This window comes from Calliphora vicina, chromosome 1 (genome assembly GCF_958450345.1).
Source record: "Calliphora vicina chromosome 1, idCalVici1.1, whole genome shotgun sequence".
Classification (NCBI taxonomy): domain Eukaryota; kingdom Metazoa; phylum Arthropoda; class Insecta; order Diptera; family Calliphoridae; genus Calliphora; species Calliphora vicina.
In genome coordinates, this window is record NC_088780.1 from 153,045,893 (window position 1) to 153,334,250 (window position 288,358).

Here is a 288,358-nt window from a genome sequence, read left to right on the forward strand (position 1 = left end):
GACTGCTAGTAGTTTTAATCCAGATTCTACTGTAACAGTTGTATTTTATTGTATTACCATTTACAAATGTTGATACACGCAGAGAAAAAACATGGTTGTGGTAACCATAAACTAAGAGCAGCATATTATGATCAGATTTTTGCTTGTAGTCCAAAACATATTATGATCATTATTAGTATCATAAAATATCATAATATGTTCTGAAATAATCAAATTATGATAAAAATCTATCATAATATGTTTTGAGATAATCATATTATGATATAAATCAATCATAATATGACCCAAAGTCATCATATTTATGACCAAATTAAATCATATTATGATACAATTAAATCATATTATGATCCAAAATAATCATATTATTATTAAAATTTATTTTTGGAAATACAAAATTTTAATAGGTTTTAGTTTTAAAGTACTAAATTCACAATTAAAATATTATTGATTAAATCAAATTTATTGTTATTCCCTCTAGGAAAGTTAAAGATAATACACAAATAAAACTATAGAGCGAATGGGAATTACAGACACTCAAAATTTACTTGTAAAAATAACATAGCTTAGACAAACACCAACACTCACAAATGGTGGCAAAACAGACAATTAAAAGAAAACATATTATGTTAAACATATTATGACTACATTTATTATTATTTAGTTGTTGTAAACATATTCTGTTAACATCTTAAACATATATAAACTTAACATTTAAAGGTTGTACATAAAAATAATATGTTTACCTAATTATCATTATTTAGTTGTTCGAAAACCATATTAATATTTATAATTGCGATGAAAATATAAACGTTTACAGTAACTATGATATTGTTGAAATTAAATTAAAACAATAACTATATGTTTACGACAATAATATATTGTTACAGAGAACATAGTATAGTTGTCGTAACCATGTCCAACCATGTTTTTTCTCTGCGTGTATACACAAATGTTACATACAGAGATACTGTTATACATACATAAGGAGTGAGATCGAAAAAATCTTAACATACATAAATGTTAATAAAAATGTAACCACTAAACTTACAGTTTTCATTTTTTTTTTATTTGACTGAAATTATTATAAGAATTTACAAAACATATTTTTATAGTTCTAATCAATAGTGATGTATTTATGAACCTTTTCCGGAAACACTTCCATTAAGGTTTTTATAGAGATTTCTGTCACTTTGTTTGAACTGCTAGTCCAGCTCCGTTTAAAATCTATCACACTTTTAGACAACTTTTTGTGCTCTTCAATTCTCTTTTAACAAGATCCTAATATCTCTCCACTGGCCTTAGCTACAGTCAGTTTGGAGTATTTGCCTCTTGCTACAATTACCACATTATTGTTCTTGTACCAATCAAGACCCTACTTACCATAGTGACATGTTGCCAAATCAGGCCAAAAATAAGTGGACATATTAAGAAGTCTTATGCATAGAATCATCCTCTTTTGTAAACATTCCTTGATGTAAATTTTGGTATTTAAATAGCCCTTTGTAATAAATATTTGGCTTCTTTTGCCGCAACTACATATTGCTTGCCATACCAAGAACTTTTTGGGAAAATTGACCCGGAAGTTGAAAAAAATTCCAGAACATACGTTTCGTCTTCCATTATTCAGCAGGTATATTTTTTTATAAAATTGTACTTCAATTTCCTTTTTGAGCCTTGTATGTTTTTAAACCTGCATTGGCTTTAACTTTTCGTACCAAATAGTCCGAGTACTGAGCTAACTGGACTGCTCCACTACCGGATGTGTTGGGAGCTCTTTTGAAAATGCTTTCTAGTTATTGGCTTTAGAAACATCATGTGGAGCATTCCTTCCACCTGAACAACGCTTTCTATCGACGGACAAGTTCTGCCGATACTGTTAAATAACATTGGAATCGGTTTGATGGCAAACCTTGGATTGTTTGGCCATCTTTTTTTAGGACCAAGTTGGGTTTTGTTGAAAATATTTAATAATTTTAGCACGCACTTTTTTCTGGTCACTCATTTAAATCAGATTAACAACAAATGAAACTTCATTGATATTAAACATAATAACTGACATACTTTTCAAATTTAACGTGATCAAGAAAAAAATTAAATTATACTTGCGTTAAAATTTTTAAAGAAAACCTGTGTTAAGGTTTTTTCGATCTCACTCCTTATAACTTATATCTATCATTTGTGTTTGTATGTAGAATTTTCCCAGAATATAAATAACAATGTATTTACATAAGTACACTTATTTTTTGCAAATTCTTCCTTACTTAATATTGATCTGTATTTGTTGAATTTTATTTTTATTTACAGACAACATAACAGCCTTGAATGTTGACCATTCAACAATTGACAATTGTTGGGATGATGGTAAGTTTTACTTTTCTTCATCTTCTATAAGAATTATCCTGTATACATACATATAAACAGTTTATTGACATTCGACTGGGAATATTGATAGTAAATGTATCAGAAATGTAATATCAGAATCAATATACATACATATGTAGAAGTAAATAATTTAATGCATATTCCAAGTAAATATAAATATTTACCTTTGGAACAATATTGCTTGTGGGATGAAACAGTATAAGTGTTTTTATATTTTAGTATAATAACTTCAAAACTAAAGATACATGCCAAAAATTTAATATAATATAAACAAATTAGTAGGAAAGGGGGACGTTTCAAGTACAAGATTGCAATCAATGATACCTTTGACAAAAAATTTATTTTTTATTAAAAATTAAAAGTGGGAGCCGTGGGGGCCGGCTCTAATGACAGACCATTACAATTTTCATGAAATTTTCCGTGACTTCTTCACAGAGATGTGGCTGTATCTCTTCGATACGCTTTGGATGTCGGATCAGGAGTGTTTCTGATATATTCGCATAAAATTGCTTGATCTTGGTAGCCAGTTGACATCTGAATTTCTTGAGATAATTTGTTCCGGAAATCGTTGCTGCTGTAAATAATTTGTTGCAGGCTCGTAATGGCATATGTCGTTCAGATCCATGCCGTCCAGTTGAGGCTACTAGAACTCCGTTATCATGCTCCTATAACGAATACCATTCACAGTCACTGCAATTTCGGCCTCATCTTCAAAAAATGAAGATCGACATCCTATTTTATTGCTATTATATGTGGCTTTGCGATATAGCAATAAACCTGAACAATTTCTGCCGATTTCGATTTTTCATGAGTTTTTTAAAACAAACAATTTTCTATTTTCACGTAAAAAATATATTTTTTGCTTAAATTTGTTATTATAACTTTGAAACTACTGAGGCGATTAAAATGCAGCGGATTAAAAGATATGATAATTTAAATTTTTCTAGTTTAGTTTACATTAATAATATCGGACTAACCGTTTTTGAGTTATCATTAATTATGTGGAGAAACGTCTAAAAAAATCCCAATTTTACTTAAAATTTTTTTATAAAGAAACCTCTCTATAGAATTTAAAGTTTGTACCACATTTGTACTACTATGGTTTAAAAAGCCTCTAACATTTTTTCGATTTTTTTGCCCTATGTTATTAACCAACTTTAAAAGTAAGTTGACAAGTTGGTATTCTATTTTAAATTCTGCTGATATCAATAAAATTCAATTTATTTAAAGAATATCGGAAACGGTATTTACGATTATATCGGTAACCGTATTTTAGCGGTAACGGTAATTAAAGTTTTTTCAGTAACGGCAACTTAGCGGTAACGGCAAACCGAAACCGAAATGGTGTTTTAGGCGTAACAGTAGCTTAGAGGTAAAATTATTTCTGACCAAAACTCTAGTTCATATGAAAATTTCTTAAGAAAATAATGAAAATCTAAAATTTTGGATGGCAACCGAACTTTAGTTGCCACCGGTAATACCATTTAGGAAACTGATAACGTAGCTTTAGTTCGATTACAATTAGAGTTTTTCTTTTCCCTTACTATTTCATTTCCCGGGAAATCGGGAGACATTTGAAATTTCCCGGGATCCCGGGAATTCCCGCATAGAACGTATTATTAAATTTTAAGAATGTACACGCTGAGAAAAAACATGGTTCGACATGGTTACGACAACTATACTATGTTCGTTGTAACAATATATTGTTGTCGTAAACATATAAATGTTGTTTTAATTTAATTTAATTTAAACAATATTTTAGTATAAATATGAATATGGTTCACCGAATAGTTCGGACAACTAAATAATGATAAATAGGTAAACATATTATGTTATGTACAACCATTAAATGTTAAGTTTCTATACGCGTTGTCATAATATGTTTAAGATGTAAACATAATATGTTTACAACAACTAAATAATGATAAATAGGTAAACATATTTGGTCAATTCACAAGGTCTCTTATCATGTCATAATGTCCTAATATTTCACAATGGTTTTTATTGTTTTTCAAAAAATGTCCTAAAATAATACTACTCTATATGCTATGTTTATTGTGTTATCGTAACCAACCAGCAGAGACCTTCGCCGAATGCCTAAGAGTCGGTTAAGCCGAGCTGCCGAGTCGTGATATATTACGACATTATGACAATGTGACTGATAAGAGACCTTGTGAATTGACCAATTATATTATGTAGTTATAATATGTTTAAGATGCAAACAAAATATGTTTACATTTAATAGTATTTTTTCCAACCATTTGTGAGTGCTGGTGTTTGTCTCAGCTGTGTTATTTTTACAAGTAAATTTTGAGTGTCTCTAATTCCCATTCGCTCTATAGTTTTATTTGTATATTATCTTTAACTTTCCTAGAGCGAATAACAATAAATTTGAGTGAATTTATCGATAATATTTTAATAATAATATGGGAATGTAGTACCTTAAAATTAAAACCTATTAAAATTAAATTTTGTATTTAGAAAAACAAATTTTAATAATAATATGATTACTTTGGATCATAATATGATTTTATTGGGTCATAAATATGATTACTTTGGGTCATATTATGATTGATTTGTATCATAATATGATTATTTCAGAACATATTATGATATTTCATGATACCAATAATGATCATAATATGTTTTGGACTACAAGCATAAATCTGATCATAATATTTTGCTCTTAGTTTATGGTTACCACAACCATGTTTTTTCTCTGCGTGTAGGCTTCGTTAAAAATCTAAAAAATGTGTTTGGGTTTTAAATGTAAATTGGATACAAATAAAAAAATCCAATAAAAATTTAATATAAAGGAATAAACTGACTCGATTTCTAATTCTGGTTATATACAAACCTATCACCATTTGTCATTTGTATCAGAAAATCTTCAATTTCCATTAATTCTGTTAATTCGCAAAAAATAAATATTTAATTTTTTTTAATTTTGAATTGGCAATGTTTTGCTTACTAAATCAAAAATTAAGTATAGATTTCAATTAAAACTTGAAGAAAACTCAATAATATTAAACAAAATTCAATTCTGAAGGTTGTTTTATTTCAAAAATTTTCGTTTTACTCTTTGTGAAAAAGCTAAACACTAAAATAATTTCACTTTCCATTGGAATAGAATTCTATGACAGCCCTGAACATTCACGAGTTTTTACAATAACTTGAATAATGAACATGTCTATTTGGGTTAAATCCTTTTTGTTGTATGAATCTTCTCTAATTACTCTAATTACAATGCATATTAGGGCAATTATATTTCTCACCAAAAATCTAAAAAAAATTAAAAGAGCAATAAAACACATAATTTAAAAAATTTTGTAGATAAATACATATGAATATTCTATTAAAAATATTTTTTATTTATTTACAATATTTTACAAATAGTTCTTAAAAATGCTTATGGTTTGGCAAATTGGCAATATTTCAATTATACTCCAACACAATAGTTTATTATTTTGTTCTTTCTCTATTTTATAAAAATTTAAAATCCTGGAAATGTTTTTTCAATATAAATCTATTTGAGCTGTAAAACAAAAGAATTGTTAAACAATAAAACACATAGAACATATGACAACAAAATATGATTAGGAAAAAAGTATTAGGGCTAGTCACAGTTTTCGATTTATAAAAGCATTTGTTGTATTTAGCAGAAATTTTTAATCGTTATAATCATTTGAGTTTTAAAGTATTCGTCTTTATTATTAATATAGTTACATTTTTTACATCTCGGCAATAACTGTGATTAGCCTAAATTATTTGTTTGTCTTTAAACACTTGTTTTATTTTCATTTTTTATTTTTTTGTTATTATGCTAACTTGAACTTTAAAACGACTAAGACTCCTTAATTTTTCTTATATCCTGCTTAACTTTTCGTTGTTGCTGTTTCAAATGACTTGTCTTGTATTTTCCTTGCTATTATTTCTATTATTATTGGTATTAAACTGACTTTTGATTGCGGTCTAAATTATCATCACCCGCTGACTCTATAAAATTGGGGTTGTTTGTGCTGCCATTGTGGTAGTCAGCCATATCTATATTTCCTCTTCGATTGTCATCAGCCACATTAGAGTCGTTTGTGGGACTGTGTTTTAGCCAAATTGGTGCTAAACGTAACATTAAAATAGCACCCAATGGTGCAGTGAATATAATGGCCAAAACGGATATGATTAGAACGTTACTGGCCAACGATAAGTTCTCTGCATCAGCATTCAAGGAACGAGCCAAATCTAAAGCAATGGGACCTAAGGCGGCCTGAAAAGACAACAAAATAAAGATAAAGAAGTAAATTGGAAACAAATTGGTTATTCATTTTAATGTAGTTACTAAAAATATGTGCTAATTTTCACTGTATTGAAGGTAGTACTAGTTTATTTAATATGTATGTATTTCATTACAGTTTCAATTATGTTTTTTAATTTATTATTTAATTTGAAATATTGCGGTTACAAATTTTGTTTAACGTTTTTTAGCTATTAACTGGATGTAACTGTTAAACGTGAGAATTACTTATTATATTAAATGTGGTATTTACTATTTTTTTTTCAGTTTTAAATAACTGAAGGATACATACATAGTTATTATAGTGTAAACAACAAAGTTTTGAACAAGTAAGAGAGCTATATTCTGCTGTGCCGAATCATATATGTATACCCTTCACCGAATTATACTTTAAAATTTTTGTTTTTAAATATTTTTAGGTAAACAAAATTAAATTTTTTAATTGTTTTTCAACAATTTTTAAAATTTTTTTTTCCAAATTTTTTTAATTTTTAAAATTTTTTTTGGAAAAAGAATTTATGACAAAAAAAATTTGTTTAAGAAAAAAAAATCGGGTTAAAAAATATTTTTCCCGATTTTGACCCATTGTAGGTCCAACTTACTATCGTAGGTCTATATTAATGTCATAGTAATCCAGATATAGATCAAAAATAGGCCAAAAATCGTGATTGCCCTGGTTTTTCCTTATATCTCAGCCATTTACGGTCGGATTTTGTCGATTTTAAACCGAGCCGGAAGAATTCCCTATATATTGATGTATGAATCATGTACACGCACAGAAAAAATATAGTTGGGCATGGTTACTGTAACCATTTCAATATTGCTACAAGTTTTTTAACTATATTATAGTCACAGTAACCATTTACATGATTGTGGTAACCATAATATGGTTAATTTACGATTAAAATGATTGTATCAACCATATATATGGTTACAGTAATCAAATATATGTTTGTGACAACCATTCATATGATGAAGGACTTATCATATTATGGTGCTCTCGGCTTAAGGCTTATCATAATCTGAGAGCAACATAATATGATAAGTCCTTCATCATTTGAATGGTTGTCACAAACATATATTTGTTTACTGTAACCATATATATGGTTGATACAATCATGTGAATCGTAAATTAACCATATTATGGTTACCACAATCATGTAAATGGTTACTGTGACGATAATATTGTTAAAAATCTTGTAACACTATTTAAATGGTTACAGTAACCATGCCCAATTATAATTTTTCTCTGCGTGTATGTATGTTATTTGGGGGCTAAGTTGATTTAAACATACAGACGGACATGGCTTTATCGACTTCGTTATCTATAACTTTGTGAGGTCGCAAATGAAAAATGTAGAAATTACAAACGGAATGACAAACTTATATATATACCCTTGCACTCATGGTGAAGGGTGTAAACAAAATGCCACTGAAGCACACCGATTGCTCACCAAAGCTTATGGTAAATGTGCTTCATCGTTATCAACGTGTGAAAGATGGTTTGTGCGGTTCAGTGATTTTTACACGGAAGATCAAGATCGCCCAGGACAGCCAAAAAAGTTTGTAGACCAAGAATTTGTGGCATTAATCCATGAAGATTGCTGTAAAACTCAACAAGGGCTTGCAAAATCTTTGGGAGCTACTCAAGGAGCAATTTCAAAACATTTCAAAAGCAGGGAAATTGGGTACAACACGAATTGAAGCCGAGAGACCTTGAAAGACGATATTACATGTCCGAAATGATGCTTGAACGCTATAAAAGAAAATCTTTTTTGCGCTGAATAATTTTTTGCGATGAAAAATGGATCCATTGCGATAACCCAAAGCGTAAGATATCGTAAGTGAAACCCTGTCAACTAGACGAATCGACACCAAAGTCAAATATCCATGGCGCTAAGGTAATTCTCTGTATTTGGTGGTAGCAAAAGGGTCCTATGAGCTGTTGAAATCTGACCAGACCATCAGAAGGAATCTGTACCGAAAGCAACATATTCGTTTGAAGCGAGCATTAGCCGAAAAACGCCCAAAATATGCGGGCAGACATAAATAAGTAATATTCCACAAGGCTAGGCCACATGTTATGTACTGTTCAAAACTATTTAGAATGAAATGGTTCGGATGTTATGCCTCATCCGCTTTACATTCCAGAACTTGCCCCGCCCGACTACCATTTGTTTCGATCGATGCAGAACGCTCTCTCTGGGATACGCTTCTCTATGGAACACAGTATCCGATATTGGCTTGATTCATTCTTGGCTCGGAATCCATAGGAAAAGTTCATAACCAACATTGGCCAATACTTTGAATAAATTTACATTGTACAAATATTTCAAAATAAAAGCTAAACATTTGAAAAAAAATCCCGCATTTTTATGTCATACATCCAATAGTTGTTTCTTATTGATTAAAATTTGAATGTTAAAATATGATTATATTAATTTACTTTATCTGGTACTTTTCCATTCAATTTTATTAAATTTTTTCGATATTGCTCAATTACAGTATTTCTTTGTTTGTAAACATTTACGTGTTTCGTATCTTCATTTCCTTTAAATATTAAGCTCTGAAAAACCAAAAGAAATGCCTGACCCTATTGTGTGTCCATGAATTTTATGGTTTCCGTAAGAAAATCAAGCACTTCTTTTACAAAACACTTTTGAGAAAGTAAGACAGTCAGAAATACTCGTAAAAATACATTTCCCATTAGCCGTACTTTATAGAGCTTCAACTTCATCATCTTATAAAACCATTAATTCATTCCTTCATTCTCTTGTGCCGCATTGTTATTGTCATATTCGTACAATTCGATTTAAATTGTATTCATATACTCTCGTTCATACATATGTTCGCCATGTCCTTTTCTTATTTCTTATAACATATTTCTGGTATTGTTTTTTATTTTTGCTTCCACTTTTTCGTTAAGACCATCATCAACGGTTTTTTGGAGCCACCCACTTATTGCGAATAAATTATACTATATCATGAATTCCATAGACATTACAAAACTTGACCTATGCTCTTCCGATTTTTATCATATTCGGTAAACTTGTACTTTTTGGAGACATTTGGATGTTTCCATTTAATTTTTTTTGAGGTATTGTGGATTTTTAAATATTCCTATCTTATGAAGCTGATGTTGAATTTTATTCATATAAGATTCATTTGTTAGATAATTATGTCCTCTTTAGACTACATATAAAATATTTTTTTCAGAAAATGCTTTCAGTAGAATTTTAAGGTAAACTTTTTAAAATATTCCCCAATTCAAACTTATAAATTTTTTCAAATAACATTTAAAAGTGTTAAATTGATTTAACAATCTAATTTAAATTTATTTGTAACGGAGGAAATTCAATTGGCCGAATTTTCTAGGTTTAAAAAAAAATTAAAAAATTAAATCGTGAATAAAATCGGGATTTTTTCGAAATTCAAAACTATAAACTTGTGTTCTGTGTGGAATTCATGATATATAAATTTACTTGTTATACCCTACACCACCATAGTGGTGAGGGTATTATGCTTTTATGCAGATGTTTGTAACGCCCACCTTAATGTATACCGATCGACTTAGAATCACTTTCTGAGTCGATTAATCGATGTCCGTACGTCCGTCTGGCTGACTGGCTGTCCATGTAAACCTTGTGCGCAGAGTACAGGTCGCAATTTTGAAGATATTTCGATAAAATTTGGTACATATAATTTTTGTCGGCCTATTGACCTAGCCCCCATACAAATGTCCTCTCGAAATTGGACTTTATCGGTCATAAATCTTTAATTTATATATATACATACATACATACATATATGTATGTATCTCCACAAATTTTGCTCCAAGTAAGATTTGTTTTCATATATACGGAATTCATGTCACCAAATTTTATTGTGATCGGTCCATAATTATTCATAGCTCCCATATAAAACCCGCTTCCGAAAATCACTTTAACGTGCATAAATCTCTAAAAAAATTTGATATGCACATAAAATTCAATATAAATAACTTTCATATAGACATAAATCACACGACCTAATTTCATGGTAATCGGTCCATAATTAGTCATAGCTCCCATATCAGGCCCATTTCGAAAATCACTCATGAATATAAATTATTGAAATTTTAAAAGAATTTTTTTTTTGTTATTTTACTTAGTGTAGGGTATTATATGGTCGGGCTTGACCAACCATACTTTCTTACTTGTTTTTTTTTTCTTAATTTTTGGTTCCTATTTCTTTTCATTTTCTTCGAAATGTGTTGGTGGCACATTGGATGTTTTATCATGGAAAAGCAAAATTCAAAAGGAAAAAAACTGACCAGATTCCATTGATTCATTTAAGTAATAAAAAAATAAGTTTTACATATTACTTTTTGTTGTTGTTGTAGACGTTGTTTGTGCTCATTACCGAGCGTTGTCTTTAACTTAAAATTGTACAAGAAGTGAAGACGACAGACAGACAGCATTTGTTGCTTAAGAAATGTGTTTTTAATGACAAGTCATTGCGAAAGATATCATAGCATACCAAACGGAGAATGTAATATAAATGAATATATTGGTGAAGTAAGCCAGTGAACATTTTTCAGGATAAGTCAACATGAAACCGAAAAAAAAATAGTATTCGCTTTAAACATGTTATGCTTTGCTATGTTGTAGACAGTAATTTTCATGTCTGATCACTTGACTGACTCCAATTTCTATATTTTTGGGTCATTTGACACGTATGTACTTTATGTAGTGCAAAGGAAAGTCAATTGGTTACTTTATACATCCCATGTAATCTAACGTGAATGCAATTGTCTCTAATTACCTAAAGGAATTTAAAGTTAAAATTTACTTCAATTGATATGTATACAATTTTTGCATTGTTAATTATGATCCAGAAAAACATATCTGAAATTTAAATCGCCCTTAACTCTCATCTTACCATTGTATGGGAAACTGTACAAAAATAGTTTGAGCGGTTCAGAGTGATGATTTTGACACGGAAGACAAAGATCGCCCAGGCCAGCCAGTAAAACGCTGTCTCAGGGATACGCTTCACTTCAGAAAATAATATCCGAAATTGGCTTGGTTCGTTATTTTTTTCCTCAAAAGATACGCAGTTCAAAGGGTATTGTACAAATGTTTCAAAATAAAAGCTAAAAAATTTCAAAATTCCTGCATTTTTATTTCAACCGTACTGGGATCTTGGGTAACTGGGATCTTTTACGTATTTTGGACATACAGACTGACATAGCTAAATTGAACTTGAATTTCATATTAAGATGGTTTAAGGTGAACATTTCTCAGTGTAGTACATGAATGTATAAACTGGTAGTAAACAAATGTTTACTGGTTTATTTCATTTCCGTTAGCGTGAACCTTTAAAAAATTCTTTATTCATTTTTATTTTTCGCTAAAATTGTTTTTATTTATTTTGTTTTGTTCGCTGTTTTTTCAACTTTCTATCTTAATGTTTGTATGTGGTTTTCTTGATGGTTGTTTTTTGTTCGTCCATTCTTTCGTTTTTTTTCCATCTTGTTCATACATTTCAAAGGTTCAAATATTTAAATGTCTTCTTTAGTTTTTCCTTTTACATATTTTCATTTGTTTCCTACACGTTTTGTTTGGATGTGTATTAAATAATTGTCCAATTCACAATTGGTGTCGTAGAGTTGTATCGTTGTATGTCGTAATTTTGTTTATTAATGTTTTGTTTATTGTTTCGAAAAATTTAGTTTGAAAAATATTTGTGATATACAACTTACAACGCTACGACACTAATTGTGAATTGAACAAATGTGTTGCCAACATCATTGTATGTTGTTCTGTTGTGTTGCTGGTTGTTTGGCCTGTGCATATCATTTCCTTTATTTTGTCTTCATGGCGTCCTTGTTGTCTTTAAGTGTGTAGTCGGTCTTCCTCTATTTTTTATTATTTAATTTTTTGTTTGAAATTCATGTATTTTTTATTAAATACTTAGAGTAAGGAAAATCAAGGAAAATTTTCATATTCCTTTATTTTATATTATTTTATATGTTTCGTTAAGTGATAGTCTTGTTGGCATTGTCTTTTGTTATATATTTTTTTGCTTGAAATGTGTTACCCAGTTTTTGTTTCAGCTTGTTTTGTCTTCCAAATAAATTGAATTTTTAGGTTAAATTAAATTTAATCAATTCAGTATTTAGAAAAGGCTTGATATTTGCTAAATAATTTAATTCAAATTTGCTTAAATGGTAGTTTTTAATAGATTGTATAGATCTAGCATTATTAGAATGGCTTAAGAAAAAAGTTTAAAAAAGTAGATTTTTCGATTTAATCGATTTTTAAATAGTCGACTTTTCCAACTATGGAATTCTTTAAATATTTAAAGAGTTGAATTTTCGAGTAGAGCTACTCAAGCAGCAATTTCAAAACGTTTGCAGCAGGATTCATCCAAAAGTAGGGAAATTAAGTACGAATTGTAACCGAGAGACCTTAAATGAGGATTTTGCATGTTCGGAAAGAATCCATTACTTGCGATAAAAATGGATCCATTACGAAAAGAGAAGTTCGGCCAACTAAAGCCAAATATCGATGGCACCAAGGTAAATATCTGTATTTGGTTGGAGCAAAAGGGTCCTATCTATAATGAGCTGCTGAAATCTGACCATCACAGGAAACCTGTACCCAGAATATGCGGCCAGACATGAAACCCTAATATTCCATTATGACAACGCTCGGCCGCATGGTGCAATCCTGTTAAAAACTATTTATAATGAAGTGGTCGGGAAGTTTCGCCTCACCCGTTTTGTTCTCTTCGGACCATAACTGATTTAAGTCCCTATAGAAGGACAAAACTATATACTGATGTTGCGTGTACTACACTCTTACTTTTGATAGACAAAAACGAAAACTGGTTTTTAATAATTACGCTTTTTCGAATTATTCGAAAACCGGTTTTTAGAATATGTTGAATATTTGACAACTCTAGGTGGGTAATTTAGCAATCGATGGCAGAATATCGAGAAATTTTATTCCTCCCACCCTAATGTACAACTATATTTTTACTCTGCGTGTACTACAATCAAAGCCCAAAAAGTACTATTTCACAATATTTATTGTACAGTGGTTGTAATTTTTCTCACCCGCTCTATAGTTGAGACCGTGCCCGACTACTATTTGTGTTGATCGATGCACAATGCTCTGTCTGGGATACGTATCTCCTTTGAAAATAATTGTAGCACTTGGTGCCAGTTTTCTACTGCCACCTGCTATAAAGTGAAAAGTTTGTATGACGAATGAATCAGTCACATCATAAACGCTTTTTTTTGTGGAGTTGTCAGTTTGTTATTTCAATTTCACTAAATATAAGTCCTTAAATTAACCCTACTCTGGATTTAGCATACCAAAAAAGTAAACAATTCTGAAATTCCTATTTTAATAAAAAAAAATAAAAGTTTGCTCTTGCAATTAATTTCAAAGTCTGTGCAAAACTTTGACCAATAAATTATGCAACACAATTCATTTTGTGTCTGCAAACATTTGGTTGCTTCATCGGTTGGTTGGTTTCTAAATAAAAGCAAATATTTGCTAAATATTCAAGCACTTGTATTCGACACATACGAAAAGGCCACAAGCTAATCCAAAGAAAACAAATGTCAAACTTTAACAAAAACGAAAAAAAAAAAAAAAACTAAATGTTACTCAATGCTCTGAAAACATTTAGACTAAATAGCCCAAAATAAGAGAAAAAAATTAAAAGAAACAAATGTGTATAGAAGAAAAAATTGACCAGGAACCGAAATAGCAGCAGCAGAACTAGCACTTGCACCAGTGGCTGAAAGAAATGTTACAAGTGACAACCACATATTTAACCTAACATAACCACAGTTAACCGCAATGCAGCATAACATATGAGTAGCTGGGCCATATGGCTACTTAGGACAACATGGAATCAAAAAATTAAAAATAAAAACTAACTACAAAATCCAAACTAGAAAACATATTTAGTTGGGTGAGGGTAAACAGAAAACATATACAAAAAATAAAAAAAAAATGCAACCAAATGAATAGAATTTTTTGTTGGTAGTTGTTAAACTAAAACATTTGATTTCACATTATACTCGGGAACATGAGAATAAGACAATGTTTACTTGCTCACATGTCTCATTCAAGGCAGTGGCAGGCTTTCATAGTGAACAGAATACGAAGTGGATCAACAAGACGAATGTAAACGATATTAAAGGAAATTATACCAGACAGTTTTTTCCAATACAGTCATACAACTGCGGCTTTCTGCCTCTCTCTGTACCTATCACTGGAGCCCAGTTAAATAAAAACTACATACACATGTGTATATAGAAGATCCTAGATGACTCTTCCGAAATAGTTCTAGTAAATTGACCCCAAGAGATTACAAAGACACTGTCTGATTGCTGGTCTAATTTAGTTAGTTAATACATGGGATTTCATATACAGGTTACTTGTCCTAGATCACTGGCTCTTAATGGTCGATCTAAAGTACAAAGGACTAACAAGTACTGTTCGACGATATTTCTAGATGTTTAGATAGACGCCTTACTTGGCACACAGAAATCGAGCTGATCCACATTAAACTAAAAGCTTATAATTTACACTGGCTAATCCACCATCAATCGAAATTAAGTCTTAACTGTAAAGTAATCTTTCATAATGAAGTTTTAAGACCAATTTGGACATACGTAATTCAATTATTGGCAACATCAAACAATACTAGTATAGATCCCATACATAGGGCATAATATAAAATTCTTAGAATCATGACGGGAGCTACATGGTACATAAGAAATGAGAACATCCGCAGATGTTCATGCATAAATTTAGAAAACTCACGAGCTTATTTGTCAAAATTACGTCATCATTCGAACCCGCTCGCAAGGCTACTACTCATCTAATTTGCTAAATACAATTCCCAACTGAGAGAAGAACATTTGATTTAGTTATAAGATTTTTTTTACTTATCATAAACGTAATAAAACCAATTTGATACCTTCATTTTACAATTTAACATTCCTATGGACTCAGAATGATTAGCATGTTTTCGTTCGCATTTGCCACATTGAAAAGAAGAGGCCATAGAGAAATATACATAGAGTGGAAACTCTCCTGTCAAAGACCTAACTCAGTTGTCAAAAACCTGAGAATTTATAAGTAAAAAAGAAACTATTTGAAAACAAAAACAACATGCGTGAAACTTTTTTGAGTAATTTTACACCACCATAGTGGGGAATCACTTTCTGAGTCGATTAGAATCACTTTCTGAGTCGATTAAACGATGTCCGTCCGTCCGTCTGGTCGGCTGGCTGGCTGTCCATGTAAACCTTGTGCGCAGAGTACACGTCGCAATTTTCAAGATATTTCGATCAAATTTGGTACATATTATTTTTTCGGCCTAAGGACCAAGCCTATTGAAACTGGCTCAAATCGGTCCATTATTTCACCTAGCCCCCATACAAATGTCCTTCCGAAATTGGACTTTATCGGTCATAAATGTTTAATTTATAAATGTATCTCCACAAATTGCCCTCCAAATAAGTTTTATATATACAAAATTCATCTCACCAAATTTTGTTGCGATCGGTCCATAATTAGTCATAGCTCCCATATAGACCCTCTTCCGAAAATCACTTTAACGTGCATAAATCGCTTAAAAATTTTGGTATACTCACAAAATTCAACATAGTAAACTTTCATATAGACACAAATCACACGACCTAATTTCATGGCGATTGGTATATAATTGGTCATTGCCCCCACATAAGGCCCACTTCCGAAAATCACTCAAAAATATAAATTATTGAAATTTTAAAAGAAAAATGTTTTTGCTCTTTTACTAAGTGTAGGGTATTATATGGTCGGGTTTGACCGACCATACTTTCTTACTTGTTTCTCTATGGAAGAGGCTCAATACATATTCAATATCAAAAATTTTTTAGTAAGAGTTTTGCTAATGAAAATGTCCTGTATAACATTTTTGTGTTTAACTGTGTTTTATACAAAAAATTGTGTGTATAATAATTGTGTATGAGTTTTAACAGTTTTACTGTAGATAAATTTCTTCGTAACAGATATTATGGAAAATTTTCTCTATAAAAGTTTTTTATATAGAAAATTCTTTTCACAACATTTTTTTTGTATAATAATTCATTGTAAAACTTTATTTCTATAGAAAATTTTGTATAGAAAATTGTCGGTATGAACTTTATTCTAAAGAAACATGTCTGTATGACAGTTTTTTCTATAGAAAATTGTCTTTATGATAGTTGTTCAATATCAAGTTGCCTGTATGACAGTTTTTTCTGTAAGAAATTGTATGCATAACAGTTATTACAGAAAATTTTCTCTAAAATGATTTTTTTTATACAAAATTCTTTTCAAAACTGTCTTTTCTAATGCAAAATCTCTGGCCGTTTTTTTTTCTATAGAACATTTTCTGCATCGCCATTTTTTTATAAACGATTTAATGTATAACAGTTCTTAAGAAATTTTCTAAATTGTATTTAATAAATCCTGTTGCCTTATATGCTTGCATCGTAATATAAACGAACATGTCTGTTCCATTTTGTGCTTGTTATGAAAAATATAAAGGGACTTTGGCTACAGAGGTTGTAACCACTGACATGCCTCAAAAACTAACACAAGTGGCAACACTTTTCTGCGGTTTCAACTTAAATAACATATAAATAACAAATATGTTTTTTTTTATTCCTATTGCTAAAATGCTTTTGGGGCTGTTACTATAATGGCATTTTGTAACTCCCTGCTATAAATGTTGCGCTTTTTGTGGGATTTGGAAAATAAAAAATATTTGCAAAAAGGAACCTTCAAACTTGAAACATTTAGGAAGGAGTATTCTATGAATACATTTGAAAAAATAGAGAAAAATAAGACTTAAAATATTTATTTAGTTTCCAAGAAACTGATCACAAAAAATAAAATATATAATTGCAGTTTCCTTTTTATTAAAATAAGTAATTGAAGTTTAAGCTTTTTCTAATCAAAGGGTGAGTGAGTATAAGTAATGAAATCGTTCTCGAAAATATACAGTATTTAAAATTTTTGTCAAATCCTTAAAGTTTGCAACTTTTTATGTTTTTGGGAAAAATTACTGTATTTGGCATTGTTTTTAATCCGAAAACTTACTTGTACAGTTGCCTTGGGAAAACTGGAAATTGTAATATAGCCACGTTCTTTTCTCGTCAGATTTCCGCCATAGGTTGATAAATAAGCAAAAGCCAAACGAAACTATAAAATAAACACAACAAATAATGATTTTATTTAATAATTGTTAGTACATCTTTATTATTAAAAGTAATTTAAAATAAGCATTTTTCAAATGTTTCTATTTCATACAAAATAGTTCCTGGACAAATTTAATTTTTCAACAACAGTTTTAAACAGAGTCTTTCTTTCTACTATATCCTAAATAAATATTTATTTTGTTATATTTTCTTTATTTCCTGTTTGTAAAATTCAAACAAAACACATATTTATGTACATAAAAAGCATTTGGGAACCTATACCATTTCAACCACAAACAAAACCACTGGTCAACTATTGTTTTATAGAAAATGTAAAATATTTACAAAATGAAAATACTCACCACACTTCCTAGCACCACCAGCAATGCTCCATAACCCACAACTTTGCCATCCAAAACGGCGAAATTAATTTCCTTGCCAATGAGTGCAAAAGACACAGGTTTCAAAAATTTCCACAACAAATCAAGACGTTTGCCTACATTAGCCTGGAATAAAAGATTGAAAAAAATTGTTTTATATATTTAGTTCTTATAAATAGATCTTAGTGAATATTTTTCCTACATATTATTGTACTTTACACACATCATTGAAGATTACATGCAAAGCAATTAAACTAATTAATATATACATTTTTCATTTTCGGCTTTAACAACATAGGATTGAAATCTATTTAGAATGAAGTTTTTTATAAAAATTCCAAAAATATGCAACATATTTGAATTTTAATTAGAAGCCTTAAAGTATGCAAAATGTATTTTGAATAATAACAAGAAAGTAGTCCTAAAATTTTAATATAACAAATTAGTTTATATTTTTTTACTACTGACCTTTGAAGTTAATTGATTTTTAAATTTGGTAACACTCCTTCCTGTATTTAACATTATATGTAAATATTTTTCCAAAAGTTTCATTAAGTTTGCCATAGATTGGTTAAAAACATATGCATACGTAAGCTAATATAGGCAACAGAAATTTAAAAATCATTGCCTACTTTAAGGCTTGCATAAAAAATCGATCATTCAATTAGGTAAATGGAAAAACTTAACTTTATAGGAAGAAGCCTTTATTCAAATTCAATCGTCATAAAGCTCTTATTGCCATCATTCGTAAAATGTAATACCTTTTCTTCTCTCTTATTTTACTTTTAAGCTCAAGCTATTATTGCTTAAATTTCGTATAAAGAAAGCATCTTAGGTTTAGAATTGTTGTAAAAGCCAATTGCTTCCTTTTCAAAGAATTTTATATAGATAGAAATCAAGTAGATTTCATAAAGCCAGAACAGGTATTGGGATAAAACTCTTTACAAAGTACAAGCTAAACTTTTCTATCTAATCTATCAGTCTAAATTTAAATCACATTATGTGGGCTTCTAGAGAATATTATTCAATGAAAATCACTTTTTTTTTGGAAATTTTGGAATAATTTTTGGTAGTTTAATGCTGAATGTTTTTGTGATATTTTTCAAAACTATCAAAATCGGAAAATATATGTTTTAAAAACTACCAAACTGCTTAACCAAATTTGGCTCGATCTACAGTTTCGCATTCGATTTCCATAATAGATTTGAAACTAATATTTTATATTTGTTATAGTTATTATAAACAGCAGCTATTGAATGTAATAATTAACAAATCTCTAAGACCTTAATTGTTGTTTAGTAAATTTCTTCAAACTTAAATCATAATGAATAATGTACATACAACTTTATGAAAAATAGCGAATTCACTTAATTGTGAATAAATTAGAAAATGATTCATCGATTTTTATGATATATATCTCATTTTGTTTCTATTACATGTGGCTTTGCAATAAAGCAATAAATCTAAACAGTTTCTGCCGTTTTCGATTTTTTAAGATTTTTTTAAACAAAAAATTTGCTATTTTCACGTAAAAAATATATTTTTAGCTTAAATTTGTTATTATAACTCCGAAACTACTGAGTCGATTGAAATGCAATTTATATGTAAAAATTTGTACATAGCATGGGGAAAAGTTTTTAAAATTCAATCATTCAAAAGAAGAACATTAACTACTTAATTTCATGTATATCAAACAAAAAACTAAAATTTTGTGAAAATGAGCGAATTCACTTAATTGTGAACAAATTCGAAAAGAATCAATAGATTATTATTATCTATATCTCATTGTGTTGCTATTATATGTGGCTTTGCGATAAAGTAATAAATCTCAACAATTTCGGCCGTTTTCAATTTTTCATGATTTTTTTAAAACAAAAAAATTTGCTATTTTCACATAAAAAAATATATTTTTTGCTTAAATTTGTTATTATAACTTTGAAACTACTGAACCGATTAAAACGCAATATATAAACGGATTAAAGTATATGTAAATTTAAATTTTTCTATGTTTACTTTTAGAATATCGGACGAACCGATTTTGAGTAATCATCATGGAGAAACGTCTAAAAAAAATCACAATTTTACTTAAAAATTTAAAAAAAAAACTTCTCCACTGAATTTAAAATTTGGACCATATTTGTACTACTAGAATCACAATACATCAAAATTGTGTAGGAATTTCCTAAAATCTATTCGTAGTGTATGTATTTGGAGGGAGACGATCCTACAGTTAAAATTGCATAGGTTTGGGCTGTGCGTTAAACAATATACCGATAAATAAGTCACCTATTGACCCTTTTACAAATATTTGTTGTTTTTATTTCTTCTTATCTTCGAACAGTTCAATAATGTACCCAACATTTCAGAGTATGTATATTATTTGTAGTTGTTGATATTTCAGTTGTTTGTTTTCTTCTAAGAAGTACAGCAGCAACAACAACAATAATCATCAGGTATTGTTTCAAGTGCAGTTTTTAATTTGCTTCTTGTTTTCCAATACAACTTTCAATGCATTCGAGTGTGTGTTGTTTTCATTTTTTCTCCAATTCTCTTTTTTTTTTGTAATTGCACTCACTTCTATGCTTTTTATTAAACTTTTTTGCAACACATACTTGTTTTGTTTTGTACTGTTTTTATTTGTTTTCGTTGTTCATTCTTGTTTTCTCTTTCCTTGATTTGAGTGTGTGCGTTCGTGCGTGTGTGTATGTGTTTATGTTTTCCTTGCGCCTAAATTCATACACATATAAACAAACATCCAGGAATAAAACATGTGCAGAGTATGAAACATTCTTTGTAGATGTTGTTTTATTGAAGTTCTAGTTGCTGTTTTTGTAAATAAAAAGCTAATAATGAAATTTTTGTGCCCCGCACTGCATACCATAGCGAGGGTAAACTGCATTTTTTTAAAGCTGTACCAGGCCCTTGAACCAAAAGTTAATCCTTTGCATTACTAAAAATGTTATAAAACTGTCGAACAGAATATGATTAAAATTTGATTTCTGGAAAATAAGGCCGAAAAATACATGTTAAATCTATATAGTTTTAATTTTTACCATTTTGTTTTATGTTATGAAAAACTGATCAATCCCTCCACTTTTCTGTCACTTTTCTTACACCTACATATGAATATTGAAAATGCAGAAGGCCCTCAACAAGAAGTCATGTTCATACTAAGTTTTAAATTTCAATTTTTTTCCATTCTTAAGAAAAAACAATAATTTTATAATATTTTCCATGTTCGTAGAAATTGTTTTTATTTCTTAAAATTCTCTTTGTGATCATTCTTAAATTTTTATGTTTTCCTTCTTCACTTGCTCTCACTGAACTCTTCTTGATTATAGATTTCTCAATGTTATTTTTGTTGCAGTACTTTGTCACAAACATCCCACCAGAGACCTGCGCCGAACGGCTAATAGCCGGCTAAGCCGAGCCGCCGATCATTTTTGATAGCCGCCGCCGCCGATTTGTTTTCAGCTAAAATTGGCTAACTACAAGCCGCCGATTTGTTTTAATTTTGTACATATAGTTTTTAAATTTTAGAATTTTACTAGTTTACTTTTAATATTTACTAAACATATTTTTGGAATATAAGTTAAATTTTAAAATTAAACACATCATATAGGTTTGGTTTTCCGCTCTCTTTTTGTCATAATTTGTTAGTTTTCATTATACGGCATAGGGTTATATAAGTCGATTGTTCGATTGTTCGAACAATCAACTTTTTGCAGAAAAGGTCTAAATCGACTTTTTGGTCAGAAAAAGTTGAATAATCCATTAGTTATCTCAAAAGTCGAAGAGTAAAAAAAGTCAAATACCTAGCCCAAAAAAAATCTTCATTTCAGATTGTTAAGAAAAATATTTAATTGCAACTAAAACTAAATATGCACACAAAAACAAAAAGAAATAGTCTACAATTTGGTACATTTGCATTTTTTCTAGTGTATGCAAAAATAAATTAATAATAAATAAATGTTTATAAAATATTCGTATGTTTACAAAATTCTTCCAAAATTTGTCAATAAAAACTAAAAGTTTTTAGACATCGTATATATGTACTTGGATTCCAGAAACCAAGGCGTATCTAATAAGGTGACGTCGAAAAGCCAGCTGACTATTTTTTGCTCGATTTGTTTTTTCACTTCTAGCTGTCAAAGTTTGTTTACATTTCTTTATTAATTTAAATTAACGTTTTTGTTTCTTATAATAAAAAATATAAAATAGTAGAAAAGTGAATAATTGATAATATAAAAGTGAATGGAGTACTTATTGAAAGTAAATTTCACGTATTTATTTATTTTCACCCCTGTTTTTGATTCTGGCAGTCTGCTGTTGTTTAGCTGTTTGACAGCTAGCACATAATTTTACAAAAACAAAGTATATGTTGTTTTTGGTAAAGTTGTATTTGTTGTAGAATTGGGTATACCTGTAAATAAATTTGCCTTGCCAGAAACTTTTATAAAAGTGTTTGATAATAAACATTGTTAATTTGTTTAATATTTTATAAATTAAAATCGAACTATTAATACATTATCGCCATGATACATTTAATTTTTATTGCAAAACATTACAAAAGGCTCATCAATAAATGTATTTTTAACAAGATACGGTAAAAAGTTGATTTAAATAAAAAAAAGTCGGAAGTTTGAAGAGTCTACTTTTCATAATTTACCAAAAGTCGAAAGTTCGAAAAGTCGACTTTAAAAATCGAAAAAAGTGACTTTTTGTTTCAACTGTAGAACCCTAATATGGTAGCACTTGTAAGTATTACAAATTTTTAAGGCCGGCAACGTTAATTCAAAAGAGTCGTTAATTAAAAAGTGTCGTTTAAAATTCGGAAAAATGCAAGAAAATCGAAAAATTACTTCTTTTTTTAAAACAACAAGCCAAATTGAAGAAAGTGAATCTGATTCCAGCTCCGATGTAGCTCTAAATATTAATGAAGTGGAATCAGATATTCTAAAATATCAAAGAATTCTAAATTCAAAAGAGGAGCTCAAAAATAAGACTAAAATTGTTCTTATTAAGAAGACCGCAGGAGGCTCACCTGTTTGGAACTACTTCGGTCGAATGGTAATCCAAAAAAAAGTGGTTCTAAACAAATATTATATTTGTAAAATGTGTTTTGAAGAAACACCAGTTCATATAAAGGGGTAAGTTTCTTAATTAATTGTAGGTGTTTCGTCTAACGTTTGTAATTTTTGATATTAAAAAATTTAGTTTTGGAGTTTCCACCTCAACATCAAATCTAAGCCTTCATTTGCGAAACGCCCACAACTTGAACCTCACATCAAAAATAGCAGAATCATCAAGTAAAAAGACCAAAGCTATTCTTTCTGGCAAAAATAATTTAATTGAAAGACCGGACACCCACAAATTCGCCAATGCTAGGCTTCTGGTTCAAATGTGTTGCAAAGACCTACGGCCGTTTAACATGGTGGAACAGCCGGGTTTTATAAATTATATGAAAGCCATAAAACCTAATATTAAAATGCCATGCGCCACAACATTAAGCCGATCAGCGTTGGAAGATGTTTATTCAACATATGAAAAAGCAATAAAAGATTATATAAAGGAAAATAGCCCAAAAACCATATCCCTTGTGCTTGACATGTGGACGGATTCGTATAAGAGACGCAGCTACATAAATATTAAAATAATTTTTTGCCACCAATTTAAACCCATCTACATTTCCCTCAAAACAGAAATATTTCCACACCCACACAATCAAATAACAATAGCCGAAAATATAAACAAAACATTAAAGGATTTCCTATTAGACAACAAAGAGATAGTTGTGGTGAGTGATGGCGCAAGTAACATTGTCGCTGCAATGAAAATTAACGGAATGAAAAGGCTTGGCTGTTCCATCCGCAGTTTACACAGGTTAATTGTGCACGACATTTTACAGAACCAAAAGTTCAATGTCTTTCGTGATGTTGTAAAAAAACTAAAAATAATTTTTAAATGTTTGAATTACAACACCGAAAATATATCCAAAATTCAAAAAGCTTTCGAGGAGGACGACATTTTTAATACCTTAAACGAGGCTACGAACATTTACAATGTTATAGAGACCGATGAGCAGTTCCAATTTTTAACTGACGATATCGATTGCAACATTGTAACAAAATCGTTGGGAACGCTCAAAAACTCAAATGACACACGGTGGAATACTTTGTGTTATATGTTTCGCAGTTTTGCTAAAAATGAAAAGGTTGTCAATATAGCATTGGTTGAAATAGGCAAAACAGAATTAGCCCTAAACCACATGGAGAAGTTAATGGTGGCCGAATTTTTAAAATTCTTGGAAATTTTTGAAAAAGCGACGAAACATCTCCAAGGACGAAAATATCCGACTATAACATGCAACATTGTGTTTTTTGAAAACATTGTTGACGATCTTCATGAAAATAGTACAACCGCTAGTTTTGAAGAAAGTATAAACCTATATAACTTTACCATATTAAATTTCCCAAAAAGGTTTAAAATATTTAAAATCCATGTTGTTGCTGCACTCTTGGACCCTGTACAAAAGAACTGGGATAGAATAGATAAGTGGCTGAAAAAGATTCCAGCCAAACAATATATGGACATGTACGAAGAATTGAAGTATGATGATATTGACGGCGGAATTTCTCGTAATCAATTAATTCTTAATGAAGTTAAGAAAATTGAAAACAGTGGCAACGAGGAAATACCAACGTCATCTTGTATGATAAAAAGGCGGGTAATATAAGAATAAATCCTTACTTGTAAACAAATTTAAATATAAGATTTTTTAGAAAGAAGATACAAATTCATCCCACTCTACCATAGCGTCGTTTGTACAAGCCACATCAAATACCAAACAGGAAGACAATATACAAAAGGAAGTTGGAAAATACTTTGCAGTATCAAACGATGATACTGAAACATATAACTGGTGGCAAAAAAATGAAAATGTAATTGTTATGAACTTTTCAATTGTGGTGTAAATTCATAAATTTTCTTTTTGTAGGAATACCCCAATGTCGCAAAGCTTGCAGCTTCAATATTAACATTACCATCCACAAGCGCATCCTCCGAAGAGGCTTTTTCAAGTGCTGGTTCGTTAATAACAGCAAAGCGTTCCAATTTAAATGGGGTCACTGTGAAACGAGTTCTATTTATTCATGATAACTATGATCTGGTTAATGAATTAATGAAATAATTGAAATAAATTTATTTACCAAAACATTTTAATTTTTTTGCTTTCATAAAATATTTTATTATATATGTAAGTATAATTAGCCAATTTTTTGTATGAGCCGAACAAAAAAAGGCTAGCCGATTAATTTTCGGCTTTGAGCCGACTTTCAGCCGCCGCCACGTAATTTGTCATTAGCCGCCGCCGCCGATCAAAATGGTCGGCGCAGGTCTCTGCATCCCACTGGGTCAGTTAAGCAAAAAAAAAAATACAACAGAAAATTTAAAAAAAAAAAAAAATAAAATGGAAAAGCAAAGTAAAAATAAGTAGAAAAGAAAAGCCAAATGAAAAAGATATAGAAAGAAAAAAATAAAACGAGATGAAATCAAATGTCATAAGCTGTCTTTGCAATTAAATGTGTCAACAAGATTGACTTTCTGATAAGATTTCTGGTAGTTGACTTGACTTTAAAGTGTGAAATGCTCTTAATATATTTTTTTTCATTCTACTTGCTTTACTTGCAAAAACAACCAACACTATTACACAAATTCATGTCCTATATTGAAAATATTGTACAAAAATAAAAGAGAAAATACTTAAACAACAAAAATAGAGACTTTGCATTCAAGTGCATGCATTTTGTGTTTGTATGTAAAAGTGTATCTGTTTGTGTGGATGAGTGTTAAGTACAAAACTTTGTATTTGTTGTTGTTTGTGTGCTAACTGATGATAAAACCACTTTATATGCACTTAAAATTGTGATAAAGTGTTAATAAAGTCATCCAAGAACAAACAAAAAAATAACAAAATGTTCTTAAATTCCAACAACTCTTTGGTAGTAGTTAGTGTTTTTGTTGCTGTGTGAGTAGTTGATGAATTTATGAGAAAATAATTTAAAATTATATTAAAAAATTTCTCAACACTTGTCATTTGTGTGCATCTGGAAACTTTTTAATAATCAACTAAAGAAAGTGTCATGTGTGTTATCACATCAAATATAAATTTTAATGAAAATTATTTTAGATGCAAACGAGATAATTTTTATGACGGTAAAATGAAATGAATCTCTGATTAATAAATAAATGTTATTGATTTTAATATTCTTAAATGAAATATCTCGGCAAGATTTACCGACTTGACTAGACTATGACTAGACTATGACTAGACTATGACTAGACTATGACTAGACTATGACTAGACTATGACTAGACTATGACTAGACTATGACTAGACTATGACTAGACTATGACTAGACTATGACTAGACTATGACTAGACTATGACTAGACTATGACTAGACTATGACTAGACTATGACTAGACTATGACTAGACTATGACTAGACTATGACTAGACTATGACTAGACTATGACTAGACTATGACTAGACTATGACTAGACTATGACTAGACTATGACTAGACTATGACTAGACTATGACTAGACTATGACTAGACTATGACTAGACTATGACTAGACTATGACTAGACTATGACTAGACTATGACTAGACTATGACTAGACTATGACTAGACTATGACTAGACTATGACTAGACTATGACTAGACTATGACTAGACTATGACTAGACTATGACTAGACTATGACTAGACTATGACTAGACTATGACTAGACTATGACTAGACTATGACTAGACTATGACTAGACTATGACTAGACTATGACTAGACTATGACTAGACTATGACTAGACTATGACTAGACTATGACTAGACTATGACTAGACTATGACTAGACTATGACTAGACTATGACTAGACTATGACTAGACTATGACTAGACTATGACTAGACTATGACTAGACTATGACTAGACTATGACTAGACTATGACTAGACTATGACTAGACTATGACTAGACTATGACTAGACTATGACTAGACTATGACTAGACTATGACTAGACTATGACTAGACTATGACTAGACTATGACTAGACTATGACTAGACTATGACTAGACTATGACTAGACTATGACTAGACTATGACTAGACTATGACTAGACTATGACTAGACTATGACTAGACTATGACTAGACTATGACTAGACTATGACTAGACTATGACTAGACTATGACTAGACTATGACTAGACTATGACTAGACTATGACTAGACTATGACTAGACTATGACTAGACTATGACTAGACTATGACTAGACTATGACTAGACTATGACTAGACTATGACTAGACTATGACTAGACTATGACTAGACTATGACTAGACTATGACTAGACTATGACTAGACTATGACTAGACTATGACTAGACTATGACTAGACTATGACTAGACTATGACTAGACTATGACTAGACTATGACTAGACTATGACTAGACTATGACTAGACTATGACTAGACTATGACTAGACTATGACTAGACTATGACTAGACTATGACTAGACTATGACTAGACTATGACTAGACTATGACTAGACTATGACTAGACTATGACTAGACTATGACTAGACTATGACTAGACTATGACTAGACTATGACTAGACTATGACTAGACTATGACTAGACTATGACTAGACTATGACTAGACTATGACTAGACTATGACTAGACTATGACTAGACTATGACTAGACTATGACTAGACTATGACTAGACTATGACTAGACTATGACTAGACTATGACTAGACTATGACTAGACTATGACTAGACTATGACTAGACTATGACTAGACTATGACTAGACTATGACTAGACTATGACTAGACTATGACTAGACTATGACTAGACTATGACTAGACTATGACTAGACTATGACTAGACTATGACTAGACTATGACTAGACTATGACTAGACTATGACTAGACTATGACTAGACTATGACTAGACTATGACTAGACTATGACTAGACTATGACTAGACTATGACTAGACTATGACTAGACTATGACTAGACTATGACTAGACTATGACTAGACTATGACTAGACTATGACTAGACTATGACTAGACTATGACTAGACTATGACTAGACTATGACTAGACTATGACTAGACTATGACTAGACTATGACTAGACTATGACTAGACTATGACTAGACTATGACTAGACTATGACTAGACTATGACTAGACTATGACTAGACTATGACTAGACTATGACTAGACTATGACTAGACTATGACTAGACTATGACTAGACTATGACTAGACTATGACTAGACTATGACTAGACTATGACTAGACTATGACTAGACTATGACTAGACTATGACTAGACTATGACTAGACTATGACTAGACTATGACTAGACTATGACTAGACTATGACTAGACTATGACTAGACTATGACTAGACTATGACTAGACTATGACTAGACTATGACTAGACTATGACTAGACTATGACTAGACTATGACTAGACTATGACTAGACTATGACTAGACTATGACTAGACTATGACTAGACTATGACTAGACTATGACTAGACTATGACTAGACTATGACTAGACTATGACTAGACTATGACTAGACTATGACTAGACTATGACTAGACTATGACTAGACTAGACTAGACTAGACTAGACTAGACTAGACTATGACTAGACTATGACTAGACTATGACTAGACTATGACTAGACTATGACTAGACTATGACTAGACTATGACTAGACTATGACTAGACTAGACTATGACTAGACTATGACTAGACTATGACTAGACTATGACTAGACTATGACTAGACTATGACTAGACTATGACTAGACTAGACTATGACTAGACTATGACTAGACTATGACTAGACTATGACTAGACTATGACTAGACTATGACTAGACTATGACTAGACTAGACTATGACTAGACTAGACTATGACTAGACTATGACTAGACTATGACTAGACTATGACTAGACTATGACTAGACTATGACTAGACTAGACTATGACTAGACTATGACTAGACTATGACTAGACTATGACTAGACTATGACTAGACTATGACTAGACTATGACTAGACTATGACTAGACTATGACTAGACTATGACTAGACTATGACTAGACTATGACTAGACTATGACTAGACTATGACTAGACTATGACTAGACTATGACTAGACTATGACTAGACTATGACTAGACTATGACTAGACTATGACTAGACTATGACTAGACTATGACTAGACTATGACTAGACTATGACTAGACTATGACTAGACTATGACTAGACTATGACTAGACTATGACTAGACTATGACTAGACTATGACTAGACTATGACTAGACTATGACTAGACTATGACTAGACTATGACTAGACTATGACTAGACTATGACTAGACTATGACTAGACTATGACTAGACTAGACTATGACTAGACTATGACTAGACTATGACTAGACTATGACTAGACTATGACTAGACTAGACTATGACTAGACTATGACTAGACTATGACTAGACTATGACTAGACTATGACTAGACTATGACTAGACTATGACTAGACTATGACTAGACTATGACTAGACTATGACTAGACTATGACTAGACTATGACTAGACTATGACTAGACTATGACTAGACTATGACTAGACTATGACTAGACTATGACTAGACTATGACTAGACTATGACTAGACTATGACTAGACTATGACTAGACTATGACTAGACTATGACTAGACTATGACTAGACTATGACTAGACTATGACTAGACTATGACTAGACTATGACTAGACTATGACTAGACTATGACTAGACTATGACTAGACTATGACTAGACTATGACTAGACTATGACTAGACTATGACTAGACTATGACTAGACTATGACTAGACTATGACTAGACTATGACTAGACTATGACTAGACTATGACTAGACTATGACTAGACTATGACTAGACTATGACTAGACTATGACTAGACTATGACTAGACTATGACTAGACTATGACTAGACTATGACTAGACTATGACTAGACTATGACTAGACTATGACTAGACTATGACTAGACTATGACTAGACTATGACTAGACTATGACTAGACTATGACTAGACTATGACTAGACTATGACTAGACTATGACTAGACTATGACTAGACTATGACTAGACTATGACTAGACTATGACTAGACTATGACTAGACTATGACTAGACTATGACTAGACTATGACTAGACTAACTAGACTATGACTAGACTATGACTAGACTATGACTAGACTATGACTAGACTATGACTAGACTATGACTAGACTATGACTAGACTATGACTAGACTATGACTAGACTATGACTAGACTATGACTAGACTATGACTAGACTATGACTAGACTATGACTAGACTATGACTAGACTATGACTAGACTATGACTAGACTATGACTAGACTATGACTAGACTATGACTAGACTATGACTAGACTATGACTAGACTATGACTAGACTATGACTAGACTATGACTAGACTATGACTAGACTATGACTAGACTATGACTATGACTAGACTATGACTATGACTAGACTATGACTAGACTATGACTAGACTATGACTAGACTATGACTAGACTATGACTAGACTATGACTAGACTATGACTAGACTATGACTAGACTATGACTAGACTATGACTAGACTATGACTAGACTATGACTAGACTATGACTAGACTATGACTAGACTATGACTAGACTATGACTAGACTATGACTAGACTATGACTAGACTATGACTAGACTATGACTAGACTATGACTAGACTATGACTAGACTATGACTAGACTATGACTAGACTATGACTAGACTATGACTAGACTATGACTAGACTATGACTAGACTATGACTAGACTATGACTAGACTATGACTAGACTATGACTAGACTATGACTAGACTATGACTAGACTATGACTAGACTATGACTAGACTATGACTAGACTATGACTAGACTATGACTAGACTATGACTAGACTATGACTAGACTATGACTAGACTATGACTAGACTATGACTAGACTATGACTAGACTATGACTAGACTATGACTAGACTATGACTAGACTATGACTAGACTATGACTAGACTATGACTAGACTATGACTAGACTATGACTAGACTATGACTAGACTATGACTAGACTATGACTAGACTATGACTAGACTATGACTAGACTATGACTAGACTATGACTAGACTATGACTAGACTATGACTAGACTATGACTAGACTATGACTAGACTATGACTAGACTATGACTAGACTATGACTAGACTATGACTAGACTATGACTAGACTATGACTAGACTATGACTAGACTATGACTAGACTATGACTAGACTATGACTAGACTATGACTAGACTATGACTAGACTATGACTAGACTATGACTAGACTATGACTAGACTATGACTAGACTATGACTAGACTATGACTAGACTATGACTAGACTATGACTAGACTATGACTAGACTATGACTAGACTATGACTAGACTATGACTAGACTATGACTAGACTATGACTAGACTATGACTAGACTATGACTAGACTATGACTAGACTATGACTAGACTATGACTAGACTATGACTAGACTATGACTAGACTATGACTAGACTATGACTAGACTATGACTAGACTATGACTAGACTATGACTAGACTATGACTAGACTATGACTAGACTATGACTAGACTATGACTAGACTATGACTAGACTATGACTAGACTATGACTAGACTATGACTAGACTATGACTAGACTATGACTAGACTATGACTAGACTATGACTAGACTATGACTAGACTATGACTAGACTATGACTAGACTATGACTAGACTATGACTAGACTATGACTAGACTATGACTAGACTATGACTAGACTATGACTAGACTATGACTAGACTATGACTAGACTATGACTAGACTATGACTAGACTATGACTAGACTATGACTAGACTATGACTAGACTATGACTAGACTATGACTAGACTATGACTAGACTATGACTAGACTATGACTAGACTATGACTAGACTATGACTAGACTATGACTAGACTATGACTAGACTATGACTAGACTATGACTAGACTATGACTAGACTATGACTAGACTATGACTAGACTATGACTAGACTATGACTAGACTATGACTAGACTATGAATAGACTATGAATAGACTATGACTAGACTATGACTAGACTATGACTAGACTATGACTAGACTATGACTAGACTATGACTAGACTATGACTAGACTATGACTAGACTATGACTAGACTATGACTAGACTATGACTAGACTATGACTAGACTATGACTAGACTATGACTAGACTATGACTAGACTATGACTAGACTATGACTAGACTATGACTAGACTATGACTAGACTATGACTAGACTATGACTAGACTATGACTAGACTATGACTAGACTATGACTAGACTATGACTAGACTATGACTAGACTATGACTAGACTATGACTAGACTATGACTAGACTATGACTAGACTATGACTAGACTATGACTAGACTATGACTAGACTATGACTAGACTATGACTAGACTATGACTAGACTATGACTAGACTATGACTAGACTATGACTAGACTATGACTAGACTATGACTAGACTATGACTAGACTATGACTAGACTATGACTAGACTATGACTAGACTATGACTAGACTATGACTAGACTATGACTAGACTATGACTAGACTATGACTAGACTATGACTAGACTATGACTAGACTATGACTAGACTATGACTAGACTATGACTAGACTATGACTAGACTATGACTAGACTATGACTAGACTATGACTAGACTATGACTAGACTATGACTAGACTATGACTAGACTATGACTAGACTATGACTATGACTAGACTATGACTAGACTATGACTAGACTATGACTAGACTATGACTAGACTATGACTAGACTATGACTAGACTATGACTAGACTATGACTAGACTATGACTAGACTATGACTAGACTATGAATAGACTATGACTAGACTATGACTAGACTATGACTAGACTATGACTAGACTATGACTAGACTATGACTAGACTATGACTAGACTATGACTAGACTATGACTAGACTATGACTAGACTATGACTAGACTATGACTAGACTATGACTAGACTATGACTAGACTATGACTAGAATATGACTAGACTATGACTAGACTATGACTAGACTATGACTAGACTATGACTAGACTATGACTAGACTATGACTAGACTATGACTAGACTATGACTAGACTATGACTAGACTATGACTAGACTATGACTAGACTATGACTAGACTATGACTAGACTATGACTAGACTATGACTAGACTATGACTACTATAACTATGAATACAATTTTGAAATGTCTGATACTTTTTATTAAAATATGTGGTTATACCATATTTCATAAAATATATTTATTTAAGTCTGCCTAAAGCATTTAACTATAGTTGATTTAAAATCTGTTCTTTTAAACATATGTAATAGTTTAAGATATCGTACATGCAAATAAAGATATCTAGTTTTTTCAAACTGTCCTCCTTTTGCTATGAAAACATCAGCAGCTAACGGAATATAAATTCGCATAGTAATGTGCCATCACTCAGACGTACATACATATGTATATTTAAACATGTACGCGTACATACATAGATACAAAATTCAAATGTTTTCAAAACACTGTAACAAACTGTCCATGAGATTTACACAATTTTGTAGTACGTAAGACTTGCTAGCAGTGCTATATAAACACAAAATAGAATAAAAATAGTCTAAATAGAAAACAAAAACAAATAAATTCGAGTGAATTCAAATTGTGTAACAAACAAACAAACAGCTACGCTATTGAGAAATGGATGAATATAGAAAATAAAATAAAAAGAACTTAAACTTACATTTTCATATGCTTGCAGTTGTTGTGGTGTCAGTTTTTTCTCTTGACGCTTCCAACCAATGCCAGCTATGAAAGCAACTGTTACACAGCCCAAGGCACCAGCCGATGGATAACCGATAGCTTTACTGCCCATTACGGCAATGGTACCGCCCAAGACGGTCAAAACGAAACGTAAACCATTTACGTAGTTCTGAAATGAGAAAATAAGAGAAAAAACACAATATAAATACATACAATAGAAAAAATTTAAAGTTTTCGCATGAAAAGTAACATTTGGAAATGTTGAAAATACATTAAGCTACAGCATAAACAAAAGAAACGAATTCTTGTTGCTTGCAGTGATTTACAAACTAAAACGAAGAATGCTACAGCAATAAGCAATGGTGGTTTTAAATTTCTGATAAAGGATTTTGCACTGTGGTATGCCAGATGTCGAGTTTTACGTATTTAATGAGTGGACAAAAAGTGGTTATTCACATAAACTTATTTGAACTTTAAAGGCATGTACTTCTACCACTATCTGTACATTGTATTTGTTTTATTTTTTAATAATTATTTATTTATCAGTACTATACAATCCACAGTGTCAGAAAAAAGAGAAAAAATAACACTGTAAATAGGCTTTGCGTGAATAGCAGCTGTATAAATGTTATTTTGTGGCCATAAAAGAGTTTCTCCAAATGCAACATATGTACAACTAGTTTAGATGAACTTACTAAGATTCTACTATAAACGGCCAATTCTATCGGGCAACAAAAATAAACCTAAAAAATGGTTTACACAAATTTTTTATGTTTTTGGAAAAAAAAGCTTACAAGTTATTTATGTGTATGGGTGTGTGTGCAGGAAGGAAAATCTCGATTCAATTCATAAATTTTTTCTGATTTTTTTTTTAACATGTGCATGTTTTACGTTTTTCTAAGGATTTTTGTTGAGTAGTGGCAGCAACAGCCACACAAAATGATACTTTGTGGCAGTATTTTATAATTTTTTTTCAGTGTGTGCCAATTTTTGTAATTTCAACGCTTGTTAGTAGTTTAAAAAAGAAACCCTTTAGGCTTTGTTAAAATTACATGATGTATATCAGCAGTGGCAAGAAAAAAATACTATAAAATGAAAATATAGGAAAATGAAATGTATATTTTCCAAAGAGAATTGTGAGCAACAGTAGCAAATACGTTGTAGTAAAAATCAAAAATTAATGGAATTTTATTTTGATTTTTTGATAGCAAGGAGGTTTTGGTGTATCAAATTAAATTGGTGTGAATGTATGAAATTTATATAAAACACACGAAAAATTAAAGATATGCTTAATATTTGTGGGATTAAATACAAATTTTCGACAAGGCATCGGACCTTACCCGTTCCGAATTTGTTAAAACTTGAAGGACAGGTTTTTTAAATTCGCTTTGGTTTGGCTGAAATTCAAAAGACTTTTTGGAAAAAGCTTCTTTTCAATGTTCAATGAAATCTAAAAAAATCTTTTTTTGGAAATGGCTTTGCTATAAAAAGCCTTTTAGAATAACGAATTTCTAATGATTTTTGGGAAAAAAGTTATTCTTAATAAATTTTTTTTTAAAAAATGTGACTTTATTATGAAAATACTGTATGTGGAAAAGCTTTTCTGTGAAAAGATTTATTTTTGGGAACAATCTTTAATATTTTGAAGAAAAATGTTTTTATACAAGGGTTTCCTTTATAAAAAACATTTCTATCAAAATACTTATTTTGTAAGAAATTATTCAAAAGAAATTTTCTTAAAAAATGTTGTTTTAAAAATGTTTCTAGGAAACAGCTTTTAGAAAAAATGTTTTATAAGAAAAAGCTTTTCTATGAAAATATATTTTGAGCTTTTTGGAATTCTTAAAAATTTGTCTAGGAAAAGCTTTTCTTTGAAAAGAATTTTCGTAATGTTTATAGAAAAAGCTTTTATATAAAAATAAAATTTTTGAGAAAAAGCTTATCTGTGAAAAAGCTTTTATGATCGAGGGTCAAATTTAAAATTTCGTATAAGAATGGTGTGAAATCCCTCAAATTCAAAAGACTTTTTGGGAATGTTCAATGAAATGTGAAAAAAGATTTTTTGAAATTGGCTTTGCTGTACAAAAAGCCTTTTATAATAGCAAATTTGATGATTTTTGGAAAGAAAACTATTATTTTAAATGTAATTTTTGGAAAGCTTTTAGGTAATAAAATTTGTTTAAGAAAAAGCTTTTATAAAAGCATAAATTTTAAAATACCTTTATTATGAAAACACTTGTGTGTTGAAAAGCTTTATTTTACGAGCAATCTTTTGATATAATTGAATATAATATTTTGAAGCAAAATGTTTATCCTTAAAGAAAAACCTCTTATAAAAAACTTTTCCATCAAATATGTACTTTTTTGTAAAAAATGGTTGAATTATGGAAAAGGGGTTTTCAAAAGAAATTTTCTTGAAAAATATAGTTCTGAAAGATCCTTTCCTTAATATAGAAAAGCCCTAACTCGTGATTTTTTTGAAAGACCAGATTTAGCCAAATAATCTGGACTTAAAAAAAACACAAGGGCGAAATGTTTCTAGGAAACAGCTTTTAGGAAAAATATTTTTTAAGAAAAACTTAAAAAATTTGTATGGGAAACAAAATTTTTCTAGGAAAAGCTTTTCTTTGGAAATAGTTTTGTAATTAATTTTTTACAAAAAGCTTTTCTTTAAAATTACTCTTTTAAAAACACTTTTCTAAAATTTACAGGATAAAGTTCTCCACTAAATAGTATTTTTTGGAAAATAAGAAAATAAAATTAAAATAAACTACTAATAAAGATTTTTGGGAAAAAGGTTTTATTATAAAAGTAATTTTAATAGAGCTTTACTATGAAATTTGTTTGTGGAAAAACTTTATTTTTGGCAGCAAGCTTTTATATTAAAATATTTTAAAGGAAAATGTTTTTATACAAATAAAAATGTTTGTAGAAAAGTACAATATTTTATGAAAAGAAGTTTAGAATAGCTTTGAGACTATTTTGAGAAAAAGCTTTTATGTAAAAACTGTTTTTACCATTTTATGTAAAGAAATTTGAGAAGTAAATATCGATTTTGGGTTAAAAATGGAGGCAATTTATTTTTGTCTTACATTTATGAGCTGATTTTACTGAATATCAATAACAAGTCTTTTGAATCTGCAGAAAGTTTATTGCAAAACATGCATTCTTTAAAGTTTTTGTCAAGTAACAATATTCGATAAATATTTTACTCTTTGATTTTATTTGATTCTTTTATCTAGTATGTTTTGTCATGCCAAAAACGTATTGTGTAACACACAAAGCCCTGCCAATATCTTGCCGGTTTCAATTACTTTTTTGCGCCAACTATTTTAACCGAAAAGAGAAGAAAATGCAATTGTTGAAAGATTTACTATTTGATTTATTAAATTTATGCGTTTACTATAAAGACAATTTTTTCTTATGGTTTTTTTAAAAATGCCATATCAAAAGGAAAAAATGCATTAATATATTATATTGAATTGCAGCAATTTACGCACATTTTTAAAGCACTAAAACACATACATATTTATGTGGAAAAGGCTAAAAACCATTGTTAGTAAAATACTTTTCTGTTTTTTTTTTGTGTTTTCAAATAAATGAGTTTTCCAAGAATTTATATGGATTTCAAGGTATTGCAAAAGAAACGAGCAATTTGTAAAAGTTTTATATTCCTGCAGGTAGAAATAGTATAAAAAAACTAGAGAAATGGAACTTTAATAAAAATGTCATGAGCATGATTGTAGTTGCTGTATTAGCTGCAAGTTATAAAGAACATCGATGAAATAATGTATTTATATGGATAGATAAAATTGTTTCTATATTCTTATGGTTTCTCAAAAATTATAAAAGTATCTATAAACAGTAGTTTAGAATATTAAGTCTGATTATATAAATTCCTGGTTATTTTTATCAAAACGATACTGATATTGACAGATTTCATATAAATATTATAGACGTTATTAAAAGCGAAACCCAGGCATTAAGAAACATATTTTCTTAACAATTTAAGCAATTTATAAGCAAAAAATCGAAGTCTATTTAAATATGTTCATAATTCAAGAATTCATAGCATATCTTCAGGCTTACATAACTAAATATAATAATTTTAAAATTCAGTTACTAGTAACATTTATTACTAAACAATTTATATTTACACATAAATATTTCTTTCCGATGATTCCAAAAAAAACCTAACTATTTTACATTTATTATTTCAAAAATCAAACAAACCATAATTTCCATAAAACAACCCGCAACAATTTATATGCGAATTTCGGAGTGAGTATCCATTTAACTGAGTGCTCGTACAACTTTTAACTTTTCATACTGATTGAATTGTATGAATATTTAAAAATGTCTGACTGCATAATAAATTCAATTTTCAAATATTTGTTGTGTAGTATATTGAGTTGAATTAAATCAAACAGTATGTAGCAGCAACAGCAAAACAATATTCAAAATAAAATTTATCTTTTCGGGTTGGTTGAACTTTTTTTCCTTGATTTGCTTCTCTTTTATGCAAATTGTGTGTTTTTAATTTAGAAACTTTTTTTTTTTTTTGCATTTTGTCGAAGCACAAAGTTACAACTCTTTCAGTTTGTTTATTTGATATTTTTTTCTTTTTTCTCTCGTTTTAGAAATATTTAAACTGTTTGGAGAGATTGGCAGACAGGTAAGTACAAAACATACTTAGCTGTTATTTAATTTAGACTCCTAAACAAATGCATAAAATTTTATTTTATTTGTGCACCCTTAAGTATGCTTCAGTTATATTCGGGTTTGAAGTTCAAAAAGACAAATAATTAAAGAAAGTTTAATGATTTAGAAAGAAATTGTAACTGTCTGGTGAAATGTTATAAAGAATAATGATTTTTTATTTCAAATATTGGTTATAATAAAAAAAGGTTTACAGAAACTTGAATATTTTTCATATTTTGCACATTTACATATTATGTTTACTCTATAACAACCTAGACTCTTTATAAAACTTCTCAATTCTATGTAGATTTTTAATATTTTCTTTAAGAATGTTGGCAAACTATACATTTTAAAGTGTCTGCGTGCTAATATAGTAATAATGCAAAATATATGTATGTAAACACGTATATTCCAGAGTTTGTTGCAAATTTCACACTTTAACAAAATGTACTTCTTGTACTTGTACAAAAATAAAGGCCTTATATAATTTTTAATATATGTTTCCTTATTCGAATACCAACAAAATTACAAACATATTGAGCCCTAATAGCGAAAAAAGGTTAAGTGCTAAATACAAAACTTTGATGGAGAAAGTTTTTAATGATTGCCTCTATTTGTTAACAATGTCCTGCTCTTCAGGCATGCTCGACATGACATGCCACATACAAGTAAAGTAATTTGTAGCCTCAATTTATCAAGAAAATGGCATGTGAAGATAATTTTAATTGCAACATCTTATAAATTTTTAAAAATTTGGTTTCAAACTTATTTACACATTCCAATTGGTTATATAATGTTTATGCCACTGAATCTGCTAAAAGTCCTTGCATTTCAAATAATATAATCCATAAAATTTGTGGAGGGATCGTTTATAACCAACAATTTTGCTTAAACTGCAGGTTTAACCCTTGGATGTATAACCGGGTCTCTGCAGACCTTTTGCATATAAAAGTGTGTATAACTTTATTGTTATCTTTATTGTTAGAGACAAATCTTTCCTTGACTTCCTGGAGCAACATTCTCCGGACACAATGAGCAAAAAATCGAACCGATTGTGGAACCTGATTCGGCTTAATCCAGATTGTCAAATATTTTGGTTCAAACGTCATAACCAGGTCCGTGCAGACGTATGAATAATTTGAACGTTAATAAAAATTAATATCAAACAAACAAATTTACACATACTTTTAGGAGACCTGACTATGTATTTCCATACAAATCCCATATAGGTCTGCACAGACCTGGTTATACCGTTTAAAATCCCTATACCTCCGAGGGTTAAAAATAAATTCGATCATTACAATCCAACTTTCGGAAATACCGAAGAAACTGCTTGCAAATACTAATTCGAATCAGAGAAGAATTGCAAAGTACCATCAATAAAATTCAGCATCATTGGACACATTCATTTAAGAAAAACATTGGAATACTTAATGAAGTTTCGAGGGGCAGATGCCCTGTACCGTATAAAATTGCTCCTACCTCAGGGAATTTTTGTTTCCATTAATTTTTTTAGTTTTTGTATACATATGTTTACAGAATATATATTGTTTTATTATAAGAGATAAATCTGTCACGTACGATATTAAATTTTAGTTATTATAAAATCACGGATTGTGAAAGAAATTAAAATAAAACTTAACGCCTCTCACGAATCGAAAATTTTCGCATATTTCTACATGCACTTCAAAATGACTTCCGTTTTATGTCACGTACGATATACTCTTATTTCGCTCGATAGTTTGGACAACAATGTTTCGAAATAACTTTTTATTATTTTAAAATATAGTACCCTCTGAATGGAACATAAAGACCAAATTATTTTTCAGATACTCTTATTTTTGAAAAATCTATTCCCTCTATAGGCGTACAAATGTCACGTACGATGATATGCAATTGCCCATATATGATACATACATCAATATCTCGGCTATAGTTTCGTTTCAGTTGCTATTAAAAATCGAGAATATTTTAGAATATTAAGTTTTTTTTTTACCAAAAAAATATTTTCAATAATTGTTTTAAAGTATAGTGGATATTACCCAGTATGCAAAATGATTCGAAGTTACGTCGAAAATGAATCATTTTTTCGTAAAATTTTATCGATATCGACTTCGATATAATGTCGAGAATGTGCGTGTTTTCCTAAGTAGAGTGCAGAGCGATAAAGATTCGAAAATTATTTATTATTCTGATTCTAATTTTTATCGATATACTATACCTTTTTCGGTATTAAAAATGTTCTAAATTGATTCGATTTCGATTAGATATATGAACAATTTCGTATACTTAATACCATCGAGCAATTTCTTCTTGAAATAATGCATATTCAATACCTTTATTATTATTATCTAATAATGTTGCGTTAGATGTGTTTTCATTTTCAAATGCAATAAACTCTGCACATATTTCTGATGTTTGCTGATTATGAGATTCGAGTTGTCAAAAACAACATCAATAATTGGCTGCGCTTTTCTTTTAAGACGTCTTTGATCCATTTTTCGTGTTAAACTATATTTTTATGAATATGTTATTGATAGGATAAGAAATAAAATTTTATTTTCTCACAAATTGACAAAAGAATAATATGTATGTATATGAATTTGTCAATTTGTGCAAAAATAAAATTTGACATTAAAAAAAAACTCGAACATTATTCGCCATTTCTATAAAATATTAAAATACGATATTCTAAAAAATGTAGATTGGATAGAGCATCATAATAAATTCATATTTTCGATTTTAATTCGAAATAAGTTCGATAAAAAGAACTGACTCGAAATGTTGCATACTGGGTAAGATTCGGCACAAGATTCGGTTTCTTACTGGTTTTAATCAAATGTTATTATTGACAGTTTTCATATAAAAATTATTTTAATTTCAGCAAACATTTTTCTTTTTCTCTAGAATTTAATGAAATTTTGACAAAATTTTATAAAAGATACTAAAAACAGAAATAGTTAGGCTATTTTCGCTATCATGGTTCATTATACACGATTCTTAATACTACTAACTACTTTATACAAGGGTTTTATCTTACAAACATTGTGGAACAACTATTGTATATGATTCGAAAAATCTTCATCTGTCGCTAATTTGTATCAGCAAAATAACCAATTATTAGCAAAATCGATTAACCAATTATTAGCAATATCGATTTATATTGGTTTTCTACTACATAGAAGAGTTATTTTAAAAATTCTCGATAAGTTTACAACTAATTTTTTCACAAATATTCTGAAAACTAAAATATTATACAATGTTACTTAAGCTATTTTCGTGGTCATGGTTCGTTTTGTTCATTTCCAAGTACTAAGTACTCAAATATTGTGAATGTTAGAAAAAGTACGTACATATCGCACACCCAGTTCAAAAGTGACACAACTCAAAATTTTAGTTTTCCAGAAATCGCAAAAAATTATATACAAATTGAAACATAATGCAAGATATAACTGTTGTTTTAACAACATTTAGCAACAACAAAATACACTGATATTTTTTTATAGATAACAAAGTGTATTGTCCATAGTTTAAGCATATAAACCCGAAAAATCAATTTGGAGTTGTGTCACTTTTGAACTGCATGTGCGATATGTCCTGCTGTTCTACCATTTGCAATAGTGCTGGTGCTCGTACGAGCAAAATTTGTTTCAGTTACATTATTTTCTTGTACATTTGATTATGCACACCATTAAGAACCAGCCCTGCTACAGCGGCAGCGCGTAATAAACATAAAATAGCTTTTTCTCATAAAAGAAAAATATACAACGAAACAACTTTAACGCCAAAACCAACACAATAACGAAGCAGCATAGTTAAAAGTTGCCAATGTAGGAAATGTATGAACACTAGACAACCAACTCCAGCAGCAGCAGTTTTGTTACCAAAACTATTGAAGCAGGTTCTTTAAAGTAATAAATTCTTAAAGCAATACATGGGCATTTTTTTTAACAAAGTAACAAGTAAAATTAAATCTTTTCTTTTGATTTAAATACAATTTAAAAGTAAAATTTATGAAAACAAATTTTGTGTCCATTTATATTTAGAATTTCAGCTCATTCGGATTATAAATGGATTTTTGGCGATTTTTTAAAAAAAAATTTGAGTTCTTAAGTGACCAATTTTGAGGGAACACTCACTGGCCCCCATTTCGCCTTGGAAGTTGAATAACTGCGAATCAACTCTAAAACAATGCAGCTCCAACCTTGTGACATTTCGTTACGATACCTCCAATAGTTCTGAGATAGCGAATTATTTTAATAAAAGTTTCTAAATCACTGTGGAACGGTTATCACTAGGCCCGGATCCAGAGGGGGTGAAATAGGAAAGTTTTTCATATAAAAAAGGGAAAAAAAAGAGAAAATATAGATCAAATTTTAATTTAACACCCCCACTCCGCAAATGGGTGACCTGGATGCGCGCCTGCACTAGACCCACAATATTTTGGAAAACATAATAAAAGAAAACAAGGTTTATTTTGAGGCGATAACAAAATCACTTTTTTCTATGGACATAGAAATCATAAATTAACTTGAATTTAAAATTATTTCTCAATATATGAATTAATACTTTCAAATCTCTTGCACTTCAAATCAACATATGCGAAAAATATCTTTATCTTGTGTAAAATACGCTTTTCAAATATTTAACAAAAGGCAAAATTGTGCGAGGACAAGAACAAGTCTCACTCTTTATAAACGAGCATGTTGCAGCTACAACTTACTACATTTCTTTACATAATTTTGCAACACACTCTACTCGTACATACACACATAGTTTCAAGTACTAAAAGCTGTGAACATTTATGACCAAAAATATGTGCTATAAAAAGAAATTTTATAGCTCAATTCCTTAGCAAAACCCCCCTCCCCCCGCTCACACATCCTTGAAAAGCTACAGCTAAAACACATTGATTACTTACCGCATTACGCGAGGGTACAAGTTGTAACATAAGACCATATACATAGCCAAATACTATGCCAATACCAATGCCAATGGGTCCCTGTAGAATTTGCTCCGTTAACGAACCTTAAAGAGGAGAAAAAGTGTTATTAAACTTTTATATGTTTGAGTTAATAGAGATTTCGCCAAAATATTTACCCGTTGAGAATATGACTCCACAAAATACGCCAAATAAAAATATGGCCACTACATCATTGCAAGTGGTCATGGCATAGATGAGTGTGTGAATGCCACTGTTAAGGCCCAAACGTTCTTCTTTCAATTTTAGCATCACGGTAACAACAACATTCGGAGAGACGGCGGTAATCACAAGACTGCAAAATAAATATATTAAATAATTAAATAGAATTATCACCTATTACTTTGTATAAGTAATATTCAAAATATAGAAAAAACAATCGGACTTAAATCGGTTTTAAAATTGTTACCCTCTTACTTTCATTTAAGCCAGCGGTGGTCGGCACAAATACAACATGCCACATTAATAAATGTATTGTGTACAGAAAAAATTATATTTCAATTCAAACATTTATCCCATATTGAACTGGTTTCAATTATTTCATAATTAAATCAAGTATTCATTTGCTCAAAAACAAAATTTCTTGATATTTTCTATTGAATTTTGAGTTTTGAATTTGATTATTTTGACAATTGAATATACAATTTTCGTTATTGGTTGAATTTCAAATACAAAAATTATTGAATAGATAATTTTCGTAATTGAAATTCAACCAATAATGAAAATTGTATATTCAATTGTCAAAATAATCAAATTCAAAACTCAAAATTCAATAGAAAATATCAAGAAATTTTGTTTTTGAGCAAATGAATACTTGATTTAATTATGAAATAATTGAAACCAGTTCAATATGTGACAAATATTTGAATTGAAACGGTTTAAGAAATTGTTTTTTCTGTGTAATGTTGCATAAAATTAATTTTCTGATTCTGTTTTTGATGCACCATCTTCAATTTGTTTTTCTTTTAAAAATTTTGTGGAGTTTCGTTTATGCTTTCGGTCGCAGGTGGCTATAAGTGCCGACCACTGATTTAAGCTCAATTTATCAACAAGTTGTAACTTTTAAAATTTATACAAATGAGAGTAAAGAAAAACTAAATATTAAACGCCCCATAAAATCAATAAATTGTATTTAAAATTTATGTGTACAAGAAAAAAAAATTAATCGCGCTAATAAACTGTTAATCTGTAAAATAATTTCAAACAAATTACAATTTTCCCTCTCAATAATTTCTATGTAACAATTTAATTACATGTTTGGCAACTTTTTGATTGGATTTTAATAAAGTTATGAGAAAAAAATATGACAAACTCAACATAAAAACTATTAAAACACAACATACTCAAACACAAATTTTAACCACTAATTTCCTGAAAAAAACATACATATACGCAAACAAATTTGATCTTTTTTTTAAAAACTATGCAATCCAGTAGGTATATGTTGGAACAGAAGGCCTTTTGCGAAAGCCTTTGAATATTTGGAATATGACTGACAAATCCTAGTGTTTGCGATTTAACTCTAAAGGCATATGTGTCACTTTAAACATTGTCAAGTCATTCCATTGGCTTTAGATATGTTCGGGATGACATATTATGCCAATTCCTAACACAACTTTAGTTGTAAAATAGTCACTCGATACTAAATCCGGAGAATTCATTGATTTCTTTTCATGGAAACTGCACATGTGTGTAACCTGGTAAGCACCCTATTGAGAGTAGACGCGGCAGCCATCTTGCAGAATGCTTTTTCATACCCAAGTGATCATTCACTCTCGCATTTTCATTCTCCGATCGGCAAACACCATATCGTGACTTTTTTAATTTTTTCAGGTGTAGAGACCTCATCTAGGTGTCAAGAAGATGCCGAAAAGTAGTTCAGTAAACTACTTTTCTACCATTGAAATTGATGGTGCTGAATTCCCATAGTTTTTATCAGGCTTAGCCTTTTTTCGCAAAAAATAATCGCTTCATTCCAATTTCATCCTCAAGTCAGTCAGGCTGTCAAGCACAAACTAAATGACGCAGTTTGTTCAAATTTTGACAAGAGTCAACTGATAGATGTCTATTGACAGGAGCAGTGTTACCTTTTAAGCTAAGAGCCGGGAAATTCAAAAAGTCGCGGACTTTAGCGATTTACAATAGATGACGTATATTTTGAACGCGATTTTTCCTTATAATAACTTATATGCCATTTTGCTATTGAATATTGTCATGTAAACAACAAAGGTCAGCCAAAAACCGAAGGCATTACTCCATGAAAATTATAGTCAAACTCAACAAGAGCTTGCTAAATCATTGGTAGCTACTCAAGCAGCAATTTTAAAACGAGCAGCAGGGAAATTGATTACCATATGAATTGAAGCCAAGAGACCTGAAATATGATTTTGCAAGATTTTCAACCCTTTTGCACCGGATCATTACTTCCGATTAAAAATTGATCTATTACGATAACCCGAAGCGTAAAAGGTCGTACGTGAAGATCGACCCTAAAGCCAAATATCCATTGCGATAAGTTAATGTTCTGAATTTTGTGGGACCAAAAGAGACCATCGAAAATGCCTAGAATATGTGGCCAGACAATTTTAATATTCCATCATGACAACAGTCGGCCACATGTTGCAAACCTGTTAAATCTATTAAGAATGATGTGGTTGGGAAGTTTTGCCTCACCCGCTATATATTCCAGACCTTGCTCCGTCCGACTACTATTGGTTTCGATTGATGCAGAACGCTCTGTCTGGGATACACTTCATTCTGGAACAAACCTACCGATATTGTCTTCAATAGATGAGCAGTTCTTTTGACTCGTAATCCATATGTTGCCACAAAGATGGGAAAAGGTCATAGCAAAGAATGGCCAATAGTTTGAATAAATTTATATTGTACAAATGTTGTCAATTGAATCTCCAAAAATTTCAAAGACTAAACTCCGCATAACAAAAAGAGAGTTACTCACTACTGACTAAACAATAGACTACTTGTGGTGGCTAAAATAACTACTATCTATAAGTTATAAGTAACTACACCATAGACTACTTAGAGATACTAAAGTGACTACTGACTTCACGCTAGATTACCTGGGATGTATAAAGTAACCAATTGACTTCTCTTTGCATTACAAAGATCATGAAGTGGAGTCAGCTAAGTAATTAGAACTTGGTGAACATTACTTTCAAAATGGAATACATTAATTTATATATTAGTCAATGGAAAACTGCTGGAAAGTACTAAAGCTGGTATTTGATTAGAATATTATACAAATTTTGACTTCTAAAGATAGAAGACAAACATATTTAACGCAGCAAATGTCTATTGGATGATTTAGTAGGAAAAGACAAAGCCTTGTGGAAGGTTATAGGAATCATAATACTAATTTAAAAAGGCCTATAAACCAATAGCCTGATATTTTTCCACTAAGACACATTTAGTTATATGAAATTGTAACATAGTTCATAGATATAAAAAAGCACACTCACAGCCATTTAAATGAACGTCAACGACCATCATTAAATAAAAGAGAGAAGCAAAAAACTTATGATGATGATGATGACGGCAACGATGAGTTCTAGCTAGCACTACAACCAACTTGCACTTGTAACTATAATTTTGTAGCTGTGGCTGTTTGTAGTCAACCTAAAGTCTGGAAAATTAAAAATTCTAGTGTCATTAGCGTAAGACCTCTCCAAAAAATAGCAAAAAAAAAACAAAGAGAAACGACATAGAAACACCCAACAGTTGACAGCCAGGATGGGGCAGAATACATGCATTAATGCCAGATATGAGGCATGTGTGTCTGTAGCAAAACCATCATGCATAATAAAAAATGTTAATATTGTGTAAGTGAAAGGCTTAACATGAATATTTTCTTGTAAAACTGATGTGTAGCAAAGTCCTCTAAATAAGTGTATGTGAAATTTAGTGTTTCACTTGTTCGTTTGCGAAAAAAAAAATCTTAATAACACAAACACATACTATTACAACTAAGTAAATTTCATAGTTTTTTTCCCCATTCTATTAAATTGTATCCCAGCAGTTCTAGGACACAGTCCCGAACTAGTGATTTTACCCATCATTTAGGGTGGGAACTAGTTACTTCAATAGCTACGTGACTAGTTATTTTAACACTTGCATGTCCAAAGCATTGACCCTTTTTTATTACATTGAAACTGTCTAATAGCTGGTTCAAAGTAGTCAACGCATTGGACTCACATACTAGTTAAATAGCGCCAGTAACTTTACTAGCTACCTAACTGGTTACTTGATCAGCCATATAACCAGTTATTTTAACATATATGGATGGTAATTGACCTAAAATAGTCAGCTAAAAAGACATATCATAGACAGTCTAATAAAGGATTGCTTGTAAACAAACCTTGCTCCGACAATTTTCCAATAGATTACTTTCTAAAGTGCAAAAAATAAAAGTTTAAAGTAACATAACTATAGGTTACTAAGATAAACGTTTAAAGTAACTTCACTATAGGTTACTAAGAGACACTAAATTGACTATTGACTTCATGCTATGTTACATGGGTTATAACTATACTTAAGCAAAAATAAAAAATAAACTGTATGAGAATTATATCAAAACAATTTGCATAAAACCAGTTTGTACGAATTACTCACAAAACGTTTAAAGTGAATACACTCCAGATTACTTAGAGACAATTAAATGACAATTGTCGTCAGGCTAGATTACTTGGGATGTATAAAGTAACCAATTGTCTTCGCTCTGCACTACAGAGAGCACATACGTGTCAAATGACCAAAATATATAAATTGGAGTCAGCCAAGTGATAAGACAATTACTGTCTTTAAGGGATACATTGACTACTTGCTTAACTACTGGGATGTGCATGTGATTATGACAATTTTTGTATTTCTTTTTTTGTTATAATCACATACACATAAAATTTATTAAATTTTTACTGCATACAAGTGCAAAAAATGGCAAAAAAGAAAAACTCCACATGCAGAGCAATTTTTCCTTATTAGAAAAATCAACAGCTGCACAGTGGGTAGTACCTACTAGTTACCTTGTGTGTAAGTTTAAATTCTTTAATTATTTATATACTACTTAGTTGTGTTTGCTTATTTTAGGCGAATTTCATATTATATAACAATACATTTATGGGAGGAGTAAAGCACCAAGTATTCGATACCATACATAATCATATATTACTATGGTTTACTTATTTTCATTGAGTTCTAGGAATTATGAGTACGAATAATGTACAGCATTAATAATTTTAAAAAAATTTATAACTCAGTTATAAAACAACTATTTTTAGAGTACAGTTTTTGAAATTTGTTTTACCAAACCATTTTTAGGAAAATGGTGAAAAATGTTCCTAACAATAAATTGTTGTTAAAATCCTTTTTTTATTTTTCAATATGAATTTCTTTTCTCCAAATCCTTCTAGTAGTCTCGAAAATCAATTTATTTTATCCTTCTAGGCGTCTTGAAATTCAATAATTTATTTCCGTGAGTGATTTTTGGAAGAGGACCTTCTTTATGAGGTATGGCCAATTATGGACCGATCGCCATAGAATTAGGTCGTGTGATTTACGTCTATTTGAAACTTATTTGCGTTGAATTCTATGTGGATTATGGTGGCCCTTAATAAACGAAAGTTGGATTTTGGCCATTCTCACTCATTTATATCGCAGGTACGGAAAAACTATAAGAGATATTTTCACAATTTTTTCATATTTGTATTCCCTATTATATTCTCAATAAATCCCAATAAGATGATCTAAAAATTCTAAAATTTGTTTAACAAAATTTTCAAAAATTTGAAAACGGAGTATTGAACCTGCCGTTAAAAAAATTTATTACTTTGGTCATACCTGCGAATAGGTTAACGGTATCCTACGGAGACAAATGAGCTTTTATTTTAATATTTATCAAAATATGTTAATTTTGTTCCTACATTTCTTGTTCTAGTTGCCCGAGACACGTTAATGGCCTGGCTAATTTTTAATAACTTTAACATTTTTTAACCAATTTATGTTTCTTATGTCTCATTAGAACGACAATTACGTACACATTTCTATTCTTTTAAATTAAATTGCAAAAGTAATTTCTTAATGGCAAAATTAAAAAAAAAAAAAACTGAAAAAATGCATTTATTCCCCTTGTAAATGCATCTCAAAACTTCAGAGGGCTTTCAGCACGTTTTAACCCCAACCGATTTACCTAAAATTTTTTCAGGATTTACCAATGTTCACCAAACTGGGGGGTGAGAATGGCCAAAATCCAACTTTCGTTTATTAAGAGCCACCCTAATGTGGATACGAGGCTTATATTCATTAAAGAGATTTTCAGAAGTGGGACTCATATGGGAGCTATGACTAACTATGGACCGGTCATTTGAGAATTAGGTGGCATGACTAAAATTTATCGTAATGGATCCAATTTTCATTGCAAGTAATGATTCGGTGCAAAAACAATTATCTTTTATAGCGTTCAAGCATCATTTCGGACATACAAAATCGTCTTTCAATTCGTATGGTACCCAATTTCCCTGCTTCTGGATGAATACGGCTGCAATCTTGAAACTATTTCGGCTGGCCTGAGCGATCTTTGTCTTCCGTGTCAAAATCACCACTTCTGAACCGAACAAACCATAAGTCACTCATTAAAACCGATGGAACACATTCACCATAAGAATTGGTGTGTAATCGGTGTGCTTAGCAAAGTAAAGCAAAACTTCCCGCATATGACGTTTTGTTGGTAAAAATTTCCACATTTTCGAAGAATAAAAAACGTTGTTGTTTGCACTATAATGTTTATTAACTAAGTGAGAATAAATGGCAGGCATGTACCCTTCAAAATGACATATAAGTTATTAAAAACCAAAAACGCGTGCAAAAGATACGCCATCTATTGTAAGTCCTGCATTTTAACGTCCTCCTTTCAATCTGAGATAATAAATTTGCAATTATGACAAACAGCAAATAAGTGTGCTATATTTGGCTCTGACGAATCTTCACCAAAATATATTTTAAGATAAATAATAAAAACAATTTTTGGTGAAACATTTTTTTTTTTGATAAAAACTTAATTTCGTTAAAAACAAATATTGTTAAAAAAAAGTTTTTATGAATAAAAATTCGCCGATTTCTTCGATTTTAAGTAGCAATTAATTTCGTGAAAAACAAATATTGGTAAAAAAAAGTTTTTATGAATAAAAATTGGCCGATTTCCTCGATTTTAAGTAGCAATCTATGTTTGACTACGGAGGATATATTTATGTTTGAATCATGTTTATAAGTTATTTGGTGGTTGTTGAAAGTTGATTTCAACATACAGACGGACATAGCTATATCGACACCGCTATCAATAGCGATCAAGAATATGTATTAGGGTGCGTCAATTTTTTGGTCAACATGCATATAGCAAAACCATAATCTACGAAAAATTCTAAGAAAATTTACCCAAGAAACTACACGCAGAGAAAAAATATAATTGGGCATTTTTACTGTAAACATTTATATAGTGTTACAAGTTTTTTAACTATATTATAGTCACAGTAACCATTTACATGATTGTGGTAACCATAATATGGTTAACTTACGATTCACATGATTGTCTCAACCATATATATGGTTACAGTAAACATATATGTATATGTTTGTGGCAACCATATTTATGATGAATAATTTTATCATAATATGTTGTTCTCAGGTTATGATAAGCCTTAAGCCGAGAGCACCATAATATGATAAGTCCTTCATCATATAAATGGTTGTCACAAACATATATATGTTTACTGTAACCATATATGTATATGGTTGAGACAATCATGTGAATCGTAAGTTAACCATATTATGGTTACCACAATCATGTAAATGGTTACTGTGACTATAATATAGTTAAAAAACTTGTAACAATATTGAAATGGTTACAGTAACCTTGCCCAACTATATTTTTTCTCTGCGTGTATGGGTATAAAATCAAAACCTCTAGCGTTGAGAGACTTCCAAATACACGTTTAAGAAATTTCACTGACCAACAAATTTGGATTGGAACAGAATAGCGACCCTACGATTCTGAAAGGGCATATTGAGTAGATCATTTTTGTAGAATGAACTTATAGTTCTGCTGGTCTGTATTTTTTGTTTGCAGTGGATGAAAGTTTTAATTTTTTGAACGATGGGAGCATTATACTAACTAAAAAAATGTTGTAAGTTAATTTCTGAGAGATTCTTATTGTCAGAGTTATATCGTGGAATTTTATGGGGATAATTTTTGTGGAAGATCTTAATCCTCTATCTCTACTATTTAGGGGTCAAATTGACCCTGTTTTTCGAGAAAATCAGAAAAGTGCTTTAAAAAAGGATTAAATGTCTTTTTTTAAAGGAGGATTAAAATATTCTACAAAAATGTTTGCCGGAAAATTTTAGTGGAGGTCACCAAAGATACCAAAGTTGTAAATAATGCTTAATTATATTTTAAATATCAGCTCATTCGGAACATAAATAGATTTTTGGAGATTTTTTTAAAAATGTGATACCCAAGGTGGCATGTAAATTTGCTAATTAAGCGTAAAGAGCTTTATTTACAACTTTGATATCTTTGGAGAGCCCCCTGTTATTTTCCGGCAAACATTTTCGTAGAATATTTTAATCCTTAAATGTCGCTTTTTAAAGGATTTTTATTTTTTTATTTTTGCACTAAAACAAACATTTTAAACTTTATTATTTCGAAATGGCAAAATAATTATACACTATGGTTTTATTAAGGGGACGATATCAAAAATGACAGAAAATTTGTTTTTAAATTTAGCAATGCACAGTGCAACTACGCTACTTTGTCATGCTAGGAATCTACAAGATTTAGACATTTTACAGCACCTAATTGCTGATGAATTCAATAATAACCATAGATCCCAGCAAAAACTTTACTTACCTAGTAAGCCAGCAAGTATAATTGGAGCAAAGCGATAACTACTTATTATTTGACTGAAACACTACTTAAAAATTCAGGGGTCAAGCTTACAAATATACTTACAATCAGTTGAGAAATAAGTAGTAAATTCACAACAAGAATATGTAGCTAAAAAAAAACACAAAAAATATTGCCTTGTGTGGGAATCGAACAGTCACATTATTTGCTTGTGTTTGATAGTCAACCTGCTAACTCACTGCTCCATGTACGAGTTATTTTATTGTAAGTTAACAATAGTTTTAACATCAGCATATAAATGAATATGACATGAACAAAAAAATTAATGGCTTTGACAGGTGGCGAACCACTAACCTCCCGTTTTCCAGTCAAACACACTAGATAGCTGTGCTAAATGCAAAAGTTCATTACCAGCCTGTATAAAAATAAGTACTTATTCTAGTTAATAAAATAATGTGCTGGGTAACCACCACTCCTTACAAAAGAATGCATGAAATAACTAGTTGTCATTACAAAAATTCACAAAATTTTTGCTGGGATGTTACTTGTGCTAATAGAAATAAAATAGTACTTATCACACTACTACTAATTTTAGCAGTACTATAATTTCTTGCTGTAGTGCTAACATACTCCATACTCCAGATCAGTGTCTGCTAACCTTTTTTGACCCTGGGCCACTTTTTAATTTGAAATTAATTTATCATATAATTTTATGTATTTATTTCAACAAAATCGGTACTATTTCTGCAACTTGAGCAAATTCCTAGAACTGGATGGGTATAAATGTTGGGAAACACTATTCTAGCTAGACGTTTCTAAGTAGTATATGTGTGCCTTGCAGTGTCTGTTGTGTTAAAGTAGTCATAAAGAGTATGCTGCAACTAATTACAAAATTGTGAATTTATGTTTTATGCCATATTTTTTTTTAGCTACTGGTAGCTGTTTCTAAAGTACATACTTAGTAGTTGTTCTATAAGCGTTCATGTTCGTGTGTCTTCCTAAACACTTGTTTTCTAAACTGTGCGGTTAAAAAGAATTGCATAATATACCGAACACTGCAACTTCATATATTTAGATGTTAATTTAAAAACAAAAAAAGGTTCCGTTTTTCTCTATCTTTACGTTGTTCCTCTTGAAGTCAGAGGTTTATAAGGAGAGGTATTTGAAACAGTGGTCGGCACCAACTTGCCACATTGATAAATGTATTGTAATATTAAATAAAATGAATTTTCTGATTGGGTTTTTGAATAAGAATGTCGACAGATACATAACATATTAAAAATGTTGTATTCCGGCAATATCTAACATATTATCTACTATATTCAAAATGGTAAAATTTCACATAAAACTGTTGTATAGAGTTTTCATCACAAAACACTCGTACTTTCTCGACCTCCACCAGTAACATCAATATTAATTTTATTTCCCAATGACAATCTTTTTTTTCTTATTTTTAGTTATGAACCACTGCCTCAACTTGCGTCAACTGCACAAATGAATGTATGTGCAAATGAGGTGAAATGGCAAAGTTTTTTTTTTGCAGTTTTTTCATCATTTTATTTTCATTTTAAACTTCCGCCAACAGGCCAACCGTATGACGGTCGTTTTTAATAACATGCTGTGAAGGCAGCACGAGAAAATGGAAAAAATTCCACATTTGTGCTAATGAAATTGTAGAGTTGCCAAGTGTCAAATTAAGTGGGCAGAGACGAAGCTCCACACTCTCATACGCACTCTTGTGCAGGGGTTCTCACAAGCTTTAGCTTCACGGCCCCTCTGACACAGTTCATTGAAAGCTCGGCGCAAATTTTTTTCATATATACATATAATAAAAGCTTATGGTGAATGTGTTCCATCCGTTTCAACGTGAGAGAGATGATTTGTGCGGTTCAGAAGTGATGATTTTAACATGGAAGACAAACAAATTTGAAGACCAGGAATTTGATGCATTACTCCATGCAGATTGTTGTCAAACTCAGCAAGCGTTTGCAAAATCGTTGGGAGCTCAAGCAGCAATTTCAAAACGTTTGCGAGCAGCAGGATGGGATACCATATGAATACATTCCCACGACAGCCGGTTCTACGCACCGGAATGAGCCGAGTTCACTCGGCCAAGGGCTGTCAACTCAGCAAACACTGCTGCTACAACAACAACAACCATATGAATTGAAGCCGAGATACCTTGAAAGACGATTTTGCATGTCCGAAATAACCATGTTTGCACCAAATCAATACTAGCGATGATAATTGGATCCATTACGATAAGCTGATTCGTAAGAGATCGTATGTGAAGTCCGGAAAACCGGCAAAATCGACTCCAAAGCCAAATATCCTTAGTGCTACTATAATTATCTGTATTTGGAGGAAGCAAAAGGGAAATGAGCAGCTGAAATCTGGCTAGACAATCACAGGGAACCTGTGCCGAACGCATCTGATTCTTTTGATGCCAGCATTAGCCATAATCGTCTATTTGGCAAGAAGTGTTTTGAAAGTTTGGCCGCACCAGGCTTATAGTCCAGACTTTTCCACGTCCGACTACTATTTGTTTCGATCAATGCTAAACGCTCTCTCTGAGATTCGCTTCACTTCTGGAAAGAGTATCCGAAATTGGCTTGATTTATTCTTGGCCTCAAAAGATTAGAATTTCTTCTGGCGTGGAGTCCATATGTTGCCAGAACGATGGGAAAATGTCATAGCTATCAATGGTCAATACTTTGAAAAAATTTATATTGTACAAATGTTTGAAAATAAAATCTGAAAAACCCTCAATTTTAAAGTGTACAGCCAATAGATAAAATACATATTGAGAAAACAGAAATTAAAATTAAGTTTATTTAAACCTAATAGAAATGTATTACTTTTCAATATTAATTTAGGTTTTCTCATGATTTCTCATTACAAGATAGAATCATTATGGAGAGTTGTAAATTTTTAGTCTTGTTATCTTTAATAACAGAAATATCAAAAAAAAACAATATTGAGAAAATAGGAATGAAAATCCATGGAGAAAAACTACAAAAATTTGATTCTTGAGTTGGATATCACAATCAGCACTTCATTCTTTTATTTTATTTTTGGGCTTTCTCATAGAGAAATACATATTGTTACGTTTTAACCTTTTCAAACCGTTGGTTTATTTCCTTTAAATAAACCGGATACTTCTGATTGCAAATAAAAGCCGTTTAGTAGTTTGAAAATTGTAACAACTCTTTATTTAAAATGTACAACAACAGTAAATAGTCACTCAGTGTTTTTTTATACACGTTTATAAATTCGCAGAAATAGAGACACACTTTATAATGTACACGAATTCACTTGAAAAATACAGCACACTTTAAGGCACTCAGTTGATGTTTATTCGAATATCGTCTCTGATAAACTCACTAATGACTGCAACCTCTGCCACTATTTATAACACTGCCATCTGCACTCTAGATTGCTCTTTAACTGTCAAAGCTCTGTTGCCATACTTACGATCAATGGTCAACTGAAAGCTTTTATTTAATAATGCCCACAGATATGTTACAGTTTGCTATTACAGCACTGCTATTTGAAAGCATTATGCTACTTTTAAATCAGCCGTTAAAATCGTTATATTTGAATTCAAGTACAATTTCGTAACAATATTGAGCGGAAGATAGAAAAAAACTCAAACCAAAAAAAAAAATACTCAAAAACAAACATACGAGTGTTGTTTTTGTTTTCACATAGTTTCTTTACGAATACATTCTCACCACTTAGGTTTTTGACAACTGAGTTAGGTATTTGACAGGTGAGTTAGACCTCTTTCACACAGGGAAATTTAGTTGCACAAGTCTCTTGTGTTTGTAGATGCCAGAGGTAATGTCGGGTTAAGGAGAAGAAAATTTTGCATGATGTTTTGCTGTTGGGCAAGGGACTTGCGCAACTAAATTCCCTAGTGTAAAAGGGGGCTTTCCGATATGTATTTATCTAAGGATTTTCTCAATTTCAGTTGGTTTTTTCTCAATATAAAAGTGGATTTCATAAATTAAATTTTGTATTTTCTCAATATTAACATACTCTCTGGAATTTCGTTTTATATTTTCACAATATTAAATTGTATTTCTCAAATTCAATGTGTTTTTTCTCAATATAAGTTTGGATTTTCTCAATTTTAACTCGAAATAGTATAGTTTCAGAAAAATATGATTACGATAAATGTATTAATAGCTTCAACCATAGAGAAACATAGAGCGGAAACTAGAAAAAACCTAAAACAAAAAAATTACTCAAAATAATTACACATATGAGTGTTGTTTTTGTTTTCAAATAGTTTTTTCTACTAATACATTCTCACCACTTAGGTTTCTGACAACTGAGTTAGGTCTTTGACAGGAGAGTTTCCGCTCTATGGCTTCAACGCTTCAGAGCCAATAAGAGGAGTCATTAAAGTTTTCGATTTCAATTAGTTCAAAATCAAATTTAACACCAGAGTTACATATCTTTTCAAGTATTTCTTTATGAATAAAATAATTTGGAAATAACTATGACAGATATTAATCAAATCATAGATTATAAATCTAAGTTTAGAAATAAGAAAATTATTTTTTGTCAAATTAAAATTGGAAAATGAATTAGAATACAGTGTTTAAACTTTATGTTTTCCTGAGTTCTTTCGCGACCCCCAAAAATCTTTATACAGACCCCTTAGAGCGCCGCGGATCCCTATTTGAGAACTGTTGCTCTAGTGAGAACGTTTGTACATTTCCACTTAAAAGCGTGCACACAGTGAACAAGCATTTAAAGTTTACCGCCTTTTAATAAATTTTACATATTTAATAATTGTGCGAAATAATGCAGTGTTAGTTGGTTGCTGCTAGTCAGTAGTAGGTACCTGTATGGTGTTTTACTGCACTATAATTATTATAAATTTATTTATATACACTTTTGCATATATGTAACTAGATTTTATATTTAGAATGGTAGGTACTTTAGAATAAATTTACTTTTTATTACTTAGTTAGAAGAAATTTAAATAAACTAAATATAATTCTCACTTACCCCAGCAGAATGCCCCATAACCAGGACATATTTAACAGGAAATGAGCTAGAACTGTTATTATGGCCACTTCAGCTATGGTGGGTATTAGCGTTAAACGTAAAATCATAAACCATAATTTCTTAAAAGCATTAGCATCCAAACCCAAGCCAGCCAATAACATTATGTTAATTAAGGCCATTTCTCTAAAAAACACAATTAAGGACAGTTTAAATTATTTTCTTAATGGAATATTCAAAAAAATTCTTCTCACCTTAAGAAAGCCTCTAGTCTTTGGTAGCCACTAAAATCGGCCCATCCTAGATTTGTATAGAGTACGCCAAAGAACAGCATACCCAACATATCGGGCATTTTAACAAAGGTCACTAATATGCCCGTCACTTGGGCACCCACAATCAAAAGTATCAATCGCATGATGGCTGTATTTGGCACGGCATAGTTGGGCATAAGTACATATCCTAGAATCCATAGTGCTATAAAGGTGATCAATATGGCTAGAGGTTGCGATGTTACGTGATAGTGTTTAACTAAATATTGCCAGCTGTGAAAGAAATAAATTTTTATTTAATTAATGTTAATAATATAAAGTTTAATTTTAAAATAATTTATTTGTACGTTGAATTTTTAAATTCAAAGTAAATATGAATACAGTTGTAGCTAAAGTATGGTATCTATAGTTATGGATGCTTTCGGGTTTGTTTTTCTCTAAAATTGAAAAATTTATATAGCAGGTGCGGAAAAACCATAGGAGGTATTTTCATAATTTTTACATATTTTTATTCCCTATAATATCCCAATAAATCCCAATGTGATGATTAAAAAATTCTGAAATTTGTTTAACAAAATTTTTAAAAAATTGAAAATGTAGTTTTGAAACTGTCGTAAAAAAATACATTTTTTGATCATAACTGCGAATATTTTAACTGTAGCCTACGAAGACAAAATCTCATATACAAGTAAATATGGATATATTTTTTGAGCCTACACTGGTATAAAATCGTATCTTTTGGATAGAACTCAATGTGTTAAATCCAATAATAAATACTCTAAACCAGTAGTAAGCAAATATAGGCATTTAATTTGTGTAAATGTTTTGCAAACACGATTGAAATATTTGCATTTTTATGCTCTATTGTTTACAATTGACGAAAATCTTCGTAATCTGAAAAATATGAACGGGAAGCACCTTGATCATATTATCTTCTCCATATTTATCAATGACCTTCCGGATGTTTTAAATTTCTACAATATTCTAATGTGGATCATTTATATCTCCAATCCGATCTCTACAATTACTTTTACTGGTGCATTCAAAACCTATTAGAATTAAATTTCAAAAATGTTAACTACTACAACTATACTTTGGGCAATTATCAGTTTGATTCTGTTGATTTCTGAAATTTTCTTGATATGGGAATTTTACTAGACCATAACTTAAACTTTGTTTTGCACATTATCATGACGATAACTAAAGCTAAGGAATTTAACATCCCCTACATTACCTATCGTGTACAGTGACAATCAGGCGCGGATCCAGACGGGGTGAAATAGGAATTCCCCCCCCCCCCAAAACCGAAAAGTTTTCGTATAAAAAAGGAATAAAAAGACCTGGATCCGCGCCTTGTAAGAATTCTTACTCTTCAGTTTATGGGGATTACGTTGGAATCCTGAAATAAACCTTATATCATACATTGATAGACTATAAGAACAATGCTTAATATTTATGATCAATATAATGAATGGTGAATTCGGCTCCGAATTCCTTGTAAATAATATTACTTTTAACGTTCCTCAACGATTGTCTTGTCATTTCAAGCCCCTGTATATAAAAAACGTTTGGAATAACTACGGCCAAGCTACAATAAGGAGATTATACTGCGAATTTAACAATATCATCTCATTGATTTATCTCTAAAACAAATGTAATTGCAAATAGAATTTGTAACAACTCTTTATTTATTTTAATAAACACAAGAATTAAAATAGTCACTCTCTTTTAATACACACACTTTAAAAATACATTTTATAAATTACTGGTAATATAGTTGATGTTAACTCTAACAGCGCCTACGATACATTAACTGATCTGCTACACGCTGTTACTATTTATATACATAGTGTCATCTTCTAGAAGTTTCACAATGATCACCTTGAGCTTTTAGCAGCAATTTCGTAACAATATATATCAATCCACTTTTAATTACTGACTTAAATACTGTTTTATTTTAGATTTAGAGTAACTTATGTTTGTGTGAGTTTTTATTTAAATCAAATTTTTAATAAATATAAAAATTACAACTTTTCACTTTGAGTTTGTGTGCTTGTAAATAAATACTTCTACTCAGCTTGTGAGTGGTTGTATGTGTGTTTGGTATAGTTATAATTGAATTAAATATTTTGTTACAAATTTAATACCATAGATCTTTTGAAAATTTTCAAAATTCAAAATATTCCTTTGAATGATGAAAACAACAATTATTTATAATTACATAGAAATTAATCCTTGTTGTTTTTATTGTTGCTGTTTTGAAAAAAAAAAGTATGTTTATGGTTGGTTAGAATTTAATTGTTTATATAATAAATAATGGCAACAGCAACAACAAATAACAATATAAGCAACATACAGATGGTACACTCTCAGCTACTTACCCATGTAGAAGGGATTTTATTTATTTATTTATTTGTTTGTTTGATTGTGTGTAACATAAACAACAACAAACATAGTAGTAATAACACAACAACACCAAAAATAACAACAACAACAATTATAAAACAACACCACTAACAGTAGCAACAACAGCAGCAAAGTATGTTCGTATGAATGTACTATGTACGTAATAGTGAAACCAATGAAATGTAATTAACATTATTAGAAAAGCAATTAATAGTAATTATAATTATTATTATTATTTGAACGTAATAAAATAATCAACATAAACAAACACACACTTACATAAGCACTTACACAACAAAATCATAAATATTTTGTACCAACAACAATAACAACAAATACATCGAAAACAGTACTATATGGGCAATTCCACGAGAATGACAACCACGATTGAAAAAAGTAATAGAGCTATATTCGGCTGTGCCGAATCTTTATACCCTACACCAAATTATTTTTTTTTTCCAAAGTTGTTTTTTTAATTTTTTGGAAAATTTTTATTTTAAATCTTTTTTTTAAATTTAAAAATTTTTTTTTAAAAAAAAATTAAAAAAAATGTTTGGTTTTTTAAATATTTTTTCCGATTTTGACCCATTGTAGGTCCAACTTATGGTCTTATATACGTCGTTGCAAAAGTCTTTGAAACATCTATTATTAGATATCTATATTAATGACTTAGTAATCCAGATATACAGTGGGTAACACAAATACTTGAATTTTTTCATCAACTGAATTTTAAGTGCGATAGAGCCAAAACAAAGGGACCAAGTGTATGAAATTTATTATTAATATTTCTAGTTTCTCAAAAATGTTTGGACAAATCGGTAGAACATATATGGACAAAGATATGTGGAAATACGTTGACCCACCTCAGCGAATATCCGCTGTTAATAACATGATATGGCCGAAACTAATGGAACTAAAAATGCTGTTTTTAAATAGGAAACTTCTCGAAAGCATGTCTGACAGAATTATTGAAGATTTGGATCTCGAAGATATCCGGGGTCTTCAGAAACTTGATTTCAACAGACGGACATGGCTTAATCGACTCCGCTATCTATAATGATCCAGAATATATATACTTTATAGGGTCGGAAAATTATATTGTGGAAATTACAAACGGAATGACAAACTTATATAGTATACCCTTCTCACGAATGTGAAGGGTATAAAAACAAAAACTCTTGAAACTTTTTTCAAGATGGTTTGAATAGGAGAAAACACTAAAATGTTACTATGTAAAAGAATTTAGAGCATATTGCAATAATTGGTATGTTTAGGCTAAAATTGCTGTGAAAACTAAGATCCCAATTAGCATGTAATGTGAAATAAATTTTACTCTGATTGTTTTTATACCCTTCACCATGAGTGGCAAGCGTATACATAAGTTTGTCATTCCGTTTGTAATTTCTACATTTTTCATTTGCGACCCCACAAAGTATCGGTATAGATAGCGGAGTCGATATAGCCATGTCCGTCTGTCCGTCTATATGTTGAAATCTGAAGCCCCCAAATAACTTACATACACGAATGATACATCAATATATCCGAAATTCTTCCGGCTCGGTTGCTATTTAAAATCGAGAAAATCGGTCCACAAATGGCTGAGATATAAGGAAAAAACCAGGACAACCTCGATTTTTGACCTATTTTTGACACATATCTGGATTACTAAATCATTAATATAGACAATATGGATATATAATGATAGATATTTCAAAGACCTGTGCAACGACGTATATAAGACCATAGTAAGTTGGACCTACAATGGGTTAAAATTGGGAAAAATATTTTTTAACCCGAATTTTTTTTTCCACCAAAATTTTTTTTCCTATATATTAAAAAAAAAAATTTAAAAACTAAAAAAAAAAAATTTTATAAAATTAAAAACAAAATTATTAAATTTAAAAAAAAAAATTAAAAAAGTATTTCGAAAAAACAACTGGAAAAAAAAAATAAATTTTGTTTACCTAAAAATTTTTATTTTAAAGTATATTTTGGTGAAGGGGTTTTTTTTTGCATTATCAAATTGTTTATTGGAACCGAATATATATTTTCTATTATTTGTTTAGTTTTTGTATACATATATTTACAGAAAATATATTGTTTTACTATAACAGAAAAATCTGTCTCGTACTGTATGTCACGTACGATATTACATTTTACTTATTATCCAAATCATCCAAAGATTGTTTTTATTTATATATGACGTATTGTAAAGGGAAAATATTTGGTTTAGTGTAAGAAATTATTCGCAATTTTTTGCATATTTCTATATATAAATCAAAATTACTTCCGTTTTATGTCACGTACGATATACCCTTATTTCACTCGATATTTTGGAAAGAATTCAAAAGAACTTATTTTTTTTTTAAATATAATACCCTCTGAATGGAACAAAAAATATTTTTCAGATACTCTTATTTTTGCAAAATCTATTCCACTCTATAAGCGTAAAAAATGTCACATACGATGACATGGAATTGCCCATATAAATAAATAATGTAGGTGTGTAGATGTGTAACGAAAAGGAAAATAACTGAGAATGCAACAAAACTGAAAAAGTAAATCAGTACCAATAATGAAAACACAAGTATAATGGTACTTTTTTTATATCCACCATCAAAAAATATAGGGGGTATATTGATTATATATTCTAAGATGATATAGATGTGTCTGTTTGACTGTAGAAAACATGATCTACTCTATGTTGATAAGGTATGTTTGGTATTGAAAATGGTCAATATCGGTCCATGATTTCACCTAGCCACCATACAATAAATTTCCCCCATGAATACTGTTTGAGCCGCCATAAGTATGTAGATTATGTGGCTAGCCTGATTAAATTTTGCACAAATTGGTTCTAAGTACTAGGGACCTTGTCGCTATACAAGACACCCCTCAGAAAATGACTTGAACATTCATGATTCTCTTATAATAGTAATCAATATCGTGATGAAATTGGACATAAAAAAGTTTTATATGAACCTAGATCATTCTACTATATATCAGAAAAATATAGTATTACACAGGGCAACAGTGCAAACAACACACGGTCATTACGATATAGGTTCGACTACTACCAAAGGGTAGTAGTACCCTATAGTCAATTTGGCGATTTTGGTGACCAATTTTTTTATGGGTTTCCAAAAAATAGCTTTTCCGTGTACTTTTTTGGAAATAAATAAAGAAAGAAAAATTTTTTCACTTTTTTTAAAATAACTCACATGGACTTCTAATTTTTCACTAAAAATATTTAGCAAAGTTGTAGCTGGGGTAAAGCTGAAGAACTCTTGTCAAAACACTAATGCAATCTGAACATATCTAGGCACTCTAAATAGCTCACTAAGATCACTTTGTACCTTCAAAATTTTGGTTTCTTAATATTTTTTGACGCGAAAATAAAGATTTTTTTGTTAAAAACGTATGATCATGAATGGACAAATCATTATGTGTACCCAATCTTGATCACACAAGACCGGATTGATTCAATATATGAAAAAACGTTAAAGTTTTTGAAAGGGGGCACGGTTTAAGGAGCTTCTCAAGAGCTTTTTATATAAGTACTGGTGAAATTTTTTTTTTCAAAATTGGAAAAGTTTGGATGGGGCTGGGGAGTGCCGAGATAATTTTTTGTAGACCTTATCAAGGACTATCTATATTTTAAATTTCAGCTCATTCGGCTCATAAATGGCTTTTTGGAGATTTTTTAAACAATGTGAGACCATGAGGGGACACCCACTGATCCCCATTCTGGCTACGAAGCTGAACAACTATAAATCAACTCGAAAATTCCTCAGCCGAGTAAATAATACACATAACATAGAAGTGTGGACTTGATTATACTATTTTAACAAAAAATATTTGTTTTAGGACAAAAAAATAGTAAACAAGTAAAAGAGCTATATTCGGCTGTGCCGAATCTTATATACCCTTCACCAAATTATACTTAAAAATATGTTTATTTAAACAAAATAAAAATTTTTTTTTAATGTTTTAAAATTTTTTTAAAAAATTTTTTTTTCCAAATTGTTTTTTAATTTTTTTTAAAAAAAGTTTTTTCAATTTTTTTTTTTTTTAATTTCTTTAATTAATTTTTGATGAAAAAAAAATTCGGGTTAAAAAATATTTTTTTCCGATTTTGACCCATTGTATGTCCAACTTACTATGGTCTTATATAAGTCTTTGCAAATGTCTTTGAAATATCTATCATTAGATATCCATATTGTCTATATTAATGACTTAGTTATCCAGATATATGTCAAAAATCGAGGTCCTAGTTTTTTCCTTATATCTCAGCCATTTGTGGACCGATTTTCTCGATTTTAAATAGCGACCGAGCCGGAAGATATTGATGTATGAATCGTGTATGTAAGTTATTTGGGGGCTTCGTTAAGTTGATTTCAACACACAGACGGACAGACGGACATGGCTATATCGATTCCGCTATCTATAACGATCCAGAATATATATAGTTTATGGGGTCGCAAATGAAAAATGTGGAAATTACAAACGGAATGACAAACTTATATACATATACCCTTGCCACTCATGATGAAGGGTATAATAACGAAAATTTTTAAGATACAAAGTGATCTTTATGTGTTATTTACTTTCAGATTGCATTGATGTGTTCACAAGAGTTGTTCAGCTTTACTGTAGCTACAACTTTGCTAAATATTGTTAGTGAAAAATTAGGAGTCTCTGTAAGTTATATCCATTGCGCTAAGTTAATGCTCTGTATTTTGGTGGGAGCATAAGCTAATGATATCTGGCCAGACCATTACAGGGAACCTGTACCGAACGCAACTGATTCGTTTGAAGCGAGCGTTGGCCTAAAAACGCCCAGAATATACTGCCAGACATAAAACCGTAATATTCCATCATGACAACATTCGGTCAAATGTTGCAAAACCTGTTAAAAACTATTTATAATGAAGTGGTCGGGAAGTTTCGCCTCACCCGTTCTGTTCTTTTCGGACCATAACTGATATATTAATATACACAACTATATATTGATGACGCGTGTACTACACCCTTACTTGATGAACATTTTTTCGATTCATATGCATGTTTATTAGTGTGGGTCAATTTAGCAATAGATGGCAGAATATCTAGAAATTTTATTCCTCCCACCATAATATACAACTATATTTTTGCTCTGCGTGTACTACAATCAAAGCCCAAAAAGTACTATTTCTCAATATTTATTGTACAATTTGTGATTTTATATTGTGTTAAAGACCTAAACTGTCAGTATAAATATGGTCTTATGTATGTTTGTTTATATTTATGTGTATCCAATCACAGTCTCATGGACAAACATTAATTATGATTGAAAATTTTCAAAAAGTTAAACAATGAGAAAAACTTTTTCTGTGAAAGCATAAGAGAATGAAGGGTGAAAAACCCACGAAATTTTAGTAATTAAAAACGATGTTCAACAAAAAAGGATTGAATTTCTCAAAAAAACTTTATCGAGGGCGGCTAGCAAATGAGGTGTAAAATAATTTTGTATTAATAAATATGACTGATCGAGAATGTTGGTGAAAAATTTAGTGAAGAATCTTAAATTTCAGTACTGTTAGTCCTCTATTTCAATTCAATTTCATTTATTGCCTAATCTGTAAGACAAAACAAGTAAGAAAGTCAAGCCCGACCATATAATACCCTACACTAAGTTAAAGAGCAAAAACATTTTTCTTTTAAAATTTCAATAATATATATTGTTACGTTTTAACCTTTTCAAAACGCTGGTTTATTTCCTTTAAATAAACCGGATACTTTTGATTGCAAATAAAAGCCGTTTAGTAGTTTAAAAATTGTAACAACTCTTGATTTATTTAAAATGTACAACAATAGAATTAAATAGCCACTCAATGTTTTTTTTATACACGTTTATAAATTCTCAGAAATACAGACACAATTTATAATGTACACGAATTTACTTGAAAAAAACACAACACACTTTAAGGCACTCAGTTGATGTTTATTCGAAAAGCGTCTCTGATAAACTCACTCACGACTGCAACCTCTGCCACTATTTATAACACTGCCATCTGCACTCTAGATTGCTCTTTAACTGTCAAAATTCGAATATTCTAGATCTTACTAATACATACGCCATCTGTGGTGTACTTTCTACAATGTTCTTTAACTGAATATTCGAATACAGCGTTGCCAACTTACGATCAAATCAACTGAAAGCTTGTGATTTATGTCTATATGAAAGTTTACTATGTTGAATTTTGTGACTATACCATGATTTTCGGAAGCAGGTCTATATGGGAGCTATGACTAATTATGGACCGATCGTAACAAAATTTGGTGGCATGAATTTTGTATATATAAAACTTATTTGGAGCGCAATTTGTGGAGATGCATTTATAAATTAAACATTTATGACCGATAAAGTCCAATTTCGGAAGGACATTTGTATGGGGGCTATGTGAAATAATGGGCCGATTTCAGCCAGTTTCAATAGGCTTGGCCCTTGGACCGAAAAAATAATATGTACTCAATTTGATGGAAATATCTTCAAAATTGCGACCTGTACTCTGCGCACAAGGTTTACATGGACAGCCAGCCAACCAGACGGACGGACGGACATCGTTTAATCGACTCAGATTAAAAAAAGTGATTCTAAGGTGGGTGTTAGACTAATATTTTTGGCATAATACCCTCCCCACTATGGTGGTGTAGGGTATAAAAATAGGTTTAGGGTTCCTACGTAAGAAATTTTTCTAAGTAATTCCCGAGTATTTTTTTTTGTCAAATTTTTGTCGGCAATTTCTGTATAAGTAAAGAAATTGAAATAGTCCACTAGCAAAGTAGCATTACGGTTGAAATACTCGAATTTTTTCACTTAACTGCAATTTTTCAGCCACTTCAGAAAAATTCGGCCATTAAGAATGAATCAAATTTAAAGTTTATATTCTTAAAGTAATTGCTGAGATACTTAACATTAAAACTTGTAAGGATAATTCAATTTAGAGAAAATATTGACAATATCAGTGGTTTTAATTTGTGTATATACATTCTAATATGATAAATTGCGCTCTTGAAACGAAGTACTCATGTTTCCGGGTTTACATAGTCGGTTTTCTTAAGTTGTTTAATAGACTTCATTGATTTTATACCGATGAAAACTACCAACCCGAAATTGATTATTCTTTTTGTTTTCATGAAACTGAATGAAACATATTATCAATTTTTTTTAAAGAATACAACGACCAATCTAAACAATTTAAACTAAACTATACCTATTTCCAAAAAATACCTTAAAATTCATTAAATAATAAATATACAAAGAATAATTAAGGTTTTTTCAAAGAGGGTAGCTACTCATTCTTTAGTGCAGCTGGTTTTTGTTTTAAATCGCTGCACAGTTTTTATTTATATCTTCGTTAAACATTGCGTGTAACCCTTTTTATTTTCTCCACTTTCTAAAAGTTTTGCTTTTATAAAGTTTCGGTTTGTTTGTTTGACCATTCAATCATCATAAACTATTCATAATTCTTGGTAATTAATCCATTTATCACATTAATTACGAAATAAATCACACAAGAAAATGAAACTTAAACTATAAGTATAAATACCGCCTACTTGAAATCAACCCAACTCAAACAATTCAAAAATCTCACAAACTAAACTAAACAAATCGAAATCAAAAGAAAGCAACACCCACTCATTTGAAAATCATCGCACACCCAACATCAGTGTTATAATCATTCATCATAACGAACGCATTGACCAAATTAAACCAAAAAAAAAAAAAAAACAGTTGGAAGGAAAACAAAATTAAAGGAATATTAAGCATGATTAAAACGCAAAAACCTTTAGAAAACTCCGCCATAAAACAATGCGATAGAATCTTTGCTGTACGCGGTTTACTTAAACTAATGAAAATCATGGGCATGTGGCAATGGAAAAGGGAATACACTAATGAAAGTGAATTTCAAAAATATCAAAGATTACAAAACATACAAAGATTCTGCATACACCTGCCCATAACCTTCACCTACATCACACTCATGTGGTTGGAGGTGTTCCTAGCACCGGATTTGGATCAGGCTGGCGATGTTCTCTACATGTCATTCACCGAGTTAGCTTTAGTTGTGAAAGTTTTCAATATTTGGCACTATTCAATGAAGGCATGTAATTTCATCAATGAATTGGCTTATGGAGAGCACTTTAAGCTAATCAGAGCTGAAGAAGTGGAGCTGTGGCAACGCAAACAAAAACAGTTTCGCTATTTAATAGTAGTTTTTCTAACCTCCAGCATCTTTACGATTACGGCCGGTTCGGTGGGTGTGTTATTTAGTGATGGCCATCAGTTGCCCTTTGCCTATTGGGTTCCTTTTGAGTGGCACAAGGACAATAGAAACTATTGGATTGCCTACCTTTATAGTGTGTTTGGCATTGGGGTGACTGCTGTTACGAACGTTTGTATGGACATGATTGGTAGCTATTTTCTATTTCATACTTCGCTGTTGTATCAGCTAGTGGGTTTGCGTTTATCGCATCTGAAGGCTGCTGCGGAGGAAGATGTACTGAAGGAATTGAGGATAATTTTTAAATTTCACAAACATGTTAGGAGGTGAGTGTTAAATAAAAGTCTTTTGCATTTTGCTCACAGAGAGAAAAACTAGATCAAACAAATGATTAATTATTTGATAATGATAATTGCACTGTAATTTGAAATGTATTTTTTTCAATACCCACCATCAAAAAAGATGATTTTGTCATTCTGATTAATATTCATCGCAAACCCACAAAAGTATATATATTATGGGTCCTCGTAAGATTATAAGACGGCTCAAACGAAAGGAACTATTTCCTGAAAATTTGATAAGTTTTCTTTGGTATTGAAAATGTGGAATATCGGTCAATAATTTCACATGGCCCCCATTCAAATGTCTCCCCGGAATAATGTTTGAGCAGTCAGAATGTTGATTATTCGGAAATCCTGATTAAAATTTTGCAGAAATTATTTCTCTGAAATTATATCTTAAAGTATGGCGAAAATCAGACAACATTTGTCCCTCGTCCCCGTACAAGGTCAGATTATATAGTATAAACCAATAGGACTATTTTCCATTGGGTACTATTTTTCAGCGATTTTTGGATCAATATCTTCTCCATATTATTCAACCAGGACGTCTTGTTGGTCCTACCTGTCGGAAGCCTCTATTGGTTTTAAATGGAATACCAGTTTAAGGATTCTAAAGTCTACTATTCTTATTTAACACAATGTTAGAAGTCAAATATTGATGAAATATGCGAAGTTTTTAAAACATAGGCTCAACGCAAAAATTCCCATCCACTTCATTCTAAATATTTTTTAACAGGTATTGTAACATGTGGCCGATCGTTGGCAAGATGGAATATTATGGTTTCATGTGTTTTTCGGCAAATGTTCGCTACAAACGAATTCGGTACAGGCGTTGAGTGATGGTCTGGTTCATAATAGATAGTACCCTTTTGCTCCCACCAAATACAGAAAAATACCTTTGCGCCATGGCTTCAATGATTCGGTGCAAAAGTGATTTTCTTTTATAGCGTTCAAACATAATTTCGGACATACAAAATTGTATTTCAAGGTCTCTCAACTTCAATTCGTATGTTACTCGATTTCCCTGCTTGTGTTTTACAACAATCTTCATGGAGTATATAGCACAGACATAAACCACATATTGTTAGCATATCCTATCCATATCAAAACGGACAGAAAACAGCTATTTTCGGATTTGACATATTCGATTTTAATGAAATTTACCACACATATTCGTTAAGATTTTCTGAAAGTATATTCATATAATTTTCCATAACTATGAAACTACTCAAAGTCCTATTTCTAAGTATTTGTTTAAATTTGTATATGAATTTATATGGAAAAATTTACTTTTAATAAAGTTTTTCTTTATAACTCGAGTCTCCATCGAAATGTTTTTGCACGAATATAGTAGAGCGTTTAGGAGTCCTCATACCGTGTTCTTTATTAATTTTTAACACCGCGATCTTTGACATTTTTTTCAAAATTTACCTTTAACCTTTTGGACGTAAACAATTCTATTCACACCATTTTAAGGACAGTATCTTTGACTTTAAAACGGAGTCAAAAATTTTGCTGGTCTTTGAGTAGTTTCAAAGATATGGGCAATTATGTGTATATAATTTTAGACAATTTTTCAAATCGCAATATATTTACGTCGGAATGAGTTTTCATTAAAAAATTCACTGATACGAGGAACATATTGGAAATTGTTATGTATGTACTAACTGTCATTAAAATCGGAGACGGTAAATACGACTACTGTCCGCTTTCACATGGATTCTCCCAATATCTAAAAGTTTTAGAATAAGAAAAAAAATAAAAAATATTGATTTGAAATAATGGAGGTATATTTGAACCGATTTTAATATCAGAATTCCTAGAAATTTTAGATTTTTTAAAAAATATATCTAGAGAGGATTTTTGGCCATTATGGATCGGAATTGATTATATATAGATGGTGCCACTACTACTGTGTGGAATATCTGAAATAATTTTGGGATTCCAATAAATCTGGAGTGGATTTTAACAAATTTCTAATCTACATATGAAAACTTAGCAAGATGGTTATTCATGCAAAACATAATTTTTATATAATTTCGGAATTCTAAACCCAATTCTGGCCAACATTTTGAAATCATACTCCCTGTTTGCGAGATACAGATATTCACTTTTAGGCAGAGATCGAAAATAACTCGTCCATATACCAAAAAACCCAAATTGTGATTTATATTTTTGTGATAAAAATAAATCACTGAAAATAACAGTTATAAAATGATTTTTATTTAAATGGTTTGGTATGACCTTTATTCGTTTTTGTTGTTTTTTAATGGTTTGATGTGAGATAAACAATTCATTTGTTCTTGTTCTTAATAACTGTTACTTTCTCTTTTATTTACATACAATAATATATTATTAGTAATTTTTAACAAATTAAAATTACTAATAATATATGATAAGTATGAAGTAATGAAGTCTGAGTAACAGAAATGAGAATTCTTTTTTAAATTGTTATTAATCTTTTGATAAATTTTATATATTTAAGCGTTGATTTGCATCAAATGCATTTTTGCGATTTATTTTTCATGTTCGCAAATAAAAGTCACAAGCTTTACGAAAAAACTAAATTATAAATCACTCAGCCAGATTATTTGTGTTTGTTTCTTTTCTGTTTCTCTCAACCCCAAACCTAAAATGTTATCGAATAAATCATTATCTCAGGGATATACCACAAAAAATTATTTTTAAATGGCTGCGAATGAGAATTTACCATTGAAATGAAAGTGAACCCCTTATTTTCGGTCTCTGCTTTTAGGTTATGACTGAAAATTGTCGATGTTATCTTGATGAATCTTAAAGGTCTCTCCGTAAATGGAGACCCTGTACATATTTAATAATTTCACATACACTATTTTTTCATCAATGACAATGTTTTGTTTTCTCATTTCTTATTATTTTCTTTTAAAGAAAAATTATTTTAAAATAATCAAAGTATTTTTTTTATTAAGAATAGAAGAATTACTCTATTTTAAAATGTTTTGGTATTTTTCAAAAGCCTTCATTTTCTAGAAGGTGACCGGAGTAACTCTTAGGCCGCTCAGATGTATAATGAATGTTTTATTATTTGTGTTCCACAACTTTAATCTGCACCACAAACATCAAGAATAACTTGTAATACTATTAAATATTATTATTTGTTTTATTACTTTGTAATTTATAGAATGACCCGAGAATGTGAGACATTGGTATCATCGTATGCTCTGTCACAAATTGTTTTAAGTGCCTTTATTTTATGTTTCTGCGGTTATCGGATACAAAAGGTTAATGTTACTACTACTTATATTTGCCGCCATCCCTAACCCAAATTCAACTCATTCCCATTTATTTATTTTTTTTTGCTTTCTTCTACCAGATAAACATTTCGGAAAATCTTGGTCAATTCTATTCGATGTTACAATTTTTGTTTGTTATGATTTTGGAAATTTTTCTGCCCTGCTATTTTGCCAACGAAATAACTTGGAATTCCTCACAACTGTGTACGCAAGTTTATAGCTCTGAGTGGTTAAAATTTTCAGTACCCACTCGTAAACTTGTTTATTTGTATATGGAGTTTGTGAAGCACCCGGAAAAAGTAAAAGCTGGTAATTACTTTGATGTTGGTCTGCCAATATTTACAAAGGTTTGTTAAAAGAGTATAAATTGCCTTATATTGATGTTGTTGTTGTTGTCATTAGTCTAAATGTTTTGTTAAAAGTTGACTTTTCTTTTTATATTTTTATTATGGTTTTTGGTTTTTGAGGAAATATTGATTTAATTATTTTCCTCTTTATTTCTTTCATTCTTCTTTTATTGTAGGTGATGAATAATGCTTATTCCTTTTTTGCTCTTATAATGAATGTGGAGAAGTAAAAATGAGAGGCTGAGTATGTTTTCATATCAATTTCGAACGTTAAGAAAGTTTATTAAGTAATAAATATAATAAAAAGTTTGTATTTCGAAATGAAACATTTAAAATTTTTTTATAATTTTAAATAAATTACATCCCATATATAATGGTAATTGCGAGTATATTAATGAATACTATTTTGTTACATCCCAGCAATTAGGCTAGTAATCAAAGTAGCGCTTATAATCTCACTAATGTCAAATTATTTTCTTTTTGCTGAAGTACTGACATCCCATGTAACCTAGCATGAAGTCAATTGTCACTATAGTGTCTTTAAGTAAACTAGAGTGCAGTCAATTTAAATATTTATTTTGTACTGCACTTTAAAAAATACTTATTTTACCCACCAGAAGTAATCTATTACAATCCATTATTGGACTGTCTATGAGATGTCTTTTTAATTGTCATTTGAAGTTAATTAATACCCGTTCATGTTAAAATAACCAGTTAGGTAGCTAGTAAAGTAACTGAGTCTATGTAACCGATATGTGAATACAATGCGTCGACTAGAACTTTGGTTAACTAGTCACGTAGATAACTAGTTGTCGCACTAAATGATAGATAAAATCACTATTTTGGGACAATCTCTTGAGATGCACACAGATTGGAAACTCTGCTGTCAAAGACCTAACTCAATTTTAAAAACCTATGTATATGGTGAGAATGTATTATTAAAAAATATTATGTGGAAACAAAAACAACAGGGACATGTGGACTAACCATACTTGCTGACATGATGTGGCTGATTTAGTATGGTTCACAGATGGCTTCACATATTCAAAAATCTTTTCCCACTGGAACATATTTCTCATACCTTCAGGAGGAAATTTACTTAAGCACCATTTATTATTATCTAATTTATATCAGATTAACGATTCCTCAATGGATTCAACCTCGCATAATATTGTTACGAATTTGAATTAGCGATTTGAATTTAACGGTATGTAACGACTGCCTGCAACATTCATCATGTTTATAAACATAACCATCAGTAGAAACTTCTACTTATCAACAATGTTAATAACACGAAGTTATAAACATTGTTTGTAATGTTTATAACAGTGTTTGTAACACTAAATGTTTAAGCTGATAACATTAATATTGAAGCAGCTAAAAGCTCTAGAATTCGAATATTCGAGTTTTGTGCGTTAAGATAATTCATGAAGCTACTCGAAGAAAGATATCACTGTATATAAATAGTGGCTGCAGTTGCAGTAGTTAGTTAATTTATCATAGGCGCTGTTAGAGTTAACATAAACTGTCTTGTACATTATAAAGTGTAATTTAAGTATGTGTGTGTGTGTGTATTAAAAACACATAAAGAGTAAATAAAGAGTTGCTACAATTTTAAACTACTAAACTGCTTTTATTTGCAATCAAAAATATCCGGTTTATTTAAAGGAAAGAAACCACCGTTTTTAAAAGGTAAAAACGTAACAATATTGTAATGTGATTCATGTTTATAAGAGGTTAATTTTGATTTAAACATTTCAGTCCAAATGCTTAATACACTGTCCACTATGTTAGTATAAATTAACCGTTAATGAATTCATTATGCATTAGTTCATTGTCTTAATGGTTTAGTACTGCAAACGTATTGACTTCATTCCTTTAAGAATTTATTTTTTAAATAATTATTTTCTTGTTGAATCAATCATTCATGTTTACTTTAATTCAACTCCATTACAAAATAGCTTTCAAAATGTATTGAATTCTTAGGTAAATTTTTATTAATTAATTTTTTAAATGACTGAAAGGAAAAAAATATTAAAACTGATTAAGGAAAAATTGAATCATTCAAAGGTTGAAGGAATTCTGTTATAAATTCAATTACTTATGAATGAATTCTATTTAAATAATAGCCTTCTAATGAAGCTGACGAATTAGCTGTTGGGAATGGATTTATGAACTGAATTGCTGATATGTTTAATTCCGAATTAAGATTTTTGTGAATTCAACTCAAACTGAATTAATTAATTCGAACATTTGCCAAGAACATGGTTACTGGCTTCACAACTATTTCAAGAGGGCATGCATATAGTCAGTTCTCTTTCTGGATGATTTTCTTTTGAAATTGTTTGTCTAGAACTCTTCCTTGGAACAGTTCTAGAAAATGTTATTTAGAGTATATAAGATTCGGCACAAGTTCTGTGGATGTTATGAAAGAATCGGAAGTGGTGCCGAATTTACAAGTTTTAGAAGTTTTAATTTTAGATCAAGTTACAGCAATTCCTCGGAGTGAACATTTTTAAATATTACCTATACATTTTGAATATTTTATTTCAATATTTGCTTATCAATGTTTTGGGGATTAAAAAATGGGGGTTCCCGGATCTCTGCATAATGAATTAAAAATGGTCTTAAAAGTACATCTGCTTCAAAATTATTATTTCATAAAAATATTCTCAGATTTTCAAAAAGAAATATCAAAATGTTGTAGAATTTAAATATTGAAATTTTTCTTTTATACTGAAATCGGACTCAATTTGTTTTACGTGAAGGAAAAAATCAATTTTTAATTTCAATACACCATATTTGTTTAACAACTTTAAGCTGACTATGGATAATAACATTTATTTATGCGTACTCAGGTATTGTTTTGTAGCCAAAGTAAAATTCTTTAAACATTTTTATCACTAAAATACATGTAATAGTTTATTTATACTAAAATATAAATGGTCAACCCTTTTTTTAATTATTGTCCTGATTTAATTAGTGGTAAGGAGAGTTATTAAATAATAAAAATGTCATGTAAAAATCCACTTATCGTAATAATTACACAAAAATTATGTTAAACATAAACGTTTTTAAATGTTATAAAGACAATTTAAAACGACAGCAAATATTGAAAGTCAATCAGAAATAATCTAAACGTTAACAAGTACAAACATATAACTCAGAAAAACACTTAAAAATCATGACTAAAATTTCACCAAAAGAGTGCCAAACAATGCATCATTGCGATAAAATATCTGGAGCCCGTGTCATATTAACAATTTTAAGATGTGTTGCCTTGTGGCCCTGGCAGTGTGAATATGAGAATGAAACTAAAATGTTAATAATAGCAAAAATGCAGCATGTTCAGCGTTTTATTATACATGTACCGGCTACCCTGTTGTTTTGCTTGCTAATGTGGGTGGAGGCCTTCACTTCGTCCGACTTGGATCAGGCTGGTAATGTTCTGTACATGTCGTTGGCTTTAAGTGTTTATATAGTGAAATTGGTGAATATGGGAGTGCTGTCCAAGAAAGCCAGCTCTTTCATTTATGAACTGGAACACAATACAATGTATGATTTTCTAAGTCCCAAAGAAGCGGAAATGTGGTCGAAACATCAAAAAAGTTTTCGCAATGTTGTAATCATTTTCACTTGTGGTAGTGTTTTTTCGGGTGTCTTTGCCTTTGTGGGTGTCTTGTTCGACAGCGAATATCGTTTGGGCTTTCCCTATTGGTTGCCTTTTGAATGGCGCAATCCAGAGCGTTATTGGTATGCATATGCTTTTAATGTGACCGGTATACTGGTGTCCTGTTTGTCCAATGTCAGCTTGGATATGTTGGGTTGTTATATGATTTTTCACATTGGTCTGCTGTACAAACTGCTGGGAATGCGTTATTCTGGTATAAGGAGCGTTAAGGAAGTGCCTGCCATTAAAGAGTTTAGGAAGTTATTTCTAATGCATGCGAGTATAAAAAGGTGAGTTGAGTTATAAGTTTTAACTGTTTGCAGATATTTTCAAAGAGTATTTTTTTTTTGATTTCAGAATGACTAAAGAATGTGAAAGCTTAATTTCTCATTATGTGTTGGCTCAAATTATTTTCAGTGCCTTAATTATATGTTTCTGTGGTTATCGGCTGCAAAAGGTTAGTAACAACGATCTAAGGAATGTTTATATAGGAACTCAAGAATTAGAAGTACAACACAGAATGAATATATAGTGGGAGTAAGCAAATATGTATGTATGTTTCCAAAGGTTCTGATATGTATGGAAATCAATTCTCTATAGTGAATATATATAGGAGATTTCATGTCAAGCGAATCAACTTTTGAAATCAATGTCTTCCGATCGGTATGAAATTTGCATCCCGATAGGTAATTCAGACACAATTTTTCAATAAGATCTGTCGAGAACTCTCTGAGTTATAGGGGGTCAAAATTTGACATTTTGACCAAGCAGGTGTTTTTTCTCATCCATATCTATTGTTCTTAGCAAAATGACTCCCAAATAGTTTAGATATCTGTTTCTTCAATCTTTCGAAAAAAAATAAAAAAAATTTAAAATTTTTTTTCCGAAATCAAAAATTTTGTTTACTTTTTTTCAAAATGGGCCCTTGGCCAAAATGTCAAATTCAGAGAGTTCTCGACCGATCTTGTTAAAAAATTGTGTCTGAATTACCGATTGGGCTGCAAATTTCATCCCGATCGGAAGACATTGATTTCAAAAGTAGGTTCACTATGAAATCCCCCATATATATAAATTTCTTCATTTATCGCGTTCAATAAAAATCTTACTCCCACAATGTTTACTCTATTTTGTTCCTCAAATTAATGAATGAATTTTAATTTTTTTTTATTTTCTTTTCTTTTTTAAAGATGAACATTTTAGCCGAATTAAGCCAATTCTTTGCCATGTTACAATTTCTAAGTGTCATGATTTTGGAAATATATTTACCCTGTCATTTTGCCAACCAAATAACTATGAACTCTGCTAATTTGCTTAACAACATCTATGACTGTGAATGGTTAAAGTTTTCTACGGCAAATCGGAAATTTCTGCGTTTGTATATGGAATTTTTTAAACATCCTGAACGTCTTAGAGCTGGAAAGTTCTTTGAAGTGGGTTTACCCATATTTACTAAGGTTTGTTAAAGGATTTTAATTTTTTAATATTGTAACTTCTTTTATGAAATTATAATATTTTTAGGTGATGAACAATGCCTACAGTTATTTTGCTTTGTTGTTAAATATGGATAAATAAAGTTAAGGTTCATTTGGTTTCAAATTGTTTTATTTCAACTTTAGGTAAAAGACATAATAGATATTATGTATTATAAAATAAGTTTTCCCAGTCTTTCCTGTACAGAATCGTATACCCTTCAACAAAATTTTTGGTAAAAAAAACTCGGGTTAAAAATATTTTTCCCGAGTTTGACACATTGTAGGTGCGTATTACTATGACGTTATATACTTCGTTGGAAAGGTCATATAAATGTTTATCATGAGATATCCATTTTGTATATATTAATGATTTAGTAATCAAGGTATAGGTCAAAAAACTAGTCGTAGTTTTTTGCTTATATGTCGGCCAATTGTGAGCCCATTTTAAATAGCACCCGAATTGGAACTATATGGATATATTAATGTATGCATGTATGCATATGTGTGTAAGTTATTTGGTGGCTTCGGAAAATGGATTTCAACATGCAGACGGACACGGCTTTATCTATAACAAATTTATATTATATACCCGTACATGGTGAAGGGTATAATAATATCACTCAGACTTTATTAATTTTGGCGGCATTGAAAATTGGTACCCATTTGGAAAAGATACGAACATGGAGCAGTTTGTTCTAAGATATCAAAATGTTTCCAATTTTATTAATTTTAAACTTATGTCGATTTTTATGCCAACAAAGCGTCATATGAGGGAAGTTTTGCTTTACTTCTTTAATTTTAAAACAAGTAAGAAAGTATGGTCGGTTAAGCCCGACCATATAATACCCTACACTAAGTAAAAGAGCAAAAACATTTTTCTTTTAAAATTTCAATAATTTATATTTTTGATTGCTTTTCGGAAGGCCTTATATGGGGACTATGACCAATTATGGACCGATCACCATGAAATTAGGTCGTGTGATTTATGTCTCTATGAAACTTTACTATGTTGAATTTTGTGAGTATACCAAAATTTTTAAGCGATTTATGCACGTTAAAGTGATTTTCGGAAGCGGGTCTATATGGGAGCTATGACTAATTATGGACCGATCGTAACAAAATTTGGTGACATGAATTTTGTATATATAAAATTATTTGGAGCATTTATAAATTAAACGTTTATGCATATACAGCCAGCCAGCCAACCAGAAAGTGATTCTAAGTCGATCGATATACTTTAAGGTGGGTCTTAGACTAATATTTTTGGGCGTTACAAACATCTGCAAAAAGGCATTATACACTCCTCAATATGGTGGTGTAGGGTATAAAAAGTGCAATTGAAACACACCGATTGCTCACCAAAGCTTATGGGGAATGTTTTCCATTGGTTTCAACGTCCGAGATATGGTTTGTGCGGTTGAGAAGTGGTCATTTCACATGGAAGACAAATATCGCTCATACCAGATAAAAAAGTTTGAAGAACAAGAATTGGAAGCATTCCTCCATGAAGATTGTTGTAAAACTCAACTAGAGTTTGGAAAATCTGTGTAATTTTTTTTCATTTCTCAGGAAATGAAAATTGAAGTTGAGTAAAAAAATACAACTTGATGAAAATAACGATACTAAAAAAAATATGTGCATGATGTAGGAATCGTTTGGTATCATTAACTTATCTTAAAAAACAAATCATCGATATTTGAATTAGACTTTAAGAATGAATAATTTCTTATGTGAAACATTCAATCACAATTTTCAAATATTTGAAATTTAACTCAAACAAAATGTTTTTTATCAAATCTTACTCGAACGTTTGACATTTCTCAAGTTTTTATCAGGCCAATATTAAACTGCAGTCACGTTCAGTGCTGCCAGAACTACTGTTTATAAACCGGTTAACCGAAAAACCGGTTTTTCTTCGAAATCTCGGTTTTTTGCGAACCGGTTAATTTAAAATGTTGATTTTCGGTTAACCGGTTTATCCGGTTTTTATCACTCGGTTAACCGGTTTTTAAAATTTAGGTCTAAAATCAAGAAATCTCATGGTTTTGTGCATTTTTTATATTCATTGTATACACATTATTGGTCTTATTTGAAACCTAAACTGCTGATTTACATTACAAACCTATTTATATTGATATTTTTAAGAATTACAATGATTCTAAATAGTAGAGGACGATGAGTTTACTTAAAAACTTTTCCAGAATAAATTGCACATAATGAAACTATTAAAAGTGAAATTCCGCATAATTCTAGAAGTTAAGTTAAATCTTAATAATGATTCATTATAAACTTAGTGATGATTTTAACTAACGTTAACTTGAATTTGATGTGCGTACCTTATTTCAATCAATTTGAATTCATTAGTGTATTTTGTTCTTAAAATTTAATATTATTAATCATTTCGTTAGCTTAGTGTTACTTTTCAGAAATAATTCAATGATTTGAAATATTTTTGAAATCTGATTTGGTATTTGGTTTTATTAATTATTTGGTAAGATTTATAATGACAAATTATCACAGTTAAAAAGAAGTGCGTTTGCACCTTATATGTCCTTTTTTGGACTTGGAGCATTCTCTGTTTCATATCAGAAAGTCGAGGTGATAATAAATTTCAAAATTATCAATTAAGTATTTAATTAAAAAATTGATTTACATTTTTTGGTTGAAATATAATGAATACACCAATAATTAAAACAAGTATTATATATAGTAACATATTTATACTCAATTCCATTTGACTGAGATAATAATTTTGAAATTTTTACAAAATAAAATGGACTTAGCTCTTTTGTATATTCATAGTTATTTAATATTAACAATTCCTGACTACTAAAAACTACAAATTTTTAAAGCTGTATATACTTTATTGGACAGTTTATGTTTTCTACGCATATATGACGGTTAACCGGTTTTTTCGATGTCGGTTAACCGAAAAACCGGTTTTCCAAAAAAGGCCAATTTTCGGTTAACCGACAAACTGGTTTTTTAAAAAGTCGGTTTTCTATAAACTCTAGCCAGAACATACACAATCCTTCATTTGCCAAGCCAAGACTTTGCCAATACCAGGAAAGTAAGCATGCATTTTAAACGACATTTCCAATTATCTCAAGAACTTGAATATAAATTCCAATTCTAATAAAAATACAAGTGAAATCCATTATTTGAAAACCTAAAACACAACTTTGTGTGCAGGGTATTAAAACCTGTGGCAATAATGAAGAGTGCGCATATTTAGCCGGAAAACAAACTTTAACGTTGTAGTTTTTGTTATTTTTAACCACGATTTCTGCATCTAAATGACAAACAAGCGTAGACAAATAACAAAAAATAAAAGTGAACAAGATTGTTCATTATGTCGCTGTTAATTGTTTTCTGTGCTGGAAGTCTATTCTAACAAACTGCACGTTTTCATTTTCTATGTGTATGTAATCATGCACATACACATTTATCCTCATTTTTATGTATTTGTAAATAAACCCTGCTGTTTTAGAAGTTTGTTATTATCAACTTTGCACTAGTTGCAGTACAGGCATCTGCCAGTTGACTACAGTCAAAATTTGAACAAGCTGTATCATAATAGTGTGACTTGAGGACAAATTGGAACAAAATTAATTTCGTCAGCTCTTAAGTATTATTTTTTGCGAAATAAAAAACATCACTCAAAAATAGGCTAAGTATGAGAAATACTATGGGAACCATCAATTTCAATGGTAAAGTGGTTTACTGAATTTCGATGTGGCCGTATGGTCTGGACGCCAAGTTGAAAAAAATTACTATACGCTGTTGTCCTATAGGAGATTGAAAGTGCGAGAGATTGTGGAAACCATAGGCATCGCACATGGCTCAGTGGTTTCAATTTTGTATGATCTCTTAGGTATGAGAAAGCTTTCCGCAATATGGATGTCGCATTTGCTCACAATCGGGTGCACAAAAAGCTACATTCATGTGTAGTTTCCATGCCAAAATCCATTCTCTTTTTTCACCAGATTTAGCCCGATTGATTATTTCTTGTTTCCAAACCTGAAGAAATGTCTCGGTGGAAAGTGACTTCCAAGAAATACCTACTTTGACCTCGACAAATCTTATTTTTTGGGATAAAAATTTTGTAAACAATAAACAGATGTTATGAACAAAATCAATAATTGTGAATGAAAAGTTCATGGGAACATCACGATAGCAATTTTCCCTTCGATGGAAATGGATAGGGGTGAATAATTTTTAATACAGAAACCTGTGTTTTATTTCAAAATGCACCGATACACTAGACGATAGTGTGAGACAATTCCTAGGAACCTTTCTTAATTATGAGCATAATAAGGGCCAGGGTAATGCACATATCAAATTTGGCTGGCAACTAGGTTTTGAATAACCGATGGTGATTTTTAACTATGAATTTGTCTCTATGTGATACTAGTACTAGTTTTTTAAACATGTGCTAAGCTAGAGGTGGGTTATTTTTATACATTTCAGCCTTAGTTCATCCATAGCAAACATAACAATGTGGTATAATTTGTATTTTACAATTCCAAGCACTGGCCCCCACAGTCACAGTCATACCCATTTATTTTATGGTTTATTACAGTATGTGACCATTTAATTAAGACCCGTAACATTTTTCAATCTTACGATTTATTAATTGAAAATCTTAAGAAACATCCCCCATCAAAATAGATGGGGATTATATTGATTTGTCGTAAAACCAAAAAGTATATATATTGAAATTTTAAAAGTTTGCCATACCTTGGTCTGTATTTTAAAAAAAATATGGGGCGCACTTTTGGACCGAATGGACACGATTTTTTTTTGTTAATTAGACAACTAAATTACCAATAACATACAAAAGATTTCAGAGCAATATCAATTACGAATCCAAAAATAACCGATTTTCAATTTAAAAATACAAAAAATAGTAGATTTTTGCTGTTTTTTTTGGACAAAAAGGTGACTTAACTCTTTTTTTTATTAAAAAACAACTTTCTTTAAGAACACATAACAATTTTATGTTTTTCTATAAAGTTTCTCTACGGAGAACATTTTGGTATAAAAAACATATCCTATTTTTCGAACATGTCGGCTCTACGCCCTTCTGAAAATGACCTATTTTTTAAAAAAATTTCAAATTTGGGCCACATGTTCTAAAATCCCGAAGCTGGGATCAGAAAACGGAAAACAGATTTGGATACCCTGATGTGTTCCCTATTTATTCCTAAAATTGTAAAAAATACAATTTTTGGGATTTTTGCTCTAATTTTTAGGAATTGCGAGATTCCCTTTGACCTTTTGACAAGTTTTTTTACACTTTGATATTTAGAATGAGAAACTTAAAAAACGTTGAAAATTTCATTGAGTTTCGTTAATAAATAAAGATTTTATTACATATTAAATATTTATAGAATTTCTAAAACTAAAATTTGTATCAAAAATTTAATAGCATTGCAAATATTAGGAACAATTTGATCCACATTTATTCCAAGCAATTTTTTTTGTTTAGATAAGTTAATTTTTGATCTTCCAAGAAAATTTCAAGTCAATATCACAATTGGATTCAAAAATATGCCACTTTTAAAACTCACACTTTCAAAAATATTGCACATTTTCAGATTTTTTTTTAATTTTTTTTAATTTTTTATTCAACAACAAGTCAATGGTTCTGACTTAGTGACATTTTATACTAAAATATGAAACATTTTTTTTGAAGGACTGAATTTTAAAAGTGCCATGTTTTTGAATCCAATTGTTCCTAATATTTGCAATCCTATTAAAATGTTGGTGCATAATTTTTTGGTAATTTTTACCTGTAGATATTGATTTGAAATTAATGTCTAGTTACCTTCTAGATAAGTGTATCTATCAGGTACTTTACACTTCAGAAATCTATTTGTTACAATTACGGACTTTAATCGGTCATAATTCCCAAACTGGATACTTTACACTGATAATTGTGTGTACTTATGTGTATGTCAACCTGTCACTAGTTAAAAGACATTTTTAAACCACAAACATTGTGTTGTTATTGTAGTAGTGTATACATACATATATGTATATAGCAGTGTTTGTGAGAGTTTGTTTGTGTGAGTGTTTTTGAAGGAGTAACATAATTACAATACAAACATGCTAAAATGAACCCAAACAATTGCATGTGTACTTGACAAAGTGTTGATCTTATATGGGACTTTCCATAAGACCACAAAAATCTTTAGTTTTTCAAACAAAGTTTAAAAATCTTAACAACTGTTCTTGCTGTAAAAGTATATGATAATATTCTTTTATATGAACATCTGAATTGATTTTTGAAAACTAGAACAGTATTTCGAACTTGTATGGAAACCACTCCACAATATACCACCTTTCTTTCAAAACACTTATCCCCACACTTAAACTTAACACAAATACATTCCTTTTAAAACTTTAATAACTCACATTTTTGGTCCCTTATAAACATCATCATGGAATGCGGTAATATTTGTAGCACCACCTCCACCACCACCATCTCCTCCAGCTCCACCAAGATTTGTGCCATGCTGACCGTCTGTGGTTGGAGTTAATAGTGCTGGAGTTAGAATTATAGTTGAACCGTTTTGTTCATTAATGTTGTTTTGAGATTGCGTCATCTCCTTGGGGAATTTGTGCAATTCTAATTTGCAATGTGTTTTCAAATCTATGTCTTCTGCTACGCCACTACTGCTGTTAGAAGCATTCGGAATAATAAAGCTTTGGCTACTGCCTGAAGGATCCACAGGATGCTTGTTGGGGTTATCAGCTGTAAATAAAAGTACATACATACATAAATATATTTAAAGTCAGTGTGATGGGTGAACAAAAGAAAAAAAAGGAAAATATTTTTAAAATAGTGTTGGTGTATAAATTTAAAATGTTCAATGTTGCCAGCCAGGACTCGAAGAAATATTTTCACACAATCATGCTTATTGTTGCTGTCATCTGCTCATTTAGTTAGTCAAGCTGTTAAGCTGCTAAGAAACAGACATTGTAAAAGAAATAACAATGATTTGTAATTAAAATTAAGTTTAATCTGTAGTTTAATTGTTTATATGGCAACTAAAAAACAAAGGTTCAACAAAGTTATCTGAATTAATTCCCACTTTTCACTTGCATTCATTTTCTACGCCTAGTCAAATATCAATAATTATTTCAACTGTTGTCCTGCTGACATTTTATCAAATTAATCAGCCCAATTATGAATACAAAATTACCCGGGAGTTTGTTCTCCGGGAATTTTTGCCCATTGAATTTGAATAGGAAAAATGGGAAAAGGGAAAAAACTCCCGGGAAATTTTTATTCATAATTGGGCTGAATAAGAAAGTTTGGGGAATTAATCAGGTCTTTTATAGGGATATTATTAAAAATACTGCAGGCACAGTCTACTCGTAAACACTGATTTCTCCTGCAGACACCATTTTACTTAAATTTTTCCCAATGTCAGTACGATGAAATAAACAGCTTGTCCATAATCCCAGAAATGTTTTAGCATTGATATTTAATAAATTTTTAGGTTACTGTAACCATTTATATAGTGTTACAAGTTTTTTAACTATATTATAGTCACAGTAACCATTTACATGATTGTGGTAACCATAATATGGTTAACTTACGATTCATATGATTGTCTCAACCATATATATGGTTACAGTAAACATATATATGTTTGTGGCAATCATATTTATGATGAATAATTTTATCATAATATGTTGTTCTCAGATTATGATAAGCCTTAAGCCGAGAGCACCATAATATGATAAGTCCTTCATCATATAAATGGTTGTCACAAACATATATATGTTTACTGTAACCATATATATGGTTGATACAATCATGTGAATCGTAAATTAACCATATTATGGTTACCACAATCATGTAAATGGTTACTGTGACTATAATATAGTTAAAAAACTTGTAACAATATTGAAATGGTTACAGTAACCATGCCCAACTATATTTTTTCTCTGCGTGCATAATAACGTTTTTATTTCTTTTCATAAAAAAATTTTTTATACCAAAACGTTATTGACACGTTTTTCTAAATCCTGGTTTTAACCGGTTTATCCATAAAACGTTTGTTTACAAAAATCATTATTTTCAAAACAATTTTCTTTGAAAAAAAATACCAGAATCCTGATTTTAACACAACCGTTCTTTAAATAAAAACGTTTTGGTAAAAAAATGTTTCTTTTCATTTCTTTATAAAAACGGATTTTTAGCAACGTCCTCAACAACAGCTTTTTTAAATCCCGGTTTTCGCAAGAATGTTTTTGACAACCTGTTTTTTTAAACCCGGATTTTACGAAAAACCGTTTTTTCCATAACAACGTTTGTCTTTTTCGCAAGAATGTTTTCGGTACCGTTTTTTTTTGTTTATAGTTATTGAACTTTATACTGTAAACAACAAAATTTTTTTTGATTCGAAAATGTCGAATTTTGTGCCAACGCACAGTGGGGTCAAATGCCACTTTATTACGGATTTATTAATATCTCAACAACAATAATAGCGACACTCGCAAAATTTGACGTGGGTAGCCCTTAGACCAATCCGCATATTGTAACATGATTTTAGGGATATAGGAGGGGGAAGTCAATTACCCACCATATAAAATAATTATTAACTCTGCTATATCTATAGAACTACAATAGTTATGCATACTAAATTTGCTGCTGGTAACTCTAAAAACAAACTACACGTTCTGCCAAAATCGAAAGGGTATACGATGGTGGAATCTGGTTCCTCCCATACAAATGAATTATTAATTCTCCTATATCTATAAAACTACATCAGTGAGACACACTAAATTTATGCATGTTATTGATAAAAAAAACTATCATATTGTTTTAAGATGATATCATTATATTAACTAGTAATGGGAGGTTGAATAATAGAGATCTTTCCCAACCACTGACTCTAAAAGACTTGCAAAGTTTAAATGCACTGCTTTGAAATTTATACAACACAATATTTGAAATGAGACAATATAAAAACTACAGACCTGAACGTGAGTGAACTGGCTCCCAATAAAAAACTTTAAAATTCTCGCGATCGCGCTCACTAACATGATTTTTTTATTAAGCTAAATTGCCTGCTACCGGACGACTTCGTATTAACTTCGCAACAAGAAAAAACTTCGAATTAATCACAAAATAAAACTTTTAAACAAGCATATACAAGCGTGAGTGCATGAGAGTTGATTTGTTAAAATTCCGCGTGCTATTCATTCACGATTAGAAAACTAAACAAAAATAAAGAAAAGTAATTGGTAAAAGTTTATTATTGTTTATCTTATTATAATACAAGAATATAGCCACGTCCTGGCCTGACTCACACGTAATTATTAATCACAACACGTGCACATCTCTTATAAAACAAACAAAAAACAATGACAATAACAACAACGACAGCAATAAAACGTTTATCATAATCGCAAAGTGCTTTTTGATGGTAGACTTAAAGGGTGAAGCTTTTACTAATTTACATATAACTTATGTGGCGCAGCGATGCGCAACCTAATTTTTTCTGAAACAAAGCCTAACTGTCCAGGCTTTTAAATTATATTAAATTCTGTGCCCAGCTGAGCCCAGCTAATAACTTTATGTCCATTTGAACTGACAAAATCCATTTTTTTTTTGCACTTCCAATATAAGAACTAATATCAAAGCCACTTCCACAAATAATTCAAATTTAAATTTAACCAAAACATATCAATAAATACCTGAACTTGATGGTTGCATAATTAGATTTGTTAATTTTTTTAAATTACCTATCACAAATAGTATTTATTTGCGCAATTTTTTATTTTTTTTTATAAATTTTTTAGGTTTTTTTCTCACAATATGTAATTTCAACACGTGACTATAAAAATACCTTTTAATATTTCACATTAATTTTTTGCCTGCTGATGTAGAATTTTGTGCTCTTTAAGCTGGCACTTTCATTTTTCACGATACTTGAAATTTGTTTTTTCAATTAATCCGCAAAATTAGTATGATTGGCCCCTCTGTGCAACGGGAAGTTTTGCTTTACTTCTTTAATTTGAAAAAAAAGCGATTGCTCACCAAAGCTTAATGTGTTCCAATGAGCGACAGATGGTTTTTACGGTTCAGAAGTGATGATTTTGGAAGACAAAGATCGCCTAGGACAGCCAAACAAGTTGGATGACCAAGAATTTTTTTGATGATTTTGTATGTCTGAAATACTGCTTGAAAAGAAAATCATTATTGAACCGAAACATTAGTTGCGACGAAACATGTTTCCATTACGATAATCCAAAGCGTAAGAGATCGTACGCTTCGGCCAACAAGCCGACTCGACACCAAAGGCAAATATCCATGGTGCTAAGGTAATGCTCTGTATTTGGTGGGAGCAAAAGGGTCATATCTATTATGAGCTGCTTAACAAACAATCACAAGGAACCTTTAACGAACGCAACTGGTCCTTTTGAAGCGAGCATAGGCCGAAAAATGTCCAGAATATGCGGCCAGTGATGTGAAGCCGTATCGCCACCGTTGGTAACAAAAACCATTTTGTTTTTTCAAAAATCCAAAGTTTTAGCATAAGCCGTTATATCTATAAAAGACATTTTATATTTCAAAAATCCTTCTTTCAATAACAACATTCTTGGCAAATATCGTTAAATATTCATAAACTCAAATTTTCACTATAACCGTTCTTTCTATAAAAACGTTGCTTTTAATAAATGTTTCTTTCTAAAAACGGTTTTGGCAACCGTTTTACGAAAAACCTTTTTATCCATAACAGCACTTTTTTAAGACCCAGATTTTCCAAAATTGTTCTGTCCATGAAAACGTTTTTGGTAAAACCGTTTCGTTTCATAACGTTTTTTTACCTTTTTCACAAAAACGTTTTTTGACCATTCTTAACAAAAAATTTTTTTTTAAATCCGGGTTTTCACAAGAACTTTTTCTTATAAAATTTTTCTCCACAGAACGTTTCATCACAAAAAACCGTTTTTTAAAAAAAAAAAAAAAAAAATCATTCACTAGAACAATTTTTCACAAAACCAGATTTTTTTAAAAAAATCCGGTTTTACCAAAAACCGTTTTAATCATAGAAACGTTTTAATTTACAAAAATCAATCTTTTCGTTTTTTGTAAGAACTATTTTTTTTCGAAAACACATTAACAAATACCGTTTTTAAGGCTGTCTACCATTGCGAAACTGTTAAAAGATAATTGTAAACCTAATTTGATTTAGGTTGACTAATTTAAATTTAAATCTTAAAGTATTAATAAAACTTATAAAAATTAAAAATAAGCTTATAAAATCAATCCAAAATTTATATTTTCATAATTGAGAATTATTTTTAGAATTACAGCATTTAGGGGTAACGACAGCCAACATTGGTTTCACAAAAATATGTTATTTAGTGCTGGTTCACACACGTCATGTTTACTTCAGAAAGTCTTGAGTTTATAGAATAGGGACGAGATTGGATAGATATTCCTCTTTTTCTTTCTCTTTCTTTTATAAACTCAAGACTTGCGCAAGTAAACTTGACGCCTGTGAACCAGCACTAACGGATTAAATGATTTCTTTGCACAAAACTTCAACGATTCATCAACTCATTAACAAAAGTCTGGAAATTCGTTATTTATTAACAACCACTTTATACATAAATCTAAAATAATCAATCGATCTTTATACTTTTAATATTGTTAAATTTGTTAAATATAATTCATATTGTTGTCACACCGAAGACAAGCCAAAGTTAATAGCGTCAGGCATTTATTAAAATTGTCCTCATTTTCATATACAAGCTAAAACCGTAGCAGCAACAATAGCAATAGCACGTTGCTGGCAGGGCAATCTCATAATAAAGCCGCTGCTTAGATTTACTATTTAGCTGTCATTTCAAAAATAGTTTTCTAAAGCTATCATAGTGTAATGCAAAAGCAATTGAAAAATCACACAGTTATGCATTAAAAATCTCAGATGCAAACAGCCCAAACCCAACCTCACTTGCACTTGCATTTACCAACATAAAGAAGAAAATTTACAAAATGAAAAAAGCCACGAGTCTTTTTCTTTAGAATAAGACATTTTTTTTGTCTCTTGTTTTAATAAAAATAATAAAGTAATCCTGGCTGCAAATAAGAAAGGAGCTTAAACATCTAGAACAACAATATTATCATCGTCATCATCATCATCACTCTCAACTAAACCAACATCCTTTTCCAACTATCTACTCGTACAAGTAGTTTTCAAACAGTAGTTTTATTGCTGCTGTAGCAGTTGCTGCTTGTTTTAGTTTTGACATTGATGGCGTTGATGATGTTAATGATAATGCTGCCGCTTGCTGCCTGCTGCCGTTCACCCTGACTATGTGGCTGACAATGATTATGTTCTTCCTGTTCTACATAAATATTTTGTTGTTGTTGGAGTAGTTCCCCTTTTAACTGAATATTGCTGCTGCAATTTCTAATGAAACTCGGTTAGAGTGGTAATAGCCTTTGGCTAACAAAATGAATAGATTGGCTTGACTTGGTTTTGGCTGTGTAAACGATTATGAGCTTATGAAAAGTAGAAAACGAGTTACTAATTAAATCTATTGTTTGAAAACTTTCAGCAATGGCGATGCAAAATTAAATTTTTATTTTTATTTCTATTATTATTAATACATAGTAATGTGAAATTATTGTTGGTGGAAAAATTGCGTTTTATTTTTAAGACAATTTTGTGGAAAGTAAATATTAATTTTTATTGAGAATTTAAGGAGAAAATTGTTTTTTAACGACAGCTAAACTTTTGCTGCATTCACGCTTTAAAGGATGTTAGTTTTTTGTAATTTCCTAAAATAAAAGCCTTTTCGCTTTACTTCTTTAATTTCAAAAAAGCACACCGATTCCTCACCGAAGCCTATGATGAATCGGCCATCGGTTTCAACGTGCAAGAGATGGTTTATGTGGCTCAGAAGTGATTATTTTGACACGGAAGACAAAGATCGCCCAGGCCAGCCAAAATAAGTTTGAAGACCAACTATTGGATTCATTACTCCATGAAAATTGTTGTTAAAAATTATTGGCAGCTACTCAAACAGCAATTTCATAATGTTTGCAAACAGCAGGATTCATCCAAAAGCAGTAAAATTGGGTACCATACGAAAGGAAGCTGTCGTGATCGCAACAACACACACTAGTTAATTTTGACAGCACGAAGAAAAAGAAAATAATAAACAGATTACATGATTTACAATTTTTAAATACGACATTTTATGATGGTGATTTTCATTTTCGGAGTCGGTCTGCTTTTTGTAACGGTTTCTGAATAGTTTTACGTTATTGTTAAAAACTCGAAAGTACAAAAAACACCTTCTAAAAGAAGGGAAGTTCGAATGTGTATCGAATATTTTAGAAGAGAAAGCCGTGGACTTCTGAAAAGCTTTTCATTTATTAGAATTGAATCGTGATTTATACCGCCACACGCTTCATGTGTTCTTATTCTTGGTGTATCAAATATTTTAGAAATGAAAACAGAGCCAAAGAAGGTGAAATTAATCTAAAATAATGTATTAGTAAACCTTCCAGAAGGTCTACTAACTAAATTAAGGTATCGTAATTTTTATCGCTAAGAAATTGTCATAGTGTGAAGTCCATATTTTATTTCTGTGAAAAAAAAATTGTAAATCGTTTTTATCGTTTTTACATCACAGACAGTTATGGGCCAATTTTTCTGATTTGATTTTAACGAATAGTTTTTGAATAACATTTACTGAAATCTTTGAGCTATCTTTTCCATTTTAGTAGAATGTAAATTAAACTTTGTTGATCAATAACACTATGCGACAAATAGTAGGGTCAGTGATCGGCAGGGGTTCTACCCATCAGGAAATGTTATATCGGTAAAAAAAAAGTTATACGTGTCCCGGCGTTTCGCTGGGTCAGATCTAAGAATCGTGATATATCGATTGCTACGATTATATTAATAATAAACTTTAACATATTATGATTACCACAATCATATACATAATTACTGTAACCATAATATTGTTAAAAAACTTGTAAAAATTATGAAATGGTTATGGTTGAGCTTAACAACTTTACTGAACATAAATTTTCGATATTGGGACATTTAGATGGTCAAAATGCATGAAAAAAGCAAAAAAAATTACATATCTCGATTTCTAGACCTGACCCAGCGAAACGCCGAGACACGTACAACTTTTTTTTTACCAATCTGGGTAGAACCTCAGCCGATCACTGACCCTGCTATTTGTCGCATAGTGTAATCAACGTATGTCTTTGTTAATATCTAACAGTAAATGTCAACAAGTATTTAAATACTGCATAGTATTAATTTATTTGATCAACAAAAAACATAATACATATCAAACAACCTTCACAAATGAATACATACAATAATAAGTAAGCAAAAATTATAAAAACAGTTCTCACGTGCTATTTTTTTTGCACCAAATTTTCATATGACAAACCTGATGACACCCACATGCAATTTAGACAACAAGCCAACATAATATATTTATCTACTTAACCAACTGATCTTGTTAATACATATTCGTAAATACTTGACTATATTGCTCTTTATGCAATGTCCCAAATATTTCAACTCTATTTATTTTTGCAAATTTTGTATAACTTACTTATTAAATCAACTTTTCAGTTCAGTTTTTCCTCGAATATGTATGTACTTGTTTTTATTAACAAACTAAATACATTCCAAACAAACATTTAGCGATTTACTTTCAAACGAAATTAATCTGTCAACAATTAACACCTTTAATGCATAAACCACACATCAAGTGACAGCTGATAAGTTGTAATGTTTGAATTCTCTAAAAATTCGAGAAAAATGTGTGACGATCTTCATTAAATTAATTCTTTGTTGTTCTTGATCGGTATATGTAAAACATATATGAACCATTTTGTATTATGTTAATATAATAGTTTTTATTAGTTTATAGTTAGTTAGTTAATAAGTAAGAAAAACTATAACGTGTGATATGTGTGATCGCTACCTAATTGAGTGCGATCTTAAAATGAAAATCGATTATTAGATTTGTATGTATTTACAGAGAGTTTTGCTGATAAGTTGATGCTTCAATAAATATACAAAAAAAAACCTTGATAATTGTTGCAAATTTTGCAACATTGAAATGTGGTGTATGTTAAAACTTTTACATTTTCAATTGCAATCACTCAAATGTGATACGAATAAGCATCTGCTGATCGTCATTAGAATAGCAAACAGATGCACATCACATGCTGATCAGTGATGCCTTCCGCAACAGGCTAAATGTTTTATGAATTCGGTCTCAACTCTTGTAGGATCACATTTATAGACTGTCAGTGTCCATAAATGCTAATAATCCCTTTCAAGCATATTCCTTATTTCATCAAATAGAATAAAATCACCTGGTTATCGATAATAATAACAAGTAAGAAAGTACAGTCAAGCCCGACAGTATGATACCCTACATAGAGATTATGATTAAAAACAGTTTTCTTTTAAAATTTATATCGGAGCTATGACTAAGATGGATGTTGGGACAATGTATTTGCACTTTACAAACATCAGCACAAACGCATAATACCCCGACCACTAAGGTGGTGTTGTGAATAAAAAGCCAATGACTTTTTCATACAAAGATATTTCTCTAGCCTATCAGCTAATCTTGTTACATTAACATTACCCAACATTTTGTTAAACATATTTTTAAATTGTGTTTCTATTTTATTATTAACATTCAGTATTTTATTTCTTTATAGATTTTGCACAATTTTGGTAAGTTTTTTATTATATATTTGATTTATAAAACTATTTTTTTTTTATTTTCAAAATTCACCTTTTTGGTATCTAAATATATCACTTTTTGCTTGGACTACTTAAAAATAAATCGCGCACAAATAAATATTTGATCACACACGCTTTGATGTTAAATCTTTTATCGCTAAAATAGAACTGATCTTGCTCTCTCTGGAATATATCTTAATAATAATTTTGTTAGCAAAAAAAAAAAATTCACACACTGATAAAGATATCAAACAATGTGCTTGCTAAACAGATAATTTTTGTTAATACGTTTTTCAAACAAATAATACAAATGTATAACAACTTTTAACCCACATTTGCGATCAAATAGATTTTTGATGAAATTTCATTAAATTAATAAAAATTGTAACTGATCGTTATTTTATTCAGACATTACTATTTAATATAAATGTTTTATAGCGGCATTAAGAGCTCAAGTTTTACACTGTTGTTAATAATATTCAATTGATTTTTCTCTAAAACAAATATTTGTTGTAAGACCCCTTTGATCTCACAATGGGTTAAATGAGAGCACGCAAGAGCTCTGATGTTAATGAAAACATCATGATAACAAGAATGAACAAAAACAAATAGAAATTTGCATTTTTGTTTCTTTACTCACTTTCGAGGAAGAAAATGGTATAATCAAAAATATAAACAGAGATTTATTTTTTTTTTATATTTACTTAAGAGAGAACTTTCTACAAAAGAGTTTAATCACAACAAACTAAGAGATTTAAGTTTGTTTAAATAAGTATTTAAATGACAACTTGATATATTTATATACAATCAGTTTAAATGTTTAATATTATATAAACATGTTTGCAAAATATGTACTTTGTACTATATAAATACACTGCTTCCGAAAAATTAATTTGGGAATTTTGACACATCTCTCCGCTTTTGATTGCTCTTTACATTAGTATTCTTTTACATTAAAATGCCAAAAGATATATTCAGCGATATCATATCAAAAATATAAGAAACAAATCGTTTATATCACATCAACCGATAAATCAGTGATTGACACTTATAATCACAAGGCGCCGAACGACTATTCACATGTAAACAACACGAATGTAAGCGAATCTTGTTAAAATTGCCAAACAGAAACAAATTAGAGATGTGGAAAAGAGACAACCCTAATGCATATGTTTGACGATATTTTCAAATATGATGAAATCTAATTAATGAAAAAGCTTTTTTTAGACTTGCCAATGCTTTTCTGTGACAACGGCACTAAATTTTAAACTATTTCATCAATGTGACATAGAAACGTATTCTAATGAGTAACTGAACTTCAATCAATCACGTCACATTTAATTAGTTTTAAAAAGTTTTGTTATCAAAACAATATTTGTAGATTATTTTGAAAAGTCTAACACACAACAGACGGCACACTTTATGCAGACGGCACAAAATTTTACTAACTTTTATTCGCCCGATAACACTGTGGTTCCAAATCAAAATCTAGGTGGACAAAATTATGAAAATTGGTATCTTCAGAATTTGGAAAAACTAAGTTTTTTCGGAAGCTGACAATCTGCTCTCCTCCAATACAAATGGGTTTTTCAATTGGACTTTTCGTTTTCAACAAATTTTGAATCATATTTTCGTTAATTTTTTTTTTAATATTTTACTGCTTTACTAAATTAGATATATCTCAATGGTTTTACCATATAGAAATTCATACTTCAGAACATAGATAAACATTGATATAGGCTTTTATTAAATGCATAAATTATATTTATGGACCTCTCCATTTTCCTGTTATAGTCCTTTAAACTTGGTTCTCAAATATACTGATATTTTTTATACCCTACACCACCATAGTGGGGAGGGTATTATGCGTTTGTGCAGATGTTTGTAACGCCCAAAAATATTAGTCTAACACCCACCTTAAAGTATACCGATGGACTTAGAATCACTTTCTGAGTCGATTAAGCGATGTCCGTCCGTCCGTCCGTCTGGTCGGCTGGCTGACTGTCCATGTAAACCTTGTGCGCAGAGTACAGGTCGCAATTTTGAAGATATTTCGATCAAATTTGGTACATATTATTTTGTCGGCTCAAGGACCAAGCCTATTGAAACTGGCTGAAATCGGTCCACTATTTCACCTAGCCCCCATACAAATGTCCTCCCGAAATTGGACTTTATCGGTCATAAATGTTTAATTTATACATGTATCTCCACAAATTCCATTCCAAATAAGTTTTATATACACAAAATTCATGTCACAAAATTATGTTACGATCGGTCCATAATTAGTCATAGCTCCCATATAGAACCGCTTCCGAAAATCACTTTAACGTGCATAAATCGCTTAAAAATGTTGGTAAACACACAAAATTCAACATAGTTAACTTTAATATAGACATAAATCACACGACCTAATTTCATAGTGATCGGTCCATAATTGGTCATAGCCCCCATATAACCCCACTTCCGAAAATCACTCAAAAATATAAATTATTAAAATTTTAAAAGAAAAATTTGTTTTGCTCTTTTACTTAGTGTAGGGTATTATATGGTCGGGCTTGACCGACCATACTTTCTTACTTGTTTTTTTCTAAGAATGTTATATAGCTTGCCAAAAAAAGAAAGAGACGGAATAGAATTTTTTTGATTTTTATATATCTAGATCCTACTGTAACTTGAAATATAGTAAATACAGATCTTTTTAAAAATTTAGTTTCAGAAAGACCTAAAAAAGTATTTTTTTTTAAGTTTTTATTAATGTTTTTTATATGTATTTTTCAAGTTACAGTAGGGTCTAGATATACCCTACTGTAACTTGAAAAAAAGTTTATATTGATCTTTTAAAGATTGTTATTTGGAATCGGAGATATCAATTCTATATAAAAAGATAGCCAAATAATTTTGTCCACCTAGATTTTGATTTGGAACCACAGTGGATCTATTTGAAATATTTGTTATTATTTCTTTTATATGCTTATGCCAATGACTAGAAAGTAAGCAGTTATGTAACAGATAATGAATAAGTCATTATACCACAACTTCTATATAATACAGGCGGTATATATTAGTCATTTAAAAGTTAGATATTGAGTAATTGAAAGTTTTTACCAAGTTTTTGCTGGTTACGAATTAAATATATTTGATCATCTTAATAAAATTAATAAATAAAGGAAAAAATATACTTAAGACTATTTAAAACTTGCAACAATATCTCTATTCAACCATTACATGTTCCTTCCCAAATTAACTACCCGTAAATTGAGACATAAGTGTTTTTTAGTTTTTCTTTCCTTATCTCTTAGTGCATTTAACCGATAAGATTCATTGTAAGATTGTCGTTAAATCACTTTATTTATAAAACATAATTAAAGTGGTTCCCTAAACACATAAATGACGTCTACTGATTGTTTTTCTTTCAGTTTTGCTTTAATTAATTTCAGACACCATAAATAATGTTCTTACAGCAAGATCAACACAAATATTTGTTAATAAAATATTGCTCGATTATTATAAAACAATTACAAATTAATTTTGAGCGGCTTTACTACCTTAATGAAATTAATACAAGATAGTTTATTTTGCATTATTTAAATATGTATGTCAATATAAAACCGCCAGTATAAACAAAAATATTTATGTACTCTTAAAAAGTTAAATATTTGATTTTTATTAGCGCAAAGCGGAAATCATTTATTAAAATAAAGTATATAAAAAATTTGCTAAAATGCAAACAAAATAGATAAATACTTGCATCACTAATTATAATGTTAGAGATTTTGTTTATTTAAAAATTACACAATTTAGGTACATATTTTAATTATTATATAAATTATTATTTATTTTTTTTTTGAGTTGATTCTAGTTATTAGGATAAATTGTTATACAGAAAATTAAGCACGCTTAGATATTAATTTAACTTTCAATAATCTGCTTAATAGTTTCAAAAGTTTTGTGCCAAAAATGACATCTGAAACTAAACAAGTAAGAGAGATATATTCGGCTGTACCGAATCTTATATATGTACAACTTTTTAAAATTTGTTTATTTTCAAAAATAAAAACTATTCTTTTTTAATTTATTAGTGAAAAAGCTCATAATATGACCCAAAGTAATCATATTTATGACCCAATTAAATCATATTATGATCCAAATTAATCATATTATTATTATTAAAATTTATTTTTTGAAATACAAAATTTTATTTTAATAGGTTTTAGTTTTAAGGTACTAAATTCCCAATTAAAATATTATTGATAAATTCACTGACATTTATTTTTATTCGCTCTAGGAAAGTTAAAGATAATATACAAATAAAACTATAGAGCGAATGGGAATTACAGACACTCAAAATTTACTTGTAAAAATAACACAGCTTAGATAAACACCAGCACTCACAAATGTTGGGAAGAAAGGCTATTAAAAGTGAACATATTTTGTTTGCATCTTAAACATATTATGACTACATAATATAATATGTTTACCTATTTATCATTATTTAGTTGTCCGAACCATTCGGTGAACCATATTCATATTTATAACATTTAATGGTTACAGTAACTAAAATATTGTTTAAATTAAATTAAAACAACAATTATATGTTTACGACAATAATATATTGTTACAACGAACATAGTATAGTTGTCGTAACCATGTCGAACCATGTTTTTTTTAAATAGCAACCGAACCGGGTCTATAGCGGATATATTGATGTACGGAGAGTTTTTTCAACATACATGCGCACAGACGGACATGGTTATATCGACTCAGATACATTGTGGCTCGCAAATTAGAAACAAAATTTATTACAAACGGAATGACAAACTCATCTCACGTGGAGAGATGACGTTGTGAACTGGACACCGATATCGTGGGATTTGACCTCGTTAGCCTTTTTTATACCCTACACCACCATAGTGGGGAGGGTATAATGCGTTTGTGCAGATGTTTGTAACGCCCAAAAATATTAGTATAACATCCACCTTAAAGTATACCGAACGACTTAGAATCACTTTCTGTTTTTTTTGTAGACCCATATTTTCGTTTATTTCGATAAACGGTCCGCTCGTTTATCATATTTAGCCCAAAAATTTCGACTTAAAAAAAACACGAGTTAGGGTCTTTCCATAGTAAGGTAACGATTAGGGTGATCCCCGGTTTTTAATAACCAGTTTTTTTTGGTAAGGTCGGTTTCGGTTTTTTTGAAAAGCTCACATTTCCAATATCGAAGAAACCGGGTTTTTCTCCTCGAATAGCCGGTTTTTGGATCTGTGTTTTACTTATTCCTAAAATATTATTTTACCTTGATAAGGTCTTCTTTACTGACGTTAACGATATTCGGGTCAAATTTGACCCAAATAGAAAATAAATTTCTTTAAAAATAAACCAACGCAGTTGTTGACATTTGAAATTAAATTAAAGTCATAAAATATCAAAAATATCAACCACTCATTTTTAGAAAAAATGCAATTTTAATTTTAAAATGGGTATAATTTTACCCGAAGACCTTATGAAGGATAAGATAAACAATAGTTCCAGTATAATGTTCAGCAAGTATGATGAAAAGAGGCAGATATATATTAGGGCTACCAAAGATATATTGTAGTGCTACCAAAGCTCTGAAAAAATGTAACTTAATTGTGCGTAACAAAAGACCTTAAGTGCAAACAAGTTTATAGATATTTTTTTTGCCAATTTGTTTTTATAAAAACCTAACGTAGTTGTTGACATTTGAAATTAAATAAAATTCATAAAATATCAAAAATATCAATCACTAACTTTTAGAAAAAATTAAATATTAATTTCAAACTGGGAAAAATTTTAACCGAATACCTTGTGAAGTATAAAAGAAGTAATCAAAATTATTTTAATCACTATTATTTTAATAAATAAAAAATTGTTTCGTCTTATTTCTAGGCGTTTTAATATTTTTCCAAAAAAGCGGTTAACGGGTTATTATAAAAAAACAACAGAAACCGGTTTATATTAAATTGCAATTTTTCGAAGAAACCGAAAACCGGTTTCTAAAAAATGTAGAAGAATCGATCACCCTAGTAACGATATAAAATTTAGGAAATATTTTTATTAAAAAATATAAAAGAAATACTTGCAATACTCTACTGCGATGACTCAAAAGAAGGTGTCGTGCATTGCTATGACAAGTGGAACACTTTGTCATGTTATGTCATTGCAACGCATCCAAGTTATGATGAACTTTCATGAAGAATAATAGCAGCTTTCAAGTGGAGGTGCGACATCTATTATGTCTATGTTTTATTTCTAAGTGGAGGTCTGTCAACTATTTAAAAATTATGGTATTTCAATTTATTTGACGATAAAAGTACTTATCGTAAATCATGAAATTATTTAACCCTCTAACCAGCAAACTTTAAAAAACTAAAAAAAATTGTCGAATAATTTTTGTTTAGGGTAATTAAGACCAAATAAACTCAGTACAGCCATCAGAAACTAATTTGTAATTTAAGTTTAGGAACCAGGAGCAAAAAGATGAGGAGTGCCTCAGGGCATTGTTGCCGGTTTAGGTGTAAAAAAACAATAATTATGATACGATTTTATGGAAAAACTAATAAAAAATATTTCGAAGTTGGTAGAACTTTGATTTATAAAAAAAATGACACACAAAATTCTACGTGCTAAAATTATGACATCACTTACAAAACATATGACAGAACTAAAACTAAAAGTCAGAATGCATTTCGACCTTCGAGGGAAATGTTAACAAATCTGTAACTAAAGTCACAGTTAATTTAAAAAAAAATTACAATTACTTTTTAAGATAACTGGTGTTTTGTAATGCATGCCTTGAGGCACTCTTGAGGGTTAGATGGTTAACAGAATATATGAATATATATATTTTATATAGAATATAAAATAATCTACAATTTACTTGAGTTGTGTTCTAAATTGAATTCATATGTCATGCCGAGCATATGTGAAGAGCTAGGCATAGCTTGACAATGTTTGTTCTGACTCTTATTGCATTGTTAAACAATTCAACTTTTGTCGGCCTTTAAATACTACGAATTTTTCCAACCGTCATAATTCATTATTACTTTGCTGTTATTACACTTCCTTTAATGTTTTAATCACTATTTCGATTAAAATAATAACTTATTTCTTTTTTACTTATTTGGTTTCTAAGAAACACCTGAATTTTATTAAAAAAATATAAATGTTCGACTGTAATTTATTTACAAAGTTTTGTCCAAACATTTTTTTTAACACAAAAATAACTTAAAATTATGAAGTAAAAGAAAAGTTTGTTGAATGTTTTTTGGTTCACTCCAAAATATTAGTATGATAAGTGCAAAATGGCACACATAATTTATTAAATTAACACCTGCAACCAACCGTATCAAATAAGTTTTTCTTTTCAAATATAGTTTTTTTGAGGTTGAGTTGTTTCCAACTCATACGTTGAGAGGAGTGCTTCGCCGATATTGGCTAAAACAACTGCCGAAATTGTATGATTTTCTTCTTTTTTTTTTTGGTAGTTTTTTAATGTTGCTGTTGCATAAGTTCAATTTACTACACATAAAGTTTTGTTTGCAAACGAAAATTATTAAAGAAAAAGAAATGAAAATAAAAACTGAATTCCATAAAAAAGAACTCTGAGGCCAATGCGCTCAATTGAATTGTAGATGAAGAAATAAGAGCGGGAGCAGCAGCAGCAATAGCTACAACATCAGGAACTAACTAGCAAATATGTACTATATTGTATATGCATGACTACGAATAAAAACTCTGGTCATTTATTTATTTTTATTTTGTTCTTTTACTAAAGCAATCTTGTAGGAAAAACTTTTGCAATTTACACAACATAGTGTGTAAGAGTGTGTGTCAGAGAGTTTTTTCCATCAAACCCACAAAAAAATGCAAAAATAATAATAAAAATACAGCAACTGAAACTTAAGAAAAATAGAAATTGTTAATATGACATGATAAAGTAAATTTTCTCTCTTTCTCTCACAAATTCAAGGAAACTAGTAACTATGAAGCAAAAGAAAATAACAGAAAAACACAATAACAACTACATCATTTACAATATGAAATATACATTTTCCTAAATGTATGCTACAATTACTTTTTGTATGTTTTCCTAGGTTTTCTTTCTAGAACAGGTTTTTTTTAGTTAGTTGTACAATAGAATACAGTGCGTTAGATAATTGACAAATTCAAGTTTTAATCAAATTAGTTTATTTCAAAAAAAAAAAAACTGTTTAATAGCATCTCATTACATTGTTTATTACTGGGTAATGAGAGTTTTTCTTGTTGCTGCATAAAACTTTTGTGTGGCACTGCCATGCAGAACTGTTGATTGTTACAAGGACTTTAGAGAAGATACTGTAAAGATGCATTGTCGTCTTTTTTATTACCCACAGTACATATTTCAGTAGTTTAATAATACGTACATACTAGGGTGACCCAGATATTGGACTTTTTGATGTCATCTACCAAATGCTGAAAATTTTAGCAAAATTGGATAACGTTTACAGGTATCACAATTTATTTGAAGTTTAAAGTTTCGCTAGGATAGAGATAACACATTTTCATAATAAGTTTTAAAATTTTTTTTTTTTTTAATTTTTCGTTTCAATTTTAATCCTTAATGTTGTCCTTTCTTAATATTTTTCCCGAAGTTAGACGGCAAAAAAAAAACAAACCCATATATCTTCCACATTATGACCAAAAGCCAGAACATTGTTAGTGATGTAATTAATATGCAAAATTGCTTTTAACCCTCCGTTAGTCGCAATGTGTGAAATTGATATCAATAAAAGAAAGGCGCGTTTGAAAATAATCTCTTCACTTTTTATTTCGAAAACATAAAAACAATGTTAAATGCAATGTATTTAAAAGAATAGTATAAAAAATTGCAGTTAAACTATTATTATATCAATAAATAACTTAAAATTTAGGGTGATTATAAAAATTTACAATAAAAAATGTTTGCCTGTATCAACCAGATCAGTTGCGAGTAACGGAGGGTTAAGCAAAATCTGCGTAATCGGTTAATGAAGTCAAAATACAAAAAAATTATATTATTTTTTTGATAGCTGTTCGAATTTCCCTGCTCTTAACTGAAAGTGCAATATTACTCCTGTCAACAGGCATCTGACAGTTTACTCCTGTCAGAATTTGAACAAGATGCGTCATTTAATTTGTGTTCGAAATCCATTCAAAGCGGACTACCTCGTAACTTGAGGAGAATTTGGAAAAAAAGTGATTTTCATCTGCTAATTTGTATTAATTTGGGAACTATGGGAACTCTGCACCATCAATTTCAAGTGGTAAAAAGTGGTTTATTCAATTTCGTTGAGGCCGTACAAGCACGGAACGACATTCTGGACTCCCAGTTGAGGTCTCTACACCCAAAACAATTCAACAAAATCACTATATGATGTTCCGATCGGAGATTGAAAATGGAGAGATGGTGGAAATTATAGGAATCTCACATGGCTCAGTGATTTAAATTTTGAATGATGACTTGGGTATAAGAAAACTTTTCGCAAGATGACTGCTGCGTTTGCACAAAAGGCTACACACATGTGCAGAACCAGTTGTCAACAGAATTTGATGAGCATGGTGAACAATTTCATCAGACATGCGCACCTATTGAAGAACGCTTATAGCTGAAATATGCTGGACATTGTATGGTAATGAAGTGGAATTGCCTAGAGGTTAAAAAATGTAATTAATGAATACTTCCTATCCAAGTTTGATATCGAAGGTAAAATAAAGGAGATATTTGTGATTTTTATTTAAATTTTAACTATTTTTGATGTCATGCTAAATTTTTGGGGTACTTTAAAATAAATGCGAAATTAACCCTAGGCGTTATTGTCTTATTTCTGACTTTCTGGTTGAACTTTCCGTTTTGGTGTATTCAGGTATAATTTTGCGGAACATTTTAACCCCTTAAATCCCTGTTTTAATGGTGTTTATTGCTCTTTTTCAAAAGAAGGACAAAAAAGACCCATACCTTGAGGATTTAGAGGGTTAACATTTTCTACAAAAATATTCTTCGTAACATTTTACATAAATTTGCTGAACACATTTAATACCTAAAATGTAAGGATCACATGGTTTCTTATGCCGATTAACAATAAGAATGTGCCAGAGTTGGGAAACTTTAACCCCCCCTCAAATGAAATTCAGATGTAAACTTTCAAAACGCCGATACACGTGTCTTTTTTTTTTGTCTCCTCTATCAAAATTTATTATTCGGACCTTTTATTTTGGAAAAAAAATTGATTTTGTTGTATAGTGTTATATACACATAATTTCCCATAACTTTGAAACTACTCAAAGACCAGCAAAATTTTTTACTCCATTTTAAAGCCAAAGATATTGTCCTTAAAATGGTGTTAATTGTTTACTTCCAAAATGTTAAAGGTCAATTTTCGGAGTATATATTTCAATGTAAAAAATATCAAAGACCGTGGTGTTAAAAATTAATGAAGAACACGCTATGAGGACACCTAAATCTCTACCATATTCGAGATGACAAATCCGAAAATAGCTGTTTTCTGTCCGTTTTGATATGGATTTTATCTGTTTCCATATATGAAGAAATGTCTCGGCGTAAAGATATTTGACTCCAACGATGAAATCAACTCACAAAAAATACCTATTTTGATGACCTCGACAAATCTTATTTTTAGAAGGAATAAAAGAAATAAATTTATTCAAATATTGGCATATTACTTGTATTTATAAATTAACCCACTTTTCGGAAATACTCCCATTATAGATTTTATAATTGCTTCGTATGCGTTCTTCGCGTACATGTCTAGAGAAACCTTTCCTGTGTTCTTTAGTTCTTTTTTACAAGATCCCAATATTTTCCACGTGCCGAAATTTTGGACAGTTGGGTGGATTTGACTGCCCTGGTACAAAATTGACATCATTGTTTGAATACCACTCAAGGTCATTTTTTCCATAGTGGAATGATGCCAAATCGGTCCAGAAATATGAAGGAGTTTCACACGATATTTCTTTGTTTATCGTGCCTGATTTCACAAATCATTGGATTCTTTTGCCACAACTGCAAAGCCATTTGGCTTGCCACACAAGAAACTTCATGAGAAATTTTCTTTGTTTTTCTGTCCGGTACTATTTTTGAACATTAAAAACTTTAACAAATTTACCCTGAAGTCGTGAAAAGTCTGCCAGTACATAAGTTTTATCATTCATCACACAACAGCTGTATTGTTTTATAAAATTTTTGCTAAATTTTTTCGCTCGTTCTTTTGTTTCCAAGTTCTTTACCGCATTGCGATCTGGAACTTTATACGTCTTCAACTTAACATTAACTTTGGCTCTGCGCAGAAAAGAATCAGAACATTTAACTTTATGAACTGCTGTTTTCGGTAGTTCTGTTTTCATAATTTTTTTAATTGGATTTTGATATTTTTTAAATTTTTTGAATTCAAATGAAATCTGCCACCTCTAAAAGTTATACGATTTTGCTAAAATTTTCAGCAAAAAATCTAAAAATAAGGTGTACCCTAGTGTATATGTTTGAAAACTTGTCGAAATGAATCCTTTACTTTTTGTGAAACTCTTGGCCACGTCTGACAGTATGAGTGGGTGTGTGTATAGTCTATGTGTTACTTTTGCATAAAATTGAAACTTTTAACTTTTCAAATATTTTGTAGTTTATGTAGTCACTCTAGAGCTAGCAAAGCAGCCAACCTGTTCGATTGGCAAAGAAACTACTGGCGGTGGAGATGATGAAAAGAAATAAAAACTACAAATGGAAACAAGTAGAGTTTTTTTTTCTTCATATAAAGCAGCCTTTTTTGTAACTCCTACAACTGCAACACACATACATGCCACTTTAGTTGCAACTTCACATACTTACTTCTACAAGTTGTACAAGTTGAATAAAGTATAAGTTTTTCTTCTCTACTGTCTCTGTGTGTTTTATTTCATTTTAAGTTTTATTATTTCATTTGTCTCTCCCTCTCTCCATCTCTCTTCCTAACTTTCTTTATCTGTATAAGTAGTAAGTAACAAAAAAAAAACGCAATATATTTCATGCCAGTTTGACTGCAGTCATAAATGTTGACTTTATTTTGCTTGTAAGTGCAACTATGCGTATGAGTATCATAGAAATATTTTTTTACCTCAACTTTACTTCATCATACTCAGCTAAAAACTCTCGCACAAACACACATTTATACTCATTTCTACCTTCTGCATGTTCTTTATGTATTAAAGATCTTAAACACCCCCTCTCCTCTTGTTTTCTGTTTCCTCACTCACTCACTCACTTTGATTTCATTTCCTTTTTATGCACAAGTTAGTTGGTTGGTGGCAACATGAAGGTTAAATGAAATATGAAACAAATCCTTAAGTATATTACAAAAGTTTTTCAACAATTTTCTTTTCCCCATTTCTCTTTAGTTTATTTGTTATTTTTGTTTAAGTGATACAAATAATTTATTAGGTATTATAACTGATAATAAGCTTGTAAGACTAATAAAAAAAACAACGAACTGCACAATATTATTCACACAGGAAGTGTGGTTTTATAGCATGTGAAATTAATAGATTTTTATTTTATTTTTTTTAAATTGAGAGGCAGCAGTATGAATAGTTTTAAAGTTTTAAGAAGGGAACCATCTGCAATGTTGTCTTGTAAAAAGGATTTAATTAGAACAGGGTCATGGCAGACATCCTTTTTTTGTAGAAATTACTATATGTAAATGATTCATACAAAAAATATAATTAAATCAAAATTTTTTAATTTAATTAATAGAAAATATGCAGGCCTCATTTCTCAAATATATTAGCTCATATATGTTTAATTAATAAATAATCATAAATTTCATGCATATCGCAAATCTAAAATTTTATATTTTAAAATTTTTTTCCGAGTAAGCAGTAACTTTCACATTGTACAAAAATGTATTTTAATATAGACCAAATTGTGCTGCCTTGTACCCAGACATAGAAGAACTAATAATGTAGTACAAATTTTAAATTACAATATCGTAAATTAATAACCCAAAGAAACAATCTGCAATAAAATATTCGAAAAGGCTACAAATTATTTTCTTAAGAAATAATTTTAACAGATTTGTGACCAAAAATAAATTTTCTTCGTAATCCACAAATTTTATATCGATCCCCACGCTAAGCTATAATAGGTAAAGCAGTTAAAATTTTCATTTTCATTAATCCCAGACCCACAAAAGTATATATTTATTCTGGGTCCTTATGAAATGTCTGTCTGTTTGTCTGTTGAAAACACGATAGGAAACACAAATACACTCTGTTGATGGGGAATACTCTCGGAATACTGTTTGAGCAGTCGTAAAAATTTTCATTATGCGGCAATCTTGATAAAATGTTGACAAATTATTAAGTATCCTGAAATTATACTGTAACGTATGGCGCAAATCGGGCAAGACATATTTGTCCCTAGTCCTCATTTAATTAATAATAATTAATATCGCTGTTTAGTGTCATAAATGTTCATTCACAAATGCAATACTTTAAAGGTTGGAATGTATTAAGTATGTCTGTATTTCGTAAGTTTATCAAAATAAATAAAAATTGGAATAAATAAATTTCTACAAAAAAAATCACAAAAATATTATGCTTATTGAAGCTGATGCACTTCACATTTTTTTTTTTTTTTTTTTTTCATTCCATTTTTTTCTTTCTAATATTCATAAATGAAATGTAAACATCCTGCATATGTGAGCGAATTTAAGCATAAATGTGTGTGCGTTTAAATTCCCAGCTGTTCTAGGAGACAGTCCAGAACTAGTGATTTTACACATCATTTAGGGTGACAACTAGTTACATAACTAGCTACGTGACTAGTTATTTTAACACACTTAAAGGTGATCACAGATGATCTCCTTTTTCCATTTGGACCAATATTTACCGACTTATAGCCACTTTTATGTTTTAATTCATTTTCATATAAAAATCGATTTTTAGTTGAAAATATAGGTGATCACAGATGATCGTCCTTTTTCCATTTGGACCAATATTTACCGATTTATAGCCACTTTTACGTTGAAAGTATAAGTGATCACAGATGATCGTCCTTTTTCTATTTGGACCAATATTTACCACTTTTATGTTTCACTTCATTTCATATAAAAAATCGATTTTTGGTTGAAAATATAAGTGATCACAGATGATCGTCCTTTTTCCATTTGGACCAATATTAACCGACTTATAGTAACTTTTATGTTTTAATTCATTTTCATATAAAAACCGATTTTTGGTTGAAAATAAGTTATCACAGATGATCTTCCTTTTTCCATTTGGACCAATATTTACCGACTAGCCACTTTTAAGTTTTTCGTCATTTTCATATAAAAAATCGATTTTTGGTTGAATATATAAGTGATCACAGATGATCGTCCTTTTTCCATTTGGACCAATATTTACCGATTTATAGCCACTTTTATGTTTTTTTTCATTTTCATATAAAAAATCGATTTTTGGTTCAAAAATTAAGTGATCACAGATGCTCGTCCTTTTTCCATTTGGACCAATATTTACCGACTTATAGCCACTTTTATGTTTTAATTCATTTTCATATAAAAAATCGATTTTTGGTCGAAAATATAATTGATCACAGATGATCATCCTTTTTCCATTTGGACCAATATTTACCGATTTATAGCCACTTTTATGTTTTTTTTCATTTTCATATAAAAAATCGATTTTTGGTTCAAAAATTAAGTGATCACAGATGCTCGTCCTTTTTCCATTTGAACCAATATTTACCGACTTATTGCCACTTATATGTTTTAATGCATTTTCATATAAAAAATCGATTTTTGGTTGAAAATATAAGTGATCACAGATGATCGTCCTTTTTCCATTTGGACCAATATTTACCGACTTATAGCCCCTTTTATGTTTTAATTCATTTTCATATAAAAAATGTTTTACTCAATTTTTGTCTATGAAATGATTTTTTTAAATATAAAAGTGATCACAGATGATCGTCCTTTTTCTATTTGGACCAATATTTACCGACTTATAGCCACTTTTAAGTTTTTCTTCATTTTCATATAAAAAATCAATTTTAGGTTGAAAATACAAGTGATCACAGACTTATAGCCACTTTTGTCCATGATCGTCCATTTTCCATTTGGACCAATATTTACCGATTTATAGCCACTTTTACTTAATTTTCGTATAATAAATCGATTTTTGGTCGAAAATATAAGTGATCGCAGATGATTGTACTTTTCCATTTGGACCACTATTTACCGATCTAGGTGATCACATTTTTGTTTGAAAATTATGATGATCGTCCTTTTTCCATTTGGACCAATATTTACCGACTTATAGCCACTTTTATGTTTTTCTTCATTTTCATATAGAAAATGTTTTACTCAATTTTTGTCTATGAAATGATTTTTTTAAATATAAAAGTGATCACAGATTATCATCCTTTTTCTATTTGGACCAATATTTACCGACTTATAGCCACTTTTAAGTTTTTCTTCATTTTCATATAAAAAATCGATTTTTGGTTGAATATATAAGTTATCACAGATGATCGTCCTTTTTTCCATTTGGACCAATATTTACCGACTTACAGCCACTTTTATGTTTTAATTAATTTTCATATAAAAAATCGATTTTTGGTTGAAAATATAATTGATCACAGATGATCGTCCTTTTTCCATTTGGACCAATATTTACCGATTTATAGCCAATTTTATGTTTTACATGATTTTTATACAAAAATATTGATTTTTGATTGAAAAAAAAAGTGATCACAGATGATCGTCCTTTTTCTATTTGAACCAATATTTACCGACTTATAGCCACTTTTATGTTTTAATTCATTTTCATATAAAAAATCGATTTTTGGTTGAATATATAAGTGATCACAGATGATCGTCCTTTTTTCTATTTGGACCAATATTTACCGACTTATAGCCACTTTTATGTTTTAATTCATTTTCATATAAAAAATCGATTTTTGGTTGAAAATATAAGTGATCAAAGATGATCGTCCTTTTTCTATTTGGACCAATATTTACCTACTTATAGCCAATTTTATGTTTTAATTCATTTTCATATAAAAAATCGATTTTTGGTTGAAAATATAAGTGATCAAAGATGATCGTCCTTTTTCTATTTGGACCAATATTTACCGACTTATAGCAACTTTTATGTTTTAATTCATTTTCATATAAAAAAATCGATTTTTGGTTGAAAATATAAGTGATCACAGATGATCGTCCTTTTTCCATTTGGACCAATATTTACCGACTTATAGCCACTTTTACGTTTTACTTAATTTTCATATAATAAATCGATTTTTGGTCGAAAATATAAATGATCACAGATGATCGTCCTTTTTCCATTTGGAAAAATATTTACCGACTTATAGCCACTTTTACGTTTTACTTAATTTTCATATAATAAATCGATTTTTGGTCGAAAATATAAGTGATCACCGATGATCGTCCTTTTTCCATTTGGACCAATATTTAATGGACCAATATTTACCGACTTAAGCAACTTTTATGTTTTACTTCATTTTCATATAAAAAATCGATTTTTGGTTGAAAATATAAGTGATCACAGATGATCGTCCTTTATCCATTTGGACCACTATTTACCGACTTATAGCCACTTTTACGTTTTACTTAACTTTCATATAATAAATCGATTTTTGGTCGAAAATATGAGTGATCACAGATGATCGTCCTTTTTCCGTTTGGACCAATATTTACCGATTTATAACCACATTTATGTTTCACTTCATTTTCATATAAAAAATCGATTTTTAGTTGAAAATATAAGTGATCACAGATGATCGTCCTTTTTCCATTTGGACCAATATTTACCGATTTATAGCCCCTTTTATGTTTTTCTTCATTTTCATATAAAAAATCGATTTTTGGTTGAAAATATAAGTAATCACAGATGATCGTCCTTTTTCCATTTGGACCAATATTTAACGACTTACAGCCACTTTTATGTTTTTCTTCATTTTCATATAATAAATCGATTTTTGGTCGAAAATATAAGTGATCACAGATGATCGTCCTTTTTCCATGTGGACCAATATTTACCGACTTATAGCCACTTTTACGTTTTACTTAATTTTCATATAATAAATCGATTTTTGGTTGAAAGTATAAGTGATCACAGATGATCGTCCTTTTTCCATTTGGACCAATATTTACCGACTTTACGTTTTACTTAATTTTCATATAAAAATCGATTTTTGGTTGAAAATAAGTGATCACAGATGATCGTCCTTTTTCCATTTGGACCAATATTTACCGACTTACAGCCACTTTTATGTTTTTCTTCATTTTCATATAAAAAATAGATTTTTGGTTGAAAATATGAGTGATCACAGATGATCGTCCTTTTTCCATTTGGACCAATATGTACAGATTTATAGCCACTTTTATGTTCTAATTCATTTTCATATAAAAAATCGATTTTTGGTTGAAAATATAAGTGATCACAGATGATCGTCCTTTATCCATTTGGACCACTATTTACCGACTTATAGCCACTTTTACGTTTTACTTAACTTTCATATAATAAATCGATTTTTGGTCGAAAATCTGAGTGATCACAGATGATCGTCCTTTTTCCGTTTGGACCAATATTTACCGATTTATAGCCACTTTTATGTTTCACTTCATTTTCATATAAAAAATCGATTTTTGGTTGAAAATATAAGTGATCACAGATGATCGTCCTTTTTCCATTTGGACCTATATTTACCGATTTATAGCCCCTTTTATGTTTTTCTTCATTTTCATATAAAAAATCGATTTTTGGTTGAAAATATAAGTAATCACAGATGATCGTCCTTTTTCCATTTGGACCAATATTTAACGACTTACAGCCACTTTTATGTTTTTCTTCATTTTCATATAATAAATCGATTTTTTGTCGAAAATATAAGTGATCACAGATGATCGTCCTTTTTCCATGTGGACCAATATTTACCGACTTATAGCCACTTTTACGTTTTACTTAATTTTCATATAATAAATCGATTTTTGGTTGAAAGTATAAGTGATCACAGATGATCGTCCTTTTTCCATTTGGACCAATATTTACCGACTTACAGCCAACAACTTCATGTTTTACAACAACTTTTATGTTTTAATTCATTTTCATATAAAAATCGATTTTTGGTTGAAAATAAGTGATCACAGATGATCGTCCTTTTTCCATTTGGACCAATGTTTACCGACTTATAGCCACTTTTATGTTTTTCTTCATTTTCATATAAAAAATCGATTTTTGGTTGAAAATCTAGGTGTTTACAGATGATCGTCCTTTTTCTATTTGGACCAATATTTACCGACTTAAGCAACTTTTATGTTTTACTTCATTTTCATATAAAAAATCGATTTTTGGTTGAAAATATAAGTGATCACAGATGATCGTCCTTTATCCATTTGGACCACTATTTACCGACTTATAGCCACTTTTACGTTTTACTTAACTTTCATATAATAAATCGATTTTTGGTCGAAAATATAAGTGATCACAGATGATCGTCCTTTTTCCGTTTGGACCAATATTTACCGATTTATAGCCACTTTTATGTTTCACTTCATTTTCATATAAAAAATCGATTTTTGGTTGAAAATATAAGTGATCACAGATGATCGTCCTTTTTCCATTTGGACCAATATTTACCGACTTATAGCCACTTTTATGTTTTTCGTCATTTTCATTTAAAAAATCGATTTTTGTTTGAAAAATTAAGTGATCACAGATGCTCGTCCTTTTTCCATTTGGACCACTATGTACCGATTTATAGCCACTTTTATGTTTTAATTAATTTTCATATAAAAAATCGATTTTTGGTTGAAAATATAAGTGATTACAGATGATCGTCCTTTTTCCATTTAGACCAATATTTACCGACTTATAGCCTCTTTTATGTTTTAATTCATTTTCATATAAAAAACGTTTTACTCAATTTTTGTCTATGAAATGATTTTTGTTAAATATAAAAGTGATCACAGATGATCGTCCTTTTTCTATTTGGACCAATATTTACCGACTTATAGCCACTTTTATGTTTTAATTCATTTTTATATAAAAATCGATTTTTGGTTGAAAATATAAGTGATTACAGATGAACGACCTTTTTCCATTTGGACCAATATTTACCGACTTATAGCAACATTTATGTTTTACTTCATTTTCATTTAAAAAATCAATTGTAGGTTGAAAATACAAGTGATCACAGATGATCGTCCTTTTTTCATTTGGACAAATATTTACCGACTCATAGCCACTTTTATGTTTTTCTTCATTTTCATATAAAAAATCGATTTTTGGTTGAAAATATAAGTGATCACAGATGATCGTCCTTTTTCCATTTGGACCAATATTTACCGACTTACAGCCACTTTTATGTTTTTCTTCATTTTCATATAAAAAATAGATTTTTGGTTGAAAATATGAGTGATCACAGATGATCGTCCTTTTTCCATTTGGACCAATATGTACAGATTTATAGCCACTTTTATGTTCTAATTCATTTTCATATAAAAAATCGATTTTTGGTTGAAAATATAAGTGATCACAGATGATCGTCCTTTATCCATTTGGACCACTATTTACCGACTTATAGCCACTTTTATGTTTTACTTAACTTTCATATAATAAATCGATTTTTGGTCGAAAATATAAGTGATCACAGATGATCGTCCTTTTTCCGTTTGGACCAGTATTTACCGACTTATAGCCACGTTTTTGTTTTAATTCATTTTCATATAAAAAATCGATTTTTGGTTGAAAATATAAGTGATCACAGATGATCGTCCTTTTTCCATTTGGACCAATATTTACCAACTTACAGCCACTTTTATGTTTTAATTAATTTTCATATAAAAAATCGATTTTTGGTTGAAAATACAAGTGAACACAGATGACCGTCCTTTTTCCATTTGGACCAATATTTACCGACTTACAGCCAACAACTTCATGTTTTACAACAACTTTTATGTTTTAATTCATTTTCATATAAAAATCGATTTTTGGTTGAAAATAAGTGATCACAGATGATCGTCCTTTTTCCATTTGGACCAATGTTTACCGACTTATAGCCACTTTTATGTTCTAATTCATTTTCATATAAAATATCGATTTTGGTTGAAAATCTAGGTGTTTACAGATGATCGTCCTTTTTCTATTTGGACCAATATTTACCGACTTATAGCCACTTTTATGTTTTAATTAATTTTCATATAAAAAATCGATTTTGGGTTGAAAATATAAGTGATCACAGATGGTCGTCCTTTTTCCATTTGGACCAATATTTACCGACTTACAGCCACTTTTATGTTTTTCTTAATTTTCATTTAAAAAATCGATTTTTGTTTGAAAAATTAAGTGATCACAGATGATCGTCCTTTCTCCATTTGGACCAATATTTACCGACTTATAGCCACTTTTATGTTTTACTCAATTTTTATCTAAAAAATTAATTTTGGTTAAATATAAATGTGATCACAGATGATCGTCCTTTTTGTACTTGGACCACTATTTGCTTATAACCACTTTTATGTTTGACTTTGGACCAATATTTTCCGACCACTTTTAGGTTTTACTTCATTTTCATTCAATTCTCATACAGTTTGTTGGACGGGGAAGGGTTATTTATAAGCAATCGGTTATTGGACTGTCTATGAGATGACTAGATATGTAGCTAGTAAGATAACTGACGTTATGTAACCAGTATGTGAATCCAATTCGTTGACTACTTTGGATCAGCTATGTCATTGCAATCCGAAAGGGTCAATTGACTCACCCCCTGCTCCGTGTTAAAATTATTATTCACGTAGCTGGTTATGTCGCTAGTTCGGACTGTCTCTTAGAACTGCTGGGGTATGTGTAAATTTCTAGGTAAGTGAGGGTGCACTATGCGTCTATTTATTTATGTGTGTACGTGTGTGAAATAATAAAAACTATTCACGTAGTATTTATGGAAAAACATTTTTTCGTAAAATATTTTCGAGTAACACATTCCTCATACACTGTGGCAATAGGTTAAACATTTGAAACATACATTTCGGCAAAATTTATTTTTATCATTATTTCTGTTTTGACTTTTTCATGTAGGATTTTTTAATCCTTTTTTGAATTAAGTAAGTATGTATGAGTTATTTTGACATTTTAGTTTGTTTAGAATTTTCTTTTCGTGTAATTTTTTTCATTCTGTCATTGAAATACACACACATTATTCACATTCTTGGCTTCCAATTCGTGTGAATCAGAATGTTTGTTATTTTATGTAAACGAGACATAACAGTTGTGCCAGTGATTTGTGTTTATTATATGCGCGTTTTTAATATTTTTCTATTTTTATTTGTTTAACTTCTGTTTTCACAGTTTTTTTCTCTCATGCGTTGTAATAAACTTGAGTTAGTTAGAACGAATCATGTATACCTGTCTTTCGTTACATTTGACTTTTTATACAGAATTTTATCTTTGACTTAAAGTGAAATACTTAAACAGGTTTCCTTAAAAAAATCATGCTAATATATTGGGTCGATTCACAAGGTATCCTATCATGTCATATTGTGATAATGTTCTAATATATCCCAATGGTTTGAAAATGTTGTTATTGCCTTTCAAGCTAAAATTGTCCTAAAATAAAATCTATTCTGTATGCTATGTTTATTTTGTTATCGTAACCAACCAGCAGAGACCTGCGCCGAACGCCTAAGAGTCGGTTAAGCCGAGCCGCCGAGTCGTGAAATATTAGAACATTATGAAAATATGACCTGATAGGAGACCTTGTGAATCGACCAATTATATTTCATAAATCCTATAAATGCATCTTAATTTGTTGATCCAATCGACCCCATTGTTTACATCAGAGGTCGGCATTAAGAGAACATGCTTTTTTGTCGGTGTTGAATAAAAATTCAGTTCGCATTTTGTACAATAACATACTAGCATTAAATTCCTTTAGTGCACTTCTTCGATTTTTGCAAAAGAATTTGTTCACTATCATCTATTCATTATAATTAGACATAGCTTCCAAAAATCATTCTCAAAAATAAATTATTGAAATTAAAAAAAGTGTTTGCTCATTTACTCAGTGTAGAGTAATATATGGTCGAGCTTGACCGTCCATACTTTTGTACTTGTCTAATTTTCTAAAGACGCATTGAAAATGATTTTGGTATCTGTATGAGTTTAGAAGATATAAGGTTATCAAATTTAACCTTTTTACTTCCCAAGTCTTCAAATTTCCAAAAATCCCTTAGTGGATCTACATAGGTAAAGCGGAACTTATAGTCCAAATTTCTAGCTTTTGGCGTTTGGGCTGGGCGATGTTGAATCAGAAATTGCTAATCTGTACATTCTAGATATTTTAGTGTAAAATTATTGCGTTACAAACGTAACATTGGATAGAACTATAGTATTTCAAATATCACCTCTATTAAACTAGTAATATTTATCTTGTTTAAGTGAAATGTTAAAAGAAATTTTATGTAAACCACAATGCAAAATAAAAAAATAATAAAAAAACAACCTGGTACATATATGAAAATTAAAGTAAATAAATATGAGAAAATATTTTTGTCAACAAACACAACATTGCACTCATCTAAATTGTAGTTTCATCGTCATCATCAACTCCTGCAACTGTGTGGCAGCAACAAAATCATCATTAAATGTAACCAAACCATTTTAAATACATTTTTCTATACCATACGTATTTATTTATTTTTCTACTATTTTGTATTTTCAAAAGAATTTATTATTTGTTAACATTTTCTTCTTGCCAGAAAGAAAAAACAAGGTCTTTATTTTCTAAAGAATTTAGTTCATTTTAATGCATTTCATAGTTTTGTTACAGATGTTGTTTTAATATGATGACATCAAACCTAAAAATGTAGAAGCAAAAAAATCGACTACTATTTAATAGGGAAATGTATGCAACACTCCTCGTAGTATATTTTAAGAACTCAACTTTTATATAAAAAATATATAATTTATTTTTGTATTTAACTTATTTATACATCCTACTTATGCACATTAGGGTTTAATCCAACAAAATATTCGATACAATTTCCCAAAATGTTTGTATTAGATCAAACTTTCACTGATCACTCACTGATATTTTATATGATATCTAAATTTTGTATCATTCCTTTAAAATATTGCTTTCAAAACTATAAAAACGGAAATTTTTGCTAAAATACAAATTCCTTGAAATTATAAAGTAAACTTTTATTAATCAAAACACCGTTGATTTTTTTTGTTTTCTCAGAAACAGTGCGGCCCTAATGTAAACACTAGTGCAATTTAAAACGATTTTTTTATAATTTTTTGTTTTATACGCTTTTAAGTCATAAACTTTTAATGGACCCTTTTATTATTAAAAATAGAGATAAAAGAATTTTCATTTAAGTGGTAAGGTTAAAGGGAAATAATTTTAAAATACTTATGACTTAATATGAAAATGGTAGCCAACAAATTGTTTCTCAGAAAACATTATTATTTTTTAATACAAAAATTTAAACGATTTCATATTAGATTAAAAATAAGTTATACAAGGTGGCGCAAAAGTACACTTCCGATGTTTTTTGGCTGTAATTAAAAAACTAAATAAAAAACTTTGATTCTTCTTGTGGATTATTTTTATTTGGTCTTTTAGTTTTTTTTACATCAAGTCGAGAATATGATGTCATGTAAATGGCCGCCGCCACAGTTGATTGTCATTTGAGCCCTTTTTATGGCATTTTCCATCACTTTGGCCAAAAATTCCGGCGATAGGTCCTCACATTCTTGACGGATATTGTCTTTAAGAGCTGCAAGAGTCTGAGGCTTGTTGACATAAAACCGCGACTTCAAAAAGCCCCACAAAAAGAAGTCTGGAGCGGTCAAATCAGGCTATCTTGCTGACCAGTGCAAATCGCCAAAACTGGAGATTAGGCGCCCGGGAAATGCATCCTTCAGCATATCGGTTGTGGCACATGCAGTGTGTGCCGTTGCACCGTCCTGTTGGAACCACATGTTTTCCAATCCCAATTCATCAAGTTGCGGCAAAAAGAACTCGTTCATCATTGCTCTGTAGCGCTCACCATTCACAGTAACCGTTTGGCCCGCGACGTCTTCGAAGAAAAAAAGTTTTGATGACTCATCCAGCGAAAACTGCACACCATACAGTGACTTTGAGCGGGTGTAATGGCTCTTCGTGGGTTACACGCGGCTTTTCTGTGCCCCAGAAGCGTAAATTTTGCTTATTTACGTATCCGCTAAGATGGAAATGGGACTCATCACTCATGATTATTTTTGATGATGATTAAGGATGATTAAGGATGGCTTGAGCGTATGTTAGACGCGACTGGCGGTCAGCAGCTAACAGCTGATGCACCGTCTGGACTTTGTACGGAAACATCTTCAAATCTTGTACCAAAATTCGCTGTAAAGACCGTCGACTGATACCCATTTGCGTGGCACGTCGTCTGGTCGATGTCGACGGCGCTTACATGGCATCCTCGGCTACAGCAGCAATATTCTCTGCAGAACGGCTACTCCGGGGTCTGCCACGCCTGGCAGCATCTCGTGTTGTGCCAGTCTCTTCGAGGCGAGCGGCTAAACGTAGCAGTGTTTCACCAGTAGGCGTTGGACGGCCAGGAAATCTGCGACGTAATTCACGTTGTGCCGAAGTCACCGACCGATTATTGGTCAAATAAATAGTCAGCAATATTCCGCGTTCTGGAGCAGTGTATTTCGTATGTGTATACTACACAAATGTCAAAACAGAACTAACATTAGGGGTCAATCGCAAAATTTATAGCATTTTCTGATAGGAGGATTACTTTTGCGCCACCTTGTACTATACTAATTTTCAAGTCCTAATGTATCTATACAAAAAACATCTTCTATAACGGCCTCGGTTATAAGGAATATTCGTTTAAAACGAACTATTTTTTTGTCCCAACAGAACTCCCAAAAATATGTATCAAATTATTGAGCAATAATTCGGAAATTCTAAGAAATAGTGCCGCTAACGCATACCGATTGCTCACCAACGCTTATAGTGAGAGTGTTTTCCATCGTCATCAACGATGCTTGAACGAATAAAAGAAAATCATTTTTGCACTAGCCGAATCGACACCAAACCCAAATATCCATATCGCTAAGGTAATTATCTGTATTTGGTGGGAGCAAAAGGGTTCTATCAATTATGAGCTGCAGAAATCTGGCCACACCATTAGAGGGAATATGTACCGAACGGAACTGATTCTTTTGAAGAATTTGCGGCCAGAAATGAAACCGTAGTATTCCATCATGACAATGTTGGAATACTGTATTTGGTGGGAGCAAAAGGGTTCTATCAATTATGAGCTGCTGAAATCTGGCCACACCATTAGAGGGAATATGTACCGAACGGAACTGATTCTTTTGAAGAATTTGCGGCCAGAAATGAAACCGTAGTATTCCATCATGACAATGCTCGGCCACATGGTGCAATACCCGTTAAAAAGTGTTCAGAATGAAGTGGTTGGGAAGTTTTGGCTCACCCTTTTTGGAGTCCTGACCGTGCACTGTCCGACTATTATATGTTTTGATCAATACAGAACGCTGTCTCTGAGATACGCTTCACTTTGGAATAGAGTATCCGATATTGATTCGTTCTAGGCCTCAAGAGATGAGAAGTTCTTTTGGCTCGGAATCCATATGTCGCCAGAAAGGCGGGAAAATGTGATAGCTAACAATGGCCAATACTTTGAATAAATTTATATTGTACAAATGCTTCAAAACAAAAGCTAAAACTTCGAAAAAACCAGAATTTTTAAGCCATACACCCAATATTAAATACCTTAGGAAATAAATTTATAAAAAATGTGACTTTATGACCATAGGTCTTCAAACTTTGTGGAAATTTAACACACATATACCCTATGGAGCTATTTTGACAGTTTTATTCAAAAGTTTTATGTTTTGAAAAATTTTCTATTTAAAAGAGATCAAATTCGAGAATACAAGTTTATGTGAAAGGTTCTTATCACCTCTATAAATTATATAAATACGAGGGTGAATCAATAAATCCACGACTTTTTGAATTTCCCGACTCTTAAGTGAAAGGGTAACACTGCTCCTGTCAACAAGCATCTGACAGTTGGCTACTGTCAAAATTTGAACAAGATACGTTTGTGTTTGACATCACTTTATAGCAGACTACCTCGTGACTTGACTTACGTGACTTACATATTCTAAGCTTATTAACAAAATATTTATTGTTTACATAAATAAGTAAAGCTATCACTATTCAATTATCTACACTATATTAAGTTTAAATACTTATTTGTTTAATTTTTCATTTTGGTTTTTTGACATTTGTTAAGACCAATCGTTGTTTTTGTAGAACTGACACCACCTTGTATGAATTCGCCTTGGCATTACCATTTGGTGTTGCAGGTTCGGAGATTGAAAGCACGAGAGATTGTGGAAGGCATAGAAATCTCACATGGCTCAGTGGTTTCAATTTTGAATAGTTACTTGGGAATGAGAAAGCTTTCTGCAAGATGGCTGCCGCGTTTGCTCACAATCGAGTGCACAAAAGTGTAGACACATGTGCAGTATCCATGGAAAAATCTATAAATTGGGTTACAAAATGCTCCCTTTTCCGCCATTTTCACCAGATTTAGCCGCCAGTGACTATCTCTTGCATAGACAACAACTAGATTGGTAACTGCGAGTCAAAAACTTAAGTCTGTTGTCAAAAACCTAATTCATGAGAATGTGTTGCATGTATTTTGATTTTGTATCACCCGTATGTGTGAAAAGAGAGTAATTTTTTAATCCCTCCTTCCGTTCTATACGTTATTCTATGATCTCTTGTTTCCAAACTTGAAGAAATATATCCATAGAAAGAGATTTGACTCCAACGATGAAATTATCTCACAAAAAATACCTATTTTGATGACCTCAACAAATCTGATTTCTTAGAAAGGATAAAAAAATGGAGATATGTTAGACAAAATGCATACAGCTCAAAGGAGACTATGTTGAAAAATAAAATAATTTTTGATCTAATAACCGGTGTTTCATTCAAAAAAGCACAGACTTTTTGTCTCGCCCTCCTACATAGATATATTTTAATATAAAAGTGCATTCATAATGCAAATACTATTTTCTTTTGATCCATTTCTACCCTTTTGATTTTTACTATTCCACAATATATCATAAATCTAGGTAATCATAGGTTTTTGCTTATATCTCAGACATTAGTGGGACGATTTTCCCGATTTTAAATAGCAGCTAACCGGGAGTATAGTGGATATATTGCTGTATGAATCATGTACATATGCAAGTTTTTTAGGGACTTCGGAAAGTTGATTTCAACACACAGACGGCGCTAACTATAACGCTCCAGAATATATAAATGAAAAATGTGGAAATTACAAACGGAATTACATGCTTTATATATCCTTGCCACTCACGATGAATGTAAAATAGAAGAGATTTTGTGGATTTTGAAAATTTATTTTACAATATGCATAAAGTTTTCTATGCCAAATTTATTGACGGATAAATTTGAGTTGAATAAAATTGAGTTTTTAAAGGATAATAAAAATTGCAATTAAAATATGAAATCATTGTGAAATTTTATAAAAATACATGAATAAATATTTGGTCGATTAACAAGGTATCCTATCATGTCATAATGTTCTAAGTAATATTTCATAAAGGTTTGAAAATGTTGTCATTAACTTTCAAGTAAAAAAGTGTCCTAAAATAAAAGTACTCTGTAGGCTATGTTTATTTTGTTATCGTAACCAACCAGCAGAAACCTTAGCCGAACGCCTAAGAGTCTGTAAAGCCGAGCCACGGCTAGCTGACGAGTCGTAAAATATTAGAACATTATGACAATATGACATGATAGGATACCTTGTGAATCGACCAATTGTTTGATATAATTAAATTTACAGTTTAGCGAAAAGTGCTGACATTATTCTATTCATGAAACTGAGCTGTGTCAGTATATATGTATATAACTTTTATTCCAAAAATTAATTTTAATAAATGCCAGTAACATAAGTTATTAGAAAATGTAGTTATTTGGAAATACATTTACATTAACTTAAAGCAAAAAGTACATAATAAAGTGTAGTTGGCTTGAGGAAACGTCAGTAATTCATATTTTTATTGTAGTAATAGTGAATTACTACAATAAAAATTAAAAATTTTGTTAATTATCTGTAGCTATGTATATCATATTACTCATGCTTTCAATTGACAAAACATCAGCTGCTAAAAATATAAGCATCATTAATTTAGCTAAATATATAGAGAAATGCAAATGCACACCCAACCCATTCAAACAAAATCAACTTGCATGAGCATAAATAATTACTTGCAGCTAAACATCGAAATAAATGTTAACAATATGGTTGTTCAACAAAATGACAGTTGGCAAATTCAAAAATACAAAATAACTCATAAAGCGACATTCATCCCCACTCACTTACTACTACTATTCACGTTTCATAATTTCTCACTAAAGTTAAGAGCTTAACAGCTCTAGTTTGCGTTTGAATCCTATTAATGTGGGGAAGTAACTGAGATACATCTACTATAAATGTATGTATGCATTAGGGTGGCGCTTATTTTGTAGTTTTGCTATTTTCTATATTTCAAAGTCTAAAATTTGTCTCCGTCATTTAAAAACTATATACTGACAATTTGAACGAAATGGGTTTACTTAAAATATTGCTATTTTGACCCAAACTCAAACTTCAACTAAAATATACAACCTATAAATATTCAATAATCCATTACAACTTGATAGCAAAAAAAAATAAAATATTGCGCATATCTCTCTAACTTTGCTGTCTTGGACCCCAATTGAATTAGCACTCCAAAGAAACAATCTTAAATATTAGAAAATAGACTGAAAAATGTTTTTTTTAAGAAATAATTTTACCAAACTCAAAATTTCCTCAAAATTCGTCAATCTCAAATTGGTCACCCATAATAGGTATAACTGTTAAAACTTAAACTTTTAATCCTAATTTAGTGGTTAGTAAAATCGAAAAAAAATTGTAATTTTTAGAAAATTCGTTTAAAAAAATATTCAAAATGTAAAATTTGGGATTTGAGATACGAAATACGAAATACTTTGAGCTCTGTGCACTCTGTCCAACGTTTCTCCAATCTATTTATCCCTTCCATAAAATAAGGTTTGCCGATACATTTCTTCAGGTTTGGATTTTTTTCAATTGTTTCAACTTTAGCGTCCAGAACATTTGGCCACTTTTTTACCATTGAAATTGATAGTGCAGAGTTCCCATAGTATTTATCAAGCTTAGCCTTTAGTTGAGTGTTTTTTCCGCAAAAAATAATGCTTAAGGAGCAGAAGAAATTCACTTTTTTCCAATTTCTCCTCAAGTCATGAGGTAGGCTGCTATCAATGACTGTCAAAGATAAACTTAAGTACGCAGCTTGTTCAAATTTTGACAAGAGCAAACTCTTGTATGCCTGTTGATAAGACCGTAATACTTATGTATAGTCATCAATTTGTATAAGTATTCATGTAGTACTGATACATACTATGGACATCTCAGCAGTTCTGGTCCTCAATGACAATTGACGCTCCAATTGTGCAGTACAAAAAAAATTTAAACCGACTACACCCAACATTACTTAGAGACACTAAAGTGACAATTGACTTCACGCTAGATTACATGGTATGTATAAAGTAACCAGTTCTCTTCTCTTTGCTTTACTATCACATACATGTCAAATTTCCCAGTAAAAAAATACTCTCTATAAGGGATACATTGACTTATTTAGCGACAGCACACAACTTGCAGATATACATAAATACTTGCACACAATTACTACACACAACAAACTTTATAAACAAACATTTAAAAGCTTTATATTTTCAACTAATGATAATCTTTATAGCTTTTAGCAAATAACTACAAACACAAATATGCATAAAATATGTATGTAGAAGAGTACCTACTTATTAGAAGCACTAATATATAGAGCTAGGGCATACACATGCGTAACACAAATATTATAAATAACGTCAGCTGAAATCGAATTCTACATAACAGCAAGAGAACGAAAACATATGAAACAATTTTCGAAAAAACAAGTCAGTCTCAAATACATTGTTTTGAAATTTAATTTAAATATTAATTAAAATTACTATGTTTGAGGTAATTTCAATTAAGCAACGTTTTTTTTTCCAACACCTCAATCATTTTTTAAATCATGTCATGTTGCATTATAGTTGGCGATATGCACATGAAAACTTATTTACACATATGTATTTTCGCACGTAGACTTTCAACACCACAAATGCATCTTAGTTGGAAATTTTCGGTTTGAATGTCGATAATTGGTTGTAAGTGATATTCAAACAGATAACAAACTTCTTAGATAAGAGTTTAGGAAAATCATCTTAACACTTTTAAGATAAATATCACATATTCTTTGTAGTTTTCTTAAAATATTACTTAGTAGTTTTAACTTCATGTTTAATTTTAAGTTGAAAATAGACTAGGAAAGAGTGCTAGGTATGTCATACACAGGCAATGACAATAACAAAGGCCCTCGAGTAGGCATGCTGGCGTGTGAAATTGATCTCTTAACAAGTTACACGCATATGAAAACTAAAATTTTAAAATTTTGCCATAGCTTGATCCGGTTTTTTACAAATTTCGGACAGGGTCTTGTATTAACCAATCGCCATGAAAATATATCGTGTGATTCTTGTCCATATGAAAGTTATCTTTGTTAAATTTTATGTGCATACCAACATTTTTAAAAGATTTAATTTCGTTAAAGTGATTTTCGGAAGCAGGTCTTATATGGGAGCTATGAATAATTATGGACCGATCGTCATAAAATTAGCTGACATGACATTTATGACCGATATAGTCCAATTTCGGTGGGACATTTGTTTGTATTGTCAGTTTCAATAGGCTTTTTCCTCGGGCCGCTAGAATTGAATGCTAATAAACATGTCCATCAGTAGAAGCTTCTACTTATCAATAATGTGGATAGCATTCAGTTATTAGCATTGTTTGTAAGTATGGCAACACTAAATGTTTAAGCTGCTAACATTAACATTGAAAGCTCTAGAATTCATATATACTAGTTTTGTCCGTTAAGATCATTGTAGAAATATAGCTTTCAAGAAACATCTATGTAGATGGTAATGCAGCGTATATAAATTGGCATCGTTAAGTAAAGACAAATTAACTGCCTTAAAGTGTGCTATTTATGTTGTGAATTACAAACGTGTATTTGTATAAAAACACATAGTGACTATTTAATCTATTGTAGTTGCTTAAATTTGAATAAATAAAGAGTTGTTTCAATTTTAAACTACTTAACTGCTTTTATTTGTAATCAAAAGTATCCGGTTTATTTAAATGAAATTAACCACCGTTTTTAAAAGGTAAAAACGTAACAATATTAATGTTTAGTGTGATTGCTATATGTAGTAACTTGTAATTTAGTTAAAGCCAATTTGATTTTAATTAAAATGTTCAGCCACATTATTAGAACGGAGCACAGTGTGGTAGATCGCAAATCTAACTGGACAAAATTAATAAATCACGTTGGGTTCACTTCTCACTTATGAATCATATAAAAAATGAGTTCAAATATATAAACCAACTTTTTTTCGCAATGTATTTTGGAAGTTTTTACCCATTCTTAAAAAGTAGAAGTCATACCCGCGGAGTACTGATAACATACGATGATTTAGGTACAGGAACGCGACATTGAAACATGAACAAAAAATGAAAATGTTACCGTTAATCGAGCTTTTATCGGATAGTTTTTTAATATCATAATAATAAACAAATTATTAATTTGAAATTAAACATCTTATTGATTCTTCATTATTTCATTGTAAGAATTTCTGTATTGTAACTTTAAATGTTATACAGATTTCATTAAATAGAACCTAAAGCTATCATCAAAGTTCCTAATTTTTCCTGATTTCTGCAAATGGGATTGAAATGCATAAAACAAAACTCAGTTTTTTTTCTTGATTCTATTATATAGAAACGTACATATATATATTTTAATGATAGAAAAATATGTATGTATGTTGAAAAATACTATTTATATCCTGGGATTCATGTGATGTATTTCAAACATCCATTATATTGTTAAGCTTTTATAAAAAAAAAACATAAATTTATGCACATATTTTTAGTGTTTTGTATTATAACGCAATTACTGCTCGAAAAAAAATATATTTTATTGCAGATTTGTTACTTTTCATGATTTTTTTGGTTTGTGTTGTGGTTGGTACTTTTTCATATTTGTAGCAAAATAATTGCAAATCAAATGTAAATATTATTTTACCAACTTATTGTTGGTAAAAACTTATTATTTTTATATGTGAAATAATGTGCAGTACTCGTGTTATTTGTATAAAATTATGCAAAATGAAATAAATCTACACATGCCTTCAAGTCATCAACAATTACTACAATCAACATCATAATCATCATCATCATTCCTATTATTTTAATCGTATGTGTATAGAAGTTGCTGGTAACTCTAAAACTGAATTTTTTGGGGAAAAAAGATAAAAATTATTTCAAATTCGAACAAAAAAAACTCTTTACTGAAAAAAGTTTATCCTTTTTATACTCGTAAGCAGTAGTAAATATGAAAAAATGCTTTGTAAATAATGAATATCATAAAGAAACAATGAAATTTTTACATTTCGTATGATGCCAAAATGCCACACGGTGAAATTAAATAAATCATACAAGCATTGCGTTGATAAATCTCTGATAAAAATGTTAAGCCACTACTTACTCACTTTGATAAAATACTAAGTTTTAAATTCTCATTATCAGAAATTCGGTAACAAAAATACAATTATTTACAGTACCTCGAAAAGTATGGTCGATCAAGCCCGACCGTACACTGAGTAAATGAGCAAAAACATTTTTCTTTTAAAATTTCAATAATTCATATGATCAATAAATCACACTAGCTAATTTCAGGACGATCGGATGAAATTAGCTAGTGTGATTAATGTCTATATGAATCTTATTGAAATGAACTGATCCAAAAAAAATTTGTGAATGTAATTTCCTTTTCGGGAGGAGAATTTTATAAGGGCTAATTGAAATAAATGACCCATTTCAGTCAGTTGGGAAGAAACAAATGTATGGCCAGCCAGCCAGACGGACATCGTTTAATGGACTAAGAAAGTGATACTTTTTTGGAAAAAAAAATTTTGAATTTTATTAAGTGAGAATTTGTACACTTCACTGTGTACCTCATTTACTGTCACTCTGTAATATGTTGTTGAAAAATCCTAAAATATTCATAAAAAAATTACATACAAGCGGAAATCATTTACACACTAAAAAATATTATGCACAAAACTCTTTGGCTGTGTGTATTTGAGGAGTATTATCCTTTTCGTTTTTTGCTGAAATGTAAATGTAAATTTTTAAAAATCAACTTAAAAATATCTACAGAGACAGACTACATGTGCATGATTTGAGGTAATTTTTACATAATTTTACAATGTTCAATTTTGGTTTTTTGTGGTTCATTACGAATATTTTGATTACAATATATGGAGGATTTCATGTTAAGTGAACCAACTTTTGAAATTGATGTCTTCCGATCAGGAAGTTCTAGGTTAGTTCTATTGGATAGTAATTCAGACACAATTTTTCAACAAGATCGGTCGAGAACTCTCTGAGTTAGAGGTGGTCAAAATTTTACATTTTGGCCAAGCAGGTATTTTTCTCATTCATGTAACTTATTACTATTGTTCTTAGCAAAATGTGTCCCAAATAGTTTAGATGCTATTTCTTCAATCTTTCGAAAAAATAAAATAAAATGTTAGAAATTTTTTTCCGAAATCAAAAATTTGTTTGATCAAATGAAAGCTGATGTCTTATGTCTTTTTCTTGAAGCGCTTAGTAGGATGTGAGTTGGATATCTTTCAAAATAAATGTTTGTAACTCAAAACATTAAATTTTTTACTTTTTTTTGCAAAATCAAAAACTTTGTTGATTTTTTTTCATAATGGACCCTTTTTTAATTTTTTTTATTTTGCTCAAAAGAAAGCTGCGGTCTTTTCCTTGAAGACCATGTGGCCGCTTAGTGAGATGCGAGTGGGCTATCTATCAAATCGTCGCCCCGAAGTTATCTTCACGTAAGTCCAAAAAATTTGTTTTTGGGAAATTGAATTTAAAGTTTTAACGATTTATATAAAAAAATTGAGTCGAAAAAAGTTGTTCGATATTTCTGTATTATGTAGTGCTTGAAATTCTACATCGATTAGTGTAAAAATTTCCGAAGTCATGGAGGACATTTTTAAAGTTATTGTCATTTTTAGGTTCAAAAAAAATTTACCATTTTGTTGTATACGCCACTTTTTACGAAATATTTATTAATTTATGGCACATACGTGAAAATGTACTGATAAAAACTGCACTAATTTTTTTACCAAAATTATCTTCCCGTATCACTTTCAGTATTCAAAATTAACGTATTAATATTTAAAGTTATAATATTTAGTAAATCGCTCTGGAAATGTTATGGCAAGTTCTAAAGTATGTTTTTTAAGCTGGATAGAACTTGAAATTGTTTTGTTTTGAAATAATTTTATTCAAAAAACATGATGATTTCGGGAATATGCCACCATGGCTATTTTTAATGAAACGCATTATGGACCACTTTGAAATTGAATTGATGGTATGTCACAAATAACACGAACAATGTTGGCCTGCAAGGCGTCAATTGTTGCTGGTTTATCAGCATAAACCAGTGACTTCACGTGGACCTATATGTAATAATCGAAAATGTAAAATAGCTCGTCCTTGGAGGCCAATAGACAGGTCCATTTCAATAAATCGATGGTTGCGGTATCCATATGGCACGTAGCGCCTCCTGTTGAAACCACATATCGCCCGGCTATATGTAATCCATATTTTCAAACAAAAAATCATTGATCATGGTTCTGTAACGATCTCCATTGACCGCAACGCTCCGGCTTCATTTCTGAAGAAATAAGATCCGATGATGCCATCAGCATGTAAACCGCACAAAACTGTGGATTTTTCTAGATGTAATGAAGTTTGTAGAGTTTGTAGTGGATTGGTTTTACTCCATATGCGTCAATTTTGTTTATTAACAAACCCGTTAAGCCAAAATTGAGCCTCATCGTTAAATGTAATTTTGCGATAAAACAGTCAATAACGCACAATAAGTTGCGTGAATCAATAACTGATTTTCAAAGTACATTTGGATAATTTGGTAGAGTTGTTCAAGCATAAATATATTTATAATGATTTGCCAGAGTATACGTATCCTAAATGTCAAAAAGTGAGAACAGTGGGACAGTTCATTAGATAGTTAATCCTTTCGTAAGTTCTGGCGGTCTTATAAAACCACCCTATATTATAAAAATTTTGGATAATGTTTTCCAAGATTTTATAATATTGAACATATGATTCTTTTGCGCGACTCCTGTGTGCCACAAAACAGAAATAAAATAGTATCGTCTACTTTCCTTGACATTTTGTATAAAAGAAGTAACTTGAAAACAAATGTTCAAAAATTTTCACAGCCGGGACTTTCTCAAATTCAATAGATTTACACTGTACATAATGCAATAGACCGATTCCTAAAATTAAAATAATTCATTATTATTTTAGATTCGACAACAAAATCAATCCATTTGCCAAAATTAAAGTAATAAAATCCAATAAATTCAATTTATTTTCTCTACTCTATAAAACATCTATATGTGTAGACCAATTTCCATCATCAAGTTTTAAAATACGAGCTAGAAAGAGAGTTTTGGCAATTTTATTGATACACATGAATAAATATTTCTCAAGACAAAATGAAAGATATTCAAAGCATATACTTCGTCATCAGATCCGTGTGTTCATTTGACAGATATTTTATTCCGTAATTAATCAGAACATGTCGTCTTTACAATTCAATAAAAAATCACAACTATCTCAAAAAATACATGTTTTTATTTTAAAATCAAAAATTGCATTCTTACTGAGACACCCTATAAATAACAATAACCGTTATAGATTATATGCTTTAAAATTCACGAATATAGAACGAATTCGAAATGCCTTTTATAAATAAAATAAAATATTTTTTTCTTTTTTAAAAACTTGTTAATATTTGTATCACATACGTGAAGATAACACAAGATTTTTATATTTACAAAATTTCATAAAAATTTTCTTGTATATCCTCAAAAATGGCACATGCGGTATCATAACACATTAAATTTTTAGCAAAATTGATATACAACAAAATTGCTCCACAATATCTCTGAAATTATAAGAGATATAAACCTGTCGATTGAACAGATCGTTAGATCTAAGAATTTTACCCCAGAAAATGGTCTTAACTATTTATAACCTACACCACCATAGTGGGGAGGGTATTATGCGTTTGTGCAGATGTTTATAACGCCCAAAAATATTAGTCTAACACCCACCTTAAAGTATACCGACCGACTTAGAATCACTATCTGAGTCGATTAAACGATGTCCGTCCCTCCGTCTGGTTGGCTGGCTGGCTGTCCATGTAATCCTTGTGCGCAGAGTACAGGTCGCACTTTTGAAGATATTTCGATCAAATTTGTTACATATTATTTTTTCGGCCCAATGACCAAGCCTATTGAAACTGTCTGAAATCGGTCCATTATTTCACCTAGCCCCCATACAAATGTCCTTCCGAAATTGGACTTTATAGGTCATAAATGTTTAATTTATAAATGTATCTCCACAAATTGCGCTCCAAATAAGTTTTATATATACAACATTCATGTCACCAAATTTTGTTACGATCGGTCCATAATTAGTCATAGCTCCCATATAGACCCGCTTCCGAAAATCACTTAACCGTGCATAAATCGCTTAAAAATGTTGGTATAATCACAAAATTCAACATAGTAAACTTTCATATAGACATAAATCACACGACCTAATTTCATGGTGATCGGTCCATAATTGGTCATAGGCCCCATAAATTATTGAAATTTTAAAAGAAAAATGTTTCTGCTCTCTTACTTAGTGTAGGGTATACTTTCTTACTTGTTTTTTTTTTTTGATTTTGTGATATACGTGAAGATAACTTCGGGACGACGAAATGTCTATCTATTATGTAGCAGGAAAACTCACAAACAACATTATTTTTTGAAAAACAATTGCACATAGTTTTTTTCAAAATTTTCCATGTCCTCCAATTATAATATTCTCAAGAAAAAAATCATGAAATTCAGAATCCGCAATTTCAAATCGGTCCCCATGCTAACCCATAATAGATACAGCCGTGAAAATTTTCATTTTTATGCCCACAAAATATATATTCTGGGTACTTGTGAAATTCTAATATGATCTAGCTATATCCGTCCGTGGGCAAAATAGGTCCATGATTGCACTTATCCTTCATATGTAGCTTCTATATAAAGTCGGCACTCAAGATTTTAAAAGAATTATAAAAAAATTCCTATCGATATCTATGTATTTTCAATTTGTGTAAACTCTAAAGCGGTTTGAACTAAGCTAGAATTTCAATTGATCTTTATGGACTTTATCATTCCCACGACAATCGTTTCTACGTACCTGACACCACAACAACATGGAACTTTATAATCTAAAAAAAATTCGAATAGTTGGTCTTCAAAATCACTAGAAAGTATTGGGTGGGCACTGTGAATGCCCAACCGCAATTGTCTTGAGCAACCTTAACATTTATTAATACTGTTACGAAATTGTACTTGAATTCAAATATAACGATTTTAACTGCTAATTTAAAAGTAGCATAATGCTTTCAAATAACAGTGCTGTAAAACTGTAACATATCTGTGGGCATTATTAAATAAAAGCTTTCACTTGATTTGATCGTAAGTTGGCAACGCTATATTCGATTTCGAATATTCAGTTAAAGAACATTGTAGAAAGTACACCACAGTAGCAGAGGTTGCAGTCGTTAGTGAGTTTATCAGAGACGCTTTTCGAATAAACATCATCTAAGTGCCTTAAAGTGTGTTGTGTTTTTCAAGTAAATTCGTGTACATTATAAATTGTGTCTGTAATTCTGGGAATTTATAAACGTGTATAAAAAACATTGAGTGGCTATTTAATTCTGTTATTGTTGTACATTTTAAAGAAATAAAGAGTTGTTACAATTTTCAAACTACTAAACGGCTTTTATTTGCAATCAAAAGTATCCGGTTTATTTAAAGGAAATAAACCAGCGTTTTGAAAAGGTTAAAACGTAACAATACATTTCTTTTTGATATGAAATCTTATACTAATTATGTGTTTATATTTTCAATTTAATTAAAATCCACGTAACTTAAGCTTCATTAAGTCAATAATAAAATAAACACATACTAAAAACAGTAAAATATAAAAAAGAAAAAATATAATGCAAAGAATAGAATTACATTATGAAACAAAATTTCATTAAATGAAAAGAAATATGCAATTGGCTTAAAAGCTGTGAAGAGCAAAATATGCACTAATAAATCGATGTCAACATTTTTAAAATTTTCTGTATTTAATCCGACTTTTGATTTTTATAGAACTGTGACGAACAAATATGTCGCGTTACAAATGTTATAAAAAAACGAATGCAAACTATTAACAGAAAACCACATTATTCTAAATTAGTTTTAAAATATCGCTTTCAATAGGTTTTTTAATCAACAAATTCTTAAATTTTCTAGATTTTGTTGAGAACTAGTTTTATTTTATGTCGTGTTCTTGATGCCATAGTGGAAATGACAAATTCTGTGGCATTCACTAAAATGCTAGCGGTAAATTTAAACAAAAAAATTATTTTTCGTTACAAAATAATTTTAAAACACTTTTTAAGATTATTTGAAAAAATTTTAAACATTTTCAAAACAGAGATCTGTATCATGAATGCAATTCAAAAAAAAAAAATATAATCTTTATCCTCTTTAGAGATCTTAATTATATTATTGTTTTTTAAAAATGCATTCATGATTATATTTGGGAGTAGGGTCCGACCGATCCTCACAAAATTTGGTAGAATGATTTAGGTGCGTATCCAACTTGTTTATGTTCAATTTCAGCACGATATTAAATGTTATTAGACAATTATGAATGTTAAAGTCATTTTCTGAGGGGGGACCTTGTATGTGGACTAGGTACAAATGTTGCACGATCTTCGTCATACTTCCTACCTACCTCCTTTCGTTTGGGCCCTATCGTGTTTTCAACAGACAGACGGACGGACATAGATAAATAGTCTTAGAATTTCCATAAGGACTCAGTTTTCGATGAATATTTCCATGTTTTACAAACGGAATGACAAAATCAATATACCCCCATCATTTTTGATGGTGGGTATAAAAATTGTTTTTGAATATGGGGGTAATGTAGATATTAACCTAATTTTTCCAAAAATTAAAATCGCGGGTTTTTGTACATTAAAATGTCATAGTATTAATTATTACTGGAAATTTATTTTAAATTTCTAATCTACACATACATAGAAATTTCTTTAAGAATATGTTATACCACTTATTTCCGTTTCCTCTGTTACGCACTTTAAATATGTTTTGCAATACATTTTCTCCTTTGTTTTTCTTCCGCTAAAATAAAAACAAACTTATACTCGCCAAAAAAACAATCTAGAAATCACAGCTCTATTTTTATACGATTATTATAGTTATATCTGGTATTTTTCTTTACTTTACGCTCAAATAATTGCATAAAGTGTTTTAGCATAAGTGTGAGTGTTTATGTTACCATAATAACCCAGCGGGAAAAAGCTGCAGTAAAGAGGCCTTCCTAAAGGCCTTATTTTGTAGACTCAAGGATAACCAGCCGCATTAAAAAATCGTTTCTATTTTCTACGGTGTGGAATTATGTTAGAGGGCTGATAGAAGGCTCAATTAAGGAGGCATATTAGAAGGACATCCGTTGAAGTCCTGTAATGTGACCTGCCGCGCAATGCCCCATAGAGTGTTTGCATAGGAACTTCTATTAAAATAACTGAAAATAAAAGCCTAATTGAAGGTCTACTGAAGCAAACCTTTATAAAGGGTTATTAGGGAAAATATTCTTAATATATTTAGAATAACACTTAAAGAATGGACTTTAAAGCATCACTTGTGTAGAAAGTATAGTCGGTCAAGCCCGACCAATCGCCATAAAATTAGGTGACATGACTTCTGTATATATGAAACCTATTTGTGTTGAATTTTATTTGAATACCAACATTATTAAGAAATCTATACTCATTAAAATGATTTTCAGAAGTGGACATTATATGGGAGCTATGACTAATTATGGACCGATCGTTATAAAATTTAGTGACATGACTTTTGTATATTTAGAAATTATTTGTATTGTTATACCCTACACTACCATAGTGGGGAGGGTATATGCGTTTGTGCAGATGTTTGTAACGCCCAAAAATATTTGTCTAACACCCACCATGAAGTATACCGATCGACTTATAATCACTTTTGATTCGATTAAACGATGTCCGTCCGTCCGTATGGCTGGCTGGTTGTCTGTATATGTAAACCTTGTGCGCAAAGTACAGGTCGCAATTTTGAAGATATATCGATCAAATTTGGTACATATAGCTTTTTGAAATTGGTCCATTATTTCACCTAGCCCCCAATACAAATTTCCTCCCGAAATTGGACTTTATCGATCATAAATGTTTAATTTATACATGTATCTAAACAAATTTCGCTCCAAATATGTTTTATATATACGAAATTTATGTCACCAAATTTTGTTATGATCGGTCCATAATTAGTCATAGCTCCCATATAGACCCGTTTCCGAAAATCACTTTAACGTGCATAAATCTCTTAAAAATGTTGTACACACAAAATTCAACATAAATAACTTCCATATAGACATAAATCACACGACCAGATTTCATGGTGATCGGTCCATAATAGATCATAGCTCCCATATAAGGCCCGCTTCCGAAAATCAGCCACAAATATAAATTATTGATATTTTAAAAGAAAAATGTTTTTGCACATTTACTTAATGTAGGGTATTATATGATCGGGCTTGACCGATCATACTTTCTTACTTGTTTTTTATTGGAATACCAAAACTTTTAAGAGTTAAAGTGATTTTCGGAAGTGGGTCTATATGGCAGATATGACTAATTGTTCTCTAATTTTGTTTTCACATAGTTTTTAACTAATATATTCTCAGCACTTAGGTTTATGACAACTGAGTTAGGTATTTGACAGGAGAGTTTCCGATCTATGAGGTTATCTATGCTTTAAATTTTAAATAAAGATTAATTAGACCTTATTTTGTAATGCAATTATGAATGTGTATGAATTTTTCTAGAAGGATAAGCAAAGTTCTTCTAGAACATCTTCTGTGAAAAGGCACAGTAGATCTCATCTTTTAGAATGTGTAAACATGTCTCTCAAGAGGCCTACAATGTTAAGATCTTGCATTTTTCCCGCTGAGAAATACTATCACATACTCAAACTTGCATTCATTTTAGATATTGTGTATTAAATACATTGAAGCAATATTCTCACATCCATATATAAGGATGTATTAGGTTGGCTCTTATTTGGCACGTTTTCGATGCTCCCATATTGAAATTGCTCTCCGGCATCTAAGAACCAAATGTAAATAATTTGGCAAAAAATCGAATAAATTAAATATTAGAAAAGAATCTGAAACTAAATATTAGAAAATAGGCGAAATGCTTTTTTTAAGAAATAATTTTTAAAAAATTGTGAGCAAAAACAAAATTTTCTTGATATCCGCTAATTTCAAATCGGTCCCCACCTTAACCCATAATAAGTAGAATCTTTAAAATGTGTAAGTATTACAACAGAGAACAATGGTTTTAAATTTTTGAAATTTCATTAAAAAAATGTTTTGATTTGGCAAAACAAACTGAATAAATTACAGGCAATTCGACATATAGATGTGCCAAGAGCTGAAATGCCTAACTCCACTTTTCGAAAATTGCAGATGTTTGTAACGCCCAAAAATATTAGTCTAACACCCACCTTAAAGTATATCGATCGACTTAGAATCACTTTCTGTCCGTCCGTCAGTAAACCTTGTGCGCAGAGTACAGGTCGCAATTTTGAAGATATTTTGATAAAATTTGGTACATATTATTTTTTCGGCCCAAGGACCAAGCCTATTGAAACTGGCTGAAATCGGTCCATTATTTCACCTGGCCCCCATACAAATGTCCTTCCGAAATTGGACTTTATCGGTCATAAATGTTTAATTTATAAATGTATTTCCACAAATTGCGCTCCAAATAAGTTTTGTTTATGCAAAATTCATGTCACCAAATTTTGTTACGATCGGTCCATAATTAGTCATAGCTCCCATATAGACCCGCTTCCGAAAATCACTTCAACTTGCATAAATCGCTTAAAAATGTTGGTATACTCACAAAATTCAACATAGTAAACTTTCATATAGACACAAATCACACGACCTAATTTCATGGTGATCGGTTCATAATTGGTCATAGGCCCCATATAAGGCCCACTTCAGAAAATCACTCAAAAATATAAATTATTGAAATTTTAAAAGAAAAATGTTTTTGCTCTTTTACTTAGTGTAGGGTATTATATGGTCGAACTTGACCGACTATACTTTCTTACTTGTTTTTTATTCTATTCAAAATTTTCAGGAGATGGTTTGTAAGTCCATTCAATTGTAATAAAAAAGCTCTCTAAAGTATGCCGTACAAATTTAGATATTTTATTTGCAAATAGATAAGAACTGGCTGGAGTATGCGGGTTGGAGAAACTTGAAGAACTAACATTAGTAAATGCTACCAGGCAAAACCGGGGCGGTCAATTAGTTTAATATAATTTATGAGGTCATTAACATTGACAGCCTCGATTTTTGGACTATTTCTTATCTATATCTGGATTGCAAAGTCAGTAATATAGACAATATGGATATCTAATGATAGATATTTAAAAATACTTTGGGACAAAATCGGTAAAAATATTTTTTAAACCGAATTTTTTTGTCGTAATTTTTTTTCACCAATAAATTTAAAAAATAAATAATTTAAAAAAATTAAAAAAAAATTCAAAAACAATTTTGAAAAAATTTAAAAAAAATTGTGTTTATTTTAAAGTAAAATTTGGAGAATGGTATATAAGACTCGGCACAGCCGAATATAGCTCCCTTCTTTGCTAAAATTACCAAAAAAAATCAAAAAGTGGAAATTAAGTACCGCCCTATTATGTATATTTGTGAAATAAAAAGTATATCAATGTATGTATATGTGCTACATTTCTTACATTCCTTTTGTAAGTATTTTTCGGAATTTTTAATTTTTTTTCTAAAATTTGCGTTTTTTCCAAAGAAAAAACTGAAATGTGTCTGCTTCTATTGAAGCATTAATAATGATGTTGCACTGGGATTTTATTATGTATTTTAAATGTTGTTGCTGCTGTTAGTGGTGTTGAAAAATTCGCCGTATTATTTTCCTCAATTCATTCTCTATATAAAAAGTCGTATATGTGCACAATTTTGTGTATAAAAAATGGTGTATTCAGGATTTTCTCTATTTGCTTTAACGAGGGTTAGTTGGGTGTTGCTCAAAATCAGCTCCATGGTTTTTTCTATTTTTAAATAAAACTTAAGTACGGACGAAAATAACCTTAAAACAGTGGTAGTGCAGGGATTTTTCAATTTATTTTTCGTTTAGCGACCCTCGTTATATATACAGAATTGTATTTATATGTGACGTGTCGAAATATGTTTGCAATATTTTCGTTGGCGCCTGATTTTCACAGCAGACTCTTAGTAGTTGCATTGTTCTTGTTTTTTTTTGCAAAATTTTCTTTTTATTTAAAATTTCCGCTTAAACTCCATATTCTACAAATAGAATATTTTGGTTTTATTTCGGTTGGTTCTGCTCCTAATATGATGCTTGGCGTTCACCAACAATTGGGAAATGAATCCATACATACTATGAACTCAAATACATACATATGTACATTTTATTGTAGAAACTATAGAAAAATTTATATAAAAAGTATACATATGCAGGCGATATATGTTATACAAAAATGCAAGTACATATGAACATTCTAAACAAAATTACAAATAAGTAATCAAAACAATAACTATAATTGATTTAAATTCAAATTTGTTTGTAACTGATGATGGCATTAAATTTTGAATTTGAACTTTTGCTTTAATAAAAGATTTCCAAAAACAATTCTTTCTTCTTCGCTCTAAATCCTGGCTGGCATGTAACATACAATACAATATATTCTTATAAATAAACCCCAATTTTAAACATAAAAAAATATATATAGAAACATCATTATAGAAAGTAATGTCGTCAACAACAGCAGCAGTAACAAGAGAAACTTGTTAACATTATAACAGACAGTTTGAAATTTTATTTAAATGCATACAACTCCTTTAGCAGACATTCACCCCCCCCCCCCAAAAAAAAATAAAAAGAATTCTACAATTTCTTGCAAGAAATTTCCAAAAAAAAAAGAAAAATAAAAGAAACAACAAATAAACGGAAGTGCAATGTAGCATGTAGACTGTTGCAAGAAAAATAAAAATAAAATTGAACTTAATATTTGTGTTTTTCTCGTAGCAACCAGAATTTGCCCTCACGCTGCAGGACTAGTAAGTTGTAGGAGGGCTGAACAGTTACCGCATAGATTGGTATTGTTGTGTTGCATATTTTTGGGCGCAAATACTTTTGCAACTTTAACAATGCAATTTAACTTAACACATACATTAGGCTGGTTCAAAGAAACCCAGCAGTTTTACAAGTACATAGTTATTATATGACTGCAACATCCCAGCTGGTCTACAAATAGTCAATCTATCCCTTACAGACAGTCAATTTCACAAATGTCTGAAAACTTGGCTGAATCCAATGTATATATTTTTGGATTATTTTTCACATATGCGCTCTTTATGGTGCAAAAAGTAGTCAAGTGGTTACTTCACACATTCCAGGTAATCTCGCATAAGGTCATTTGCCATTTTTGTGTCTTCAAGTAATTTAGGTTGAAGTCACTTTAAACTTTTATTTTGTACTGTGCTTTATTACCCACCAGAGTCAATTGTAAATATTATTCCATTGCTATCAAAAATTTTAGGGTAAATTATGTTCAAAATTTTTACTTATTTTTTTTGGAGCAGTCCGAAGTATATATGTACAACCATAACGCTGGCTCCAAAAAACCAGAAAACACAAAACCTGCATATATGCACATTTTTAAAGTCAAAGAGAGTAAAAGATTCTATAGCAATTACTGTAGGACAGTAGTCAATAAAATTCAAAATTTTATTCAAATATAATCATCCATTTCATTAAAATTTTAACCATTTGTACATAACTAAGTTGCATTTTTATTAAATAACTAGTTGATCGCCACGGCATCGCCCAGTAGCATTTACTAATGTTAGTTCTTCAAGTTTCTCCAACCCACATACACCTACCTGCCTCTTCTTATTTATTTGCAAATAAAATATCTAAATTTGTACAGCATACTTTAGGAACTTTTTTATTACAGTTTACTGAACTCAAAAAAAATTCCGAGTTTTACCCGGAATTTTTTATTTAAAAAAAAAAATTTAAAATTTAAAATTTAAAAAAAAAAATTAAATAACAATCGAAAAAAAATTTTTTCCAAAAAATGAAAAAACAACTGGAAAAAAAATTAAATTTTGTTTACATAAAAATATTTAAAATTTTGAAGTATAATTTGGTGAAGGGTATATAAGATTCAGCACAGCCGAATATAGCACTCTTACTTGTTATATATATAGATTGGTATTTTGCTCATTGCGAGCTAAACAATTTATTCTTAGGATTACATTCATAGTTCACTATTCTCGACTCTTCCCGACTAGACAAAAAACTGCATAACAATGTCATAAGTAAAATTTATAAGAACCTCATTTATATACTAGGCTGGGTCAATAAGTCCGCGACATTATGAATTTTCCGGCTCTTAACTGAAAAAAAATTTGAACAAGCTCTGTTATTTAGTTTGTATTTGACAGCCATTGATGTTGTTGGCCGATCTGACATTGAAAGTACGAGAGATTGTGGAATCTCATATGTATCTCACACGGTTCAGTGGTTTCAATTTTGTATAATCACTTGGGTATGAGGAAGCTTTCCGCAAGATGGCTGTCGCGTTTGTTCACAATCGGATGCAAAAATAATCGGTGGCAAAAATCCTTGAATTAGGCTAAGAAATGCTCCATCTTCCATCCTATTCTCCAGATTTAGCCATAACCTCGACAAATCATATTTTTTAGAAGGGATACAAAATTGGAGAAAGCAAAAATAAAATAATTTTTTATCCAAAAACCTGTGTTTCATTCAAAAAGGCACGGACTTTTTGACCCAACTACTTATGTTAAAAATGTCTAAATTTCCTGAAAATATTGAACTGTCTAAGAAGTTTTAATCTTAAATAGCATTCAAAACTTAACAAAAAATTGCCATTTTCGGATTGTTGATTACCATTTTCTCTGAGACTAAATTCCATATCCGATCTAGAACGCGATGTTCTAGATCGGCAATAAAGCTTAAAAATGTTGTTCTTGCTTCCATTTTTTGATAGCAATTAGTGGAAAAGATTGGTTTTGATGCTTTATTGCTTTAAATATGAAAGCAGTAAACATGGGATCTAGAACGTGACGAAAAATATAACGTTTTTGATTGTACAAACTGTGTAATGGACTGGGTGACGACTTTTTTAAAGAAATATGCACAGTAGACGCCGCTAGCGTCCACACCAAACAGTGACTTTATCGGGATGCACTAGACGCTCTTGGATGCACTAGAACACACATTTTGATAAAACAATTTTATCATTTGGAACACAAATTGAATAAATTACAGCCAATTCGATAGATGTAGCCGCTATTAACTGTCAAATATTGAAAGATCCTTTACCTTAGTGGTTCCCTTATAATTTGTCCCAAATAACGCTTTGTTTCTTGCTTTTTTATTTTGGCACAAATACGGACTGATTTATTAATTTATGTTTTCGTGACTGGTGTCATACTGTCGTTTTATTTATTTTATTTTTTTAGAAGAAGAATACTGGAAATAAGGTATTAAACTTGAATATTTTCCATACATAATTTGTTTAACGTTGGTCGTTACGTTTTATGAAATGAGGCCCTTAGTTTCCAAATTATTCAGCTGTATTAATAAAATCACGCGTTCTGCGAGAAATGTTTTTTGCGCACTTCCTGTTAACTGACCGCTTAGGTCGTGTGATATCACGCCTGAATTTTTTCTTTGGAGTTAATGAAGAGCAATGCTGGAAAAAGTAATCGAGAATTGGATCTTCCATAATCACCCTATAGCAACGAATTTATTGAGAAATCATTTCGTTGACAAGCTAATTTCGCATACCGAAACTGTCAACTGGCCGCTTAGGTCGTGGAGTTAATGAAGAGCAATGCTGGAAAAAGTAATCGAGAATTGGATCTTCCATAATCACCCTATAGCTATATACATATACGCATGTTAAAATAATAAAAGCATTTTTTTTTTTAAATATACACTTGCGATAGCGAACGTGACAAACTATAAAAATATAATGTTTAGTGCGATTGTTATAATCAGTAACTTTTTTTTATTCAAGTCACTACATTTTTATTTAAATTAAATTTTCCGTCACATGATTAGAACGATCTCGGTGTACGGATAATAAATGATAATACAAGAACGCGACATAAAAATATTAACAAAATCCAATGAGCTCGGTTTATCCTAAATTAGTAACAAAGAACATACTTTCAGTTTTCAGACCAATTTTCACATGATAGCAATTAAGATTATCTGGAAATACATTCAATTCACAAGGTCTCCTATCGTGTCATATTGTCATTGTTCTAATATTTCACGACTCGGCGGCTCGGCTTTACCGACTCTTAGGCGTTCGAGGTAGGTCTCAGCTGATTGGTTACTATAACACAATAAACATAGGACATTTTGTGCTTGAAATACAATAACAACATTTTGAAACCATTGCGAAATATTCCAACATTATGACTATTTCACATTATAGAAGACCTTGTGAACCGACCATACATGTATTATAAAAATTTAGGAAATAGTCCCATCTGCAATAATAATCTATAGAAAGAACAGTACTGAAATATAACTAGGCCCACTGTATTTCGACTTGTGCAACATTTAACATCGTGTTAGTAGCGTTAAAAGTATAAAGCAGGGCAACAACAACAACAAAAAGAACACCAACTTTATCGCTATTTGTTGTTGGAAAAAATGCGTACAAAAGACGAACATTTTTTCGAAGAACTTTATTTTATTGTTTTGGACAATGTTGTTTTTGGCTGCTACACTACACTACTTGCTGGCTGCTGCTCTTGAAGTTGTTGCTATTGTTATTGGATGGTATTGTTGCATAAATTAAAGCGCAACTTTTCTTAAATTTACATTTTAAATTGTTTCTCAGACACACAAACATATTTTCTTCTGGTTTTTCAATTTATTTTTTTTTTATTATTTAATTTAACTCTTTTCAAGAGGCTATAAAAATAAATTTACCAGAATTGAACAAGTGTTGCATGCAACATAAGCACATAAGACTTTAAGTCAAGCAGTATGTCTGTCTGTCTTTCTGACAGTAACTGTTGGTAATTGTGTAAGTGTTTATTTAAGTGTAAGTGTGTGTGTATGTGTGTTTGTGCAGATCAAATAGATTTTCTTTATTTTTAATTTCATATAAACTCGTGCCACATGCACTTGCAGACTGAGTGTGCATATGTATTATATGTGAGCGGGTGGCTGTGTGTAAGTTGCCAAATTGTAGACCACGTAAAAGTACTTCAAGTCAAAAACTCAAATTTTGCAACTAGAAATAAATAATAAAGTTTATGGCTGTTTAACAACCAAAAAACTCCCCGCTGATTTTATATGTAAGTGCAACACACATCTACAATAGCTATTTGAACTCGCATTTAACCTCTTCTGTTTTGGTGGCTTAAAAATTCTTAAAGTCCTTGTATTTACAGAAAATATTTAACAGTTGATTGTTGCTTTCTTTAACCAAAAAGCCACACACTTTATTGGTCTGCTAACCAGCATCTTCCACTTACCTTCTTCATTTTCACGATATCTGTTGTATTTACCACTACTGCCCCCATCTGAAGTTGCTGTTGATGTTTGTTTGAAATTAAAACGTGCTGCTGTTTCTGTTGCACTCTTTTGTGTTACCTGCTGTTGCTCTTGACCGCCAAGCAGGTGTTCATTTTCATTTGATTCCAAAGCATCTTCTCTTACTTCATCATCGTCATCACCATCATCTTGGTGGATTTTCTTATTTACTCCTGTTGCTTTTGTTATTCCTCGTTGCTGTTCATTCTTAATTTGTTGGAGTGTAATTTGATTTGCTTGTTGAGCTTTGGAGTAGTCGTCATCATACTTGTCGTCGTGTATTTCCCACTCTGTTGTTGGTCTTTGGGAGTTGTAGGCCTTTTGCGAATTTAACTCTTTTTCATTTGCAGCATCTAAGACTGATGCTGTTGCGGCTGTTGTCGGTGGTGTTTCAAAGGCTGAAAATGAAAACAGACAAAAACAACACATTTCATATGAGAGATGGATGTAGAACTGACTTGGCTAATTGACTGAAACTGGCGACATTAAAGTAAGATGTTTTTAAAAGTGTTTTCTTGTTATGTATTCTTCCAGTTAAGAGTTGACAAGAGCTGTTTAACTAATACATGTAATTAAAATGTTGTTGATAGTCATCATTGGTAGGAATTTTAGAAAATTGTAAGTAATTATGGTGAGAAACTATCTCAATATGGGCATAAAATATAAAAGATAAACTAATTCGTTACGCAAAAGGGCAAGTGCCAAAGTACTAAGACAAGCTCTATACGAGCAACGCCTTGGTACTAAAGTTCTTACTGCTCCCCGGGGTAGTAAAAGCTTTTGGTCATTCGTTAAAATAGTAAAGGATAATACTAGTTCCTTAATTCCGACTCTTTTCAAGGATGAACAAACATTTACTGACCCGGTCGATAAAGCTAACCTTTTAACTGAATTATTCGCAAGTAATTCTCAGTTGCCGGAAAGTGATCAACCACTGTCCGAACTCGAAAGAATATTAGTGACTATGCCAAATATATTCTTTCGAGTTCGTGCTGTAAAAAGGGTTTTATCGGATCTTAACGTAAATAAGTCTCCTGGGCCAGATGGCATACCAGCGCTGGTCTTGAAGCAGTGCTCTTCAACATTAGCTCGCCTATTAGCTAATCTTTTCAGCATTTCTTACCGTTCCGGCGTATTTCCTGTATGTTGGAAAGTTGGAGATGTCACGCCAAATTCCTTAAAAGGGAGAGGCTAATAACACTGAAAATGACCGCCAATAGAAATTTGTTCTGCACTTTCCAAAGTTATGGAAAGTATGGTAAACTACCATCTGGTCAACTATTAAGTGTCTAACAGTTTACTTAACGACCGGTAGTATGGCTTCCGTAGAGGACGCTCTACGGTTAAAACAACTCTTTTTACCTTAGCCTTAGTTTAGTTAATTTTTTTTTGTCAACAAATTTTTTTTCCACCATTATTTTCTTTCAATATTTTTTTTGTTATTTAATTGAAATAGGTACCTTTTTTTCTAAATTGGTATTTCAAAATCAGTAAGTTGATGTTCCTGTTACACTGGGTGCACACATCTTGACATTTATGGATTTTCGATTCCAAATTTCATTATTTGTTATGAGAATTATTTATTTTTATTGTTACGAAATTGTACTTGAATTCAAATATAACGATTTTAAGGGCTGATTTAAAAGTAGCATAATGCTTTCAAATAACAGTGCTGTAATAGCAAACTGTAACATATCTGTGGGCATTATTAAATAAAAGCTTTCAGTTGCCCATTGATCGTAAGTTAGCAACGCTGCTTGAATTCGAATATTCAGTTAAGGAACATTGTAGAAAGTACACCACAGATGGCGTATTATCTAGAATATTCGAACTTTGACAGTTAATGAACAATCTAGAGTGCAGATGGCAGTATTATAAATAGTGGCAGAGGTTGCAATCGTTAGTGAGTTTATCAGAGACGCTTTTCGAATAAACATCATCTGAGTGACTTAAAGTGTGTTGTGTTTTTCAAGTAAATTCGTGTACATTATAAATTGTGTCTGTAATTCTGAGAATTTATAAACCTGTATAAAAAACATTGAGTGGCTATTTAATTCTGTGGTTGTTGTACATTTTAAATAAATAAAGAGTTGTTACAATTTTTAAACTACTAAACGGCTTTTATTTGCAATCAAAAGTATCCAGTTTATTTAAAGGAAATAAACAAACGTTTTGAAAAGGTTAAAACGTAACAATATGTACATAATTCTAAATAAATAAAAACGAATGTAAAATTCACATCACTAACCACTTACTGGCATCAATACGAATATCCATTGTATATAAAAAATTAATGAATTCGCCCATATTAGCCTGAATTTGCCACCGACATCGCCTGGTATATAAATTTGCCATGACTTACATGCACAAACATGTGAATTAATAAACAAAAAAATATAAACAATAACAAACAACATTGATGCAAATGAAGGAGAATAGTAAATACCGTTATGAAAGAGTGGTTATTAAACATCTTCATTCTTCTCTCATTACTTACTGCTTTATTAATTCCTTCGTAAATTTGTACATATTCATTTAGTATTTCGAGATTTATTGTCAAATTCGTATGTTTTGTGAAACTTCTTTAAGAAGTTAAATAAAAAATGTCGTGTTTATAAAAATAATGATTTAAAACAATGTTTAAGTGTTATTTAAAAAGTGTAGAGTGCAATTTTATTTGAATACCTATAAAATAAGTAGTTATTATAAATTTAATGGTTTAAACTTTAAAGAAATAACAAATATTATACAAATACGATATGATGTGATTTCATTGAGTTAAATGGTAACTGTTAGTTTTTATTGTAAAAAGTGGTATGTTATTGAGGGAGTACCTATTAAGGAAAACTGATTGAAAACAGGTAAGTTTTGATTTATTGTTGTAGGATTTAATAACAAGTAGGATTTCAAACATAAAGGTTCCTAGCAAAAAAAAAAAATCAATCAAAACAAAGACGGCAACATATAGGTGATGTTATAATCGTAACTAAATATGTATTACAAAACCGCTTAAATGTATCAATAATTATAAATAGGTTTTTAAAAACTCAATATAGGAATACAATTGATACTTACGATTACTCATTGTATTAGACAATTCTTGTTTTCCTTTAGCGTAAATAGAAAATTACGCTCAAAATTTACACACTAGAGAACTAAAATTAATTTTAACACTCAAATAAAAAAAGCACTATTTTATTTAATGACGACGAAAACTAACAACAAAATCTAGGTATTTCATTCTCTTTAAAAAAGAGTTTGTTGAATCACTTTATGATTTTTTTAAGTTAAAAACAGCTGATTTTCTATAAACACTATCAAAAACACTTCTAGTATTAAATAATGTTAACAAAACGGCAGCAACAAAATTTTCTGGAATTTTTCACTAAAATATCACGTTTTACTTGGTAATTTCTATTTTGTTCCACCTCTTGTTTGACATAAAAAAAACCTTAAATTTTTTTCATTAATTCTAATTACATTGCGCGCATTTTGTAGCTGCTAATGCTTTTTTCTTCTTTTATTTTAATAAACACACTCGCATTTTAATTAAAACTAATTGCTCAGGGACAGAAAACAAAACTATTTGTACTCTTTACGCAAATTCTTTTGCTACAAGTTTTTAATTTATATAAAAGAAAATAAACGATTTTATTCTTTCTTTCTTTTTGTTTTGTTTTCTTATTTATTTGTACTTTAGCTTTTTGTTGCTATTTAATTGTTTTGTTTTACTCTTGAGCAGTCTGCTGGATGGATGATTAAAAATGCCACTCAATTTGCAGAGAAATAAAACAAAAAAAACACTCAATTTTGATTTTTACTTTATTTTACAACTCAATCTATATTGTAAACAACTAGAAATTATATTTGGTCAAAATAAAAATGAAAGCATACTTTAGGGAGGCAATTGTCTAGTCTAGATTATAAAATATGTATGGGTAGGTATTTAACTTATTTATAGTTTATTTTAATATAAAGTTTTTGTATTTCATTTAATTTTCTTTCAATATTTTATTAATGAATTTATATTTTTCCAGGATTCTGTTTATTTTATATTTTAAAATAACCTGTCGTTGGCAGATTTTTAAATTAATTTCCTTTTATTATTATTATTATTTTTTTCTATCCGCTTTTTCAACAAATTTTTATTTCACATCATCATCATCATTTGGTATTCACTGAGTGCCTACAATGCTGAATTTTTTTTTTTAATAAGTCTATAGTATTTATGAATGTACCATGCAAATCCCAGAACAGCTATAAGCGCAATTGCAATATGTGTACATATATTTTTTTAAATACTTGATGTTTTGTTGTAGGACTAAAAAAAATATGAAAAAATAATAAATATTTATTTAGCTAAATATAAGGTATTTTCATATTTTTAAATGATTTGAAAATAATTTGATTGAAATTCGTGAAGAAAAACCTGTGTGCATATATCCATATCCTTCAACTGAATCCATCGTTGAAGGCTATGGGTATGTGAAGTAAGAAAAATCAGTTATTTTGGAGAATCGTTGAAACTGAATTAAGTTAGCTTGTATTTTTTCCAAATGGTAATAGAATAATATGAATGATTTAGAATACATTATAATAACAAAAACTAGAACATTTAGTCTAAATTAAAAATTTCGATAAAAACTAGGTTAAATTCGAAAGACCCTAGGGTAATCCCTATTAGAATATTTTACGCATTATCTATTTTAAAGCTATCCTTGTGTAGATACTAGGGTATTCGAATTATTCGATTTTTCTCTTGTTCGAATAAAACGAATAAGTCGAATAAGAGATTTTAACTTGTTCGAATAATTCGATCACACGTTTAAAATTAATCGAATTATTCGAATAATTTAATTTTTTTTTTAAAAAGTAAAGATGTCGGTTTTTTAATATTTTATTGTTAAAGAAAAACAAAAAATAACGTTAAAGTTAAAAATTCAAGTACTGATAACGTTAAAAAACATTCGAAAACAAAGTCCATCATTAAATTTACATCAGAAATATTCTGATCAGATTAACTCCCGAACCTATCTATGCTTTAACAAATTTGAGCTCGTTGGACATGATCCTGAATTCAAATACAATATAAACGTATTAAGAACTTTTTTATGTCGTTCATTAATTCGGGTTTTAAAATGAGTAACTAATTCTTAAGTAAATGAATTATTCACTTTATCTAAATTATTTATAACAAATTGCATTATATCCTCACTTGTGTTCTACCATTGTTACGAATCTTTGCAAATGTGTCTAAAGTTTGATATCAAATGTGGCTAATTTTAAGTCAGACAGTGCATGATTGACGCATTTACAAATACGCAAAAAGTTTATTACCATGTTAGGCAAAAATGTTCAACGATGTTCAAAATCATGTATAAGACGAACTCCATGCTTTTCTTATAACAAATCGTTAGTTTGCAATATTTGTGTTTATCATTCGATTTATTAAATATTTTGCAACACTTACGTATGCGGTTAATAACATTACTTAAATATATTTTAAGATCATGGCCTTTGTCTATTTCAACGTTGTCATTATAAATGTCATCCTCAATATCACTTTCGACGACCGTTTCAAAATCACATTCTCCCTCACATTCAACTCCACTTTAATCTAAGTTAATATTTTGATTATTAATTGCGATTCTTTTAATATTTCACCAGCTAAATAACAAATATTTTATTCCGTACCTTTTATTTTCATTGGTTCAAGTCCTAAGTTAAAAATTTTTAAAGATTTGTTTTTAGAATTGTAATTTCTTGCAGTAATATTCATATACATACAGTGATCGAAAGTCCCTTTGTCTTTAGTTTTTTGTCGAATTTTAGAAACAATTCAATGTGAGTCATTATTAATTATTTAAATTTGGAATTATGAAAAATTTTAAGCAATTTAATAAATTTAAATATTTATGAACATTTATTCGATTATTCTACATAAAATTTTTCGAACTATTCATTATTCGAAAATGGCCATTTTTAAATTGTTCGAATAATTATTCGTAAAAAATTATTCGATTAATCGAACGATCATTAGTCGAATGAATACCCTAGTAGATACCTTTCAAATGAATATAAAAGCACTATAAGTTCCCTAAGAAACTTTGTTGTTGCTGGGTTGGCAGCCTTTGGCCGAAGATTTCCGGGTCATTCCGGCTGTCGCAAATAATAGATTTTCGGTCAAAAAAATACGAAAATTTAACATTTTATCAATTTGTATACCCTTCACCATGAGTGGCAAGGGTATATATATGTTTGTCATTCCGTCGTTATATGGATCGTTATAGTTAGCGGAATCGATATAGCTATTTCCGTCTGTCTGCCTGTATGTTGAAATTAACTTTCCAAATCCCCTAAATAACTTACATACAAGACTGATATCGGTTTCTATTTGAAATCGAAATGACTGAGATATAAGCAAAAACAAACGACTACCTCGATTTTGGATCCACTTTTTAATTATATCTGGATTACTAAGTCATAATATAAGCAATATAGAACTCTAATGATAGACATTTCAAACGCCTTTCCAAAGACGTATATATCGCTATAGTTATGAGTCAAAATCGGGAAAAACTTTTTTTCACAGAAAATTTTTTTTAGCACAAATATTTTTAATCTTTATTTTAAAGCAGACGCGGGTCCCGGTTAACCATTTGGGGACGAAGAAAATTTTGTTGTACATTTTTGTCCCCCTTTCATATCCTACACCACCATAGAGGGTAGGGTATATAGGATTTGAGCAGATGTTTGTAACGCCTTGACCGACCATACTTTCTTACTTGTTTTTGGTTAAAATTAATTTTCCGAAGGTCGATGTTATATTACGGAACCAAATATATATCAGAATTGGAGATATATATAATCAAGAACGCGACATTCGTACGCTTTTGAAGTACAAAATAAAATTATTGTAAATTAAATGCAAAAATCTGCGAATTGTATATCCTAACATTTTTATGTTAATGTTTAAGACATCTCATGCCCCAGCTATATGCTCTCGTACGCAGTTGAAGATAATTCATATAACTACTAGAAGATGGTGCTGTGTATATAAATTGTAATAGTGAATTTTGAGTGAGTTAGTGTATTGTTGGCTCTATTAGATTTAACATCAACTGTATTACCAGTGTGTTTTTAAATTGTGTAATACAAGTTTGTGTATTAAAAGAGAGTGACAATTTAAATTGTTGTGTTAATTCAAATAAATAAAGAGTTGTTACAATTTTTAAATTACTTATAGTTTTTATTTGCAATTAAAAGAATTAGGTTTATGTAAAGGAAATAAATCAATATTGTGTATTTTTTAAAATCAATCTAAGGTTTTTCAAAAACTTTCAGTTTAACCATTGTGTATTAATTTCAAAAAAAAAAAAAAAACATTAACATACACATACATATGTATAAGTATTTTATTAAATTATTTACAATATCCTTGTAACCTAAATTGTTGTTCAGTTTATTTAATTATTGGTAAATAAATAATAAATAGTTGCATACAAATTAAAAAACATTTAAAATTTTATTAAAATATGTATGCAGTTAATCAAATTGCAAAAAAAAAATTTTAATAATAATAAAAAACAATAAATTACTAAATGAATTAAAATGCATTCATACATTAGGGTAACCGCAATTCGATATAACATTTCCAAAATTATTTGTTTCGATGGTATATTTGTTAAGGTTTTTCTGATATTTGTTTCAAAGGCAGTTTTGCCATCATTTTAAAGGTCTTTTGGCGTTAACACCCTAATAGACATTATAATGATTTTTTCATATTTATTAATATTTATAAAATCACATCATATTAATTAAATATCAACAGATTTTTTTAAGCATTAATATTGTGCTCATATCTACAACATTTGAATTTATTTATTTAATTTTTTTTTGCAATTAACACAAATTATTGCAATATATTTTCATTACAAGATAATTGACATTTAATATCCATTTGACAGGAATGCATCATTGGTAAATGCTACATTTATTTAAAACCGTGTTGTTTCTGTTTATTATTCATTATTTTTATTACTTTATTCACATTATTGAAAATCATAATTGTATGATTTTTTTTTACAGTCGGGGTGATTCAAGTAGTGGAACTTATTTTGATTTTAAGCGCTGTAGAGTGTTATATGCGAATAGTCTTAAGATTATATGGGAGTTTTCACAGTCTACTCATTTATAATATTGTTACGAAATTGTTCTTGAATTCAAATATAACGATTTTAAGGGCTGATTTAAAAGTAGCATAATGCTTTCAAATAACAGTGCTGTAATAGCAAACTGTAACATATCTGTGGGCATTATTAAATAAAAGCTTTCAGTTGATTTGATCGTAAGTTGGCAACGCTGTATTCGAATTCGAATATTCATTTAAAGAACACTGTAGAAAGTACAGCACAGATGGCGTATGTATTAGTAAGATCTAGAATATTCGAATTTTGACAGTTAAAGAACAATCTGGAGTGCAGATGGCAGTATTATAAATAGTGGCAGAGGTTGCAGTCGTGAGTGAGTTTATCAGAGACGCTTTTCGAATAAACATCAACTGAGTGCCTTAAAGTGTGTTGTGTTTTTTCAAGTAAATTCGTGTACATTATAAATTGTGTCTGTATTTCAAACGTGTATAAAAAACATTGAGTGACTATTTAATTCTGTTGTTGTTGTACATTTGAATAAATAAAGAGTTGTGCCATTTTCAAACTACTAAACGGCTTTTATTTGCAATCAAAAGTATCCGGTTTATTTAAAGGAAATAAACCAGCGTTTTGAAAAGGTTAAAACGTAACAATATCATGTATTTGCAACTGATTCATTTAAACTTTAAAGCAAGCACTGGCCGAAATGCGGTCAGACATAAAACCGTAATATTGCATAATGACAACCTCTTAATAACTAATTAGAATTAAGTTGTTGGGAAGTGTTGTCTCACCCGCCTTATAGTCCAGACACGCTTCATGTCAGAACAGATTATCTGAAATTGATTCGTTCTTGGCCTCACAATATGAGCAGTTCTTTTGGCTTGGAATCCATATGTTAGCAGAAAGATGGCAAGAGTTCATATATTATACGAATGTTTCAAAATAAAAGTTAAAAATTTACAAAAAAATCCGCATTTTTAAGTCATTCTCCCAATGTAAATAAGTCTTCAGAAGAATTAGTTGGATGAATCATTCTGTTATCTAATGTTAGATATGATTTTAGTATTCAATTCAAATTGATTGAATTGAAATTAGTATTAAAAGAAAAAACCGAAAGGCCAAGAAAACCGCTAACTTTATTGTACTTTAGTTAAAAAGAAAATAGTTTTAACAAATGATGATCCTGTTCACATTTTTCTAGATTCATTCAAGAACTGATTCTATTTTTTGTCGCATTCTGGATCGCATATTAATTGCTAATATATTGGAAACAACTTAACGACAAAGTCTAAATTTTGCAGAAAAAATAGTGCTATAGATTGCTAACGAGAAATGGAAACAAGAACTATTTTCTTTAAGATTTCTTTATTTTATTTTCAGTTCTAAGACTTACGAATGTCACGTTCTGAATCGTGGAAATGCTTATAGAAAAAACGATTAAACCTTTGGCAAGCAACAAGTCCAATTGTGGTAATGGTTTTATATCATTATACGGGAACTCTTATTATTTTAAACACAACTGTAATTTACATACGCATAATAAATGTTTAACTGTGTATGTGTGTGAATATTTAATTGTGTTGTTTCTTTACACACACATACAAATGTATGTATATTAGGTTACCCCAAAAAATGTGGTTGATGTTCCGAACTAAAATTTAAGTTTATTTTGTTTACAGAGTCCAATTGAACCAGCTCATCAAATACTAACGCCAGGACAAAATTATCTCCTCAAACTAAAATTTCATTTTAATTTTACGTCATATAAACGGGGCCATCCTAATGTACATATGTTTGTGTGCATAGTATATGAATTTTTAAGTATAAATATCATTTATTCAATATGTTTTTTTTTTAAATATGATGTTAACAAATCCACTCACACATTTTTAATACACAAACATATACAAAACTGAATCAACAAACTCAACATATGTGATTTAAAAACACGATGTTGGGAAAAAAATTCAATTTACATAATTTAAAAACTGCAACATTTTCATTATTATTTAATGGTTTTTCTTCTCGTACAACTTTAATAAAAAACAGCTCACTGATGAAAAATAGTTCCTTTTTTTTTGTAAATTACACTAGCCAACGCCATTCTACACATATGCAGCTATACAGTAACGAGCAATGAAAATGCAACACTATGCTGTGTGATCTTTAACCGCACTTATTTTGCTTATAATAGTGGTAAATTTGTGCGACTCTAAGAAAATTAAATAAAATTAACTTACTTCTTTAATTTGATAGAACACATTCACCACAGAAGCTTATGGTGAATGTGTTCTATCGGTTTCAACGTGCGAGATATGGTTTGTTCGGTTCAGAAGTGGTAACTTTGTCATGGAAGCCAAAAATCGCCCTGGACAGCCAAAAAAGTTTAAAGCCAAATAATTGGAGGCATTACTCCATGAAGATTGTTGCAAAACTCAACAAGAGCTTACAAAATCATTGGAAGCTACTAAAGCAGAAATTTCAAAACCTTTGCCAGCAGCAGGATTTAGTACGATATGAATTGAAGCCGAGAGACATCGAAAGACGATCGAAAAATGATGCTTGAACACTACAAGAGGAAATAATTTTTGCACCTAATCATTACTTGCAATGAAAAATTAATCCATACAATAACCCGAAGCGTTAGAGATCATGTGAAGTCCAGCCAACCAGCCGAATCGACACCAATGTCAAATATCCCTGGCGCTAAGGTAATGTTCTCTATTTGGTGGGACCAAAAGGGTCCTAAATATTTTTAGCTGCATTGACCGAAAAACGCTCATGTTATGCGGTCAGACATGAAACAGCAATAATCCATCATGACAACTCCCTGCCACATGTTGTAATACATGTTAAAAGTATTTACAATGAAGTGGTTGGGAAGTTTTGCCTCACCCGGTTTAAAGTCCATACCGATGACCCGTCCGACTACTATTTTTTTTCTATTGATGAAGAATGCTCTTTCTGGGATACGCATCACTTTGGAACAGAGTATCCGTATTGGCTTGATTCGTTCTTGGCCTCAACAGATGAGTTGTTCTTTTGGCTCTGAACCCATATATTGCCAGAAAGATGGGAAAAGGTCATAGCTAACAATGACCATTTCCTTGAATGAATTTATATTGTATAAATGTTTCAAAATAAAAGTTAAAAATTCTAAAAAAATCACGCATTTTTAAGCCATACACCCAATGGTACTGCAACAATATTAGTCTTACACTATTTTTAATAACACTGTACAACACAAAAAAAAATTACAAGGTCAGACCAATAAATTTTGATATACGAGACAAAAAAAAAGACACGTGTATCGGCGTTTACATCTGAATTTCATTTGAGTTTAAAGTTTCTCATCTCTGGCACATTTTTATTATTAATCGGCATAAGAAACCATGTGATCCTTGCATTTTAGGTATAAAATCCTCAAGGCATGGAGCTTAGGGTTAATTTCGCATTTGTTAAGAATTTTATTTATAGTTAGCAGTTGTATGCTCGTTACTGTAAATTTAACTACCAATACCAAACAAAAACGGCAAACAAGCTCGCTCTTTGAAAAGATCTTAAGCCTATGCAAAAACCATAATTTAATATTATTATTTTAAAATATAATGATACAATGTAAAAAATTAATACATTTCCATATATTTTCTATAGAGTTTTAATATTTTTTTTAAATATGGCTACATTTAAAAACTATTAAAAACCACATGTGGAGAGGTTTTAATTAAAAATTATTTGGTTAGATAACGACTATAACAAAGCCCTACAATTTGTAGGGGTTAATTTGTAAAACTGTCAAACGGGGCACCCGGTGGGTTAAACTAATTCGGGTACACTGAATTCAGTAGTTCCAATCGTTTTATTTTTTGTTTGCCAATAAAAATTTATATTTCTAAAACAACTGCGAAGATTAATAACATGTTAAGCTCCTCTTAAAGGCAATTTTATTGCAGAATTTCGGTTTTTGCATTACGTAAATATATATCCTCCATTTTTTAAATAATGGTATATCTCGAAATTACGAACAAACCTAAAAAAACGGTTAGCAGCACTGAATTCAATTAGTTAAAGCTAGAGATGCCAAACGGGAATCCCATCGCGAAAATCCCGGGGTTTTCGAGATTTCCTAAATCCCGAAGCCCGTAATTTTTTAAAGGAAAACGATATTTTTGGTTTTCCTTGAATGGGGTTCTAGAAAATCAATTCTTCACCTTTTTTCTAAGATGTCTAACAAAACTCAATTTAAATTCTCTTCAAATGAAATAGATTTTATCTCAGATGAGGAGCTCGAACAAAATGAAAATATTTCGATTGCTAAAAGGCTAAAAGATAAGGTACTGTTTTTACCAGTATGTACATTAGGCTGGGTCGATTTGTATGGACGATCAAAAAGTAAAAAATCGTATAGCAGAAACGCATTCTACGGAAAATTCTATGAATGTTTCCTCAAGAAACCATAGGTCTAAAATCAAATCCTATCTTGAGCATTTCGTCTTTTATCCAATAAAAAAACTATTAAAAAAAAAAATAATGAAATATCATTGGATAAAAGGCGAAATGCGCAATATAGGATTTGATTTTAGACCTATGGTTTCTTGGAGAAAATTTCTTAGAATTTTTTGTAGAATGCGTTTCTGCTATACGATTTTTCGTGAAAAAATCGACCCACCCCACCAAAAAGGTGACAATTTCATGCACAGAGTTATCATACAGTTGCCAGCAGTTAAGCAAGTAGCCAATGTATTTCTTATAGACAGTAATTGTCACTAATGTCTTGTCACTTGACTGACTCCAATTTATATATTTTGGGTCTCTTGACACGTATGAGCGGTAATCTAGCGTGAAGACAATTGTCACTTAAGTGCCTCTAAGTAATCTAGAGTGTAGTCACTTTAAACGTTTTGCGCGTAATTCGTACAAACTGGTTTTATGCAAATTTTGTTGATATAATTCACATACAGTTTATATTTATTTTTGTTGAAGTATACTGATATTCCATGTAACATAGCGTGAAGACAATAGTCACTTTAGTGTCTCTGAGTAACCTATAGTGAAGTCACTTTAATGGTTTACTTTGTCTCCAATATAAGCAATCTATTGGAGAGTTGTCGGAGGCAGGTTTGTTTACAAGCAATCATTTATTGGACTGTCTGTGATATGTCCTTTTATCTGACTATTTGAGGTCAATTAGCACCCGTACACGTGAAAATAATTAGTTATGTAGCTGATCAAGTAACCAGTTACAAAGCTTGTAAGGTTGTTGACGCTATTTAACCAGTATGTGAATCCAATGCGTTGACTACTTTGGACCAGCTATTAGACAGTATTATTGTAATCAAAAATGGTCAATTGACACCCTGCTTAGGACATTCACATGTTAAAATAACTAGTCACGTAGCTATTGAAGTAACTAGTTCCCAACCTAAATGATGGGTAAAATCACTAGTTCGGTACTAGTAGAACTGCTGGTTTACTGAAATCCCATGCAACCTAGTGTGAAGTCAATTGTCACTTTAGTTTCTCTAAGTATTTTATTTTGTAATACACTATATTCCATATTATTCCTACCTGAAGTAATCTATTGGAGAGTTGTCGAAGGAAGGGTTGCTTACAAGCAATCGGTTATTGGACTGTCTAAGAGATGTGTTTATAACTGCAGTTATAAACAGTCATGACTATTTGAGGATATATTAAAGTAACAAGTAGCTAGTAAGGTAACTGAATCTACCGGTATGTGAACCCAATATGTTCACTACTTTAGATCAGCTAGTTATGTAACTAGTTGTCACCCTAAATTATAGGTAAAATCACTAGTTCGGTACAGTCTCCCAGAACTGCTGGGAAGCCTCTGTTTTTATACCCTTCACCATGAGTGACAAGGGTTTATATAAGTTTGCCATTCCGTTTGTAATTTCTACATTTTTCATTTGCGACTCCAAAAAGTATATATATTCTGGATTGTTATAGCCATGTCCGTCTGTCCATCTGTATGTTGAAATCAACTTTCCGTAGCCCCCAAATAACTTATAAACATGATTGACATGGCATCAATATGTCGGGAATTCTCCCGGCTCGGTTGCACGAGAAAATCGGTCCACAAATGGCTGAGATATAAGAAAAAAACAGGGACAACCTCGATTTTTAACTATATCTGGATTACTAAGTCATTAATATAGACAATGATGGATATTTCAATGTCCATTGCCACGATGTATAATAATTTGGACCTAAAATAGGTCAAAATCGGGAAAAAAAATTTAACCCAAATTTTTTTTTTACCAAACAATTTTTTTTTCACTAATAAATTTAAAAATATATTTTTTTTTAAAATTAAAAAAAAACAATTTCGAAAAAAATATTTTTTTTTTAAATTTTCAAAAAAAAAATTGAAAAAAAAAGAAAAATTAAATTTTAATTATTTAAAATTTTTATTTTAAATTATAATTTGGTGAAGGGTAAATATGATTCGGCACAGCCGAATATTGGTCTCTTACTTGTTGGAAATTAAAAGCGCTACTGTTACCAGGGTGCGAATACGTGATTAATAATTAGCTTTCACAAAAATCTCATGATTTTGTGTTACAACAGCTCCATTAAAACTAAACATAATTTACCGATTTCTGTAGGTATTTTTTATATTATTATTTATATAGTTTTAACATTTTATATTGTATATTTAACAGTTTTTATACCTATGAGTGGGTGTTTATATGATGATTTCTAGCAGTTCTTTATACAATTTTCTCTACATTTATATAGTAAACACCTGATAAGGAAGGGGGGTTAGTGGTACTTTTGTTACTGTTAGTGGGAGTGTGTATATTAAGTAGTGGGTTGTGTGAAGCTGTTGTGCTGACGTCAGTTATTTGTGCTGTTTTTGGCATATTTTTCAATCAATGGTGGCAGTTTATAGAGTTTTTTTTTCTGCTTGCATCCTTTTATAAGGATGATGGTGTTTTTTTTATTTTATAAACATGCATTGCGTGTATATGAATGGCAAAATTGTTTTTTTTTCGTTACTCAATATTGTGGCCGTATAAAGACCAGTTTTTATTCCAGGCTCTGGTCTCTAAAAGAAAATTTATGCTTTTTCAGCATAAAACCATCTTCTCTGTTATAAATACAATTTTATTTAATACTTTTTTTTTTGTTTGTTTATCGCTTGCTTACTGATGTCGGTGATGGTGTTGAAACAATTTTCAATTAAATATACTATATAAAAAAATGGATTGGGATATATACATACATATGTATGTATGTACTTACAAGTATGGATGTACATATGTGTTGTTTGTGTAAATATGTTTGTGGTTTTTAATTGTTATTGGTTGGTTGGTAAGATATTGAATGATGACCATTTAAACCAAAAAAAATAAATTATTAAATGAATTGTGTATGAAGATCATCATCATCATCAAATATATCGCAGACATGGCAGCCAACAGACATGAATGAATTGTCAACATAAAAAGTTGTTGAAGTGGAAATTAATTATATTATACATACATACATATTTAATATTGAATTACCATAAATACTTATGTGCATTAGAGTGCCCCAAAATAATTTAATTGCAATTTTTGATCAACCATAAACCCTTTCTAAAGAATTGTACACTGGATTGTAGAAATACGTTCAGTAAAATATTAGGATGATTGGTGATGCATTTACAAGGGGAATTATTTTTTCAGATATTATAAACATTTTGCCATTAAATAATTAATTTTGCATTTTAATATAAAATAATCAAAATGTGTACGTAATTACCGTTACGGTAAAAATGTTTTGCGAATTTTTGATATAAAAACATAGATCCGTATTTACTTTTATTTGAATATTTCTAAAAACATGTTAATTTTTGTTTCTACATTTCTTATTCAAGTAGTCTGTGATACGTTAATGCCATGGGGAAAAACTGAAAAAATAAATTTTTTCTCCTTGTAAATGCATCACCAAACTTCAGAGACGTTACACCACCACACCCATAGAAAAAAAATATAGTTCTTCCAGTTTGCTGTAACCATTTTAACATTTATACAAGTTTTTTTTTAAATATTATAGTCACAGTAAGAATTTATATGATTGTGGAAACCATAATATGATAAAATTATTATGTTTTTTATTGCATAATAAGAATCTACATAACCGATTCTATATGTGGTCAAAATTTGGTGAAATTCTACTTCCACAAAGTGGGTCAAAAGATCAATTGAAATATTACTTTTGTTCCAAATGTCTACAAACTAGGGTATTCAATTAATCGGGTTTCTGGTTTAATCGGTTAATCGAGCAAATAATTAATCGAGGTTTAGATTTAATCGGTTAATTTGAAATTATTCGATTAACCGAATAATTTATATTTTCATTTCAAATTGAAAATACAACAACGAATTTTGTATACAAAAATGTGGGAGGGCATTGTTTCCCCTGCTAAATCATAAATCAACATTGAACCACAAAAACAAAATATTGCTTTACAAAATGTGTATTCGTCCAATAATGACCTATGGGTGTCAAGTTTGGTCCGAAAAATGTGCTAAAACATATCTTAAGAAAATGCAAATAATTCAAAATAAAAATCTAAAAATTATATTTAACTTGCCCAGGCGGTTTTCAACTAATAGACTTCATACAAAATTTAAACAGGATATGTTTATAACAGTTATTAGTAAATTAACTAAAAAATTTGAAGATCGAAACAGATCTTCAAATTATGATATAATAAGAAACCTTTAACATTAACACCTTTTTTAACTTTAGAAATAAAGTTAAAGTAAGGTTTATTGTTGAGCGTTTCTTAAAGATTAAAGGTTTTCTCTATCTTTTTCCCTTACATTGTAAATAACATATAAACAAGTTGTGTATTTTTGTCATTAAATTAAGCTAATATTTGTTGCAATACTTTTAAGTAAAAACTCAAAAGATGTATTTAATAATATTTATATATTTTTAATGTAATGATGATAGTAAACTAAATAAATAAAAAAAAAAAAAAAAAAAGATCATTTTTGTAAACATATCGCCTATTTGCTGCAACAACGTCATTACTCAAAATCCGAGTTTATTGAACTGAGTAATACAAAATATGCGCTGTTCTATAATTTTTCATATAGTTTTATCAGTTTTCAAAAAAAAAAAATTATTTTTTTGTGAGGGTGTTTTTTTGTTGTAAACATTGTAAAAATTCATGTTTTCTCGTATATTTGATAAGTAAAAATTTGGGTTAAATACAGGTTAGAAAGATATTAAAATCTCCTATTTAAATTTCTGAAATCGCATGACTTGTTGAAAATTTATTTAAGAAATAGTAAAATGTCATAAAATATTCAAAGATGTTTTTCTCGAAACGACTTTTTTTGAATTATGACGTTGTTGCAGCAAATGAGCGATGTGTGAGTTTTTATAGTTTTAGTGAGATCTTCTGAAATAATCTTTTATAAAAAGAATATAATTTAAACGATTTTTTTCTTCAGATTTTATAAAACTTTTCTTGGAAAAAAACTCTCTCGCTGATTGTATATTTTGGAAAAATCAAGAATATTCCTTTTTGGATATTGATTAATTTAATAGTTTCGTTCAGTTATGATAAAAGACTCATTTCAAAAAAAAAAGTTTCGTCTATACATGTAAATACAAACAAAGTTTCAAATACATGCAAATTAAATATGTCAGTTGTTATACATACTCACTAAACATGTTTATTGGATGTTCAAAAAATATCTAATTTTAATTTGAAATTTGTATTTGAATTGAAATGGAAAAATAAATACAAAAAAAAAATTTAAAGTGCAAAAAAAAAAAGGAATTTCGGTTAATCGGTTAATCGACACAAATTAATCGGTTTATTTGTTATTTGAAAATCGGCAATTTCAAATTATTCGAACAGTTAACCGTCCAAAATTAATCGGTTAACCGATTAACGGTTAATCGGTTGAATACCCTACTACAAACACAAAAATTTTGAACTCAATTATTTCGAAATGGCAAAAAAATTATACACTATTGTTTTATTAAGGAATGATATATGATTGTAGTTAATAAATATATGTTTATGGCAATCATGTACATGATGAATCTTATATATGTATAATAATATGTTGTTCTCAGATTATGATAACCATCGACAATCATAAAATGGTTGTCACAAACATTTAGGTACTTATTTAATACAATCATATATATGATTGCTACAATCATGTGAATCGTTACTTTAACATATTATGGTTATCGCAATCATATAAATAGTTTCAATGACTATAATATTGTTAAAAAAAACTTGTATAAATATTGAAATGGTCTGCATGCAGTTGGCATCATTATATCATCAGTATTTAAACATTCTAGCTGTAGGACGTCCTGTACATTGATATTTTTATTTTCGGCCATTCAATCTTGGAGCACTCTAATGTATATACTTGTTTACATATATCAATCAATAAATCGAGACACGATTTTATAGCAGTTTTATTCTTTGAATTAAAAGTGTAAGGATAATTGTTTTATTTTTTAACTGTCGAAGGATAAATATTTATATTAATAGAAATCACACTTATGTCAAGTTTAATATTATATTTTTTATTCGCATTTCTAGTGGATGTTATAAAATTATGAACTATTTTTTATATTCCTAAAAATTGCTATTGTATGTTTTGAAATTACATACATATCAAGGCGTATTAACAAGGTGAGTGCGTCCCGGCAACAAATACAACAATGCAAAAACAACAGGTAATTTGTTTTTGTTAAAATGTGCGGTAAATATCAAAATCAAGGCGAATTAAAATATTACTATGTTATTTACAATAACAAATGTAAACATAAACAAAGTTTGACATATAGTGTACATAAAACCACAGCGAATTAAGAAACAGCTGATTTTATGCACTCACCTTGTTAATACGCCTTGATACATATTTTTTCAAAATTCAATTTGTTTTTCATAAAAAATTAATATTTAAATTTATATTTATGAACATCAGCTTGAATAAATTTTGATAATTTGTTTTTATTTTCTATATATTTACAGGTGAACCCAAATATTTTATTATGTGAGTACATTTTATGTTTTGAAATTATAAAAATACTAGATTTTTTAATAACCGTGGGTGAATTACAAAAAAGATGAAGAAATTAATCCGTAACTTCTGGGGTATTCGAATTATTCGATTTTTCTCTTGTTCGAGTAAAACGAATAATTCGAATAAGAGATTTTAACTTGTTCGAATAATTCGATCACACGTTTAAAATTAATCGAATTATTTGAATAATTTAAATTTTTTTAAAAAAATAAAGAATGAAGTTTTGATGTCGGTTTTTAAAAAATAACGTTAAAGTTAACAATTCAAGTATTGATAATGTTAAAAAACATTCGTAAATAAAGTCCATCATTTAATTTTCAACAGAAATATTCTGATCAGATTAACTCCCGAACAATCCACAAAACAATTGACTAGCAAACCCTTTAGTTTCCGTTTTGGAGGTTAGCTTTAAAAAATTCGCATTAATTCGGGTTTTAAATTGAGTAACTAATTCTTTAGTAAATTAATTATTCACTATTTCTAAATTATTTATAACAAATTGTATTCTACATTATGCTCTATCAACGTTGCCGAATATTTGCTTAATAAAGTGGTCTTGGGGAATTACACAATAAAGGGAATCTGTCCAAAGTTTGATATCATTGTCAGTGAACGTGGCTTATTTGAAATCAGGCAGTGCATGATTGACGCATTTACAAATACGCAAAAAGTTTATTACCATGTAAGACAAAGATGTTAAATGATGTTCAAAATCAAGTATAAGACAAACTCCATGCTTTTCTTTCTTTTGCAATATTTGTGTTTATCATTCGATTTATTAAATATTTTGCAACACTTACGCACGCGGTTAATAACATCACTTATATACATATATTTTAAGATCGTGGCCTTCATCTATTTCAATGTAATCGTTATAAATGTCATCCTCAATATCACTTTCGACGACCGTTTCAAAATCACATTCTACGTCACATTCAACTACACTTTAATCTAAGTTAATATTTTGATTATTAATTGCGATTCTTCTAATATTTCGCCAGCTAAATAACAGATATTTTATTCCGTACCTTTTCTTTTCATTGGTTCAAGTCCTAAGTTAAAAATTTTGAAAGATTAGTTTTTAGAATTGTAAGTTTTTTCAGTTATATATATATATTTATAGAAGGAGCTATCGGAACACTCATCTACAGTGATCGAAAATCCCTGTCTTTAGTTATTTGTCGAATTTCAGAAACAATACAATTTTTGTGAGTCATTATTACTTATTTAAATTTTAAATTATGAAAAATTTTAAGCAATTTAATAAATTTAAATATTCTTCGTTTTATTCGATTAATCTACATAAAATTGTTCGAATTATTCGTTATTCGAAAATGGCCATTTTTAAATTGTTCGAATAATTATTCGTAAGAAATTATTCGATTACTCGAACGATCATTAGTCGAATGAATACCCTAGTAACTTCTAAATGGATAGTCCGATTTCATTAAATAATTGAGTTTGTCTTTCAGTCTGGATTTTACACTTCAAGTCTTAATGACCCAAAGTTGGGTATAATTTAAAAAATTATGAAAAATTTTGTTCTTGATTCAATTTGAATTTTTTTTATATAAATAAAAGAGATAAAAAACATCTTTATAGCTATATATTATCTCTTATAGTTTACGAGATATTAGCATTTGAAAATTATAATATCATATATTTATACCTTACTCCACCATATATTTATACCTTACTCCACAAACATCAGCACAAACCCAATATACCCTATATTGGGTTTGTGCTGATGTTTGTGACGTGCAGAATTATTGTCCCTACGCCCACCTTAAAGTATACCAATCTGCTCGGGATCACTTTCTGAGTTGACAAAATTTGGTACAAGTTCTTCCATTGCCCCAAGAACAAAGCCTATTGAATTTGGTTAGTACCGGTCCATTATTTCTCATAGCCCCCATACGATTGTCCTATCTGAAAGCTTTCATATATATCTTAGTTATATACATAGATATCCATACCAAATTCAGAAAAACTAAGTTTTATATCAGTCGAACTCGCCTCACCAAATTTTGTGATGATCGGTCCAAAATTAGTCATAGCTACCATAGAGGCCCACTTCCGATAAACACTTTAACTTGCATAAATCTCTTAAAAATGTTGATAGTCCAATAAAACTCAACACAAATAATTTTTTTATACACAAAATTCATGTCACTAAAATTTTTATTGAAATTTGGAACGTAAATAGATCCTTACTGGTAAGCGTCAATAGGCTATATATTTTTTATTTTACTACGACAGGGGTAGCGAAGCGCACCTGGTGAAGCTAGTGTATTTATATTTTTTTAAAAAGGTAACAGATAATTTCAAAACTTATATTACTGCGAGAGCTAGAGCCTTCCGAAATAGACATATTTTTTATGTAAATTTCAACTTAAGGCCAAATACTTATTCCCTAATAACAGTTTTAAAAAATTGTAAACCTGTTTTGTATTATTTTAGGAAATTTTTTGCTTGAAATGCAATAACAACATTTCCAAACTATTGTGAACTATTTGAATATTATGACAATATGACAAGATAAGATACCTTGTGAATCGACCAGTTATGTCTTGTAGTTCTATTCTACACCATTTCCAATTGTATTTTAGAAGTTTCTAATTGTATTTCAGAATTTTCTAATTGTATTTCAGAATTTTCCAATTGTATTTCAGAAATTTCTTTTGTATTTCAGAAGTTTTAATTTATTCTTAAAAAATTTCCAATTGTATTTCAGAATTTTCCAATTGTATTATTCCTATTTGTATTTCAGAATTTTCTATTTGTATTTCAGAAATTTCCTTTGGTATTGCTATTAGAATTTTCTGAAATACAAATGGAAATTTCTGAAATACAATTGGAAACTTCTGAAATATATTTGGAAATGGTGTAGTAGATTTCATATGTATATTGCATAAAAATGTTTCGAAGTTACAAATTAATTTCCAATTTTGGTGAAATTCCCCCACAGTCAGCCGGCTTAAAACTATTTTTGGAATTAATTACGAATATTACTTACCCATCACTATATATATTGAAAAAAGTACATAAGCTTAATATTTAATACAATTTTATTAAATCAGACTTAATATGCAAATAAATACAAAAAAGATAAATTCGGTAAAAAAAAAAACAATCGTTTAGAGTGTACTCTATAACAAATTTATACAAAACGATAATTAAATTTTATTATTAACAATAAATGATTTGCAATGTTTTCATTTAAATAAACAAGTGATGAATATGACTAATAAACAAAGTATAAAAAAACATTTTAATTTTTATACAAATAAAATTTCTGATTTCTTTTTAATATATTTACAAACAATAGTAGTTATAGATAAATACACATAAATCGGAAACTCTGCTGCCAAAGACCTAACTCAGTTGCAAAAAACCTAAGTGGTGAGAATGTTTTATGTGAAAAACAATACTCTTACATGTGTTTATTTAGAGTAATTTTTTTGTTTTAGTTTTTTTTTCTTGTTTCCGCTCTATGTATATTTCTCTATGGTAGTAGTACTTACTTAGATGAGTTACAAATACAAATTTTAAATTTCCTAACTAAATTTGAAAATGTTCCAATTTAAATAATAACAGACTTATTACCCCCTGTCTATACCTGCTAAATTGTTATCATTATAACGTCAAAATTGTTGTCAAAATAACAAATTATCAGGTATAGTCTCCATTTATTAGTATTATTGCTTCGTTATGACAAAATTGTTAGTGCTTTTGCTCAGACAACTTTGTCGTGACAACAAACGTCATTAATTGTTATGATAAATATTTGTCAAGTATAGACAGGGGGTTAAAATAAAAACAAAAATAATCACGTTTGACTACGAAGATAAAACAGATCCAAAATCTGCACCCAATAGCATTAATATATGAATAATTCAAAAGGTAGCTTAATCTTTTTTTTTTAAAATACCAACCAATTTAAGTAAATTATTTCATATTAAGTGCATGTTTCTGACTACGTGATTTCAACATTAACAGCGACTTAAGTTTTATTTCAGAATTTCGTTTATTTCCAATATTTCGTTAAGGTTTAAACATTTTAAAAACAGTTTTAAATCAAAAAACCTTTTCATTTATGTATCTCGTAACCCAATTGATACAGTTAGTTACGCAGTTTGTTTTAACGTAGCTCATGCTAGACTATAAAATCGTAAACACGTAGTAACTCAAGCCATCAATTTTGTTAATTTTTTTTTTGGATTTTGCTAAAACATGTATTTGCAACATGCACCTTCTTTTTATACTGTATGAACTACATTTAAACGTATATATTTTTTTGTTTTTATTCATCTCAACATTTGATTTGATTTTTTGTTGTCTTCCATTTTGTGGTCTCGCTTAGATTTTTGTTTTCATTTCTAATTTTCTTTTCACAACAATCACAAATGCATCATCACCGCTCATGGCTGCTTCACCCATACCGACAGCATCTGCCAAATGATTTTGCAACACGTTGTGCAGTAGATAATGTTGTTTTTCGTGTATGTGCGACCAGGGGGTGGTTAGGGGATGAGCGCGTCCAAACCATTTAATACCCGTTAAGGGATTTTCTATAATCGTTTCGAAATTGCTGACCTCATCATCTAAGGAAGTCGAGGCGGATGTGATTGTTGTGGTGGTGGCGTTGGCTAGAGAATTCATGTGATACATAAATATGGCCACTTTTGAGGCGGCTGCCGTCGAGTTCACTTCTAAAGGAATACAGGCTATGAAGAACTTTTCTACATTCGAATCAGTCTCATCCGATCCCTTGAGATTAAGACAGGTTAGCGAGTGTTGTTGGGTGAGACACTGAACTCGTAGGCGTTGGCCATATTCGGCATAATACTGTTGCACTGGTAATTGATGATCTTCGGTAAGATGAGCTAAAATGTCCCATTCATGTTTAAGGGTTTTATGGAAATTATAACCATTAACCTGATGCTGCTTGCCATTCGTTGCTGTTGTTGGCAAGTTGTTATTAGTCATTGGAGTAGGAAGGGGAGTGTTAGTAGTAGTTGTTGCCGTATTCGTACTCGTACATGTTGCATGGGGCATCACGTTCACATTCAAGCAACATAATTTCCCAGTTGGGCACTGATAATTTTGATATTGTTGCTCGTATTGCTGCTGTACCATGTTCTCCAGTTGTCCCTGACTTGGTATCCTTAATATATATTTATTTAGTGATGCAGCTGCAGTTGTTGCTGCTGCTGCTGCCGTTGTAACATTATTTACAATTGCAACTTTATCTGGCTTATAACACGTTATACAATGACATTGTTGTATTGTTGCTGTTTGTCCAAGCAATTCATCGTAGCGAAAGGTTGTTGCCATTGTTGCTGTTGTTTGAACAGCAACACCAACATCACCCTTAACATGGCCACTACCAGTTTCACTATTATAATCTGGTGATGACTTCCGGTTATTACTATTCCTTTTAATACTACTCGTACTGCCATCAACAACAACATTTGTTTCATACATGGCCTGCTTTTGCATTGATGGATGTTTATTTTCCTCTTTCGCCTCACCTGCATGCCCTGGGTCATTGTTGTCGTCGTGACTCGATTTAGAGCTGGATATTTTTCTTCTACGGTGTCTTAAGGATGTTAATAGAAAATCTTTGGCTTTCTTGGCTCCCTGTTGTTCATCTTTTTCCTGTTGCTGCTGCTGGTGCTTTTGTACAATGGCCATCTTTGGCTGATTATGAAATTCCGTACTACATTTCCGTCTATCTTTTGGTGAATTTTTGTTACTGCGCACTGTTATGTTGTTGTAGTTGCAAATTGTTGTAGCATGTAAAATGGCATAAAAGAAAAATATTTCGTTAATAAATTTTCATGAGAAATACACAACATTATAGAAAATTAGTTTCCCTAGAATATAATACAATGGACACTCTCTCACACATAGCCTTACAAATTATAGAAAAACTGATAAAAAAAAACTATGGAATATAAATTTTTATATAAAATGTTTTTTAAGAATGAGCTTGTAATGAACAAAGTTAAATTTCTTAGCAAAAATAAGTTTTATTTTTATTTTATAATAAAAAATACAGCTACTTTAAGTAATTGCAAAATAACACATTGTCTGTAAAATGAATTACTAAAGAATTTTTTTCTTTTAATATTAAAGATTCTATTGAGTTTTATATGAAAAGGTCAGCTTATAAGGAAATATTCACTCTAAAGTTTTGGATGTTGTAATAAGAATTTTGCTATTTTATACTTATTTAAAAAAATTTTATAAAATGCTAGCATATTACCCGCTACTAGCATATTACCAAGTAATGATTCCTATTAAATTTAATTTTGCTATGTCCATTATTGTAGAAAATTCAAAAAGTACAATTAAAATAAAGAACAAATAAGAGAGCTATATTCGGCTGTGCCGAATCTTAGATACCCTTCACCTAATTATACTTAAAAATATTTTTTTTTAAAATATTTTTAGGTAAACAAAATTTAACGTTTTTTTCCAAATTTTTTTATAAAAAAGTTTTAAAAAATTTTTTTTTTCGAAATTGTTTTTTAATTTTTTTTAAAAAACTTTTTTTCCAAATTTTTTTTTTATATTTTTTTGGAGAAATAATTTATGACAAAAAAAATGTTTGATGAAAAAAAAATACTTTTCCCGATTTTGACCCATTGTAGGTCCAACTTACTATAGCTTTATATATGTACTTCGTTGCAATGGACTTTAAAATATCTATCATTAGATATCCATATTGTCTATATTAATGACTTAGTAATCCAGATATAGATCAAAAATAGCCAAAAATCTAGCCATTTGTGGGCCGATTTTGTCGATTTTAAATAGCAACGGAGCCGGAAGAATCATGTATGTAAGTTAGTTAGGGGCTACGGAAAGTTGATTTCAACATACAGACGGACATGGCTGTATTGACTTCGCTATTTATAACGATCCAGAATATATATACTTTGTGGGGTCGCAAATGAAAAATGTAGAAATTAAAAAGGGAATGACAAACTTATATATACCCACTCATGGCGAAGGGTATAAAAAGTACCATAAACCCCCACTTGTAGATTCCCACTTGCTCAGGTTCATATAAGCTTTATTTCATGTTTTTATGTTCATTAGTGAAGAAATTACAAAAAGTACCACTCGAGTAAAGAAAAAGTACCTAAAGTCTCCCCCTAGAATTATCACTCACTTAGGATCACATGCGCTTAATTTCATATTCATATGTCCATTATTACTGGAAATTCAAAAAGTACCATTAGAATATAGAAAAAGTACCCAAAAGCAACCACTTGCGGATTCCCACTCACTCGGGTCCATATAAGCTTTACTTCATGTATATATATATAGGTTCACTGGTGAAGAAATTACAAAAGGTACCATTCGAGTAATGAAAAAGTACCTAAAGTTTCCTCCTATAATTCTCACTTACTTAGGACCATATATGTTAAATTTCATGTTTCTATAACAAATTTAAAAGGTACCATTAGAATAAAGAAAAAGGACCATAAAAAATTCAAAAAGTACCATTAGAATAGACCAAAAGTACCAAAAAGCAGTCACTTGTGGATTTCCATTAATCGTTTATTTCCATTTGTTTATCATTGGTTATAAACAATTTAAAAAGTACCATTAGAATAAAGAAAACTTACCATAGATGTTTAATTTCATGTTTGTAGGTCCATTATTATAGAAAATTCAAAAAGTACCATTAGAATAAAGAAAAAGTGCCAAATAATCTAAGATTTCCACACAATCGAATCCATATATGCTTTATATTAAGCATAAAATACCATTCGAGTAAAGAAAAAGTACCAAAAAGTCTCCCGTTGGAATTCTAACTCACTTAGGACCATATATGCTTAATTTTATGTTTTTAGCTCTATTGTTATAAAAATTTCTAAGAGTACCATTAGAAGAACGAGAAAGTACGTATAGTTCAGTTCTCACATTTTGGTACCTAAATATTATCCCCTATTACTAACTTTAATTGCACTCAGATACATATCAGCTAACTTTAATGTCGATAAGTTAAATAATTTAAAATATTAAAAAAAAGTACCATTAAGAGAAAAGTACCAATATCCCTTTTCGTTCTTGAACAACCTCAAATTTAAAATTTAAAAAATACTCAAATTTTCTAAAAATATTTGTGCTACAGACATGTCTCAAACGATTAACATCTGTGTTAATAATCTCAAGAAAAAATATGTTTCAAAAAAGTACTAAACTGTTTACCTCGATTTGGCCCAATATACACATTGGCACTCGAGTTCCAAATAATATTGTGTTAGTTAATTTTTGTATGAATCCAGGAGCCAGTATTAAAAATGTTATCAAAAATGGCTTAATAATTTGAAATAAAATGTATTTTCCCGTTTTTACGCAATTTTTGGTACTTTTGCGTTGATAAAATTTTATTCAAATAAATTTCTGTATCGTAGTGAGAGCTCAAAATAAAGTATTCGTATGTCGAACTGCTCATCTTTTGAGGCCAAAATCGATACAAGCCAATTCCGGATACTCTGCTCTTAGGTGAAGCGTATTCAAGAGATAGCGTTCTGCATCGATCGAAGCAAATAGTGTTCAGAGGTGGCAAGGTGTGGACTATAAAGCGGGTTAGGTAAAACATTCCAACCACTTCATTATATAGTTTTTAACAGGTATGTGGCCGAGCGTTGTCATTATGAAATATTACGGTTTAATGCCTGGCCGCATATTCTGAGCGTTTTTCGGCAAAAACTCGCTTCAAACGAATCAGTTGCGTTCGGTACAGGTTCCATGTAATTTTGTGAACAAATTTCATGCCTTTTTTCTCCCACCAAATACAGAGAATTACCTTAAGTTAGGGAGGTCACACATGACAAATATATGACGAAAAAGACGTAACCACTAAATAAAATATATTTGAATTCTATTATTTCTTCACATATTTTAAATAGCTAAATTGTAACAAAAATTTATACCTCAGGGAATACATGCTAGATTGACAACGAATTTCATAAAAGTATCTTACATTAATATCTCAAAGAAAAACTATACAAATAATACTTAGTATTTAGCAATAAACAGTGGAATAAACCGTATGTTTTGCTATGAAAAAGAAACATATTGGTTGTTTTATTTGCTGTTAAATTGTTTTGTTTTTTACAAGAAATTAAGTAAATAAACAAAAGATTTATCTAAGAAAAATAAATAAGAGCAAAACTGAAGAAGATGGAGAAAAAGAATGAAAGCTAGAACTTTATTAAACAATGCAACCACTCTGTGTTAAGTTAAAACTGACAGGAGGGCGATTCAATAATTCTAACAACAAAAAACTTTCTTTTCTCAAAAAGAGATTGCCCTTTGTTAGAGAATCTTGTCCATGTATGTAATTTTCAGGAGATATTGCCTTCTTTTCTCTTCTCACTTAATAACAGAAATTTTTTGGAGAAACTTGAAGAACTAACATTAGTAAATAGCTACCGGGCGAAGCCGGGGCGGTAATCTAAAGTACTTCAATAGCTTGTGTTATATATTTGAATTTCAATTATATTTAATTTAAGAATGCTAGTCCACATTTATTGTTATAAGCTGCATGTCGAAATGATAAGGTCACATACTTTTCATGGTCTATAAATAGAACTAATAGCAGCACTGTGCACGAATTTGACATTTTTTAACCCGGCGGGTTAACCTAATTTGAATACGCTGAATCCAGTGGTCCGGTTTTTCAGGTTAGCTCTTTTTTTCGAGATAAACCGTTATGGAGGAGGTTGCACAACATATAGATAATCGCGTATCTCAAAAACGCTTTAGCTTATTGAATAAACTAAGAAAAGCAAAATTCCGCAATAAAATTACATTTAGTCGTTACTTTCGCAGTCGTCTTAGAAATATTTTCTGCAAAAAAAAAATTTCGAAAATGAAGCTGTTAATAACATATAATTATGAAATATTTACAGGCAGCAGAAGTCGTTTGAAATTTTATTACTGTTTAGCTGAAAAGCTGGGTGAAGGGGGAAAGGGCTGGATAAATTGGAAACTCTCTGAGCCGAAACAAAATCGCTTAGATTTTGTACTCAGAATAATTTTAAAAACAATATGGAAAGAAAAGGAACGAATTAAACCAAAGGATTAGGAATTTTCTTTAATTATTTATTAAATTATTTGGAAGGTGGATTCTCACCATAAGGAACAATAGGATTAGGATAGCGAAGTGAACAGTTCAAAGTTTGATTTGAATCTCTCCCAAAAATAAGTATTTACGACTCTTGACGACAAGTGAAATTATACTGCAACACAGCATTCTGCATTAGTATATATTGAGGAAAATAGGAATTGCAGGGAAATTAGGAAAATCGCTAAGTGTTGTTTTTGGCGTAAACAATTACATTCTTCATCATGAAATTGACAAAATGCATTTCTAACACAAAAATTACTATTTAGTATTTCTTTCCACCTGCCCTCGTATAAATAACACAACAATCTCAGTATTCGTTTTATAAACAAACAAAAACTATTCGCATAAAAACACATACAGAACCCAACTCTCGCAAGGACTGCTGATGAAACCGTGATGGTAAAGGAAGAAAATAAAGAAAATAAACCAAAATAATATAGTACAATGCAACCAAATGATGGCAGTGTGACATTTTCCGCAGGCCAACAAACTTAAAAAATAAAGAACTAGCTGCAAGTGACTGATGCTGCAGCATAAACAAACCAATATACACATCTGCTCAAAATAATAGATACACCTAATTGGAAAAAATTTAAATGGCGGTAACATTGAAAATTTCCTCGCAAGCGTTAAGAATACATCATATTATTAAAATTTCTATCTGGCAATGTCATGTCAGTCAAAAATCTGGCAACTATTTGCTTTCATGTTGATTTTTAAAAACGAATTTATTTGAATTACAAAAAATTATTTGCTCATAAAAATAGATACACATCAGTAATTTGTAATTTGTTTATATACAATTTTTTTTTTTGTGCAATTTTTTGTTCCTATTTACGTGAAACAGTAAGTATAATTTAAATTTTAGCAACAATTTTATAAAAAATAGGACTCTTTTGAAGAAAATGGGACGAAATCATCATTGTACCGAAGATGAGAAAAAAATTGTTCAAACGATGAGAAATCAAGGAAAATCATTACGGGAAATAGCAAAGAGCATAGGAAGATCTTTACATTTTGTCCAAAATGCTTTATCTAAAAAACAAAAAAGAGAAACTCGCGGTAGACCAAAGAAAACCAGTCCAGAAACAGATAGGCGGATCGTCCTTATGGTTAAAAAAGACCCTTTCATATCATCGAAAGCTATTTCTGCGGAGCTATGTAACGAAATCAGTCCACAAACAGTTCGTCGTCGTCTTTTACAAGCTAAATTGCCGGGAAGAATTGCCAGAAAAGTGCCACTAATGCGCCAAAAAAATATCAAGACAAGATTAGAATTTGCTAAAGAGCACTTACAATGGTCCGGGTGTGAAGGCGAAAAAAAATGGAGAAATATTTTATGGAGCGACGAAACAAAAATAAATTTGTTTGGAAACGACTGCCAAAGAAATGTACGCCGACCAAAAGGAAAAGAATTCCACGTTAAATTTACAAAAAAGACGGTAAAACATTACGGGGGAAACATAATGGTTTGGGGTTGCTTTTCATGGAATGGTGTTGGTCCGATATTCCGAATAGAAGATACCATGAATGCTAGTGGGTATAGAGACATATTGGAAAACGTAATGCTTCCATATGCATCGGAAAATATGCCATTAATATGGACATTCCAGCAGGACAACGACCCAAAACATAGTTCAAGATTAGTTAAAAACTGGTTCTTGGAGAATAACGTACCTGTTTTAAGCTGGCCCAGCCAATCCCCTGATTTAAACCCAATAGAAAACTTGTGGAGTGAATTAAAGATAAGGCTTTCGAAGGAAGTTTTCAAAAATAAAGACGATTTATGGGAGAAAACGCAAAAAATATGGTACGAGATTCCATTGGAGAAGTGTCAGAACTTGATATCCAGTATGCCCAGAAGAGTGGAGAAAGTTTTACAAAACAAAGGTGGATATACTGGATACTAGCTTTACTTTAATAATAAACTAATTTTTTTAAGATAAAATTTATTAGCTTTTGTTTAATAAGAATTTTTAAAAATGTATCTATTATTATGAGCACCAAATTTTTCGAAATTTAAGAAATTTAATTTACTTTATAATATTTATTATTAATTATGAAATATTTTGTTTTTGTTTTTTACTCTCCTTTTAACTATAAATAAAAATCGACTGAATTTTTTTTATAATTTTACAATATACCATTATTTTTTTCGTTTTTAAAAAATAAATTTTGGTGTATCTATTATTTTGAGCAGATGTGTACATGACACGACGAGGTCTCGTATAAAACATGAAGTTTTCTTTTTTTTTCTTTTTATACAACAAGTTTAAAGAGCTAATATTTTTTCCAATTTCTTTATTTTTTTCAAATCTATTTTTCTTGTTTATTTTTTTTTTCTACTTTTCAAATGTAACGGATATTGCTTAGATTACAACAACAATAACTTAGAAAAAGCTTCAGGAACAAAAAACAAAATGAAGAAAAGAAAAACACACACAACAACAAAAACTAACAGGGAGCAAATGTTTACACAATTTAAACTTTATTACTGTTGTTTTAGTTGTTTTGTTTGCTGTTGTCTTTCTATTTCTTTTTTTGTTTTTGTTTTTTATTATTATTATTATTATTACTTATTTTAGAAATTGTCCTTTTGCTCTCTTTGTATTGTAGTTGGAGTTGTTGTTGTTAGTGGCTTTTGTTTTGAGTACATTATTAGTAACAAGTAGTAGAAGCAAAAGCAGCAGAAGAAAGAAAAAAAAACAAATGTTGTAGTACGTTATAAGTGCCTTGGATGTCGAAGTTGATATCGTTCGAGGGGGGCAAAATTGTATTATCAAACAATATGTATAGCTGGGTATGGTAAATAAAACAGAGAAGGTATCCCAGTGAAATTTCTTAAAAAGTAATATCTTGGTTTTATAGCTGACACTTGTCCACATAAAAACCTACTGATACACACATAGTTAACATGGTGATGGTGATCATAATCGAACAGCGCACAGTGGGGTCACTCGAAAAAAGTGGTAAACATCAGAACCTTCTAAACTACTAATCCGATTGCAAAATGATATACGAGCGATTCGTAGAGGAGGACACACATAGGCCTTAAGAAAATTAAGAATTGGATAATTTTTGGATTCCGTTGGTCAAGGAGTATTCGTTTAAGTTATTAAAATGGGCTCTGCAATGGGTGCTCAAATTAGGGTACCTTCGACATGTAAAATTTTTAAACACGTGCCATTTTCGATTTCAAAAAAATTAAAAAAATTTAAAAAAAATTAAAAATAGTACATTTTTGCTGTTTTTTGGACTTAACTTTATTTTTATTAGAAGAAAACTTTCTTTAAGAACATATAGCAATTTTATGTTTTTCTATAAGGTATCTTTGGTATAAAAAACATATTCTATTTTTCGAATATGTCGCGCTATTGACCTATTTTTTTTATCAAATTTTAAACTTTGGGCCACATGTTCTAAAATCTCAAAGCTGGGATCAGATAACCGAAATCAGCTTTGGAAACCTTGATGTGTTCCTTGTTTATCTTCGAAGTATTTTCCCAGACCCGAAAAAATGTGAACCCTATGGCAAAATGGTAAAAAATACAATTGTCGCTCCAATTTTTAGCAATTGCGGGATTCCCTTCGACCTTTTGACAAGATTTTATACCTTAAAGTATACAGATCGACTTAGAATCACTTTCTGAGTCGATTAAACGATGTTCGTCCGTCCGTCCGTCTGGCTGGCTTGTCGGCTGGCATGTAAACCTTGTGAGCAGAGTACAGGTCGCAATTTTGAAGATATTTCGATCAAAATTGGTACATATTAGGACCAAGAACCAAGCCTATTGAAACTGGCTGAAATCGGTGCATTAATTCACCTAGACCCCATACAAATGTACTTCCGAAGTTTGACTTTATCGGTCATAAATGATTAATTTATATATGAATCTCCACAAATTCCGCTCTAAATAAGATTTATATATACGGAATTCATGTCACCAAATTTTATTACGATCGGTCCATAATTAATCATAGCTCCCATATAAACCCGCTTCTAACTATTACTTTAACGTGCATAAATCTCTTAAAAATTTTCGCAAACACACAAGATTCAGCATACATAACTTTCATATAGACATAAATCACACGACCCAATTTCATGGTGATCGGTCCATAATTGGTCTAGCTCCCATATAAGGTCCACTTCCGAAAATCACTCAAAAATATAAATTATTGAAATTTTAAAAGAAAAATGTTAGTGTAGGGTATTATGTGCTCGGGCTTGACCGACCATTCTTTCTTACTTGTTTAATATTGAATTTTGTTAATAAGTAATGAATTTATTACATATTTATTGAGTTTCTGAAGCTAAAATTTGTATAAAAATTTTAATACGATTGCAAGATCAATATCCCCGAAATTCTTCCGGCTCGGTTGCTATTTAAATTCGAGAAAATCGTTCCACAAATGGCTGTTTTGACCTATTTTTGACCCATATCTGGATTACTAAATCATTAATATAGACAATATGGATATCTAATGATAGATATTTCAAAGACCTGTGCAACGACGTATATAAGACCATAGTAAGTTGGACCTACAATGGGTCAAAATCGAATATATTTTTTAACCCGAATTTTTTTTTTCACCAAAATTTTTTTTCATTAAATATTAAAAAAAAAATTTAAAAATTAAAAAAAAAAAATTTTTAAATTAAAAAAAAAATTTAAAATTTAAAAAAAACAATTTCGAAAAAACAACTGGAAAAAAAATTAAATTTTGTTTACCTAAAAATATTTAAAATTTTTATTTTAAAGTATATTTTGGTGAAGGGTACATAAAATTCGGCACAGCCGAATATAGCTCTCTTACTTGTTTTGTTTAGATAAGTTAATTTTTGGCGGGTACTAAGGACTTATGCGAACTAACATTTCTGGCTGGGTTTTAAACAAAAATTTCCTTTGATTTTAACTGGGGTAAAACATATTTAACTAATCTCTCTTTTTCAAAGCGAGATATATATAAATTCAGACTCTTACGTCTTTGAAATCAATTGAAATAAGTTCTGAAGAAATTACAAAAAATCCTATGTAATTTCCTAAAGGAAAATTCAACTAAATGGTAGATCTAGTCACGTAACTGGTGCCTTTGGGATAGGAAGCGCTTCTAATTCAAAACCCTTTTCTTCCAATTTAGGTTTAAATTACTTAAATACTTTTACATTTAGATCAGTTTAAAAAAATTTAATATTTGAAAGATTTCTTCAGGGTAACCTTCTCCTTCACTTACTATTCCACTTAAACAAATACCGGAAGTTGAAAGTGAAAAACGCAACATCATTTAATCTTAACTTGGCAACATTTAAGATTATGACTACAACACAGATTGAAAAATAACACAAGCAGTAGAAGCAGCAGAAACAACAGCAAAATTATACTCTAAAGTTAAAAATAAAGCGACTATGAAAAAAAAAAACAAACTAAATCTTATAAAACATACAATTTCTTAAAGTAATAGAAAAATATTTATGAAAGAACAAGAAAAATTACACGTATAACAGCGACAACATTGGCAAAACTTTAGTAATTTATGTTACATAATTAAGCCATAAAAAATAACAACACCAACACCAACAATCTGAAGACGAACAACAACAGTCATGAACAAGTTTTAAATAAATCAGTTTATATTTAAGTTCATTTTAAGGATGACTTAAGGCTAAATTAGAGAGTATGTACTAAAAACATATAATTTTTAGTTTCATTTAAGAACTTTTAACTAGGATTTTAAAGTCTTGCACAAGCATTTTTGCATAATTTTAAATTTTATTAAATATTTTAGGCAGCGTAAAATAATGGTGATTAAGAATCTAAACCATGCAGAAAATCCTATAAAACCACATGTTGTTGAAATCCATATCTTCCAATTCAGGCCAAAAGAATTTGGTAATGAAATTTTTAATGAAAATTAGTGGAACGTTGTCCGAACAGAACACCCATTTTGATAAAACAATTTTATAATTGGAACGTTTTGTTGAATACCATAATATGGTGTTAGTTTTAAAAATAACGATATTATGATTAAGCTGGAATTATAATATGGTTGGACTGTAACCGAAATATAAACATATCAGCTATCACATTTTTACATAACCATATTATGATTGATGTGGAAACAGAATAAGGTTGGTATAGAATTGTAAACTATTGGTCTTGTTTAATTGAAATAGTTTTGTTTACATTTTTGTTTACATAAACTTTTTTTATTTTAACTTGAAAATAAATTTATTCGTGTATTCGATTAATCGACAATTATTGATGAAATAATTTTTTATTCTATATTGAATAATGAATAAATTTTATCCGAATATTTTTTATTCGAATGATAACCTTAAATAGGAGATAATCAAAATTTCTCTTTATAACCCTATCTCGTAGCTTTATTAAGTTAGAACTACATTTAAAATCAAATGAATTAAATTTATACTAATTTCTATAATTTAATAAAGCATTTAATAAGTCATAAATAATTCTTAAACAATTATGCTTTACTTTGCTGAAAACTTTTAAATAAATGTAATCCAACCCCTTTTTAATATCGCAAAATAAATTACAGCCCAAAAGTATGCTAATTATTTTGATTAATTTACGTAGTATATCAAACTTTAAATAAGCAGAAATTTATAAATTTCATTTGCTTTCACCCCAAAAGAAGCAAAAAAAAATAAATAACCTGAATGCTGTCCTGTCATTAACTAAAGTAAACTCATTATAAAACATAAAATATTAAACTAATTTAATGAGATAAATAAATGTACTACATCATTTACCACAACACACAGACACACACACACACAAAACCAAAACCATCTTAAAAATTTTAATCTCATAGTAACTTACAAAAACCACAAGCAAACAAACACACCCAGTCAGTAACCCCTTCTTTTTTTTGTGACTACTCTATCTCTTACTCTGGCCCATTACTTACCGCCATCACAGGGAAAACTATCAGCCAACAAAGTAAATAATTTATCCGACAGTAAACATCTACCACGTGGTCCCAACGGTACACGGCATACAGGACATTTTTCAGAGCGACTGCGACAATTATTACACAAAACATGACCATTGCAACACTGCCATCCTGGTGGTTTTATAACCTAGTTTTAGGAGATTACACATGAAACGAAAAGGAAAAATGAAAGTAAATTGTTAAAATCTGATAAGTATTTTAAATATGAGTGAAAATAACTTCTATGTACTACTTTTTTTTGTTTTGTTTTCGAGGGTATATTTTAATTATAACATTAAAGATATTTATGTGGTTAATTTTGTGCAGGCAAAAGTTTAATTTTAATATACATACGTAATGAGTTCAAGGAGAAACGTTGTATTCTGTATTATGATATTGGTGTCATTATTATCAGAAACTAAAATAACATAATACTTATAAGTACCTGCTATTTTTTTTTTGTTTATAACTAAGCGATACATATCTATATATATGGGGGATTTCACGTCAAATGAACGAACTTTTAAAATCGATGACTTCCGATCGGGATGAAATGCACCAAGGTTATTTCTATTAGATAGTAATTCAGACACAATTTTTCAACAAGATCGGTCAAGAAGTCTCGGAGTTAGGGGGGGTCAATGTTTGACATTTTGGCCAAACATGTGATTTTTCTCATCAATGTAACTTATTACCTATTTGTTCTTAGCAGAATGTGTCCCAAATAGTTTAGATAGATATTTTTTCAATCTTTCGAAAAAAAAATTTAATATTTTTTTTCCGAAACCAAAAACTTTTTTGACTTTTTTTTCAAAATGAGCCTGTTTTTCTTAAAAGAAAGCTTAGATATTTTCCTTGAAGACCTATTTGGTCGCTTAGTGGGATGCGAATTCGATATCTATCAAAATAAATGATTTTTAACTCAAATCAAGCTATTTTGACTTTATTTGCAAAATCAAAAACTTTGTTGACATTTTTTTTCAAAATGGTCCCCTTTTTTAATTTTTTTTTTTGCACAAAAGAAAGCTAGGTCTTTTCCTTGAAGGCTTTTAGTCGCTTGGTGGGATGCGAGTGGGATATCTATCAAACTAAATATTTTGTAACTCAATACATAAAATTTTTGATTTTTTTTTGCAAAATCTATCTTTTTTTTTCCAAAATGGGCCCTTCTTTTAAAATTTTTTTTTTCGATCAAAAGAAAGTTTAGGTCCATTCCTTTAAGAGGGTTTTAGTCGCTTAGTGGGATGCGAGTGGGATATATATCAAAATAAATGTTATGATTTTTTTTGCAAAATCAAAAACTTTTTTGACTTAGCCGAAACCGCGGTTTTTCATGGCCTAAAACCAAAACCGACAATTATTCTTCGGTTTTAATCTATTTTCAGTAGAAAAAATCAAAATTTAGAAATGAAAAAAAACTTTTTCATACAATTTCTCTAAAAACAAATCGATGTAAAAGTATCTTAAGATTCTTTAACAGAAAATATTGAACATACGAGTATTTCCTGACAATTAAACAGATTCTAGGTTCAGTATTAAAGAAATTTTTGGAGAACGAAAATCTGCTCCTTAGTTTGATTTAGTTCTCACGTGGAGGTGTCGTGAACTTTCCAACAAGATCGTGCGATTTCATCACGTTAGACTTTTTCTGAAGTCACAGGACTATGCAAATAATCCACAAACCACAACGGCTCTCAAAGCCAACATAACCCATGAAATCGGTCAAATTCAGCCTGATTTATGCGCCAGAGTTATAGAAAATTGGATATTTCGGATGCGCGTCGCCCACCAAAAATGCTCAGACTATGATAAACATCCTGTGTGAAACATATTTCTTTCGGTTTAATATTTTGGATTTGAGCTAGATTTCCACAGACATAGAGATGGACAGGTCTCTTTCACTTTATTTGTACTTTAACCTATCTATTCATGCAGAAAATACATACTACAATTATATGCTGCAAAATAATTGTCCTATTGAGGTATTTCTCCATAACATTTAAAAATATGTATAATTTACCTGTTGTATATTGTATTTTTTTGTACACTATTATCAATTTGTAATTCTGTCTGTCTCAGAGTCTATACTAGCATAAAATTGTTCTATATCTTCCGATAAAATACATATTTGTTGTTTGGTATTAAATTTATATAAACATAATTTAATTGAGCATTTCATAGTAAAAATGATAAATATTGCTTTTTGGTTTTTCTATTTTTTAAATATGTATGTATGTATATAAAAGAGTGTAACTCAGATACAAACATAATTTTACACAATTATTTATGCTATGTATTAGGGTGACCATTATACTGTATTTGTTTGATTTTCAATGCTCCCAATGATAAAAATTTTAGCTGGGAGGTAGCTGTAACGTTAATTTGGTTTATTTCGATAACGGTATTTTAGGGATAACGGTAAATTAAATTATTAATGAGATTTTACGAAATTTCATATGGTTAGAGTTAACTTTTGTTCCACTTTCCAAGGGTAATAATTTAAAAAAAATCGCCAAAAATCGATTTATGATCCGAATGAGCTGAAATTTAAAATATAAAAAGTCCATGAGATGATCTACATAAAATGCAAAATGATCATAGTTACATATCAAATGTAACTTTTAAATTTAAACACGTAATGACTTGATAGAAACAACGTAAAAAATTGTCAAAGGGGGCAATGTTTGTGGAACTTCAGAGGAGTAAATAAAGGCTTTTTATATGAGTCTTTGATATTGGTGAAAACCTTAGGACTTGAAGATGGATATTGTAGTAAAATCAAATAATTTTATAAATTTTCGGGACGTCATTCACCCTAAAAACTATAAAAATTATAATATGGTGATTTTCAATGAAGAGAAATATAGAATTTGAATTAACGTAACATTTTAACGTTTATTATAATAAAATTTTGAAATAATGCAGATCCAAATGTTTTAAAATCAATGGAATTTAATTTTTGACATTTTTTATATTCAAATACCTGATGATACAATAATTGTAAAGGGAGAATCACTAGGGAGAGTTTTTAATATTTAGCTATTAATGTGCCTACTGTGACGTTAATTACCGTGTGATAGTAAACAATCGTTGTAGATATTTAAGAAACATATAGAGTTACACAAATATGGAGCTTTTTCGTGGATCGGGGCTTTTCTTTTCTAGAACTTTTCACTCAAACCGAAAATTTGTTTTTAAAATTGGTCAAGTTTGGATAAGTCTGGAGGGTGTTGTGTCCGCCTAAGTGAGACAAATTTTGTACGCATATTTTTTGTAGATCTTCTCAAGGACTATAGATATTTTAAATTTCAGCTCATTCGGATCATAAATGGATTTTTGGCAATTTTTTAAAACAACATTTTAGAACCGAGGTGACCAATGCGGGTCACGCATTACCCATGAACAAATGTAAATCAACACCAGGTCCAACCATGTGAAATTTTGTAACATTATCTCCAACAGTTTCCGAGATACCGAATTATTTCCAAAAAAAAAAACGTTTCTAAACCATTGTTATTAAAATCAAAAATTAATATTTTTTTATAATTTAAATAGAATATCGGTTAAGGTATAAGAGGTAACGGTAATTACGATTATATCGGTATTTAAGCGGTAACGGTAAAAGCAGGCAATGGTAGTTGAACTGAAAGGGTTTTTAGTGGTAACGGTAGCCAACCTTGAAAAGTATTGCTAATTTGACCGAAACTTGAAACTTCAAATAAAATGTGTAACCTCTAAACGTTTTTAGATGGATAGCATCGAAATAAGGGCCACCCTAATATGTACATATGTATTGTAAATGATAAACACATATGAAAAATGCATGTATTTCAGATATTTTGTAGCACAAGCCATGCATCAATACTTTTCAGTAATTTTTAGGTTGAAATTATTTGAAATAAATGCATGCAAGAGTGTGTCTGTGCCAAGGATATTGATGTTTATACTTGATTTAGTATGTGTGTTATTAGTAAAGGAAAAAAGAAGGTATGTATATGTATAAACACATACATATATCTACATTAGGGTGACCAAATTTCAGTGGAGACAAAAAAAAAAGTTAAATTAACGAAAAAGTTTATTCACAGGAAATTTTCAAATCATAAGAAATGGTATATTAAAATTAAGGCAAATTTGATTTTAATTAGAAACATTAGTACCTTTTTTTCTGGGAATAACCCTAATATACATATCTATATCTATATATGTATGTATATTTATGTTTTTTTAAATTTATAACAGACTTTTGATTTTATTTTTTAATAAAATACATATGTATGTTTACATTTACATATTGCATGTGTTTTATGTAGCAATATTTTTTTTTATTTTAGAATATGTATATAGAAATTGTAGCTTTAACATAAATTTTTATTTAAAATTAAAAAAATTCTCTCAATTATTTTTGTAATAAATTTATATACCGTACGGATTAAAGATTCTTAGAGTTTATTTATTTTTCTTTTAAATGAAAATAATAATTGGTCTATATAATACTTTGAAAGCTTTAATAAAGGATGACCAAAGATAAGACAATTTTTTCTATATTGTTTGTTGTCTACTTTTTGTACCACAATTAACACAAAAATCAAGTTTTTATTCCATAAGTTGCACAATAGGTTTTACTTAATGGTTTAAGATGTTACAGTAGATATTAGAGAAACCAAGGAAAAATTTATTGAAATAATATCAAAAATATTGCAATTTTCTTCAACATACAACTTTTTAACACTTTAAATCCCTTTAATTCGAATTTGTTGTGTTTTTTAAACATTGAAAGTTACTAGAGATTGAGCTCATATATATGTAGGTGAAGTTTATTGTACGAATTGAGAATTATTAATGCATCTTAATTGCTTCCAGAGAGCAATAGTAGGCCGTAATTTAGTATGCTTTTCTGTAAGCTAAATATTCCTGGAAGCTACACAAGATACATTAGTATCTATTCCTAACAGGCTTGTCATTATTGGAGATTTGTCCTCAAAAATGAGGATTTTGAAAGGATTTTAGGGACAGCAAATTTAAAATTTTTTTCAAGATTTTATGCAGTTAAAGTAATTATTGAGTGTATGACTTAAAAATGTGGGTTTTACAATAGATGGCTCATCTTTTGAACGCGGTTTTTGTCATTTATTCTCACTTTATTATTGAACATTCTAATGTTAACAACAACGTTTTTTTGTTTCAAAAATGTCGAATTTTGTATCAACAAAGCATCATATGCGGGAAGTTTTGCTTTACTTCCTTAATTTGAAAAAAGTGCCTCTGAAGTACACCGAAGCTTATGATGAATGTGTTTCATTGGTTTCACTGTGATTTTGACACGGAAGACAAAGATCACCTAGTCCAATAAAAAAAAATTGAAGTCCATGAATTGAAGGCATTACTCCATGAAGATTGCTGCTCATTGCGAGCTACTCAAGCAACAATTTCAAAATGTTTGGGAGCAGCAGGTTTCATACAAAAGCTGGGAAATTAGGTACCATACGAATTTAAGACGATTGTTGCATGATTATGCATGAACGATATATGTATAAGAAAATCACTTTTGCCCCGAATAATTACTTGCGATGAAAAATGAATCTATTACGATAACCCGAAGCGTAAGAGATCGTATGAGAAGCCCGGCCAACTAGCAGAATCGACACCAAAGCCAAATATTGCTGGCACTAAAGTAATGCTCTGTATTTGTTGAAACCAAAAGAGTCCTATCTAGCATGAGCTGCTGAAATCTGTCCAGACCATCACACTGAACCTCTATACCTGTATGCGGCCAGACATGAAACCGTAATATTCCATCACATTTTGCAATACCTATTAAAAAGTATTCAGAATGAAGTGGTTGGGAAATTTTAACTCGCACGCTTTATTGTCCAGACTACTACTTGTTTCGATTGATGCACAACGTTCTCTTTGGGATATGCTTCACTTTGATATTGGCTTGATTCGTTCTTGGCCTCAAAAGATGAACAGTTCTTTTGGCACGGAATCCATATGTTAAAGATTTTAAAAACTACAATTGGAGATTTTTGAGGATATTTTAATTTTGGTTTGTGGACGACGTCTGCCATGCATCGAAATAACCCATTTTTGTTGTAGGCTTGGTCTACTGACATTCTTACCATAAAAAAAGAGTTTAATTATTTGGTTTGAAGTGCGGTTTGTGAATTTAAAACTTGTGTTTGGAATACATTAAATTGTACATAAAAATCTAAGTGTTATTTATTTTTAACTTATGTTGTGTTTAAATTTTTTTTTTTCGTTTTCACTCAAGGTGAGAAAATAATTTATGTATTTATTGCCTATAAATGTAATTTTAATATCTAGATCTATTTGCAATATCTAGCAATTAAAAATGTATTCATACATAAATATGTATTATACATTAGGGTGGCTTCAACAGTGGTAATGTTTCTGTAATTTCAAGTTTTTTCTCATATTTATTCCTAAGAACAAAAACGCAATTTTAATATTAATGACAGATCTCTCAAAATAGCATTGAAAGTGATGCGTCAGTGCATCATCATACAATTATTATTGTCTTCGATAGTTGTCCGACAAATATAACATTTAATAAAATTAAATCCAGCAATTCCTAAAAACAAAGAAAAAAATCCAATTTTTTGTTTGGAATTTTGCCCATAAAGTCCACATAATTAAGAATGCCAGCTTTGGGATTTTAGATTTTGATAAAAAAAAATGTTAAATTCAGCATACGGAGTAGTATTATTTTATAAAATTTTTGCTTGAAAGGCAATAACAACATTTTCAAACCATGACAATATGACATGATGGGAGACATTGTATATCGACCAAATATCTCATCAAATTTGTGTAATTTTGGTAGTTTACTATCTTAAATTGAAGAAAACATTTTTGACGGCAGACTCCTTAATGCATCTATTTATTACAGAAAATGTGTGTAAGTGTAAATACAGAAAAACTCTATGTGTACAAAAATCCTTGTTCATATGCCTTACATAATAAACAATTATTAAATAATAATCTCAATCCTTTAGTCCTGGACCTGGGAAATTTACATTTATGAGAAAATCTGTATGAACAAATAAATATGTTCATGTGTATACGAGGTAACTCAAACCTTTGAGATCATTGATGGACAGCAACAATTTTTGTAAATCTTTTATAAAATCCCTTAATAACTTAATGGAATTACGTGAGTTGCATTCATGCCCCCATCTATGAATATGAAATGTAGTTAGACAATAAGTACAGTAGAGAGGCATGAGATAGCAGTGTGATTAAAAACATAAATGAAATTTAAGAAATTTAATTGAAAATATTGCTAAATACATTGCTGCCCTTGTAAACCTTGTGCGTAAAGTACAAAATAAAAAATGTTTTTGCTCCAGCTTGACCAACTATACTTTCTGACTTGATTTACTTCTATTATTTTTCAACACATATGACCTGGAACTTAAATTCAGTTTCGTTATATTTCACAGACAATTTTGTACCAAATTGTATTAAAACCATTTGTAAATGAAAGTATTGCAACTATTATTTTAACAAATGTGTACATTTATTTTTGTTGAGTCTACTTTCTTTTCCTTACCTTACAACCTTAAAATAATATTATGAACTTTTATTAAATTGTATTGGATAAATTATTTTAATTTAAGGTTAAAAATATTATAGATATTACTCTTGTTAGATGTAAATCATAATAAAAATTTTTATGGCATTTGAAATCTATAGAATCAAAGTCAATACTTCCAACATTCATATGAAAAGTGTAGGTGTATGGAATTTATACGAAATAATATTTACATTTTTCCATGATATTCTGCAATGTTGGTTTATAGCGAATTTTATAAATCTCCTAATCGTATTGTACTCATTAGCTAGTCATAGTCAATAAGTTGTAGTTAGTTAGCCAATGAGAGCTGAAGTATTCATCATAACTATATTTACCAATAATTTTTCTTCAAACTTTGCAGTATAATTTCAAAGTACATAGAACTATTTTCTGCAACATTTTATCATATTTATGAGTGCTCCATCTGTATTCCGGGGGGACATTAATATTGGGGATAGGTGAAATCATGGACCAATATTGCCCACTTTCAGTACCAAACAATCCTTATCAACAGAGCTATCTCCTTTCGTTTAGGCCCTATCGTACTTTCAACACACAGACTGACATAGCTACACGCAGAGAAAAAATATAGTTGGGCATGGTTACTGTAACCATTTCAATATTGTTACAAGTTTTGTAACTATATTATAGTCACAGTAACCATTTACATGATTGTGGTAACCATAATATGGTTAACTTACGATTCACATGATTGTCTCAACCATATATATGGTTACAGTAAACATATATATGTTTGTGACAACCATTTATATGATGAAGGACTTATCATATTATGGTGCTCTCGGCTTAAGGCTTATCATAATCTGAGAACAACATATTATGATAAAATTATTCATCATAAATATGGTTGCCACAAACATATATATGTTTACTGTAACCATATATATAGTTGAGACAATCATGTGAATCGTAAGTTAACCATATTATGGTTACCATAATCATGTAAATGGTTACTGTGACTATAATATAGTTAAAAAACTTGTAACACTATATAAATGGTTACAGTAACCATGCCCAATTATATTTTTTCTCTGCGTGTAGATAGTCTTAGAATCTAATGAGTACAAGGAATATACAAGCGGAATGGCTAAATCAATAACCCCCAACTTTTTTGATGGTGGATATAATAAAGCTAATTTTAGAAATTGTACCTATACTAGGAATTTTAAAATTATATATTTAGGGTATTCACACAGTCTGCTATTAGTCATATTGTCCAAATATATTATAATAGTTGTTGTTGTGTTTTAAACAAAAAAAAAAAATTTTATGACAAAACAATAAACATAGTTCAATTTTGGTTGCATATTTTCCAGTATTTAATATCAGTTTGATTACACAGAGGAAACAAATTTACATTTTGGTTTGGTATTAAATTTTTATTTAGAATTTTCGGAATACAAAATTTTAGTGAGGCTAAAACAGTCAAATGTCAACATTCTAGAAAGATCAGGCAAATTTTTCAAAACATCAACTGGAATTATTATACGTACACCAGTTCCATGCTAAAAAAAAAATATCACATTCTAAACTGTATTACCCAAATTTTAGAAGAAAATCACCAAAAAATATGGTAAAATAAGGGGGTAATGTGAATATAAAAACCTCGATATTTTGAAAACGCAAGCGGACTGGAAAAAACCATGAGGGTTCATCAACTCGTACAAATCGTAGTTGAAATTTCGGCCACCAAAATGTCTGTTCTGCTGTGTTATTTTGGATATAATATCATCCAAACCTATTTCGATTATTTCTGAAAGTTTTAATCTTTTTATACCCTTCACCATGAGTGCTAAGGGTATATATAAGTTTGTTATTCCGTTTGTAATTTCTACATTTTTCATTCGCGACCGCACAAAATATATATTCTGGATGGTCATAGATAGCGAAGTCAATATAGCCATGTCTGTCCGTCTGTATGTTGAAATCAACTTTCCGTTGCCTCCAAATAACTTACATACATGATTCATACATCAATATATCGGGAATTCTTCCGTCTCGGTTGCTATTTAAAATCGAGACAACCGGCCCACAAATGGCTGAGATATTAGGAAAAAACCTGGACATCCTCGATTTTTTAACTATTTTTGATCTAAGTATATCTGGATTAGTAAGTCACACAATACACAATATGGATATTCAGTAATAGATATTTCAAAGACCTTTGGCGTATATAAGTCCAAAGTAAGTCGGACCTACAATTGGTGAAAATCGGGAAAAATATTTTCTACCACGAATTTTTTTTTCACCAAAAATATTTTTTTGTTACAATATTTTTTTCACAAATAAATTTAATTTTTTTTTTTAATTTAAAAAAAAATTGAAAAAAATATTTAAAATTTTTATTTTGGAGTATAATTTTGTGAAGGGTATATAAGAATCGGCACAGCCGAATATAGCTCTCTTACTTGTTTATATTTCATATTAGATTTACACTTTGTGTTTCCTAATAAATATCCAGTAAAATTTTGAGAATTTGACTACGTAAATATTAGAGCGTACAAAAAACCGCCAAATTTAAAAACCCGGTTTAACCGAAAAGGTTTGTTTTTGCAAAAACCGGTTTTGATAATTGTCTTTTAAAAAAACCGGCTAAACTGTTTCGGGTTTTGTGTTCAAAAAAACCGGTTAACCGGTTTATATTAAATTTTTATTTAATATGAAAAAGGTCTCCTTAAAATTATTATTTTTATTTGTGGACTAATAGGAAATGTGTTATGATTTGTGTACTAAATCTTCGGAAATTTAGCATTTTTGAATTCTTAAGGCTCTATATTTATGCAATTATTTTATATCTTTTACGAAATATTAAGGGTACTCATTTAAACGCTTAAGTTTCCCATTTGTGCAAAATGTGCAAAATTTGCGCGACGTGTTTCATGAACTCACCTTTTCAATTTTGTGCAAGTTTATACAGAAAATTTATATTTGATAAAAATGTCAAATAAAAATAAATTCAACAAAAGCTTTTAAAAAAATTTGTTCAAATTGCATACATTTTAATTTGAAAAATGTTGAATGAAAGTTAAATCTTTGGAACAAATGGTGGTATACATAGTTTGGAAGATTTTGTTTATATTCTATCTGTTGGTTAATGTTTTTAGACACAATGCCATTTAATCCAATCATTCTGTTCCAAAGTTACACAATTTTCACATGCACATAATTTTTATATTTTTTGATTTTTATTTCTTATAAATAAAAATAAACAAAAGCAGCTGATTCATCAAATGCACAATAAATTCAAGTTTGCGAGTCTAAATTGACGCGCAAACTTATCGGAGTTGTGCAAACGAATTTCCATACATTTTTTGACAGTTCATTTGCGAGAGTGTAAAAATGCACAGTTTGCGAGACATATAAGCGTTTACATGAGGACCCTTATTGTCAAATGCTATAATTTTCTATAAAATAAATCAATATTTTTAAAAATGGTATCAAAATTTTCAATAAATATGTTTGAATGAGCTTCAGAAAATATATTTATTAAAACCGGCTAACCGTCATACAAAAACCGGTTTGTCAAAATACCGAAAAGTTAAAAAAACCGAAACAGGTGGAGTTAACGAAGATGGAAAAACCGGTTGACCGGTTTTGGATACTCTAGTAAATATATACAGGTACTTTAAGTATTATTTGTGAGCATTAAGGTCTACAAAGTTAACCAGGAAATATATCTATTTGCAATCTCTATTACACCATCTCTTCCAACTAAATAATCTCCCTACTAATTTCACTAGGTTTGTACTGAATTTGCCGTTCTCTCAAATTATGTTTTACTAGGTAATTGTGATTATTTCAGTTTTTTGTTTTGTTTTGTTGTTTGCGTTGGTAAATTGTTAAACATAAATTAAAATCATATTCATACTACAAAATACAAATACTTATGTACATACAACTCCAAATATCCCTGCAAACATAAATGCAAGCATGCATTTGCATACAACAAACAATACTTAGAATTGCATTTCCCAATTGTGGTTTTATTGTAAAACACTTACGTACACATCGACACATACATATTTATACTGTACATTAGGGTGGCCCTTAATAAACGAAAGTTGGATTTTGGTCATTCTCACCCCCGAGACACGTTAAGGGCCTGCGAATTTTTAATAACTTTAACACTTTTTGACCAATTTCTGTTTTTTATATCTCATTAGAACGACAATTACGTACACATTTCTATTCTTTTAAATTAAATTGTAAAAGTAATTTTTTAATGGTAAAATTTTTACAAAAACTAAAAAAATGGGCTTGCGGCACGTCTTAACCCCAACCGATTTTCCTAAAATTTTATCAGGATGATTTTTTACTAATGTTCACCAAACTGGGGAGGGTGAATATGGCCAAAATCCTACTTTCGTTTATTAAGGGCCACCCTACTGTACATACATGTGAACATAGATTCTTGTGTATCTGTACTCCTATGAATTGTATGAATACTTCTATACATTTCGACTAGAAAGAGTACGAACTAGTTGTTTTGGTTTATTTTATGAAATATTTTTCATTTCTGTTTTTAACAACATTTATTGTTAACATATAATTCAAATATTATACGACTACGAGTATGTATGTATTGTATAATAAATACCAGCCAACACAAATACTAAAAACGACAACAGCCAACAACCAACAATAATAGCAACCAAATCCCTTAAAAACACATGCAAATACGGTAAACAGTAGAGGACAAAACAATGCTTAGTTTAGCTTTTTGCAATCTTCCTGTTGATAGGAGCAGTGATTTGTGCGGTTCAGAAGTTGTGAATTTGACACGGACGACCAAAAAGGTTGAAGACCAGGAATTACTTCATGAAGCAATTTTAAAAACGTTTGCGAGCAGCACGATTCAACCACGAAAGACAATTTTGCTTGTCCGAAATGAAGGATCCATTACAATAACCCGAAGTGTAAGAGATCGTATGTGCAGCTCGGCCAACCAGCCGAATCGGCACCAAAGCAAAATATCCACGGCGCTAAGGTAATTCTTTGAATTTGGTGGGATCAAAATGGTCCTAACTATTATGAGCTCCTGAGATCTTACCAGATCTTCACATGGAAACTGTACCGCACACAACTGATTCGTTAGAAGCGAGCATTGCCCAAAAATGCACAGAATATGCGGCCAGACATGAAACCTTAATATTCGCTAGGCCACATGTTGCAAAACCTGTTTAAAAACTATTTAGAAAGAAGTGGTTGGGAAGTTTTACCTCACCCGCCTTATAATCCATACCTTGCCCCGCCCGACTACTATTTGTTTCGATCGATGCAGAACGCTCTATCTTGGATACGCTTCCCTTCAGAACGAGTATCCTAAATTGCCTTGATTCGTTTTTGGCCTCAAAAGATGAGCAGTTTGGCTCGAAATCCATATGTTGCCAGAAAGATGGGGAAAGGTCATAGCTAACAATGGTCAATACTTTGAATGAATTTATATTTTGCAAATGTTTCGAAATAAAAACTAAAAATTTGAAAAAATCCCGCATTTTTAAGTCACTTTTTTGCAAAGAATTTAGCCATTTTTTTTACCAAGAAATTGTAAAATAACCAAATAATCAGAAATTTAAATTTTGGTTTTCCATTATTGTTTTGCTTCGTTTTCCACCCAACTGTTTAAACATAAATGCACACAAAACAATCAGAACCAGACATGACTGCAAAACAAAAGTTTATTTGTTCTCCCATAAACATTTATGAGAAATTTTCGTGTTAAAATAATTTCTATGTTCATTTGGATTTTAAATACTACAAAAGAGGATATATAACTCGTACTAACCAGTGTTATAACCAAATATATAATACACATTTATGCCATGATATTGATAATTAAAATTTCCAATAGAGATTCAAGCTCTTGTTTAACAAAATTTCATATTTACTTGGGTAACTTGATAACATTGCTAACATACTTTGAATATCCTTAATACATTTGCATATTCAGGTGTATGCACGTGTAAGCAAAAAAGATATTGGGCATCAAAATTTAGTATATATTTTATATCTCACCTATAATCATTTTATGAAATTACGTTTTATTTTATAGTGTTGTTGGTATCGTAAATACTTTAAAAAAAATTTAAATTTAACACAAGATTCAACACTGGTTACCAATGCAACTAGTTATGTGACTACAGGCGACAATCTGGTAGCTGGTCCAAAGAAGTCAACGTGTGGCATAGACTTACTGGCTATCATAAGTGAGTCTAGTATACTTTCAATAGTTCCTAAGGCGAAATGCATACACATTTGGTTAATTCACAATGTCTCCTATCATGTCATATTGTCCTAATATTTCGCAATGGTTTTAAATTAGGACATCAAGACAATATGACATGATAGGAGACCTTGTGAATTGACCAATTACATCTCTAAGAGAAAAATACAATTTTAATTTAAATATAGTTTGATCTACTAAAAGGCTGTGCCTAAAATAATCAGTATTGAAAAAGATAAACCACTTAACTGTTAGACACTTAACAATAGGCTTTTTCTGATGGGTAAAATAACCACGTTCTAGTGCAGTACAAACAAGTAAGAAAGTATGGTCGGTCAAGCCCGACCCTTCTAAGTAAAAGAGCAAAAACGTTTTTCTTTTAAAATTTCAATAATTTATATTTTTGAGTGATTTTCGGAAGCGGGCCTTATATGGGGGCTATGACCAATTATGGACCGATCACCATGAAATTACGCCGTGTGATTTATGTCTATATGAAAGTTTACTATGTTGAATTGTGTGAGTATACCAATATTTTTAAGCGATTTATGCACGTTAAAGTGATTTTCGGAAGCGGGTCTATATGGGAGCTATGACTAATTATGGACCGATCGTAACGAAATTTGGTGACATGAATTTTGTATATATAAAACTTATTTGGAGCGGAATTTGTGGAGATACATATATAAATTAAACATTTATGACCGATAAAGTCCAATTTCGGAAGGACATTTGTATGGGGGCTAGGTGAAATAATGAACCGATTTCAGCCAGTTTTAATAGGCTTAGTCATTGACCCGAAAAATCAAATTTGATCGAAATATCTTCAAAATTGCGACCTGTACTTTGCGCACAAGGTTTACATGGACAGCCAGACGGACGGACGGACATCGTTTAATCGACTCAGAAAGTGATTCTAAGTCGATCGGTATACCTTAAAGTGGGTGTTAGACTAATACTTTTGGGAGTTACAAACACTTCACAAACGCATTATACCCTCCCCACCATGGTGGTGTAGGGTATGAAAACAGATTACATAAGGACACTAAAGTGACTTTTTTAACTTTACGCTAAATTACTAATACTCTCTAGCATTATTACATTTTTAAAAACCAAAATTTCTCCAATTCCTAGATTGTTTCAGATATCCCACTATTACAGTTCCAGCAAGTACCTCTTGGACCTCCATTTCTATATAGTGTAGTATGCGTACTATTCATTACAAATCTTCTCAAGCTTTTGTTTTCAAAAAAACACAAATTTATTTAAATACTTTTGATATTGTACTATTATTTCACGTCAGTTATTAATTTTTTTATTTCTGAAATTATTTCAGATAAAGTTGAGTGTCATTCCAAGTACCATTTAGGGTTAATTTCCAGTTTTATGCTGTTTTATAAATACTAGACTTCATGTTATAGTTTTCTTAAGTTTCATCAAAATCGGCCTAAAAATATATAACATTTAGCTATCTTTCCAGGAGCAATTTCAAATATGGACAAATTTGACCTTTAACCTTCACGATTAAAGGTTTAGCATTTTCCAATTTTAGTAAAACTTTCAGACTATATTTAAAATCACCTGGACTATATTATTTTGAATAGAGTTTACTTAAAATTCATAACAGTAAATAATAAATATGGCCAAAAAAATAGTGTTTCTCGAAAATCCCAAAATTTAAATCGCAGGTACGGAAAAACTATAGAAAGTATGGTCAATATTTTTTAATATTTTTATGCCCTATTATATTCTCAATAAATCGCAATGTGATGATAAAAAAAATTCTGAAATTTCTTTAACAAAATTTAAAAAAAATTTTAATATGGAGTTTTGAAACTTCAGTTAAAAAAAATTAAATTTCTATGGTCATAAATTCGAATAGGTTAACAGTATCCTACAAGGATAAAAACTCATATACAAGTAAATATTTTAAGTAAAAATTAGCTTTTATTTTAATATTTCTCAAAATATGTTCGATAGTGTGCTGGACTACTAATCTGAGGGTTGCGGGTTCGATTCCCACCAGAGACTCTGGGTGTATCTGCAGACAAGCAAAACGCTTCGCAGTTTGTGTTTGTTTAAACAAAAGGCACGTTAATGGCTTGGCGAATTTTTAATAACTTTAACATTTTTTAACCCATTTCTGTTTTTTATGCCTCATTAGAACGACAATTACGTACACATTTATATTCTTTTAAATTAAATTGTAAAAGTAATTTTTTAATGGCAAAATTTTTACAAAAACTGAAAAAAAATTGCATTTTTTCCCTTTTGTAAATGCATCTGAAAACTTCAGAGGGCTTGCTCCAACCGATTTACCAATGTTCACCAAATTGGGGGTTGAGACTGACAAAAATCCAACTTTTGTTTATTAAGGGCCACCCTAATGTACATACCAAATGAACCGCAAATATATAAACTGAAGTCATCCAAGTAACTAGTAACATCAGTGAAAATTACTGTCTAAAAGGGATAATTTTGACATTTATTTACATTTGTTGAAGTGTGGTGGCTTTAGTAACTTCACTGTTATCTAAGGATTAGTTGAATTGACCAGTCGGTGGATTACTTGGAGAAATTATTATAGCAAGTTTGTAAAATAAAATACAGAATTATTCATAAATTCACTTTTAAGCACTATTGGAAATTTTACCACTTCCTACTTATTTTTAATATAATGTGAACGATTTGTGAATTCGTCTATTAAATTGATTAAATCGGGAAAATTTAAGTGACCTTAAGATGAACTAAGCAAATTATGTATTGGAATTTAGTTTAGACTTAAAGAAAATGTTAGCATTTGCTAGACATAATACTATAACAGTTCTCTAGACCAGATTTATTTTTTCAGAAAACTCAAATTTATTGGCATCATAAAATTTTTTTAAATATCCCAGTTTCACAGTTCCATTAAGTAACCCTAGGACTACCATATCTATATAGTGTCATATCCGAGCCCCTTTCCTAATTTCCATAATGGCCAAAAATCCTCTCCAAATTTATTTTAGCAAAAAACTAAAATTTATTGGAATCCTGATATTTCGATCGTTTCAAATATACATCTATTATTTCAAAAATGGCCAAAAATCCTCTCCAGATTTATTTTTTCTAAAAACTCAAATTTATTGGAATCCTGATATTACGATCGTTTTATATTTTTTTCCATTTTTTTCATATTCTGAAATTATTTCAGATATTGTAGATATAAATTTGTTTATTATAATTCAAGTATTATGACTGTTAAGTGATTAACAGTGCTCTGTTAACTGCAAAATGGGCTGAGCTAAAATATGTGGTTTGTGTCTGTGCTAAATAAATTTAAATTTATCTTCACACACATTATATAGCGAGAGAATAATAGCGAAACAGAAAATAGAACTGCTATTTATCTTAATTTTTGTTCATATATTGTTAGAGAGCCATTGTTTCGAAAACTTTACACAATATTTAGAGGAGCAGTCACGAATATTTTGATCAAATTTGAATCTGAAATGGCATATAATAAAATATGAAAAAAAATTTATTTTAACCAAAAATTATTGTTACCATCAGGAATTAAAAATTTGTTTAATTTTTTTTAAATAAAATAAACTGTTCTAATAAATGTATTTGTACTTTATTTCCAGCTATAAACACTATCCACGGTGAGTCAATTTTGTATTAAATTTATTCATTTTTATTAAACTTAATTTTTTATCAAATATTTCGTAAAAGAATATATGTATTTATAAAATTTCTATTTCATTTCAATTAATTTTGAAGCTTGTGTGATATTTGTATGTGTGTGTTTTAATAAATAATAAAAACTATAACAAAATATCAAATACTCCTCTAAAATTAAACACAAATTGAATGCAATAAACGTAGAAAACGTGCAAGTGCTCTTAGAATACACGCCACAAATTTACAAAATTCAACACGAAATTATTTATTTTTTTAAAATATGTTTTATATATTTGTGTCTGTATGAAAATGAAAATAAAACACTACCCAGAAGCTCTTGGCAACTGTCCCGATCTGTTCCTTTTTAAAGTAGGGTGCTAACTGATTTCTCATAGACCAGCGTGATGTCAATTGTCACTTTAGTGTCTCTAACCAGAAGTTATTTACTTCTGGTGGTTAAAACAACTACTTTCTAAATTGCAGTTTAAAATAAACGTTTAAAGTGACTACACTTTAGAATACTTTTAGATACTAAAGTGACAATTGACTTCAGCTAGATTACCTGGGATGTATAAAGTAACCAATTGTCTTCTCTATGCATTACAAACCGCACATACGTGTCAAATGACCCAAAATGTATGAATTGGAGTTAGCCAAGGGGTCAGATATCGGTGACAATTACTGTCTATAAGGGATATATTGCCTACTTGATTAAATTATGTATACTTAATTGGAAAACTAATTTGTACAAATTACTCACAAAAAAGTGTAGTACAAAATAAACGTTTAAAGTGACTACACTCTAGATTACTTGGAGATACTTAAGTGACAATTGCCTTCCCGATAGATTACCTGGAATGTATAAAGTAACCAATTGACTTTTGTCTGCACAAAAAGCACAGACCCAAAATATATAAATTGAAGTCAGCCAAATACATCAGAGATTAGTGGCAATAACTGTCTGTACGCGATACATTGACTACTTGCTTAAGTGCTGGGTAAATACTATGGCAGACATACAAACCTGCGAAAATACTAAACAACAACATACAGCTCATATTTAGCTAAAGTTTCCGTTTCCGTTATAGACACTGCGCTCTTAAATACTACATGTTATGATTATATACCTAGCTGTGTCTATATTAAAGTATATAGATACAATAAAGTTAGTTAATATAGACACACTAAAACTGTTTTTGTTTTCCATTTAATACCCGCATTTTTGGGAACATTTTCTCTAGTTTATATAGTGAAAAACAATACACTCAAACTCACTCAAACTTATATTAAACCATAGAGAAACAACAAGAACGGAAATTAGAAAAAAATTCAAACCAAAATTTTACTCAAAATAATCACACATACAAGTGTTGTTTTTGTTTTCACATTGTTTTATTTACTAATACATTCTCACCACTTAGGTTTTTGACAGGAGAGTTTTCGCTCTATGTATATTTCTCTATGCATGAATTTTTTTTTTAAATTGTATTATGTTTTAGTTCTTTTTTATTTTTTTAAAACTTTTCATGCTTGCCTGGCTTTGCGTTCCGTACACTTACCGTACGCATAAAGATTTTTAAGTTACTTGTTTTTTTTTCTATAAAAAATTTTGGTTTAGTTCACATTTTTGAATATTGTTTGGATTTTAGTAGACTGTTTTATGTTGACAACACGTTTTTCCTATGATATTTTTTGTAAATTTGTTTTTTTTCCATCTTTAACTAACCAAGTTTTGTTTTAAAGGAAACTTAAGTAGAGCAGTTAGTTTTTGCTGCTAGTGATTAGGAGTGATTTAATCGAGGTACATAGTTGAGTGAAGGAATAGTTTATTATTTTAATATGTACTTTTTAGGTACTAAATTTTGGAAAACTAATATTATGTTTGTTTGCAATTTAGAGAGAAGTCAATTGGTTACTTTATACATCCCAGGTAATCTAGTGTGAAGTCGACTGTATCTAAGTAAACTAGAGTGAAGTCACTTTAAACTGGTCTCATACAAATTGTGTTGATATAATTCTGATACAGTTTATATTGTCACTTTAGTGTCCCTAAGTAACCTATAGTGTAGTCACTAAAACTAGTTGAGGAATTAGTTATTTTACACACCAGTAAAATAAATGAAGAGTGATCGGTAATTGCTCTGTCTATGAGAAGTTTTCTTACCCTACACCACCATAGTGGGGAGGGTATTATGCGTTTGTGCAGATGTGTGTAACGCCCAAAAATATTGGTCTAACACCCACCTTAAAGTACACCGATCGACTTAGAATCACTTTCTGAGTGTCCGTCCGTCCGTCTGGCTGGTTGGCTGACTGTCCATGTAAAACTTGTGCGCAGAGTACAGGTCGCAATTTTGAAGATATTTCGATAAAATTTGGTACATATAATTTTTTCAGCCCAAGGACGAAGCCTATTGAAACTGGCTGAAATCGGTCCATTATTTCACCTAGCCCCCATACAAATGTCCTATCGAAATTGGACTTTATCGGTCATAAATGTTTAATTTATATATCTACACAAATTTCGCTCCAAATAAGTTTTATATATACAGAAATCATGTCACCAAATTTTGTTACGATCGGTCCATATTTAGTCATAGCTCCCATATAGACCCGCTTCCGAAAATCACTTTAACGTGCATAAATGTCTTAAAAATGTTGGTATATACACAAAATTGAACATAAATAACTTTCATATAGACATAAATCGCACGACCTAATTTCATGGTGATCGGTCCATAATTGGTCATAGCTCCCAAAAAAAAGGAAAAATATTTTTACTCATTTACTTGGTGTAGGGTATTATATGGTCGGGCTTGACCGACCATACTTTCTTACTTGTTTTTTTAACTATTTGAGGTTAATTAGATTTCCTTTGCACTCGTACATATTAAAATAACTAGTTAATTAGCTGATAAGGTAACCAGTTAGATAGCTAGTAGGTAATTTTGTTCTTTTGATTGGTTTTTTAACATTTTGGTACTGTTTTTATTTGCAATTATTTAGTACTGCTTTTGTTTCAACTCTTGTATAACAACTCTACAATTTCATACTCCTCAAACTCATCGATATTCCTGACAAGTTTTTGAGACTTGTTTTAACTACAAAATTTCCAGTATTTTCTTTTCGACCAAATGATATAAGTAGAATTTTAGTTTTTTTTAGTTTTATTATATGATTTTCTTTTACCTTATAAGAAAATTGTATAAACTTTATTAAATACATACATATACTATGTAAGTACAACTTGAACTTATATAAAAATAAAAATAAAACAAAACCAAAACTTACCTCTAGGCAAACAGGACATTCCAATAATTGGGCAATATGTTGCAGGCAAGTTGCAAACTTTTGCAACGATTGCTGATTAATGTTGTGCTGCAAGTTTGTAGAAGTAGAAGAAAAAAAGAATTAAATGAGAAACAACAACAAATTTAGAACAACTTTAATTAGCTTTGGTTAGTTATATATAAAAATGTTATTTGCAGAACCCAGCATAAAAAATAAAATAAAATATATTTTATTCGAAACCAAATCAAATAATATTTTGAGAAATTACACTGATATTAGGGAAGTAAGGTTTATTTAACTTTAGGACAAGTATATTCAAAATTATTTTAAATACTTAAAATGTTGTGTTCGAAATGTCTTGTCTAAATAAAAGATTTTAAAGTAATCTAAGTTTGAGTTGCTGCCGAATTATTAACATTTTGTGTTGGGATATGTAATGTTATTATATTGGTATCTTTATCCCCTTAACAACAACAAATAAAGTTAACCTTAGAGAAAACTAAGTGGAAAAATTTTGTTGATTTTTCAATTTATTTTTATATTTCTGTACATTTACTGCTGTATGTTTTATTTACTCTACTTATTTTATTGAATTTATCATTTAAAAGAGTTTAATATAACTCACAAAATTACAAAAGTGTTGTAGTATCCCAACAGTTCTTAGTAACTTTCCGGAGCTAGCGATATTACCTAGCTCTTATGGTTACAACTAGTTACATAAGTAGTTCCGTGGCTAATTATTTTACCACATGCTTGTCCTAAGCCCTTGTTGAATACAATGAGACTCTATGATAGCACTGGTTCAAATTAGTCAATGCATTATATGCAAATACCAGTTACATAGAGTCGGTTACCTTACTAACTACATAACTGGTTACTTGATCAGCTACATATCTAGTTCTTTTAATATGTACGGGTACAAATTGACCTCTAATAGTCAGTTAATAAGATATACCACTCGTGTTTTTCACGGGAATTCCCCGGACGGTAAATCCCGGAAATTCAGAAAATTTGTCAATCCCGGGAAATTTGCGAGAATTCCCAGGAATTATTTTCCTTAGTGTTGTGTGATGTTTTTTGAACTCGAAACAAATGCAGAAGATTCATACAACAAAAAAGATTTAACTCAAATAGACCAATAACAAGTTCATTATTGAAAACAAACTCATGAATTTTCGGGGCTGACACAGAATTCTATTCCGATCGAAAGTGAAATTATTTTCTTTTTTTTTTTCTTTTTCTGAATTGGCAAAACATTGCCAATAGCGTTGTACGAATACTAGGATGATCGGCCCGGATTTTAATAACCGGTTATAGCCGGTTTTTTTCCAAAAGTCGGTTTTTGTTTTTTTGAAAAACTCAAATTTCGAATATCGAAGAAACAGGGTTTTTCACCTCGAATAGCCGGTTTTTTCTAAAAGTGTGTTTTTATGAGTTTAAAACAAATATTTCAACTATTTTAGAAGACTTTTTATATTTAGAAAATGTCACAAGTGATCTGGAAAGCCTGAAAGCTTACTCAATGTTTTTTTTCTATATGTCCTACAAATACACAAAGTAAAAGATAATTTTCAATAATGTATAAAAACAAAATTAAAATCGATATACTCCATTTACTGACGTTAACGATCTTCGGATCAAATTTGACCCAAATAGAAAATAGATTTTTGTTATTAAAAAAACCTAACGTAGTTGTTGACATTTGAAATTAAATTAAAGTCATTAAAAAAAGGAGTAGAAATACTACTTTTCTAAAAAAAAGGAGTAGAAATACTACTATTTTTAAAAAAAGGAGTTGAAATACTAATTTTTTTAAAAAAAGGAGTAGAAATACTACTTTTTTTTAAAAAAGGAGTAAAAATACTACTTTTTTAAAAAAAGTATTAGTACTTTTTTTGAAATAGGAGTAGAAATACTACTTTTTTTAAAAAAAGTATTAGAAATACTACTTATTTTGAAATATGAGTAGAAATACTACTTTTTTTAAAAAAAGGAGTAGAAATACTACTTTTTTAAAAAAAGGAGTTGAAATACTACTTTTTTAAAAAAAGTATTAGAAATACTACTTATTTTGAAATATGAGTAGAAATACTACTTTTTTTAAAAAAGGGAGTAGAAACACTACTTTTTTAATAAAAAGGTGTAGAATTACTACTTTTTTAGAAAAAGGAGTACGTTTTTAATTTCAAAATGGGTAACATTTTACCCGAAGACCTTATGAAGGATAAGAAAAACAGTAGTTCCGCAAGTATAATGAAGAGATATATTGTAGTGCTAACTTAATTGTACGTAACAAAAGACCTTTAAGTCCTTTTATAGATTTATAGATATTTCTTTGCCAATTTGTTTTCTTAAAACCTAACATAGTTGTTGACATTTGAACTGAAATAAAATTCATAAAATATCAAAAATATCAAGCACTCACTTTTAGATAAAATTAAATATTAATTTCAAAATGGGTCAAATTTGAACCGAAGACCTGAAGGATAAAATAAGTAATCAAAATTGTTTTAATCACTATTATTATAATAAATAAAACTTTTTTTCTTCTTATTTCTAGGCATTTTTATATGTTTCCAAAAAAAAACCGAAACCGGTTTATATTAAATTACAATTTTTCGAAGAAACCGAAAACCGGTTTCTAAAAAATGTCGAAGAATCGATCACCCTAACGAATACTCACAAAACGTTTAAAGTGGCTACACTCTAGGTTACTTAGAGACAATTACGTGACAATCGACTTCATGAAATGAATTTAGTTTTTTCCTCTTATTCTTAGCAAGCTTAAAAATCTATTCTGGCATAATTTCTACCAAATTTGTATTTCTTAATTTATTGGTCTCCAGCGCAACAAAAAATGGAAATAAATCCAATTTGAATGAAATTTGATATTAAGAAAGAAGAAGTGTTGTCAAGTTTAAGTTTTGAATTTTGACTACATGGGCCCACCAGGTGTGCGGCCAGTGGTCACCAAATTAGGACACCTCTGATATGTTTAATTTTTTAAACTATACTTTTTCGTCTGTGTTCCGATTTCAAAAAAATTACATATAAAGAATCTCCCCATCGAGCACTACGTCGTAGCTACCAATTACACAAGTCAACAAAATCGAAAAATGTTAAACCACTACACAATTTTGATGTATTGTGGTTCCAGTAGTACAAATATGGTCCAAATTTTAAATTGTATGGAGAGGTTTTTTAAAAAAAAAAAAAAAACATAATTACTAATTATTCAAAAACTTTTAATCCGAGATTATTAAAGAAAACTTAAAAAAATTTGAATTTACATATCATTTATTCCGTTTATATATTGCTTTTTAATCGGCTCAGTAGTTCGCAGTTATAATAACAAATTGAAGCAAAATGTTTACGTGAAAATAGAAAATTTCTTTGTTTTAAAAAAATAATGAAAAATCTAAAACGGCAGAAATTGTTCAGATTTATTGCAATATCGCAAAGCCACATGTAATAGGAACAAATCGAGATATCGATAATAAAAATCGATTGATTCTTTACGAATTTTTTCACAATTAAGTGAATTCGCTCATTTTTGATTTTTTGATTGATTTTTTAAAAATTATCCCCATGATTTGTATAAATTTACACATTTATGTTGCGTTTCAATCGGCTCAGTAGTTTCGGAGTTATAATAACAAATTGTATCAAAACAAATATTTTTTACATTAAAATTGCATTTTTTTCTTTGTTTTTAAAAAATAATGAAAAATCGAAAATGGCTGAAATTGTTCAGGTTTATTGCTTGATCGCAAAGCCACGTGTAATAGGAATAACTTGAGATATCGATCATAAAAATCGATGGATTCTTTACGAATTTATTCACAATTAAGTGAATTCGCTCATTTTCACAAAATTTTATGTTTTTGGGGGAAAATTACTTTTTTTCTTTTTAAGTTATCTAAAAAATTTGTAAAAAGATGTATAAGGAATTTATACTTTTTGGAAAGATAACCTCACATTAAATATTTTACATCAAAATAAATTTGACAATTTTTGATACCGAGGGGACCAGGTCCATCCAAAAATCGCCTATTTTTTTATGTAAAATACAACTTTAGGGCAAAAATTCTCAAATCGCATAGTCGATATTAAAATATGGTAACCGGTTTTAGATGGCCCAATATCTTCTTAATTATTTTGTAAAGGGTTCTGAAAACTCCGATCCTGTTATGGATATTATAGCAAAAAAACTAAAAAATCCCATTTTTGGAATTTTTCAACACTTTTTTGGGAATTGCGGGATTTCTCATTACAAATTTCAAAATTTTTTTTAAGTTTTATTTTTTCAAGAGAAAAATTTATATAACTCTAGAATTTCATTAAAAAACTATTCATAAATAAAAATTTAATTTCAATTTGAAAAATTTGTATTTTTGCAAAAATTTTTTGTATATCTTTCAAAAAAATATTCTATGTGTTTAGCTGAAAAGCTGGGTGAAAACAAAATCTGGGCCGAAACAAAATCGTTAAGATTTTGTACTCAGAATAATTTAACAAATTATATTTAATATTTTAACGTTTCATAGTAGAAGAAATGAATTAGGAACTTTCTAATTATTTGGAAGGTGGATTCTTACCATAAGGAACACTATGTGTAGGATAGCGATGTGAACAGGTTAAAGTTAGATTTGTATCTCTCCCAAAAATAAGTATTTGCGACTCTTTACAATTGATTTAGAACTAAATGACAAGTGGAATTATTCTGCAACGCATAACATTCTGTATTAATATACATATATTGAGGAAAAATAGGAATTGCAGGGAAATGAGGAAAATCGCTAAGTGTTGTTTTGGCGTAAACACTATGAATTTTTTAATTGTCAAAAGTTATATATAATTTTGAAAAGAAAAATAAATTCCTCTATCCATTGATAGATAACATATCTATCTTGTGTTTTTTACTTTTCAAATTAATCATGCAAAACTTAAAAACTCGCAGAGAATTTACCTTATATTAACATAATTTTCTTAAAGTTTTAAAAATTAATCACAAAATCAAATTCTGCACAGTTTGGACCATAACCGATCAAGTCCCCATAGAAGGCCAAAACTACATATTGATGGTGGGTATACAAAATAAGGACGGCACAGCCGAATATAACACTCTTACTTGTTCTAATATAAGTATAAATTAGAGTACATTATAGTTATAGTTTGATAATATCAAATTCACATTCTTCCTAATTTGTATACGTTTAAATATATAATGTAATAAGTTGCAATTAATAATATCATATCCACTAGTATTTAGCACAAAAACTAAATTTAGCAAAATCATTTGATTTTACATATTTCGATTTTATTTATACTCAAATGACGTCATAGTTTGTGCATTTATACCCCATAGACTTAAAACTCTGAAATGTGTGTCATTAATATTATGATAAATTCAAAAGACACAAAAAATAATCGTACTTTTCATATGTATAACAAAATGATAATAAAATAAAAAAAAATAAAATCGAAAATATCAAATAAATACATGCATAAATTTCATATTTATTTATGCATGTAACTGTGTGTGTATATCTTGTAAAATGATGTATTACATACAGGTAATTTATAAATCCTTGTAGATAAACGTGCATGTACGTACATGTTGTTTTTGTTTTTGCTGTGGCACATCAATGTCTGTTTGGAAAAAGAAACAAAAAAAGAAGTACAGCAACAGATCTGGTCATGTATCCCCCCAAAAATGTGTATGGCTGCCTGTCTCTACGTAAATATGACAAAATGTCAAAACATTTAAAATGTTTATATTTGTTGTAAATTCATAATACTTTACACATGATGTGGTTTTACTATATTCGTATGGCAACAACAACTACAGAAAATAACTATCAATTTCGATATGCAACTGCTACTAATATGAGTTGCAGCAACAAACTAAATATGATTGACAATGTATGCCCTGCAGTTTTATAAGTGGCAAAGTCGCCGGTAATTATAATGAGAATCTTCAACAGGGCACTTTGGAATTAGTAAAACCATTAAAGGAACGAGTTAGAAGCTCCTTTAAACATTTTAAGTTCTCTGAGGTATAAGTTTTTACTGAAAAGCTAAAAGTAGTTTTGATGTATACATAAGCTCGCTAGATAGTAGGGTATTCATTCGACTAATGATCGTTCGATTAATCGAATAATTTCTTACGAATAATTATTCGAACAATTTAAAAATGGCTATTTCGGAATAACGAATAATTCGAACAATTTTATGTAGAATAATCGAATAAAACGAATAAATGTTCATATACATATATTTAAATTTATTAAATTGCTTAAAATTTGTCATAATTTCAAATTTAAATAAGCAATAAAGACTCACAAAATTTTTATTGTTTCTAAAATTTGACAAATAACTAAAGACAAAGGGACTTTCGATCACTATCGATGAGTGTTCCGATAGCTCCTTCTATAAATATTACTGCAAGTAGTTACAATTCTAAAAACAAATCTTTCAAAATTTTTAACTTAGGACTTGAACCAATGAAAATAAAAGGTACGGAATAAAATTTTTGTTATTTAGCTGGCGAAATATTAGAAGAATCGCAATTAATAATCAAAATATTAACTTAGATAAAAGTGGAGTTGAATGTGATGGAGAATGTGATTTTGAAACGGTCGTCGAAAGTGATATTAAGGATGACATTTATGATGATTACATTGAAATAGATGAAGGCCATGATCTTAAAATATATGTATATAAGTGATTTTATTAATCAAAATATTTAATAAATCGAATGATAAAACAATTTTGCAAACCTTTATTGTGTAATTCCCCAAGACCACTTTATTAAGCAAAGATTCGGCAACGTTGATAGAGCTTGATGTATAATACAATTTGTTATAAATAATTTAGAAATAGTGAATAATTAATTTACTAAAGAATTAGTTACTCAATTTAAAAACCGAATTAATGAACGACATAAAAAAGTTCTTAATACGTTTATATTGTATTTGAATTCAGGATCATGTCCAACTAGCTCAAATTGTTTAAAGCATATCTCCAATACGGAAACCAAAGGGTTTGCTAGTCAATTGTTTTGTAGATTGTTCGGGAGTTAATCTGATCAGAATATTTCTGTTGAACATTTAATGATGGACTTTGTTTTCGAATGTTTTTTAACATTATCAATACTTGAATTGTTAACTTTAACTTTATTTTTTGTTTTTCTGTAACAATAAAATATTAAAAAACCGACATCAAAACTTCATTCTTTACTTTTTTAAAAAAATTAAATTATTCGAATAATTCGATTAATTTTAAACGTGTGATCGAATTATTCTTATTCGAATTATTCGTTTTATTCGAACATGAGAAAAATCGAATAATTCGAATACCATAAGTTTAAATTCAACAATTGAAGTTGAAACGAGTTTTTGAGATTTTTCCAATTTTTTTAATTTAAAGTTCCATGAGAAATGAATCTAGTTATTACGGAGTTGAGTTAGAAAAGAGTAGACAACAATGTAAGTTGGGTACAATATGACCGCTATTAGAGTAACTTCGGGTAATGTGGACTACCGTTTTGTTTTTTCTAAATTTTGGCCACAATATATATGGATATTAAAAGAGTTGTGAAGCAATAAATTAGCTAATGTATTCTCTAATGGTTTTTGCAGTTGAATATTTTTTCCGTTAAAGGATAAAAAATTTATGTGAAAATATTGTAAGGAACCCAAAAATCAGCATTAAAAAAATTGGAGGGTAATATGGACCACTATATGAGGCTAATGTGGACTAGTATTTAATACATAAAATTCATGAACCAGCTAATCATGAATGATTAAAAAATTTAATTTCAATATATTTTTATTAATACAAACTAAAAAGTCGCGTTCGTGGCTTAGATAGATTGCTTACAAAGTACATAGTTATTGTCGGGTAATATGGACCAGTAGTACATAATCAAGTAATTTAAGTGGTCCACATTACACGAACTTGGGTTACAGTGGTAAAAAGTTATTTTTACCTAATAATCTAAATGTGCTTAAATTCTTACCAAATATATGCAAAACTACGTGTCCACTTTAACTATATAAAACAACCAAACATTAAATTCTACCAAGTAACTGTACCAAATTTTGTTTCTTACTTGAGCCGAAAAAAATGTTGAGCTGTCGCATTAATTTCAATACAAGAATAAAAAGTCAACATATCAATAACTCATGAAAGCAAATGTTTAATTGTTGTTTCAAACAAATTGTAAAATGTACGACAAATCAGTTTTATCATACCTTCAATAGTTTCTGAAAAAAGACACTGGTCCACATTAGACGCATAGTCCACAATACCCAAAGTTACTCTATAATCCATGATCGGAATCATTATTTGAGCTAGTTGAAGCGAGTAAGAGATAGTTAGTAGGAAATTTTCTCTGAGAAATGGTTCAGAGTTTTCGGGGAAAAGAGGCAAAATGTACGGCCAAATGTTACTAAGATTTGTATAAAAGATCTCTGGCATACAGTAGTTTTTTGGAAATTCGGTATCTTGGGAACAATCTTGGAACAATTGGAGATGTTGTGTTTTCGAATTGATTTACAGTTGTTCAGCTTCCTAGGCGATTTTAGAATTTGTTACTCAAACCAAAATTTTTGTTTAAATTGGCCATGTTTGGATAGGTATAGTGGGTACTGTGTCCGTTTAAGTGAGCTAAATTTTGCTTTTCACGCTTTTCACGCTTTTGCATTAAGTTTTCTTTCCAGAACATATACAAATTGTATATAGTCCCGAACAAAATTTTTTCCTTAAAAGAAAAAATATTGGCACTTTTTATGAAAAAAAATCTGTTAAACTAAAAGAGATAACTTACAAATGTAAGCGTATTTTTTGTAGATCTTCTCAAGGACTATTTAAAATTAGTTTTGTGTTGGCCCGATGTGACCAACTTTGAGGACCCCTATTACCCCCAGAAAGCTCAACAAATGTAAATCAACTCGAAAACTGCTCAGCTCAAACCATGTCAAAATAAGTTCCCGAGATACCGAATTATTAAAAAAAAGTTTCTAAACACTGTGCGGAATTGGTTAGAGGATCGATTTATTGAGATTTTGCAAAATTGTATTTCTCTGGGAAATAAGTCCTGTTTTTGGGCCTCTGTTCACCAAAGTTAGCGGACACTTTAAATTAACTTTAAATTAATTCATAGTCAAAATATTTAACAGAGCGAGTTGAAACAATCGAGATCCTTAAAAGAACGAGTCATTAGGAAATCATAAAATTTGATGTTCTCTGAGGTAAGATTCCAGTTTTCAATAGAATAGAGGCAATAATTAGGGAAACGAGGCAATGGAGACGGAAAACTGATTAGTGCACAATATGAACCGCTATTATAATTTATAATCAAAATCTTTAACAGAGTAAACTGAAACGATTGAGAGCCGTATCAGAATGAGACATTTAGAAATCTTAAAATTTGAAGTTCTCCGATGGATTATTGCAGTTTTCAAGGAATAGAGGCAATGTGGGCGGACAACAGATAATAGGATTTGTAAACAAGATTATTCGCTATAATAATTCATGGTCAAACGCTTTAGCAGAGCGAGTTGGAGCGATGAAGTTTCTTAACAGAACGAGTTAGTAGGAATTTTTAAAATTCTAAGTTCTCTTAGGAATGAGTCTAGTTTTCAGGGAATAGGAACAATATTGCTGCTGCTGCCCCATTATTATAATGTGGGTGGTCCAATGTTAACAAGATTTATATATAAGTTGCAGGCTATTATAATCCAAGATCAATGTTATCTAAGTAATCAAATCCAGATTGTTAACTCATTTGTGTGCCGGTAAAACTAGTTTCGCGTACTGCAGGATACATTTAAACATTAATGCAGATTACTTAATATATGAACGTGTGTTGGCGTATTTGTGTGAACAAAAAATTGGAATATATTTTAATATTAAATTATCCTTAAAAGTGATGTGGGATTTTGGAAAAAAGCAAACCTTTTAAAACAAGCAATAACTCTCATTTACAATACTTATGTTTGTGTGGCTGTACATATGTACTAGGTGAATTAGTATGTGACGTTATCATTGCAATTTAATTGACCTAAATTATAAGCCAAACGCAACAAGAAATTATATTTGAATGCAGGTAAATATGCAAATACATATGGGCAATTCCATGTCATCGAACGTTACATTTCTCCGACTATAGAGTGGAATAGATTTTGCAAAAATAAGAGTATCAGAGGGTACTATATTTAAAAAAAAATAATAAGTTCTTTCGAAACATTGTTGTCCAAAATATCGAGTGAAATAAGGGTATATCGTACGTGACATAAAACGGAAGTAATTTTGAGGTACATTTATGTTTTCTTTTAATTTCTTACACTAAACCACATATTTTTTTCCTTTACAATCCGTCATATTTAAATAAAGAGAATCTTTAGATGATTTAATAATATAATGACAGATTCTTCTCTAATAGTAAAACAATATGTAATAGTAAATATATGTATACAAAAACGTAAAAAAAATAAATAGAAAATATATATTCGGTTTGAATAAACAATTTGATAATAGCAACAAGTAAGAGACTTAATTATACTTTAAAATAAATTTTTTAGGAAAACAAAATTTAATTTTTTTTCAAAATTGATTTTTAAAATTTTTTTCCAAATATTTTTTTAAATTTTTTTTTTAATTTTTAAAAAAGTTTTTTTTGGGATCACTGTTTAGAGAAAAAAGGGATTTTTTTTTCATAAGCGTAGGGGTTTTTGAAAATATCTCCTGGCATCACTGATCCAGATATAGATCAAAAATAGGCCAAAAATCGAGGTTATCCGGTTTTTTCCTTATATCTCAGTTATTTGTGGGCTGAGCCGGAAGAATTCCCGATATATTGATGTATGAATAATGTATGTACGTTATTTGGGGGCTACGGAAAGTTGATTTCAACATACAGACGGACATTGCTATATCAACTTCGCCATCTATAACGATACAGAACACACCGTACGACACACAATATTAGACACGAACCGGATGATATACGTCTGAAACAATAAATTAAATGGAGAAAAACTGCGTTATCAGTTTTTCATTGCGTGATCCTGTTTCCTTTTAAAAAGACTTTAAATTTTCAGAGGAGTACATTTTGAAAAAAAATCTTTTAAAATACTTCTGATCATCCTACTATGCCAAATTTGGTGTCAATTGATCAACAAGAGTTGTGAAATATTTCGAATTATCTTTATTTTATCCTGTAAGGATCAAAAGATGTCAAAAATGTCCTTTCAAATTTATTTGTATCCTTGAATATCCTTTTAGATTTCCAATAATTTTTTTTCAAAAAAATAGTTGGTTAAAGATCCAAATATTGAATACCACAGGCCAAAATTTCATCCTTCTATCTTCACTAGTTAAGTGTTAAATAATATTTTAAATTTGCATTATTTGAGAGGGTATTATGCGTTTGTGCAGATGTTTGTAACGCCCAAAAATATTAGTCTAACACCCACCTTAAAGTATACCGATCGACTTAGAATCACTGTCTGAGACGATTAAACGATGTCCGTTCGTCCGTCTGGTTGGCTGGCTGGCCACCTAGCCCCCATACAAATGTCCTTCCGAAATTGGACTTTATCGGTCATGAATGTTTAATTTATAAATGTATCTCCACAAATTGCTCTCCAAATAAGTTTTATATATACAAAATTCATGTCACCAAATTTTGTTACGATCGGTCCATAACACTATGCAACAAATGAAGACTTTTGGAAAAACACAAGATCATTATAGTATAGGTTCGACTCTACTACCAAAGGGTAGTAAAACCCTATACTCAGTTTGTCCATTTTGGTGACCGATTTTTTTTTATGGGCCCCCAAAGTTTCTGAAAATCAGTGGGCCCTCTAAAAAAGGTGTCATCAGTTTTTGGTTAACAGCTAATTCAGACTTTGTGATACAGCTTAACTTTATATGCCAATAATATAGCTAAGAGTCCGCCAAATAAATTTTGTTAAAATCTGTTTCCAAAAAATAGCTTTTTCGTGCACTTTTGTTGAAAAAATATAGGAAGAAAAATTTTTTTTTTACTTTTTTTAGAATAACTTCCAGGGACTATTAATTTTTCAATAACAATATTTTGCAGAGTTGTAGCTCCGGTAAATCTGAATAACTCTTGTGAACATATCAATGCAATCCGAACATATCTAGGCATTCTAAATAGCTGTCAAAAATCACTTTGTAGCTTAAAAATTTTAGTTTTTTACTATTTTTCGACTCTAAAACTAAAATTTTTTGTTAAAAATGTATGCTCGAGTGTATACTTCTCTATTGTGCTGGAATAACGAAGAATGGGCAAATCATTATCGGTATGATTCGGGCGCATCACTTTATCCAATCTTGATCACGCAAGACCGGCTTGATACAAGATATGAAAAAACATCAAAATTTTTGAAAGTGGGCAAGGTTTGTGGAGCTTCTGAAGAGTAATTATATGCTTTTTATATACGTTTTTGATATCGGTGGAAACCTTGTGACTTGGAGATTGACATTTTAGTAAAATGAATTAAGTTTGTGTTTTTTCGGACGTATTTTACCTTAAAAACTAACTATATTATAAAATGGTGATTTTCCATCAAGAAAAATAAAAACTTTGAATCAATGTAAAATTTGAACAGTTACAGACATCACAATAAAATTTGGAAGTAATGTAGATCTAAATGATCTTAAGTCAATGGCATCACTACTGTTGCCATTCTTTGTTTTCAAACATCGATATTCCCAAAACGGGGAAATGTGTTCCAAAAACTGAGTTTTTTTAAAAAAATAGCCCACTTTGACGTTATTTACAGTACGATAGTAAAAACGTTTTGTAAGTATATAAACAATATATATGGCTATACAAATATAACAAGCTTTTGAGGATCGGTGCTATGCGTTTTTAGAATTTTTTACTCAAACCTAAAATTTTGTTTCAAAATTTGCCAAGTTTGGATAGGGCTGGGGGGTACAATGTCCGCTTAAGTTAGTCAAATTTTACTTTATACGTTTTTGCATTAAGTTCTCTTTCCAGATCATAAAAAAATGTGTATAGCCACGAAGAAAATTAGTTTTTTATAAAAGAAAAAATATGGGGACTTTTTTGGGAAAAAACTTAAAGTTGAAATATATAAAAAGATGCTTCAACTTTGGATGCGTGTAACTTTTTATAGGGACGAAATAATTGTTATCAGGTTGATTTTATTTTCTTTAGAATTTTATCGCAAATATACGTCGTATATAAAAAACAAATTTCGACCTTTCGTAGGCCCATCATATATAAAATACAAAAAAAAAGATCGAGCAAAATTTAAAAAAAAAATTAAACTTAAATATCTCTTGAACTAAAAGAGATACCTACAGCTAAAAGCATATTTTTGTAGATCTTCTCAAGGACTATCTACATTTTAAATTTCAGCTCATTCAGATCATAAATGGTTTTTTGGCGATTTTTTTTTAAATGAGTGACATTGAGGGTCCACTCACTGATCCCCATTCCGAACACCTCAGCCGAGAAAATAATACAGCACAACATAGAAGTGTGGACTTGATCATACTATTTTAATAAAAAATCTTTGTTTTAGCGTAAAAAAATAGTAAAAACGAAAATTGTTAAGGTACAAAGTGATCTTTATGTGCTATTTAGAGTGACTAGACACGTTCAGAATGCATTGATATGTTCTCAAGTGTTGTTCAACTTTACCGTAGCTACAACTTTCCTAAATAGTGTTAATGAAAAATTAGGAGAACCTGGAAGTAATTCTAAAAAAAGTAAAAAAAAAAATTTTTTTTCCTATATTTTTTCAACAAAAGTGCACGAAAAAGCTATTTTTTGGAAGAAAATTGTAACAAAAATTATTTGGCGGAATCTTAGTTATATTATTGCCATATAAAGTTAAGCCGTATCACAAAGTCTGAATTAGCTGTTAACCAAAAACTGATGACACCTTTTTTAGAGGCCCAACTGATTTTCAGAAACTTTGTGGGCCCATAAAAAAAAATCGGTCACCAAAATGGACAAACTGAGTATAGGGTTTTACTACCCTTTGGTAGTAGAGTCGAACCTATATAGTCATGATCGTGTGTTTTTTTCACTGTTGCACTGTGTAATTAGTCATAGCTCCCGTATAGACCTGCTTTAACTCACTTTAACCTGCATAAAGCGCTTAAAAATGTTGGTATACTCACAAAATTCAACATAATAAACTTTCATATAGACATAAATCACACGACCTAATTTCATTGTGATCGGTCTATAATTTGTCATAGCCCCCATATAAGGATATGTTTATAATTAAGATATTTATGAGAGCTTAGACTAGGAGAAATAATGGACCGATTCTAACCAAATTTTGTCCAATTATCTTTAAACGTGCGATCTGCAGTTTGATTACAATGTTTACATGGACGGACGGACAGACAGACGGACGCTTAGTCGACTCAGAAAGTGATCCTGAGCAGTTTGGAATGTAGAAATTACAAACAGAATGACAAACTTATATAATATACCCTTGCCATTCATGGTGAAGGGTATAAAAAAACAATCAGAGTAAAATTCTTTTCATACTACATGCTAATTTGGAGCTTAAACATTAAAAAATTAAATATTGCACTTAAAATGTTGTAATAGACTCTAAGCGCTTTCACATAGTAATATGTTAGTGTTTTCTCCTATTCAAATCATCTTGAAAAAAAGTTTCAAGGGTTTTTGATTTTTCAGTCGTGGTTGTCATTCTCGTGGAATTGCCCATATGTTGCTTTAATGAAAAATAGGTATAACTATAGGTCTGTATAAAATTAACAAAATTGTGTGAATATTAGGTCAAAAAATGAGAAGTGATCTGTAATAAAAACTGGTTTTTAGACAAAGTGTTAAACATCACAGATACTTATCATACAAATTTCAATAGAGACTCCTGATATTTTATAAAGAAATTGGTTTTAGTACATGTAAAAAATATAAATTCAGTTAAAAAAAATATCAATTACATTTTGCTTAACCAAAAATCACATCATGTTTTTATAAAAATTTAGTTGACCATGAAAATTATACAATTAGGAAACATTTATTGGCATTTCTGTGATTGCCTTAAATACTATATGCGCTAAACTCTTCCATTAAACCCTGCTCAAACCTTGACTCACTTGGAATACAAGAAATTGTCAACATTTATTTTGTTCGTTAAATAATTTTGTATTTGTTATTTACATGCAAAATAATTAGTTGTTTAAAAAACAACACACAACACCACATTACAATGACCTACATTTAGTAGCGTAATAATAATTTAAAAAATACAAAATAACATGGTAACAAAAAAAATATAAACAAACTATAAAAAATACAACAACAATAACTAAAATTAAAAAATAAATAAACAAACAATACCGCACGGTACAAAACAAACAAATAAATAGCAACAACATAACACAACAATGAAATGATTACATGTTACAATCAAAAAAAGCTTTATAATTAGTCATTACAAACTTAATAAGCAGCAAGACATGCAATTTTTAACAGGCAGACAGACAGACAGCTAGACCAATAATAAATAAAATAAATTTCATACATAAATACTTACTGCATTATTTTCCTCATCTTCGTCATCTTCATCATCATCATCATTATCGTTTTCATTGTTGTTGCCTTCGTTGCAGGCATCAGTTGTTGCATCTTCACTGTTAACATTACTGTTGCATTTATTACGCCATATAACAACGGTGACATAATTGCTGCTCTCATTAAGCCAATGATTTTTCAAAAGAGCTGCAATCTGAGAGATTTTCATGCCCAAAACATCTTGGCCATTCAATTCGAGCAGACAGTCACCAATGCGCAGACCGGCCTGATAGGAAGTAGAATCTTTTTGTATGCTGCTCACCCAGGGATAAGGATCCCAGGGTGCCCGACTCAAGTGCAGACCCAATGCACCATTGGTGCAAGTGTAGATTTTATACGATTTCAACATGTTGACATAAGTTTAACTGAAAATTTAAAACAAAAATTTTACATTTCAATTACAATTTCAAGGTCACACGTCTGCAAACAAAAACTGCAATAAAAATCCTTAAAATTTGAAAAGTTTAAAGATATTCAGCCTAACCACAAAAGTCTTGAAGTCGATAATAAAAGTCGTACCATATAACAAATTTCAAATATATGTACATTAGAGTTATTTTCAAAAATTTGATTCGCGGGTATCATCAGTTTTCTAAAGGTTTTTGCGTAAATAAAAATAATGGCGTCCTTTTTTTTGAAAATTTTCACTCCTTGTGGTGGTTCAACGCACCTAAAGACGCGCATTTTGAGCACATTTTTTTGTAGAGAAAAAACGGTTGAATATATTGCAAATCTGATTTCGCCAGTCCAATCTGCATCAAAAATTAATACAATTGATGTTTTTGAATCCTTAAAATAGTTCCAACAACCCACAACAGATGGCGCAAATCTGATAAAAAAGTAAAAAACAGAAAAATCAAATGAAGTGACCTGGTCACAAACGAACTCTAATTTACATATACAGGTGGCGCAAAAGTAAATTTCCGATGTTTTTTGGCTGTAATTAAAAAAAAAATTAAAAACTTTGATTTTTCTTGTGGATTATTTTTATTTGGTCTTTTAATTTTTTTTTACATCAAGTCGAGAATATGATGTCATGTAAATGGCCGCCGCCACAGTTGATTGTCATTTGAGCCCTTTTTATGGCATTTTCCATCACGTTCGCCAAAACTTCCGACGATAGGTCCTCACATTCTTGACGGATATTGTCTTTAAGAGCTGCAAGAGTCTGAGGCTTGTTGACATAAACCCGCGACTTCAAAAAGCCCCACAAAAAGAAGTCTGGAGCGGTCAAATCAGGCGATCTTGCTGGCCAGTGCAAATCGCCAAAACGGGAGATTAGGCGCCCGGGAAATGCATCCGTCAGCATATCGGTTGTGGCACGTGCAGTGTGTGCCGCTGCACCGTCCTGTTGGAACCACATGTTTTCCAATCCCAATTCATCAAGTTGCGGCAAAAAGAACTCGTTGATCATTGCTCTGTAGCGCTCACCATTCACAGTAACCGTTTGGCCCGCGACGTCTTCGAAGAAAAAGGTCCGATGACTCCTCCAGCGAAAACTGCACACCATACAGTGATTTGAGCAGGTGTAATGGCTCTTCGTGGGTTACACGCGGATCTTCAGTGCCCCAGAAGAGTAAATTTTGCTTATTTACGTACCCGCTAAGATGGAAATGGGCCTCATCACTCATGATTATTTTTGATGAAAAATCATCTTCCTCTTGGTGGTGATTAAGGTCAAATAAATAGTCAGCAATATTCCGCGTTCTGGAGCAGTGTATTTCGCGTGTGTTTACTACACAAATGTCAAAACAGAACTGACATTAGGGGCCAATCGCAAAATTTATAGCATTTTCTGATAGCAGGATTAGTTTTGCGCCACCTTGTATAATTTAAAATTTTGTTTTATTATTTTAAAATAAGATTTTTATTTTAAACATTTAAGTACACTTTCACCCTAACTATGAAAGAAATGTTAAAGTTAATTTTTGTTAAAGTCGACTTTATTTTAAAATATAACTTTTGTTTTTTTCAAAACTTTTTTCAACTCATACATTCAAATAATTGAAAATATTTTTCAATGAATGTAGGTCAAAAAAAGAAATTTCAAAAAATTAAAAAAACAAAAAAAAAACACAAAAGTTCAAAACAAAAAGCTTTTTTTTGAATAAATACAACAACATTTTAAATTTTATTTGAAATCTGTTTTATGGTACGAAACATGATGTAATAAGTAAGGTAAGAGCGTTTCGACAACAAACACAACAAACATAATATTTCAAATTCATAATAAACAAATTTTATTTTGGCATCTTTTAGATAATTTAATATTATTTTCATAAATAAACCTATTTCATTTATTAACAGGAATTTTTAAAGATTTTTCTTAAGCTATTTAAAAAGTGAAATATTATCCGGCAGATTTGTACAAAATCAGAAAGTGCAATTAATTGGTGGAAAAATGAAGTGAATTTTAATGATCTAGCAATGAAAAATAATAAATAATCATTGACAAACCCGTTACCAATGTAAACTCAAAGCTTTTGTTATTTTTTCATATTAACTAAAAAACGGCCGTTAAATTTAAATTTTATTTGAAAAAGAACAACGGTTTAGTAGTGCTTTATCCAATTTTCATTATATGAAATTTTTTTATTCACATTTTCATTCATGTTTTTGGATTTACAAATTTTTTTCTTTCAAAATAAAATTTATTATTTTTTCAAAATAAATTCAGTTTGACAAAACCCAAGCACTTTCAAAATAGATAAATAAAAATCAGCTGTGATGTTGATTTCACCTTACTTAGTGCATCCTGGTACGAAAAGTATACTTTGGTACGAAATTTAAAATAATAGTAAACTGTTTTTTTTTAATTTTTTGAAAATTCTTTTTTTTTTTATTTACTACATTCATTGAAAAATATTTTCATTTATTTGAACAAAAGTTCTATTTTAAAATAAAGTCGACTTTAACAAAAATTAACTTTAAAATTTCTTTTATAGTTAGGCTGATTGACTTTTGCTGGAGTTTTAAAACAATACTTTTTTTCGCCCAAAATAAGTTCAAATCATAAAAGCGTTCGCTCATACATTCTTATTTGATGAGTTTTTACATAAAACCAAAGTGCATACACTTTCAAACACAATCATAGATACGTTTTAATCGCACATGACGTGTGTTTAATTACACAGTCAGCGTGCATGTTTATGCTGTCAAATCCTTCACCTAGAAACACTCAGATACATATAAACTAGGGTGGTTCTTATATAGAATTTTTAAATTTTCGGTTTTTCAATAGATCTAAAAGTTTTCTCCGTCATTTAAAAACCAAATGCTGACAATTTGTGCAAAATTAATTAACATGTAGAAAATTTCACATTTTATTAGAATCCCTAATTTTATATTTTCAAAACTTTTTTTTACGAAAATTCAAACAAATCACAGAAATTGTTTTAAATTCTAATTCTAACGATTGCACCTATTATGGGTACTAAGCACTATGCCTACCCAATTTGAAATTCATTTATTTCGAGGAAATTTAGTTGTTGGTCAAAAATAGGTAAACTTATTTCTTAAAAATACATTTCGTAGCCTATTTTTATACCCCACACCACCATAGTGGGGAGGGTGTCATGCGTTTGTGCAGATGTTTGTAACGCCCACAAATATTAGTCTTAGAATCACTTTCTGAGTGGATTAAACGATGTCCGTCCGTCCGTCTGGCTGGTAAACCTTGTGCGCAGAGTACAGGTCGCAATTTTGAAGATATTTCGATCAAATTTGGTACATATCAAATTTGGACCATTATTTCACCTAGTCCCCATACAAATGTCCTTCAGAAATTGGACTTTATCGGTCATAAATGTTTAATTTATATATTTATCTCCAGAAATTCCGCTCCAAATAAGTTTTGTATATACAAAATTCATGTCACCATATTTTGTTACGGAAACATGTTCAGATAATTATCGAATACGATATTCGTATTTGATGAGCATTTGACTAATAGTAAACGCAAGGAGAAACACAATCGTTTCTTGGATGGACTGTCTAAATACGACCAAATAAGCCGGTGGAAAAAATGGGGGATACCTGGATTTCCTTGTTTCCGCCGTTTAAATTTATTTGACGATTGATTCCAAGTATAATCCCTTTCGGAATATAGCAGCGTTCGGGCAAATTCATCATTCCGGCACATTTCAAAAAATCTGGTCAATATTATGGATGGCGGTCGAGCAACTCATTGTAATATATCCACAGTAAAGTACATTCTTTGACCATTTTCCAGATGTAGGGCTAAATGAACAACAGTTGAATGTCTTTCATCCAACTACTGCTAACATAGCGGCCCAATTGAAATTGAGTGACTTTATCATTGGAATTCTCCGCACTAACTCAGCCATGCCACTGCCTTTGGTTACATATTTGCAGATAAATTTGATAAGTGGGCGTATTTGTGTGTATTGAAAATTTTTCTTTCTGTGAAAAAATTTTACGGACAATGCGAACATTAAAAAAAAAAATTATACAAATCGTTCCAGGCGTTCTGCGATTTTAGATATATCGAAAAAAGTGGGCGCGAAAGTGGGCGTAGTAAATTTTTCTTTGCGTTAAAACTTAAGTTTGGACTATGACCAACATTTCAAAAAAATGCAATTACCAACGAACAACATTTGATTTTTATTTACATAGAAAAAGAAGAAAAAGATTTTAAACATTGGTCCCTCCAGTCATACAAAAATTATCTAACAGGTCGTTGTTTGGAACTCTAGTGTTAAGGGTTTGATTGGGCCAAATCCGGGAAAACAGTTTTGAGAAAATTAATATAGCACCGAAAATCGAAAAAGTACACTATATGGGCCACCCTAATGTACATAAAAGTACATGTATGCTTTATGTGACTGTGTGAGTTTAATAGAGCCACCATAAACTCCCAAAAACAATTCAAAAAGGTAAAACAATGTGCGAGTAAATGTTGGCTAAAATGAATTGGCACAAAAATCCAAACACACGCACAATTTCAAAAGGAAAAAAAGAAGTAGCTGGGTGCTTCATAGACATGCCAACCGTTTGACTTTGTCTGATAAAAATTCAGGGTTGCCATCTTTAGAATCAATTAAACGATGTCCGTCCTTCTGATTGGCTAACATTTCATGTAAACCTTGTGCGCAAGGTACTGGTCGTAATTTTGAAGATATTTTTATCAAATTTTACCAAAATTTTTTTCCATATGGTCCTCCCGAAATAGGACCATATCGGTCATAAATGTTTAATTTATGTTTATTTCGAACGATTTTAGAGTTTCAAAAATATTTTCATTTGTCTACCACAGGACACTTAAACTTTAGTCTACTAACATAGGATGGTCCCAAAAACCTTGATAACTCCGTCCAATTCCGGAAGAAAAGTGGTAATGAAAAATCGTCAATAAGGCCGCAACTTTTTAAATTTTCCGGCTATTACCTGAAAGCTACACGGCTTCTATCGTAAGGCATCTCTTAGTTGATCCCTGTCAAAATTTGAACAAGCTGCATTATTTAGTTTCTGTTTGACATCTACTCATAGCAGACTACCTCGTGACTTGAGGAGAATTGTTAAGCTTTATTTTTGGCGGAAAGCAAACATCACTCAAATAAAGGCTTAGCTTGATAAATACTAAAAAGTGGTTAACTGAATTTCGTTGTGGTCGCACAAGCACGGAAGATGCCGTTGTGGCCGCACATGACAGCCATATGCATCTAACATGGCTCAGTGGTTTCAATTTTGAATGATCACTTGGGTATGAGAAAGCTTTCCGCAAAAGCTTACTCACAATCGGGTAAAAAATCCATGAATAATTCTCCATTTTCCGCCCTATTTAAGGGATATAGCCCCGAGTGACTATTTCTTGTTTCCAAACCTGAAGAAATGTCTCTGCGGCAAGAGATTTGACTCCAACTATGAAATCATCTTATTTTTTGGAAGTGATAACAAAATTGGAGAAACGTTGGAGAAAGTACATAGAGCTCAAAGGAGACTATGTTGAAAAATTAAATGATTTTGTATCCAAAAACCTATGTTTCATTCAAAAAGGCACGGACTTTTTTATGTGTGTGAAGATAAATTCGTATTTAACTAGTAGAGATACAAACCACATTTTGTAACAGAGCTTATTTTGCTTGTTATGCATTTAACAGAGGTAGTATTTAAGAGGTAGTATATTTAGGAGGCTAATACAGGAGAATGGAACCAAGTCCATGACCAAAACTATATTGAAGTGGTACTCCATGAGGTCTGTAATAATGAAATATCTAAAATATTTATAGAATTTATAAATTTGGATGTCTGTTTCGAAAACAAATTCTTTAGAGGATCATTGGTAAAAATGGTAATTTTTGGAATGGTACACGTAACACACTATATAGGTTTGGTAGTCTAAGGGGTGCCTAATGATGCACTATTAATGGGATAGCTGAACTAATTTTGGGATTTGAGAAAATTGACTTTCAACAAAATATGATTTTTGAAAAAAATCCTTAGAGGATTATTGATAAAAAAGAATTTTTCAAAATCATATTTTTTTGAAAGTAAATTTTCTCAAATCCCAAAATTAGTTCAGCTATCCCACTACTACTGTATCATTAGGGATCCCTTGGACTCCCAAACCTATATAGTGTGCTACGTGTACAATTCCAAAAATGGCCATTTTGACCTACGATCCAGTGCACTGTTAACTGCAAAATAAGCTCTGTTACAAAATGTGGTTTGAGTCTCTACTAGTTAAATACGAATTTATCTTCACACACATGACTTTTTTGTATACTTGTGTTATTATTGTTCCAAACTATCCAATTTATGAGCCGATGCTAGGGATATTACCATTTCCAGACAATTGATCATAAGTGTTCTTAAGTTACTTAGAGCCATTCCCGATATATTGATGTATTCTTCCTGTCTTAAAATATTTGGAGGCTTCGGAATATTGATTTCAACAGATCGTTAAGTCGACAACCCTACCTATAAGTGTATATATAAGTTTGAGTTTCGATAAGTTAATGGACCCAAATCTTGTATCAATTTATATGAAATACATCCGAGAATTTTGGTATTGAAAATCTGCAAATCTGTATATAGAAAAAGAAAAGTATTTCAAAAATCTTTCTAAACCTTTATTTGTCACCATAAATTGTTTTTATAAAAAAATCAGCGAAAACATTTTTTCATAAAAATTTTCGCCTTTTTTCAGTTAATTATTTTCATTCCACTCAAACACTTTGGCAATCCTTGAAACTCCCGACAAAAACCAAATAACAAGTAACATATTCTACTCTAAATCACATACAAACACTTTAAGTGTTATTTTAACGGTCGCGTGCTGTAAAATTTTGTTTTTTTCTGTATTCTATTCTACACTATCTATCTCCCTTCCTATGTTTTCTGACATTTCTTTTATTTTAGCTTCATTTTCATTTCTTGGGAATCTGTCATTACGCGTAGTAGTAACGTAACTTTTTTTTTATGTCGAGTCAAATTCCATCTGCAAAATATTGTCTATGAAGTTGGTGGTTGTCTCTTAGCCCCCCTAGTCAGGCAGTTAGTCATCTAGTCGTTGTTGTTTTACCTTGAGTCAGCAACATTTTTGGGGTTTCTCGTTGGATTTAAGGTTTATGTGCGTGTGTGTGTGTATTTTTGGCAAAATCATGTATATTTTATAAAAGTATTTTCTAAGTTGTTGTTGCTGATTTGTTTTTAACGAAAACATGTCACGTCTTTGGTGTTGTGCACGCATTTTTAATGCATTAACGCCGTCAACACCAAACCATCGTCACCGCCAACCACCACCGCCAACCAAACATCTTTACTGGCACTAAAATAACGTTATTGAACTTTTGTCTAAGACACATATGTATGTACTTATGTAGTTTGTTCGAATAAATGTATCTGCAGGTATTTGTAGATGGTTTGGTGTATTTTGTAGCCCTCATCAACCCCTACACTTTTGCAAGGACAGAGACCAGCTAAAATGGATTATCAAATTCATAGCTACTATACCAATTTACCAAAGTTGCTATGAAATTATATAATTCTTAAAAATCCATAACCTTAAATTTATTTAAACTCAGTCCTTAGTCGTATATTGATAATAAATCCTGTTGTTTGTATTTTATTTTAAAGGTGTTTGACTTAGTTTGCCGACAAGGCTTTAGCTGGCTTTGCTTTGCAGTTTTTTGCTGTTAAGATTTTCACAAAAAGGTGTTCAGGTGTAAAGTTTTCTAATTAGTTTACAAACTTATAAAAATAAATGTGAGTGTTTTCTGTTTTTTTTATTTAACGGAAAAAATACAAAACTTTTGCCAGCAGACAACAAAAAGTTTAAAATTTATATTCATTTCCACAAAAATGTTGTTGGCTTTTTTTTCGATTTAAAGTCGTGGAAATTGATTTTGTTTCAAATGAATTATTTCGATGTCATTGGAATTGATGGCATTTTTGTTTGCTTTTTTTTTTGTATACATTTACAATAAATATAACTCAATGTACATACATACATATATGGAATTTTAAGAATTACATTTTTCCAATAAACTCAATACAAATGCCATTGGTAAAAATTTAAACTGTTCTGTTTAAATTTCAAACATTTCAAATGCTTGAAAATCTGCCTTAATTATTGAGAATTTTTTAATAAATTTTGTATATTTTTCGGAAAATTCATGTGAATTTTTTTTAGAATTTTCCTAACCGTTTCTAACTTTTCTGTTTAAGTTAGATAAACAACAATTTATTACATCCCGGAACCAAAAGTTCAAAACGTTTGCTCACACACGCCTCTCATGCAATTTGTTTTGAACAGTCATGCTTAATTACGTCAAAAGTTTACTTTTTTTAGCTATTTCTAACAAAAAACCAGCATCTGTTGTTGCTAAATACTTGTATTTCTCTGTATCTATGTAGATATTTTTAAGAAGTAGTGAATAATTTATTATAACAAATTTAAATATTTTGTAATTAGAGACAAACAAAATACATACACACTTATGGGGAAGGTGTGCCTGACATAAGAGGGAGATTAGAAAAGAAATAAATTTAAAGTTTAAAACACACGTTTTTATACCCTACCACTATATTATGCATTTGCTCTTATGTTTGTAATGTGCAAAAATATTGGTTCAATAGCCACGTTCAAGCAAACCAATCTTGATATCTCTTGGAGTATATTAAGAAGAGGTTTCCTAATTTGACAAACTTTTTCCAATCCGGGGAGCTAATAGAAACATTATTGTTTTGGCTACCGATTTTTTTAAACAAAATTTAGTTAATATTTAATTTTTTTTATTTTTACTCTATTCTTAATAGCATAATCAATCATAAATCAAACTTTTTTTAAAATAAAGTTTTTTGGGAAAAGGTTTCCTGATGATCTGGCATAAGCAACCAGTGTAATGCACATAGGAACTAGTTTATCCCCCAACAATAAATTTCAGTGAATTTATCAGTTATTGGGAATTCAGCATACTAATTCTTAACAAAAAATTTATTTTGAATTCCCGTATAACAACTTTTTGTTAATGAATTTTGTTGGCTTTACGGGAGCAATTATGAATTGAAATTAATGAAAACTTGGTATTCTTTAGGTAAAGGTAAAATTTGTTTTAGTCGAATTTTATATTAATATTGATTTTTACAATCACGTAAAAGTGATCTTCGGATGTGGGCCCAATTGAACAATTATGGGCCGATTTACAACATCGGTGACTTCTTCGGTCATAACTGTTCAATTTAACCCTCTAGTGCCAAGCATACCCAAGGCACTCATAGCAAAAATGCAAATTTAACCGATTTTGCATTTCAAAAGCTCATGTAACAGTTGCTGAAAAACGCACTTAAATTATTTTATAAAGCTTTCAAAGTTTTGAAAATGAAATATCAATTATATTTGCATTTATTGGCATTTTACGATGAGTGCCTTGAGACATGCTTAAACATTAGAGGGTTAAATATATTTACACAAAATTCGCTGCAAATAAGTTTTATATATTCATGTCTAACTTGATGATGATCGGTCCATAATTAGTTATAGCTCTCATATAAAACCAACTTTCGAAAATCATTCACGAAAATAAATACTGCCGGGCTTGACTGACCATACTTTCTTACATGTTTTTACTATTATTTTGACACATTTGTACAATATTTTTACGAATTTGCATTAACGATTTGAATTTAGCGGTCTGTAACGACTGCCTGCAAAATTCATCATGTTCATAAACATGTCTATCACTAGAAACTTCTACTTATCAACAATGTTGATTGCATGCAGTTATTGGCATTGTGTGTAAGTATGGCAACACTAAATGTTTAAGCTGTTAACATTGAAAGCTCTTGAATTCGAGTATTATAGTTTTGTCCGTTAAGAACAATCGAGACTACTCGAATGAAGATGACACTGTATATAAATAGTGATTGTTGTAGATTTGAATAAATAAAAAGTTGTACAAATTTTAAACTACTAAACTACTTTTATTTGCAATCAAAAGTATCCGGTTTATTAGAAGGAAATAAACCACCATTTTTAAAAGGTAAAAAAGGAACAGTATAAATTTATTCAAAGTATTGGCCATTGTTAGCTATGACATTTTCCCATCTTTCTAACAAAATATGGATTAAGCGCCAAAAGAACTTCTAATCTTTTGAAGCCGAGAACGAATCAAGCCAATTTTGCATACTCTGTTTTTAAGTGAAGCGTATCCCAGAGAAAGCGTTCTTAATCGATCCAAAGAAATAGTAGTCGGGCGGGGCTCGGTCTGGACTATAAAGCGGTGAGGCAAAACTTCCCAAACTCTTCTTTCTAAATAGTTTTTAACAAGTATTGCAACATGTGTCCGAATATCTAGCCGCATATTCTGGGCGAATCAGTTAGGTTCGATACAGGTTGCCTGTGATGGTCTGGCCAGTCAGCTCATAATAGATTTGATCCTTTTGGTCCCATTAAATACAGATCATTACATTAAAGCCATGGATATTTGGCTGATTGGCCGGGCTTCACATACGATTTCTTACGCTTTGGGTTATCGTAATTGATCCATTTTTCATCGCAAGTAATGATTCGGTGCAACAATTATTTTCTTTTATAGCGTTGAAGCAGCATATCACACATACAAAATCGTATTTCAAGGTCTTTCACCTTCAATTCTTATGGTACCCAATTTCTTTACTTTTGGATGAATCTTGCTTCTTACAAACATTTTGAAATTGTTGATTGAGTAGCTCTTGTCGAGTTTGACAACAACCTTCATGGAGTAGTGCCTCCAATTCTTGGACTTAAAACCTTTTTGGCTGGCCTGTCTTTGTCTTCCGTGTCAAAATCACCACATCAGAACCGCACAAACCATCTCAAGCACGTTGAAAACAATGAATCACATAAGCTTCAAATTAATGAAGTAAAGCAAAACTTCCCGTAAATGACGGTACAAAAATCTACATTTTCGAAGCAAAAAACTTTGTGATTTACACTATATTGTTCAATAACTATGTGAGAATAAATCACAGAAATGTACCCTTCGAAATGACCTACGTATATGTTATTAAAAACAAAAACCGCGTTCAAATCATACGCCATATATTGTAAATACCGCATTCAATAATATATGACATATTTAAGACATTTATCAGGGCTAAATCCTTATTCCGGGGAAACATTTGTTTGGTGGCTAGGCTACGGAATTCGACACTGGAATGAAAAAGACGTATGTGACAAATGTTATCGAAATATTTTCCTACTATGGTATAAAAGTACATCATTATAATATTAGAGCAACATATTGTGATGTAATGATTCATTATGTACATGATTGCCACAAACATATGCATAATTATTACAATAATTACAGTAGCCATAATATTGTTAAATAACTTGTAATCATGTTAAAAAAGTGACTGTAACCATTTTTCTCAGCATGTTATGATAGCAACTATGGCAGCTGACACCTGATTTTTGTAAATTATAATTTACAGAATTCTATATTTATGTATTCCAAATAATTCAACTTGCCAAACCTTCTCTCAATTATGAAACATTTAAATACACATTGTATCTCACAAGTATAACAAATCATTAATGAACTGGAAAAAAGTAGTTCCTGTTTGAAGTGTGTTTTATTTTTACAAAAAAAAAACTTCTATACTTTCTAAAAAAAAACAACAATTTGGAAATAATAAAAAGGTGTATAAAACAGCAAAACGTTTTTAAATTTAAAAAAAAAAATCATAAAACTTAAGGGGGAAAAAATAACAAACTGGTTTGAAATTTAATTTTTGATCGACAATGTGAATTAATGAATGTGTTATGTTCTGTCGCCGTGTACGTGCGTATTGCACACAGATACTAAAATCATATATACATGGCTAAATACATATGTATGTATGACGTTTTTACGTTGAGTTAATTGCTCTTCAACATAAATTCAATTTAATTCAATTGAATTGTATGAAGTTTTTGACATTGACCATGAAAATAAAAGTTTGTATTTTTTTTTCGGATTATAACACAGCAGTTAGTAAGTTGAACGTAATGACGTTTAAATATAGACTTTTAAAGAGATACTTAAGAAGTTGTTGAGACTAGATTTACTACTTTGATTTTTATCTAAATGTAGATACCTATATACTTATTTATTTTTAACAAAGGTTCTTTGTATTATTATCTTTTTTTTTTGCTAAATCTTGTAATTTATTGTCTTTAAGGTTTTATAAAAAATATATACATAATTGCTTATTTTTTGTTTGTTTTAGGGTGTTTTTTAAACGTTATGTTTTAATTGCTGTTTAAATTTGATACTTTTTTTTAATTTTTTTTTTTTATTAAAAATCCCAGGTGATTTAGTGTTTAATATTGTATTTTTTATGGGATTTAGATTTATTGCCGTCAAAAAAGTAATTAAACACTTAATTTTAAAATACAATTAATGAATATTTTTTTAATATAAAACAAAAAGTTCTAAAGTTGATTGATCAAAATGGTTCAAAAACAGTTTAGATAAAAAGTACTTTTATTCTTTTTAAGTTATCTAAAAAATTTCTAAGAGGATGTATAATGAATTTGTACTTTTCGAAAAGCTAACTTTGCATAAAATATTTTAAATGAAAAATAAATTCAAAAAATGCATATTTTATGTAAAATTCAACTTTAGAGCAAAAATTCTCAAATCGCATAGTCGATATCAAATAATAATAATATATTTTAGATGGCCCAATATGTTCTTAATTACTTTGTAAAGGGTTCCGATAAATCCGCCGCTGGTGTGAATATTATAGCCAAAAAACGAAAAAATCCCATTTTTGGAATTTTTCAATACTTTTTTGGGAATTGCGGGATTCCTGATTACAAATTTCAAAATTTGTTTTCATTTTTCCATTTTCAATAAAAAAATCTATAAAAGCGTAAATTTCATTACAAAATATTCATAAATAAAAATTTAATTTTAATTTGAAAAATTTAGTAGTTTGAAAATTGTAACAACTCTTTATTTATTTAAAATGTACAACAACAGAATTAAATAGTCATTCAATGTTTTTTTTTTATACACGTTTATAAATTCTCAGAAATACAGACACTTTATAATGTATGCGAATTCACTTGAAAAATACAGCATACTTTAAGGCACTCAGTTGATGTTTATTCAAATAGCGTCTCTGATAAACTGACTAACGACTGCAACCTCTGCCACTATTTATAACACTGTCATCTGCACTCTAGATTGCTCTTTAACTGTCAAAGTTCGAATATTCTAGATCATACGCCATCTGTGGTGTACTTTCTACCATGTTCTTTAACTGAATATTCGAATTCAAACAGCGTTGCCAACTTACGATCAATGGTCAACTGAAAGTTTTTATTTAATTATGCCCACAGATATGTTACAGTTTGCTATTACAGCACTGTTATTTGAAAGCATTATGCTACTTTTAAATCAGCACTTAAAATCGTTATATTTGAATTCAAGTACAATTTCGTAACAATATACATTCGGTTTCAATAAACAATTTGTCACTAGCAAAAAAACAATCAGAGTCAAATTCATTTCATAATACAAGCTAATTGGGAGCCTAGTTTTTGCCGCAATTTTAGCATAAAACATACCTAAAAGATTAAATATAATCAGTTTAAACTATTATTTTTGTCTTTAAAATGTTGTAATATGATCTAAATACTTTCACATAGTAATATTTTATTATTTTCTTCTATTCAAATCATCTTGAAAAAAAGTTTCAAAGGTTTTTGTGTTTTCAGTCCTGATTGTACAGTTTTTAATTTTGAACTTTTTTCGAAAAAGTTTAATAACTTTTGCAAATATAAACCGATTTTAACATAAAGTGTCTGTTGCATTCTTTTCCATATAAACTTGTCTTTAAAACATTGTGAAACAAAAAATAAGTTTTCATAGAAAAAAATTAAAATAACTATTGTTAAACTTGAAAAATTTCGAAAAATAATAAAAAAAACAAAAATTTTATAAAAACTTACACAATTTCTTGAAATATACATTTTATGCTTATATTTTATTAATTAAAATTTTGAAATCTCTCTAAAAAACATAAAACATTTTTTTAAATAACTCAAAATTTTGAGGGTGTTTCAAAATCTTTGAAAACCGTTTTAGTATGTCCTCACCTAGGCCTACAACACCCATTAGGTTGCTTATCAAGTTCTGACAAAAAGTTTTATTTTGTAGCAGAGTGTTATTATAAGACAATTATGAATGTTTTCTGAGAGCATCTTTGACCTATGCACTAATGTTGCCCGACTTTCGCCATACTTTACAGTATAATTTCAGAGAACTTAGAATTAATCTGTGCAAAATTTTATAGAGATTACCGCATAATCAACATATTAATGACTGCTCAAATATTATTCCAGGTGGACATTTGTATGCTGGCTAAGTGAAACCGTGGACCAATATTGCCCATTTTCAATACCAAACAAACCTTAATAACATAAAGTACTTGTGGAGAGTATTTAATTTAGCTATTTCCGTTTGATCCGCCCTATCTTGTTTTCAACAGACATACGGACATAGCTAGATCGCTTTAGAATCTTATGAGGACCCATATTATAAATTTAAGTTAGATATAATACCGAAACAGTAAATACCGTTACCACTAAAATATCGTTACCGAATAACTCAAATCGTAGCCAAACTTGTAAAAAAAAACCCTCAAATGCACATCTAATACTTTTTAATATCTTTGTGATTGATTTTGTAATGGACGATCGATTATTTGGGGTGAATGTATAAGAGTATAAAGAAATATAATAATTGTATTAATAGCATTATTGCAACAAATGGATGGTTAAATAATTGAATTCAATTAAATTGTATTTAATAAGTTTAAGTAATATTAAAGTAAATAATACCAGTAAAATATGTATTACCTTGAAAGTGTTGCAACATATAAATTGTATGTATAAATAGATATATTGGTTGTTGCTGTAGCACTAGTGATAATTTGATTGTGGTATTTTACACTTTTTACTATTTAATGGTGAACCAACCACACACGCCGCACTCACCGCTTGCAAGTACTATATTTTAACAGTTTAAATAGCGGATATTCTTTAGCAATACTCACTCACAGGTGGTCAGATAGTCAGTCTGTCTGCCAAAACTAATCATTGAACCATAAACTTGAAAATTTACAATTAATTAAATTTATTTGCTGGCAACAAATGTTAAACAATAATGATTCATTTAGAATAATTAAGACACTTGTAATTATTTCTTTGTTTGTGTTTTTATATTTTCTTCTTTTAATTTGACAAGTATATATTATAATTTCAAAGCAGTATTTTTAATATAATTACGCTTGTAATTAATGAATATTAAAGAAATCAGCTACAAAAGTGCACTTGAAGTCGTTTTAATTGCAAAATATGTATTTCTTTTGATGAGCTATATTTACTTCTTGTTTTAATTTATCACATCATCATCATTATCATCTTGATACTGTGCTTAACTTATTTATCATTCTCGTTATTTTAATAATAATTACAATTATTGTATTACTTTTATTCTTTTATACGTTTTATTGCAGCGTATAATGATGAATTTTAACCATTTATGCTCCAATTATTTTACCATCATTTAAAAATTATTAATACAAAATATCGCTTGTTATTGAATTATTTTTTATTTTTGTTTTTTTTTCATAATTTACACAAAATCTCATTTAGTATTTAACGTTTGCTTTTACTACTTATAAATAAATTTTTTAACCGTTTTTGTAAATCGTTCAAATGCAACTGACGCTGTTTGTTGCTTGAAAAAATTTAATTTGGCTTAGAGAACATTACACAAAATTGCCCATAAACATTTAACGGTATTTATGTACGAGTAATTGTTGATTTTGTAATTATTTTTACAACAAAAAACATACAAATTTTTTTACATTCGACTTTAGCTAACGCTGAACAAAAAATAAAAGCTTTCATTTTCAACAAGTATTTTGTATTGCATCATAAACACCAAACGCATTTACTCTCTGCAGTTTACAGGGAATTTTGCAAATTTAAGTTTTTGTACAGTGGGACTGAGGAGAAAAGAAAGCACAAACTAAGTTATTGGGTGTATGACTTAAAAATGCGGGATTTGAAGCTATTGTACAATACAAATTTATCCAAAGTATTGGCTATTGTTAGCTATGACATTTTCCCATCTTTCTGGCAACATATGGATTCCGCGCCAAAAGAACTGCTCCTCTTTTCAGGTCAGGAACGAATGAAGCCAGTTTCGCATAATCTATGGCCTAGCCTTGTCATGATATAATATAACGGTTTTATGTCTGGCCGCATATACCTGGGACTTTTCAAACGAATCAGTTGCGCTTGATACAGGTTCCATATGATGGTGCGGCCAGATTTTAGAACATTACCTTAGCGCCATGAATATTTGGCTTAGGTAATGATTCGGTGGAAAATTTGTTTTCTTTTATAGAGTTCAGTCATCATTTCGGACATGCAAAATCGTCTTTCAAGGTCTCTCAGCTTCAATTCGTATGGTGCGCAATTTTCCGGCTTTTGGATGAATCGAGCTGCACGCAAACGTTTTGAAAATGCTCTGAATCAATCATCTGATATTTCTTACATCCCCTTTCAGGTGGAAATCAATGATGCCAGGCAGATATATTGGCAATCGGGGAGCATGCTAACCCTATAGACAGAAATATTCGTAGCAATACAGTCAACCGACACTTCTGTAACTAAATTCTTGCACTATTATCTTGTTACGACATTGCATTATCAATTTGAATTTAACGGTCTGAAACTTATACTTATAAACAATGTTGATAAGTATGACAACCATAGGGTAACATAGAGACGAGACGTAATTGTCAAGAACCTAATTCCGTTATCAAAAGCTAACTCATGCAACAACAAAATACATGCTAGTCAATCTATTTTGTTGTTGTATCAGACATGATTTGATGTATTTTTGTTTGACAATTTGGAGTGTCTCATCTCTATGTATAATTCTCTATGATGACAACATTAACTGTTGTGTTACTTACACATTCGAGTTTTATCCGTTAGATTATTCGTGAGACTTCTAGAAGATGGCGCTGTGTATATAAATAGGCCCTGTTGAAGTTAACTGTATTACTAGTGTATTCTTGTAAATTATAAAGTGAGACTATATAAATTGTTTTATTAATTTAAATAAATAAAGAGTTCTTACCGGTTTTCAACTAGTTTTTCTATACAAACGTTTTTTTAATAGAAAATTGTTCGACGCGATTTCAATAGGATTTTTTTTTAGTTAAAAATTATTTTTTTTTTACCAGTTTTTGATGAGATTATTATAAAAACGTTTTATATTGAAAACGTTCGTACATTGTTGAAGTAAATTCATATTTAAATATCTGGCAGCATTGTTCATATTACAATGTAAAGGATCTTTTTGAATGTGACATTGGTTTTTGGATAAAAAATTATTTAACTTTTTTACTTTCTCCAACGTTTCTACAATTTTTGTATCAGTTCCAAAAAATAAGATTTGTCGAGGTCATTAAAATTGGTATTTTTTTTTTTTTTTGAGATGATTTCATGGTTGAAGTCAAATCTCTTTCCGCTGAGACATTTCTTCAGGTTTGGAATCAAGAAATATACACTCGCTGCTAAATGCGAACAATAGGGCAGAAGAGGATTTTCATGGATCTCATACCCAAGTGATCATCAACATTTAAACCACTGAGCCATGTGAGATGCCTGTGACTTCCACAATCTCTCGCACTTTTAATCTGTGATCGGCAGATTTCTTTCACACGAGGCCTCAACTGGTCTTCCAGAACTTTCAGCATCTTCCGTGCTGGTACGTCCACGACGAAATTCAGTAAACCACTTTTTTACCATTGAAATTAATAGTGCAAAGTTTTTATTTATCAAGCATAGCTATTATTTGAGTGATGGTTTTTTTTCGCAAAAAATAATGCTTAATGAGCAGACGAAATTCCCTTTGTTCCAATTTCTCTTGAAATCACGAGGTAGTCTGCTATCAATGTCTGTCAAACACAAATTAATTTTGACGGGAGTCAACTCACAGATGTCTGTTGACAGGAGCAGTGTTGCCTTTTCAGGCAAGAGCCGGGAAATTCAAATAGTAGCCGACTTATTCATCCAAACTCGCACCAATTTTTTCTATTTTGAAAGAATAAAGTTTTTTCGACAAGTAAATGGATTTTTTTAACAAAAAATCTATATCTACCTACTAGGGTATTCAATTAATCGGGTTTCTGGTTCAATCGGTTAATCGAGCAAATAATTAATCGAGGTTTAGATTTATTCGGTTAATAATCGGTTAATTTAAAATTATTCGATTAACCGAATAATTTCTATTTTCATTTTAAATTGAAAATAGAACAACGAATTTTGTGTACAAAAACATAAAAAACAGCAAATAAGTTATTTGAGATCATTTTTGTAAACATATCGCCTATTTGCTGCAACAACGTCATAACTCAAAATCCGTGTTTTATGAACTGAGTAATACAAAATATGCGCAGTTCTATAATCTTTCATATAGTTTCATCAGTTTTCAAAAAAGTCAATTAGTTTTTGTTTGAGAGTGTTTTTTTTGTTGTAAACATCAAAATAAAAATTCATGTTTTCTCGTATATTTGATAAGTAAAAATTTGGGTTAAATACAGATTAGAAAGATATTAACATCTACTATTTATATTTCTGAAATCGCATGATTTATTGAAAATTTATTTAAAAAATAGTAAAATGTCATAAACTATTCAAAGACGTTTATCTCGAAACGACTTTTTTGAATTATGACGTTGTTGCAGCAAATGAGCGATGTGTGAGTTTTTTAGGGTTTTAGTGAGATCTTCTGAAATAATCTTTTATAAAAAGAATATAATTTAAACGATTTTTTTCTTTAGATTTAATAAAACTTTTCTTGAAAAAAAACTCTCTCGCTTATTGTATATGTTGGAGAAATCTAAAGCATGATAAAGAATATTCCTTTTTGGATTGTTTTAGATTTTGATTAATTTAATAGTTTCGTTCAGTTATGATAAAAGACTCATTTCAAAAAAAAAGTTTCGTCTATACATGTAAATACATACAAACAAAGTTTCAAATACATGTAAATTAAATATGTCAGTTGTTATATATACTCACTAATCATGTTTATTGGACGTTCAAAAATATCTAATTTTAATTTGAAATTTGTATTTGAATTGAAACGGAAAAATAAATACAAACAAATTGTTTAAAGTGCAAAAAAAGGAATTTCGGTTAATCGACACAAATTAATCGGTTTATTTGTTATTTGAAAATCAGCAATTTCAAATTATTCGAACAGTTAACCGTCCAAAATTAATCGGTTAACCGATTAACGGTTAATCGATTGAATACCCTACTACCTACTATACTCAATAAATTATTGTTTAGTTTGAGAATCGGTGAGAATAGGTACAATCACAATACGATTTTAGAATAATTTTTGGTAAAAAATAGCAATTAGCATATCAAAGTCTTGTATCAAATTTATAGTTTATTTTTTTATTTTTTAACTGCGCTTAATGGCAAATCAATAATTAATGTGCTATGAGAGCTCTCATTTTAATTGTTTAGAATAAAGCCTGTTTATCGGTTTCTTTTCATATATCTCCAAAGATATATTATGCTAACTTGACCGTTATATCTTGTTCTATTGACGCGATGACAATTGGTGGGTCCAAATATGGGCTTTAGGATATTTTGAAAGTCTGCGAGAAATACCTTAAATTAAGCTTCGATCAGATAGTAAATGATCATTGTCATCATAAATGTACAGGTCAGAAGATTATTAAAATGTATACAATTGGACCCTGCTGACGGAACGCGCGCTTTGAGATCAAAGATTTGTGAATTTTGTTAAGAATCCAGAAGAAAATATTTGTTGTTAGATTGATGTTATTCAATTTATTCCTAAGTTACTAAAAAATCTATTAATGGAATTCTGAATGAAATTTTTTGGAGAAAAATTGGTATGAACATTTTTTCACTTATTAACTTACTATTATTGAAATTAATACAAATATTAAATTTGAAGCCTCTGATCATAGAGAAACACCTCTGGTGACTAAAGCAAATAAAATTAATTAATTTCATAAAAATTTATGCTAATCACATATATAGTTAAAAATTTTACACTCTTCCATCCCACTGTCTTGCGTGTGAGTACGAAATTAAAGCCCAGTTTATGTTTATAAACAAACTTGGTCATAACGAGAAATAATGTGTAAAGTCAAACTTACACCCAAAGAGAGTTTAAATTTGTTTATTTCTCTACATTTTTGTTTTTATTATGAAATTGTTTAATTTTGTTGATGTTTTTGTTATTTTTTTTTGTTTTTGAACAGAGGAGAGTCTGACCAGGTCACATTGTATGAGAGTGTTTGTATTTACAGATAAAAGCATCTCGATTATCTGTAACCCATTTTTGATCACTGTTACCTGGTTTTGTGGCTGTGTATTACATTCATAGATGTTTTGTTTTCAAGCTTAAAATATTGTGTTACAACTGGGTGCAGTAGTTTTTGCTCATGATAATTGTTTGCTATTTTTCTTTACTTTTTTCCAAAAACGTTTTTGTTTAACATTAAATCAATGTCCGCATTCATTATGTACAATAATAATGTTTATTTCTATTTCTATTTTTGTTTTAGTTTTCAGTTTTTATTTTTTGAGTCACTTTTGATTAATGATTTAGCCTGGGTTGGTTGTCTGTCTAACACCCCTTTATGTTTATTTTAAATTATTATTATGATTTTCGTTTTTATTTTGTTGATGCTTGAGGAACTGATTTTTTAGATTTTAGTTTTTGTTTTCATTTTTAAATTTTACGAACAGGTAATTTTTTCTTTGTTTTCTCTATAAATTAAACAAAATTTATTTTAAAGCGGTTTTAAAGCAAATTGTAATTTAAAAATTTGTTCTTAGTCGCATATTCAAAGTAAAACAATAAATATAAATCAGTTTAAAACATATGTGTAATTTAAATTAAAATTGAGCCTCCAATATTTTTATTTTAGACAACAATACAATTTTGTTAGTGAAAAAGGTTGACAACCCAAAATAGATTTAAATGATAATATTGTTTGGTGGGTTTTTTGAATAGCCACAAATTAGCTGTTTGCATTTTATAACAATTTGTTCTTTTGTTCTAAATATTGTTTTTATATTTTTGCTATCCGGTTTTTATGATGATGATGGTGATTATCCAAAATCAAAATTATCTCAACTCAATAAAAGCTGCATATAACAAGAGAATCATTTACTCATTAGCTAACGTATCTTAGATTTTTAACAATTATTGTGATTATTTGTTGTGTTATTATTTTATTTCTGTATATAAAAAAAAAAGAAAACAAATCAACTTTTAGCAAACTCGTTTAAAATATTCCAACATCATTTATTTAGTTAAAATTAGCGCTGATAGCTAAAATACACATATCATGCAATAATTAAAATATTGTTTTCTATGTCCCCCCCTCCAAGTAACAAAGATGATGAGGTTATGCTTGATAACAGTTGTACAGTTGTGGGCAATTAAGTAGTAATGGATTTTTTTTTGATTTAGAGAAGATAACAGTTTTGCCTAAATATTATGGAACCTTTTCATTATACATATTGTTACGAAATTGTACTTGAATTCAAATATAAAGATTTTAAGGGCTGATTTAAAAGTAGCATAATGCTTTCAAATAACAGTGCTGTAATAGCAAACTGTAACATATCTGTGGGCATTATTAAATAAAAGCTTTCAGTTGATTTGATCGTAAGTTGGCAACGCTGTATTCGAATTCGAATATTCAGTTAAAGAACATTGTAGAAAGTACACCAGAGATGGCGTATGTATTAGTAAGATCTAGAAAATTCGAATTTTGACAGTTAAAGAACAATCTAGAGTGCAGATGGCAGTGTTATAAATAGTGGCAGAGGTTGCAGTCCTGATTGAGTTTATCAGAGACGCTTTTCGAATAAACATCAACTGAGTGCCTTAAAGTGTGTTGTGTTTTTCAATTGAATTCGTGTACATTATAAAGTGTGTCTTTATTTCTTTATTTATTTATGTGACCGACTATTTAATTCTGTTGTTGTACATTTTAAATAAATAAAGAGTTATTACAATTTTTAAACTACTAAACGGCTTTTAACCGCAATCAAAAGTATCCGGTTTATTTAAAGGAAATAAACCAGCGTTTTGAAAAGGTTAAAACGAAACAATATACTAAAAACAAAATAAAATTAATTTAAAAATCACATTAAATCCAATAAATAGGAATATTAAAAAACAAATTCTGTATTAAATTAGTTGCATTACATGCACATTTTCAGCACTTCCATGTATAAAATTTTATTAATTTTTTGTTTCATTAAAGAGTCCTTATTTTAATTGTGGATAATTATCCACATTTACCGGTTACTTTTCAAAAATTTAGGTCGTTTGAAAGTCTCCCGCAAATATTAGGTATATGACTGAAAATGCTCATCTTTTGAGGGCAAGAACGAATCAAGCCTTTTTCTGATACTCTGTTCTGAAGTGAAGCGTATCACAGAGAGAGCGGTCTGCATCGATCGAAACAAATAGCAGTCGGACGGGATAAGGTCTGGACTATAAGGGCGGTGAGGCTAAGCTTCCCAATCTCCTCTTTCTAAATAGTTTTCAATAGGTTTTTAACATGTGGCCTAGCGTTGTCATGATGAAATATTACGGTTTCATGTTTCGCCGCATATTCCGGGCTCACTTCAAATGAATCAGTTATCATTCGAATCATAAAAAAATTATGAACTTTTATTCGATTAAAATAATCTCGAATATATTTTAGATAATAGCGAAAGAGCGACTTTTCAAAAATTAGATGGCGAAAAAAATATTGTAAGAAATTTTTTTTTTAAATTAATATTTTAATTTTTAAAATAAAAAATTTTAAATTTATTTGTGAAAAAAATTTATAACAAAAATGTTTTTTGTTTAAATAAAAATTCAGGGTAAAAAATATTTTTCGATGCCCAGACGCTTGTAGATGCCCGTGGTGGCCCAACGAAAAATTCAATTTAATGAAAATTTGTATTCGCCGAAAAATTTGTATTTAGTGTACAGATCGTATGTAGACTTTTGTCAACATATTTTTTTAATTTTTGGGAATAAAAGTTAAATTAACTATAAATTTAGCGATATTTTTTTGTTATATTACTAAAACTGCATCATTACTTTTACTTATTATGGTTTAGAAGTCCGCGAGTTACGAAAATAATGGTCTTACGTTGACTTTTGTCGGTCACTGTATTTAATTCTGATCATATTTTTTACAAAATCTTAACAATTATTTTTGACGTAAACTTCTTGATAAGCGCATCACTTGGCACCCTGTTTTCCAAATCTTCATTCAACAAATTTTGTGCTGAAAGTATGGTCTCACATGTGTCCACTTTTAGCTTATTTATTTTTCATTAAAGTTAATTTTGAAAATACTCTTTCAGTGGACGCACTACTAAGAATATAATTTTTGTTGAGCCTATTTTTTAAATTTCCTATTCTGTGCTGGGTATCTGGGTCATTTATTATACATATCATTGTATTCCGAAATCAATTCAAAAAAGTTTATTTCCTAATTGGTACTAAAAAATTTGAATAAATTTTTTTAATTGTGGACAAACCAAAAAGGGGCAAAAAGGGTAAAAAATCTGAAAAAGTTGCAGATTTAGTTCATTTTAGGAAAGGTACACAAAAAGTGGCACGGTAGCTGAAAAAGGGTCAAAATCCGACTTTAGTCGCACAACGGTAACGCTGCGCACACCCAGTTTAAAAGTGACACAACTCAAAATTTTAATTTTTCAGAAATCGCAAAAAATTATATACTAATTAAAACTTAATGAAAGAAATAACATTTTTTTTAGCAACAGTTAACAACAACAAAATTCACTGATATTTTTTTTATAGATAATCAGGTGTATTGTGCATAGTTTAAGCATGTAAAGCCGAAAAACGAATTTTGAGTTGTGTCACTTTTGAACTGGGTGTGCGATATGTACTAGTCCAAAGGGTTGTCTGGCTCTTCCGGGATAGAAATCGGTTATATGAAGGTAAACGTTGATAAACTTGTTTAAAATTCATTAATAAATTGTCAACTTTTAATTGGTATTTTAATCAAAAAGCTCCATTACGAGGAAAAACTACCAATTTCTATTTTGCAATGTTTAGACTGATTTTTATATCATACACCATCATATTGCAGAGGATATTATGCGTTTGAACTGATGTTTGTAACGCACACAAATATTTAACACCAATCAATCGACTCATAATTACTTTCTGAATCGATTAAACGATGTCCGTACGTCTGGTTGGGAAAGTACAGGTGGCAATTTTGAAGATAGTTCAATGAAATTGGGCAAATGCATTTCCTTCTGCCCAAGAAAAAAAGACTGGCTGAAAACAGTCCAGAGAGTTTAGGTGTCCTCATACCATTTTCTTTTTGAATTTTTAACACCGCGATCTTTGATATTTTTAACATTGAAATATATACTCTGAAAATTTACCTTTAACCTTTTGGAAGTAAACAATTTTATTCACACCATTTTAAGGACAATATCTTTGCTTTAAAATGGAATCAAACAATATGTTGGACTTTGAGTAGCTTCAAAGTTATGGGCAATTATGTGTATATAATTTTAGACAATTTTAACAAATTTCTCAATTTTCAAATCACGATATTTATACCCTACACCACCATAGTGGGGACGGTATTATGCGTTTGTGCAGATGTGTGTAACACCCAAAAATATTGGTCTAACACCCACCTTAAACTATACCGATCGACTTAGAATCACTTTCTGAGTCGATTAAATGATGTCCGTCCGTCCGTCTGGCTGGTTGGCTGGCTGTCCATGTAAACCTTGTGCGCAGAGTACAGGTCGCAATTTTGAAGATATTTCGATAAAATTTGGTACATATAATTTTTTCGGCCCAAGGATGAAGCCTATTGAAATTGGCTGAAATCTGTCCATTATTTCTCCTAGCCGCCATACAAATGTCCTCTCGAAATTGGACTTTATCGGTCATAAATGTTTAATTTATACATATATATGAATCTACACAAATTTCGCTCCAAATAAGTTTTATATATACAAAATTCATGTCACTAAATTTTGTTACGATCGGTCCATAATTAGTCATAGCTCCGTGCTTAAATCACGTGCTTAAATCACTTAAAAATGTTGGTATATACACAAAATTCAACTTAAATAACTTTCATATAGACATAAATCATACGACCTAATTTTATGGTGATCGGTCCATAATTGGTCATAGCTCCCATATAAGGCCCACTTCCGAAATTCACTCACGAATATAAATTATTGATATTTTAAAAGAAAAATATTTTTACTTATTTACTTGGTGTAGGGTATTATATGGTCGGGCTTGACCGACCATACTTTCTTACTTGTTTTGAAATGGAAAGGTTCTCCGATGAAATAGTCATAGATTTGAGGAACACTTTGGAAAACTTTGTGTGATAAAATTCATGAAAATCGAAGATGTCAAATCCCTATTTTCGGATTTCAGTTTTCTGTCCGTTTTGATATGTATTCTCCCAAGTGTCGAAAGAAGCATTAAGTGCCTCGGTTTTCTAAGACGATGTAAGAAATACTTCACTTTATCTGATCTTCTTACTATTTACACCACTTATGTATATCCAACACAAAATGGAATACAACTGCCATGTGCTTCGAAGTCTATTTTAGAGTTACTTGACAGCGTACTGGAGATGGCGAAGGTACTTATCGATGACAGTAGGGTATCCAGCTCTATTGACCTCTGGTGCATCGTTGCAATGGAGTCGTGTTTCACTGTTCTATACGCGTTCAACAGCGGGTGCTTATCCATTCGTGGTCGATTGGTCAGTGGATCGCACAACACACTACAGAGAAAATTCGTTTTTAGCAGTACCGTCCGTATGTGGAATAAGCTTTCTGTCGAAGTATTTCCTGTCCCTTTCAATGTTGGAAAATTCAAATCAAATTTCCACAAACACTACTCCCTCTATCCTGCTTCGCAAAACCTATTTTCCTAGTTCCAACACAATGCATTGCATGAGTAGGGTTCATCCCCTGACTGCTGGTCCAAGCAAAAAGAAAAGGGCCACTTCCAAAAATCACATTAACGAGCATAAATTTTGTATAGAATTCAACAGGAATAAGTTTCATATATAAATAATGACACCGAATCTCATGGCGATCGGTCCAAAAAAGGTCAACTTTAAATTTGAAAAAAAAAACTCATTTACTCATTGATGACCAAGCCAATGGTGACCTACATTTATGTCTGCGAGACCGGGTGTGTTAAAAAAATCGAATAACATTTTTCTCCTTTACTGTTTTTTAAAAAAATTTTTGAAGCAAAGGAGCTTAAATTTATTAAATATCTTTGTTTTACTGTCAAAGAGCATAAATTAAAAAAAAAAAAGTGAACTATCAAATTTTGCGTCACCATTGGCGGGTTAAAATTTACATGTATGACATAAACTATCTTCGTACATTTGCTTAAGAATTATTATTACGAAAAAGTATTAAATTTTTTATCCGATTTTGCTATTATCCAAAATTTTATGGTTTTGCCGGATTCGCTTGCACTCCAGTAAGTTTTATTATTTACCCAATTTGGTTCCACTCGAAGTTTTGGAAATAAATGTCTATATCTAGATCAGTATATATTCAAAACATGTACCAAAGTACCAAAATGTTCGTTTTTTTGTTCCAATAACAGAAGTTATAACATAAATTGGATGCTCATAATAAGAAAACTTCCAGAAAAATATATAAAATTTTACACCATTGTCACACAGATCTCTGCCTAAAGATCTTTTTATATGTTTACCAACATCCCTATTCTTTAGCATTATTACTAATTCTTTGGCATAATAGCTACTTAGCAGTCATGTATAAATTTATAATTAATTACATTTATTATTTAACATTAATATGAATTTATTTAGCGTATTGCAAAATTACTGTTGGCGTAATTGAATTGACATTATAGCCACAAACTTGTTTCTTGTTTTTTTTTGTACCTTATACAACTTTTCTGGCTTTAAGGTTTTCTTTTCCGCAAAAAAAAAAACAACAACACCCAAACGTTAAGATACTGGTACTAGCTATTCAACATAAAAAAAAAACTTAAGCAAAATATCAATATCTACAATATAAAAAAAAAACACTTTAAACACTCCTTGCTGATGATAAAGTGCTGCAGCAAAAAGTTGCACAAATATTACGAAAAAAAAAACAAAATAAACATTGACTCACATTTTTCTTCACTTAAAAACTTTTAAACTTTTTTTCAACTTATTGCAAAATTAACACTTTGATTATTGCCACAATTTTTGTATGCTTTTAAAATTTTTGTAATTTTTATTAACCACGTTTACACCAATCAGCACACTGTGTGAGATTTATTTTTTTTTTAATACAACAAAAAATTGTTTACAAAATTTTATGTTTAACACCAACAAATACAAAAAAGATCACACGAAAAAACTTTTTTTTACAACTTAATTTTCGCAATATTTTTTGGTTTTCACAACATTTATTTTGATTTTGAATTTCGTTTCGGTTTCTTTTTGAAAACGCGTACAAAGCGCGTGCGCCGGAGTTTTACGATGCGCACCTCGCAAAGAGCTAAACAAATCTAAACTGTTTTGATTACTGTGTTTAGAAAATTTGTTTTAAACACCACTGCTAGAGGTAAGCTTTTTTCGTTGTGTGTCTTAAGCAATTAAAGCTTTTGCAAATAGTTAAGCTTTTCTTGGTTTCGACTGATGGTTAATTGAGGAACTTGAAAACGGTTAATTCTTTTTTTAAAAACACACTTACACAAGAAATATTGTTTAGATTGTTTGGTACTTGAACTGGTCATTAAACTGTTGAGATCTTATTCGTTTAGGAGTGAATTAAAAAAAATTATTGTATTAATAATTATTTACATTAAGCTATATCGAATTTTGTATACCCACCATCGAAACATTTGTAGTAGAGTTCTCAGATGAATAGTTTTGTACTTTGGAAATACATAACTCAAACATAACACAAACGATGAGCAGTGGTTAAGAAACTATTTTTTTGGAAATAATTCGGTATCTTGGGAACTATTGGAGATATTGTTACGAAATTTCACATGTTTTGAGCTGAGGTGCCTTTGAGTTGATTTAGCTTCCTAGCGCTAATGGGGCCAGTACGTAGCACCTCAAATTTGGTCACTTCGGGTCTCATGTTTTAAAAAAAAAACCGCCAAAAATCCATTTATGATCCGTACGAGCTGAAATTTTGAATATAAATAGTCCTTGAGAAGATCTCAAAATCAAATAATTTTATAAAATTTTGGGACTTCATTTACCTTAAAAACTTAAAAAAATTTCATATGGTGATTTTCCACAAATAAAAATATAAAATTCAAATTAATGTAAAATTTTGACAATTAAAGATATCATAACAAAATTTGGAACCAATATAGACTCAAATGTCATTAAATTAATGGCATTAGAATTTTTGAAATTTTTTATTTTCAAATACCGAAATTCCTAAAAGGGGCGAAATGTGTTCGAAAAACTGAGTTTTTTTACAAAAGTGCCTACTGTGACGTTATTTATCGAGTGATAGTAAAAATACTTAGTAGATGTTTATGAAACATATGGGGTTATGCAAATGTGGAGCTTTTTTGTGGATCGATGCTTTGCCTTTTTAGAATTTTTTACTCAAACCGAATATTTTTTTTTAAATTGGCCAAGTTTGGATATGACTGGGTGGTGATATGTCCGCTTAAGTGAGCAAAATTTTTCTTTCAACGCTTTTGCATTAAGTTATCTTTCCGGATCATATAAAAATTCGATATAGTCCCGAAGAAATTTTTTTTCTACTAAAGAAAATATATATGGGCTTTTTTGGGATAAAACTTAAAAAATACGGCCCTTTTTACAAGTTCCAACTTTGGATGTGTATAACTTTTTATAGGAACGATAACTGTCAGCAGGTTTTTTTATTTAATTTAAAATTTTATCGCCAATATAGGTGATATCTTAAAAATAAATTTCGACTCTCCGTAGGCCCGCCATATCTAAAAAACCATAAAAAGATCGACCAAAATTAAAAAAAAATAAATCAACAAACCTGAATATCTCTTCAACTAATAGAGATAACTACACTTGTAGGCGTATTTTTTGTAGATCTTCTCAAGGACTATTTATATTAACAATTTCAGCTCATTCCGATCATAAATGGATTTTTGGCGATTTTTGAGACCCGAGGTGACCAATATTGAGGGGCTACGTGCTTGCCCCATTAGCGCTAGGAAGCTGAACAAACGTAAATCAACTCGAAAACACCTCAGCTCAAACCACGTGAAATTTCGTAACAATATCTCCAATAGTTCCCAAGATACCGATATATTTCCAAAAAATAAAAGTTTTTAAACCACTGTGCATAGCATATTAGCAGAGAAACCATATTCGTAGCAGAAACTGTTAATACAACTAATACAATAAATATATATTTAGAGATTTTTGTAGTGGAATTTATTTTTAATTTTTTTCTTTCGAACCGAAATCAACGCGGAAATGTGAATAATTTGTTACAAACCAAATAACCAATTTCATATACACCTTATATTTTAAAGTAGTATCAATAGAATGTTTAATGTCTTGTCTAATTACTATTATTCAATTGTCATAAATTATTTAATACATACGCACATTAGGTTTTAAGTCGACTAATTATTTTGTGGGTGTTTTGTTTAATTGATTTGATCTTATAATTTATAATGACCATAAAGTCTTCCTCTTACACCACCGATTGATTCTCTCAACAGGACACAGATAGCTGCAGGCTAATTTATACTGTGTTTTCTACAACACTATCAGTTCTATTTTTGACACGTTTTATGTAAATATACATACGTTTGTTTATTTTCATACATACATACATACATACATACATACATACATACATACATACATACATACATACGTACATAGTATCTATGAGTTTCGCATCCGCATTCCCTGCTGTCAATGGAACTAGTTTCGCATTAGAAACCTACCCACCAATTGACTGACGCTCTTAACACTACACTGTCATTGTAAAATTAATCTATTAACACCTTTTGCACTACCATTCGCTAGTAAAATCACTAGTGATCTTTCGTCGCTCTGCAGTACAAATATATTATTTTTTCTTAATTCTTATTTCAAGAGCTAGACCTTTTAATTATTTTATTTTAATTTTTTAAATATTTAGCGGTAATTTTATGGCATAATCGTTAATAAAATGTAACTCCTTTTTTTAAAAAAACTGCAGGGTTTATTTATTTGTATTAATGTATGTATTTGTTATTTGTAGTATTAAGTAACTGGAAGTGCAAACTAAATGTATTAATTACTAAAATAGCTTAATAGTGTATTTGTTTAAAACAAAATTCTCATTTTGTTTGATTTAATTAAGTGAATAAACTTTAAACAGTTTGTTAAATATACAATCGCTCATACCATTTCATTTCTAGTCGTATAATCAATCTTTTACGTACAATTATTTTGTCGCATTGTTTACTTTTAAAGCGATTATATTAGTACACGCAAAGAAATCTATTATGAGCAGCTTAAAAAATACTTAAAATTTGTTGTATTCATTTGTTATCTATTACTAAATATACAAGAAATAATAGAAGAAATCATTTGCAGTAAAATTACGCAACGCATATTATGTATATTGAAACTTAACTATGTTTAGTTTACAAACTATTATACGAGTTGTCAGTGGAATGGATCTAGAGTTGTCAAACCGGTTTTCAAATTATTCGAAAATCCGGTTTTCCCCAATTTTTTTAGTACTAAACACAAAACCTAACAGGAAAAACATTTTTAATGATTACTAAAATTGTATATGACATTTTAAAAAGATGATGTTTTAAAAGCAGCATGCTTTAACTAGTTGTATTGGGTTTATGACTCCCAGAGAGAGCGTTCTGCTTCGATCGTAACAAATAGGAGTCGGGCGAGGCATGTTCTGGAGTATAAGGCGGGTGAGGAAAAACTTCCCAACCACTTCTTTCTAAATAGTTTTTAACAAGTATGTCAGCATGTGTCCGAGTGTTGTCATGATGGAATATAAGTGTTTTTCGGCCAATGCTCGCTTCAAATGAATCAGTTGCATTCGGTAGAGGTTCCCTGAGATGGCCTGGCCAGATTTCAGCAGCTCATAATAGATATGACACTTTTGGTCCAACCAAATACAGAGCATTACCTTAGCGCCATGGATATTCGGCGTAGGTGTCAATTCGGCTGGTTGGCCGGGTTATCTTAATGGATAAATTTTTCATCGCAAGTAGTGATTCGGTGCAAAAATAGTGTTCAAGCAGCATTTCGGAAAAGCAAAATTGTCTTTCAAGGTCTTTCGGCTTCAATTCGTATGGTATCCAATTTCCCTGCTTTTGGATGAATCCTGCTGCTTGCAAACATTTTAAAATTGCTGCTTCCAATGATTTTGCATACTCTTGTTGAGTTTGCCAATAGTCTTCACTTCTTTGTCTTCAAACACATTCACCATAAGCTTTGTGCCTCAGTAAAACTTCTTTTTAAATCAAAGAAGTAAAGCAAAACTTCCCGCATATGACGCTTTGTTGGCAAAAAATCCGACATTTTCAAAAATGTTTTTAAATATTTTTAGGTAAACAAAATTAAAATTTGTTTCCAAATTGTTTAAAGTTTTTTTTTTAAATTTTTTTAAATATTTTTAGGTAAACAAAATTAATTTTTTTTCCAAATTGTTTAAAATTTTTTTTTAAATTTTAATTTTTAATTTTTTTAAAAAAAAAAGAAATTATGTCAAAAAAAGGTTTTTGATAAAAATAAAATTCGGGTTAAGAAATACTTGTCCCGATTTTGACCCATTATAGGTCCAACTTTCTACACACGCAGAGAAAAAATATAATTGGGCATGGTTACTGTAACCATTTATATAGTGTTACAAGATTTTTAACTATATTATAGTCACAGTAACCATTTACATGATTGTGGTAACCATAATATGGTTAACTTACGATTCACATGATTGTCTCAACCATATATATGGTTACAGTAAACATATATATGTTTGTGACAACCATATTTATGATGAATAATTTTATCATAATATGTTGTTCTCAGATTATGATAAGCATTAAGCCGAGAGCACCATAATATGATAAGTCCTTCATCATATAAATGGTTGTCACAAACATATATATGTTTACTGTAACCATATATATGGTTGAGACAATCATGTGAATCGTAAGTTAACCATATTATGGTTACCACAATCATGTAAATGGTTACTGTGACTATAATATAGTTAAAAAACTTGTAACAATATTGAAATGGTTACAGTAACCATGCCCAACTATATTTTTTCTCTGCGTGTAGCTTTATATACATCGTTGCAATGGACTTTGAAATATATATCATTAGATATTGTCTATATTAATGACTTAGTAATCCAGATAGATATAGATCAAAAATACACCAAAAATCGAGGTTGTCCTGCTTTTCTCCTTATATCTCAGCCATTTTTATCGATTTTAAATAGCAACCGAAACGGAAGAATTCCCGATATATTGATGTATAAATCATGTATGTAAGTTATTTGGGGGTTACGGAAAGTTGATTTCAACAAAGATGATAGACGGACATGGCTATATCGGCTTCGCTATCTATAACGATCCAGAATATTTATATATATTGTGGGGTCGCAAATGAAAAATGTAGAAATTACAAACGGAATGACAAACGTATATACTCATGCACAGAGTAGAGTATAATGTTAGGTACATGATTTTAATTAGAGTTATTCCAAAAACTAAATACAATTCTGAACAAATACACATTTTAAATATACTTAATGGAATCATAATATGGTTGGGCTCAGTCATATTAAAGTTGTACTTTCAACATAATATGATAATATCACAATCATGGTTTTACACAGAGTTGCGGGTAGTGCACTAAATGTTGAGTGCAATCAACATTTCACTAGCACTAAATATTATTTTAAAAAATATAGTTTTAACTAATTTTCATCAGCTTTAGTGGTAGTGAAGCTTATATTTTTATCACTAATATTTTTTAGTGATAGTGATATTTTTTTAACTATAAATCAATTGAGTGGTAGTGTAGAAATAAGCACTAAACTCAAATGGTTAAAAAATTTAACAATAACTAAAAAAAAGCTTCAATAATTTTCTTTGCACTAATATATTCAAAATTAGTGATTATGAAGTTATTCCAGTTGAAACTACACCATTTCCAATTGTATTTCAGAAGTTTCTAATTGTATTTCAGAAATTTCCAATTGAATTTCAGAAATTTCTAAGTATATTTCAAAAAATTCCAATTCAATTTCAGAAATTTCCATTTATATTTCAGAAATTTCCATTTATATTTCAGAAATTTCTAATTATATTTCAGAAATTTCTAATTATATTTCAGAATTTTCTAATTAGATTTCAGAAATACAATTAGAAATTTCTGAATTATAAATGGAAAATTCTGAAATATAATTGGAATATTCTGAAATTCAATTAGAAAATTCTGAAATATAATTAGAAATTTCTGAAATACAATTAGAAATTTCTGAAATACAATTGGAAATGGTGTAGAATATTAAATATACAGATGTTTGTTGAGCAAGCTTCAAAGTGTTTTTCAGCATCCGAAGAAATAATAACACAAAAAAACACTGATAATGTGGGATTCTTAGATTTTGGGGAAATTGACAGTAAGTGAAAAAGTTATTGAAGAAATTACTTAGGCCCTAATTTTGTAAATCACGTCACCAAGTGATATTTATGTGGAAAACAAAAACAAAATTTCCAATATTTTCAAAATTTGTTTTTGTTTTATGTACAAATTCTGAACAGAACAAACGCACCAAAATTCAAGCGTTGATTTGCCTTTTATAATTTGAAAATTTTGTATATAAAACAAAAACAAATTTTTAAAATTTTTGAAATTTTGTTTTTGCTTTCCACATAAATATCACTTTGGTGACGTGATTTACAAAATTAGGGCCTTAGTTTATTAACATCTTCAATATTAGGACCTTCAACCTTTGTGCAGAAAGATGGCATAGAAAGTGAAATACGTGCGTTCCTTTTAAGCTCGGACACTGATATTTGCAGTCTCAAAAAATAGCCAATAATAAGGCAAATATTTTTTTAAATTTAACACGCCTTTGTCTTCTTCTGCTCCAGTAGAGCGTTTATTTTCTTTTAGTGGAATGGTGGATTCTCCTCGGAGAAATAAATTAAGTGATTCGAATTTCGAAAAGATGTTTTACTTAAATCCAATAATCGCTAATTATTTTCTATGTAATTGCTTATTTCTCTTTTTATTGTAATTTGTGTATTTCTATACCGTTTTTAAGTTTTTTCCTTAAATATATTAACTTAAACTATGAATAGAGTAAAACATTTCTTTGTTGAAAAAAATAGTGCAGGAATATTTTTTTAACTAAAAATTAAAAAAAAAAAAATTTTTCATTAGGCTGCAAAAAAAATATTTTAACTATTTTCAAAATATTATTAGTTTGAAAGTAAATTTTTAATTAGGCTTAAGTTCATTTATATTATAATTTATTTGTAATAATTCAAAGAATATCACTGAATACTAAAATTTTAGACAATTGGCAAATTGGAATGCATTTTCTACCCTGCCAAGGGCGTCATCAACAATCTTCATTGTCAAGGTCTATTTGTAAATATCATCTATTTAACTTACTATTATTAGGAATTAGAATATGGGAAGCCTAATTCATATTTATATTATTTGTAAATTAGACGATATTTCAAATATTTTTATTATATATGTGTATTCTTATTATTACAAATTTATCATTTTATTAGTGTTGCTGTAGTCAACCTTTGGTTAACAGGGTAGAAAATGCATTCCTTTTATATATATAATTTGAAAGTAAATTTTTAATTAGGCTTAAGTTCATTTATATTATAATTTATTTGTAATAATTCAAAGAATATCACTGAATACTAAAATTTTAGTATTCAGTGATATTCTTTGAATTATTACAAATAAATTATAATATAAATGAACTTAAGCCTAATTAAAAATTTACTTTCAAATTATATATATAAAAAGTTCGAATAATTACCAAAAATCTATAAATTAAATAAAATATTATTAGTTAAAAAATTTTAACTACACTATCACTATTATTGAGTGAGGCTTATATTTTTCAACTCATCACTAAAAATTAAAAAAATTAGTGAAATATTTTACACTACCACTAACTATTAGTGATAGTTAAAAGTGCACTACCCCCAACTATGGTTTTACATAACCATGTTATGGTTGAGTTGGAATTAGTCGGTTTAGTTATCAGTAGGGGGCGGATTTTCATGCATTTATTATTGGAAAATATGCGCCTAATATATGCTTCAAAAAAATCAAAATATGACCTAAAAATTTAAAAAATATGCACTTATATTTTTGTGCAGAAACATAAAATAATTAAATATGGATTTCGAAATGTCCAAAAAATACACAACTCTGTTGCCAGCAGTTAGAACTCTTTAAATTATACCAGGAATTAAAGTTCTAAAACTATTTTTAAATAATTTCTCTTCTAAAAAAACGATGGATATATTAATTGTAATATCTTGGTATGAATACTTGTTTAAAGCCATAATCTTTAGAGCTTCTATATTGTGACTTTCCTTTTTAAATCATCGTGCTGTAGAGTAGCATCCAACCTTAATTTTTATCTCGTAATAACCCAGCAATTAATAAATGTATCCCTTATAGAAGGAAATTGTTAATAATCCAATTTATATATTTTGGGTCATTTGACTTCTCTCTGCATTACAAATACCAGAGAGAAGTCAATTGGTTACTTTATACATCCCATGTAATCTAGCATAAAGGCAATTGTCATTTAAGTGTCTCTATGTAATCTATAGTGTAGGAACTTTAAACGTTAATTGTGTAGTGCATTTATCTCTAAGTTATCCAAAATCACTAGTTTACTAGTTTAAATCACTAGTCGTAGAACTGCTTGGAAATGACTGTCAGGAGCGGTAACTGTTTATGTGTTACAAAATCTTTCGATAACGAAATCTCTTATAAATCGAATTTGCAATGAAAACAAATATGAATGTTTTTCGATACATTTAATGAATTTTTGATACTAAAAAAAACTAAACTTTTTTGAAGAACAATTTTGTGAAATGATTATTTTCAATTACTGATAGAGAAATGAAGAACTTAATGCCAGTTTCTCGATGTCGAAAGAAGTTAGTCGATAACATTTACTGCTATTTCTATAACAAATTCGACAAAAAAATTTTTGTCGAAACAATGTATTGCCCATTAACGACAAATTATATTTTTATTAAAAATTGGTATAATATGCATATAAGTATGCATTTTGAAGTAAAATATAACAAAATATGCATTTTCAATAAAATATGCAAAAATATGCACTAACAAATCGATGCCATTTTGCAGCAAAATGTGCGATTAGGATAGATAATTAGTCTACATTGTATTTGGACGTTCGAGAAAAAACATGCATTTGCATATAAATCCGCCCCCTAGTTATCAGATATGGTTGGGCACAATCATATTATGAGTGTGCATTAGGATGGTCATTTTTTGCACTTTTTCGATTTTCTATGCTCGCAAGCTCGAAAATTTGGAATATTTATCAAAAAAATAAATTTTAAAGAAATTCCAATTAAAAATACTTTTTGTATTTCATTTAGCCATTGATGTTCAAATATAAAATATAACAAATTTCTGACGAAAGGCAAAAATTCTTTCAATTTTCTTACACAATATTATTTGTTTAAGTATCAGTTTATGTAAAAAATAAAGACATTTTAATTTTGAAAACTAGAGAAACATTTTAAAGATCTTTGTAACCATATTTTGTATAAAACTAAATTTATTTAAATCTTTAATTTATAAATTCTTTTCCCCCCATATTTTCCATTTTTTTAGTTTTTTTGCTTGCTTGATAATTACACATAATCATATTATGATTACAAATAATGAAATATGTTGTTCATATTCTGCCTTGTGACAGTTCTGCATACTTTTTCCAATTACCAATTTTCTCCCCGTGTAGATTAATTTTTCTAAACATTTACCTCTTGCTTTATTTATTTGTCATCCGAGCGTTAATATTTTTATTTATTTTTAGCTTTTTCTTGTACAACTGTGTACTCGTACTCATTCATATTTGTGAGTATTGAAAATGAAAGTCAATAGCATTTTTGTATTTTGGTAGCAGTGAACTTTTTTTTTAGTTTGTTTTATTTTCTTACTTTTTTGTTATGGTCCAAAACAGAAATGTGTGTCGTTCATTGCCAAAAATACAAAAAAACGGTCAATCAACTTGCTAAATACAAACAATAAATACAAAAAATTACTCACAGACAGACATGGGCGATTTGAGCGATTATTATGATTTAAATAAATATTGAATTGATATCAAATGTCAAATACCTATTATAATAAAAATGGTAAATTGTAAATGTAAGTGTATTAAATAAATATACTGAGGGCAAATAATAGGCATAAATGTCCAATGATAATAAAAAAATTAAGTTAATATTAAAAGAATTTGATATTAATAATTATGAATATTTATATTAAACAGCAAAATTATTAATGAATCATTTATAAATTTTATATACAATATTTAATTTATACTTTAAAATTCCACAAAATTCCATAAAAATATTTACCAAATTAGTCAGAATTTAGGGGATTTTTATTCAATTAGCTACTTCCTAATTCAACACGAACTTCCTATTGGAAACAAAACAGCTACTAAACTCATTTCAACCCTAACTAACCAGTTACATCATATAATTTCCAATTTATTTAAATTACAACATTGATATATTAACTGCAAGTTATTTATTTGCTCACGGCAATTAATTATTTTAAATTAAATTATACATGTTTGTACCGCATATTTAGAACAAGTTTTCAATTGGTTGTTGAAAAAAAAAAACAAAACAACTTAAAGTTCATTAAACTAAACGGAAAAAATATTAACGAAAAAAAAAATCAGTTTTTTCCAAAATGAAAAAACAAAAATATGCTAAAATCGAAATGTTTTTAAATAAAATATGCATAAATATTAAATTAAATTAAATAAAATATATCTAACGAATTAAGTAATACGAGTGTTTAATAAAATATCATATTTTTTTAAGTGATTCATTTGTAGAGGTCCAAGTCGATTTAATATAGTCGGCGGCGGCGGCTTATAGATGGCTGAGAGCCGGCTGTTTTCAATATAATTGTTTTTCTAATATTTTTTGCGTATTAAGTCGGGCTTGACCGACTATACTTTCTTATTTGTTATTAACTTTTTATATTGGGTGTTTTACTTAAAAAAGCGGTATTTACAATAGATGATTATCTTTTGAAGCCGGTTGTGGTTTTTAATAACTTAATATCATTTTGAAGGGTACATATCTGTCATTTGTTCTCACTTAATTATTGAAGATTATAGTGTAAACAACAACGTTTTTTTTAAGCAAGAAGTTTTGCTTTACTTCCTTAATTTGAAAAGCAGTGAAGCTGAAGCACATGAATCCATTACAATAACCCGAAGCCTAAGAGATGGTGAAGCCCGGCCAACCAGCCGATGCGATACTAAAGCCAAATATCCATCCATGGCGCTAAGGCAATGCTCTGTAATTGGTGGGAGTAAAAGGGTCCTATTATGAGCTGCTGAAATCGGACCAGACCATCACAGGGAACCTGTATCCAATGCAAATTATTCGTTGAAAACGAGCATTGGCTGAAATACGCCCTTAATATGCGGCCAGATATGACACCATATTCCATCATGACAACGCTCGGTTACATGTTGCAATACATGTTAAAAAGTATTAAGAATAAAGTTGTTGGGAAGCTTTGCCTCACCCGCTTTATAGTCCAGATTTTATCCGTTCGACTACTAGTTGTTTCGATCGATGCAGAACGCTCTCACTGGGATACGTTTCACTTTGGAACAGATTATCCAATATTGGCTTGCTTCGTTCTTGGCCTCAAAAGAAGAGCAGGTCTTTTGGCTCGGAATCCATATGTTGCCAGAGAGATAGCAAAAGGTCATAGCTAATAATGGCAAAAATTTCAAAATATGTTTCAAAATAAAAGATAAAAAATTTGGCATTTATAAGTCATACGTCCAATAATTGAAAGAAACAAAAATTCCTTAATTAACTCTAAAAATAAACCGGGATTTTTCGAAAACATTTAGCGATAGATTCAGGTTTCCAAAGTGAAAAACATTCGATGGAAAATATTAATTTTGTATCAGTAAAAATATTTCAAATTGCCACCTATCTCATGTAAATACGAAAGACACATTGGAAACAAATACAATTATGTTGTATTTTTATTTTAGTTTTAATACAAATAATGAATAGCAATAATAAAAAGCCAGCTACTGAGAAAAGATTCGTCAGCGATTGGCACTTCATGTAGTTTTTAATGATATAAAAACATATATTTACGATTTTAGCTATTTAGGGATGAAAATGAGTTCCAAATATTAAAGTCGGCTATAAATTTTAGTCGGCAATAGCCGCATATTTCGAAAGCAGCTCCAACAAATAAAAAAAGTGTGGCGGCGGCTAAGTATCTGCTCGAAGTCCATCGACTTCGTTCTCTATTCATTGGTTTAAATTGACTCGGACAACGACTACATATTCTTTAACAATACGAAGTTAACAAAAAATAAATAAAAAAAACTACAACACAAATGTAAACACATCTGTTGATTATGAAATCGTTTTTGTTAAAAAAGATACAAACGTAAACGCCAGAGATAAATTTATGTATTTTACACATTTATTATTATTTGTTGTTGTTGTCTAGAGTAAACCTCAAGTTAAGCATCAGCTATAAAACAAATAAATGCATAAATAAAATAAATTTTATGAAAATATTTAAAATCTCAGGTTGACCACAGAGTACCCTACCTTTATTTGCGATTTTAGCTGTTAAGTGCACAATGGGGCGGATGTCAAAATGTTAGGAATTCACTTAATTAACAATATTAATTGTACAATTGAATCTGGAATATTGAAAAATTAAAAAAAAATCAAATCGAAGCCAATATTAATGAAATAAAAATTCAGCTAAACCGAATGATATATGTATACTAGTCTGGAACTTATTTTGGACATTTGGATTTTGTAAAATTTCGGATTGTTTCTTTGGGTTGTATTTTACAATTTCTAGAACTTATTAACCCTTTAGTCCAAGACACCAAAGTTAGACCTCGACTATAAAAATAATATATGTATAAAACACTAGAAATTGGTTTGTTAAAATTCATATAACCATTCCGAAAAAAATATTCTGAATCCAGATTCCAATTCGAATTGAATTGATTCGTTGTTAAATTAATAATTTTCTTTTCACAGAAAAAAGAAATTCATAATTGAAATTATTTGTTTTATAAATATTATGACTCTTTTTCTCCAAACTTTTTTAATTCGGAATAAGAATATGTTCACCAAAGAATAAATGTTCATAAATTTTATAAAATTGTACATGACGCAATTTGTATGCTTTTTTACATAAATTTGTTGATTTATGTTGAAACTTTTTTCTAAACTAATTTCATTGTATTTTTTGAATTATTACTTAGTAAAATTTAACTTAAACCGTAATAAATATAATTCTATAATATGAACTAATTCCTTAATTTTTCAACGTTTTTCCGTTATACCCCAAAAATCAAATATTGAGATAAAATTTTAAAAATTAAAAAATAAATTCACATGTTTATTAGAGTTCTAAAAACTTAAGGTGGCAAATCTCGCTTTTATAGAGCTTAGCGTTAAATAAAAGATGGTGTTCAATTATAGTTTTTGTATAAGTTTTCGTACGTTTACATGAACTCGAGATGAGCTGAAAAAATATTAACTGTGGCCCAATAATGACCTCTAAATCACAACAAATGGATTTCTCTCTTCAAGATATTTTGGACTTCAAAGTCCCTACATTTTTTATTTGCATCCCTATAACTATAAATTCTGGATCGATATAGATAGCGGAGTTAATAGAGCCATGTCCGTCCGTCAATTTTAATCAACTTTACGAAGCCCTCCAATAACTTACAGACATGATTAATACGAGAGATCGTCAATAAGTCCGCGAAATTCCCGGCACTTAACTGAAATGGAAACACTGCTTCGGTCAGTTGAATCCTATCAAAATTTTAACAAGCTGCATCATTTAGCTTGTGACTTGAGGAGAATTTGGAAAAAAAAACGGAATTCGTCTGCTCATTAAGCATTATCTTTTGCAGAAAAAAACATCAATGAAATATAGGCTAAGCTCGAAAAATACTATGGGAACTCTGCACCATCAATTTAAATGGTAAAAAAATTGGTTTACTGAATTTCGTTGTGGCCGTAGAATCATGAAAGATGCCGAACATTCTGGGTGCCGAACACGATATGGTGCTGGCCGATCGATTAATTTAAAGTGCGGTAGATTGTGGAAGCCATAGGCATCTCACATGGATCAGTGTTTTCAATTTTGAATGATCACTTGTGTATGAGAAAGCTTTCCGCAAGATGGCTGCCTCGTTTGCTCACAATCAGGTGCATCCTATTTTCCAGATTTAGCTCCGATTGACTATTTCTTGTTTTCAAACCAGAAGAAATGTCTCGGCGGAAACAGATTTGATCTCAACAAGTTTTATTTTTTTTTGACGGCATAAAATATTTAAATTTTTTAATGTAAACTATTTTTTTAAGTAGAAATTTATAACCGATTATGGCCAATAGGCTAGGTTGTTGAAAATAAATAATAATAATAAAAAAAAAAAATAATTGGAGAAAAATAAAATAATTTTTTATCCAAAAACCTATATTTCATTCAAAAAAGCACGGACTTTTTGACCCACCCTTGTACTTTCATATATTTGCTATAGTCCAACTTAGTTTTCTATTTAAGCAAAAAAAAAACACTAAAAATTTTTCACCTCATTTTTATTTCACCAAGATATTTTTTCGAATTTGACAATAAATAAAGAATTTATAACGATTCAGTTATTTAGCACTTCAAATGGCGTACCCTGTATATTTAGATTTATCATAGTTTTTTTACCAAATACAAAAAACAAATTGAATTTTCTTAAATAAACAGCAGTTAAATGATTTAGGGTTGGTTTTTAGTTGAATATTGAATATTTAAGTTTAATCTACGAATATTGTTTTTGGGCATGGCAGAACAAACCAGGTACAATTATTAGAAAGTATATTCACAATTATAATTTCCCTAAAATGTCAAATACATAAAAACTTGAACAATATTAAAATTTTTCATATTCAAATTTAATTTTAAATAAATGCTTATAAAATTAGTGTTAATTTAATAAATGTTCTTTTTGAACTATGTGAAATGTAGCAGATAAAATAAAAGATTGGTGTGATGCTGGTGGGTAAATCTGAAGAAACAATATACAATTTTATTTTGCTTCGTTTCTTTTATTTATGTTTCTTGACATAACAAGGTAACTGATTGAAAGCTCTGCCTTATAATTGTACCTGGTTGATTCTGCCATGGTTTTTGGGTTGTAGATTATATTGTTTTATGTGCAATTTCAATAAGACAATATTGGCGGTTTAAGCTCCGAAAGCACAAACAGCTGATGAACATATATTTGTGTAAGAAAAATTAATCATTCCAGCGCTAACAAAGATTTTTTCTCTCAATACACATAGTCTGGATAACAAAATGTGAAGTTTTCTTACTTTGTGTATGACAATACTACGAAGTTTAAACTAGAACTCAAAAACATCAAACTAGATTAACGTTAGCTTATATTTATTTTAACATTAACTAATCTGATAACTAATTGCCACTTGATCTTTAAGTAAAAAACGCGGCCTTAACCAAACAAACATAATCTTAGTTTAAACTTAATTTAAACAAATCTTACTCTTAGAATCCAAACCTCAAATGATATTACATTTTTATATCTTAAAAGCTGTGTATACATTTGGCTTTATTATTTAATTATATCTATATTGACATTAAGACCATTTTTATATACAAATATTTAGCTAAATTAAAAACACGTTTTATATATTTAAATTAAATACGCTCCAATTTATTTTTATAAAACAATACGAAGAAATTTCTTATAAATCTGTTATTACTATATCAATCTAAATCTGATTTGTTTCAATGTTAAAACTTCACATGGCCTTTTCCTAGCGCGTAGGGCACACAGAGCAACAATTAATTGTACAAATGTGATGAAGAAAAAAAAAATCAGTTAATAATACATTTCAAAAGTTAAAGAGTTAAGAAAACAATATAAGAGAAGCACACAAAAAAAGAAACCTAGATAATAAATGAAAACAACATGAATTTTAGTATAATTTAAAAACGCGTCAATATAACACACGTCTTGACTCGGCTCAAAGCGTCTCGGATATTTTACGTTTATTTTTATTTTATGTAAACATCTATTGAAATTAAGTAAAATAAATAAAAATAAAATTTTCTACAATTAATTTTTGAAATTAATAGAAAATAATTCAAATTGCTTAATAATGATAATAGAACAAAATGATGTGGAATTAATAGCAATTAAAACTAAATCTCTACACGATTTAGATAATGAAACGAATTTCAATACCAATGCAAATCATTTTAAATTAAATAATAAATTTAATACTTTTACTAAAGATAAAGACAGTGAGTTATTCAATGATCCTGAAGAGAAGAAGGAGGAGGAGTATGACAATGATCATTATGAGTCTTCAGTGCGTTTTGTTGAGATCGATAAGTCTCCTAATGGAGCCTGTGGTTTTCACTTGACACGCAGCAAATGGGATCCATATCCTTGGGTAGACATTTCTTCTTATTGTTGTGTTTTAAAGTTTTTATTCGTTGATTTTTTTAAACTTTTTGTTTAGGTGAGTGCTGTGGATAATTTTACACCTGCAGCCAAAAGTGATTTAAAAGCCGGCGATTGTATTTTAGAGGTCAGTTTACTTAAGTACATGTATTGTATGGCTTTCTGAATGTATATTGCTGTCTATTGGCTTTTGTTTGCCAAATAAATGGCTTTGAAAAATGCATTATAAAGGGTGTTTTTTTAAGCCCTACAGAACGGGCTTATGAAACGCATTCTGGGCGTCCAATTTTGTAAAAATAAGGTCCAATGATGCCACCAGCGTGTAAGTTGCACCAAATGGTTTATTTTTTGTGGATGTATGGAGTCAATTATGGATCGGTCTCATATGTTGCACGTCCGATTTTAAAGTAAATTTGGATAATTTGGTTTGCCAGAGTATACTGATCATAAATATCAAAACGTGACAGTTTGTTTGACAGTTAAACCAATCGTAAGTTCTATTGTGCTTTAAAAAATACCCTTTGTTTGCTTTGATATGCTGTTTGTATTGCAAATTCACATTCAGTTTGCCACATTTTTTTTTATTTGTTTGATTTTGGCTTTGTGTCAATGATTCGTCATTCTATTTGTATCACGTTGAAGTACTAATTTTGGAAACAATAATTCTTTTTTTATATATTTGTTCAATTGTTATGGTTTTATTCATGTACTGCGTTTCATTTAAATGACTGGCAGTGAAGACAAACACAACATTTTTAGGCTGAATTTATTTATTTGCAATTTTGTTTACATATTTTAAATATAAAAAATATATTTTTCCATATTTAAAATTTTATAAATTTTTAAAATTTTTAGCTTTTATTTTGAAACATTTACAATATGAACTGAACTATGAACTTTTCCCATCTTTCTGGCATCATATGGATTCCGAGCCAAAAGAACTGCCCATCTGTTGAATCAAGCCAATTTCGGAACTCAGAGTGATCGTTCTGCACGATCGAAACAAATAGTAACAAATTTAACTCTCCTCTTCTCACCAGTCTCTGCACTAGTACATTATGAACAAATTTGGCCCAAATTAGGTGTGAGCAATTAATTCTACCATATTAATGTGTATTTACTTATGCTTACAAACGAAATCAATTTAATTTGAAATAAAATATTGTAACATCACCAGAGACACACAATGAACCTCATCAAAAAAAAGCAACAACAATTTATTATATTTATTATTTATGTATTACAAATTCGCTAATGTGGAAAATTATGAAAATTAAAACAAATAAATATTCATTATAAGCAGAATTAGCAGCAGTAGCAGCTGCATAAATTTATGTGATTGTTTGAACGTATTAGTATTGCAATTATAATTGTAATGATAATTATAATGAGTGTATGCGTGTGTTGTAAGTAAATCGTATAAAACTATCATCATCATTGTAGAGTAGTAACCAACGAAGCGTTATGGTGTTAAAATTAATAATCATATGGAGATAAATTTATTTATGAGAGTGTTTGTGGGGCATGTTAGAAAAGTAACACGTAAATGCCTACACACATTCACACTTATAAACTCAATTGCACAGGTACACAGGTATATATAAGTGGGTATGTATGCACACAATGTGCAACAAATCAATCAATATCAATATACATAAATAAATACTTATGCATATTTATGTACAGTGTCGCGCAAAACATATTGGACAAAAATAGCTTCTATATTATTCCTAATTGCTTGTTTCAATTGTTATCAAAATTCACCGTTAATTCCATAACCCATTCCCAACATATAATTCTTTAGCTTCATTTAAAGTCATTTATTTGAATAGAATTAACTTTTGAATTAATTCCTAATAAAATTCATTCAACTTTTGAATAATTAAATTTTTGTTAAACCAAAACTAATACAAATTTGCCCAATTCAGAATTGTATGTCATAAATATTTTTCAAACTAATTTTTCGAAACAAAAACAAAGCATTAATAAAACAAGTAAGAGAGCTATATTAGGCTGTGCCGAATCTTATATAGCCTTCACCAAATTATACTTTAAAATAAAAATTTTAAATATTTTTAGGTGAACAAAATTTATTTTTTTCCTAAATTGTTTTTTTCATTTTTTGGAAAAAAAATTTTTTCGAATTGTTATTTTAATTTTATGTAATTTAGATTTTTTTTTTTAAATTTAAAAAAAAAAATTTTCCAAAGGCCTTTGAAATATCTATCATTAAATATCCATATTGTCTATATTAATGACTTAGTAATCCAGATATAGGTCAAAAATCGAGGTTGTCCTGGTTTTTTCCTCATATCTCAGCCATTTGTGAACCGATTTTGCTGATTTTAAATAGTAAACTTCTCGAAAGTATGTCTGACAGAATTATTGAAGATTTGGATCCCGAATATATCTGGGGTCTTCAGAAAATTGATTTCAACAGACAGACATGGCTTAATCGACTCCGCTATCTATAAGGATTCAGAATATATATACTTTATAGGGTCGGAATATTGTGGAAATTACAAACGGAATGACAAAATTATATATACCCTTCTAACGAAGGTGAAGAGTATAAAAAATTACAACATACAACGCTACGACACCAATTGTGATTTGGGCAATTATATTAAAATATATTTTCTTCCTTCAATATTGTTTCGTTGTTTTGCTCTTAATTAGAGGGTATAAATTAGGAGTGCCAGTTTTATTTTTACAAAAAGCAGGGCAATTTAAAAATATGTGAAAAATGGCGGTATTTTCAAAACTTAAACAGGACAAAATATAATAAATTATACCTCAACTATCTTAAAACTATAATCTAAATCTTATAATAGAGTTAAATTAAAGAAAATTTCGTCCTGTATAAAAAATTTATTCAAAGTATTGGCCATTGTTAGCTATGGCGTTTTCCCATATTTCTGGCAACATATGGATTCCGAGCCAAAAGAATTGCACATCTTTTGAGGCCAAGAACGAATCAAGCCAATATCGGATACTCTGTTCCCAAGTGAATCGTTCTGCTTTAATCGAAACAAATAGTAGTCCGAAGGGGCAATTTTTGGACTATAAAGCGGATGAAGCAAAACTTCCTAACCACTTTTTTTTAAATAGTTTTAACAGGTACTGCACCATTTCAGACATAAAAAATCGTCTTTCAAGATGTCTCGGCTTCAATTCGTATTTCCCTGCTTTTAGATGAATCCTGCTTCCTGCAAACGTATTGAAATTGCTGATTGAGTAGCTCCCAATGATTTCGCAAGCTCTTGTTGCAACTACCTTCATTGAGTAATGCCTCCAATTCATGGATTTCAAACCACTTCAGAACCGAACAAACCATCTATCGCACATTGAAACCGATGGAACACATTCATCATAAACTTTTCTGAGTAATCGGTGTGCTTCAGCGGCACTTTTTTCAAATTAAAGAAGTAAAGCAAAACATCCCGCATATGACGCTTACTTGGCACAAAATTCGATATTTACGAAGTAAAACGAAATTTTATATGCGGGAAGTTTAAATTTACGACCTGTATTTTAGTCACGGACAGGGATGCCAAGTACTTTTTATGGCTGTCCCCAACCAAAATTAAAAATGTCCCCAAATATTATTTTTCTTGATATTTTTACAAAAACTAAACTTCATGTTAAAATATTAAAATGTTCTTTCAAACCATAATTCTTATGAATTAGTCAAAGTTTCTTATAAAAATATTAATTCCAATTGGTTGATCATTTTTATCCACTGCATCTCGTAACACATGGAGCTGAGAATAACCGATTATAAATTCCATCTAAATTTGTTTTGATCTGCACATAAAATTCCACAATTAGAAAATTTTTGAAGATACTGATTTGGATTTAAAGATTGTATCATATTATGATACGTATGTACATTAAATAACATTAAACGTCTCCATTTTCAATTCAAAGAACATGAAATAAAGTTCAAATATTGGTATCTTATTACCGAAAAAACCTATCCGAAATAATTTATCCCCATAAAATCTCCGAAAGATTTTAATATATCCCCAATACAATCCCTAGTCCCCAAAAGAAATTTTCTGTCCCCAAAATCCTTACAAAATCCCCATCTTTGGGGACAAATCCCCAACACTGGCAAGCCTGGTCACGGACTAAAAAACCGAAATTCAGCAATAAAATTACCTTTAAGGAAGACTTAACATGTCATGGAGTGGCCATCTCGTATAATTCTAATGTTTATTAACTTTTTATTAAATTCTTTAATAAAATCTAGCCCTAAAGCAAAAATATCTTAAGTGCATAACAACAAACTTTACAGAAGAAGCTTTTTTGTGTTTGTTTACATATTTTAATTCAATGTTTTAATATGGGCGATGTGCATTTACGCTAAAATTATATTTGGTATACCCCTATGAAATTTCAACAAATTTTATAAACGAAGCCAAATTTTCGATTTACATTAATAAATAAAATTCGAATGTATTGTTAATTAAGATATTTTCGCTATTAGGGCTCGATTGTTTCTACTTTATTTATAATTGGAAAATAAGTTATAATGCGAATTCTGTTCAATATGTTTTGACCGATAGTGTATGTACATTTGTATTATATATTATGTGTTTCATAAATTTTGATTATTTATTATTTTCTATAAATGCCCTGTAGTTTTAAGTATATTTAGCTAAAAATGCTACTAAAATACCTTTGAATCCACTGGTATCCTTTTAATTTTTCGTTTTAAAGAACTTTTCCACGACTTTCTTTTTGATTTTTTCAGAAAAGCTAACTATTGCCTCTCCCACAATGACAATTTTTAATGCATTCATAATTCAAAATCGTACCAAATACAATATTAATGGTAACAAATTCGTCAACATAAAACTCTAGTTACATGAACTGCAGGATGTGTATTTCTACATAAATTTACTTATACAAAATAACTTACATGCGTATAAATAAAATTAACATATTTATTAATTAATTTGATATGTATGTGTGTGCGTAAAAGTGATAATTATTTTTAATTAATAATTATAAATGGATGTCATATTTTAGTGAGATGCAAAAATAATGAATATTAAATGAGGTCACGTCACAAAAAATTGTGTTTTTTTTTTCTTAAATTATTATCACATGGTGCTAATTTTCTGCTTAAATTTATTTATTTATTATTTTTATTTAAATAAAGCAAAGTAAATATTTATGTTGATGATACAAAAATTAAAATTTAATACTTTATTAAGCCTTTAATATTCGGACTTAACACATGTACTTAACACATAAGTTTCATTTAACCACAAGTTAACTCACAATGCGTTAGTTAATTCTTTGCCTTTTTCTCTCTACAATGTTGGTTTATTTGTGCATCAGCTTTGACTGACCAATAATTCAGTTCAATATTTATCGAGTAGAAGTCAGTTGTAAGAAAAACAATTAAGAGTGTTATATTCGGCTATGCCGAGTCTTATATATCCACCAACAATATGTCACAATAAAATATGTCTCTGGTATATTATCGACCAATCCTCACAAGGTATAAAGATTAAGGTTAATATAAAACGTGTTTATGTCCAATTTCATCAAGATGTTGATTATTAAAAGACAATTATGAATGCTCAAGTCATTTTCTAAGGCGGATCTTATATGGGAACTATTGACAATTTTCCCCATAATTTACAGTATAATTTCAGAATACTTAGAACAAATTTATACAAAATTTCATGAGGAATGTCGCATAATAAAAATAATTATGAATTCTCATGACAGTAATCCGTTGGGACATTTGTATTGATGCTACGCGCAGAGAAAAAACATGGTTCGACATGGTTACGACAACTATACTATGTTCTTTGTAACAATATATTGTTGTCATAAACATATAATTGGTGTTTTAATTTAATTTCAATCATATTTTAGTTAGTGTAAACGTTTATATTTTTATCGCAATTATAAATATGAATATGGTTTTCAGACAACTAAATAATGATAAATATGTAAACATATTATTATGTACGTCCATTAAATGTTAAGTTTTTATACGCGTAGTCATAATATGTTTAAGATGTAAACAGAATGTGTTTACAACAACTAAATAATAATAAATAGGTAAACATATTATATTATGTTGTCATAATATGTTTAAGAAGCAAACAAAATATATTTACTTTTAATAGACTTTTTACCCACCATTTGTGAGTGTTGGTGTTTGTCTAAGATATGTTATTTTTACAAGTAAATTTTGAGTGTCTGTAATTCTCATTCGCTCTATTATTCGTATATTATCTTTAACTTTGCTAGAGCGAATAGCAATAAATTTCAATTTATTAATAATATTTTAATTGGGAATTTAGTACTTTAAAACTAAAACCTATTAAAATCAAATTTTGTATTTCTAAAAATAAATTTTAATAATAATATGATTACTTTAGATCATAATATGATTTAATTGGGTCATAAATATGATTACTTTGTGTCATATTAAGATTTATTTATATCATAATATATTTATTTCAGACCATGTTATGATTAATTTGTATCATAATTTGATTATTTCAGAACATATTATGATATTTAATGATACTAATAATGATCATAATATGTTTCGTACTACAAGCATTAATCTGATCCACAACCATGTTTTTTCTCTGCGTGTAGGTGAAATCATGGACCGACATTGGCGATTTTCAATACCAAACAAACCTTATCAACTGAGAGTATTTGTAACTCCTTTCATTTTCAAAAGACAGACGGACGACATAGTTAGATCGGCAATTTTTTGGTTCTACCACCAATATTTCGAAATGGCAAAACCAATATACCCCTTATCCTTTTTGATGGTGGGTATAATAAATAGCTCATCTGCATAATTTTTGAATTACTTTAAATGTCAGTTGTAAATGAATTAGCAATAATTTATCCTAATTGTGAGTTAGCTCATAAAAGTGCGAATCACGGGTTTAACATGCAATTTTTGTATTTTAATTTTGTGTTCTAATACTGAATGTGTTAAAATTATATATCGACTATTAAACTGTTTTGATTTGAAGCAAATGTGTTTATTTTATTATTATTATTTGTATGTTCTAAATCACACGTCATTTCTTAATGACTACTACACCGTAATTAGCACTCATTTTCCGCATATTAACAGCATTAAAGGAATAATTTCTCAAGTACTATTGTTAAGATTATGAATTTAAGCTTCATGGCGAAAGATGTGAGACAAAACTTGTCACGTAATACGTTTTATGGCGGGTAATTTTAATAATATAAACAGTTTTCTTTTCAAATTTATAAGGGAGCTATGACTAATTATTAGGGTATTCAATCGATTAACCGTTAATCGGTTAACCGATTAATTTTGGACGGTTAACTGTTCGAATAATTTAAAATTGCCGATTTTCAAATAACAAATAAACCGATTAATTTGTGTCGATTAACCGATTAACCGAAATTCCTTATTTTGCACTTTAACTTAGTTTTTTGTATTTATTTTTCCGTTTCCGTTTCAATTCTAATACATATACAAAATTCAAATTAAAATTACATATTTTTTCAAACATCCAAGAAACATGTTTAGTTAGTATAACAACTGACATATTTATTATACATGTATTTCAAACTTTGTTCGAAATACAGAACTTATCGAAACTATTAAAAGTATTCAAAATCTAAAACAATTCAAAAAGTACTCTAATGGTATAATGAAGGATTTCATATGCTTAGAAAAAATTAAAAAAGAAATGAGATATTGGATATTCTTTATCATGCTTTCGATACAATCTAAAGAAAAAAATCTTTTAAAAGGAAAACATTTAAATTATATCCTTTTTTTAAAAGATTATTTGATCTCACTAAAGTACTAAAAAAACTCACATGTGTATACAAAAAGGATCTTAAATACCATATTTGCTATTATATTTTGGTTGAATTGTTATGTTTTGTTAGTTTTTTATGTTTTTGTACACAAAATTCGTGGTGGTATTTTGAATTTAAAATTCAAATAGAAATTATTCGATTAATCGAATAATTTAAAATTTATGTACAAGGTTTGCAGGCACGGACGGACATCGCTTAATCGACTCAGAAAGTGATGGATATACTTTAAGGTGGGTGTATAACCTTCACCCCACTATGGTGAAGGGTAGTTGATTTCAACATACAGACGGGCATGGCTATATCGACTCCGCTATATAATAACTATCCAAAATCGTAAATGAAAAATGTACTAGAATTGTAAAAAAATATTAAAAATACGACTTAATTTCTTCAAAAATTGCAATGTTTTTCTTATTTTTTTTTACCTTAACCTATGACAATCCATTACTCACTATTTTGCTTATTTTGTTAATAAAAAAAATCAGAATGCTTGTGAAAAAACATTTACATTCTTTACATATTTGTGAAGGAAATGTCAAAAAACCAACTGCACATTTGAAAAACTGTTTATTTCATTTTTCCGTATCTACTAAATTCTTTGCTAATGACTTCCACCACATTTTTATTTTTTATTTTTTTTTGTTCAAAAAATAACTTGTATTGTAAATAGAAAAATAAACAAGGTCAAGTTCAAAATTAAATACAAAATGTTAAATGTTAATAACTAAATACCTATGTACCTATGGTGGTTTTTATGAATAGAAATGTGTAAACTACAACAAAGTGTACGGATATACTTACACTCAAATGCATTTACAAAACATCACAAAAATACACCAATTCAAAAACACTGAAATCCAGTTTTAATATACTAAATTGTGGGGGTAATATAACTGCTTACAAAATCATTCGATTTAAGAAAAACGCTAAGTTAGTAACAGTGTTAAAAGAAACATGTTGCTGAACTCTAGAAATAATTGCTTTGCTCAAGAGAGCTAATAACAACGACAACCGTTAACTTTGTTGTGGTTATGTTAACATACAATTGTGTGTATGTTAACATTAAATCGAGGTTGGTAATAACGTTATTTGCTGATAATAGTGTTTGACATTTACTTTGATAATGTTAAATTAACATTAAAAGTTGTGTTTTCGTAACATAGGAAAATATGAATGAGTCTGTAAAATAGTTATTTTTGTGCGCATTTTTGTTCGCAGTTACAAATATTGTACGGTATATAATTCTATATATATTTGAATGGATGATGTTTAACATTTTTAGTGGTTTATAATTTATTGACAACTTTTCAATATGTTTTATTTTTTCTTTATAAACTTACACATACATTCAGCCAAAAATAGTTTGTGGTGCACGTCATTTTAGGATTTTTTTCTTAGTTTTTTCTATTGATGTAAGAAATGCATTAACTATACTACTAGCAAAAACATTATTTTTTTTCGTTTTCCGTTGCATTTTAAAAAGTTCACTTCACTCTTGTATATTTTAATACCACTTTTGGCAGGACATGTTTTTGATACTTTTACTTACCTGTTTTATTTTTATATTTTTTTTTTTTTGGAAGAGAACTTCTTTTACTTGTTGTTATTTTTTTGTGATTTTCATTTCAGTTTTATATATTTTTTGTGCATCTTTCCTTGACAGGTTAATGGCTGTGATGTATTGGGTTTGCGTATCACGGAAATTGCAAAATTGGTAAAATCCTCACAACATCAAGTCACGTTATTACTCTGGAGTACCAACTGTAATACTAAATGTGATGAAGAGGTAAGAAAAAAAACACGATGTTATATATACTATAATAAACTATTATTTCTTGCACTATAAGAATAAATATGAGTATGTCAAGACCGATCAAGAAGATAGCCTACGTAAAATTAAGACTAGGCCTGGGTAATTTACTTCGAAAAGCTTTTGAATGATGATTTATTTTAATTCACTTAGGATCAAATGAGAGAAGAATTTTCATAAAAAATTATAAATAAAATAAATAGAAAAATTACACTGCCCAACAGCATTTTTGGAACAGAATAGCGACAATATTATAAGGTAAATGACTTCCGTAAAATTCATAAATGCGTGTAATTTTTTATAGGGATGAGATAACTGTTAGCAAGTTGCTTTTATAGTAGTCGATTTTTCATCTGCATATCTAACAAGTATGAAAGTATGGTCGGTCAAGCCCGACCATATAATACCCTACACCAAGTAAATGAGTAAAAACATTTTTCTTTTAAAATATCAATAATTTATATTTTTGAGTGATTTTCGGAAGTGGGCCTTAATGAGAGCTATGACCAATTATGGACCGATCACCATAAAATTAGGTCGTGTGATTTATGTCTATATTAAAGTTAACTATGTTGAATTTTGTGTGTATACCAAAATTTTTAAGCGATTTATGCACGTTAAAGTGATTTTCGGAAGCGGGTCTATATGGGAGCTATGACTAATTATGGACCGATCGTAACAAAATTTGGTGACATGAATTTTGTATATATAAAACTTATTTGGAGCGAAATTTGTGTAGATACATATATAAATTAAACATTTATGAACGATAAAGTCCAATTTCGAGGGGACATTTATGGGGGCTAGGTGAAATAATGGACCGATTTCAGCCAGTTTCAATAGGCTTGGTCCTTGGGCCGAAAAAGTAATATGTACCAAATTTGATCGAAATATCTTCAAAATTGCGACCTGTACTCTGCGCACAAGGTTTACATGGACAGCCAGCCAACCAGACGGACGGACGGACGGACGGACGGACATCGTTTAATCGACTCAGAAAGTGATTCTAAGTCGATCGGTATAAAGGTGGGTGTTAGACTAATATTTTTGGGCGTTACAAACATTTGCACAAACGCATAATACCCTCCCCACTATGGTGGTGTAGGGTATAAAAAACTAAAAAGAGATCGAGCTAAATTAAAAAAAATAAATAAATAAACCTAAATAACTCTTGACCTAAAAGTGATAACCTACATATGTACACATATCTTTTATAGATCTTGTCTAGGACTATTAATATTTTAAATACCAGCTCATTCGGATTATAAATAGATTTTTGCGATTTTTTTTTAAATGTGAGACCAACTTGTGGTATCTTTGGATACCCCCACTGAAATTTTCCTGCAAACAGTTTCGTAGAATATTTAATCCTTAAATGTCCTGTTTGCAAGGACTTTTAATTTTTTCGAAAAAAAGTGTTAAATTGACTCCTAAATTGAGGAGATAGAGGGTTGAGATCTTCCACAATAACAATCCCCATAAAATTCCACAATATAACTCTGACAATAAGGATTTTCGTAGACATTAACTTACAATATTTTTTTCAGTTTGTATAATGCTCCCTTCGATCAAAAAATGAAAACTTTGACCCACTGTAAAAAAACAATTCAGACCAGCTGGACTATATTCTACAAAAATGATCTTAACATGCCCTTTCAGAATTATAGGGTCGCTGTTCTGTTCCAATCAAAAAGTCTCAATTTGAAATGTTTGTTTTTTAACAAAATGTTCCTTGTTTGCGAGGCTCACAGTTTTGAATATCGAGATTTGGGAGACCCCACAATTCCCAAAATTCTTGCAATATTCAATAATAACTACTGATGAATTGAAATATTATATTTTTCAGCTCTTTATTTATTTGACCATGTCCTTTTTTGCGAAGATCAGATACTACCAACTAGACATATTTTTGAGGTAAATTTAAAATTTGACAAAATTTTTTCTAAATGCACATATGTCGCTGAAATAATAAAATTAAAGCCTGTTTTGTATGTCTGAATAAGTTCTCAATTACTTTGTACAGGACATTTTGTTTCTAAAAATATTAAAAATCAAATTTTTGGGATTTCGCTTAGTTTTTTTTGGGAATTGTTGATTTTTTAATAACAAATATAAAACTATTTTCCAATATGATATTTTGAACCAAAAAGTTTTTATAAATGAGAAAAAATATTTTAAAAATTTATAAGTAAATAATTTATTGAATAATAAAAAAATTGTATTTGAAAGAAATTTAGCTAAAAACATTTTTGCGGTAAAAAAACAAAAAAAAATAGTTTATAAATGCGAAAATCTCTTAATGGTAATTTGGTAGACATTGAATATTCGATTCCATATATACAACAACCTTTCGGATCGAATCAAAAACATGAAATTAGGATCGTTTTAAATTTTGCCTATACCCGAGGTTTGGGGCATACTGTTCCCGCTCACCGATATTGTAATAGGCCCAAATTTAAAACCAGCCACTTCCCTAGTCAATGGAAGTAGTCGCAATTTTTTTAATTCCTCCACTGTGAATCATACGATAACAACAAACTCATCTTACTTTCTCTACAAGTATAGGGTACAAAATTGAGGAAATGTAACAGAAAAAAAGAGCATTTTTCCTGTTCTTATACATATTTGTTTTTAAAATCTATGTACATGACAAAAAGTCATAAACTATTATGATGTTTTTTTTTTTTTGATTTTCTCTCCCCAAACAATTTCTTTAGAGTTTATGTGCGGCACCCATGCCACGTTCGTTGCAAAGACTATCGCTGGTGGTGCAAACGGTTTTAAGTTTAATCGAATGCCCCGTTTGTCTGGACACGATAACACCACCCGCAATGCAATGTCAAAATGGTCATTTGCTGTGTGTCAATTGTCGTATACATGCTGAAAAGTGTCCAGTGTGCCGGGATCGTTATTATCCAAGACCGGCTTTAATTGCTGAACAAATACAGTCGGCCATTACAAGTGCTTTCAATTTATGTCGCAATGAAGATAAAGTGCGTCAGAAAATCTTTGGACGGCACAACAGACAACGACAGATGGTTAAGACAACATTGGAATGTTTGCAGCAAAAGCAACAAAATCAACATCCACTACATAAATCCTTAACGGCAGACACACAACAACATGGTTGTGAAAAATCTCTAGATGTAAAAACTGCAACTGCAACTACAACAATCAATAGAAAATGTGATAGAAAAGTAACAGACAAGTTTTTCAAATGTAGCAGTGGCAACCGAACAACATGCAATAAATTTTTAACAAAACTTTTAAACTCCAAAGCATATTCAATGGAAAATCTAACAAATGGCCATAATAATAATAACAATAGTGCAACAACAGCAAGAACAACTAACACTAACAACAATTTCAACACTTGCCATACAACGATAACGTCTGCAATATCTCAACCTCAATTGTTTGCCATGCAACAACAGCCAAACAGCTCACACAAACACGAGGGTGAATACAGAGCTACACAGCAACAGCAGACATCATCACCATTATCATCATCAGTAACAAACACAAATCAATTTAACGATTTTCCCAGAAATGTTGCAAGAAATCATCACTACTTGTTGACACACAAAACTCCCCATCTTAATGCTATTGAAAATGATTTGAACATAAATTCAAAACTGTGTTGCAAGCAAATGCCCAACAATAAAATGAAACATTTTTCATTATCATCGGATACAGATTTAACGAGAACCAAAGAAAGTATAACATGTCTTTTGGAATCACCCAGCATATTTATGAATGGCACAAATAAAAGGCCCTGTCCACCAGCAGTATGTGAAACATCATATGCCACAATACCCAGAGCCATAAAAGTGAGAGAGAAACATTTTATACAACGGACCATGTGTCAAAATGATGTAGTACTACATGGAACCAACAAAGAGACGACGTCTTCGGCATTGGCAACAAATTTTCCCAAATCACACAGTTCATCAATGACATCTTTAAATTTAAGTTTAACAATGTCTTCATCAGCTACTCCTTCTACTGGCTGTTGTTCTTCTTACTGCTGTAGTTGTTCGGCTTCATCGTCTTCTTCAGTAACTCAAAACTGTCAGTCTTCATTGTCAGCATCAACATCAGCAGCACATTAAAGCAACGTCTTGTACATCATCTTTATACGTTTAATCATCATCAGCATCATCAGTATCAATGAAGGAAGCAGTAACAGCACCACAAGCATTATTTCTACAAGAAAATCTGACTAATTTTCTTCATCACCTGTTGCTGGCTGTTTATCTTTCCATCATCACTGGCAACAGCACCACTATACACAAACTTACTTATTATAGTATAGTACTTGTAGTAGCATCTTTATTACTCAAATTCAAATCTTGGACTTTATTGTATCAACAAAATGTCATATAAAAATTATTGTAAGATTAATAAGGATATGTACTTAACGCTTCATCGTTAAAGGAGACAAACAGAAGATATTGTATGAATAATTGGTAAGTTCTGTTAATTGAGTATTTACAATTTTTTTTGCACATTATTATACATATCATTTCATTTATCTTCCATATTTTCATGCATTTCATTTATTAATAACAAATAGTTGTTGAGTTTAATGAATTTGATTTAATTAGTTCACAATAAGAAGGCATGCTTCCTACTAAAATTTTAATTTCAAGGGCAAAATAATGTCTTCTAAGAAAAAAATAAAAATTATGGAAATCGTATTTGTATACCTTTGTATATTTTTTGTATACCCAGAATTTCTACATCTTTCTTTGACAAATCGTTTGTTGTGTGAATAGCTAGGCTGTGGAATATTTTACCTTATTCCTTGCGTATTTTTTCTCAATCTAATAATGTTTTAGAATTTTTATCTAGTGCTACTCATTGATGAATTTCTTGCTATTTTAAGTTCTCTAACAGTTTTGCACTGATGGGACCCACTTAGGATTATTTTGATTTTCTAATTTCTAAAATCGATCTGACGAGAAAGATTTATATATGGGGGATTTCATGTCAAGTGAACAAATTTTTGAAACTGATGTCTTCCGATCTCGATAAAATTTGCACCAAGGTTAGACCTAATAGATAGTAATTAGAAACAATTTTTCAACCACGTAACTTATTATCTACTGCTCTTAACAAAATTTGTCGCAAATAGTTTAGATAGCTTTCGAAAAAAAATCACACATTTTTATACCCTACACCACCATGGTGGGGAGCGTATTATGCGTTTGTGCAAAGGTTTTTTGTAACGCCCAAAAATATTAGTCTAACACCCACCTTAAAGTATACCGATCGACTTAGAATCACTTTTTGAGTCGGCTGGCTGGCTGTCCATGTAAACTTTGTGCGCAGAGTACAGGTCGCAATTTTGAAGATATTTCGATCAAATTTGTTACATATTATCGGCCCAAGGACCAAGCCTATTGAAACTGGCTGAAATCGGTCCATTATTTCACCTAGCACCCATACAAATGACCTCTCGAAATTGGACTTTATTAAGTTTCGCTCCAAATAAGTTTTATATATACAAAATTCATGTCACCAAATTTTGTTACGATCGGTCCATAATTAGTCATAGCTCCCATATAGACCCGCTTCCGAAAATCACTTTAACGTGCATAAATCGCTTAAAAATGTTGGTATACGCACAAAATTCAACATAGTTAACTTTAATGTAGACATAAATCACACGACCTAATTTCATAAGGCCCTCTTACGAAAATCACTCAAAAATATAAATTATTGAAATTTTACAATAAAAATGTTTTTGCTCTTTTACTTAGTGTAGGGTATTATATGGTCTGGCTTGACCGACCATACTTTCATACTTGTTGAGTTTCCTTTTGTGAAAAAAGTTCCCATTTGGAGAACGCCACCCGTATCGTAATGAATTAAAAAGTATGGTTTTCGAGGTATTTAGAAATAACTGTTTACCTTGTATGGGAGATGGCTCACTCCCGGTTCCGATCCATACCAATTTTTGGTTTAACTTCATGCAGTGATTTGAAATTGGTTCGTATAAAGTTTGAACACTGTTACAATTATAGGTCTGCAGATATTCGAAAATTTATATTTACTTGGTTAGGTGTTGCCACGCCCATTTTTCCTATTCCGCCCGTTTTTAGCCAAAAAGCGTACAATGGTGAATTCCGCGAAGTTTTAGATATTCCATAATGACTATTTACTTTTTAAATTCTATTTACTTTTAAATTCAAGTGCCCCGCCCACTTGAAATTTCAAAATAAAAAGCATCTTACTGTTCCTTGCAGATATAGAGGAACACACACATTAAAAAAGTCTTGAGGATTGGAAACAAACAAATAAATAAACAGACATACATACATTGATTTGATCATATTAGGTAGGCCATTTTGAATTTTCTAATTTTGAAAACGGATTCGTAATCAGTGACACCAAAAACCCCCATATGGGCAATTCCACGAGAATCGCTACCACGACTGAAAAAACTAAAACCCTTGAAACTTTTTTTCAAGATGATTTGAATAGAAGAAAATAATAAAATGTTACTATGTGAAAGTATTTAGATCATATTACAACATTTTAAAGACATAAAAATAACACTGCGGAACAGAGATTTTGGTGCCCGAGATTTGAACTACGTTTTGTACAAGCTGATGAACCTTCATTACTATGTTATACTTGTTTTTTTCCAGTCAGCTCGCGTTTTCGAAATATCGCGGTTTTTATATTTTCATTGAATACCCTATTTTTTGGTGTTTTTCTTAAAAATTTTGGTTAATGCAGCTAAGAATGTGAAATTTTTTTAGCATGAGGCTGGTCTACGTAAACATATACTTCTTTTGACTATAATAATTCTAATGGATGTTTTGGCATATTTGTCTGATCTTTCAGGAAAGTTGAAATTTGACTCTTTTAGCTTTATCCTTAATAAAATTGTGCATTATGAAAATTTTAAATAAAAATTTAGCACTGAACATTCAAGGCATTATAGCGAACATAGTTTTTAATTAAAATGAAAAATTAGTTAAAAATTTAATGAAATATTTAGATAATATCCCGAAATTTTACATCCTAAAAAACTATTTTTTTTTATAAATAAATATTTAGGTAGTTATTTGTCTTATTTCTTAATACACATTTAAATCTAACTACAGCAATATAAATACTTCGAATTATGTTTTTACGTGATTTACAGCGTTTTTGGTGAAAATATCTTAAAATTTTTATTAAAAACACTAGTATTTTATAGAAAAAAAATAATTTTTAAACACATATAGATTTATTTCTACATTATATATTCAGGAATTGTCTAAGTTGCGAACTTGAATACCAAAGTAAGCAAAATACAATTGGAGAACAGTGTATGTAATTGATTTTCGCTGATCTTTTAATATATATTCGCCACAAATGTAAGAAAACATATTAGGATCTTTAACACAGCATCTCATATTACTAGCCATAATGAAATAATATAACAAGAGATTATATTTAGCAAAAAAAAAATGTTTGATTAAATCTTTAGTTTATGTATAATCTTGCAGGTGTAAAACATTCAAGTTACGAACATTTGTATAATTTTTTAATACGAAAAACATATGAAAAATATTGTAAAACTTTGAGTTATTTGCCAAATAGTTTGGTATAGTTTCAGCGAATTTTCAATATTTTTATATAAATTAGTTTATTGATATGATTTTATTGTATATAGTGAACAAATTTGAACCCTTTTACCATAGGTCAAACTTATAAGGATGAAACTGAAAAAAGTTAATTTTCAACATCCTTGCGATATCACCAATATATCCTGAAATTTAGATAAACATAATTGACCAGTACAAAAATGAATTTTTAATTTTAGTCTCCATTTATGAAATAATCAAACAAAAAGAGAAAAAAATACAGAATAACCAAAAAAATTAAAACCGCGATATTTTAAAAACAAGAGCTGCTCAAAAAAAACTAAAGATAGTTTTGACTATGAAATGTCCCATACATGTTTTACCAAAAACATTTTCCGAGGCACCAAACCAAAATGTCAATTTTGTTCCTCTGTGTAATAGTTTAAACTGATTATATTTAATTTCTTAATGTTTTAGGTATGTTTTAGGCTAAAATTGCGGCGAAAACTAGGCTCCCAATTAGCTTGTAGTATAAAATGAATATGACTCTGATTGTTTTTTTGCTATTGTCAAATTGTTTATTGAAACCGAATGTATATTTTCTATTAATTTCTTTAGTTTTTGTATACATATATTTACAGAATATCACCCCTATCGTGAAAAACATGTGAAATTTATGTTCCCATGAAATATCCATTTCCCTCGAAGGGGAAATTGCTATCGTGATATTCCCCTAAACTTTTCATTCACAATAGTTGATTTTGTTCGTAGCAGCTGTTTATTGTTTACAAAATTCCATCTAAAATTTCACAACATGGGGAATTTTTTCACGTGAACAAAGTTTATGAACGAAAAATGGGAAAAGGGAACATATTTCATGTGAAATATTGATTCGCGATAGGGGTGTATGTATTGTTTTATTATAAGAGAAAAATCTGTCACGTACGGTATGTCACGTACGATATTAAATTTTATTTATTATAAAATCATCCAAAGATTTAAATATGACGGATTGTAAAGGAAAAGTATTTCGTTTAGTGTAAGAAATTAAAAGAAAACATAACGTCTCGTACGATTCGAATATTTTCGCATATATCTACATTAGAGTGACAATCAGTTGTATGGAAAAAAATTTTTGTTAAAATTTTGAAAAGTGCCGGTTGGAATATTGTGACACTAGGCCTAAATGTTAAGTACTGAAAATTTGAGCCAAATCGGGCAACGATTTCTGGACGCGCATCGAGGTCAAAGTTCAGATATATGCAAAATTTTACTGTTAATATGGAATAAATAGGTGAAACTCGTTAACTTTCTGCATTGTTTTCTAGAAATATGTAGATTTATTTATATTAATGAATATTACATTAAAAAAAAGTTTTGGAAATTAACCCTGTATCTCCTTTGGTTCAAAATGACCCAAAAACTGTATTATCGCCAAAATTAGAGAAAAATGCAAATTTTTCAGTTTTTGAAAAAAATTTGCTACTAAATAAATACTTTTGCAATTGAATGTAAAAGAATCGAAATATGTACGTAATTATCGTTGTAATGAGATATATATGACAAAATTTGATTAAAAAATGTTAAAGTTATTACAAATTCGCCAGACGAAATGTTACATATTTTTGGGCCGATTTTCATGAAACTTGAGGAAAATATATATTGGGGTCTAGCATTGACAACAACAGTGCAAAAATGAATTTTAACCTTTAAGAGGACTTGGGGTCAAAATGGTTGTGTTTTTCTTGATTTTAAAAGTTGAGAATAATTTGGACCCCAAGTGCTGCTAAGGGTTAATTTCCATTTTTGTGCTGCTATTTTAAATTCTGGACTTTATGTTATATTTTCCTCAAGTTTCATGAAAATCGGCCCAAAAATATGTAACATTTCGCTATCTTTTCATTAGAAATTCCAAATATTGAAAAATTTGACCTTTGACCTTCACGATTCAAAGGTTATCGTTTTCCGATTTTAGTAAAACTTTCAGAACATATTTAAAATTACAAGGACTATAATATTGTGAATAGGTTTTACTTAAAATTTATAACAGTAAGGAAATTGGACTCATTCGCCTAAATATGGACAAAAAATTAGTTTTTCTTGAAAAACGCAAAATTTAAATCGCAGGTACGGAAAAACTGTAAGAGGTATTGACATAATTTTTTCATATTTTTATTCCCTATTTTGATGTCAATACACCCCAATGTGATGATCGAAAAAATCTGAAAATTGTTTAACAAAATTTTTAAAAATTTGAAAATAGAGTTTTGAAACAGCCGTTAAAAAAAATTATTTTTTTGGCCATACCTGCGAATAGGTTAACGGTATCCTACGAAGACAAAAACTCATATACAAGTAAATATGGACATATTTTAAGTAAAAATGAGCTTTTATTTTAATTTTTCTCGAAATATCTAAATTTTTTGTTCAAGTGGTCTGAAACACGGTAATGGTCTGGCGAATTTGTAATAACTTTAACATTTTTTAATCAAATTTTGTCATTTATATCTCATTACAACGATAATTACGTACATATTTCGATTCTTTTGCATTCAATTGCAAAAGTGTTTATTTAGTAGCAAATTTTTTTCAAAAACTGAAAAATTTGCATTTTTCTCTAATATTGGCGATAATACAGTTTTTGGGTCATTTTGAATCAAAGGAGATACAGGGTTAATTTCCAAAACTTTTTTTTTAATGTAATATTCATTAATATAAATAAATCTACATATTTCTAGAAAACAATGCAGAAAGCTAACGAGTTTCACCTATTTATTCCATATTAACAGTACAATTTTGCATATATCTGAACTTTGAACTCGATGCGCGTCCAGAAATCGTTGCCCGATTTGGCTCAAATTTTCAGCACTTAACATTTAGGCCTAGTGTCACAATATTCCACCCGGCACTCTTTGAAATCTAAAAAAAAAAAATCGGCTGTCACTCTAATCTACAAGTACCTCAAAATGAGTTCCGTTTTATGTCACGTACGATATACCCTTATTTCACACAATATTTTGGACAACAATATTTCAAAAGAACTTTTTATTATTTTAAAATATAGTACCCTCTGAATGGAACATAAAGACCAAATTATTTTTCAGATACTCTTATTTTTGCAAAATCTATAAGTCGTACAAATGTCACGTACGATGGAATTGCCAATTTCTGTATCATTTTCTACATTTTTCGACTTTTGGCCGCACTGCGATCGGAAGACATCGGTTTATAAAATATATGTAATCGCCATTTTTTATTACATTATCACCTACATTATTGTTTAGTTATACAGAAAATTTACAAAACAATTTTTAATGTATTTATTGGGTGTATAATGGCGTATATTTTGAACACCGTTTTTTGTTTCTAATAACTCATTTTGTCATTTTGAAGAGTACATATCTGTCTTTTCGTCATTCGAAAATGTCGAATTTTGTGTGTACAAAGCGTCATATGCGGGAAGTTTTGCTTTACTTCTTTAATTTGAAACAAGTAAGAGAGCTATATTCGGTTGCGCCGAATCTTAATCTTCACCAAATTATACTTTAAAATAAAAATTTTAAATAATAAAATTTTAACCCCCATATCATAAAAAAATTTTAAATTTAAACAATGTTTTAAAGCAAAATTCCCATACACAATTTGATTTTAAAACGTTGTTTAAATTTAAAACTTGTTTATGAATATGCCCTTAAATATTCTAGTTAAACAAAATTAAAAAAAAAAAATAAAAATTGTTTTTTAAATTTTTTTTACTAAAAATGTTTTTATATTATTTTTTACATTTTTTTTTTAAATATGACAAAAAAAAATTTGTTGGTGAAAAAAAAATTTGGGTTTATAAAAATATTTTTTCGATTTTGACCCATTCTAGATCCAACTTACTATAGCCTTATATACATCGTTGCAATGGACTTTGAGGGCCGATTTTAAATAGCAATCGAGCCGGGAGAATTCCCGATATATTGATGTATCAATCATGTTTGTAAGTTATTTGGGGGTTACGGAAAGTTGATTTCAACATACAGACGGACATGGCTATATCGATTCCGGTATCTATGGGGTGGTAAATGAAAAATGTAGAAATTACAAACGGAATGACAAACTTATACGGAAGACAAAGACTGCCCAGGCCAACCAAAAAAGTTTGAAGACTAAGAATTGGAGGCATTATTGTCAAACTCAACAAGATGATTCAAAATAAAAGCTAACAATTTTAAAAATCCCGCATGTTTAAGTCATACATATGTTTATTATTCCGAAATGGAACATTTCAGAAAATATTAAAGAAAAATAATTACAATTTTAAAAATCACAAATGTACATTGCTGAACAAGCTCTTTTTCTTTGTTAATATACTTCCCTAGAAAATTTTAAAATTATTACTTTAATTAACACAAATTGCCTTTTCTCATATAAAATACAGTTCATTTATAAAACGTATTGATGGAGAAATAATAAAACTTGCAAATAAAACAAAGTGGTTATGTACAATGAAATTAATTTGTAAATGAATAACACACAAAGGACATTCATTTATTTACTTGTACATTCGTGTTAAATTAATTTAATAATTGGAAAGTAACAAATATCACAAGTACAACGTATTTGTGAAAAGAAATTTAAGTTTCTCTGTCATTTTATTTTATTTTATTTTATTTGAGAGATTATTAAGTTTAACAAAATGATTATAATACGAAAACAAAAACTTAGTTACCGTTGGAAATACACACAGCGAAAAAATTACGATTTGACACCATTTGGTGTCAATAGGATATCAACCCCGTGTGTTCACAAATCGTACACGAACGATTTGACACCGATCGTTGCCTTCAATCATCATTTCGGACATGCAAAATCGTATTTCAAGGTCTCTCGGCTTTAATTCGTATTATAACCAATTCCCCTGCTTTTTGATTAATCCCGCAAACGTTTTGAAATTGTTGACTGAGTAGCTTCCAATGATAATGCAAGCTCTTGCTGAGTTTGACAACAATCTTCATGGAGTAATGCCTCCATTTCTTGGTCTTCAAACTTTTTAGCTGGCCTAGGTGTCAAAATCACCACTTCTAAACCACAGAAACCATCTCTCGCACATTGAAAACAATCGGCAAGCAATCGGTGAGCACTTTTTATTTCAAATTAAAGAAGTAAAGCAAAACTTCCCGCATTTGACGCTTTGTTGGCACAAAATTGGACATTTTCGAAGTCAGACAGCCAATAATTTGTGCCTGATAAATTTCTAAAAAATCTTTTACCAAATTCGATTGATTCTACATATTTCAAACGAAATATTAAACTCTTGATCATTTTGTATAGAAATTTAATTTGTTTTATTTAAAAATAAAATTCTTAACATTTCCAAGAGCAATAATATCATGTAGGACTCTTGTAAAAAACTATTAAATATTAATTGAAAACTTTACAATACATTTTTATCTCTGGCATTTTGTTTTCTTTGAATACTTAACCATTCACTCCTTCTTTTTATGAATTTTGCCAACTTTGCGAAATCTTTATGGCAAACAAACATACAATGGCTGGCTGGCCGGCCAGTGTACAAACAGACCTTCTTTGTCAGATCAGAGTGATTATTATAATGAATAATGCTAAAAATGATTAGAATTTGAATGATTTTCCAGTGAACAAGAAGAACTACTAATGATAGCGATGAGAATTATGATGATGCTGTTAGAGCACTTCAAGACTGAGTAAAAAAGGAAGATTGTATTCACAGGCAAACACTAAAGAAGTTAGTGGCACAGAACAGCAGAAATAAAGAAAAACGCCTTCTGTTTGTACTAAGTTTTCAATAAATAGTTAGGGATGTCTTTTACTTTAGTTCTGGTTCTATCATAACCATTGTTTTCTTTTTCTTTATATTTGCTGCAAAACTACTTAATGACGCTTAACTTGCATAAATTTTATTTTAATATATTTTTCATTTTTCATATTTTTACTACTTATTATACGAACTCCCCTCTGCCACCCACACCTCCATATACTCTTTCATTTGGCTGCCATAATATTTTAATGAAATTTCAAACGCTTCTATTTCATCTTTCGTTTTTTTTTCTTTCCTTCATAATTCATAGTTTTTCTATGAAATTCTTCGATTTTTAAGTTTCTTATTATTTCTGTTCCTTTTCCTTAATGTTATCAGAAAGTGTGTTGCTACAGGCTTCCTTGTACAGCTGCAATACAAGTGGCCGCCACACAGCAGCGTTTGCTTTGCAACTGGCATCAAATATTGAAAGTGTTGATTACATGTTGGAAACTCGATTAAGTGGTAGTAATAGCTGTAATGGATGCTGTCACGGAAACGGAAATGCAAATGTCACATAATAACGATGACTATAAACGAAATATCCTCCACTGCCCTCCCCTGCCCAACGCTTCAACTAATTTCATGTTTTAAATATGTATAAAGCGCGCAACAGCAACAATATCATCATCATCACCATCGTCACTATCGTCGTTCCATCCAGGTCAATTGTGCATTCTTAAGAGATGACAGCAATGCAAACATCACTTCTCAAATATTGCCAACATCTAAAAGGAGGTACGATTGCAACAAAAAAAAAACTAAAATGAAAAAGAATAAAAATCGTTCACAAAGACTTTATCAGCCATGATGATGAAAATGAATTTGATGACAATAACAACTAAGGAGTGAGATCGAAAAATTCTTAACACACGTTTTTCATTACATTTTTTAACCCAAGTATTATTTGAATTTTTTTTTGATCAAGTTACCTTTGAAAAACATGTCAGTTATTATGTGTAATGTCAATTATATTAATTTTTTTGTTAATCTGATTAAAATGAGTGACCAGAAAAAAGTGCGTACTGAAATTATTAAATATTTTCAACAAAACCCAACTTGGTCTTACAAAAAGTTGGCCAAGCATACAAAGGTCTGCCGTCAAACTGTTTCCAATGTTATTAAACAGTACCGGGAGAACTTGTCAGTTGATAGAAAACCTGGTTCAGGTAGAAGGAATGGTCCACATGATGTTTCTAAAGCCAAAAAAATAGAACGCATTTTCAAAAGAGCTCCCAACACATCCGGTAGGAAAGCAGCCCGGTTAGCTCAGTGCTCGGACTATTTGGTACGAAAAGTTAAAGCTAATGCAGGTTTAAAAACATACAAGGCTCAAAAAGTTCCTGACAGGAACGCTACTAAAAATTTAGAGGCCAAAAACAGAGCACGGAAATTGAAGTCAAGTTTTATAAAAAAATATTCTTGCTGCATAATGGATGACGAAACGTATGTTCTGGCAGATTTTTCGCAACTTCCAGGTCAAAAATTTTATGTTGCTGATGCTCGAGGGAATGTTGAAGAAAAGTTTAGGACCCAAAAGCAGACAAAATTTCCCAGAAAGTTCTTGGTATGGCAAGCAATATGCAGTTGCGGCAAAAGAAGCCACTCATTTGTTACAACGGGCTCTATAAATACCGAAATTTACATCAAGGAATGTTTACAAAAAAGGCTGCTTCCATTCATAAGACTTCATAATGTGTCCACTTATTTTTGGCCTGACTTGGCATCCTGTCACTATGGCAAACAAGCCCTTGAGTGGTACAAGAACAATAATGTGGTATTTGTACCAAGAGAGGCAAATCCTCCAAACTGCCCGGAGCTAAGGCCAGTGGAGAGATATTGGGCTCTTGTTAAAAGAGAATTGAAGAGTACAAAAAAGGTGTCCAAAAGTGTGGTAGATTTTAAACGGAGATGGACTACATGTTCGAGCAAAGTGACAGAAAGCACTATAAAAACGTTAATGGAAGGGTTTCCGAAAAAGGTTCAAAATTTCATCACTAGTGATTAAAACTATAAAAATAATTTTTTTTGTAAATTGTAATAATAATTTCAATCAAATAAAAAAAAAATTAAAGCTGTAAGTTTAGTGGTTTCTTTTTTATAAACATATATGTATGTTAAGAATTTTTCGATCTCACTCCTTACTACTACTAGGAGTACATACTCGTTGTACTACAATATGACTGTGCAACATTAGGAAATCTTTTAAATATGACAAAAAAAGACATCCATTCGCTGAACAATGTAGTGGCAGCTAACACCGCAACCTCATTAAAGTTTAAGTGCTGAAAATTTGTGTTTGATAATTTAAATTTAGAAACTAAAATAATATTATCTTTAATAAATCTTAAATTTATAGAATTTTTTATTGTCATTTAATTAATATTTGTTAAAATAGCCTTTGTTTAGTTAAACTTTAGACGCACAGTGTTTCAATCATGATTGGCCCGACAGGAAATATAAATATTTTAATAAAACTTTTTATAGATTAAGGAAAGATTTTGGCTTGGAATATCAGGGGACAAAATTTGAAACGATCCCAATTATCTGTTTTATATCCGATCGGTAATTCTGAAGTACAATAAAGTCCATTCCTGAAATTCAACCGGACCTATCCGGAAAATTCAGTCAAAATAACACTTCTCACATTCGTGGCACCGCACAGTAGGGCAGAATCAAAATTTTTGGAAATAAATCTGGATTTTATAAACGACTGGTTCAATCGGGATAAAATTTGACGTGACCGTAGCCAAGGAGTATTTGAGTTTAAGTTATTAAAATCGTATCTACAAATGCTCCAGGGGCGGCGCTATGGGAGCTCAAAGTAGGGTACCTTTGACATATACATTTTTTAAAAACGTATAATTTTTTTGTTTCCCAACCGATTTCCAAGATTTTTATACTTCAAAAATATTGCACTTTTTCATATTTTAATGCGACTAAGTTAGAACCATTGACCTGTTGTTGAATAAAATATTAAGAAAATTTAAACAAATTTTTTAGTATGAAAAAATGCAATATTTTTGAAAGACGGAATTTTAAAGTGGCGTATTTTTAAAGAACTAAAAGTAACTTATCTGAATCAAAAAAAAAATAGTTCAGAATAAATGTGGATCAAATTTTCCTGATATTTACAATCCTACCTCAATAAATATGTAATATATAATAAAATTTTCCTTTATTAACAAAACTCCATGCAATTTTCAAAATTCTTTAAATTTATCACTCCAAATAAGAAAGTGTAAAAAGACTTGTCAAGAGGTCAAATCCTGTGCAATAAATTCTTTATTTATTAAAAAAAATTCAATGAAATTTTCAAATATTTTTAAATTTATTCTTGTCAAAAGGTCAAAAGAGAATCCCGCAATTCCTAACAATTTTAGCGAAATCCCAAAAATGTATTTTTTTACAATTTTGTCGATAGGATCCACATTTCCTTTGGGGCATGGAAAATACTTTGGGGATAAATAGGAAACACATAAGTGTATCCAAGGCAGCTTTCCGTATTCTGATTCCAGTTTTGGGATTTTAAAACAGGTGGCCCAAAATTAAAATGTTGATTAAAAATAGGTCAATTTCGAAAGGCGTACGAGCTACATATTTCAAAATATGCTCCGTAAAGATGCCTTACAGACAAATATAAAATTGGTATATGTTTTTAAAGAATTTTTTTTTTTATTAAAAAAAGAGCTAAGTAACTTTTTCGCCCAAAAAACAGCAAAAATTTACTATTTTTTAATTTTTAAATTCAAAATCGATTATTTTTGGATCCATAATAGATATTGATCTGAGATCTTTTGTATATTATTGGAAATTTAGTTGTCTAACTAACAGAAGGAAATTCGAGTCTAGTCGATGCAAAAGTATGGCATATATTTTTAAAAAAGCGGAAAATTTTAAAATTTGCATTTTGAAATGCCTACACTGAGGGAAAAACGACGTTGCAAAATCGACAACTATTGGTGTCATTTTGACACCATACGGTGTCAATTTTTTTCGACACCGTACGTTTACAATTTATAAACAAACGGGTACGAATCGACAACGCAATGTTGTTAAATTATTCGCGACGCATTTTTATAAGTGTGTTTTAATTTTATTTACATTAAAAAATTTAAAATATTTTGATAAATAATAAAGTGATGCAAATAAGTTTAAAAACCTAAATATAAAAGAAAGTGTAATTGTGTTTGATTACGAATTTGCGCTGATGAAGATGAAGATCCAGGCAGTGAAGTCAGTGAAGATCCACGCAGAGAAGACCACCGAATCCAGTGACGACATACAACTCCAAATGGAAACTTACAGTTTTTATACTTATTTTATATTTAAGTTTTTATAAGTATTGTATTAAAAAAATTAAAAAAATAAAGAAATTGTTATTTATATTAATTACCAAAAAAAATAGAAAGGAACAAGTGTCAGGTGTCAAATCGTACACGAACGATATCAAGTCGACAACTTATGGTGTCAAATTCGGCAACGGAATGGTGTCATTTTGTCGATGTCATATTGACACCGTTTGTGTACAATTTGTACACGTACGGGGTTGATACACTATTGACACCGAATGGTGTCAAATTGTACACGGATGTGTTCATTTTTTCGCTGGGTGTATAACTCGGATATTATAAGCGATAAATATGTTAAGTTATTGCGCTATGGGGCGCCACCCCTGGAGCATTTGTAGGCTCTATTTTAATAACATAAACTGGAATACTCCTTATTTATGCCAATGTTAAATTTTATCCCGATCGGACCAGCCGTTTAGAAATGCCAAATTTATTTCCAAAAAATTTTGACTCTGCCCCACTGTGCACGGTGTGAATCCGATATATTAGAATTATATGAACTGCAGTCCTAATTTATTCATTTAGAATGACACCTCTGGCATAAATATCGCACTATGCTGCGACTATGAAGAGATGTAATGGCGCATCATGAATAATACGTGGACAAAAATAATTAAATTTCAGCATACTTCTAAAACTTATTTTAATACAACGTAAAATTAAAAAAAATACGGTGTTTACAAAACTTATTGCACACAATACCTATACAAGTACACAGAGAAAACAGATTCGTAATAGCAACCGATTTTTTTGCCAATCGAATGATTC

The 288,358-nt window shown here is 30.1% G+C and overlaps 5 protein-coding genes across 5 annotated transcripts; 3 read left to right on the forward strand and 2 right to left on the reverse strand.

The window, feature by feature from the left end:
• Positions 1-5,973: 5,973 nt before the first annotated feature.
• Nha2 (Na[+]/H[+] hydrogen antiporter 2) lies at positions 5,974-146,564 on the reverse strand. Its single transcript, XM_065516188.1, has 11 exons — positions 146,045-146,564; positions 142,912-143,367; positions 84,396-84,735; positions 58,186-58,473; positions 57,935-58,117; positions 44,118-44,293; positions 43,939-44,045; positions 34,297-34,485; positions 18,272-18,415; positions 17,812-17,913; positions 5,974-6,646 (listed from the first exon to the last, which is right to left on the reverse strand). Exons 1-11 carry the CDS (start codon positions 146,052-146,054, stop codon positions 6,332-6,334), a joined length of 2,310 nt encoding a protein of 769 aa, XP_065372260.1. The 5' UTR covers positions 146,055-146,564; the 3' UTR covers positions 5,974-6,331.
• Positions 68,418-73,063, forward strand: LOC135948924 (odorant receptor 94a-like). The gene is made up of 4 exons (XM_065498374.1): positions 68,418-69,199; positions 72,375-72,474; positions 72,567-72,833; positions 73,010-73,063. The coding sequence occupies exons 1-4, from the start codon at positions 68,418-68,420 to the stop codon at positions 73,061-73,063; spliced, it is 1,203 nt and encodes a 400-aa protein (XP_065354446.1).
• LOC135948925 (odorant receptor 94b-like) lies at positions 76,018-78,075 on the forward strand. Its single transcript, XM_065498375.1, has 4 exons — positions 76,018-76,793; positions 76,861-76,960; positions 77,691-77,957; positions 78,022-78,075. Exons 1-4 carry the CDS (start codon positions 76,018-76,020, stop codon positions 78,073-78,075), a joined length of 1,197 nt encoding a protein of 398 aa, XP_065354447.1.
• Positions 146,565-166,559: 19,995 nt separating the features above from the next.
• Positions 166,560-216,104, reverse strand: LOC135953557 (uncharacterized). The gene is made up of 4 exons (XM_065503507.1): positions 215,705-216,104; positions 200,112-200,198; positions 179,290-179,461; positions 166,560-167,965 (listed from the first exon to the last, which is right to left on the reverse strand). The coding sequence occupies exons 1-4, from the start codon at positions 216,089-216,091 to the stop codon at positions 166,560-166,562; spliced, it is 2,052 nt and encodes a 683-aa protein (XP_065359579.1). The 5' UTR covers positions 216,092-216,104.
• A 43,749-nt stretch (positions 216,105-259,853) lies between these two features.
• On the forward strand, positions 259,854-274,148 carry LOC135959177 (uncharacterized). Its single transcript, XM_065510253.1, has 4 exons — positions 259,854-260,150; positions 260,220-260,288; positions 269,685-269,807; positions 272,549-274,148. Exons 1-4 carry the CDS (start codon positions 259,854-259,856, stop codon positions 273,941-273,943), a joined length of 1,884 nt encoding a protein of 627 aa, XP_065366325.1. The 3' UTR covers positions 273,944-274,148.
• The last annotated feature ends 14,210 nt before the right edge of the window (positions 274,149-288,358 follow it).

Coding starts and splice junctions, on each gene's coding strand:
- LOC135948924 (XM_065498374.1), top strand. CDS start 68,418: ATGATTAAAACGCAAAAACCTTTAGAAAACTCCGCCATAAAACAATGC. Junction 69,200..72,374: donor TTTCACAAACATGTTAGGAG/GTGAGTGTTAAA, acceptor TGTAATTTATAG/AATGACCCGAGAATGTGAGA. Junction 72,475..72,566: donor GCGGTTATCGGATACAAAAG/GTTAATGTTACT, acceptor TTCTTCTACCAG/ATAAACATTTCGGAAAATCT.
- LOC135959177 (XM_065510253.1), top strand. CDS start 259,854: ATGATAATAGAACAAAATGATGTGGAATTAATAGCAATTAAAACTAAA. Junction 260,289..269,684: donor CCGGCGATTGTATTTTAGAG/GTCAGTTTACTT, acceptor TTTCCTTGACAG/GTTAATGGCTGTGATGTATT. Junction 269,808..272,548: donor ATACTAAATGTGATGAAGAG/GTAAGAAAAAAA, acceptor CAATTTCTTTAG/AGTTTATGTGCGGCACCCAT.
- Nha2 (XM_065516188.1), bottom strand. Junction 84,736..142,911: donor ATATCGTGAAAATGAAGAAG/GTAAGTGGAAGA, acceptor TTTTATTTACAG/CTGATAACCCCAACAAGCAT. Junction 34,486..43,938: donor TTGTACCCTCGCGTAATGCG/GTAAGTAATCAA, acceptor TTCTCATTTCAG/AACTACGTAAATGGTTTACG.
- LOC135953557 (XM_065503507.1), bottom strand. CDS start 216,091: ATGTTGAAATCGTATAAAATCTACACTTGCACCAATGGTGCATTGGGT. Junction 179,462..200,111: donor AATGTCCTGTTTGCCTAGAG/GTAAGTTTTGGT, acceptor TCCTAAAACTAG/GTTATAAAACCACCAGGATG. Junction 167,966..179,289: donor TAGTTTTCCCTGTGATGGCG/GTAAGTAATGGG, acceptor ACAACATAACAG/TGCGCAGTAACAAAAATTCA.
- LOC135948925 (XM_065498375.1), top strand. CDS start 76,018: ATGACTAAAATTTCACCAAAAGAGTGCCAAACAATGCATCATTGCGAT. Junction 76,794..76,860: donor ATGCATGCGAGTATAAAAAG/GTGAGTTGAGTT, acceptor TTTTGATTTCAG/AATGACTAAAGAATGTGAAA. Junction 77,958..78,021: donor GTTTACCCATATTTACTAAG/GTTTGTTAAAGG, acceptor TAATATTTTTAG/GTGATGAACAATGCCTACAG.